This window comes from Sturnira hondurensis, unplaced genomic scaffold (assembly GCF_014824575.4).
Source record: "Sturnira hondurensis isolate 20B ecotype Veracruz unplaced genomic scaffold, ASM1482457v3 Scaffold0004136, whole genome shotgun sequence".
Lineage (NCBI taxonomy): Eukaryota > Metazoa > Chordata > Mammalia > Chiroptera > Phyllostomidae > Sturnira > Sturnira hondurensis.
Genome location: NW_028076767.1, coordinates 28,176,876 through 28,453,869, shown reverse-complemented (window position 1 = coordinate 28,453,869; position 276,994 = coordinate 28,176,876). Strand labels below are relative to the sequence as shown.

General features: G+C 49.8%; 17 protein-coding genes, 3 long non-coding RNA genes and 2 pseudogenes across 27 annotated transcripts; 12 read left to right on the top strand and 10 right to left on the bottom strand.

The window, feature by feature from the left end:
• Positions 1-11,498: 11,498 nt before the first annotated feature.
• On the bottom strand, positions 11,499-14,542 carry SPINT4 (serine peptidase inhibitor, Kunitz type 4). Its single transcript, XM_037044718.1, has 3 exons — positions 14,322-14,542; positions 12,611-12,788; positions 11,499-11,713 (listed from the first exon to the last, which is right to left on the bottom strand). The coding sequence occupies exons 1-3, from the start codon at positions 14,434-14,436 to the stop codon at positions 11,653-11,655; spliced, it is 354 nt and encodes a 117-aa protein (XP_036900613.1). The 5' UTR covers positions 14,437-14,542; the 3' UTR covers positions 11,499-11,652.
• A 7,756-nt stretch (positions 14,543-22,298) lies between these two features.
• On the bottom strand, positions 22,299-25,037 carry WFDC13 (WAP four-disulfide core domain 13). The gene is made up of 3 exons (XM_037044155.1): positions 24,919-25,037; positions 22,437-22,587; positions 22,299-22,328 (listed from the first exon to the last, which is right to left on the bottom strand). The coding sequence occupies exons 1-3, from the start codon at positions 25,004-25,006 to the stop codon at positions 22,316-22,318; spliced, it is 252 nt and encodes an 83-aa protein (XP_036900050.1). The 5' UTR covers positions 25,007-25,037; the 3' UTR covers positions 22,299-22,315.
• A 4,189-nt stretch (positions 25,038-29,226) lies between these two features.
• WFDC10B (WAP four-disulfide core domain 10B) lies at positions 29,227-30,361 on the top strand. Its single transcript, XM_037044156.1, has 2 exons — positions 29,227-29,529; positions 30,200-30,361. The coding sequence occupies exons 1-2, from the start codon at positions 29,439-29,441 to the stop codon at positions 30,331-30,333; spliced, it is 225 nt and encodes a 74-aa protein (XP_036900051.1). The 5' UTR covers positions 29,227-29,438; the 3' UTR covers positions 30,334-30,361.
• Positions 30,362-35,826: 5,465 nt separating this feature from the next.
• On the top strand, positions 35,827-42,292 carry WFDC11 (WAP four-disulfide core domain 11). Its single transcript, XM_037044765.1, has 4 exons — positions 35,827-35,832; positions 40,480-40,624; positions 41,624-41,766; positions 42,275-42,292. The coding sequence occupies exons 1-4, from the start codon at positions 35,827-35,829 to the stop codon at positions 42,290-42,292; spliced, it is 312 nt and encodes a 103-aa protein (XP_036900660.1).
• A 9,822-nt stretch (positions 42,293-52,114) lies between these two features.
• WFDC9 (WAP four-disulfide core domain 9) lies at positions 52,115-56,799 on the top strand. Its single transcript, XM_037044764.1, has 3 exons — positions 52,115-52,258; positions 53,887-54,028; positions 56,766-56,799. The coding sequence occupies exons 1-3, from the start codon at positions 52,168-52,170 to the stop codon at positions 56,797-56,799; spliced, it is 267 nt and encodes an 88-aa protein (XP_036900659.1). The 5' UTR covers positions 52,115-52,167.
• Positions 56,800-63,943: 7,144 nt separating this feature from the next.
• On the top strand, positions 63,944-64,446 carry LOC118985910 (60S ribosomal protein L21-like; annotated as a pseudogene).
• A 3,118-nt stretch (positions 64,447-67,564) lies between these two features.
• WFDC8 (WAP four-disulfide core domain 8) lies at positions 67,565-75,705 on the top strand. Its single transcript, XM_037044763.1, has 5 exons — positions 67,565-67,580; positions 69,078-69,218; positions 70,368-70,514; positions 72,576-72,716; positions 75,560-75,705. Exons 1-5 carry the CDS (start codon positions 67,565-67,567, stop codon positions 75,703-75,705), a joined length of 591 nt encoding a protein of 196 aa, XP_036900658.1.
• A 2,269-nt stretch (positions 75,706-77,974) lies between these two features.
• On the top strand, positions 77,975-78,532 carry LOC118985982 (adenylate kinase 4, mitochondrial-like; annotated as a pseudogene).
• Positions 78,533-84,586: 6,054 nt separating this feature from the next.
• On the top strand, positions 84,587-91,846 carry LOC118985909 (eppin-like). Its single transcript, XM_037044717.1, has 4 exons — positions 84,587-84,721; positions 86,256-86,387; positions 90,925-91,092; positions 91,638-91,846. The coding sequence occupies exons 1-4, from the start codon at positions 84,631-84,633 to the stop codon at positions 91,649-91,651; spliced, it is 405 nt and encodes a 134-aa protein (XP_036900612.1). The 5' UTR covers positions 84,587-84,630; the 3' UTR covers positions 91,652-91,846.
• A 21,139-nt stretch (positions 91,847-112,985) lies between these two features.
• WFDC2 (WAP four-disulfide core domain 2) lies at positions 112,986-118,851 on the bottom strand. Of its 2 annotated transcripts, none has more exons than XM_037044153.1 (4): positions 118,659-118,851; positions 118,000-118,143; positions 115,277-115,433; positions 112,986-113,165 (listed from the first exon to the last, which is right to left on the bottom strand). In XM_037044153.1, exons 1-3 carry the CDS (start codon positions 118,789-118,791, stop codon positions 115,282-115,284), a joined length of 429 nt encoding a protein of 142 aa, XP_036900048.1. In that variant the 5' UTR covers positions 118,792-118,851; the 3' UTR covers positions 112,986-113,165; positions 115,277-115,281. The 2 variants fall into 2 exon arrangements, with proteins under 2 accessions (XP_036900048.1, XP_036900049.1); XM_037044154.1 differs by having other exon boundaries at positions 115,281-115,433.
• LOC118985533 (uncharacterized) lies at positions 113,164-115,388 on the top strand. The gene is made up of 2 exons (XR_005066139.1): positions 113,164-114,449; positions 115,060-115,388. It is a non-coding gene; the product is annotated as an uncharacterized LOC118985533 (long non-coding RNA).
• LOC118985532 (uncharacterized) lies at positions 118,727-122,114 on the top strand. Its single transcript, XR_005066138.1, has 3 exons — positions 118,727-118,815; positions 120,639-120,694; positions 121,835-122,114. It is a non-coding gene; the product is annotated as an uncharacterized LOC118985532 (long non-coding RNA).
• Positions 122,115-128,735: 6,621 nt separating this feature from the next.
• Positions 128,736-137,759, bottom strand: PIGT (phosphatidylinositol glycan anchor biosynthesis class T). Its single transcript, XM_037044152.1, has 12 exons — positions 137,535-137,759; positions 136,820-136,997; positions 134,708-134,835; positions 134,276-134,376; positions 134,046-134,132; positions 133,432-133,519; positions 133,225-133,322; positions 132,970-133,135; positions 132,163-132,363; positions 130,289-130,454; positions 130,103-130,186; positions 128,736-129,407 (listed from the first exon to the last, which is right to left on the bottom strand). The coding sequence occupies exons 1-12, from the start codon at positions 137,719-137,721 to the stop codon at positions 129,155-129,157; spliced, it is 1,737 nt and encodes a 578-aa protein (XP_036900047.1). The 5' UTR covers positions 137,722-137,759; the 3' UTR covers positions 128,736-129,154.
• A 6,404-nt stretch (positions 137,760-144,163) lies between these two features.
• DBNDD2 (dysbindin domain containing 2) lies at positions 144,164-169,762 on the bottom strand. 4 transcript variants are annotated; one of them, XM_037044147.1, is made up of 4 exons: positions 169,693-169,762; positions 146,076-146,222; positions 145,758-145,895; positions 144,164-144,823 (listed from the first exon to the last, which is right to left on the bottom strand). In XM_037044147.1, the coding sequence occupies exons 2-4, from the start codon at positions 146,212-146,214 to the stop codon at positions 144,618-144,620; spliced, it is 483 nt and encodes a 160-aa protein (XP_036900042.1). In that variant the 5' UTR covers positions 146,215-146,222; positions 169,693-169,762; the 3' UTR covers positions 144,164-144,617. The 4 variants fall into 4 exon arrangements, with proteins under 4 accessions (XP_036900042.1, XP_036900043.1, XP_036900044.1 ...); XM_037044148.1 differs by lacking the exon at positions 169,693-169,762 and adding an exon at positions 148,619-148,722; XM_037044149.1 differs by lacking the exon at positions 169,693-169,762 and adding an exon at positions 148,382-148,585.
• TP53TG5 (TP53 target 5) lies at positions 158,817-161,469 on the top strand. Its single transcript, XM_037044762.1, has 4 exons — positions 158,817-158,881; positions 159,088-159,187; positions 159,375-159,502; positions 160,977-161,469. The coding sequence occupies exons 1-4, from the start codon at positions 158,817-158,819 to the stop codon at positions 161,467-161,469; spliced, it is 786 nt and encodes a 261-aa protein (XP_036900657.1).
• On the bottom strand, positions 167,042-172,001 carry SYS1 (SYS1 golgi trafficking protein). 2 transcript variants are annotated; one of them, XM_037044151.1, is made up of 4 exons: positions 171,773-172,001; positions 171,342-171,581; positions 169,693-169,760; positions 167,042-168,304 (listed from the first exon to the last, which is right to left on the bottom strand). In XM_037044151.1, exons 2-4 carry the CDS (start codon positions 171,501-171,503, stop codon positions 168,064-168,066), a joined length of 471 nt encoding a protein of 156 aa, XP_036900046.1. In that variant the 5' UTR covers positions 171,504-171,581; positions 171,773-172,001; the 3' UTR covers positions 167,042-168,063. The 2 variants fall into 2 exon arrangements, with proteins under 2 accessions (XP_036900046.1, XP_036900045.1); XM_037044150.1 differs by having other exon boundaries at positions 171,794-172,001.
• Positions 172,002-176,477: 4,476 nt separating this feature from the next.
• Positions 176,478-191,707, bottom strand: LOC118985526 (uncharacterized). The gene is made up of 3 exons (XR_005066137.1): positions 191,618-191,707; positions 188,416-188,421; positions 176,478-176,488 (listed from the first exon to the last, which is right to left on the bottom strand). It is a non-coding gene; the product is annotated as an uncharacterized LOC118985526 (long non-coding RNA).
• On the top strand, positions 187,133-206,404 carry SDC4 (syndecan 4). The gene is made up of 5 exons (XM_037044145.1): positions 187,133-187,254; positions 198,452-198,587; positions 199,747-199,793; positions 200,589-200,790; positions 204,324-206,404. Exons 1-5 carry the CDS (start codon positions 187,183-187,185, stop codon positions 204,473-204,475), a joined length of 609 nt encoding a protein of 202 aa, XP_036900040.1. The 5' UTR covers positions 187,133-187,182; the 3' UTR covers positions 204,476-206,404.
• Positions 206,405-210,599: 4,195 nt separating this feature from the next.
• On the bottom strand, positions 210,600-222,706 carry RBPJL (recombination signal binding protein for immunoglobulin kappa J region like). Of its 2 annotated transcripts, none has more exons than XM_037044143.1 (11): positions 221,058-222,706; positions 219,659-219,784; positions 218,621-218,691; positions 218,331-218,446; positions 217,851-218,025; positions 216,017-216,154; positions 215,504-215,613; positions 215,059-215,211; positions 213,698-213,853; positions 213,444-213,574; positions 210,600-213,385 (listed from the first exon to the last, which is right to left on the bottom strand). In XM_037044143.1, exons 1-11 carry the CDS (start codon positions 221,255-221,257, stop codon positions 213,109-213,111), a joined length of 1,653 nt encoding a protein of 550 aa, XP_036900038.1. In that variant the 5' UTR covers positions 221,258-222,706; the 3' UTR covers positions 210,600-213,108. The 2 variants fall into 2 exon arrangements, with proteins under 2 accessions (XP_036900038.1, XP_036900037.1); XM_037044142.1 differs by having other exon boundaries at positions 210,600-213,388; positions 213,471-213,574.
• On the top strand, positions 221,053-233,228 carry MATN4 (matrilin 4). Its single transcript, XM_037044141.1, has 10 exons — positions 221,053-221,134; positions 223,563-223,676; positions 224,392-224,961; positions 225,615-225,737; positions 227,566-227,688; positions 227,789-227,911; positions 229,661-230,074; positions 230,168-230,320; positions 232,686-232,793; positions 232,876-233,228. The coding sequence occupies exons 2-10, from the start codon at positions 223,598-223,600 to the stop codon at positions 232,932-232,934; spliced, it is 1,752 nt and encodes a 583-aa protein (XP_036900036.1). The 5' UTR covers positions 221,053-221,134; positions 223,563-223,597; the 3' UTR covers positions 232,935-233,228.
• A 19,885-nt stretch (positions 233,229-253,113) lies between these two features.
• On the bottom strand, positions 253,114-255,309 carry SLPI (secretory leukocyte peptidase inhibitor). 2 transcript variants are annotated; one of them, XM_037044715.1, is made up of 4 exons: positions 255,219-255,309; positions 254,351-254,512; positions 253,886-254,035; positions 253,114-253,300 (listed from the first exon to the last, which is right to left on the bottom strand). In XM_037044715.1, exons 1-3 carry the CDS (start codon positions 255,301-255,303, stop codon positions 253,887-253,889), a joined length of 396 nt encoding a protein of 131 aa, XP_036900610.1. In that variant the 5' UTR covers positions 255,304-255,309; the 3' UTR covers positions 253,114-253,300; position 253,886. The 2 variants fall into 2 exon arrangements, with proteins under 2 accessions (XP_036900610.1, XP_036900611.1); XM_037044716.1 differs by having other exon boundaries at positions 253,114-253,276.
• A 12,579-nt stretch (positions 255,310-267,888) lies between these two features.
• PI3 (peptidase inhibitor 3) lies at positions 267,889-269,533 on the bottom strand. Its single transcript, XM_037044714.1, has 3 exons — positions 269,416-269,533; positions 268,263-268,558; positions 267,889-268,054 (listed from the first exon to the last, which is right to left on the bottom strand). Exons 1-2 carry the CDS (start codon positions 269,492-269,494, stop codon positions 268,287-268,289), a joined length of 351 nt encoding a protein of 116 aa, XP_036900609.1. The 5' UTR covers positions 269,495-269,533; the 3' UTR covers positions 267,889-268,054; positions 268,263-268,286.
• Positions 269,534-276,994: the final 7,461 nt, after the last annotated feature.

Here is a 276,994-nt window from a genome sequence, read left to right as displayed (position 1 = left end):
GGCCCATTAATTCATTAAGTGGGCTTCATTAAGAGAGCTTCTATCTTCGTTTGAAAATAACAAAGTCGACATTGAGATCATCCAATACAGATGGATCTGGGGCTTGCTTTCAGTCCTTAACATTGTATTGCTGAACTTTTAAAATAGCTCCATGGGTTATATCAATGTATCATAACCTACTTAACTTTCTTTCATATTAAAAGTCCATTAGGTTGTTTTCTGATAGATAATTACAAATAATGCTGTAGCGAATATTGTTGCGCATGGATTTTTATGTACAATTATTTCTATGGTGTACCTTTTTAGAGGTGGGCTCCTGGGCAAAAGTATCATTATAAAATTTAGCAGACAGGCCCTGGCTGGCGTAGCTCAGTGGATTGAGCTCAGGCCTGTGAACCAGAAGATCGAGGTTCGATTCCCAGTCAGGGCACATGCCTGGGTTGCAGGCCAGTTCCCTGCAGGCCAACTCCCAGCAGGGGACGCACAAAAGGTAACCGTACATTGATGTTTCTCTCCCTCTCTCCTTCCCTTCTAAAGGTAAATAAATAAATAAAATCTTAAAAAAAAGAAACAGAATTATACATACGTCACTTAAAGTTTAAAAAAAAAATTTAGCAGACATTACCCACTTCATCCCCGCCTCGCCAATGCTGATTGTGTTTTGTTTTCTAATCAAATGAGTAAAAAATGGCAGGCCATCGTTTTAAATTACATTTTCCTGACTACCAATGGTGGGGTCAGAATATTTTAGTGTGGTTATTGACATTTTGAATTTTTGAATTACCTCTTCTTAAATGTTGGTTATTTTTATCTTAAGACATTGTTTTTTCCCTTAATGATTTACAAGATACTTTATAAATTATGAGTCTTAATAGTGACATTTGCTGCAAATGTTTTCTTCTGGGGTATTATTTGCCCTCATGTACTGTTGTGGCTTCTTTGAGTACTTTTAATATTTATATTATTATACACGTGTATTTATATAATTAAATATGTCATTCATAAACACATGAACAAACTCAGGGCCTTCTGAGTTAACTGTCTTTCTTAGAAAGCACCCCATCACTCCAAATTAGCAAAGTGGTTTTCTTACATTTTATTCTATAAGTTCATCACTTATCACTCTCTAAGTTTTTACATTTACAGCTTTCATATATTTAAAATTTATTTTTGTACGTAACGTGGGGAAGGGATCTGACTATCATAGCAGATGAATAGCAAATTATATTATCATTTATTGAAGAATATATCAAAATTCCCTTTGATTTGAAATGCTAACTTCATCATGCTCCTAATCACTCTCAGACCCATTTCTGGATTTTCTGTCTGGTGTATCCGTGAACGTTTCTGTTCCTGATGTTCACCTCTCCTTGCCAGGCCAGGTGGAAAGGAGTCTGGACGTGCCTCTCTCCGATGGTTCCAGCAGAGTTGACGTTCTTTTTTTACCTGCTAACCAGCTCCTCCCAACAAGAAGAATCAGCAGAAGTGAGCACAACTGAACGGGCGAGGAGCGAGGCTACAACGAGTTGACTGAGTCTCCCAGGACGCCGGGCACTTTGATGTTGTGCACGAAGTGTCTCTGTTGTCATGCACAAATATGGTGGAGAACGTCCCTCACCCCATGTCCCTGGGGGAGAGTAAGTGAGTTGTTCTATTTCAGTGGAAAGCACAGAGCATAAAACTTTAGATGAAAGAGATGTGAGGCGAAAAACCTCGAGGGTCATTAACTTTCCTTTATTCCTTTATTTTGTTGCTATGGCCTTTTCTGCTCCGTCTGGTAGAAAACTCATGATGGAAGATTCTTGAGAAATGCTCGAGGCGCCCGTGTGCGCAGTGGCAAAGCATTAACAGAACAAGCAGTTTGCACTGGGCCAGGTGATTTCATTGCACGTAGAGTTCACTCCTACCTGTGACTCTCTTTCCACTGTGTTGTCACAGACTCCTTAATCCACTCGTATGGCCTCTGTGGAAATTTTCTTGGAAAAGCACAAAAAGAAAAGTTATGTTTTTGTCTGAAATGAGTGAATCTGACCATAGGGTATCTATGCTTAATGCTTCACGGAGGGGACTCTGATGGCCCAGAGCACGTGTTACTCATCACCCTAATCAGCCAACTTTCACGGAAGTTAGAAAACATGACATGGAAGTTAGAAAGCCTGAAAGATGGAGAGGTTAAAACCTACCCAGGAGTCCCCCATAAGATCATGTTTCTTCTGTCTAGACTGTTCATCCGAGTTACCCGATGTATAAAAAGACTAATTAAACAGAGGTTCTGGCCAAAGATGAGGGACGTGCGGGGGTGTTATCAAAACCAGCTACAGACTTATATGGTGTAGCACAAATATCTTACCTATTGTTCCTTGCTTGTGCCGGAAAATTAAACGAAATCCCCTCTTTCCAATTTTGCCTACTGTTTTATGGAAGATAGGTTGGTTGGTGTAGAGACTGCCTATTTCATGCGCTGGTTGCAGAATTTACCAGTGGGATTCAATCAGTGCTAACAGAGGAGAGACTTCATCTGTGAGACCCCAGCCCTGAAGCTGGTTGAGGTAGTAAGTGGGACTTTTAATGGACTCTTTCTGGCTCATGGGTAAATGCTTTTGGCTAGGTTAATCAACAACCTTTAAAAGGTTTAAAAGTGGAAAGCAAGGTAAAGAGTCAAGGGGTGAAATGTAGTGAATATTTTTGGGTTTGTGGGCTCAGCATGATTTCCTCCATCTGGTGATAGCATCTCCTTCCCCACCTTTTTTTTTTGCAGAACTCTCCCTCCATGTACTGAACTCCCGGTGAGGGTTCCCCTTCTCTGCTCTCCACGTGGGCGGGAGCGGGTCCTGAGTCCCCAGCGGGAGGACTGGCAGCGAGGTGTGTGTGAGTGAGCGTCAGGGGGTGTCCAGGTCGCCAGTGTTCAGGGCTCTTGATTCATATCGGGCAAATCTTAATTTTATCCTCAGATTGGCGCCAGGATATTTTCTTGTCGCTAAGGAAATACGTTATTATTTTGTATTTGGACATCATAACTGAAAAGGAATTACGCAATTCCACCTTGTCTGCATAGACAATCTCAATTCTGTTGCATAAAATAACTCCACATTTCCAAATGATTAATAATGTAAATTTTATGTGGCAACAAAACTAAGTAACCTCCACAGGGATACAGGTGGAACATTAGTTTTGAAAAAGGTTAAGCTTGTATTTTAAAACCTCTGACATTTACATTTTTTGCATATTTATAATTACAATTCTGTTCCCCATGGATAAGGTAATTACTACACAGTTGCTTAGTTTCCCTGTTGTGCTAGCCCATGCTTTGTTAGAGGGAGCCAAATGAGTCAGGAGTCCTTTTTTTGAGTCCTTCCTAATGCAGTTGTGCAAAGGGGTCGAAACCTGATTTAATAGTCAATGGGTGGGGGCTAAGCGTCTGTGAATGGCTGGAGCGCGTTCTCCACCACGTAGAAAAAGGTCAGGGCCAGAGACTGGAGTAAAAGGAACCTGAGGGTTCCAGTTTCGTGTTTCCAACGGGGCCAACATCTTTGCTTCAGATCCCCAGCTTGCTGGTCCCGGTTAGGACAAGGCTCCGTGGTGGCACGGTTGGCTAGGAGAGGCCTTCGGCTGTGATGGAGGAATAAGAATGTTCTGGAGTGTGGAATGCTGCGTAGTCTTCCCTTGAGTGTTCAGAAGAAAGCCTGCCTGATAACACTATTATTTAAACGTTGGGCTCCTGAAGTTCCTGTAGGGTCAAGTTGAAGTGTGGGAGTGACTTCTGGACTGAAGGTTTCCAGGGAGATGAGATGAGACATTCCGTTCCAGCATGTGGGGGTCTAAGACTTTGGGTGAAAATGTTATGGGGTGGAAAACAGTGGGGGTCNGGTTCCAGTTTCGTGTTTCCAACGGGGCCAACATCTTTGCTTCGGATCCCCAGCTTGCTTGTTCCGGTTAGGACAAGGCTCGGTGGTGGCACGGTTGGCTAGGAGAGGCCTTCAGCTGTGATGGAGGAATAAGAATGTTCTGGAGTGTGGAATGCTGCGTAGTCTTCCCTTGAGTGTTCAGAAGAAAGCCTGCCTGATAACACTATTATTTAAACGTTGGGCTCCTGAAGTTCCTGTAGGGTCAAGTTGAAGTGTGGGAGTGACTTCTGGACTGAAGGTTTCCAGGGAGATGAGATGAGACATTCCGTTCCAGCATGTGGGGGTCTAAGACTTTGGGTGAAAATGTTATGGGGTGGAAAACAGTGGGGGTCATTAATTTCCTGCTTGGGTGAAAGCCTAGGAAAGAAAGAAGCTTGAGAAAAACTTGGAGCACCTAGTGAACCCTTCTCACGGTCCATCCGAATAAGGAAGAAATCCACATTAGACCAGGTGGGAGGAGGCCCCAGAGGCACGAGTGAATTTTGTGAGCAGGCATACCATACGCTCAGCCCGTGAAATACAGGGTCTGGCACAAATAACGCCTGTTTTTTTTTAATTTCAAAATCTTCTATGACAAAATCATAAGCCTGTAATTCTGTAACAGCCCAATATCACACTCAAGCACACCCTATGACATTTTAGGTGACATGTTCAAATGAAAACTATCCATTATTCCTCCCATGTTATTACCCCATCGACCACACGCAAGCAGGCGGTCACTTCTGCCGGAAACTGCACATTGTTGTGTTGTCCTAGGTCTGACTCCACACTTCCGGCTTCTTCACAAATGCCCAAAGACCGAGTGACTAAAAGTGGAAAAATGATCCGGCTTGCACAATCCTCCTGTGGCATGTGTTAGGACAAGCTGAAAATGAACCGCGTCAACATCCACAGCTCCATGGCCCCGAGGGGCACTGGGGAGCGGATGTTTTCCCAGTGGGCAGAACCTGGCGGAATATCCGACCTTGTCTCTCTGCCTGTGGGGCAGGGGTAGTGGAATGAGTAAGATTAGAAAATTGGTGAGAACCGGTTTTAGAGAAGGGGAACGTGACTGGAACTCTTATTACAACACGTAATTGTTGAGTGGCAGCAATAATCTGTTGAATAAATGGACCCATAACATGAGACTATTCGTGTGCCATCTAACTGTTCAGTAAGGGATCCTCAATGTAGAAGATCCTCCTAAAAACCAAATGAACCAGATATGGCACTTTGTAAATGTCATCATCTTGCCTAAGCAGCATCATTCGGTCAGCAGACTCATGCTAACCATAATCACAGTCTTAGACGTGGAAGCTGCACATAAATTTAACCACAGATTTCCAACTTCTACGTGTTCTGTTTGCTTTGATATCAATTTATTACTGTTCCATAGTAGGACCCCATAGCAGATCATTTGGGACATTTGTTACATGTGTAGTGTTATAATGAACTTAGGCTTTTTAAAAATGGTGGTAAAATACCTATACCATAAAATTTACCGTTTTAACCACTTTCAATGGTACAGTTTAGTGAATTAAGTACATTTGTATTGTTGTGCAAACATCACACCATCCAAGTCCAGCATTTTGCCATCATCCCATGACGCTTGCTTTTTTCACCCATTCTGTCTTTGTCAATACCAACTTTGATGGACTTACTAAATGCCCAAAAAGTTATCTTAGTAAATAGTGTTATATTGTTCTTAATCATTTTGGGAGTTTACTTCCCAGCGCAAAAAGAAGGAAACGATCTGCATGTCTGTATATTCACTTACCTTGTTTTCCCATCTGTAGAGGCATCTTATTTTGCTCAAAGCTCTTTTCTACACTTCTGTAATAGGGTTCAGCCAGGGCGCCCCCCAAGAGGGATTTGTAGTGGGGTCCGGAACTCAGGGTGTCTGGGAAATATTAAAAATGTGGGATGTCCTCACCCCCACAAGTCTGAACTGGGGGATCGGACACATGGAGCAGGGCCATTGAGAGTTGTTTTGCAAAGCAACAGTTTTTCAAATAACCTTAAGAATGGCCATTTAATGTACCTATAACTTTTAACCAGTTTCATGAATAAGTTAAATAGCTGTGGCCATGCTTTGAGCCAGGGATATGGGAATTACTTCCACCCAGGAGGTAACTGGGAAGCAACTGCCCCTGGTTACAGCACCTGCGTGAGAGCTTGGAGATGATTCGCTCTGTCCCATGGGGCCATGCCTGCCCAGATTTACTATGGCAGCTCAGAAAAGCTGTACAGATATGGGAATGCTGGCAGGGGTAGCCAATTGTCAGAGGAGTCGGAAATGGGGATGCAGAAGATTGGGGCTGCGATTTAAACCCCAGCATGAAGCCATGCAAGGGCATCAAGTGGCTCTGGCAAGAAAGGGAGAATCACATGATTTGGGGTGCTCTCTTTGCCACACAGTTTAGGAAGCTGGAAAGCAGGGTGTAGCAGTGCTGCAGAGCCCTCTCCTAGCAGTCTGGAAGAATGTAGGAGGGACATTGCAGGAAGGAAAGGGGTGAAAGGACTCTTGCTGGTGGGCCATGAGAAGGCACCACGTGGGTTTGGATTAAGAATTGGAGATCCCAGCGACACAGCTGAGGGTGCTGAGAACCTCAGGAGGCCTGCCAGCCAACCATGGATTACTGGGTAGAACCAGGGGCTGCCTGAGCCACGGACTTCTATTTCTTTTCCTGAGATATGCTACCCCAGACTGGGCAAAGATGGGAAGGAAGGACTATGTGTTTGTGGGTGTTTTAAGGGACTTGGGGATATTAATGAAGACATAGTCATTACTCTTAAGTCTGTATAACTTTTGAATAAATAACTTCTTTCCTTTTCACCAATCTCTGACATGGAGAGCTATAATTTCCTGGTGGCATGCAAGGCGGACCTAGTACAGGGGCACCCTGGGAGAAGGGGGTCCATCAGGTAATAGTATTTTGTCCCCCACCCTGGGTCCGTTCGGTAACACTTCCACCCTATCTTATGGAATTTATCTTAGCCTCTTATACCCTTCTCTTTTCCTCCAGCCACAGGGTTTTGGAGATGGCATTCTACCTGCCTGGATTCTTCTTCCCCTTCCTCACCAGTCCTCAACATCACCTACTAGGTTCTGGCTCAGTTGTCATTTCCTCTGTGAACCTTTGTATGGCTTCCCCGATCAGGTTAAACCCTCTTTTCTATATTCTTACACCATTATGTTCCTGTCATTGTTAACGCTTACGAAAGTTGTCCTTTCACTTGCTTGTATAGTGTTTGATTAATTGTATTTGATTAATTAGACCGTTGCTTTAAAATCTTTGTCTGGCAGATCTGCCATCAGGTCTTTGTCGGAGATAATTGCTGTTGATTTATTATTTTTATTTTATTTACTTTTCTGTTCCTTTGTATGCCTTGTAATTTTTTTCTTTTGATGAATGCTGGAAATTTAAATCTAATAATGGTGGCAACTCTGGAAATCAGATGCTCTCCCTTCCCTGGTGTATGCTGTTTTATTTCATTATGATTTTTGTGAGTTTCTGTGCATAACAGCCCGAAATGTAAACTTAAGGTCTCACATCTTTTCTGAGTCTTTTTCTGGAGATGCGTGGTCATTTTGTAACTTTCCTCATATAGGCAGTTTTTGAACGTCCCACTCTTTAACATCTAGCTCCCAGAAGGAGAAAAAGAGAAAAATGAAGAGAGGGGAAAAGGAGCACTGGCCTTTTAAATTCCTGGAAGTTACTTTAGCCTGAGGAGGAGGGGCTTGCCACTGGGAGGGGCGGTGCTTCTCTGTGTGCACTCTCTGATCCGGAGCAGCAATCAGTGATCAGAGCCCCGTATCCTTTTTGCCCACCCTGGATGCTGCAACCTGTGTTAAAGCTGCTCCAGGAACATGTGCACAGGTGTTCGCCATGCAGCCGGGGGTGGGAAATGTGTAGCTGTTACTGTGCTTCGAGCCGAACAGACCGAATTAACTGTGGTCACTGTCCAGTCTCCTTCTGGAAGTTGCAAGCCTTCGACAGAGTCCAGAGCTCTAAAATAGTTATGTCAGATAGATTCTGCCAATGTCATTGCTGTCTACATAGGGGACAGATTTCTGGGGCTTCCTACTCTGCCACCTCCCCCTACCCTAATTCTTATATTTAAAAATGTTTTGCCCTGGCTGATGTAGCTCAGAGGATTGAGCACGGGCTGTGAACCAAAGGGTCACTGGTTCGATTCCCAGTCAGGGCACATGCTTAGGTTGTAGGCCAGGTCCCCAGTGGGGGACCATGTGAGAGGCAACCACACATTGATGTTTCTCTAACTCTCTCCTTCCCTTCCCCTCTTTCTAAAAATAAATGAATAAAATCTTAAAAAAATAAAAAAATGTTTAATTCTTTCCGGATGTTTTCTGAGGGCTTCTCAACTTCCTCTTCTACCACCACTAATTCATACTTTGGCTGTATCCTTTATATTTACTTCAGCTACTGTGTGATTTAGGTAACCTATTGTATTTTCCAAACCGTGTATTTTTTTTTGGTTCTTCTATGTGAATATAGGCTCCCATTTTTACATACCAAAATCCACTCTAATTTAGTTGAGAATATTATGCCTATTCATTTATCTCTAATAAATTCTGGGCTATTTCATATCAGTTACTTAGCGTGTTGTTTCTCTTTGTTAAAATTTTTATGGTAAATTTTGCTTGCAATCACTTGTCTATGGTTAGATGAGCTGTTTTTCCTTGGGTTGTGTGTGTGGTGGATGGAGGGGGTTGGGGGGAGGCAGTGCAGAGAGAGCCCGAATCTCTTTCCTTGTGCCTCACTTGGTTGATTTAAAGAGGGTGTTGGCAGCAAAGGAAATCATCAACAAAATAAAAAGACAAGCCACAGAATGGGAGAACATATTCGCTGATACATCTGATAAGAGTTAATATCTAAAATGTATAAAGTACTTACAAAACTCAACACCAAAAAGACAAACAACCCAACTAAAAAACGGGCAGGGGACCTGAATAGACACTTCTCCAAGGAGGACATACAGATGGCCAATAGACATAATGGAAAGATGCTCAATAGCACTAATCATCAGAAAGATGCAAATTAAAACCACAATGAGATACCAGGTCCCACCTGTCAGAATGGCCATCATCAATAAATCAACAAACAAGTGCTGGCGAGGATGTGGAGAAAGAGGAACTATGTGCTGCTGGTGGGAACGCAGACTGGTGCAGCCACGGTGGAAAGCAGTATGGAGACACCTCAAAAAATTAAAAATGGATCTGCCTTTTGACCCAGAGATCCCACTTCTGGGAATATATCCATAGGAATCCAAAACACTAATTCGAAAGAACATAAACACCCCTACGTTCATTGCAGTGTTATTTACAACTGCCGAGATATGGGAGTAGCCTGAGTGTCCATCAATAGATGAGTAGATAAAACAACTATGGGATATTTACACAATGAAATACTACTTGGCCACGAAAAAGAAAATGTTACACTTTCTGACAGTATGGAGTACATCATGCTAAGTGAAATAAGCAAGTCAGAGAAAGAAAAATACCACATGCTTTCACTCATGTGGAATCTAATGAACAAACTGAACTAACAAGGAAATGGGGACACACTCAAAGATGGGGAGCTAGTGGAATGAAGTGTTTAGGGGGTGGAGGGATTGAGCAAAAAGAAAAAGGAACTCATGGACACAGACAACATGTTGCTGTGGGGAGGGGGATATAAGGGCACTAAACAGTAATGGAAAAAATACAATAAAGATTAAATTTAAAAAATAAAGTGTGTGTTGGGACACTCCGGTCATAGACTCCACACTGAGCTTGTTTACACCCATTGGCTACTTCCTAAGCCACACTACCTTTATTTCCATCCCATGCAGGGAACATATCTATGTTTCCAGCTTGGATGTGTTTTGTATGGAAATTTGTTCTCGTCAGTTCAGTCATCCATCTCTCAGTGTGTATGGGAAGAAGGAAAACCATAAGCTGTCTGGCCAGTCCAGCTGTGCCCATGCTTGCACACTTATCCTCGGTGGGCCCTGGAACCTCCATTCTGTTCTCTCAGTCACCCTGGTGGTGTCTTGTGGCTGTCACTGCTTTGACAGTGGAGGAGTAGACAGCGACAGACAGGCCTTTGTGGTGGGGAGAATAACACGACTCAAAAGCTCGCAACACAACTCATCCTCCCAACTCGGGTGCCCGATCCTCTGTCTTGGGCATTAATTTCCTCTTCCCACCAATATGTAACAGCCCTCCTCCCTCAGAAGAGTCTTTCTTTTCCTTTTTTGTTTTTTACTTTGGCCCTTCTGGGAGTTGGCTGGAAGAGGGAGCAAAATGGCTATATGGGAATGGGTTATCTTGTTCCCGGAAGAGTGCCCACTTCTGGGACACCAGTTTCATGACTCACAACAGGAAAATCTCAGAACTTCCATTTGTGTAGCTCAGTCAGATTAGCCTCGTCCCTATTATTTCAGGGTAAGTAACATGTTCCTTGCAGCTGATTGGATTGAGGAGTGATTCATAATTCCAGAGTTTTTACCAAAGTTGGAATGTGCCAGAATTAAGGCTTCACTTGTTCACAGTAAACTCTGTCTGGGTGAGCATCTGATCTTGAAGTAGTCAGATTTTTTGCAGAAAATTGTATTAATTTAAGAGATTGTTTTTCTTATTCTTTTAAAACAATTCTCATTTGAGGATATGTTATTGATTTTAGAGGGGGGGGAGGAAGGGAGAGAGAGAGGGAGAGAAACATTGATGGGTGGCCTCTTGCACGTGCCCCAACTTGGACAAAACCCACAACCCAGTCATGTGCCCTGACCAGGAATCAAACCTGTGACCTTTCGGTTTACGGAACAATGCTCCAACCAACTGAGCCTCACCAGCCTGGGCTGATTTTCCCTAAGATTGAACAGAGGCCAGGCTTGTGTGTCTAGTTCTAGGACTCACTGGTTTACAATGCCTCTGATGATTCACAATCGACAGATTGGATTTTGCCAAGAAGATGGGGAGGGAAGGGATGCAGGAAAGGGATGCATGAAAAAATTCAGAGATACAATGGTCCAGCCGAGGATCGTATAGCCGGGAAGATCATGCTGAATGTTGCAGCATTCTATTTGGAAGACTTGGCAACCAGCATTTGGATGACCATGGTCTTGGAGCTGACACAGTCACTGGACTAAAGTTGGGGGTCCTTTTCCCAGAAGCACTGAGAGTAGCCAAGTCAAAGTTCAGCAACTGCGGTGCTAAAAACAGTCCAAGTTTGGGGTCAAGTCAGGGGTCTAGTTAAACTCACTGGGGCTCCCGGTGTGGTAGAAATGAATCAGGAAACGTCACAAAGGAAAATTTGTTTTGAGTGCACAAGGGACGTTTTATGTGAGTGTGAGGCTCACCGCTCAATTTGATTTCAAGGACAACAAGGAGAGCAGGTCTGGTCCTTCAGTTTCACTAATGGGTTCCACCCGAGAGAGGAGGTGACACAGCCCGATAGGTAGTTGGCTTGTCACACCTGAAAGTGTGAATGTTGCCTGCAGGTGTGAGGAAGGGCTCGGGAGGGAGAGGGGAGCTCACAGACAGGACTAGCTGATGCCCCAGCCCCAGACAAGGCCCGGGGAAGGGCAGTCAGAGAAGGAAGGTTGACACAAAGACGGTTTCATTTTAATGGTCATACAGTTTTTTCTCAGGAAAGACAAAACTAAAGCCAAGAAAATCACGAAGAGATGAGAGTTTGAAGGAAATATTCTCGAGGTCATAAGATTTGCCCGCATTTCCTTATGTCTGTCTTCAGGTGGTGGCTCAATCAATATCTGTATCTGGGTTTGTATCATGGGCTTGACTGCCTGGATTTAGATGGCCCCTGTTTAAGCAAACACACAAAAACAAAACAAAGCACAACAGATCTGACGTACACATTTTGGAAAATGTCCCTGGATTCATTTGCCATGTTTATCTCAAGGGAAACCCAGAGGATGCCATCTCTTCTAACGCCCCTCCTGTTCCTTCTATTTCTCTCTCATTCTTTCATTTTCTCAAACCACGGTCATTGCCGACTAGGTGCCAGGCACTGCGAAGATCCACTACGAGTATTCTCCTAATAAAGCACAATTTTTGCTTTTGAGTTATTGCTAAGGCTACTCTCTATTTCCTTGTCCCGGGAATCTTCCACACAATAGCCCCCTTGGCCTCCATGGGCCTTCTTCTAGAGCCTATGACTGGACGCAGTCAAATGTAGGCTGGGAGCTAGCTGAGCCGTATAAAGCGTCCCGTTGCCATGGAGAGTCCCTGAGTCCGGAAGTACAACGATAAGGGCTGGGTGATCTTGTGTGCAGAAGATGGTCAAGTCCTGGGTAACCATCAGATCTGATTAGAATCCTTCTTATGCTATTTAACACTGTGACCTTGGGCCAGTGACATATCTCCCCTGGGTTTGGTTTCCTCATGTGCCACATGAAAATAATAATACACATCCTTCTTAGGATGATTTTAATTTTAATTTTTGCCAGTGTCTGTAAATTGCTTAGTGCAGGGTCTGGCACGTGTTAATCATCCAGTAAATCGTGGCCGTTATTTTCTCTCTGGTCTTTTGATTTCCTACCTGCAAAACGACAGACAATCCTGAGATCCAACCCAACTGTTAAACCTTTGGATTAAGGCAATGCTCCCTCCTCCTGCTCCCAAACTGGGCTTTCTCTTGGGGTCCCTGAGCCTCTCCTTTTCCTGTGCCCAAGGCCAAGGGCAAGGTTGGATTCCTTACGGCATCCTGTAGGCTTCTTCACATTCTACTTGGCATTCTATTTTAAGCTTGTAGTTGTTAAGGTTGCCATCACAGCCACTGAAGACAAAACTCTGGCACCGTCTGGAGGTTTTGTTGTAGAAATATCTAAAGTGGACTTCATAGCAGCTGCCGACATCCAGGTCCATTTTGCAGGGATCTGCGTGAGAGGTCCCCATTCAGTTCGAGGGAAGTTGTTAGGACTCAGTGAGAGCTCTTGTTTTCAGGGGCCCTTAAAAAGTCCTCACAGGAGCCTGGAAACAGTCCCCCATTCAAAGTCACTAAAGGGCGCCTTGTTTTCTCTTAGAATTAGGATTACTTGGCAAGGTTACCCTTGGCCGTGGAAGTTGATTACAACTCCAGGTTCTGTCAGTGACTCGGAGAAATGGTGAGCCGTGGAAAGGAGCTTTTGCCAGAAGCTTGTACAAAGTAATAAGGTTCCCATTTCGTTTTAGCTATTTTTATGAAAGCAGTCTCCTGCTTCTCTGTGCCTTCACCTTTCTCTCCTCTTTTAAAAAATTAAGAAATATATGTTTATTGATTTTAGAGAGAGAAAAAGGGAGAGAGAGAGAGAGACATTGATGTGAGAGAGAAACACTGACTGGTTGCTTCCCAGAAGCGCCCCAACTGAGGATCAAACCTGCATCCTCGTTATGTGCCCTGACTGGGGATCAAACCCCAAACCTTTTGGTGTATGGGAGTCACCTGGCCAGGACTTCCTCTCCTCTAAATTGCCCTCATAGGGCATAGAGTTCAGAATGCTCACTCTCCAGTTTTCACACACTCACTCTACTACCTGCACCCCAAATTTCAGGTAACGGTGCCCCAAAGCAGGATGCATAGCAGGACGCACAACTGTGAAGGTGACACTCTTGCTTTCATACCCGGTCATCCTTCCCTCCGTTGCCTTCCCGGAGGAAAACCTTCCGTTTCTACTGATAAGCATTGCAACTGCAGGGTTACACCGGCAGCTCCCAGATTGCTGTCTGCCTTACTTGGTCTGGAATTCACTGGCTGGTAAAAGTAGCTGTTCAGGCACAGTTGCACACATAGTCTTACTGCGCATGAACGCCCTCTGAGGTAGGCATTTTTCCTGATCTACATTTTACACGAGGGAAACTAAGACTGAGGATAAATAGTAAGTGACTGAGTGACTCAACCAAGGACACACATTTGCTACGTGGCAGGGTCCGAATTTAGGGCCCCTGACTCAGTGTAGACTGTGCCGCCTCCTATGTTCTGGAAGCACTGAGTCTGTGCACATGATCTCACATCCACACTGTGTGCCCCTCTAAACAGGGACCACGTGTCCAACTGTTCTCTCCCTCCCCACAGCCCAGATGTTGAAAATGCCTCAGCTAGCCCCTTTTCCTCTCATCTCAGCAGGTACTCTAGGTTGGTCTGGGGTCTTTGAAATTTGTTATGCAACCCCTAGTTCAAAGTAGTCCTAGTCTCTGGAAACCCTATGAAAGAGAGCCCCATTGGAAAGGACTTACTTGTATTCCACTGTGTTTTTTTTTTCTCATCAGACATCTACAAGAGCCCTAGAGAATGTAATGTCCCAAGCCAAAGGCCTAAGAGCCTGTGGGTATTGACCCAGAAGGAGGCACTCCCTGAACCAACATTTTCCCCCAACACTTTCTCCCTCGTTCATAATTGGTCTTTGAATTTATATTCGGCTTCCAGTTCATACCTCTGAGATCTGTGCATATCCTTTTAGAAATCCGATCAACACCACCCATTGATGGCATAGTCTGCAGGAAGAAGATGAGGAGCCCTAGAAGAGATCTCAGCTCAGCGGGCTTCATGGTACAGCAAGCAGCAGGTAGGAGACTCTTGATATCAACCGATGTTATAGCTTGTGCTGGATGCTTGAGAGAGCTGCGCCCATTTACCCTTCAGGCCAGGACTGGGCATTACTAGGTGTTGAGTTGACCAGTGAATGCCTGGGTACCCAGCCATGAAGCTGAAGGTCTCGGGCTGATTAGAAACCTGATAGTGAGTCCCATGTTCATGTAGAAACCAAAGGAGCTGAGCCTCTGTTGTGTTTAACCACGGAGGGTAGAACCATCAGAACCAAAACGACTTAAAAAAGAATTGCTTTCTTTCCTCTCTCCAACCTTCTACAAACAGGAAGAGACTGACCCTGGTACAACAGAAAGAAGTAATAAACACAATATACGAATGACAGTAACTAACCCTGGTAGCACGTCCTGCGAGGTACCATTTTAAGCAACATACATACTAAATCACTGAAGCACCCCGTGCGCCCCATGGGTTAAATGTGGTTGTTAACATCATTTACAGATGAAGAAACAGAGGCTGAGGTTACGTTATACGTACAAGGTCGCACATATACTGGGCAGCGGAAACAAGCTTTGAACTCACTACCCTACGTTACTTAGGAACTTAGGACACCTTGGTTCTGTTTTGTGGTGAGATTTTTGAAGTGTTGACTTTCCCATTGACCCCCTTAAACCACCTGAAGTTGATTATTTTGGCTAAGGTGTGGAATAGTTCTTAGCTCAGGAGGGAGCACCTAAATGGCGAGGAAAGACTGATGGAAGTTAGGACCTATCTCTGACTCTACTGAGTACACAGTTTTCTGGAAAGTGGTCCAGGGGCGTAGCTGGGTACTTTGTGTTTCATCAGAGGTTGGTAAATTGACACCAACTGATGATGGGAATGGACAAGCCAATGGTACAGACAAATTTACCTGAGTCAGGAAGCGTCTGCCTCTGAAGCTAATGCTGTATGAGAACTTCATGGAATCCCAGCTGCTGCCCCAGCCACTGCTTCTAACATACAATGTTTCTTTCAGCAAAAGAGTTCCCAGCTGGGTTTTGAAAGCTGGGATACCAGAGAACGCAGGCAACATTCCAGGACAGGCTTCTGTTGTGAATACCTGCTGTGGATGGAGTTCTGCCCATGGGAATATGGACACTAGGTGACGAGAGATCTGAGGGCACAGGGAGCGTGTACCCCGTGCTTCTGCGGCAAAGGCTGCGCCAGGCCCATCAGACTGGTTGGGACAGAACCAGACTTTTCCACTTCATCACACTTCCTTTCCTCTTAGTTTTGCCTTTTCACACTCCGATTTCTTTCCTGTATTTGACCTTTACCCACATCACCACGGAGGAGACCTTCTTGGCGTCCTCCTTCTTTCCTGTTATTTGAACAATGCGAGATGAGACGTCCACCTTCTCCCTTGTCCTCCTGCTTCCATCTTCCTAAGTTCTCTCCGTCTTGCCCTCACAAACACTGTTCATGGTATAACGGTTTACTCAAATTTTAAGTCATTTGGAAAGGACATTTCCCTTTCTTGAAAGGCAAACAATGAGTACACTGGATGTAGTATGCTTTTGTAGTGTTTAAGTTAGTTTCTTTCTTAGAAACCTTGTCAAGGCAATATTATTATTCTACATCTACGTTCTTCCCAGGGCCTCCCTGTGGACACACTGTGCTTCCTCTGTATTTCCTGGTCCTTTGGCTTCAGCTTCGGTTCTGTTACTTGCTTTGGTCAAAGCTACTATCAGACTTGAATTGTGCTTGCAAGCTTGGATTTCCTTCTCTGATCTCTGCATTTTGCCCTGAGAAGAGTGATTCTTTAGAAGTCACTTGTCTGAGAAGGACCAGAGATACAAGGACCAAAAGTGGAGCTTACCCTCAGCCCAGATCCAAGCTCAGCCAAACTCAGGTTGGACGATTGGAACATGTACCTTCCTGCTGACGTATGAGAAGAAAAGAAATCTTTTTTTAAAAGACTTTATTTATTTATTTTTAGAGAGATGGGAAAGGAGGGAGATGGAGAGGGAGAGAAACATCAATTGATCAGTTGTCTCTCGCACACCCTCACCTGAGGACCTGGTCTGCAACCCAGGCATGTGCCCTGACCGGGAATTGAACCGGCGACCTCTCTAGTTCACAGGCTGATGCTCCATCCACTGAGCCACACCAGCCACCACAGAAAATAAATCTTTATTGTTGCTTGCTACTGAGATTTTATTGGCAGGGGATTGTTACTCAACGATGCTGACTAAAATACCCATGCAACAAATTCTACCTTAAAACATTACCTACACATATAGTATAACATAAAAGGGAACATGAGAGATGAAAAAGAACTAAAATAAACATGCACACAATATAATATTAATGGCACTTATAATACAAACATCCATGATACAATGAAGAGAAGAGTATGCTCCTCTTTTCTGGTCGGAAGGTTGTGGCTGATATTGGTTTATTCCTCAGTTATTCATCCACATGCCCTTTGCTTTCAGCCAGCAATGTGTCAGCTGGTTAGTGTCATTTGTGTGCTTGTTCCATAAGTTACATAACTAGTCTCCTATTGTTGAATATTAAATTTGATTCAACTATTTTACATTCAGAAGTGATATCGATAAACATCTTTGTCTGCAATGTATTTCATCAGTAGTATATCTCTTGGTAATGGTTTTCTCTTGGTGTGATGCGTATGGGCCGTGAAGCCTAACACCCTCCTAATCCCCCCAAACAGGGGTCTGTTCTTGTAACATTCCCAATTCCTTCAAGTGGAAAGCCCATATTGTGGGGTACCTATGGAATAGGGGATCTGCATTTCCCAAGTCCATTCACTGCCTGTTCCTGCCTCAGGCTCCTTTCATATTATAATCATATTGCACGCAGAGTAAAAAGTTAAAGTACATGCTTTAACAACTGATACAGAGGATCCAAGATGGCAGTGGAGTGGGTGGGAGCTACCTTCACCTTCTCCCAGAACAAAACCGGAATTACAGCGAAAATACAGAGCATTTGACCCGAACAACTGATGACTCGCTAGAGAAATGTTATAACCAAGAATCTACAGAAGCCACAGCGAGACTGGAAGGAAGGGCGGAGCCACGAAAAGGGCTGGCCCCAATCCCGGGGCAGCGAGAGTCTGGAGGGAAATCTTAGCTGCAAAGGTTCCCCCTGAGCAGAGGAGCATCTCAGCCCTAAGCCAGACTCCCCACCCCAGAGCACCAGAGTGGGGAAGAGGTGCCCACGTGACACCTGGCTGTGCACATCAGTGGGAGTTCTGTCTGCCAAGAAGAGACAGCAGTCTGTTAGAGATACAAGTACCCCCTTAAAGGCATAATGCACAACTCTCTTTTACAGCCACTCACCCTGGGCTCCGACTGGGGGCGGGCAGAGCAGATTAGAGTTGTATGAGGAGAAATTGGGCTTTGTGCCTCTACAGAAAGAGTCCAGGGACAGCCAATCTCAATGTGAGAGGCCTGGCTCACTGGGTGAACTTGAACCACAGGGTTGAAGCAGCTCATGGTGGTCAAGGAGCTACAAATGTTTCCAGGTCTGGGCCAGGGGTCATCAAGGATTAGCCAGATTAGAATGGTATCACAGAAGAGAAGAATAAGACACAGACTTGTGATACATTTATCTTGGGAAAAGTTCATTTGAAGGGGATGTGATTGGGGGAAAGTGGAACTGTGGACTAAAAAACCACAAATTTCCAAGTCGTTTCTCAAGTTGTTTCTCCAATCCCTTTCTCAAGGGATTTACAGAGAGAAACAATATCTTCAACATGTTGCTGGAGGTTTAGTAGAGGAATCGAGACTGTTGTTCAATTAGCTGACCCTTCATCATGTGGTTTAATCCCGTTATGTTTCAGGGATGGAGTACTTTCCATAACTATCTTCCGTCTTAGAAGATATTTCAGATCAGAGACACAGTGCTTGTCTTCTTTGGGAGCTAATTTATATGGAACCTAGAGAAATTTTAAAAAATTGAGTTTAAGGCAAAACATACACTTAGATTTCTTTACAAAACAAAAATTTTGGATAAAGAAAGGATTGAGGGGATGCTCATAATAATAGGAACATTCTCCTCAGACTCTTGCCAGGTCATGGGGTGTAGCCTTTGCCTGTATCATCTTAGTTCATGTCATGACACACCTGAGGGAAGGTGTTACTTGATTTCATTTACAGATAAAGAGATGGGGAGTTGGAGACACCTGGCATCACCAGGCATCACCAGGTGAGCCTAGGTGGAGCAGGACTGAATCCCGGAGTAGCCAGGACCCTTCATGAATAGATACTTCCAAGCTTCTCTTGTGTTTGTTTTTCAGCCTATTCTCAGTTTTCAAAAGCAAATATAAATTAGTCTTTAAGAAAAATGTATAAAGGAGGCTGAGTCCAGCAGGCAGAAGTGAAGCAGGCAGTGGATGACGGAGGGGTTCTGGACTATGCAGTGAAGATTTTCTCTGTGGGAACAATTCAGCAAATGCTAGGATCAGTCTGCTCCCTGCCCGTCTCCTTTGCATCCCATTTGAAAAGTCAGAATATTAGTCTCAGTATGTGTAAGGCGTGGTGTTTTGTTCTAGCGTTCTGTGGCAAAGAAGTCAGACACAGTTCTTGCTTTTATGAGACATGTTCTAGACAGAAAAAAAATGCGAAGTTAAACAATTACGGTGCAGGGCAAGGACAAAGAGAATGACCCGTTTCACCTGGCATAAATTGGTGAAGCCTCCATGGAGATTTATATTTAACGTGAAACTTGAAGCATGAGTGGGAGCTCATTGGAAAAGTGGGAGGAAGACATTCTGGGCAGAGAGAACAGCTAGAGTCAGAGCATAGAGGGGGAGCGTGCGTAGAGTCTTGGAGAGAGACCAAGTTTAGGGAGGCAGGCTTCCAAGTGTGAAAGGAAATGAGGAGTGAGGAGGCCTGAGTTGGAAGCAAGGGAAAGAGCATCTGTGGAAAATTCAGGAGCAACTGGAAACTGAAGATGCACTCAGCAGAAGGGAACTGAGCCACCCAAGGTGGCGATCCCCTGGGAAGAAGACATTTCAAGCATTGGGTTTATATTCCAGCTCCATCATCAACCAGTTGGCTAATGCCGAGCATATTCCTTTAACTCTACGATCCTGTATCCTAGTCTGTAAACTGGGCATTATGGTTGCTGTGAGGACCGAATGAGATGGAGCAGGTCCTGGCTGAAGTGCTCACAATCAAAAAAAGTTGATGACACCCGTCAGAGCCCAGGCGCATGGCAGACTGTGACAAGGTCAACTCAGGCTGTCTGTCCTCTGTCTATACCAGGTCACCACAGGAGGCTCAGGGTTTCACTTTCTGGGATGAGGATCAACATTTCTCTCAGGCCCTGGCTGGCACTGCCGTCTCCTTCCTCACCTGACCTTCCCAGCAACACCAGGGTCTCCTGAGCGGTCATGGTCACTTGAGGGGAACCATTCTGCAGAGGACGGTCCGCAGGATCAGGGAGAGCAAACACTCTGACACGTGGACCTAACAGATGTGGCAGTCAATGCGGTTCATTAGGGTACAGTCCTGGCTGATCCTGCCAGAAGACAATGGGATAGGGGTGGTGGTCCCATAGAAGACACATTCAAGTTTATGGCAATGATTTTCTGCCCAGCCAAGGTGATGTCCTGTCTCAATGCATTGAGGTGAAGCTTACTGAGCCTTCTGTACCCACAACCATGTAAATCTGAAACTGCAATAAAAATATCCTACATAGTAGCACCAGCCTGGTTCTCCTTTCATCTGGATATAATGCCTGGGTTACTCCATGAGCTCAGCATCTTCATGCTGCCTGGGCCCTGGATTATGTAACAATGCCGGTGGCCAGTGTGTGGCCTGAGCAGTTAATTATGCATGAGGCGCAGAGTGGGTGAGCACGGCTGACTCACCAGGGCCCGAGCAAGGGTGAGAGTGCGCTCATGCACTCCCACCCCTCCGCTGGTGTCCACGGGCTGCCATTTACCAGGCTCTTTTGTACGGTGTTAATAAAAGGGCAGTTTAAGCAAAAGTACCACTGTCCTAACTTGGAAGCGCCGGTGACATCAGGAAGATTATTGAATGACTCTGAGCTCTTCATTTTCCCTCCATGAAGTCTGAAACAACATCCATCAATTTATGAATAGTACCTTTTTAGAGTGGCAGACTTGCAGAGGGCTCCAGTGTCCTCGGGACATAGGTAAAGTCACAAAGATGATCCCCCCGCTTTTTAAAGAGGAAAAACGTGGGGCCCAGAAAGAGTGAGTTGCTGGTGGCTTCTAACCTTTGTAGGACCTTTGCAATGGCAAGTTTCTTCCATTTCACATGGTCTGGTGTATTCTCACAAAACCTGAGGCACAGTGTCCTCTTAGTCATTGACGTGAAGAAGCTGATGGGTTTGGAGGTGGAGCGTGAAGAGTTCAGCTTGACTTCCTGCTCAGGGCACTGTCAACCCCGGCGGCTGGTAGCGCCTGTTCCCTGGCACAGGCTCAGACCTGAGTGCCCTGTGTTCCCCCTGGGCCACGATTCTGCCTGCCCTACGTGGCGTAACTCATCCTGGACCACATCCTGCCCCAGGGAGTGAGAACGTAGTCCCAGGAGAAGGCTAACCGAGGAGGGATACCATGTGGATGACAAAGGCTATGCTGACCTTATGGGACTACAAGGTTAGCTTGTAGAGAGGCCGGAGGAGGGAAACTGAGAAAAACACACCAGGAATTCCAGGCCAAACCCCGCTGCTTACAAAACGCCTTTGGACACATGGTTCATTTGTCATTTTTCCCCTCTTTCCCTGTCTGTGTTTCTTTCTGTAGAGGAAAAGTAGTTTCCGATATTTCCTGGTGAAACTTGATCCTTAGATTTGTAACTTTTTATTTTCCATCACTTGCATCTTTAAAACTCAACCAGGAAGCTGAGCTGTCCTGCCCTGGGGAAAGTAGGACCTCAAAGAACCCGGTGATAGCAGAGTCATACTCAAGCTCCTGCCTCCGATGTGGAGCCTTGAAAGACGTGGGGTTTCATTACAAGGGGAAGTCTGTTGAGAGAGAAATGGTTGCCTAATTGCTAAAATTTACGGAGTGATTATTGTGTGGAGCTTGCGTGGATTATCTACTTTAATCTAATTATTATTGTTGTAGTATTAAAGATGAGCAAGTTGATGCCCAGAGAGAAGTGGATAGAATGTCTGAGGTCACTCAGCTAAAAAGTTGTAGAGCCAGGATTCAAGGTATTTGGCTCTGGGCCCAGACTTCGTCATTCTGTACCTTTTTCCCCCCATCACTCTGTCCCTTGTCTCATACGTAAGGTATTGTGCTCAGGGCAAGGAACACAGCAGAGAACAAGATGTTTTAGAAGCTCGTGGGTTGTGTCTCCTGCCTTGTGGGCCTTTTGAGACCTCATTTGGGACTTACAATCTTGCAAGCTTGGAAAAAAAGAGCCCTCATTTGATGCATGAGAAAAAGAAAGATAAACACAGGGCATTGTCTTACCCAAGGTCCTAGAAAAACAGTTGCTAGACAGGATTGGAAACTAGGTGTCTCATCAGCACTCTATGGCCCTTTCTCGGCTCTGGGCACGCTCTCCATTCAGCAGACTGTGGTTAATGCCCCTGGTGACTAACCAAAGCTTCCTATGGCCTGGAGGACCTCCAGAGCCTAGGAGCACTGGGGGCCAAAGGATGGTGTTTGGTGAGAGACAGAAGAGCAGAAACAGTACAGTTTTGCTTTCAGATTTTGGTGACACTCGTCGCCTCAGATACAGTGTCCGGGGCCCCAGGGTAAAGGGTCAGGACAGGGTCTGCAGATGCAGGGCTTCTTGACAGTGTTCAGAGAGGCAGATTCAGAGACTCCCAGGTGTGATGACGAGGAGAGAAGGATTCTGTAGGTCCGGAGTGCAGGAGAGCTCTTAATCACGATGTTTATGGAAGTTTTCTTGGTAAAGAGAAGGAGAAAGAGATGCATTGTAGCGGCTGGTGAGACACTCCTGCGGAGCTCCACCAGCAGCACCAGGGGCAGGACTGGGCATGAGAAGCCCCTTACCTGTCATGGGTCACCTTTTTGTTTAACGTACAGATTATCCCACAGAAGGCAGAACAGCACTGAAGTTCTTTCGGGCAATCTTCCTGAAACGTACAGAACATAGTGCAGTTTTCAGGGGCCACTCTGCAGGGCGGAGGTTCCAAAATATACTCTGGAATATACAGAATGGGAAAGAGAAGTGCCTAAACAACAGCCTGGAGTGATCGTCAGAACTCCGAAAGCCCAGGGAACTGCCAGGGAAACAGCCACCCTGATCTCCCTCGGGTGGCCCCAGGGAAGTGGAGTAGGATTTCGTCCTTAGCTGCCACCTTCCACAGAGTTCTAAGCAGGGGAAACATCCAGAGCTTGGATATTTGATCCATGACACAGTTCATCAGAAGCCTACACCCACTGGTTACTCACCGTCCTTGCAGATCAGATGCCAAGTCCCCATAGACCTGGTTGCGTCCAGTTCAAGGAAATGAATGGTATGCATGGTGAGCAAGAGAGGGGTATGTAGTGAACCACCGGTGTGGGGCTGACTGTGAGATTGGGTGCGCCATTGGCGCTGGGTGGATGGGAAAACAAGGAGAAATAGGGACGACTATAATAGCATAAACAATTAAATATTTAAAAGAAAACACAGATCCATCTGCACCAACGCCTTATGTAGTCTCAAGTGAGTTGTAAAGCCTCTCATAGCAATGCCGTTTTTCCTGGGGTCAACGTGCATTATTTGCGCATAGAAATAATGAGCAGAAGGGAAGATACTGGGAAAAGATGAGGACCACACAGCACACTAAAGGTACTGGCATCAGAATGCTAGACCCCAAATCACAAATGAGTTCTGGGGGCCCCTTCTTTCATGGGGAGAAGAGTGGGCATTTCAGAGTGGGGTCAGCTTCTGGGGTCAAAGATCAGCTTCTCCTTTGTTCCAGAGCTATACCGGGCAGGAGGCCAGAGCACCAGGATGCCCCACTTTCTATTGTTGGAGAAGAACACTCATTTTCTTGCCCCCCGCTACCCCCAGCCCCCAGCACTCAGGTCAAAGCCAAGACTGCTTCAGAAGATCCTGCCTCAGGCCTCAGCTCACATCTCAGTGTTCCAGAATTCTGAGGCATTAAGGACAGGCCCCATTAATCACATAATCAAGTCCAGCCAGGCCTTAAATTTTGTACCTTGTGACTTACCCTTTCTCTTGGGCAAATGTCCTAGGCGGGGCATTCTATAAGCCCTGTTGCCATTAGAAGGGGGGTCTGTAGGAAATCAAAGGTGACCTCAAAAGAATAAATGAATAAAGTTGGGGCTATGATTGCAGCAGCCAATGGCACCAAAGATGAGGTAAAAGGAACCCGGGCCCAAGCTGTTGACAGCCTGGTAGAAACCAGCGCCCAGACTCACCCTGGGCGTCCCTGTCACCTTACAGCTCACTGGGACGAGAGCAAGAAACTGGAGCTCGTTCTCACTTTGGGGAATTCGGGGTTCAGTGGAACAGCATGGGGAAGGAGCCAGGGGTCTCTGAAAGGTTGACCCTCTCAAGTTCTGTATCCAGTGCCCATCGCACAGCCCTTACCAGTCTTTCAGAAAGCCTCTGTGCCTCTGCTCAGATGTTAGCCCTTGATTCTCCAGTTAATGCTCTCCTAGATACCCCCATTCTCTTGCAGCTTGCTGAGGCTCCTTCACTCTTACAAACCTGCGTGTCTTCCCCAAAGACCCCTAAAGCAGGACTTTGCCTACCTCAGCACACGGGATACCACACACATCCCTGCCCTGAGCCCCCCCCCCCATTCTGAAATATTCTCCCCACAGGTGTGTGCAGGTATGATGAATAATAGTTCACTTCCCATTTGGTAGAGGCCAAGGTCGGCATTCCCTTGCCCAGCATTCTCGTTAGGTTGGGCTGGGCAACAATGGCTGCTGAGATGGATCGCACCTTCCCAGCGTGGCTAATCACCGGTAACCGTGGTTAAACATAACGCATGTTTTAAATGTGAAATAAAATGCAAGACTTTCCTTTCTTCCAAAGCGTCTGCCAAACCCAAGATTATGTAGGTTCCAGCCTGAATTCCACTAACTTAATTGTCCTCTCTGTTTTAATGCTTGAAGAGCGGGCTCAAGCATCCATGAAGGAACCAGGGCAGCAAGAATAAGCTGGGTAATGAGGCTGATAACATTTACAGTAGTTAATGCTTACCGAGCATTTACCGTGGTCCCGTAAGAGTGCTCCAGGACTGCATGCATAATCTCGCTTCCTCCTCCCAACTAGCCCAGTACCATTATATCCACGACAGAGAGAAAATCTGAGGCCTGGAGACACTTTGCCTGAGATCACCCAGTAAGCAACAGAGCAGGGATTTAAACCTAGATCTTACTGGCGATAAAATCTGGACTCGTGACCATAACACTGTCTTGTTCCATGAGACATGCCCATGAGTCAGCACCTCAGATTCTCCCATCTCTTCAGAAGCTCCTTGCCTCCCCTGGGCCCGGGTGCAGCACCTACTTAGAATATGTTGCTTGAGACGGCCAGGCACCAGCTGTGGTGCTAGGTGAATCAACAGTAGGAGCTGGAGAAGCAGCACGGGCTTCATTCGGCTGGCGGGACGGGGTGGTACGCCCTGGCTGAGGATGGCACGCCCTGGCTGAGGATGGCCGGGTTTGAGCAGGCACAGTTTAGGGCAGAAGGGAGGGAAGGAGGGAAAAGTGGAGGCGCTGTGACTGGCCTTTCACGGTGTATTGGGACAGGGGAGGGCTTGGCAGAAATCCCAGCACCTCCCAAACACGCCCACCCCGGGGCCAGGTAGCGTTCTCAAATCTACACCCTTTTCATCCCCTTAAGTTTGACCTTGTTTCGTATTTATCCTTCTAGGTGTTGTTCATGTTCTTTCACGAAATTCTTATGTTTTCCCTGTCTTTGTCGTTTTTATTCCTAGAGGCTTGAATTTTCAAATGCTATCGTAAATAGTATTGTAAATCTTCAGTTATTTCTTTTCATTTGTTGCTGATGTAGAGAAATGACTTTTGATAATTTTCCATCATTTTTGATAATATAATATTTTATTAGTTTCAGGTGTGCAACCAGTGATTGGTCATTTATATGACTTATGAAGTGACCACTCTGATAAACCTGGTACCCACTGGGAACCATACATAGTATTGCAATATTATTGACTATACCCCTCATGCTGTACTTTACATCCCCATGACTGTTCTGTAACTACCAATTTGTGCTTCTTAATCCCTTTCCTTGCTCTTTTTTACCCCCACCCCTTCCCATCCGGCAACCATCAAAATGTTCTTGGTGCCCATGAGACTGTTTCTGTTCTCTTTGTTTGATTATTTGGTTTTTTAGATGCCACTTGTCTTTCTCTGTCTGACTCATTGTACTCAGTGCAATACTCTCTCGAGGTCCATTCATGATGTCACAGATGGCAAGATTTCATGCTTTTTCTGGCTGAGCAATATTTCATTGTCTATGTGTACCACTTCTTGACCCATGCCTTTGCTGCTGGGCACTTAGAAAAGGGGCTTTTGTATCTGTAACTAGTTTCTTTGCTAAATTCCGCCATTCTTTATCATGATTGTTTGGTGCGTGCTTTTCAGTGTTCTGTGTAGTCAGTCAGCATTGGCCAATAATAACTTGTACTTTTCCTTTTCATTCAAACTTTGTGCCATTTTAATTTCTCATGGTGCAGGCCAGGGCCCCAGTACATTATTTCACAGTTGTGGGAATAATGTCTATTTTGTCTGGTACCAGATTTAAAGTGAAAACTTAAGTTTCCTCTTTAAGGATCATGTCTGCTTTTGGCTTCTCATAAACATCTTTTATCCGGTATAGAAAGCTCTCTTTCACTCCTGACATGTCAGGAACATTTTCACTAATCTATGTGAAATAATTTCTATAGCTTTTTCTACACATGTTGAGGTAGCATTTTTTTCCTCCTTTAGTCTGTTAATGTATTGAATTACATTTCAGATATTCTAACATTAAACCACTCTTGCATTTCTGCAGTAATCTAATGTGATCATTGTGTATTTGTGTTTTTATGTTGTTGGGTTTGGTTTTCCATCTTTCAGGGACTTTACATCCACGCTCACAAGGAAACTAGGCCTGTAACTTTCCTTGCCTGGTTTTGCAGCCAGTTTATACGGATCTCATAGACTGTGCTGAATAGCAGCCCCTCCCTGTTTATATCCATTCTTTGGGAATTTTGTGTACAATAAAGATAATCTGTCACTTGAATCCTTAATTGCCTCTTTGTCTTGCACAAAGATATTCATGTGCACGTTGCTGTCTTCATTTAACAATCCATCTTGACTTCCCCTTCCACACGGCTGCATTCTGTGCCCCCCACGCTCCCCTCTAGGCCCCCCTCTACGCCCCCCTCTACGCCCCCCTCTACGCCCTCATGCTACGCCTCCACGTGCACACACCTGAGTCACAGCCAATCTGCCACCTTCGGGTATTGATGCACTTCTCAAGCTTTTTTTGTTACAAATTTGCCACAACGAACAACCGCGTGCACATTTTCTGTATTGTTTCAGGTGTAACATCAGGCTTAATTTCTAAAAGTGTAATTGTCGGTTAAAAGGGTAAATTCATAAGCAACTTCCAGATAGAAGATAAATGTTTCCAGATTTTATTCCACAAAGGTCGCACCAGTTTGTACTGCTCCCAAACTTTGGGAGCACGCTTCCTGTAACAAAATGTGTTGTCATGCTTTTGAGTTTTTGCCAAAACGAGAAGTGGAAATGTCATCTGCATAGTTGTTGAGGTTCATTCATGTTGTAGTATCAGCACTTCATTTATTTCTATACCTGAACAGGATTCCGTTGTATGTATGTATTACAGTTTGATAATCCACTCACCTGCTGATGGGCATTTGGGTTGTTTTCACACTTTGGTGATTGTGAATAGCGTAGTACAAACATTCATGTACTAGTATTTTTCTTAGTACTTCTTTTCTTTTTTTTTTTTTTTTGATTATCTACCTATGAGTGAAATTGATGTGTAATTTTACACGTTTGACTTTGGGAGGAAACTGCGAACTGTTTTCACAGTGGTTGAGACTTAACATTTTAATCACTGATGCACGAGGGCTCGAATTTCTCCACATCCTGTCAACACTTATTATTTTCCTTTTATGGATTATAGCTGTGCACGTGGGTACAAAGTGGTTGGCACTGACTGTGGTTTCGATTTTCACTTCCCTAATAACTAATAATGTTAAGACTGTTTTCATGTACTGGTTGACCATTTATTTCTGTATCTCCTTTGGAGAGGAGTCTACTCGAGTCTTGCAATTTTGTAACCGGGTTGTGTTTTTCTGAGTGCACAGAGGCTAATACAGCGGGGATAGGGTGTGCAGATTCCTGGTGGGGACGCAGACTGTCGCTACTCAGTGTTCCTTGGTTCCAGACTCAGGTTTATTGGAGACATTGCAGCACACAGTGGCCTCTGGTTCAAAGTGTTATATTGCCGACCAGAAGGTACGTGATCCACCCTTGCAGGGGTCACCTTCAAAGTGGCATTTACAAGCTTCTTCAGCAGGCCAATCCACAACTGTGTCAGGTTGACAGATTCTGGGTGATGTAGAATAGGGTGGTACGATGGGATCTTGTAATTTTGGACCTGGTACAGCACCTCTTCTGATGTGAACTTTGTCCATTGGCAGGAAGTGATGGCCCACGGAATCCTACATCCGTACATCAGATACTCTCCATACACACAGTCCTCTTGGCTGAGGACTGCAGACAGAAACGTCAAATCCTACTCCTAGAATGTGTATCTATCCTGCTCAAGGCGAGTCGCTCCCTTTCCCAGGAGGAATGGGTCTGATGGACTGACCTTGTACCAGGTGGCTGATTCACTCCCTGAGTGCTGGTGCCACTCCAAGGGCTCGACCTTGGTCTGTGCCTCTGTGAGGTGTCACCTCACTTTTCATGAAGCGCCTGTGAGCACATGGTGATGCATAGCCTATGTCTTTGTCATTACGGCCGCTCTACCCATGGGTCCATTGTAAAAGCAGTGATGTGGCTACACACAGAGTCTGGCATATATTAACTGGCCAAACTGTCTGGTATGCCCAGGTGTGCCCTCCCTCTGAATTCTAAGATAATTACTGTATGTCCCATTCTTTCCATGTCTTGTAGTGTCTCTCTCTCTCTCTGATATATTCATTACCAATTAACTATGTAATATATAATATATTTTGTTATATTTTTGATAATGAACATATAAATAAATCTGGAAAATAAGGGTATAGTATATATTTTTAGCTTTATTAGGATATATTTATATACTTCAATGATACCTTAATAAAGCTGGAAAAGTACACATGTGTTATTTCTAATGTATAGGATATATGATATAGACATTAAGTTTTCCATCTTTATTAAAATATAACTGACATACAACATTGTGGAAGTTCAAGGTATACTGCATGTTAATTTGAAAAACACAAATATTGTAAAATGCTGACCAACACAGTGCTATTTAACACCTTCATCCCATCAGGCGCTTATTATTTTTTGTGGGGTGAGGACATTTGAGGTCTGCTCTCTTAGCAACCTCCCCTCGCCCCCCCAGTACCACCACACTACCATTCCGATACACTGACTCCGTTATATCACGTCTTCTTTATCCATTCGTCCAATGATGAGCTCAGTTTGCTTCCATATATTTCCACACATTTAATATTTTTTCTTTTCTTTTTTTTCTGTAACTTATTTTGCAATGAGAAAACAGAAATAGATGACAGCTTTCAGGACAAAAGTTCCATTTGCAGCAGGAGGGGTAGTTACGTGACGGGAAGGACAGTCTCTGCAGAAGCCCAAGTCCCACACAGAACAGGCCATGGGACGCGGCAGGCACAGGGGAGGAAGCCAGCGCTCCTTGCCCTGCCCTGGCCTGGCCAGTGGAGGCAGGGAGGAGCCCAGGACACCCTTCCACTCCTTCCCTCCTCACACCAGCTCTCCAGGAAAGTCTGTGCCAGACTCAGAGCTCACTGCTCTGGCCGAGTCATGGCATCCCGGGCTCTGCTGCCCACCCTGCTGCTCTGTGTGCTGCTGCTGCGGGCCCAGGGAGGGCCACGTCGTCGGAACAGGATGCAGAGTAGGTGACGGGCTGGGGGACAGGCATGGGGAGGGGGTGCGAGGGGCTGTGTCCAGCTAAGGAGGACCTGGGAATCAGAACCTTTCAGCACCTCCTGCTCCAACCTCAGCACTATGAAGGCTCCAGGTCCTTCACCTGGCCCTGGGGCCAGCAATGGGGGTGGAGGGCAGCCTACATCTTCCCATTCTCCATTCCCCAAATACAGACACATGTGGTACACACACAGGTGACAGGTGCACAGAGCTGAGAATTAGACAGGAAGGCAAAACGATGATTCTTTGGTGTATGCACACCTGCTGCAGGCCAGCATGCTGAGATGGTTACAGGAATGCAAATTTGTTTTAGCATGTCTCAGACTTCTCCGAGGTCTCGGAGTCAGAGTGCGGACTGAACGAGGGTGACTTCACTGAGGCCAGGAGTAAGATGAGAGAGGGGCGTGGCTGCAGGAGTAAGAAGAGGGTCCAGGGAGCCCAGTCTCTGAATTCTACTGGTAGACAATGGGGGTAATGGGTTGAAGACACAACCAGTCATCAGGATGGGTCAGAGGTCGAACGTGAGGTCCTGGAAAAGTCCCAGAGGGTCATGAGTGGGGCCTGAGTTCTGGGGTCATGAGGATACCTAAGTGCCCTGTGTGACCTGCCTCCATTGGCCCTTCTCCTGCTCCTTTCAGGTATCAAGGCCTGTGAGAAGAGGCCCAGCGTAGATCTGTGCCACGATCACTGCTCGTATTTCCTACAGTGTCAGAAATCAGGCACCATATGCTGCTCCACCTTCTGCGGGAACGTTTGCATGCACCTCCTGTGAGGGAGAGAGAAGGCTCGGCTGGGTATGCTGCTCCTCCTAGCTGTCTACTTAAGACTGTGCCTATGCCCAAAACCCAAGGACCTAAAATCCAGGACACAGGGGGGTCCACCTCCACACCGTCTGGATGCCTTGTTTCTGTCCAATAAACCAGAACAAATGCCTGGGGATCTGGCTATTTTCCTTGTAGCTCGTGTGCTTATTGAGAAACCAGGGCAGAGCCCAGCATGCCCCGCCTCTCTGGGCCCTCTCCTCTTGTCATGCTTCTCTGCTCTCCCTCCTTTGGCCCACGCACCCCTGCCAGGCCCCTGGAGGCCCAGCCCCCTTCTTGCTCTGCTCATTGAACCAGCACGCCCAGAGGGAAGGACTGTTCGTGTGTGCCGTCCCCCAGTGCTAATGAGAACATCCTTGCCCTGAGTCTGAAGGGCCAAGTGAACCATGAGATGTAGGGGTGGGGCTAAACCCTGGGGCATAGAGTAGGGGCTGCTAAGGAGGACTCTTTTTTTTTCTTAATCCTCACTTAAGAACATGTGTTTATTAACTTAAGAAAGATAGAAAGGGAGGAGAGAGTGAGAGGGAGGGGAAGAGAGAGACAGGGAAACACAGAGGGAGACGGACCAACAACTATCAGTTGCACCCTGACTGGGCATCTAACCCACAACCTATGCATGCATCCTGACTGGGAATTGAACCCACAACTTTTTGGTGCATAAGACAATGATCCAACCAATCAACCCACCTGACCAAGGCAAGGAGACCTCTTCTTAAACTTGACCCACACCTGTCCCTTTCTCTCCATTCTCCTTGTATAGATCAGAAACAGTCTCTTTATGCAGAAGGAAATGAATCCCAGGAAGTTAAGTGATTTGCCCAAGGCTAGGGAGAGGGAAGGGCCCCTCACACCCTGGCTGGCAAAGGGTGCTTCCTCTGGCCTCCCTGTGTGCTCACTGCTTTTCTGCTGTGGGGAGACCATGGCAGAAGTGAGTGTCTGTGCCCACCCAGCTCCCCCACTGCAGCCTCTATCAGGATGGCCACTCTCACCACATGGCCTGGGACATGGTGCCAGGACTTCAGACTCCAGTGCCTTCCTGTGACAGAGTTCTCCCCACCTTTCCCAGGTCTCCCTCCTTATGGCCTCTCTGTTTTTTAATCCAGAGGGGAGTCACAGGGTGGGGGAACAGGTTCCATTGTGAGGCTGCNTTTGGTGCATAAGACAATGCTCCAACCAACCAAGCCACCTAGTCAGGGCAAGGAGGCCCTTCTTAAACTTGACCCACACCTGTCCCTTTCTCTCCATTCTCCTTGTATAGATCAGAAACAGTCTCTTTATGCAGAAGGAAATGAATCCCAGGAAGTTAAGTGATTTGCCCAAGGCTAGGGAGAGGGAAGGGCCCCTCACACCCTGGCTGGCAAAGGGTGCTTCCTCTGGCCTCCCTGTGTGCTCACTGCTTTCCTGCTGTGGGGAGACCATGGCAGAAGTGAGTGTCTGTGCCCACAGACACTCCCCCACTGCAGCCTCTATCAGGATGGCCACTCTCACCACAAGGCCTGGGACATGGTGACAGGACCTCAGTGCCTTCCTGTGACAGAGTTCTCCCCACCTTTCCCAGGTCCCCCTCCGTATGGCCTCTCTCTCTATTTTTAATCCAGAGGGGAGTCACAGGGTGGGGGGCAGGTGAGCCATTGTGAGGCTGCTAAGAATTAGTGGGCACGGGATGACCATGAGTCTTGTCTGTGGCCTCATGGTGAGTCAGTGAGAATTAATCCCTGGGGTCCAGGCTCCCTATCTGTGTAGCCACAGTGCCTCTGAAATGGTCCTGGGGCGAGACCCAGGACTGAGTCACGTGTGGCCACTCGGGTCAGGGAGTCAAGTGTGGGGGTTGCAGACAGGCAGGCCCTGCTGCAGGCAGGTGCGCAGTGTGACCCTGCAGTCCAGTGCTTCCTGGGCATCAGTGCAGGAGCCATGGGAGGAGGACATCTGCCTCCATTAGGCCAGAGCCTCCCGCCCAGCTCAGAGGCATCCCAGGGCTCCTGATTCTGAGCATCTTTGCCATCTGTATGTACTGAGAGCTGCCCTTGGACAAGGGGGCCTTGGGAGAGAGGTCATGACCAACCACCAGCCCAGACATTGTCAGAGGTCGGTGGGTGGTAAGAGATGCCCTGCAGAAGTTCCTGTTGGTTCTTCCTCAGATAACCTCACTCTCCAAGCGGCTTTCTGGGCTTGGCTGTGCCTTGAACATCCTAGGAGAGACTCTTAAGAGAAGTAAGGTGACCTGCAAGGGCCCACATAGGGAGGGGATGACCTCCCATGTCCAAGTCCAGTGGTCCCTGCCACGTGGGTGTACTGTGGCTGCCAGGCTGACCTATTCCTTGCTCCTGGATGAGCGTTGCAGGTCACAAATTGTACTGGGAACTGTTGTTCTTATTCCTTGTGATAACTGGTGCCCTGACCTGTGTTCTCTGGACAGTGCACCCTGTTCTGCAGAACTCAGAGACCACACCTGGAATGCTATGGCTGGGAACAGTGCTCGCCTGGACCTCACCGCCTGTTCTGTCTCATTGGAGCAGCGGTGTGCCTCTGTGTTCTGCAGGGTAGAGGAGCAGGAACGCCTGGGAGACCTTGAATCTCATGGAAGCAGAAGAAGAAGCAAATGCACGTTCTGCCACGATCTGGGTCTCCACAATGTCAAGTCCCCGCAGAGCTGTCAGATCAGAGCTGGACTGTTCGCCACCAAACACACAGCCTCGTGTTTGCGCTGCTTTGGCGTCATTCTCTCTTCATGCTCCTGACCCACTCCTAGAAAAGTCTTTCCTCTCATACCTGCCAACCAAGGTAATCAGAAGTAGCTTTCTCGTCGGTATTAACTCACAACAGACCTTCACTTGTCATACCTCAGGACTGTCATTTCTTAGCCCTTTGTCACGACAGAGGCTGAAGAGACTTGACCTCTTGATTCTCCTCCCAACATCACGCCTGCCCATTGCACTGATAACATTATGCCAACTGGTGCTAGGGAACAAAAATAGCAGATATCCTAGGTGCTTTGCCGTGGGCATGCCAGAGGATGGAAGACACACCTGATACTAGTGCAGCACTTGCCCTGTTGGTGAAATTTCCGGAGAGCCAGTGGTCTGCGGCACACAGGGATAGTTCCTCCGAGGCAGCAGACGAGTTGCTGCTTTTTGCACTGCCCACCGTGAGGAAAGACATGATGCTTGATGGGACTGTCTGGAGTTTGGAGAGAACAAAGTTCACTCTTGGGCGTTCTCCTCTTGTCTGTTTCCGGAGGGAATGTAAACTGAGCACCGGTTTCGAGTGGGACCCAGAAGGGATGCATTAATCTTCAAGTGCAGGTTGGCAGCTTCTATGGCTGAAGAAGGAAAACAGAACTACCTTTTAAGAAAACACATCCATCCTTTAAGTTCACTTAATTCTTAAAGTACCTGATGGAATGAGCTCTATTATTATTCCCATCCTTATAGGGGATTAAATGGAGTTTCAGAGAACTCCATTTAATGATGCTTCTCTGCCGGTATTGCGAGGGCACCTGGAGACAGTGATCTTGATGTCCCAGGGCCAAGGAGGTCTGCAGGCTTCACCATCTGGCATACATCGCTCTGGACTCGTGTCCTTTGAAATCCTGTAGCTGGCACTTGCCAGCTCTGTGGTGTTGAGCAAGTTACTTAACTTTTCTCTGCCTCAGTTTCTGCATCTGTAAAATGGGAATAATCATAGTACTAAACTCATAGGGTGAGTGAGAGTATTAGTTAATACATGTTAAGTATCTGACAGCGAATGTGGTTTAAACTGGGTGACTCTTGACACTTCATTGGATGTGTCATTTGTTTATTTCATAGACCTTACACAGCGCTGCCTTATATGCCAGACGCTGGCTCTAAGCACTTAACAAGAAATCGCTCACAGAAGCCTCACAGCAACCCTATGAGGAAAAGCCTGTTATTATCCTCACTTTGCAAACGAGCAAATCGAGGCACAGGGAGGATTAGCCACTTGCCCAAAGGAAGGGAGAAGTGGGATTTGAACCCAGGTTAAGTTTGCGTTTTAAATCCCCACGTTGTGTGGCCTTTCCAAGCCCTCGTGGAAGAGCTCTCGCTTTCCATCATCACAAAGGCCACGGGACATTGATGAAGGATGGGTAGTGTGACGCTGAGGCTAGCAGCGGAAAAATTAATATGGAGATGGGTGGGACTTTATAAAAGTCATCGCACAAATGTTAGAGAAAAGTAGATAGACCCTCCCCCACCTCCACAATCACCCAGACTTCCAGGAAATGCGCGTGGCAGGGGTGGGGGAGCTCCTGCAGTTCTACAGGGCCCTGGGTCTAACTATATTTATTACCTGCAGAAAAAAGGAAGCACTCCTTGAAGAGGAATTCAGTGACAATCTGTACACGCCCAACCGATGGCCCGCGGCAGAACTCATCGGTCTGCCACAGCCTGAACCGAGCTAACTACATTCTGAGTCTTTGAAATCTGTTCTGCTCGTGGTCTGCCCCCTGCGCTGGGGCTCCTTGGTCCCCAGAGCCTGGGAAGAGAAACCGACAGTGAAACAATCACCGGCACTTCTGACCTGGACATCTTCAGAAGTAGGTGGGTATCAGGGCCTTGGGGCTGTGTGTGTGAGGCTGCATACCTTTCATTTGTGGCGCCCCGGGTGAGCGCCCTGTTCAAACCAGGTGCCCAGGTCGTGCCAACACTAATTCTCTACCGAAGACATTATTGTCCTTGTAATTCAGGTGGAGAGACTGAGGCAGAAAGATGCCATGGATGGACACATGTCCCTTCATATGGGACACCCCGAGAAGGACACTGGGTATTGCCTACATAGCATTTCCACTGACAACACATAACCTGGGTCTAATCATGAAGAAATCTCAGACAAACCCAACATAAGGAATGCTGAATTAAAAGAAAAGATCAGCTGTCTTTGTATTTGGAGCACTCAGAAATTTTGGTGTAATAACAGACAAAAGACTTTATTCGCTGAATTTATAAAAGGGAACACTGATGGTAAAGTAGAAACATATTTTACTAATGTTAAATTTAAGGAAGCTGATAGTTGCACTCCGATCATGTACAAGAATGTCCCTTTTGTTAATGCACACAGAAGAATTATTCCTAAATCAGGGCCAAGATACATGACACTCTCAAATGGTGTAGAATACATATATGTGTGAATGTGTGTATGTATACTATATGTGGTATGTGTGTGTAGGTATAAATTCTTAAACTAGGTGAATCTGAACGAATGGTATTCAGATGCTCTTTGTAGATTTTACTCTTGTAGCTTTGAAATGATTTCCAAATGATGATGTTTTAAAAAGTTAAAGGCAACCCATCTAAAGGTCCATGGGCCTCAGATTTTGTGGTCCTATTTTAATGTTTCACATATGCCAAGGGGAGAATAAGTTTTGCACCGTTTAAAATGTCTATAGGTGTTGTGCCTGCTTTTGAGCATTTGGGGAATTTCGACCAATGCATGTATGTTGTCTTCGGCTTGGCTGAAGGCATCAAAGCAAAAATAAAGACTTGGAAGAAAGTCGGTCACTTGCAGGGAGAGAAACAAGGACTGCGCTGAGACTGTGTTATTTGTAGTACCCAGACTTCTTTGTCTTTGCGTCTTTCCTGTCTCTCTGTTTGGCTTGGTCACATGAAGCACCAGCTTAGGGGGGAGAGAGGACTGGGGACAGGAACTTTTCTGGACAGTACTTACCCTCCTCTTTCTAGAAAGCCAACTCTCACTGCCAGTGAGCTGCCTAAAATAAGAGCCACTAATTATTTTGCATGTTGTCCCAGGTCCTAAACCCTCTCTTATTTTTTCTCCTTCATAGTGATGTCCATCTATTATTGCACATTTTTATATATATACTGTATGTCGGGTGTCCCCTTTACTAGAATATAAGGTTTATGAAGGTGGGGATTTGCTGGCTTTATTCATTACTGTATTCTCAGTATTTAGAATAATGTCTGACTCACAGTAGTCATTTAATAGGAGTATTTGTGGGATAAATACATTTAGAACAGAAGAATGAAGAACAGAACCTCACCCACTCATCAGAATTAATTCTAAATGGATTAAACAGTTCAAAGAAAGACCACAATGAAGTCCATGGAATTGAATAACTCATTCTTCTGGAGAAGAAGAGTCTGAGCTTAATAGTGGTAACAGCCAACATTATTTTGCCTATTCTGTGTGCCAAGTCATATACCCAGTGCTTCATGTATTCAACATCTGCAATTGGGTTGCTAATATCACCCCCATATGACAGAGGGGGAAGACTGAGGCTCTGAGGAGTTACGGTAGGTGTTTGGCCAATCACATAACTTAGGTGAAGCTAATGTGTTGGGGTTTCTCCAACTTCAGTGTCGTGTTTTGCTCTTTGCTGTATACTATACTGCCAGCCTTTAGTGTGGGGACAAGTGGGAGAGACTGTCCCTCTTGGATGAGATGTATACCCTGTTGGCAGAATAAATCAACCTTCATGGAGAAAAAAAACCTGGCAACAGTTCTCTAGGGTTTGAGATAGGCAGTATCCTTTACTCGGGACTCCGAGGTTGACAAAGTTGAGCTCTGAAGCTAATAATGCATTTAACCAAATTTGAATTGTAAGAAAGTTCCCAATGACATTTATTTTTCCCCTTGGGAAGAGAAATTACAAATTTTCAGGTGTCTTATAATTAATGGGAACATATTAATCATATGCGTAACTAAATACATTGGCAAACATTCTTGGGAAACTTGTGCTTTGTCTCATTTAAACTTGGTCAAAAGAGCTGCTTCTTTCCCTGACGCTGTATGAGAGCTGGGGTATAGAACTTGGCTTTGCTAGACACTGCCTACATTTACAATATATAAAAAAGTCTAAGTCCATGCAATAGTCAAAACACTAAGCTTGGATTCATGCAGTTGGGGCAGGGAGTGCTCAGGTTCCTCTCTCTCCTCCTGCAGTTGGCTAAGTGCCATTTTGGAGGTGGAGGAGGGAGAAGAAACAAGGCAGTCTAGACAGTTCTCTTTAGCAGGTAATATTGTACCTTTGTGTTGGCGCTTTCTGGGCTTAGAATGGACTCTGTCGTGGGTGGTTTTCGGGGTTCTCGGAGTCTCTCCACACCCCACCTGATGGAAGTTTCTCAGCTGTGGGTCTCTTGTATATGGTGAATCCAGCTCCTTCCTGGCTGATCTATTGTGACTCCTTTCCCAGACCCTAGGGATGTGGCCACTCACTTTCTACTTCCTTCTGCTGAGGTTACATGGCCTTTCTAGGCAGCTTGCCTGAAACAATCTGGCACAAACCCACACCGGCTCTTTCTTGTGTTCTCTGCCTTGTCAAAGGAGTGTCAAGCTCTAGTCTCTTTCTTGTGGCCAGAGGTCGCTTTGGCCTGCCTCTTAGGCCTTTGTGTTCTCAGGTGTGACTCAGACACCTGTCTACTGTGTCCTCCCCAACCCAAGGGGCACAGTCAAATTTCAGTAGGAGGCATCCTTAAAGCCTTTCCAGTGACTTAGAATTAAGAGAGCACAACGTTATTTCAAGGAAATCCGCTTGCAGATCTCCAAAAACTGTGTCAAATTCCCAATCATTTTCCACCTTTCAAACAAGTAAGGTTTTAAGAGTCCCTTTACCACTTTTTGGCCATCTTTTCCTCTTTCTTTCTTTTTTTAAAATATATTTTATTGATTATATCATTACAGTTGTTCTATTCCCCCCGCTTCATTCCCCTCCACCCACACACTCCCTCCCCCACCATTCTCCCCCCCTTAGTTTATAACCACGTCTCAAGTTCTTTAGATTCTATATTTCTCCCACTATTCTTGCCCTCCCCCTTCTGTTTTCTACCTACCATCTATGCTATTTTCTGTGCCTTCTCCCCCCTTCTCCTCCTCCCACCCCCCTGTTGCTAACCCTCCATGTGTTCTTCATTTCTATGGTTCCACTCCTGATCTAGCTGTCCTCTTGGTTTGCTTTTGTTTTAGGTGTGGTTGTTAATAACTGTGAGTTTACTGTCCTTTCACTGTTCATATTTTTCATCTTCTTTTTCTTAGATAAGTCCCTTTAGCATTTCATATAATAAGGGCTTGGTGATGATGAACTCCTTGAACTTGACCTTATCTGAGAAGCATTTTATCTGTCCCTCCATTCTAAATGAAAGTTTTGCTGGATAAAGCAATCTTGGCTGTAGGTCTTTGGATTTCATGACTTGGAATACTTCTTTCCAGCCCCTTCTTGCCTGTAAGGTCTCTTTTGAGAAATCCGCTGACAGTCTGATGGGTACTCCTTTGTAGGTGACTGTCCCCTTATCCCTTGCTGCTTCTAGGATTCTCTCCTTCATTTTAGTCTTGGCTAATGTAATTATGATGTGCCTTGGTGTGTTCCTTCTTGGGTCCAACTTCTTTGGCACTCTCTGAGCTTCCTGGATTTCCTGGAAGTCTATTTCCTTTGCCAGACTGGGGAAGTTCTCCTTTATTATTTGTTCAAATAAGTTTTCCACTCATGGCTGTTTCTTTCCCCCTTCTGGTACCCCTATAATCCGGATGTTGGAACGTTTAAAGATGTCCTGGAGGTTCCTAAGCCTCTCCTCATTTTTTTGAATTCTCATTTCTTCATTCCTTTCTGGTTGGATGTTTCGTTCTTCCTTCTGGTCCATTCCATTGATTTGAGTCCCAGTTTCCTTTCCATCGCTATTGGTTTCCTGGACATCTCCCTTCATTTCAATTAGTTTAGCCTTCATATGTTCCTCTAATTTGTGACTATAATCTACCAGTTCTGTGAGCATCCTGATAAACAGTGTCTTGAATTGTGCTTCTGAGAGGCTGGCAATTTCTCGGTCGCTTAGAGTTATTGGCTCTGGGACTTTGAGTTCTTCTTGCGCCATCTTTTGGGCTGTTCGTGTCTGTTACGTAGCAGGATCAGAGCCCTAAGGTGTTCACTAGTGCAGGGCAACTAAGTTGCTGGGCTGTGATGCTGTATGTGGGGGCAGGGTCAAAGAGGAACAATGGCGTCCCGTCTACTGCCTGCCGCCGCGGCCCCCACAGGTGCGGCAGCTGCCACCATCACCGGGGCCCACACGTTTCGTCCCACGGCACTCGAGTGTGGCACTCGCCCCCTGGGGCCTGCGTGGTCCATCTCACTGTGTGCGAATGTGCGACCGCAGTCAGTCTGCCCCGCACCCTGACTGGGTCTGGTCTACCTGCGCGCCTAGGTCAGGGGATCTGTCCTGCCCAACCCTTCCACCCCTCTTACCGTCCTCGTTGAACAGTTAGTTGCAGTTTGACTTCCGTATAATTCAATGTTCTGTTCTTTGGCTGTGTCTTTGTTCTCCAAACCTTTGTTGTATTCAAACTTGGTTGTGGGAGAAGGCACAGTGTTTCCACCTATGCCTCCATCTTGGCGGAAGTCCCTGCCTCTCTCTTTTTAAAAGCCCTACGAGTTGATATGTCTCACAGGCCTGGCCAAAATTTTCATTTTAATATCATGTTATATAACTTTAAATACAAGTCAAGATGTATAACAGCAAGCCTGATATGATTTTTGTTTTATAAAAACAATTCATTTTCATATATATGCACATATAAAAGACAGAATAATATACATCAGTTGAGAGGATTGCTGGAAAGAATCTCATTGTCTTCTTTGTACTTTTTTAGTATTTTAAGAATTTTACATGCACAATTTATTTAAAAAGATTTTATTTATTTATTTTTAGACAGAGGGGAAGTGTGGGAGAAAGAGGGGGAGAGAAACATCAATGTGTGGTTGACTCTCTCATGACCCCTACTGGGGACCTGACCCACAAAACAGGCATGTGTCCCAGGATCTGACTGGGAATAGAACCAATGACCCTTTGGTTCACAGGCTGACACTCAATCCACCGAGCCACACACATTCAGCATGTCAGGGCTGCATGCTGAATTAGAATGATCATTCACTCAAGGGAAGGCAACCCACTTCTAAATATATATTATTTCTGCACAAAGAAGACCCAGAGTGCAGGATGACAGTTTAGCAATGTTCAGCTGAGGTGTGTGCCTGTTGTTGGGTGGGTAGAAGATAAGGAGGAATAATTAGAAGTTAAAGAAATTCTATAAGCACGCCCTCTTGCTTTACAACTCTATTTATATCTCTTGGTCTCTAGCAGCAACAGGGAAGGAAAAAATCCCGACAATACATATTCAGACACGTGGTCAACACCATGAAGCTCTGGACACCTCTCCTCACGACATTCCTGTGTGCGGTGCCACTGGCCGTGCTGGCAGAAATTAAGGAAAGACCGGGCTTAGGTGACGAGGCTGGGTCGGAAACAAAGGGTGGGGGTCGCTGTGCTTGTTTACGGACAAGTAAAGGGGTGCTATGGTGTCGGGCACATCTGATTCAGGTCCCACCTGTCCTGGATCACCTGTTAGAGAATCACAATCTTTGTAGGCACAGCGAGCTAAGAAATTCCCAGCCTGAGGTCCTTTAATGCTTCCTCTTCCAAACTTGACAGTGGCAATGAGTGTCCATTCACTTTTATACACACTCCACAGGTTACAGGGATATACCGTTTCCCCATGCTAGGCTATATTTGGGTGGGGGGCACCAATACAGAGCTGCCGTATCTTCCCAGGCTGCCAGAAGCTCTGTGTCCTAGCTGTGTGTACTTTGATGAGTACCAAATGGGTATTTAGTACATACCCTTCATTTTAGTGGTAGGGTCTTTCAGAATGTGAAAATATAGAAAAGAGACGTGAAATGAGTCCTTCGTGGGGCAGAGTTGGGGGCCATATAATAAGAAAAAGCAATCAATGGGGAGTGGGGGCAAAAAAAATTGAGTGAGAGAGAAGATTTTGAAGAGAGGCTGGGTTTTTAAAGGCATGGCCAACAAGGAGGAGAAGGAAAGGGGAGGACGTCTGCTCCTTGCATTTCCTGGTCTAGCTTTCCACACTATAACCTGAGCATGCTAAAGAGGCTAAAGAATATCTGAGGATACGAGATGTCCCGTTACATGAATGCAGAGTTCAGAGGAGGGCACGGGAGGGCTAGAACGCACTGAGTCCTATCTCTAGGGTGCTCAAAGAGGGCCCCGAGGTCAGCAACACGGGCAAGACCTGCGGGAGCAGAGAAGGCGAAAATAGCAGTGAAAATGAAACAAGGAGTCTGAGGAAGGGATGGATTTTCTTACAAGACAGACAGACACCTTGCTGGGGACTTGGGCTTGAATTCTTAGAAGGGTGGTGAAGCCTTGGAAGGGCTTCTCTTCCCCTGCTTCTTTACCTCTTACAGTCTCACCTCAATTGCAGAGGATAAAACACTCATTGAGGAGTGCTGGGGAAATCCAGACATCCGTGAATGTACCAGGAAGTGTTCTAAATCCTTTAAATGTGCAAATGTAAATTACACGTGCTGTTGGAGCTACTGTGGAAACATCTGTTGGAAAACTACAGTGAGTTGGGGGATGTGTGCTTGGCTGTGCCGTCGTGGGTTCTCGCCCTCTCCTCAGCTGCTGTTACTCCTAAATGGAGGACTGATGTACCCCAAATCCGAGGCACAAAAATAGCAGAAGACAATATCCCCTAAACCTGAAAAGCAATTCACTGGCAAATAAACCAAGACATCAGGTTGGGACACACTGCTTCTAATAATTATATAATTAACGCCTGTACTGTCCTCATTAGATTATTCCACAGTTTGCCCTTTTCCTAATTTCCATCCAGATTTCTAACCATTAACTCCATGAGCCCTTTTGGCTCAGCCAGCCCTGAATGTCCACTTTTCTGTGTTCCACCAACCAATATGACCCCTGCTACCCACTCAGAAGTGGGCAATTTCTATTGTCAGGTGAAGAATACCTGTCCCACGGTCTGGGGGGATAGGTAGTATTAAGCTTGGGAATGAGTGCTTGTTTCTCAGCGTTCCCTAGCCACTTAACATCTAACCTTTCTTTCTTGCAGACCATCTATGCAAGATAGCTAAAACCACATCCTCTTACTTGGGACACCAGTCAGTTCTCACTGAGGGCTGGGTAGGAGGAAGACCTTGACCAATAAACTCACTTACCAACAATGGCCTTGGCTTTTTCTATTCCATTTTACTACCCCTGATTACCTTATTGTGATGCCCACAATGATTCTTATCCTACAGTGTACATAAAAGTTTCCAACATTTCCCCATCTGCTTACCTTAAAACTGATAGGCTAGTCTCGTGGGCTTCACAGAATAGAATTTACTCTTCACGTGACATTTTAGTGTAAGTAATTGGCCGGCAGCCCTTTAAATCAGTTTTTTTTTTTGAGAGCAGCTCTCTGGTAAATCAGTTTCTCACAGGGTATGGGTAAACAATTCTAAAATAACTTTATATATACATAAGATTGAACAAATAAATGACTGGTAGATGATAGGCACCAGGTTTCTAACTGGTGCCTTTCTTTTGTCTGAGAAAAGTAGTTATAAAACAAGCAAAGGGAGAAGTTAGAATGAGTGCTGGGGGTACCCAGAGACATCAATATAAACTTGAGTTTAGATGAATCTCCATACAGCTAGGCAGACAAAGGAATAATTATAGATACCTGTGCACACATAGATCAGTTATTCATACCTATATTTCCTAGCTATGCCTGCTAAAAGGCTTAGAAGCAGTGATAGTACAGTATGAATAAGCACACCAAGAGCCCAGATCTTGGGTTCTAAATACCATTTTCCAATTAACGAGTCAAAGCTCCTTAGAGCAATGGCTGATTCTAGAACTAGGCTTCAAATATACAAGATGAGACTGGGGTGTCTTTGAGTGTCAGAAAGTAGGGAAATGCTCAAAATTTAAAATATTGAGAAATGGGAACCGATCTGAATTGGTTTGTCACTTTAACCAGTGACAAAGCTGAGAACGGTTTGATCATAAAACTGTTATCGCTGGTCTGTTAAAATATATTGTTACAAAGTTAATGGAAAACTAGCAGACAACTTCAACATAAAACTACTAATAAAGACAAGGACAATTGAAAATCGAAGCATTTCTGTTGAAAAATTCTCCCCAGATGGTAATACAACACTGCAACTTTAATTATCTGTAAACAAGGATTCTGACATATGAAAAGTACCTTGTACCAGATATTTTAGAACTTAGCACATAAGTAGACAAAAACCAAAACCAAAGCAAGAAAACCCAGGCCATGGCTAGCGTGGCTCAGTTGGTTCAGCATTGTTCCCTAACCAAAAGGTCACAGGTTCGATTCCTGGTCAGGACACATGCCTGGGTTGTGGGTTTGGTCCCTGGCCAGGGCGTGTGCAGGAGGCAGCCAATGGGTGTTTCTCTTGCATTTATATTCCCCACCCCCTCTAATGAAAATAAAATAAACCTTAACCCTCATCCTGCCCCAGGAAGATAAGAAGTAAGGGATTAACAGAACACAAAACATTGAAGAAAGGGATAAAAGCCATCTTATAAATAAAGATTGTGACAAAATACACAAGATCATAAATTCAACTGGACCATAGGAGGCATTGCAAAAAAGAAAGAAGAAAGCCAGGAGACCAAAAATAAAATGTAGAAAGTAAAAACCATAAGAAAGAAAAGGATTAATAGAGAAGATGGGCAAAGAAAATCTAAATATATAGTAACTGGAATTTTTCAAAAAAGAAAAGCAACTAATGTTAAACATGATAATTCAAGTAAACTTTCTGTAAATAAAGGAAAACCTGAAGCAACGTAAAGAAGGACGATCACAGGCTCAGCAACAATGGCCCAGAAGCGCCTTGGAGACCAGGTGTTTGATGCCTTCTGATTCAGAGTCTTACTTCCACCTTCTCGCAGCCTTTCCCTAACCATATGCAGGAAGTGGGCTCTTCCCACCTAAGACACTGGACTCTACATTGCTGGATGGGTATGCTCTTAGAGAACGTCATTTTAGTAGTAGAATTTTAAATTTAGGAATAACTTCCTTTGGCTAGAGCTTTCCGTGAATCCTTCATGTCATGCCCATTCCAAATTGTGGGGGGCCAAAGTGCATGTCTTGGTGGGAGACATTGCACTCATCGCCTTCACCCAACCCTTGCATTCCAGAAACTTCCGGTGGCTTCTTAATTAGGAATCCCGAGTTTGTTGGGCTACAGACAACTACTAGGTGTGGGGTGGGACACACTTGGCTGCTGAAGGCATTCGTATGGATCCACCTGTGAGCACTGGGGACATCCAAGGATGAAAACGAGGCAGGAGTTGGCCAACATCATGATGTATGAGATGAGAGATACTCCTAGAATACTTGCATGTGAGTTGACATAAGGAAGGAGCAGGTCTGGAGCATGAGAAGGGAACAAGTAATGCAAAACCTGTGGCGACTGTTAGAATAAGTCTCCTGCAGGCGGAGATTTGATATTACGGAGACCCAGATAGTGGCAGAATGCGCATTTGCTTCTTCTGCTTCCACGAGATTCAAGGTCTCCCTGGTGTCCCTGTTCTTCTTACCCTGCTGAGCTGGGCGGGAGGCTCTGGCCTGATGGAGGCAGATGTCCTCCTCTCATGGCTCCTGCACTGATGCCCAGGAAGCACTGGACTGCAGGGTCACACTGCGCACCTGCCTGCAGCAGGGCCTGCCTGTCTGCAACCCCCACACTTGACTCCCTGATCCGAGTGGCCACACATGACTCAGTCCTGGGTCTCGCCCCAGGACCATTTCAGAGGCACTGTGGTTACACAGATAGGGAGCCTGGACCCCAGGGATTAATTCTCACTGACTCACCATGAGGCCACAGACAAGACTCACGGCCATCCCGTGCCAGGTAATCCGTAGCAGCCTCACAATGGAACCTGTTCCCCCACCCTGTGACTCCCCTCTGGATTAAAAAACAGAGAGGCCATAAGGAGGGAGACCTGGGAAAGGTGGGGAGAACTCTGTCACAGGAAGGCACTGGAGTCTGAAGTCCTGGCACCATGTCCTAGGCCATGTGGTGAGAGTGGCCATCCTGATAGAGGCTGCAGTGGGGGAGCTGGGTGGGCACAGACACTCACTTCTATACCTGTGGTCTCCCCACAGCAGGAAAGCAGTGAGCATTCAGGGAGGCCAGAGGAAGCACCCTTTGCCAGCCAGGGTGTGAGGGGCCCTTCCCTCTCTCTAGCCTTGGGCAAGTCACTTAACTTCCTGGGATTCATTTCCTTCTGCATAAAGAGACTGTTTCTGATCTATACAAGGAGAATGGAGAGAAAGGGACAGGTGTGGGTCAAGTTTAAGAAGAGGTCTCCTTGCCTTGGTCAGGTGGGTTGATTGGTTGGAGCATTGTCTTATGCACCAAAAAGTTGTGGGTTCAATTCCCAGTCAGAGCACATACCTAAGTTGTGGTTTCCATCCCTGGGCAAGGTGCATACAAGTAGCTATCAGTGTTTCTCAAATCGATGTCTCTATCTCTCAACCCCTCTTCTCATCTCTCTAAAATCAATAGAAACATGTTCTCAGCTGAGGATTAAGAAAAAAAAAAGAGGAGGCCTCCTTTGGGGCCCCTACTCTATGCCCCAGGGTTTAGCACCTCCCCCCCGCCCCCATCTGATGGTTCACTTGGCCCTTCAGACTCAAGGCAAGGATGTTCTCGTTAGCACTGGGGGACGGCACACATGAACAGTTCTTCCCTCTCGGCGTGCTGGTTCAATGAGCAGAGCAAGAAGGGGGCTGAGCCTCCAGGGGCCTGGCAGGGGTGCGTGGGCCAAAGAAGAGAGAGCAGAGAAGCATGACAAGGGGAGAGGGCCCAGAGAGGCGGGGCACGCTGTGCTCTGCCCTGGTTTCTCGATAAGCACAGGTGCTGCAAGGAAAATAGCCAGATCCCCAGGCATTTGTTCTGGTTTATTGGACAGGAACAAGGTGTCCACACGAGAGCGAGAATGGCACTGCTGCTGAGAGCCCTGTGCCTGGGACCTGAGGTCCTTGTTCTTTTGGTTCAGTCTTCAGCGGAGGGCTGGGGATGCAGCACGCACTGCCCAGCCCCACTCCCGCTCAGAGCATGTTCAGGCAAATGCTCCCACAGAAGCTCAAACAGCATATGTTATTCGCTTGACATTCTCCGTGATGTTTACAGGGGCGTCTGCACAAATGTACCTGGATTCTCTTCTCACACTCCTTGATTTCTGTGGATGGCTGTGTATCTGAAACGGAGCACGAGTGGGGTCACGAAACCAGGCCACACAGTGCACGCCCCACAACCGCAGAACCCCGGCCCCACTCGTGGTACTTGGGGACTCTTTGGGACCTCACTTTCGACCCCTCACACGTCCTGGTGATTGGTTGTCTTCAATCCATTACCCCCATTCTCTATCAATGGAACTCAGAGCCTGGGCGCCCTGGACGCTCTTCTTACTTCTGCAGCCAGGACCCTCTCTCATCTTACTCCTGGTTTTGGTGAAGTCACCCCCTTACAGTCTACACTCTGACTTTGAGACCTCGGTGAAATCTGAGACACCTGCAAACCCTCCCCCATTTTCCATAATGTGCAGGATCCAGAGAAGACGAACTTGCCTGTACCCCCTCCTCTCCTCTTTTCACTGTCTGTAGTATCTCCGCCCCTTCCCACAAAGTAACACTTATAATATTTCCCTTCCACTGTCATCATCCTGGTCCTCTGATAATAACTTTAATGTGAACATTTCTACCCCAGTATTACTTCCATAAACATCTCAAGATGCTGACCTGCCGCAGGTGTGCATACACCAAAGGATCGTCGTTTCGCCTTCCTGTCTGATTCTCAGCTCTGTGCACCTGTCACCCGTGTGTGTACCATATGTCTATGGATTTGGGGGATGGAGAATGGGAAGATGTAGGCTGCCTTCCACCCCCATTGCTGGTCCCAGGGCCAGGTGAAGGGGCTGGAGGGCCATGGTTTGGGAGAAACTGGAGTCTTCAGAGTGCTAAGGTTGGAGCAGGAGGTGCTAAAACGTTCTAGTTCGAAGATCCTCCTTAGCTGGACACAGCCCCTCGCGCCCCCTCCCCCTGCCTGTCCCCCAGCCCGTCACCTACTCTGCATCCTGTTCCGACGACGTGGCCCTCCCTGGGCCCGCAGCAGCAGCACACAGAGCAGCAGGGTGGGTAGCAGAGCCCGGGATGCCATGACTCAGCCAGAGCAGTGAGTTCTGAGTTTGGCACAGACTTTCCTGGAGAGCTGGTGTGAGGAGGGAAGGAGTGGAAGGGTGTCCTGGGCTCCCCCCTGCCTCCACTGGCCAGGCCAGGGCAGGGCAAGGAGCGCTGGCTTCCTCCCCTGTGCCTGCCGCGTCCCACGGACTATTCTGTGTGGGACTTGGGCTTCTGCAGAGACTGTCCTTCCCGTCACGTAACTACCCCTCCTGCTGCAAATGGAACTTTTGTCCTGAAAGCTGTTTCTCATCTATTTCTGTCTTCTCATTACAAAATAATTTACAGAAAAAAGGAAAATGTAAGTAAGGAATGACAATAATCTCACTGTATAGAATTAGCCTAGTCTCAGGGCAGAGCAGACCCTTGAACAACATGGATTTGAACGGTGCAGGGTTACTTATACTTGGAATTTTTTTCGGTAAATACTGTTGGCCCTTAGGTATCCGTGGATTTCTCAACTGCTGCTTTAAGTAACCCAAAATAAAAAATGATTTGTTTTCGTCTCTTTTTTTCTTTGCATTTCTAAACTCAGGATAAAAAAACCACTGTTTTCCACCTGCCATTGGCTGAATCCACAAATGCTAGGGACCAACCACAGCTAAGACTTGGGGGAGGCAACATTTGTACGTGGGTGTCTGACTGAGCCGATGGGTGCTCTAAACCCTCACGTTGTTCAGGGGTCACCTACGTGACCCTTTTCGTTTCATTGCACGTTTAATGCGAACAATTCTTTGAGCCACCCGCCTCTTGTTAACCATCTTGTCCCACCCCCATCTGGTCTGGACAGGATTTCACGAAACACGGCCTTCCATAGCTGGACGGCTCTCGTTTAAAACGAATGCTCAAGCATTTGAGCTGCATCAGTTACTGATGGCCAGTGTCACGTTGGGGAATTTTACTCATAAACCCTGAATTTTTAAAAAATATTAAACTTATTGGGATACCAATGTTAGTTATGTAACTATTAGTTCATAGCTACAGAAGTTTCTAGTGTGTAGCTCTATCATGCATCTGTCATTGCACTGCCTGCTCCCCACCCAAAGTCTAGTCTCCTCTGGTCACCGTTTGCTTGACCCCCTTCACTCTCTTCGTATTCCTCCCACCCCTTTCCCTCAGATAACCACCATACTGTTGCCTTTGTCCATGAGTTTGCTTGTTGGTCCTGTTTTCTATCTCACATACAAATGCAACCATAGGGTTCTTGTCCTTTTCCATCTCATTGATATTGCTGAGTGTGATACTCTCAAGGTCGACCATGATTTTGCGATTTCCTCCTTTTTGTGGCTGAGTAGTACTCCATTGCATAGATGTACTGCATCTTCTTTATCAGTTGTTCACTTGGGTTGTTTCTGTATCTTGGCTATGGTGGATAATGCTGCTATGCACATAGGGGTACATATATATTTACAAATAAATACTCTGGAAAACTGGGGGTAGATACCCAAAAGAGGGATTGCTGGGTCACATGGTAGATCTATTCTTATTTCCGAGGCATCTCCATAGTAGCTGTGCCAGTTTACATCCTCAGGAGTGGGTGTGGATCCCTCTTCCCTCCCATCCTCTTCAACACTTGGTATTTCTTGTCTTATTGACAACAGCCAATCTAACAGCGGGGACGTAGTATCTCGTCGTGGTTTTGATTTGCATTTCCCTTCCAGCTGGTGAAGTTGAGCGTCCTTCCATCTATGTGTTGGCCATTGATATGTCTTCTTGGGAAAAGTGTCTGTTGAGGTCCTTAGCCCATTTTCTAATTTGTTGTTGTTGTTGTTTAGTTGTGGGAGTTCTTTTATGGGAGTTATTTTTTGGATATTAGCCTCTTATTGGAGGTGTTTTTTTTGTTTTTTTTGCAAACATCCTCTCCTAGTTAGTTGGTTGTCTTGATTTTAAACTAATGTAAGAAAAGTGGAGTTTGTGGATGAAAGAATAAATAGGTATCTTAGGTATAGATAAATAAATATACATATGCTCGGATGCCCAATATAGGGCCCCTCTTTGATACTGGGTAAACCAAATCTACTCCTTCTAAAGTCCTTCCTATTTGGTCTTTTTTATTCACATCAAACTCGCATGGCATTTGGTGGGAGAAGATGTTATGCTTTAATTAGCAAAGGAGAATCAGTACAGAAGAGGGTTAGACCTTCCGTAACCCACACGCCAAGTCAAAGGAAAATAGATAAATGACTATTCTCCACGCCCAGTCGATGGATGGACACAAATGAAGTAGATAAATGCTCTAGACTGGGGTCTGTTGGGGGTGGCCAGCGCTGCTAGCCAGGTACACGGCGTGCCTCCTAGCTTAGTGGGAGATACTGCTCACATCAAAGAAAACCAGTCCTTCGGGATGGGTGAGTACAGAAGGAAACAGTCTGTGATCTGACCAACATGTAGTTACTGGGCAGAACATAAAGATCCGCTACTACCAAAATCCTCATTAAGTTCTAGGCCTTTGACCTTTGTTATTCTGCATCCCTGCCCCCTGTTCCAGGACACAACCTCCCTTCCCCCCTCCCCAAGTAAGAAGGTCAAAGATAAAAGAAGGTCCAGATAAAAGAGCTGTTGGGAGTTACCACGGCAGACACTGAACTCAGACACCTTCAGAGGTAGGTGGGGGGAAGGGTCTTGAGGCATAGGCTTTTATCTGCGGCTTATTCGGATGAGTTTCCTGCTCAGGTGGGGTCAATGTCATTCCCATGCGATGGGGATCTTGTCTCTATTGTTCAAATATGAAATGGAGATAGAGGTGATGTGACCTGTCTGAGGTCCCAAAGGTAAAAGGGACAGAGACGAAACAAGAAAGCCGCATTCCTGACTCGCAATTCAATACTTCCTCTCCTTTAACATTACCTGGAAAGCCCAAAGATCCTGAGTTTCTAGGGGTGGGCAGTGGTTCTGTGCCCTTGCAATACCTAGGGACCTTTTCATTGTTCTGTACTCTATCTCAGGACAGCCAAAGAATCTACCCAGCACTCCGGTTGTGAGCAGTATCCAGCCTGGGTGTGATGATGTTTCTCTTCTCTGGGGCCAGTTAGTATACCTGAGTTGGCAAGGAAGGGCATTGGGCATCCCTAGATTTTAGACACCCTCTAAGGGCAAGTAGGCAACTCAGGAAACTGGACTAAACATGGAGCCTTTTAGATGAACGGATGTCAAAGCTCTGGACAACTCAAATCTAGAATGGTAGCTTTGAATACCAATAAACAGCTTTATGGAGCCTATTATTCTGGATTTATTGTGTTTCTGTCACTATGTGCCGGTCTTTCTCCTTCTTTGTGCAAAAGGCAGGTGCCAGGAACCCCAACTCATGCCCAGCTTCACTCAGTTACCTCATATCTTCACACGTAAGTGGGTTTGCTATCTTCTTTGCACACCTGTCTTGCTCTGAGCTGGTGCCTTCAGAGGGTCAGAAGAACACTCTGAGCCACGCTCAAGGCTTTCCTGTGCAATGATCACTGGCTCTCCAGTGCAAAAAAAGCCAAGTATTGTAAATTATAAGAATTTGGAAGCCTCCCATGCTCAGACATAGTTCTTCTTTGGCCTGGGGTTATCACCAATTAAGTTGTAGCGTTTGGTATAAATATTGCTCAGTGGTAAATGAAACCTCAACACCTTAACTTGGCAATCTTCCTTCCTCAAGCCATGCCAAGACAAGCTGGCAGGGTTGTGGGTTCTGAATGGAGTAGGTTGCAGAGCAGATATAAGCGCTGAAGAGTGGAAGTCCCCAAATAGCTTATCTTTTATCTTTTACATTTTAAGGGCGTCACTTCCCCCCCCCATCTTTTCCATAATCTCCTCTTTCTTGCTCTTGTCTCTCCTCAATTCACTTAAATCCAATTTGCCTCAAAGTCAAGGACCCAATGATTCACATGCCTAAAACTTGCATTTACATCATCTATGTAGATGTAAGGTTTTTTTTTAAATTGATTCTAGAGAGAGGGGATGGGAGAGGGAGAATCATTGATGTGAGAAAGAAACATCAATCGGTTGCCTCTTGGAGGCACCCCGTCTGGGACCAAACCCACAACTCAGGCACGTGCCCTGACCGAGAATTGAACAGGTGACCTTTTGGTTTGTGGGAAGACGCCTAACCCTACTGAGCTACATGGGCCAAGGCTGTAGACCAAAGTTTTAAGAGTCCCTTGACCAGATGTTGGCCGTCATCTTTTCCCAAGTTCCGCTGAGTAATCCATTTCATCCCTCACTCTGGAACCACCGTGGTACTCTTTGTTGTGGGGTCTTGATTAAACTCTATCATTCAGCTACATGTGTTCTTAAATAGAAAATCGGACACCCAGGGTATCCTATGATTCCAGCTTCATAAAAACTATGACCACAACATCAAAGGGTGCACACATATCCTGGTTATTTCTGGGGTGGTAGAATTCCTAATGCGTATCCATTTTTTTCTTTGTACTTGTTGTACGATTTATACGATCTGCGCATTATATTGCTTTTTAATTGGAAAAATAAGAATGAATTTTTTAAAGAAATAATTTTGCAAAGGAAGCGGTTTGCAATGTGAGATGGGGAAGAAGCGTGGGGAAGCTGATGGCTAGCTTGGTATGTTGTTAGGTGCCAGAGGGTGAAAAAAAAGAAGTAGGAGGAAGAATAACACAATATTCACCAGCACTTTCTCTCTCTTTCCTGCCCTATTCTCCTCAGTTCCTTTTCTGCCTCTTGCAGCATTTGGAGAAGACCTGTCTTGTGCCCGAACTTAACCCATACACACATAAGAGACAACCATGGAGCCCTGGGTTCTTCTACTCATCCTGTGCATCTGCGGGGTGGAGATGCTTCTGCCTGTGCTGGGAAGTGTCAGGAACAAGCTTCTCTGTAGGTGGGGTGCCAAGGGAGGGGGGTGTTCTGCCCAGGCCGGGGATGTCTGGCATACCTGACTCAGGACTCACTTTCCAGGGTCACCCTTCAAAGGATCAAACCCTCCTTCAAGCAGAGACATCCAAGTAAGATTAGGCTGGATATTCCCAGTCGGATGTGCCTTCAAGCTCTCTCTCCCAGATCTGAAAGCAACTCTGGGTATAAGGAAAGGCGATGTAACTTTTGTCTGCATTTCGTAAGCTCCTGGGAAGTAATACTCTGCAAGGTCAGGTCATTGGGTAAAAGGAACATCAGCACAGAGCTGCCCCGGGAGCCCGTATTTTCGGAATCTCCGTGCCTGATTTGAGTGAGCCTTTGGTGAATACCACAAGGGTAATATTGTAACGCAACACATTCATTTAGCTTGAAGGGGAAAAATCTTTTCGAGCATGAAAAATAGACAAGATAAGTAAGAGGTACTTAGCGAGTCAAAATTTGGGGTCATCTGATAAAAAAGAAAAACACGGGGATAGCGAAGGGTCTGAGAGGGAAGGTTCTGGGCCAGTGGGAGGTATGGAATTTGGGGAGAGGCTGCATGGTGAGGTGGTATCACCAGGGTGGGCTTACAGGGTATTGTGTTCAGTGAAATAAGTTAGACATAGAAAGACAAATGCTATGGCATTTCACTTGTATGTGGAATCTAAAAAACAAACAGACAAACAAACAAGCAGACCGGAAACAGGCTCATAGGTATAGAGGACATTTCAATGGTTGCCAGGTGGGAAGGGGTGGGAGGGCCGGGTGAAAAAGGTAAAAGGATTAAGAAGTACAGGCTGGTGGTCACAGACTAGGCACGGGGATGGAAAGTACAGCATAGGGAATGGGGTCACTAGTGTTGTAATAACCATGGGTGATAGCAGATGGTTACTAGATTTACTGTGGTGATCACTGCATCCGTCACATAAATGCCTAATCTTTTGGGTCGTATACCTGAAACTAATCTTGCGTGTCAACTGTAAGTAAAAAAATAAAAATGATTAAACAATAAAAATATAAAAATAAAAGTAAAAAGAGAGAGAGAACAGAAAAGGGGAAAAAGTGGGCTCAGTCTCTCCCAGCTCAGTTTTCTTTTTTCTTTTTTATATTTTATTTATTTATCTTTAGAGAGTAAGGGAAGGAGAGAAGGAGAGAAACATCAATGTATGGTTGCCTCTTGTGAGTCCCCTGCTGGGAACTGGCCTGCACCCCAGGCGTGTGCCCTGACTGGGAATCGAACCATGATCATGTGGTTCACAGGCCCGCGCCCAATCCACTGAGCTACACCAGCCAGGGCCCAGCTCAGTTTTCTGTTCTGCAAACTGGGTGTGGATGTTGAAGCCCAGAGGGTATGGCAGGTCCGGAAAGAGGGCTGGAAGGCCCGCAATACTGTGGGGACCTGTGCTCAGGTGGGAGTCATGCCACACAAGGATGCTCTCCTGTGAAAAGACACTGGCTAGACTTCAAGCAAGGGATTTTCTGGAAAAACAGGAGCACTTTATGGCTTGGGGCTCAGGTTCCAAAACTAAAGGATTGTTAAGGTTTAGAAGGGTTTCTTCTCCAAACTGTGACTGGATAGGCCCTGCCAACTCCTATCATCTCACTTCCAGATGAAGTAAGAGAGATTGAGCAGTGCTGGGTACAGCCGCCGATGAAGTATTGTGCGCAAAGGTGCACCAAGTTACGCGGATGTGTAAGGTCAAATTATACATGCTGCTGGACCTTCTGCGGCAACATCTGCTTGCACAATGAGTGAGTTGCTTGGGGAGAAAAGGTTGGGCCTGGGGACACTTCCTCACCGCCATGCGACCTGGAACAGAAGATGGCAGTCACCCAGCTCCTGGCCAAAGAGACAGGACACGTAAGGCAATGCCTTCTGATCTCCACACCTAAGCAGCCACTCACCGCAAAATAAACCCAAATACCAACATGGGGGCCTCTACTCCTTTCTCTCTTGCTCTCATTCAGTTCCCCTGAAACATCATTGTGCCTGTTGTTCATCTTCCCTTTGTCCAAAGCCCCAGTCATTACCTCCTCAGTCTGTCCTCTCCAGGGCCCTCATCTCCACCAGGCCCCAGGAGAGTCGGTCTCTACTATGTGCTCAATTGACAAACCCCTCGGGTGAACTTGCTTAAAATTGGGTAGCTCCTGATCTTACGGAAACGACACTTGTTCCCATTAACTGGGACTAAGGGTGTTATGAAGTTTGGGAATGGATGTCCCCCAGGGTTCCCTGATTTTTCACCCCTTAACTTTTCTCTTCCAGAGAACCCTTCACATCAATACTCATCTCTGGGTTCAACCCGGCTTACCACTAGTGTGGGCAAGGGGATGAAGACGTGGTGAACGAGAGCGCTGGCTGGCTCCCCGCTGTGGTACCCATGGGCTCCAGCTGAGGACCTCCCGGTTCTGTCCTGGATCTCTCTATGCTGGGAAGGCTCAAGTCTTTGCCAAATAAACTGATACACCAACCTGTGGGCTCTGCATTTTTTTTCCTACTCCCTCCCTGTGACTTCATTTTTCTTATTATAATCCCCAGCAGCCCTCCCAACAGTTGTTCCCATCCCATTATAGGTCCAGGCACCCAACTGGGCCTTCCCAGTTAGACCTAGGTATTAGCCAAGTAAGCTCATGGCTGTAGCAAAAATACAGAGATTCGTATGAGCAGGTCAAAAAACTGTGGAGCATTTACGCAATGGAATATTACCCTTAATGACGGCATGGGGAGAGCTAGAGAGTATTACACTAAGTGAAATAAGCCAGACAGTGAAAGGCAAATACCATACGATCTCACCTGAACCTAATGAACAAAACAAACAAATGATCAAGATAGAACCAGACGCATGGAAACAAGGAACAGACTGACAATGGCCAGAGGGGAGGGGGGTAACGGGGGAAAGAGCGGAAGGGTCTAGTCAAGTAACATGTACAGAGGACCCCTGGACAGGGACAGCAAGGTTGGAACTGAAGGTGGGCAGGGGAGGGGAGAGTAATGGAGGAAGAATTGGGGGCAACTGTAATAGAACAACCATAACAGAAGTCTTGTGGGGATGTTGCAGTCAAAATTTATTCTCATCCACAATACCTGAAGGTGGGGGGTGGGGCCGCAACACGCCAAACCCTCTGGGATGCTGCCGACGCAGTTCTGAGAAGGACCTTCATAGCAATTAACACCTAAATTAAGAAAAACAGGCCCTGGCTGGTGTAGCTCAGTGGACTGAGCATGGGCCTGCGAACCAACGGGTTGCCAGTTCAATTCCCAGACAGGGCGGCACATGCTTGGCTTGTGGGCCAGGCCCCCAGTAGACGGAATGCAAGAAGCATCCACACATTGATGTTTCTCTCCCTCTCTTTCTCCCTCCCTTTCCCAGCTCTCTAAAAATAAATAAATAATAAAATTGTTTAGAAAAAAGAAAAAGAGAGATCTCAAACAACCTAACTTTTAATACCTCAAGAAAATAGGAAAGAAGAACCAACTAAGAAAGGATATAAAGACCAGAGCAGAAACAAATAAAATAAAGACCAGAAAAACAATAAAAATGGTTAATGAGCCCTGGCTGGTGTGGCTTAGTGGATTGAGCACGGGCCTGTGAACCACACGATCCCGGTTGGATTCCCAGTCAGGGCACATGCCTGGGTTTCAGGCCGGTACCCAGCAGGGGGCACACGAGAGGCAACCACACATTAAAGTTTCCTTCTCTCTTTCCTTTCCTCTCTAAAAATAAATAAATAAAATCTTTAAAAAAACGGTTAATGAAACTAAGAGCTGTTTTTTTTTATGAATTTTAGTTATTATGTTCTTTCTCTATAAAATTTCCATTTTTACCCTTCTCTGAGTCTTCTATTTCTTTTCTGACACTTTCCACTTTTCCGCCAGTTCCAAGGGTGTTCGTAATTACTTGTTGTGGAATTTTTATCGTATCCACTTTGAAGCCTTTGTCAGATAATTCCAACACTCATTTTTCCTTGGAATTGGAGTCTGTCGATTGTCTTTTTCTGTATGAGTTGATACATTCCTTTTCCTTCCTTTGCTCCCTCATTTGGGATTGTGTATTGAACATTTTGAATACCAGCTTGTGCGACTCCACCTCTCAGTGCAGAAGGTTGATATCTGGTTTTCAAGAGTAATTGAAATGGTCATTCTCGGGCTGAGAAGTTCCACCCTATCTTCTGCGGGTTGTGATTTCCAGGTCAGTCCCCTTTTCAAAGCCTTTTCGGTTCTTTGAGTCTCTTCCCTGCATATATGCACCACCTTGTGGCTAGTCTGGGACCTAAGTGGTGGTGTCTCTGTTTGTTCATCTGCCCAAGTTCTATGTCAAAGAAGATCACGTCCATGCACGCGGGGCTTGGAGGTGAAGCCAAGAGTAAATAGACGACCGGACGGGTTCACTTTCCTGACTCCCTCCCTCTGTGATCTCCCCAAGGAGATCTACCTTCTGTTTCCCCAAGGCTCCCCAAAACTGGGGCTTCTGTTACCCTGCCCTGTTAGGTATCTCTACGACTATATCTGCATCCAGGACTAAGTGGTGGGAGAATAAACAGAGAGAAAAAGGGATGGGGCAAAAAGTATCCACCCACGCTACAGCTGTGCCCAACAGAGAAGGACTGCCCTCCTTCCAACCCGGCACAGCTGCTGTGGGCACTACCACGGAATCACTCCAGGACCACGGGAGAACACAGAAGAGAAAGAGAAAAGGCGGGGGATTTCTGCACCTCTTCTGAGCATCCAAGTTTCCCTTTCCAGGCATAAAACCAAAATTATAGGGTTTTCCCGGAAGCTCTCTCTTTCTGCCCCCTTCTGTTTATTTCCAGGTTAGCCAGGGGGATGCCAGATGGGGAAAAAAAAATCCCAGTAAACTCATCACCAGTAATACGGTGCTTGAATTCTTGACTTCTTCCCCAATCTGCCTGCCACTTACTTTCCAGTTTCTACAGTGGGAGAGAGAAGGAATCAGAACCAGGAAATAGTTTGTCTCCCTGGAAGTGGGCTCAGCAGGCCTTTGGTGGGGGAGTTTATGAGCTGAGCTGGTGGTGCATTGGTTTATTATTGCCGTGGTCATCTTGGGTGCACTGCAGACCTCACATTCCATCTTCGGAACATAGACACCGGTATTTAGGGTGGAGCTGGCTTTACCAGACGATCTTTTTCCAGGTCGCTGCTCCACCCTCAGCTTTGTGCTCTCTGAAAATGACCGGCTTCTGCAGGTTACTTGTTAACTAAGTGTTCCTAGGCTGACTGGTTAGCGGGGTGGTGGTGGTTGGGGTCCATTCTCCACTGTTCTGATGGTCTGGGTCTTAGGCAGACACTGTGTTCCCGGGTTTCAGGGACATTGTCTTATTAGTGATCTTGCCCTTCCCTACACCCTCAGGCCAAAGTTCTGAATCTGGCACGTCTTTCTGCCCTTCCCCCAGCTGCACTGAGATTACTTTTGTAACCTTAGGGCAACTGTGTTCCTTGCTCTCCCAAGGTAAAGCTTGGTCAGTAGGAAAGATAGAAAGGCTTTCAGGTGGAATTTCTAGCCCCTTCCATAGCAGCTGCTCCCTACTCTCCCCTGTCCAGGTTGGCACCAACAGAGAGACTTTTTCGGATCTCTAAATAGCTTTTCTCTACGTGCCCAATTAAAGGTCTACAAGAGGGTAAGGACTCCACCTGTGTCTGCAGCCCCCAAGGCTCCGATTTCTTCTGCCTGTGCACATTCAGTCTTCAGCAATTTGCCAACCGCACTCACAGATCTCTTCTTCCTAGTACCTGCCCATGTGCCCTGCAGGTCTTCAATGCCCACACTCCTCTCTCCCTGCAGGTACCTGGCTCTCCCCAGATTCTGGACGACTTGGCTGCCCCGTGCGCTCAGCACTCTGGTGAGTTCAAGAGCATTGCCCAGCTTTTTGTCCACGTAAGTTTGGGAGGTTTATTCAGCTCTCTACATCTCCTCCAAGCAGAAACCAGAATTCCCCTTTCTTTTATTATTATTATTATTATTATTATTATTATTAATTGTGGTAAAATGCACATAATATGAAGTTAACCATCCTAACTCTTCTCCTCTAGCAACACTCACACTCTGTCCCTGTTAGACAGCAGTTCCCTGTCCCCCTCCTCAGCCCCTGGCGACCGCCATTCTACTTTCTGTCCCTGTAAATTTGACTCCTCTCAGAGGAGTGGAATATGTAACTGGAATATTATAAAAACCCGATATCACATATTCCTTTTTGTGACTGGTATATTTTACTTAGCGTAGTGCCCTCAAGGATTCTATTATGAATCCTGTAGCGAATTTCCTTCCTCTTAAAGGCTGAATAATATTTTATTGTATACACACACACATATATTATATATATGTATATATATATTCCACATTTTATTTATCCACTCAGTGGAGGGGGAAAGACCTCTTCAGGAATTCATAACTACAAGCTGGTTTCCTTGCGTGACAGTGGAGTGAGCGTGAGTGTGGAGTCTGAGAGGCCCATGGCCAGGGATTTAATTCAAAATGGTCTGAACTGTCAGAGTGATAGGGAAACCAAGGGTGATTTTGAAAATGCAGCCTTAAATACGGGATTTCAAGAAATTCCACAGATTAAGTGCCATTAAAGATAAGCTTCTGTTAAATATAAGAGCTCACAAGAAACAAAAAAATCACTCGCAGTTTAAGAAAACAAGAAAAGATGAAGAAAAGCCAAGAGAAACAGCCGAGATCCCCAAAGACTTCAGATATTGGAATTATTGCATGCAGAATGCAAAGTAAAAATGCTCAGGAAATAAAAGGAAAAGAATTAAGAGATGGCAATAACAGCGTGACTAAGGGTAAAGGGAACTTTTTACCCTTAGTCATGTTGGAAAAATGTTGCAAAAGCGCCAGATAGAACATTTAGAAGTGAAATATGTAACTGAAGTACAAAGCAAAGAAATGGAAAGAAATCATTGACTAAGAGCAGCAACCGAACCCTAAAGACAGTGGAAATATGTTCCCAAAGTGCCGGCAGAAAGTAACCGTTAATCTGGTTCTGAACACCCAGTGAACCTTAAAAAAATTTTTTAAACAATTTGTTTCCAGCTTTAGTCAAGCCTGATTGTCAAATTAAAATGATATATATTTAAGGTGTGCATCATAATGCTTTGATATAGGTGTTTATTGTGAAATGACTACCATGACCAAGCTAAGTAACCCATCCATCACCTCACACAGTCACTTCTGTTTTGGTGGTGAGAGCGTAAAATTTACTCTCTTAGAAAATTCAAGTGTGCAAATCAGTATTGGTAACTGCAGTCACCCTGCTGTACGCTAGATCCCCAGAAATTACTCATCTTATCACTGAAGCCTCGTGCCCTCGGACCAGCCTCTCCCCATCTCTCCCATGCCCCCGTCTTCGGCAGCCCCCATTCTACAATTAGCTCCAACTTCTTAAGATTCCACCTACAGGGGAGATCGTGCAGGTTTCGTCTGTCTGTGTCTGGCTTGTTTCACTTAGCATAATAGCCGCCGGGTTCCTCTATGTTGTCACAAATGACTGGATTTTTTAAGGCTGAATCATATTTACATAGGTCACATTTTCTTTAGCTATTTGTCCATCGAGGGGCACTTAGGTTTTTCCATATATTGGCTATTGTGAATAACGCTGTAATGAACAGGAGTGCAGATCCCTCTTAAGGATAGTTATTTCATTTCTTTTGAAGTGGAATTGCCGAATCAAATGGTAGTTGTATTTCGTTACTTGAGGAATCTTCAGACCGTTTCCCGTCATGGCTGTAACCAATTTATATTCCCCCTGAATAGAGTACAAGTGTTCCCTTTTCTCCACGTCCTTACCAACACTGGTTATTTCTTGTCTTTTTGATGACAGCCATTCTAACAGGTGTGAGGTGGTATCTCATTGTGGTTTTGATTTACAGTTCTCTGTGATTTGTGTTATTGAGCACCTTTTCATGACCCGTTGGCCATTTGTATGCCTTCTTTTGAGAAATATTTATTCAAGCGCTTTGTCCATTTATTAACTGGGTTATTTGCTTTCTTGGTATTCAGTTGTTTGAATTCCTTGTATATTGTGGATATTAACACCTTATACAATTGTATATTGTGGATATTAACACCTTATACAATACGTGGGTATAACACGTATGTGGTTTTAAACATTTTATCCCAATTTGTAGGTTTTCTTTTCACCCCGTTGATTGTTTTCTTTGCTGTGCAGAAGCTTTATAGTTTGCAATCCCATTTGTCTATTTTTGCTTTTGTTGCCTGTACTTTTGGGGTCATATCCAAAATAATCATTGCCCAGACCAGTGCCAAGAAGCATTTTCCCCTATATTTTCTTCTAGTACTTTTATAGTTTTTGGTATGACATTTAAAACTTTAGTGAATTTTGAGTTGATTTTTGCATATGCTATGAGATAAAGGCCCACTTTTATTCTTCTAAACATACTTAGTTCTCTCAATGCCATTAACTGAAGTGATTATACATTCCACCTTGTGCGTTTTTAGCACCCTTGTCAAAGATCTGTTTACTATAAATGTATAGATTTATCTCTGGGCTCTCTACTGTGTTCCATTGGTCTATGTGTTTGTTTTTATAACAATAGCATACCGTTTTAGTTACTGTAGCTTTCTAATACATTTTGAAGTCAAGAAGTGTGATGCATTCAGCTTTGCTATTTTTTTCTGAACAGTGTTTTGGTTATTTGGAGGTTTTTGTGAATCCACAAGAATTTTATGATTGTTTTTCTATTTATGAAAGAAACATCTTTGGAATTTTGATAGGGAATGCATTGAATCTGTAGATCACTTTGGGTAGCATAGACCTTTAAATAATGTTAAATCTTCCAGTCTTTGAAGATGAGGTATTATTCCACTTTCTTTCACTGCTGTTTTACAGCATCCAGTGTATAAACCTTTCATCTTGTTGGCTAAATTTATTCCTAAGTATTTTATTGATTTTGATGCTATTATAAATAATTTTGCTTTCTTAATTTCCTTTGTTAGTATATAGAAACAGAACTGATTTTATATTTGTTAATTTTGTATTTTGTAACTTCACTGAATTTTTCTTAGTTCTACCAGTTTTTCTTTATGGCTTAAAAAAAATATATATATATATTTTATATACCAGCAAACACAATTTGGGTCATCAGCCAACACAATTTAACTTCTCCCTTTCCAATTTGGATGCATTTCATTTCTTCTTCTTGTGTAATTTTCTGGCTGAGACTTACAGCATTGTGATAAAAAGAAGTGGTGAGAGTGAGCACCCTGGTTTTGTTCCAAACCTGAGAGGAAATGCTTCAGTATGATATTAACTATGTAGCATATTAGCTGTGGGCTTGTCATATATGACCCTTGTTGTTGAGAATTTTACCGTGACAGGACTATGAATTCTGTACATGTTTTTTCTGCATTTATTGAGATGGTCATGTGATTTTTGTCCATTAGTTGGTTAAAGTGGTCTATCCCATTGCTTGATTTGTAGGTGTTGAGCCATCTTTACATCCTAGGGACAAATGCTACTTGGTCATGTTGTGTGATCCTTTAACTGCGCCGTGGAATTCAGTTTTAATCAGATAATGACCTCTCTTCAAGCCCACTGTTTTTTTCTTCTGCTTGACCAAGTCTGTTTTTGAATTCTCTAGTGTGTTTTTCCAGTTCATTTATTGTATTCTTCACCTATAGTATTTTTATCTGGTTCCTTTTTTATCGTTTCTATTTCTTTGTTGATATGACCATTCCATTCATACATCTTTTTTAAAAAATTTCATTTGGTTGTCACTCTGTGTTGTCTTTGAGCTTTAAAAAACAATTATTTTTGAATTTTTTGCTGGGCAATTCACAGATCTCCATTTCATCAGGGTTTGTTATTGGAGATTTATTTTCTTCCTTTGAATGTGTCACATTTTGTTCACTCTTCAAGTCCCTGCACATTTGCTTCCTTGTCTGCACATTTGAAGGAACAGCGTTTATGAACTAGTCTTGAAGGAGAGAAACCTTCACTGGTCAGCAGTACTTAATATAAAGTAAAGCGAGAGAGAGACCAACTCCGCGGGGAGCACACTGTGAAGCTGGAGACCAGACCTCCCTCCCTTCTCTCCCTCCTGCCTAGAGAAAAAGCTTCAGTTCTGTGCTTTGATCTAACTTACAGAGCAGTGTCTCCTGTAAGAGAATGCCTCTTCTTTTCTTTGTTGCTCACTGTCTCTGTGCTTGGTATAGTTGGTCACTACATACTGAGAAAAAAAAATTCAGCTCACCAGGAATTCATTCATATTTACCCAAATCAATAGAATCAGGATATATTAAACAAACATTAATGGAATTAAAGGCATAAGCTGAGAGACCCATGGCTGTGTGAAGGGCCCTACACACATCTTTCTCAATTATTGGTTGGTCAAAGAGAAAAAAAGTATTGTAAAGATTGAAGACATTCAAACAAAACACTATGAAGGTATACCATGCTCTGCACTCCGCACTTAGAGACTGCCTTTCCTCAATATCAGAATGCAGATCACGGAGGAGGAGTTATTTAGAAGGTCATATCTCTGGAGGAGGCATCTACTTACCCTGCTTGAGCTTAAGGCAAGGTGTTTTAAAGAGACCTACAGAGCTAATTATCTTCCTGGGGAGGGGGTGTCCTACCCTGTGACCAAGGCTGAAGGTACATGCGTGGTTGAGTAGCCATGAGACAGCACACACTATGCCATGCGGATGAGGGAGATTTGAATGAGGAGCTTTTGTGCTTGGAAACAGCACAGGCCCCCGAGGCAGGGTGAGGGAGCAGTAGGGGGTCATGACGGGGTCTTACCTGTACTTTTCAAAGGTTGTAACCTGGCAATTCACACTCTTCCCCCAGCTCTTGGACATCTACAGATCTTTCCATTGCAAAATGCTCCTCGATTTACTGCAAAGAGTGACCTCTGACTTGTGGAGAAGGAGGTAGGTTCAATGAAGGGGTTCTGGAGAAAAACTCCTGACCAATCAGGCTCAAGAACCAAGGAATGCCCTGGGTTTAAAACAGTGTGCTAGGGAGAGTTGGGAAACAGGAAACATCTTCACACCATCATTCTAAGTGATTCAGGTTCTTAGAATCCCAGAAATGGAAGCTAATTACTTTAATCTCTTAAAATAGCTTCAGATTATACATCTATTAGAATGACTAAAATAAAACCATATACAAACTAAGTGCTGGCAAGTATGGGGAGCAGGTGGCACTCTTACACAGTGCCAGTGGAAGGGCAAAATGGCACGGCCACTTTGGAAAACAGTTTGGCACTGCCTTGCACATGCTTATCATATAGCCCAGCAACCCCACTGCCTGGTATTTACCCAAAAGAAATGACAATTTATGTGCATGTGAAAACCTGCATGCAAATGTTTATAGAGGGTTTACTCATAATTGTCCAAAACCAGAAACAACCCAAACGGCCATTAACCAGTAAATGGATAAACAAGCTCTGTTACATCTGTGCAATGGATGATAATTGAGCAATGAAAAGGTACAAACAGTACTCAACATCATAAAAGTATCTTAAATTCATTATGCGAGCACGTTATAAATATTAATATTTTTAAAACTCCTTTATAACTTTGAAAAATAAATTAATTGAGGTCAAAACGCCATACTAATTTGGTACCCACCATCATCCATATAAAACATATACGTCTTCTCTCTTTGGCTGGAGCCGCCATCTTCCAGTAATTGGCCAAAATGACTAACACAAAGGGACGAGGGAGAGGCACCTGCTCTATGTTCTCTAGGTGTTTTAGAAAACACGGTGTTGTTCCTTCGGCCATGTAGATGCACATCTATGAGAAAGGTGATTTTGTAGACATCAAGGGAATGGGCTCTGTTCAAAAAGGAATTCCCACAAATGTTACCGTAGCCAAACTGGAGGCATCTACAGTGTCACCCAGCATGCCATGGTCATTGTTGTCAACAAACAAGTTAAGGGCAAGATTCTTACCAAGAGAATTAACGTATGTGTTGAGCACATTAAACACTCTAAGAGCCAAGATAGCTTCCTGGGGCGTGTGAAGAAAAACGATCAGAAAAAGAAGGAAGCCAAAGAGAAGGGTGCCTGGGGCCACCTGAAGCGCCAGTCTGCTCCACGCAGAGCTGTGCATGGTGTGAGGACCCGTGGAAAGAAGCTTGAGCTGCCGGAACCCGCTCCCTGTGAATTCATGGCGTGATGAGTGTAATGAAACGAAAGACCTCTGTACTGATGAAAAAGATATATGTACGTATGAAAACCACTTTAATAGCTGGAAATTTTAAAACACCTTTTCTTCTGCTCAAACTCCTATTTCTAGTCCCCTTACCCCACAGACGTTCGATCTAATGGAATACAAGCTTATGTTCAGCAGCCTTTTTATTCATAACCTTTCACGTTTCTATGCAAAGAGAATATGCATGTAAGTTAAAATTTAATATTTACATCTACCGAGACCATAGAACTCTAGGAATAAAATTTTTTTCTTATGGATTTATTTTCTGTTCAAGTTGTCACTTAAGTAACATATGATAATGACTATATAAATAAACACATTGAAACTATTGATCAACACACAAAATTTTATCGATAAAATTCTACAGGACATGCATCTCCCAAAGATATGTAAGTGCCCAGGAATGAAAGTTTTGTTCCTGGTATGTCACTGGCTTCTTTGACCTTCCAGTATGTGGTCACATATCAAATAATTAAAATCAAATAATCAAAAATTATTTTAATGATCAAAGTTAAATATGAATCAACAGCTTGATTAGACCCTCTTTCCATTTTTTATCAAGGAATAGAGTTGGAAACCTTGTATTTACAAAAGAATTTGTTTCCTAGTAGTTAGAATACTGATCACAAATCACAAGTGATTTTCTTAATTTTTGGAAAGTTTACCAAAAAGGCTTTACTAGCATTTACCAAATGATTAATAATGCTGTTAACTACACGCATTATCGTTTTGTTTAAACAATCTGATACACTCTGTTAAGTGTTGGAAAGTTTGAATACTATTAGCTTTGGTAGACCCTTGATAATATATATTTTAGAAAATGCTTGTCTATTGCTGCAGACATAAGGGTTAGGAAGAGACCCGGACAACGGAGACGTGTGGGAGTTGGGGAAGATCCTCGGTGTATGTGGTTGTCTGGACGTATCATAAACTCCTAGACTCGGATGACACCAGAAGGAATAAAAGGGATCCTTTTGTTAACTCAAGGCCATCTGGGATCTTTTTTTGCTGCTGGGGCCCTCAGACCCAATGCCATACACCCAGGCTTTCCAGAAAATCTCAGCTTCTTGCCATCCATAGCGCAAAAAAAAAAGGTGCCTGGGATTGCCCCCAGAGTGACTCTGGGCAAACCAGCCTGGCACTGTCCAGGATGAATCGCTGTGATCATTTATGTGCGGCCTCTCACCCAGAGCAAGACAATGGGCGAGTGTCTAGATAGATCTCATACAGCACCATGGAAGAGTGTGGGACCATGGAAGGGTCCTGGGACTGAACGTCCTGTCCCACTTGCCATGTGACCAGAAACAAGCCCCTTCCTCATTGTGCATTTCCGTTTTCTCTTCTGCGAACTAAGGGAATTGGTGGATTGTCTTTAAGGGTCATCCGCCTATGCTGTGTCTCTCTCTGGTTTGTGCCTAACTCCTGCCCCTCTTCTCGCCCCACACAGGTTCCTCCCTCACTGCAGCTCCAGCTTCTCCAGGAGGAAAGTAGCTCTCCTGCTGTTTCTCTCCCTCTTGCTGGAGCAGACATGGGCGGGGCCTCACAAAAGAGTCAAACGTGGGTTCAGAAAAGCTGCAGCTGCTCCTCCGCAGCAGGCATCCCCAGGGACTGAGGGCCCTACGAGAGCTGTCAGATGAAGCCACTCCGACTGTGGCCTCAGAGAACTAGCCCTATGCACCCACCCTGGGCCCTTCAAATCCTTCCCTCACCCGCTCCCTGAAAATTATTTCCCCATATGTGTCTTTTCCAAGTTTAATTTAAAAAAATGAATCAGTCATTAGACAGGAGGAATCGTTGAGAATGCTGGGAGGTCAGAGGCTGACTCGAGGAAGTCGTAGTAAAGGGGGGAGGAGATGGGGTCGGAGAGTTAGGAGATAGAACTGACCCAAGTCCATGACTGATAAGGATGTTAGGCCGGTGGAAAGGGAGGAGTGAATCCCAGGGGGAGCACTGATGCCAGATGTCAAGATGGGAACGGAGAAAGGAGCTGTTAAGGCATGGAGAGGCACTGGTGTGGTTTTGAACATGCTGCAACCAGAGGTGCTTACGAGATGCTCAAAGGCGTTTTCCCCAGGGGGTTGGATGTAAGTGTCTTAGCCTGGAAGAGAAGACAGGTGTGGGGGGAGATCAGGCGATCACAGTTAGGACTGTCACGGGAACAGAAGTGGTCACTTGGGAAGTGTGCGTTGAGTTATGACAGGAGAGGGCTGAGATCAGAACTCTGGGGACAGTTCTCAGTAACTATGGAGGGAGCCCTGGGGGTGGGGGGTGTCACAGAGGACACTGTGTGCACAAGGCTGAAAAGGACTGACAGGGAGGAAGGAGGATTCTGAGTGAGAGTTCAAGCTGACAGTGGGGTAAGGAGCTAGCATGACTGGGAGAAACCCTAACAAAGGTTTAAATGGTTCCCCCCAAACAGGAAGCAGGCAGATCTGGCTGGAGTTAGGGCTGGATCTGGCAGATCTGGCACTAGTGAGAGAGAAGGAAGTTTGTCTTCATAATCGCAAGGTTGCTGTGCCTCCTTACCCCCTCGGAGGTCTTCCTATGTGATTTACCGAACTCTCCCTGGGCCCTAGGTTCAAACCTAGAGCATGGCTCCCAAAGAGCAGCCTGCACGCTGGAGCCCAGCTGGCCGCAGCGGGATCACCTGGGAACTTGAAAGAACCTGATTCCCGAGGCCTCGCTGTCTAGCAGGGGTGTCCAAACTTTTGGTGTCTCTGGGCCACACCGGAAGAAGAGTTGTCTTGGGCCACACATTAAATACATTGTGACACACCATCACGGAAAATCTCATCATGTTTTAAGTGAATTTATGATTTTGTGCTGGGCTGCGTTCCTGGCCACCTTGGGGTGCATGCGGCCCATGGGCTGCAGGTTGGACAGCCCTGACAAAGGTTCTGATTTAGCCCATGGTCTATATTTGCTAAACAATGCACAGATATTTTGACGTACCCTCCAAATTAGGAACCACATGCTTTTCTTAGCTTCAGGTTATCCTTGGAGGGTGCATTAAGGTTGGGCTAAGGGGTGAGAAACATAGTTGCAAAGCGCTACAAGTCTCGGTGGCCAGACCTCAGGGGAGATGCGGGGCTTCTGGAGTGAGCCACCGATTAGAAGCCCCACACTTTCTTGTCATCCTATCTGACCTCATTTAAAAAAATCTATGAAATTAGGAGGTTAATACTAATGATTCTTACAGTGTTTGTAGTTCTGAACTGTAAACGCACACTCACTATATTTAAGAGGGTCCCACATCTCTGGTCAGGTTCCGCTGGAGAGATGCTCAGTTTCAGAGCCACGAAGCCACAGCTGTAGTAGCTTTCTGCTGCCTCGTCACCAGCTCCCTGTCCGTGAAGATTCCGGCACGGTGGGTGTGGATCCTGGTGCTGACCAGGCTGGAACCAACGGGTCAGCCAAGGCCGCAGTTCTCATCAGAACTCGGGGTTCTCTTCCCGGCTCACCGGTTGTTAGCAGGATCATTTTCTTGTGACTGTTGAACTGAAGGTTCCTTACTGCCTGTCAACTTGTAGAGGCCGCCCTCATTCCTGGGCGCTCAGCCTCCTCCACCTTCAAAGCTACTGATAGCACCACAGGTTCCTCTTAGAGTTTGAATCTTTCTGACCTCTTCTCCTCCATTAATTAGGAAAAAAAATCAACCTCTACTTTTTAAGGACTCAACAGGTGGGATCAGGCCCACTTAAAAAATCTCTGTGTCTTCAGGTCGACTGACTTGAGACTCTAATTCCTTCCACAAAATCCCTTCACAGCAATATCTAAGTAGGTGTTTGATTCATTAACCAGAGGACGGGAATTTGGAGGGCTGCACTTTAGAATTCTGCCTCCTAAAAGCACCACATTAAGGATGCCATGTGCAGCCCTAAAAAGAAATCCCCGTCTGCCAAGCTCTTACCATATGCCAGGGCCTGTGATCCCATTTCATTCTAATAAGCAGCCATAAGGTAGAGATTGTATTCTCATTTTACAGGCAGGGCAATGATGACTCAGACAAAGGAGACTTTTTTTCCCCCAACATTTTCTTAGCTGGTTGGGTAGGAGGCAGGCTCCCTAGCCGGATCTGCCTCACAGGGCTTCTTCCACTCCACTGGTCGCTCCTCTGTTAGACGTACCTGTGAAGTCATATAGCAGAACCCAGGTGGTCTTGAGCTCACAGGGAGTCAGAAGCCAAAATCAGGCCTCCTGACTCCGATTTCCATGATATTTCTATTATTTCTCACTAATTAATTTCCCTGTCCACTAAGATACAAGAGGCAGAAACTAGGCATTAAAATATTAAGTTTTGAGAGGAGATAGGAGCTCCTGAATTTAAGGCGAGGCTCTTGGTCCCTATTTATCCCCCTGCCTCGGAATCCATGAAGCTTCCCCTTTGGTTCTACCTGGGCACACATTTCTGATTCGGATCTACCCAAATGGGCTGAGCATGGTGAGCAGCAGGTCCAGTCCCTAAATACAAGCAGAGCAAGAACTGAAGCTTAACGGCAGAGGACAGGCCTGGGGGAGTTTCACTATTCCCCTTTGCCATGGGAGAAGAGCTGAAACTCTCAAGGGATGCGGATTCAGACATGTCTTTCTTACAGAGAAACCAGGAGTGTGTCCCCAAGAGAGGATCGTCTGTGAGGCTAAGGTTCCAGACTTGTGTAGAGAGGATCTCACCTGCAATGAAAAAAGGAAGTGTTGCTCTTTTGCCTGTGGGAAGAAGTGCATGGACCCATATGAAGGTATTGGCTTCCTGTCTGAGGTGCCTTTGGAGGTGCCCTACTTCCTGCTTGGTCCAGGCCTGGCTGAACAATTCCCTGGGAGGGCAGGATAAAGAGGTCAAGGTCTGAGCTTTGCTCCTGTTCTAATCAGACTCCCAGCCTTCAAGTACATGCTTACTGTGTGTTAAGAGACTATTGTTTGCATGGCGGCTTAGAGGCTGGGATTGTTACTGGACACTTTGGCCTCCAAGGAAGTTTTCTGGTAACTCAAAGTAATAAGCTCCTAGAATAGGGAACTGTGCATTTTATATAGCTTGATTCAGCAAATATCTATTGTCAATGCCCTTTGGCCAAAGAGCACCCGGAACACATGTAGTTAAACACGTTGGGTTGATTCCTCATTACAGTAAGGGTGAAGGTTCACCACTGACAACCTGAGGAATCTCAGTAAGAAGCTGTTAGAATCTACCATGGCGTTGAGGCTTTGACTGGGTAATTTCAAGGAGGGTCTAAGTAAGTGGGTGCAATTCTATGAGTATCTCAGTGAATCTTAGCTGTAGAGAGGGAAGGCTAGAGTGAAGATAGAGCTATTACTGGTAGAGAAGCAAAAATTACTCATAGGGTTTGGTATTTTGTGGATTTCATAATGATTTATTTTTTGGTGTCACAGTATCATGGACACAGGGTGACCTTAGTTGAGGTGAATGTCCTGTGAGATTGTTTAGGTCTGACAGAAGAACAATGTGACTTAGCTCTGAGCATCAGAAAAGTTCTTAGTCATGAGGGGCTGCTTTTTTCCTTTCTCAATATTTTATTTGCTCCTATGTGTCAGGCACTGTCTTAGGCACTTTGGCTATGGTTGCTGAAAAAGTCTTGCCCACCCTTGCCCCAAAACTCAGAGCGGTGGAAAGATCAGTTCCAAAGTATTCTATGTCCTGTACATGATATCCTTTGCAAGGCAGAAGTGTTGCTCAGAGATGCTCTTCATCACGGAACATACATAGTAGAGCTAGGACTAGAACACTTGTCGACCATGGCTCTTTCTAGGACTTGAGTGGTAACACCAGGTGCTATACGAAGGCGGAGGGCCTGACCCCTTTCCTCCTTTGCTACCCCTTATGTTCTTCCCTCTCTGCATCTTGCCCTCAGAACCCTGCATGCTATCTGCAGATCCAGGACAATGTAGTAGTGTTACTGAGCGCTGGTATTTTGACTTAAATCATAAAGTATGCAAACGCTTTAACTATGGAGGCTGCAATGGAAATGCCAACAACTTCCTCAGCCAGAAACACTGCATGACGGCTTGCTCATTAACTGGTAAGACTTTTATCCTTGGCAACCTGAGGGCTAGTCTAACTCGAAATAGAATACCTTCACTGATAGAAGCCCAAGCTTTGACGTTAAACTGTCTTGGTTCGAGTCTTGGCTCTGTCATTCACTGGCTGGAGTGAATTACCTGCCTTTCTGAGTTTCAGTTTTCTTGTTTATAAAATGGGGATAATAATAGTATTTGCCTAATGGAGTTGTGCTAAAAATGAGATAGTGCACATAACTATCTCAGTGTTAATCTTTGACCAATGAGATCCGAGAGCCTGATCTACCCCTTAGAAGCAGGTGTCTCTTCATCACATTGACCTGTTGAGTACCAGCTGAGGACTCCCTCAGGAACAAAGCATAGGCAGGTCAGCTCTGGAATCCCATGTTGTAGGGGTAGAACATGGGGTAGGTGAAGAGAAGGGTAGGGAGAAGGTGAGGGTGGTGGATTCATTCCTTTGTATAATGACCATCACCAATGATTTGGGAGACAGGATCCCACTGAATTTAGAAGCCTGGATTAAATGACCTGGATTAAAATCCTACTTTCCCCACTTACTGCAAATTTCTTCACCTCTTTGAGTTTCATTTCTCATCCTTCTAATACTGGAATGATAGCAAAGACCTTATTCAATTGTTGGTGGGATTACATGTGATTAAAGACACCCAGATTTGACATGGTGGCTATCCAGTAATGTGGGCTCAGTAAATGGTAACAACTGAGATGGTGACCCTTGATCTTCAAAGTGTAGCACTGTGTGATTTGCAAAGGCAGCATTAGCATTTTGACCTCAGATTCTGGGAGGCAGGCTGAGAAGTGTCCCGTAGCTGCCATTTTACAGACGAGGAAAGGGTGACCCATTGGTAAAGTTAGTTGTCCAAGCGTTCACAGTGGGTCCGAGCAGGGCTGGAGCTATAATTCCACGGGCACAGTGAGCCTGAATGGCCAGGGCAATCCTATGACCTGACCTGATGAGACTAAGACCATAGGCTTCCCTCTGTGGGAGGCTGTAAGGGGTCAGTGGACAAGACCTTGGCCCTCTCTCAAGGGCCAGCAGAAAGAAGAGGCCAAGGGAGTGGGCTGGAACTGGTCTGTGAGAGATGTAGGTTTGGGGCTCACAGAGAATTAGATAATAGCTCTGAGAGACAAACACAGCGCAGTCTGGCTCTAACTCAAGGAAAAAGAAGTGAAAAGAAACACTCCCTGTCATTGTAGAATTTGCAATCAGATGAGGACAACAGGATACATGCAAAATCCTGAAGAATTAACTTAAATTCCATCTATGTGCTAATGACCCACCAATGTGTTTCTCCAGCCAGATCTGCCTCCCAAGCTCCAACCACTTACTCAACACCTTCATCTGGATCTCACAAACACCTACCTCACATTTAACTTGTCTAAACCTGGATGGCTTAGCTTAGGTCTCCCACCTCAAACCTGCTGTGTCCATGGATCTCCCCATCTTGGTTGGAAAAACAGCAACTACCCCTAAATCACCGTTGATACCTTTCTTTCTCAGTCAAAACCCATTAGGTTAGGAAAATAGATCCAGACTCTGACCTCTTCTTCCCACCTCCACAGCAGCCACCCTGATGGGAGATGCCATCTTCTCACCTGGAGTACGGCAACTGTCCCTCACAGGTCTCCCAGCTTCTCTCCTTCCCTTTTCACAGTCGATGACCAACGCGATATCCACAATGACCCTTTCAAATGCGGGTCAGAGTCTGTCACTCCCTGTTCAAAGTAAAACCAAATCCCCTAAAATGACTTACATTGATTTGCGTAGATTTCACACAATTACTCCTATTTTATAGAGAAGGAAACTGAAGCCACCCATTCATTGGCAGGACTGGGACTTTATCTCGGGCTGTCGAACACCAATCCCAACTCTCTTTCTTCTACATCCCATGAAGTGTAAGCCTTTCATTCCTCCGCAGCCCGCCCAAGGTGGGCAGAATGAACCAAGTCACGAGAGAGACTTGTTTTGAGGAGAAGGGAAAGCTGTGTGAAGGGCGGTGGGATGGGGTGGGGTTCGAACGGGCTCACGTCTGCTCTTGTTTTAGTCAAGAAAGGAGAGTGTCCGTTCTTCCCTTCCGGTGAGCGGATGGAGTGTCCCGGCTCATGCAGGAGTGACATCGACTGCCCTCCAATGGAAAAATGTTGTGAATCCATGTGTGGCTTTGTTTGTGCCAGGGCCTGGACAGGTGAGGCCTGGGATATATCTCCCAGAGTCTGCTGGGCTAAGGGGGCCATGCTGTGTCTTAGGGTGACCTTAGAGGTCTCTTGGGAACTTTTCTCCTTTTCTTTTTCTTTTTTTTTAAATATATTTTATTGATTATACCATTACAGTTGTTCTATTCCCCCCCTTCAATCCCCTCCACCCACACCCTGCCTCCCCTACCATTCTCCCCCCTTAGTTTATAACCACGTGTCTCAAGTTCTTTGGATTCTATATTTCCCCCACTATTATCGCCCTCCCCCCTATCTATTTTCTACCTGCCATCTATGCTATTTTCTGTGCCTTCTCCCCCCTTCTCCCCCTCCGACCCCCCTGTTTCTAACCCTCCATGTGTTCTTCATTTCTATGGTTCCACTCCTGATCTAGCTATCCTCTTGGTTTGCTTTTGTTTTAGGTGTGGTTGTTAATAACTGTGTGTTTGCTGTCCTTTCACTGTTAATATTTTTCATCTTCTTTTTTTTCTTATATAAGTCCCTTTAGCATTTCATATAATAAGGGCTTGGTGATGATGAACTCCTTGAACTTGACCTTATCTGAGAAGCACTTTATCTGTCCTTCCATTCTAAATGAAAGTTTTGCTGGATAAAGCAATCTTGGCTGTAGGTCTTTGGATTTCATGACTTGGAATACTTCTTTCCAGCCCCTTCTTGCCTGTAAGGTCTCTTTTGAGAAATCCGCTGACAGTCTGATGGGTACTCCTTTGTAGGTGACTGTCCCCTTATCCCTTGCTGCTTCTAGGATTCTCTCCTTCATTTTAGTCTTGGCTAATGTAATTATGATGTGCCTTGGTGTGTTCCTTCTTGGGTCCAACTTCTTTGGCACTCTCTGAGCTTCCTGGATTTCCTGGAAGTCTATTTCCTTTGCCAGACTGGGGAAGTTCTCCTTTATTATTTGTTCAAATAAGTTTTCCACTCGTGGCTGTTTCTTTCCCCCTTCTGGTACCCCTATAATCCGGATGTTGGAACGTTTAAAGATGTCCTGGAGGTTCCTAAGCCTCTCCTCATTTTTTTGAATTCTCATTTCTTCATTCCTTTCTGGTGGGATGTTTTGTTCTTCCTTCTGGTCCATTCCATTGATTTGAGTCCCAGTTTCCTTTCCATCACTATTGGTTTCCTGTGCATCTCCCTTCATTTCAATTAGTTTAGCCTTCATATGTTCCTCTAATTTGTAACTTTGTTCCTCTAATTTGTGACTATAATCTACCATTTCTGTGAGCATCCTGATAAATAGTGTCCTGAATTGTGCTTCTGAGAGGCTGGCAATTTCTTGGTCGCTTAGAGTTATTGGCTCTGGGACTTTGAGTTCTTCTTGTGCCATCTTTTGGGTTGTTCGTGCCTGTTCCATAGCAGGATCAGAGCCCTAAAGTGTTCACTAGAACAGGGCAACTAAGTCGCTGGGTTGTGACGTTGTATGTGGGGGCAGGGTCAAAGAGGGACAATGGCTCTCACTGGTATTGCAGGGCAACTAAGTCGCTGGGTTGTGACGCTGTATGTGGGGGCGGGGTCAAAGAGGGACTATGGCGTCCTGTCCACCGCCTGCCCCACGGCCCTCACCGGTGTCGCAGTTGCTGCCGTCACCGGGCCCATGCGTTTCGTCCCACTGCACATGAGTGTGCCACCGCCGTCAGCCCTCGCCCCCTGGGGCCTGCGTGGTCTCTCTGTGCGCGAATATGTACCCGCGGTCTGCCCCGCACCCCAACTGGTTCTCGTCTGCCTGCGCACCTGGGTCGGGGGCCCTGTCCTGCCCGACCCTGCTCGCTGCTGGCTCCGCCCCTCTTACCGTCCCCGTTGAACGGTTAGATGTAGTCAGGCTTCCATCTAATTCAATTTTCTGTCCTTTGGTTGTGTCTTTGTATCTCCAAACCTTTGTTGTATTCAAACTTGGTTGTGGGAGAAGGCACAGTGTTTCCACCTATGCCTCCATCTTGGCGGAAGTCCCACTTTTCTCCTTTTCATGTCCAACCAATTCTCTCATGTTGCCTTCCTGATCTTGGGAGACTGTATGTTCTTCTTCAAAGCCAATCAGGCATGGGACCACTCTCCATTTTCCCCATGCAATCTCATTTATTCTGAATCTCATTCTTCAATGGCCTACAAGGGGACAGTATGCACTTATTTATACAAGAAAATCATAACTATTGAGTTTATTCCGAATAAGCCCTTGTGTCTGCACAGAACTTCAGAGCATGCATAGCAAATTCACATCGTGTGCGGTGTGCTGGGGAAAAGACTGGCAGCAGAATGCTCTTGGGGTAGAAGAGAACTCTCCACCCTCTATGGTTAGTGCTTGTTCTGCCACCCAGTGCTGAGATGGCCTGGTCTTGTCCCTGGGAGTATCAGTGTTTTGAGGGACAGCGTGGTATGATGGAAGGGGTCAAGGCTTTTCCGGTCACTTCAACTTTTCTACTGGTTTTTTTTTGTGTGTGTGTGTGTGGCCTTAGGCAACTTACTTCCCACTATGTAGCCCTCAATTGCTACAGGTTATAGAACAAGGATGTTCTGGATAATTTCTAATACCCCTATCTCTGGCACTCTGGGATGAGATAACCCAAATCCACCAATTCTGTAGGGACAGGTAGGAATACTATCAGATTTTAAAAGTCAGAGATGGCAAGACTTTTTGATGTTCCTCAAATTATTAGCTATAGAAGTTGATACTCTGCCTCCCTCACTCAATTTTCACTCTAGGGGAAAAGAGAAGAGGCTTAATCAGACAAAACCCCTGTTTAGGCTTTCCAAGATTACCCCACATTCATCTCAAACAAGCATCAAGTATTCAAGGTCAAGTGTTTTGTTTTATCCCATAAAGTCAAATCAGGTTTCTGCCCAGAAAAGCCCCTACTGTGTGTGAAGATCGATAAGCCCAAGTGCCTGCGTGACGAGGACTGCCAACTGGGAGCGAAGTGCTGCTCACGCTGCGGGCTGAAGTGCCTGGACCCCATCGTGACTAGATAGTGAGTAAAACATGTTTAAACAAGCTCTTAAACAATGAATGGATCGAGTTTTAGAGAGAGAGAGACAGAGAGATATCAACTTGTCGTTGTCCTTGTTTGTGTATTCATTGGTTGATTCTTGCATGTGCTCTGACTGGAGATCGAACCTGCAACCTAGGCAGATTAGGATGATGCTCTAACCAAACGAGCTCCCCGGCCAGTCAAAAAATATTTCCTTCAAGATAATTCATTGCAACTAGTGTGATAAAAAGATATAGGTTTAATCTTGCATCCAACTACCTTGCTAAAATGTCATATTAAGTGTAACTGTATTGAAGGAGGTTACTTTGACTGTGTATGTGACACCATCTGAAAATGATGAATTTCACCCTCATTTTTCCCCAACTTTATGATTTACTTTGTTTTCTTGTCTTATGTTACATAGAATCTCCAAAACAATGCTGAAAATACAGGCAATGGCACCTATCCCTATACAGTTTCTTTATTTTAAAGGCAATGTCTTATGCTGTATAAAATACATTTGTTGTTGCGTTTGGGATAAACAAGTTTTATCACATGTAGGTTGTTTCCTTTTTATCCATTTACAGCTGCTATTGGAAATTACAGCTGAATTTTGGCAAATACCTGTTAGGCATCTAGTTATATAATGAATTTTCTCTTATAATTTGTTGTTATAATAACATTATATATATAACCATCCTTGCATTTCTAGAATTACCTTAATTATACTGAGGCTATATTCATATCAGTACACTTGTGGTTCTTTTAGAAAATAATTTATTTAGAATTTTCACACCTATATTCAAAAGAAAAATAGGTCTATGACCTTTGTTTTGCTATTTGAGTCATACTACTTCCAAAAACTAGCATGGGAAACTAACCCGTGTTTCCTATGATCTGCATTATTTTAAATAATGTATCAATTCTCTGTTCTTTCAAGTTAGACAAAACCCCCAAAGCATCTGAGATTCCTTCTATGATGGTATATTTTTACTAATTTTTTGTACTTCATCTTATCATCTGTACAGGCTTTCTACCTCCCCTTCTGTAGATTTTGGTCTTTTATGTTTGCTAAAATGGATCTGTTTTCTCTCTATTTTCAAATGTATTATTTTAGAGTAGTATAGTTATTCTCTACATAATTGTTTTTTATATCTTTAACTTTGGTTAATGTTTTCATTCATACTTTCATGTTTCCATCCCCCCACCTATGCACCTGTTAGTCAATTCACATACTCACCTATTCATCCGTTCATCTAGCCCTCTAATTGACTGATGTACCTTTTAGCTCATCTATCTTCCCACCCAGCCACCCATTGACCCTTTCCACTCATTTTCCTTCTACCTATCCAGCTGTCCACTCTAAATCCAGTGTTTCTTTCACATACCTATTATCTACCTATGTATCTTTTATACATACACATTCTCTAATAACTATCAGCATACTTCTCTATCATTTCTATACCCATCTCCCCTCCATTTAGCTACCAATCCACTCATCTATATTCCATCCAAACAGCCACCATCAATAGACCCATTCATCTCATCAACTTAATCATCCTTATGTTGAACCCAGCCCTCTTCTTCACCCAGCCATCCTGATCCATGTACTCATGCACCCAACATTCATCTTATCCTTACCCATCCTTCTTCCTGATCATCCAACCATCTTCCTAATCATTCCACTATGAGCCATTCATCCATCCACATGTCTACCTACCAATCCCCCAACTACCTTGATCACCCAGCAGAATGTACTGTTTATTCCGGGCCCAGTCATGCTCTAAGGTCTAGGTCCTAGATATAAATATATTCAATGGAGCACAGAGTTTGTCTGTGGAAACAAATATGAAACTCAGTAATACAGTTGGATGCATAGGGAACAACACAAAAACCAGTGACAGGAAGTCAGGACATGGGACAGGGCTTGGTCTAATAAACAAGCAGGAATTTTCAGCTAAGGGACATCTACCTTGGTGCTCTTTGGAGTCCCTCATTCTTAACCCAGAATTGGTCCTAGAACAGAGGCGTGGGGAGGTACCATGACCATCAGTGAGAGGTGATAAGAGAGACAAAGACCCAGGTGGATCCTTACCCAACCTCTCCAAGAAATTAGGTGAGAGAAGGGGCCAAGAATGTTATTCATCCCAGGTTTCAAAGACAGAAATCTTATCTCACCTGCTGGAAAAGTGAGATCCTTGGGTGGGCTGGAAATTAGGGAAGCCAGAATGGGATAGAACAACAAAAATTCTAAGTTTTGGAGTCCTCCCATGAGTGAAGGGTGTCAGAGGCAGGGGTAGAAGAAACAAAGTTCCTAGGGCTTCTCCAGGCCACTGTCCAGGTTGACTGCTTGGCTGCCCCATTCCTTGCAAAGGCAAAGGCTTCCAGACTCCTGCGCATGGTCATCCTTGGGCTGCCCAGCTCCAGCAAGGGCACTGTGTGCCAAAGATCACCCAGAACTCTGGCCTCCAGCATCTCCCAGTGGCCACTTTTTGCAGGAGAACACCAAGGCCAACAAGGCCAATACAGAAGATCAGTGAGTAGAGAAAGGACTTTTGGTTCCAGATCAGGAGATCACGGGCCAAATGAAGTCAGAGCTGGAGAAAAGGCGCGATCAGTACTGGCTACAAGGTGATTTCTCTAAGACATTAGTTCAGGCTGAAGCCCTGGGCAGAATCTGTGACCTGGATCTGGTGATCACTTTGAATATTCCGTGTGAAATACTGAAGGATCATCTCAGCCAATGTTGGATCCACTCTCCTAATGGGAGGGTATATAACCTGGAGTTCAATCCATCTCACTCATCTTCCTTTTACCCCCGCCTCTGACACCCTCTGCTTACAGGGGCACTCCAAAACTCAGAATTTCTGTTGTCCTAGCCCATTCTGTCTTCCCTAAATCCAGTGTTTCTTTCATATATCTATTCTCTATCTACTTATCTTTCATACACACATATTCTCTAATAGGCATCACCATGGTTTTCCATCATTCCTGTACCCACCCCTCCTCCACCTACCTACCAATCTACTCATCTACCTTCCATTCAGACAGCTGCTATTAATAGACCCATTCATCCCATGTGTCCACAATTCATTTTTTTCTCTTAGGAGTGACACCTTCTTTTCTGCATTCATGCCTCATAGAATCTCTTCTGACACTCTGGAATGAAAGGATTTGGCTTCTGCTATGTACATCTTTTTTCTCTCTTCCTAGGCTATTAAGTAATAGATAGTTACTGCTTTTATCCCTCTGAAATTCCTGAATTATGCTGAGAAACTACCTCAGCTAGCTTCTTGAACAGAAGGACCAGGTCCTCAAGGACTAGGCTGGATTTCAAACAGTATATGACCCAAGCTCTAGCTAATGCAGCAGTCATGTTGTTGCCATAGTAGCCATGATGGTGATGGTCTCTGTCTCCCCATCCCCTAAAGACTTTTGAACCATAGCACCAGTTGGCCTGAGAATGCCAAGGGCTGCAGCCTGGGCTTTGTCCTATGTTCTCTGGCATGTGCCCCTCTGGGGACAATGAGGTTGTAGGCAATTGCTCTCAGTGGTCACTTCTCTGACTTTGAGAGACTGCCCACAATTCATTTTTCTCTGTGAGGAGGGACACCTTCTTTTCTCCATCCACGCTCTGTAGAGTCTCTTCTTTTCAGACATCCTGGAATGAAAGGACAGTTCTGCTATTTTTATTAAACTGTATGTTTTTACACCTGTTTTCTCCCTTCCCAGGCTATTAAGTAATACAGATAGTTGTTGGTTTTTTTCCTCCGAAATTCTCTTCCAAGAGCTCAGCCCTAGAGGACAGTGTTGAATCATTTCACATACCAGAAAGTGAGCCTGCAGAGGGTCTACTTAAGCTGCTGATCTGATTCTCATGAATTCCTGCCTTTCTTTTTTGTGAAAACATAAAATCCACAGAGTCTTTGGGAAATCCTCAAAAAATAAGAAATATGCACTTACGTAAATATGAAAAGATTCTATCTATGGACAGATGCAATAAGACCATATGGGATTACTGAACTAAAACAATAGCTTTTTATTCAAGATTTTTTTAAAAATGTATTTTGAAAACATTACTAAATGTTGGTGCTCACAGTATTTTTCTCCCGTGAGGGACCCAAGAATGTGAGTATAATAAATAGTTGGTAAAGGGAATGGAGTTGAGGAAACACGTCACGCTGGCTGTGCCTAGACTAAGTATGACAGTTTTGTAATTACGAGAAAACAAAATCTATTTTTTATTCCAAAGATTCAATAGGGCCATAGAGTCTAGAAGTATAGACAGTACTACTTTCTCATTCATTGTAATATAATATCAGTAAGTCATTTATTAAGGATTTGCTTGGTTCCCAGACTTTGTGGCCACCTTGTACAACTGTTCCTCTCCTCTAGGAAGGACGATGACATTTATTCCTGTTGCCTTGAAAAATATTCTTTACATGGTGTGATTATCCCCAGTGAGGGTCCTTTACCATTCCTAGGAGTGACTCTGGGGAGGTGTACAGGATATGGGAAATGGCGTGATCCCCGATTCCCTACTCTACCTCTCCCTCCTCCGTCCCTTCCTTCCAGCAAAATAGACAGCTACAGCCAATGTCAGGGTCACTCAGTATGTCTCAACAGTCTTGGCTGTTTCAGCAATTGCCCAGAGACTGAGGAACCTTTGCTAGGTGAGACCAATAAAGGACAAACATCTTTCCCAGGTCTTTGAAAGATGATGCTTGTTTTATGTTCAGGGATCCAAAAAATCTATTTCTGGTTTTCTTCAACAAACTCCTTCAATGATTTTACAAAATTAAAGTTTTTAAAAAATATTTTGACCAGAGTAAAAGTCAAGGGACAGCTTTTCTTGGTTTTCCTTCTCCTGCCACAAACACGGCTCCTTCACTGTGATGTGGAAACAGTAGTTGGGATGGCCTCTGAGACTCCCCCGTCCTCACAGTCTGTGATTGTAACCAGCCCTGAAGTCATTTTGCTTTCCATTATCCTGATAGCCTTCCCACTTAATTAGAACTTAAAGATATTGCTGTGTTTAAAACCTTTTAACATTGAGGGACTTTTGGGTATCTTTCCTTGGTTGGAGCTCTCCATTCTCATTAATAGCTAAAGCAATGTACAATATTCGCTCCTGCCTGGGATCTTTGGTTTTGGGGCTCTGATGCTGACACAGGAGATGGGGGTCCTCGTGGTAATTCCACACTGTGTATACAGAGAGCATATGTCTCATTTGTACTCTGCTGGGTTCCAGGATCTCGGGAAGCATCCGTGTCTAGCTGATGAATTGCATTTATTTCCTTTCACTTAACTGACGGTACCTTTCTTTGCTGCGGTTAATTTTGCCACAGGGACAATTCCTAAATCAGAGTCATGGACACAGTATGAATTGCCTTCTCTTTCTTCCTCTCCATTTTTAGTCACTTCCTTGCTCTATTTGGTTTTTCAAAAGAAGAACCCAGTAATAAAGACTTCTTTTAATACAAGAATGTGGTCTGGTCATAAGGTATCATCCATTTCCATATTTAGCTGATCCTGGCTGGTTTCCAGAGGAGACGTGTGCGAGACCCAGACGCCGGGAAACCATGAAGCCATATACCAACAACAAAGAAAAATCCGCTTCCTGCAGCTGTTCAGATGTGTTCTAATTTCAGTTGTTTATAAATGCCATACCTTGTCTTCCCTTTGACAAACTGCACAGTTGTGGCCAAAATAAATGCCATTATCTATATGCTTCAGGGAATTCCCCAATTTAATCCTAATTAATGTGTGTGTGTGTGTGTGAGAGAGAGAGAGAGAGACAGAGAGAGAAACAGAGAGAGAGACAGAGAGAGAGAAAGTGAAAAATGGATGGTAAGACATTTCCAAAATGGAGAAAGCTCCTGTGTGGCATGGATGTTCCTTTCTTCCCTAGCGGTAACTAGGTTGTTCCCGGAAACACAGCTTCATTCTTGAAGTAAAAGATTCCCTCTGTAAAACTTTTCAAAAGATCAGGGCACCTAGAAGATTTTCTCTGGCAATAGTGTGTGTCTGACTCCATTTCATTAAATCTTTCTTTTCTTCATTTGGAAAGCTTTGACTATAAAGTCAGAAATGTACTAAATAAAAACAAAATGATTTGTATTGAATTTAGAGAAGAGTGAAGGGAAGAAAAACGAAAACTTGGTGTTTGTTGTAAGCCCCAAGGTACTAGGGGTTAGAGGGCTTTTCCAGTTGTATGAGAATTTGTACCATTGATTTCTATACACTGTTATTATTATTTTTTTAGATAAACAGACCTCTGGGGGGCATCGTTGGGTTCCAGTGGCATTTCGCTGTGACCCCTTTTGAGCTCAGATCAGCTCTCTAACCTAGTGACAACTTGTCTCTTCAGTTTACTGTCCCGTGAAATGCCACCTCCACTTTTCTAGAAGTCACAGGGGTAAACACACTAGTGTTTAGGATGAGTCAGGGTCTTTTCGGTGTGAAAGCCATCAGCCCTCTTGATTTGGGTGATTTGGGTGTATGTGCTTAATTCAAAGTACCTAAACCTAATCTGTAAATGCTCTTCTAACTATTCATTGTGTTATTGATTATTTGGATTATCTTACTTAATGGATTATTCATACTTTTTAATTTGGTAGAAATAAAGGAGTTTTTTTCTTGCTAAAAAAATTCTGAGTTTTCATTTACTTTCAAGAAAATTGTACCTCACTTGGGAGCCCGGGGAACCATTTGGACATTCATAGACTCTGTTGGTCTTTAGCCCCTGTTCTCATGAAAGGCGTGAGTTTCATCCCCTTTGGACCCACTGTTCCTCTCTACCTTCAATTCCATAGTAAAATGTCCTGTTTACACTAATATCAGAAAATCCCCTAGTGACCTGTGGCTAGAACTTAGACACTCAGCTCCCTCTTCACTTTATCTCTGACACTCACTTGCTGGGTGACACTAAGTTGATATCTTTCGCTTTGCTGGGCCTTCATGATTCCTACCTGGATGAGGAGGAAATGGAGCCTGGTGAGCCCTCGGAATCCTAGCATCTGAGTATCTCAGCTTTCCACTTCCTCCTGAGCTGAGTCTGGGAGAAGGCAGGTAGTAGACATGAGAGGGACAGTGCCGCCGAAGACATCTTGGTCGTTCACTAGAAAACCTGTTCCTTAGTGTTTGTGGGGGATCTAGTGAGATAGTGAAGTTGATGAGATGGGACTGTGCAGTGTAAGCGTCTGGCATTAAGCTTTTTTATTGTAATGTAAGTGCCTGAGGTTAAGCTTTTGATTGCAAAGGTGTTTATTTCAAAGACATCCACTTCTAATAAACATATTTCCAGCTGAAGACACAGCCATTAGCAAAACAACTAGATAAAGGACTAGAATGCCCCCATCCATGAAGTCCCCCTTTTTAGGGAGCCCTGAGTACCCTAGAAAGCTGACCCCTGGAGTGACCCTGCTTCTCCCTTCCCTTGCCCTAATTCCCACTTTTATGCTTCCAATTCTCTAATAAAGAGTGAACTGTGAAACCCTACATACCCCACACTTGGACTTTAATAAAGCCATAGCCCCACATCCATACTTCCTGTCTCTCTTTCTGCCCTTGACCTTGCTTTGTGGCCCTCCAGACTACTGTGTATCCTTTGGGACCTGTGAGTAATAAATCTTCAAAGGCCCCTGACAGTTTTGTAGAGGTGAATCATGCCATCACAGTAAGAGCCACAAGGGCTGGTCCTAGGACCACACTGGTCCTGGTGGTGGTAGGGGCATGCCTGTGGGGTCCACTACCTGGGTGAATATATAGCCACCTGACCTCAGACATTCCTAACCAAGGGCATCACTATCCATAGGCTGAGGGGCTCTGTCTGTCCATCAGGTAAGAAAGTTGGAGAACAAAGCTTGGCCCAGAGGTGCAATAGCTAATTTGGAAAGGGAATGGCACCCTTAGAAATGACATTTACTCTTGGAAGAGTGTCTCTCCCTCTATGAGGACTGGTTGACCGGCTCATGTTTTGGATTCTGTGGCTGAAGGAAAGGTGCCAAGTGGTCCAGCACTATCTTGAATGGCCTTTCCAATGTTCTAATTAGAATCCAGCAACTCTGCTGTGTTACTGACCTCACTGAATTGTAGTCTCTCAGGCCAGTCTTTTTGCTTCACAGTTCCCTCTCAGACAACCAGGAGTTCACACCAGAGGATAGAAGCTTTCTAGAAGCTCTGACATTCTCTCCTGCTCTCAAAGCAACACAACATTGGCAAACTCTATCTATTAACTTTGCTACCAGCCTGCTTCCTTCCCCACACTCTGTTCTGGGGCAACTGGGGCAACATCTTTACTCTTTGGCCTTAGTCAAAAAGTATCGGTGACCTGAAGAGAAAAGAGAGAGGGACAGGAGGAAAGTGTGGGAAAGGGAGAAAGAGACACAGAGATTACAGGAGATGCACTGAGAAAGAAGAAGCCAGGCATAGACACAGAGAAGCACAGAGAAACAAAGAGATACCAAGAGATCAAAAACAAAAAAACAAAAAAAAACAAACAACACATTGTCAGGGACAAAAGGGATGTGCCAGTATGCAGATCAAATGGAAAATGAATAGAGAATGAGGACATTCCACAAGTCTCAAAGTTATCAAGAAGACCCCATTCACTTCTAAAGTAGCCTGGAAAGTGAGACAAGCTTTGCCTACTACCCCCCTCTGGTTGACCAAGTGGCCCAGCCCAGCCCAAGGGGCTAAGGATCGGGAGCTATCCAATAAGAGACCTTTCCCCAGGGCTGTGGGCTATATGTGCCAGCTAGTCACACTGATAATCTCAGGAACTTGGTGTTCTCAGGAAGAAAGGGGGAGGCTGGCTTGACTCCATATCTAAAATACTGACGACTGAAAAAACAAGCTGGACAAAGGCAGCCAGACATTCTCACGTTCTGAAACCACCGGACGGACAGGCCAGCTCTTCTTCAGAATGGTGTCTTCTGGACTTTTGAGGATCCTGGTGCTACTCATCCTTGTCGTGAACGTCCAAGTATTTACTCTGAGAGACTTGTTCTCGCCCAGTAAGTACTGGGGCCTCGGCCCTGCCTGGGAGAGAGGGAAGTGTTGCTGGAAGGAAGGAACAAGGAACGATTATTCCTCAGACTTGAGTTGCTTTTCACGGTCATAGCCCTGGTCCTGGGTTGGGAAAGCAGAGAGACATTTGGAGTGTTTCTTCCTATTTCCCTCTCTGTGGAAGGTCGCTTCCATGAATGCAAGAATCTAGACCTAAGACAACCGTTACTTTCAGCCCCTTTGATGTAGAGGGTCTTTCTTGGGGGAGGAGGTGAAGGGCTGGGAGAGCATGGGGTAAAGCATTTGTGGGGGGGGGGGTCTGTGGGAGTCCAGGAAGCCTGGGGAACCTTCTCCCACCCCACAACAAAGATAGCCCCCTTCCTCGGGACATCGTCCCTATGAACTCCGGATTCTTTCACATACAGTCCAATAAAGCCACCCTGCACCCCAGGGGTTCCTTGACTTTGATATCAAAGACAGTACTCAAAAAAGTCCTTTGAACTTCAGATAGTAAAGCTCCAAGACTATATAGTATGAATGATAATTGCTGCCGTTTATGGAACATTCAGAAAGTAAGGATTTAAAGAGAGGGATCTGGATCACACTTGATGGTCCAAATTCTGGTTCCACTACTCAGTAGCCATGTAACTTTGGACAAGTTACTTAAATTCCACGTGTGTTGGTTTGCTTACCTGCAAAATGGGAGTATTAATAGAATTTCCCTCGTGGAGCTACCATGGGGATTCAATGAGAGAACAAATTTAAATTGCTTGGAAGACTGCTTGGCCTTTGGTAAATACTTAACAAATGTTAGTTAATATTTCTGTGCATCAGTTACTATGGTTATAGCTTTACACACTGTCTTGTTTCTTCCTCACAACTCTGTAAGGCTACAATGATTTTATCAGTGCAGAAACCAAGGCTCAGAAAGAGTAAGTAGTAAAACTGAGAGTTAAGAATTTGAAAACCTACCCGTCTGATGCCAGGATGAGTGGTGTTAATCACTGTAAATAGCACCCCTCAGAAGGAACCCCCAAACACTGAGTCCCCAACCAGGCCCAAATGACCAGATTCATTTAGACTTTAGGCTTTCAGTAGGTGATTTTGCCTCCTAGGGGACACTTGCAAAGTCTGGAGATATTCTGAGTTACGACTGGGGAGAGCTACTGGCATCTGGTGGGTAGAGGCCAGGGATGTTGCTAAATATTCTATGGTGCACAGGACAGCTCTCTCTTCCCCATCAAGTAATTACCCAGCCAGAATGTCCCTAGTGTCAAGGCTGAGAAATCCTGCCTTTGAAGGGATGGGGCCAGAGGATAGGACTAAGGTTGGGATACAAAGGTAGAGAGTGAGGGGTGGTTAGGAGGGAGAGCAGCGTAGGCAGTGCTGGGAGATACGAAAGGGCACCCTGAGGACAAGGGCTCCTGGAGATGAGCAAAGTAAAAGGGAATTTCCCTGAATCCCCAGAATTGCCTTGGGTCTGGAGAAGAGTGGACACTGTGCCCTCCAAGCCTCACGGTGGTAAGACGGTTTCTTTTGCAGAGAGATGCCCAAGAATCCGAGAGAAATGTGAATTCAGAGAAAGGGACATATGTAAGAAGGACAAAAATTGTCCAGACAACATGAAGTGCTGTGTCTTCAGCTGCGGAAAAAAATGTTTAGACCCGAAACAAGGTACGATTCAGAGCATCGGAATACCCAACCCTCCCCGAGGCCCCACTTTCTGCCCACTTGGACTGGCTTTGTGGCTGGTTTGCTAAGTGTTGGTCTCTGGGCAACACTGCTGGGCTTGGGAGATCTGGTAACAACACTATCCCTGCCCCTAACAAGTGTCTGACATTAGATCACACCTTCCTTTGGCCCAGGCTTTGGTTTCTTCCCCCACCAGAAGGGTATAACGGTGTGATTGAACCAGTTTTTCTCTTGGCTACTTTCTACTCTTACTATTTTGGGTCCCCGGCCACTCTGAGATTGTCGCTGCCAGTGATAATGACGCTCTCTGCTCTGGAGTGCCCGCCTCTCTGCCTAATCCGACAAGTCTGACCTGGCACCAGGAACGTCCCGCCCCCTGACCCCTGCAGACTGGAGCGCTTTTCCTTTGCTGCTACAGTCTTCACTCCATGCCCATCTCCCAGGTTCCAGAAAGACTATTGAAGATTCTCTAATTATTCATTTAACAAATGTTGAGTCTCTGAAAGTCGGTGGGATTTGACCAAGGTGGCCAGGCTGGTTAAGGAAAGCTTCCCTGAGAAAGCAAAACTGGGGCTGAATTTAGAAAGTCAGGTAGTAAATTGAGGTCAAAAGTGGGTGGAAGGGCTTTCTGGGCACAGGGAACAACATATACTTAATAGTGAAGTTGAGGGAGTATCAGCGTGGTACAAGAAAAAACATGGAAGGTAGGTAGGCTAGAGTTGCATTTTGATCTTAAGAGCAATGGAAGCTCACTGAGGTGGGCGGCGACATGAGCAGGTTCCCACTATGCCCGCAGAGGAGGGATGGACTGTCTTGAAGGACAAAGGACTAAAGGAAATGGCAGCTTGGACGAGGGAGGTGGCTGAGGGGCTGAAGAAGAGTGGGGTGCATCCAGTAGGTATTTAGGAGGCAAAGTAAACAGGATGTGACCATGGAGCAGAGCGGGGAGGCAGGAGGATGGTGAGTTGTTCATTTGCCTGCAGATGACGGATTCTGGATTCAGACTCCCTGAGTTCAAATCTCAGCTCCAGTTTTCACCAGCCTATTTATCTTGGGGGTGGGGGGCAAATTAATAACTTTCCCTCTCTGTGCCTCAGTTTCCTCAGATAATGAAAGGACCAATGTTAGAGGTTGTTTGGAGGACTCGTGAGTTGATATACTTGAAGTGCTATNGGAAAGCTTCCCTGAGAAAGCAAAACTGGGGCTGAATTAGGAAAGTCAGGTAGTAAATTGAGGCCAAAAGTGGGTGGAAGGGCTTTCTGGGCACAGGGAACAACATATACTTAATAGTGAAGTTGAGGGAGTATCAGCGTGGTACAAGAAAAAAACATGGAAGGTAGGTAGGCTAGAGCTGCATTTTGATCTTAAGAGCAATGGAAGCTCACTGAGGTGGGCGGCGACATGAGCAGGTTCCCATTATGCCCGCAGAGGAGGGATGGACTGTCTTGAAGGACAAAGGACTAAAGGAAATGGCAGCTTGGACGAGGGAGGTGGCTGAGGGGCTGAAGAAGAGTGGGGTGCATCCAGTAGGTATTTAGGAGGCAAAGTAAACAGGATGTGACCATGGAGCAGAGCGGGGAGGCAGGAGGATGGTGAGTTGTTCATTTGCCTGCAGATGACGGATTCTGGATTCAGACTCCCTGAGTTCAAATCTCAGCTCCAGTTTTCACCAGCCTATTTATCTTGGGGGTGGGGGGCAAATTAATAACTTTCCCTCTCTGTGCCTCAGTTTCCTCAGATAATGAAAGGACCAATGTTAGAGGTTGTTTGGAGGACTCGTGAGTTGATATACTTGAAGTGCTATGTGCACTGCTTGGTAGACAATAGCCATGTGACACGTATTAGCTTCAATATTTGTCGTTTGTGACTGGGATGACCTAACACAGCAGGGCCATCCCTTTTCTTGGTCTCCTGCAGTGTCTAGCCCCTGGTTGGTGCTCAATGAGTGCTCCAGTTCATTCGTTCTTTGCTTTACCCTCAATGTTCTGCCAGATTCTACACTGTGCCAGACTCCCCGCTAGGAAGGGGGTTCCAAGACGAAATCAGATACAAACCGTTCTTTAGAAACTCACAACCTCATGGTTGAGGCCAAAGATGGACACAAATGACAAATGTGCACCATTCAGAAGCACTATTGAAAGATGCTGGGCCAATTCAGGCACATGAGGGGGTGGAATGTAGAATGAAGTCAGAGACACCACACAGGAGCTGATGTCCCAGAAAGGTTTTGAAGGGAGAAAAGGAGTGTCACTAATGAACGACATTGGGGTGGACAGAGGGACGGTGGAGTGAGAGGTGTGAAAGTCAGGGACAGCACGTCGGGGTGCAGGTGCAGGGGCGTGGAGCCCAGAAGGGAACTGTGGGGGGCGAGGAGGCCAGAGCCACAGGCAGGAGCCAGACCATGAAGGGCCTGAGATTTGTCATGAAGTCAAGGTCTTACTGCAGAATGATGTGATCAGCTCTGTTTCAGACCCTTCTCTCTGGTGGGCAGCACAAAGGGTGAATTGGAAGGAACAGGGACAGAGGCAGGAAGGTCAGTTCAAGGCCATCTCAACTGCCCAGGCATGAGACACTGAGACTTAAAGCGAGGGGCAGATGTGGTATGTATGTATGTGTGTGTGTATGTATGTATGTATTATATATATATATACACACACACATACATACACACACACAATGGAATAGGACTCAGCCCTAAAAAAGAATGAATTCTCCTCATTCGTGACAACTTGGATAAGCCTAGAGCCTATTATGCTAAATGAAATAAGTCAGACAAAGAAAAACACACAGATTACACTTCTATGTGGAATCTAATAAAAACCAAATAAACAAACAAAACAGAAACAGACTCCTAGATACAGCGAACAAGGTGATGGTTGCCAGATGGGAGGAGAGTTGCCAGGCTGAGTGAAAAAGGTAAAGGGATGAAGAGGAACAAACCGGCAGTTACACAATTGTCCCGGGTGTGTAAAGTACCGTGGAGGGAATATAGTCAATAACACCGTAGTAACTAAGTATGGTGCCAGGTGGGTACTGGAATATCAGGGGGACCACTCTGTAAAGTATGTGACTGTCTAACCACTATGCTGTCCGCCTGAAACTACTACAAAAGAATACTGAATGTCAACTGTAATTGAAAAAAATTAAATATTGTAGTAACTATGTATGGTGGGTACCAGACTTATCGGGGGGATCACTTCGTAAGTTATGATATAAATATCTAACCATTATGCTGTCCGCTTGAAACTGATATCACATTGAATGTCAACTGTAATTGAAAAATAAACACAATTTGAGAAAGAGTGACAGAGAGGTTAGATGGGAAGAAGTGAAAATCAACAGAACCGAACCATTTAGCCGAACTCATCGTTTCCGGTCTATGTTAGTTTGCTGGGGCTGCTGTAACAAAGTACCACGAACTGGGTGGCTTTAACAACAGAAAGGTATTGTCTTACAGTTCTGCAGGCTAGAAGTCCAAGGTCAAGTGTTGGCAGGGTTGGTTCTTTCTCCGATTGTGCAGGAGAATCTGTTCCCTGCCTCTTCCCTGATTTCCGGTGGTTTGCTGGAAATCTTGGGCTGGAAATCCTGTAGACCTCTGTCTTTACCTTCACATGGCGTTCTCTCCCTGTGTGTGTCTGTGCTCAAATTTCTTCTTTTTCTGAGGCCATCAGTCATGTCGGGTTAGAGATGCACCCTACTCCAGTATGACTCATCTCATCTCAACTAGTTACACCTGCCACAACTCTCTTTCCAAATAGGGTCACACTCTGAGGTTTGAGGGTTAGGACTTCACCATAGGAAGGGTGAGGGGGTGGGGAAAGATGCAATTCGACCCACAACAGGACTAAAGCTAACTGCTTGACCTGAAAAAACCACCTGCTCCTTCCCTGCAGGCACCCGTACTTTACTCACAATCCCATAGTCTCTTCTCAACGTGGTTTGGAAGGCAGAGTAAATGGCTTGCAGCTTGTAGTTTTCAAGGCACTTCCATATCTTTTAACCATTCAGGGCGTATGTATTGAGCTGCTAAGCTACTCTCTGCCTGGCACCGTGCTAGAAGCTGCTCATTCAGGGACAATCAAGGAGCTCACAGCTTAGAAGGGCCAGGAGGGTGGTTTCACTTGCCCCTCGGGACAGCCCTGTGCAACAAGCAGGGTGGGATTTTGCATTTCCACTTTACAGAGAAGGAAGTCAAGGACAAGGCAGGTAATGTGGGAGGTGGATGGGCAGACACTGAATTAGGAAAAGAACCTTGAAGCCAGAGTCTGCTCACTCTCTAGAGAGACAAAGAGGCCAGTGACCAGAAGGGAAGGGAGGTACAGATGTTCTCCAGGGATGCAGGCATCCAAAGAGCTCCACTTTGGGGGTCTCCCTGCAGAGGGAGCTGGGCCCCCGAGGTATGACAAAGTGAAAGGAGCCCACTCAGTGTCACCTATGGGGGTTGCTGGAGGGACAGTAACAGTTGTATTTTTTCGGGGTGGGCATTCTTTAAGTTCTCAACTCTGGGGTCTCCCTGCAGACGTATGCAGTTTGCCGAAAGATCCTGGGCCGTGCTTCGCTTTGTTTCAGCGCTGGTGGTATGATAAGAAAAATGATACCTGTTACAGCTTTGACTATGGCGGCTGCCAGGGAAACAATAACAACTTCCAATCCAAAGACCTGTGCCTGAACATGTGCTCCAAGAAACGTGAGTCCCAGGGGCCCCAATCTTTCCTCCTCGCCAGGGCCACATGGGAGGTCTGGGTGTTGGCTAGCCTAATCCGGGAAGGCTACACTCTTGGTGGACCGGGTGCTGACAGAACCAGCTCCGAGCAGGAGGTGAGAATACATCTCACCAAGGGTTGGACAGTGGCTTTCTGCAAACTGAGGTTGGGAAGGGACAGGGTCATGAGTCAAAGCTGGCAAGTATGAGGGGTGGAGGGGGGATGCAGATGTGGTGAAATCTCAGGGACCCAACTTCAGAAGGCTCAGAGGACATCCAGCCTCACGCTGGACATGTGGGCTGACCACCCCAGGCCGTGAATTTTCTCGTTATAACTCTTTGCTAGCCGTGCACTCCCTCATCCACCCCTATCCACATCCATGTTTCCTCTAAGGGGATTCCTAGCTTCCCAGAGTAAACCCAGTTCCTTTTGATGTCCTATGCAAGATGCACAAACATAACTTCAAGACCAGTTCTGAAGACAGGCGAGCCTCGAATGCTCAGCTGGTCCTGTCCTACATTCTCAACAGCCTCCTCATCCTGAGCATAAGGATACGCCGGAACAACCTTCAGGCTTTGGCTCGTGATTCAAGGCTCTGTCTGTGTGCCTGGTCGATGCTCCAGGATGGGGTCCACTGTTCCACTCCCAGCATTCAAAGGCCTTAGCCCTTCCCAAAACGGAACCCCAGGATCTGTCTCCCTCTTCCTCCATCTCAGTCTCTTTTCACACATGATATCCTGTTTTTCTTTAAAATCCCTCCTTCCCCCTCTCCCTCCCTCTCTTCCTTCCTTTGATTCCAGAGAGAGGGGAAGGGAGGGAGAAAGAGAAGAAAAACATTGATGTGAGAAAGAAACATCAATCGGTTGCCTCCTGCAGGCACCGCATACGGGAACTGCACACACAACCCAGACGTGTGCCCTGACTGGGAATCGAACCCGGGAATTGGTTGTGGGACGGTGCCCAACCAATTGAGCCATACCAGCCAGTCATAATACCCTGCTTTGATCCCATTTCTATAATCCAACTTCTAGCACCCCCTGTTTATACCTGTGCAGCTTCTAACTTTTCCTAATAAAGTGCTCTGTTTGATCCTGTGCCTCTGAGACTAAATGACTCACATCTGTTGGCACATTATGGTGTGGAGAGTAAAAGTCACGGGGGCTCCTGGAGACACCATTCAGGGGTGTGAAGAAAGTCAGAACCTTGAACGTTGAGGACCCCAAGGCTATTGTTATCCTCCTCTGTTTCTTCAAAGAAATTTCAGACCCTTTTAAGACAAGGGCCCATGGGCATTGCCTCAGTTTGGAGCCCCCGAAATTGATCCTAGGACAAGGGCATGGGTGAAAGTATTTTATTTGGGACAGAAATGTAGGGAGTGGGTAAGTAAGTGATACAGGAATGTGAGAAATTGATTATGAGCAAGTTGCTACCATGGGAAACTATAGCTTAATCCTACTGGAGACCTCCCAAGGGACCATGTAAAACACAACTCCATACTTTAAAAAATCTGTCTTCAGTTATGGGGAAGTTGAGCTGTGTACCCACTGATTCCCATACCCTAGTGGGTTTTTGGAGGCATGACGTCCCTCATTGTTCTTGGCTATTCTGCACACAATCTAAGCAAGCTCCCAGGAGCCATAAAAAACCCACAGAAGAGAAGTAGAGACTCTGAAGCTTGAGGTGGAAAGCTATCAATGTGCACTGACTATTATTCAGCCATAAAAAGGAATGAAGCACAGACACTACTCTGTAGATGAACCTCGAAAACATTACACTAAGTAACGGAAGCCAGACACAAAAGGCCCTACACTCTATAATTCCACTTATATAAAACATCCAGAATAGGTAAATGCACAGAGGTAAGAAATAGTTGAGTGGGTTCCAAGAGCTGGGGCAGGCTGAGGGATAACAGAGCGACTGTTAATGGATATGGGGTTTTCTTTTGTGATGACAATGTTTTGGGACTTCTGATCAAGATGGTGGCATAAGCAGACACGGCTCTCCTTTTTGTACAATCACATCAAAATTACAACTAAAATATAGAACAACCCCCATTCAGAACCATCAGAAATCAAGTTGAATGGAAATCTGACAACCATGAAATTATCCACATCCATCCAGACTGGTAGGAGGGGCGCAAATGCAGAACATGCTAGGCCCTCACCCACATGTGGTGGATAAAAATTCAGTAGGGATATCTCAGGAATGAGGAGTCCCAGCCCCACATCAGGCTCCCCCAGCTCAGGGTTCCAGTGCCACGAAGATAAGTCGCCACAACTTCTAGCTGCAAAAAACCCATAGGAATTGAATTGGTGGAAGAAATTTCTGGAGCCCCACGAAGTTCCTCTTAAAGAATCCACACATGGACTCACCTACTCAGACTCACTCCCTCTGAGTTCCAGCACCAGGGTAGCAGCTTGAAAGGCACCAGTGGTATACAGGCATCAAGGTGGGCAGAGGCCATTGTCCCTTTTCTAAATCCTCCTCCTCACAGAGCTGGCGAGCTGGTGCCATGTCTGAGACTTCATCAGCCTGGCTAACACTGTTTAACAAGCCTTGGAGATCCTCAGAGACTCCACCCCACTCAATTTATGGGCCCACCCAATCTGCTTTTCCATATGAATGGCTGGTTTGGGCTCAAGCTTCACAACTTCCCAAATCCTATCAAACAAGCAACAGCTGACCTCAGTGAGCCCCAGGCCTGGCACTAGCAGCAGCCAGTCTAGATTCACAGCTTGGCTTTGCTTGGGAATCTCCAAAGCCCAGCATGAGTAGCAGCCATCTCAGATTCCTTTATAACTCAGGTAGGGTGGCACTGGGCAAAACGCATTTGGGGACTGAACTTGGCCTGTACCACCTGGGAAACTCCAAGACCAGAGCACCCAGTGGACAGCTACAACCACACTAGAGCACCATCACCCTGCCCCTGCACAGGGGGTGGAGGTTTGTGGTAAGTGGTAATAGCCAATCCTTGTAGCTGACTGGCCTGGGTAAATCCCTCCCATTGATCTGCCAACAGCAATTAAGGCTCAACTACAAGAGGAGGGTGTACTTAGCTCACACAAAGGGTGCACCTTGAGTACCCAGCTTGGGTGATAGGGGTGACTGTGCCATTGGACCCTACAGGACACTCATTACATTAAGCCACACTACCAAGACACGGAGTCAAAGCAGCTCTACCTAATACATAGAAGCAAACACAGGGAGGCCGCCAAAATGAGGAGACAAAGAAATATGGCCCAAATAAAAGAACAGATCAAAACTTCCAGAAAAAGAGCTAAACAAAATGGAGATAAACAATCTATTAAATGTAGAGTTCAAAACACTGCTTATAAGGGTGCTCAAGGAACTTACTGAGGACCTCAGCAGCACAAAAAAGATCCAGTCAGAAATAAAGGATACGCTAATTGCAATAAAGAACAATTGACAGGGAAATAACAGTAGAGTGAGTGAAGCTGAGAATCTAATCAATGATTTGGAACGTAAGTAAAAATCAACCAATCAGAGCAACAAGAAGGAAAAAAAAGAATTAAAAAAAAGAGGATAGTATCAGCAGCCTCTGTGACAACTTTAAGAGGTCCAATATTTGCATCATAAGTGTGTCAGAAGGAGAAGAACAAGAAATTGGAAAACTATTTGAAACAATAATGATAGAAAACTTCCCTGATTTGGTAGAGGAAATAGACATACAAGTCCAGGAAGCACAGAGAGTTCCAAACAAGATGGATGCAAAGAGGCCCACTCCAAGACACATCATAATTAAAATGCCAAATGTTAAAGACAGAGAGGCAATCTTAAAAGCATCAGGAAAAAAGGTTACCTACAGGGAGTTCCCATGAGACTATCAGATGATTTCTGCAAAGAAACTTTGCAGGCTAGAAGGGATTGGCAAGCAATATTCAAAGTCATGAAAAGCAGAGACCTACCTCCAAGTTTGCTCCACCCAGCAAAGCTATCATTTAGAATCAAAGGGCAGATAGAGAGCTTCCCAGACAAGAAAAAACTAAAGGAGCTCATCACCACCAAACCATTATTATATGCAATGTTAAAGAAAAGATCAAACTATGAATAATAAAATGGCAAAAAAATGCAAATCTATCAACAATTGGGTTTCATTTCATCTCTGCTCCTATTTAAGTATGTGATGTGAGTAACAGAGTTTTTCCTTTATGGGCCTTAGTTTTCCCATCTATAAGAAAAATGTGGGCATTAGACCACATCATCTCTTGGCTGCTCTTCTGTGGTCTCCTGAGATGCCCAATAGCCAGTGAAGTCCCATCAAATGTTAACATGTTGTCAGGTGATAGCATAGTTATAAGAGATAGGTATATGATTTTTATTTCCTGGCCTTTTTTCTCCCAGGCCTCTCTGTCCACATAAATCCAAGTTGCTTCCCCTAACCAACTTTGACTTCCTTTACTCTTTCCTTTCTGCCCATGTACAGCTGAGCTCTAAAGAAGACCATCAAGGGGTATTCGTCCACTCATTTATTTCACAAATATTTACTGGTGCTCCAGACATGTATGATGGGTTCCAGTTGCTCGTTGTATCCAGGGAGCTCAGGAAAGGTTTTTCTGGTAAAGGAACCCACAACTTAAGACCTGAAAGATCTTAAATGATGGGATCCTGAAAAACTCTATTTGTACCTCATGGCACTATGCACAAAACAGTTGCTCAATAAAAGCTTCTTGAAGTTCAGGATACACTTGATTTTTTTACTGTGAACAATTCTGAAGCATCCACTCAGTGCCAAGTTATCTGCTAGGAACTAGAGTACCGAGATGGCAAAAGGCACAAATCTCACATTCTCGTGAAGGAGTCAGAAAATGCATAGAAATAATTGCATAGAAGCAGTAAATGTGTGTGCAAGATTGAGAAGCAATAAAGAAAAGCAAGGAGTGAAGCAAGGGGTCGGAAAGTGCAATGCAGAAGAGTTCGAGGCCTGAGAAGTGTTTTGAAGAATGAAAAGGAATGTACTTGGTGAGCAAAAGAGGGATGGACACTTCAGGAAAGTGCAAAGGCATGGGGAGTGTAAGAGCGTCACTCCTCCACGCCTTTGCACATGCTTGAAATGTTCTCTAGGTAGGCAGGCGCCCAGACTGCTTTTCTCGGCAATCTCTTTGCAGACATATGCAGTTTGCCACAGGTAGTTGGCCCCTGCATGGCCCTCCTTCCACGCTGGTGGTATGATAAGGAAACTCAGGCATGCTCTAAATTCATGTATGGTGGTTGCCAAGGGAACAATAACAACTTTCAATCTGAATCTGCTTGCAAGGCCTTCTGCTTAGAGAAATGTAAGTCCCAGGGGTCCCATTTCCCATGCTCATCTGGGCTAGCTACCCTGGGAGGTCTGGGTGTTGACTGGTCTATTCCAGGAAATTGGCCGGTATGGGACTGGCCAACTCTATCAGGAGGTAAGAATTTACCTTCAGAGGGGTAAGTAGAAGAAAAGGAGGGTTGGATGGGGAGCAGGAGAAAAACTTGGCAAGTATGAGATAAACTCAGCAAGCGAAAGTGGTGGAGTGTCCAACACTAAGTCAGAAGTAGGCCTAGCACTTCAGCCCAGGGCTGGGCACCATGCACCTGTCAGTCACTCCGGGCCTTTACTTCTCACCAAACCTCATCACCAATTCTCTTTTCCTCCTTAAGGTGATTATAGCCAGGACAACCAAACGCTTTACTGACCAAACCAAGACACTTTTGAGGACGGGACTGCACTTACCCATTATACTGAGACGACAGGCATAAGCTGGGGTTCTACTGGGAAAACCAGAGCCACACAAGTCACTTCACTTCTGTTTCCTCTTCCTGTGACAAGATGTCACTGTGATATTATCTCAAGCATGCCCACACCTTTCTTCCCCCTTTTCTCAGGCATGTATTTCTGCTCTCTTTCTCCTAAGCTCTGAGGATCCTGGTGAGACTTGCAGTGAGGCGAGTGGCAGGCAGCAGCAGCTCGTCCCCAGCTAACGCAGTGAACCTGTCTCCAAGGCCCTCTTTTCCCTGACTTTTCAATGAGCAAACAGCAGCCCAGCCTTGGCTCACTTCTGTGACTTTTTACTGTGACTTTTACTTCTCAGTGAATCCACACAGCCCAGCATGGCTCACTTCTTTCCTACAACATTTCTAGAGATCCAAAGCAGAGCACCGCCCAGGCTCTCTCCTGTTGCTTCTTCTACCCTAAGCCCTTCCTTTGCTTCACTGTCCCCAGCTTTAACAAACAGAATCACACACACACACACACACACACACACACACACACACACACATGCACTGACCTACCTCCCTTTTTCCATTAACTGCAAGATTTTGTTCCTAAGGGAATTAGAGCCCCGGCATCTCACCCTTTTCTATCCTGCTACCTTGCAGAGTCGTCTTCTTGGCTAGGATAACTTAACCTGAACTGGAACAACCTCCAGGCTGTTGCTCATAACCCAGGCTCTCTCCACTTGCGTTTGACTGATGCTCCATATTGGTTTCCACTGGCCACACCTCGGTTGCCCAAGACCTTGGCTGTTCTGAACACCGAACCTCAGGACCTGCTTCCTCCCTTTCCTTTAGCTCAGCTTCTCTTCAAGCACAGTGCCCTCCACCTTGTCACCCTTTCTCAGTATGTGTCCCTGTCTCTTCAACTTTTAGGGCCTCTGTGTATGCTTTGGAGGCCCCCGGTTCCCCCTAATAAAGTGCTCTGTGAGGTCTGGTTTCTCCAAGGCTGAATAATTCACACCTGATGCCCCAGTGTGGTTTTCAGAGAAGTCATTGCGTTTCCTAATGATGTCAAAAGAGGGAGAGAGGAGCAGGAAAATCCTGCAGATGGAGAACACTGGTGAGACTGTTGCCCTGGTGAAATTGTCATAGATGCTGAAGATCCACAGCAGACCCGTGTTTTGTATGGTCTAAAGCTTATAAAGTTAGGCGTGTCCTTTTAAAAAATGAGTAAAACTTAAATTAAGAAGTGAATATTATTTCAAATGAGAAAGAAAAATTTTAGAAAGCTAATACCACGAATTGCACAAGATCCATCTAGATTAATTATTAAGTTTTTACATATACAGCAGCAATCATGCAAAACTCAATTGCTATGGAAAGATAATTAGGTCCTCTATTGAATGTGGCTGACCTAAAACTGATTCTATTTTTATTTTGATTGCAGTTAGATGCATAAAATAGAAGCATGAATGCACAGCCATACTTGATATTTGTAGTCCTATTATAAGTTTGCGTTCTAAAAACACAGCAATTTAAATAAATTGTCTTTGTATGATTGCGTCAAGAAACCTGGTTGGGACAGGGTGGAGTGTAGGGACATTCCTCCCAGGACCTCAGTTTCCCATCCATGAGTTGAAGGCGGTGGACTAGATGTCAAGGGATACTTCTAAATGTAAGAAGATAAGGCAGCTCCGGAGTCCCGCCAAAGCGGATAAGTACTGGGGCTTTTCCATCACATCGGAGCTTCCCAATCCTTGCTTGGGGTTGATGTACATGAGTGACTGGCACAGAATCGTCTACGCTGGGAGCCCATGGACCAGAGAGGTCCTTGGAAAGAGCCAGCCTGTGCCCTGCAGCTGACAGTGTCGGTGCGCCTGCTGTGCTCGGCAAAGAGCTCTGAGCCCTGTGGCCAGTGCAGGGATCTCCATGCCTTATAATGACCTTAGTGAAAGATGCTGTATCTCTATGTTGTCAACTATTTGCTCATTTCTCGGCCTATTAGAACCCAGAGGCCACCTCAGGTGGAATCTTTAGGTGTTATTCATGGTGCCATGCAAACCTGGGACCCCTTGTCTTCCCTCTCCTCCTTAGTCTTGCCTCAATGCTTCTTGCAGAGCCAGAAAGGCCCAGAGAAAGCTATGGGTGGTTTGCAAACTCTGGGAATGTCCAAGTTGAGGAGGTTAGAGAGAGCCCCAATAACCCTCCTTTTTATTTTTTACTAGTGGAAGCTACTAGTAGGAAATAGACACCCAAGATCACACAGCAAATCAATAATAAAAGTGGAGCTGAAATCCAGGTTCAAAGAGCAGCAAGGTGTTGTCAGATCCCGCAGCCTCGTTGGAAATCAGGGTGGATGCAATGGCTACTTGTTACTTTGTTTTTTAATAGTCAGCATCTTGAGGCCACTCCCACAGCTGAAGAAGCCCACACCCTGAGGAGTCTTTGTGCAAGGTCAAACCAGCGCTGCACTGTCAAAGCTAAGAGGCCAGGCTCTTGCTCATCAGTTGGGGTCTAGTAACGAACACAGAAACCAAAGTCGGTATTTCAAACAGAAAACTTAACACTGACAGTTGACTATCTAAGTGTTGGGAGGATCTGGACATTAAGAAAGAACTGGGGCTTGGGTAGGAATCAGAGAGAACACCTTCTCCAAAATAGCAGGGTAAAGTGAGGCTGGTTCCATGAACAGTAGAAAAGCTTTGGGCTTGGGCACCGGCATCCCGCCCCTAATGCTGGCCCAGCCATTAATCTCTACGTGACACTGAGAAAGTCTTTCTCCTCCCTGGGCCCTAGTTCTACACACGCACCACCGGGAAAAGACCAAAAAAAAAAAGGATCTTCTCCTCACCCCAGTCTCACCGGGGACATTGCCCTGGCTGTCATCCTTCCCAGCCCCAGTGACACCCAAAAAGATATCAGTAGTGTTCCTGATGGAAAAAGTGTAGCCCTAACACTGTACCAGGGGTGTCCAACCTTTTGGTGTCTCTGGGCCACACTGGAAAAAGAAGAGTTGTCATGGATCACACATTGAATGCACGAACACTAACAAGACCAAAAAGAAAATCTCATGCTGGTTTAAGTAAATGTAGAGTTTTGTGTTGGGTTGAATTCATAGCCACCCTGGGCCACATAGAGCCCGCAGGCTGTGAGTTGGACACCCCTGCACCATTCACCTTCCAAGAAGGCTTGGGAGTCCAAGCCCCTGTGCTACCCCTGCCTCTCATCAGGTGAGCTGCACTCCAGGCCAATAACACATCAGGAAGGGAGAACTGAGCCTGGGTAACTGTTATGGGGCCCTAGGTTATGTGTCTGAAGGACTGTTTCCACCCTGCAGAGTCAGCAAGTATCCTGAGCGCGTCTGTGATATCTCAGACAGGAAACAACACCAGCAGGCCCTGCGAGGAAGGTGGGCTTGCACTGCGGAGCCTTTTAAATGCAGTGTCTGTTTTGGAGTAGGTCAAGGATATTTTTTGTAGCCAAATCATCTAAGTGGCTCCCCAAAACCAGTACTTTAAGAACCCAGAGTTCTAGAGTCTTTAAAACATCAAATAAGAAAAAAAGGAAGGAAGGAAGGAAGGAAGGAAGGAAGGAAGGAAGGAAGGAAGGAAGGAAGGAAGGAAGGAAGAAAGAAAGAAAGAAAGATCCCAAGGTGACTCTGTTTATATTCAAGCTATTTGGCGTAGAATGCTGAAAACTATCTTCTACTAAAAATTTTACTTGGATTTCTGAAGACATAAAGTGACTCTACTCTTAAAGTAATCAACCTTATTTTGTACCTCTAGACATTTATTTTGAACACAAAAATAAGGTAAAAATAGAAATAAACTCTCTTAGTATGATGTGCTTATGATAAGTGCACTTGTTATGTGTATAAACAAGTCTTCTAAGTCCCTATTTCACTGTTCTGTGAAACGAGAATGACGATAATATCTATTCCAAGGTCTCTTTTTATGAGAATGTAACAAGACAAGGCAGAAAATTCATTGACATATTGTCAGTGTTGAAGTGATGTTAGTTTCTTCCCCCTTCTAGAAAGGTTCTGTGGTGTTTAGAGCCTGAACGGGAAACTTAATTCTCCCATCCCTACACCACCCAAATCAATGGATCCCAATCAAAAGTAATTTAAATCTTTACACATATTGTTATACAGTGTTTAGTAAGACTCCTTTGATGAGTAAAAATGCTAGATAGCTACCAAGAGCTTTTAATAAGTCTTACACTTGCCCTCCATCTTCTGGAATGATCATAATTCTACCATCTACACCACCCAAGGAAGAGCCGGTTCCCTGAGTTGTGGCCAAAGATCCCCCAGGGCAACCCAGGTACAGAATGGCTGGTTTTCAAAGGCCAGCGCCTCCCACACCCTCCCACCAGGCCTGCTCAGCCAGGGAAGTACAGGCACACCTCATCAGGCACTGCCCTCACTGCATGGGGTCCTTATCGCACTGCTCACATTGGAGATATTTTGATAATTTAAAAAACCTTATATCCATAATTCTTCTGCAGGGTTTCCTAACCTTGGCACTACTGACGTTTGGAAACAGACCATTCTTTGTTGTGGGCTATCCTGTGCATCGTAGGTTGGCTAGGTTAGCAGCCTCGCTGGCCTCTACCAGCAGGAGACCCCTCCCCCAAGGTGTGACCATCAAAAATATCTCTAGATGTTGCCAAGTGTCCCCGAGCGGCAGAATCGCCCCCTCGAAACTGCTCTCCAGAATTGTGTATTAAAAGGTCAGTTCTCACTTCCTGGTCAGCTAGAAAAGGGAGAAAGGGAGCTCTCAGCCAAGAGCTCGTATAGGCAGCCCCATGTTTACTTTGTCTGAATGGCAAATTCCAGTCTGTTCGCTTTCTGGGGGGCCTCCTCCTGCCATCGTTTCGGTTTCTGATGAACAGATCTGACCACCTGAGAGAGCTAAGGAACAATCGTGATGGACCCACCAAAGTGCAAAAGAAGATGTATCAGAGAGATGCTGAAACGCAGGCTCCAGAGGAGTCATCAAGAAAATGAAGGCAGAGGAAGCCGTGACGATGAGAGGGTTGAACAACCATCGTGTGGACTATAGTTGGGAGAAGCAAAGTCCAAGGAATGAGAACCATCATGGCTGCAGGGGATTTAAAGAGAAAGGAGGAAGAGTCACTGGTGAGGTGCAAAGATGGGTAACACACTTCTGCGGAGCAAGTATGGTTCTGATCCGGCTGGCACTCCTGTTTACAAAAAGATCATTGTGCATGCGCACATCTGCAAATGGCATGGGCCTGCACGCACTGATGATGCACGAAGCAGTTGTATGTTCACTGGACCCTTGTGCCAGTGCTGGGAAGTGTGCTAAACCCGCATCATTGATCTCAACTTACACATGAGAAAGCAGGCTCGGAGAGACCACATGACTTGCCCAAGGTCAAGAGCGCCTGAACTCAAAAGCACAAGTCTTGGATAAATTTCATATCCAAGACTCACAAAATCCCACTAAAGCATGCCAGCTTGGTCTTTTTTTTAAAAAAGTCAGATCCCTAGAGGATTTGAGAAAGGATGTGGGTAGGGAGTGTGCTGGTCCTTGGCAAATGAGGTGTGTCTCTAGACAGCATGATTCTCTAAACCAAACAAAGTTGTGTTGCCTTCTACACAACAATGTGTGTGTTGCTTTCACAATTCCCTGGGGGACCCCAGGTGGGAGGGAGGCATCAGCTAAGACCACGCCTGGCAGAGCGATGGGAATTCAATACATGTTTGCTGAATGAACGAGTAATGCAAGGGCATTGGAACTGGACGGATGAGGGTCCCAATCCTGGCTCTGAAACTCACCATTCATGTGACAATGGGGTAGTTTAACCTCTCTTCATCTACAAAACGGGGGTTCTCAGCCTTGTGGAAATCCCGGGCGGATTCAAGGGAGGTAATGTGTGAAGTAGAGTTTACCTGGTGCCTGGGAAGGTAAAGACACTCGACAAAGGGTACCTATGGTTTTGTTATTGCTACGGTGGCTTCTGCACTGAAGTGCTGGTAAGGTGGCCTTGGATAAAGGCCAAAGATCAGATAAGACCAAAGGAAAAGGGCAGAGACGGGCTTTGGCTGGACACTCTGTTCCAGGGGGAGCCCAAACTCGTGATGAGCAGGAGATAGGGATGAAAGAACAGAATGTGGGGTCAGGCTCCTCCCCATTGGTCCCCTTTCTCCCTAAAATGCCAACCCCAGGCTGGGCCACTGGGTGGGTGGCACCATGCAGCACCGGGTCTCTCTCCCATTTCTCCTGCTTCTCACCTTCGTCCAAGAGCTTCAATCCGAAATAGGAAAAGGTCGGTATGGAGGTGGGAGCTCCAAGAGTAGCCTGGGAAAAGGCTGGGGTGGGGGGTTGAGCAGCACAAAGAGAGTTTGGGGAAGGGGTCAATTCAATTCGCTTCATTAAATACGTGTTGGGTGCATAGAATGTGCCAGGTACTGTTCCTGGGTGCTAGGGCTAAAGTAACGAGGGAATCAAAGACCCTGCCTTTGTGGAATTTATATTCCAGGGGCAGAGAGGTAGACAATAGGCAATATACATAATAGATGATAAATGTGTCACATAAAAGAGAAAAAAGCAAAGCAGGGAAAAGGGGGTTCCAAGTCTGGGGTGGGGCTGCGAGCAAGGAAGGGGTGGGAAGAGGAGGCACGGGCCAAAATTTGAAGGTGAGGGACTTCACCGAGTTAGACCTATGTGTAGAAGAGGGATCGTTTCTGGACTGTTTTCTTCGCTGAAGCTTAAAGTCTGCAAATGAAATTGCGGAGATGAAATGCAACACATCCAGGGTCATCAATTAGAAATGAGGGCAATTAGCGGTAGTTGCCAAGGTTTTTGAGCAGGCAGGAAGATTCCTTCATAAAAATATGTCTTATAAGATATGATTATAAAAATACCTGTACTTTGTAGAAAATTCAAAATGCAAAAGTATAACGGGGAAAATAGACATGTGTCAAAATCTTATCTACCAGAGATTTTTGCTGTTGACATGTGAGTGAGCGTCCACATGTAGCTCTCCGCACATATGTACATGCACGAAGCCATAGATTACAGATCCTTGTCTATAACTGAGATACTGTACCTCCCAATAACCCTATAGGCCAGAGAGTCTTAGGGTTTGTCTCCTGGTTCAGAAGAACTTCCTAATTTCCAGTCCTTCTGGACCAGAGACCCTGGGGGTGGTTCTCACGGTCTGTGGTTTAACAAGCCCTCCAGGTGACTCTGATAGACACTCAAGTTCAAGAACCTCCACGACCAGGAAGGAGAATGTAGTGGGCAACAGGATGAGCACACCTGGAGCCAGACACCTGGGCGAGAGGTTCGGGCCCTGGCTCTACCACTTACAGACCCCAGGCCTCTATTTAGCCTTTCTGAGCTCCAATTTCTTCTTCTTTAAAATAACATGAATGATTTACTTTATTGACCAACTGCTCTGCTGCATATAAAGTTTTTGGTAAAATTTAGCTGTTAGTATATTGTTATGTTAGAAGTAATCAATTATGAAAAGGCCACAGAACAAACTGTGTGATAGGAAGCTCACAGGGTTCTTAGGGGGAATTTGTAGCCTTAGGTGTTTATATCAGAAAAAAAGAAATGCAAGTCAGTGAGCCAAGCATAGCCCTGAAGACCTTACAGACGCAGGAGAGCAACCCCCCAAAAACCTAAGGCAAAAGTAATAAAGTAAGAACAAAATAGAAGACAAGCTCAATAGGCAGAACAAAAGAACTATTAGGTTCTTGTACAGCATTAGCAGTTTCTTTCACACTCAGAACACACACATACACACACACTCACACAGATACACACACACACAGAGGGTATTATCATCCTTACTTCATGAAAAAAGAAACAAGTCAAGAGATTTTTTCCCCCTTTTGGCTTAATGAAACCGAGGAGCAGAGAAGCAGGAATGAGAAAACTACAAAGCAGGTGGGACTCCAGCCCCTGCAAAGCCACCTCTAAGTGTCCAGGGGGGGAGGCCGCTGTGACTGGGATGTCTCAGGAACATTCCAACAGCCCCCACCCCGCTTCCTACCTTGACTGCACAAACTAGTCTGCCCCCTGCCGACTACCCTTTACCCTCAGAGTCAGCCTTACAGGGGGGAAGAAGAGACAGAGATTGAACCTTTCATCTGCCTAGCCCGAGGCCTGAATGTCCGCCACGGGAGTGATTATCCATCTGTCCGTCCATCAACTCTCCAGCAACAAATATGGACTGAGTATGCGCAAGCCTTTGCAGCCTGACCATCCTGGGGTTGGTTCTCGGTCCTACCACTTTCTAGCGTGACATTAGGAAAGGCGCTGCCCATTCTGACCTTAGTTTTTTCATATAAAGTTGGAAGTCCTGATATTTACCTTGGAGAGTCTTTACAAGGATAAAGTGCTTTACATAAAATGAGAATACAAAGAAACTTGTAACCCCACCTCAGAGGATCTCACGGGTTTCTTTTCTATTAACAAGTATTTACTGAGCACTAAGAGCCAGGCCTGTGTTAGGCGTGGAAATGAGCAGGATGAGGTCCCTGCTCTCAAGTCTTCTTGGTTAAGGAAGGGAAAGAGTGACGGAGAACAGCTACCCTTTACTGATGCTCTGCTGTTTATCAGTGCCTTCCACAGGTTATCTCTAAGCCTTCAGTAAGCGTGCAGTGTGAATATTATAGTCCATTGTACATGAAGAAAATTGAGTGCCAACGATACAGGGGATTTGTCTAGGATCATACAGCTAGAAATGATCGCATCAACTATGAACCCCACTCTCAGATTCCGAGTCGGTCCTTTCATGTAGGACATCTACTCTAGAATGACTATGAGGCAGAGAGGGAAGCCTGAGAGAGCTTGCTCATCAAATCCTAGAAAATCAGATCTGAAAGGATGCTCAGAGATGATGGAGCTCCACTCCCCAATTTCACAAACGAAGTCGTGATGACTGGGAGAGGTTAGGTTGATACAATATCACACAGTGGTAAGTGGAGTTGAACCTACTAGAGCTGGATTTTCGAGTCTGGGATTTTTAGCACAGTGGGCTACTGTGCTAAAGTAGAAATAAAGACTTCAATCTCTACAGATGGATAAGGTCAGGGCTGGGTGGGCCATGGGCTGGATGGGAAGAGGCACGGAGCTCCGCTACTGCAGACAGCCTCACATGGGTGCGCACGGCCATCCCAGCCCCTGGCAGATGGGGCTAACAGGAGAAAGATGGTAAGTGTGGCCTCTCTCAACCACTTTCTCTCTTTAGGCCAAAAGAGCCACCGACAGACCGTCTCCCCAAAGGTGTGCAGGCTTCTTGTGGACAGGGGTCCTTGTCGAGCTCGAATCCAACGATGGTTTTACAACTCAAATAGTTCTGAATGTGAGGTGTTTTTCTACGGAGGCTGCCATGGCAATGGGAACAACTTTTTGAAGAAAGAGACATGCAAGGAAGCCTGCCAGCAAACCCGGTTTCCTAAGAAGAGACTAGCCCTCCCCGGAGTCGGGACTGCTCTGAGACAATTATAGACATTTTTGTGAACAAGAAATGCACTTCTCCACCCCAAAGTTATTCTCCCCACTGTGTTCTTAAAGTCACCCATCTCTGTGCCTGAAATTCTATAAATGTTGCCATCGTGTTTAAAATTGGAAGACCTGCTTTTTTACATACATGCATGCACACACACTGGGGAAATTAGTGAACAGTTATTCACACTTCGTGTGAATCCCGGCTTAGCCCAGTAGAGGATGACAGTTTTGGAGGAGAGCGGGGTGAAGCTGAAAACCTGAGCATGGTATGGAGGGCCAGCATTGGCCAAGGAAAGGATTTCCAGAGTCCTGAGAAACAAGACAAGAGAACAACCGAAACCAGAGAAGGAAGGGAGGTGGGGGAGGGGCTGAAGATATTAAGGCCATTTTTAATTTAAAAATTAGTGAAACTTTCAAAAGGCCACGCTGTTGCCACAGGCTGCATGGGGAGAGGAGTGAAGTGCCCTGGTCTTGGAGTCCCTCGATTTGCCTTAAGCGACCCCAATTCTTACAGCTTGGAAGGGAAGGAGAAAACATGGCTATAGTCTGGTCAGCTGTCTAAATCGAGACGGAAGAATGGAGGGCCAAAGATGGGTAGGAACTTCTCTAAAATCACAGGGCAGGAATGAGACAGAGGCATCACTAGTGGAAGAAAAAGATATTTTTCTTTGCATTGCAACGCCCACCCTGTTATTTTCCCAAACTTCCTCTGTACTCAGAGATGGAACAATTCCGTTGGGAGGGAGACAGACCCCCAGCTGGGCCCCAGAGCCAGGTCTACAGATCAGCCTGGGCTGTGGAAACCCGGGGCTCAGCTCCAGTCCCTCTTGGCTGTGGTCTAGGGCCCGTTGTGCCCATGGAGAGACCACCCAGGGACCAAGCAGCAGCCCTGCAAAGACCTGGTGGGACCCACACTTATGCCAGGAACCAAGCTTCATGCTTAACATACAGCATCTGATTTAACATTCCCAACAGCCCGGAGAGGAAGATTCTAGTCATATCTGTATCTTATAAACGAGGAAGTTGGAGGTCAGGAAGATAAATTACATGCCCAAAATAGCAAACTGGCAAGGAATGAAGCTGGTGTTGATCAAAGTGTGACTCCGGCGCCCACGTTCTTAATCAGTTTGCCATCGTTAACATTCAACTTGGCCGTGACCAGCCCGGTCCCTCTTTGCCTCTCCATTCCGTAACAACCCCTGGACATATCCACGGACACTACAAAGAGGTCTCCTGGGCTTGCCTGCCTCTCCATTTTCAGGCTCCCGTTCTGGAGGTTCTTGAAGTCAGGGACCTGGCCTTGGGGGTGTCAGACCTACAGCCCGCGGACCACATGCAGCCCAGGATGGCTGTGCATGCGGCCCAACACAAAATCGTACATTGACTTATATTTTTGTGATTATGTGTCACAATGTATTTAGCGTGTGGCCTGAGACAGCTCTTCTTCTTCTAGTGTGGCGCAGAGAGGCCAAAGGGTTGGACACCCCTGCCGCACATGTCTCCCCTACCCTGAGCCAGGAGAAGTGACGGGCATGGAGTGTGTGATGCTGATCTGCTTGGTCGCTCGTGATGCTAACTCGGATGACTGGAATAAGGTGCTATCAGCAAGTACTTGCTGATTAGTTTCATAGCGATTCTATCACGGAGGGAAGGAGGAACCTGGGATTTAGTTTTTGGAATTAAGGTTTTAAACTAGGAGGGAATGCTATGAGTCTCATCATGGCGGAATTGTGGAAGACGCAAGGAAAGAAGAAAGGAAGGGAGGGAGGAGGGGAGGAAAGAAGGGAGGGGAAGAGAGTGGCCCCAGGCTCTGCTCAGAAGGGGTGGGTTAACGTAAGGCTAGGGGGAAGTCCCTCTTGGGAGCAGGACATCACACTACAGGGATGGAGTGAACCCCAGCATAGGACGTTTAATCAGACTCAGAGGAGAGATCTCAACCCCCTACTGAGCTAGAGACAGGAAGCCGAAAAAGAGCTCAAAAGGGCAGAATTAGAGAACCAGTGTGTAGCAGCCATTAAATAATCATCGATTCTGGCAAGAATCATCTACGAATGTTAAAAACTAGTAAGTGAAATTTTGACAAGTAATAGGATATTTACAGAGTTTCAAAGTGTGTCCCTTGCTGCTGTAGCTTAACTGGTCTCTCAGCTTCCACATCACCCCCTAGAGTCTATTCTTAACATGGCAGCCGGACGGATCTCTTTCCAGACGGGGGTCATTGCTCTGTCCAAATCCCTCCTTTGGCTCCTAAATTCACTCAGAACAAAAGGCAAAGTTCTAGCAGCGACCACAGGGCTCTCTGTAATCTGTGCCCATAGGACATCTCGGACCTCATCTCCCCTATGCTCCTGACCATTCATTCACACCAGCCTCAAACACCCCCAAACAGCACGCTGACCTCAGGCTCTTAGCTCTGGAGGCTTCCTTGACTTGGACAGCTGTCCCTGTGGATTGTCACATGGCTCCCGTCGTCCTTCCTTCAGCTCACTACTTGCACAATACCTATACATGACTACCCCAAATACCTTCTGCAAAGTAACCACCCTTACCCCTGCCCACCCACCGTACCCACTAGTCCTCTTACCCAGCTAAATAGTTCTCCATTGCCTTTCCACAACCTGACGTGTTATGCATGTGTTAGTTCATTCACTCATTGGCTAGTTCCCCCAACACACATGTGCGAGCGCACACACGCACGCACGCACACACACACACACTCCTCCTTGATATTCCACCACCTAGAACAAAACACACAGCAGGAGCTCAATAAATAGGAAGCAACTGAGTGAATGCCCCTGTTTATACTGTTGCTCAGGCAGGGCTGTCCTCCCTTGGTCTGTCTTTGGAACTTCATTTTCCAGGCTCCAGCTCACTCCTCCATAGCTTCCCTCCCACCCCAAACCTGAGCTTTCCTGCGGAGCAGCTGCTGTCCCCACTCAGATCCTGGACCGGACATGAGGTTTAGAGGTGCCAGCAATGCGGCTTGCTGCTGGCGAGGGGAAAGGTGAGAGCAGGAAGAAACCCTGCCCTGAGCAGTCCTGGGAGGGGTCTGAGGGGGACAGGCCCATGGGGACTGTGCAGTTTTACCTTGATTCCTGGCCCTGGAGTCCCACCCCCTCCCCAGCCCAAACTAAGAACCGCTGTGGTCTGACCACAGGATGCAAGTCCCATCCACACCTGAAAGAGGGGGAGGAAGGGGCCAGTTCAGAGCCCCTCCTTCTTTCCTCTTCGCCCTCCTCAGCCGAAGGCCTCCGGAGTCCCTGACCTCCAGCAGCCAGTTGGCTGCAAGTTTGATCAAAGAAAAGTCCTGGGCCAGGGGCTCCTTATAGCCCCCCACCCAGATCTCTCACCTGATCCTCTTCCCCAGGCAGATTCTTCCTGTTCATCCCCAAGATGAACATCTCCATCCTGGTTTCCCTCGCCTCCTCTTCCCCAGGAAGCCCCTTGAAAAAGCCCCACCCCCAGCCCTGGCTGGTGTAGCTCAGTGGATTGAGCGCGGGCCTGCGAACCAGAGAATCGCGGTTCGACTCCCAGTCAGGGCACATGCCTGGGCTGCAGGCTGGGTCCCTTCAGGCCAACTCCCAGCAGGGGACGCATGAAAGGCAACCATACATACATTGATGTTTCTCTCCTTCTCTATCTAAAGATAAATAAATAAATAATCTTAAAAAAAAAGAAAAAGCCCCACCCCCTATTAAGGTTCTGACCTAAGAACCTTAGGCCTGAGAGTTTGCTGATTAGTTGGGGGTCCATCTCCCTTTGACCCCCTACTCAGCCCCCTACTCAGGGTGGCCCTGTGCATCCTTATCACTCAGTAAGCCCTCAACTGCCAGGTCTGATATTCCACCGTTGGCACTCAATGTCTTGAGTTAAATCAGAAGTAGCAAACTTGCCTTCGAACTCCAGTGAATGGGTAGCTGGTGGCAGCTGCCTGGAGCTCTGAGTTGAAGATTCTGTGGCCACAGACAGGCTCATGAAAGGGCTAACATTTCACAGTGAGGGTGCTGGTGGAAGGAATAGTGCCATGCATACAAACGACTCTGCCATCCCTGACAAGCGACTCTGCCATCCCTGAGTTAGACACGGCCCGGCCCAGCGTCCTTGCTTAGGACGCACACCTGGAGAAAGTGGGGGGCTGGCAAGCCACACATTTAGTCCCGAACAACTCTACCCAGCCCATTACTGGCTGCCTTTGTTTCTGCCTAGAAGGGCTGGGAAGACCCAAGCATGACCAAGGATAGAAATAAGAAAAAGGAAAATTAGGAAGGAAGCTACACTGCCCTTTGTCGCCAGGGGACAGCCTTATGCCCTCCCGTCCAGCAGACCCATTCGCCTTGTACCCCAGGGGTGGGGAGGGAGACGCCCCGTCCAGCTCAGGGCCCGGGGCCGGGACCCACAAGAGAATAAGATGGGTAAGACTGGCCAGACACCAAGCTGCTGACCTCTTCTGTCTCCAGACCGGCACACGCCGTCTGCCCTGATCTCTCACATTCCACAGTGGGGGGAGCAACAGGAGGATAAAGGCTGTCCCGAGGGGCCAGGGTCACTGCCATCATTTGTGTCCTTTCCCTCATCTCAGCTCAGAGGCTAAACACACACTCCGTGGGTTAAAGTGAAAAGTCACAGCAGTGGAGCAAGCCCGGGACTGTGGCATCAGGAGACTCGGGTTAGAATCTAGGCCTGTACAGGGCTGAAAGCAACCCAAACAGTCTGGGTAGAAGAGAGGTTAAATAAATTCTGTGCATCCAAACGATGGGATGCTCGACAGCCACCTCGGAGTGATCCTCAAGATACATTAAGTGAAGAAAACAAGATACAGAACAATGTGTACAGGGTACGACTCATGTAAAAAGGTGGGATGGACAAGAATTGTACTCCTAGGTAGAGACAGAGGATAGAGATAAGAGACGTAGAGAGGGAGGGGTAAGAAGGAGAGGGAGAGAAATAGGGAGGGGGCGAGAAGGAAAGAAAAATGGGTGTAAAGGAATGGAGAGGGGTGGTATATGTAGAAGACCAAGAGGGGGTACTGAGAGGAGGGGAAAGAGAGAGAAGGGAAAGAGAGAGGGCTGCCCAGGTGGGAGCATGGTCAGAACCTGGCCCAGCCTGGCCTGAGCAGGTTGGCCCCCGGGCTGCTCTGTCACCTGAGGGTCCCTCGTGCCGAATAGCCGGTGGTATTGGAGGCAAGCTTTGCGCCAATATCCACAGAAACGCCCCTCACTCTGGGCTGACACCCCGGGCTTTCCTCAGCCCCGAGCCTCAGGAAGTCAGGAAACAGCAAGCAGTCAAGTGAGCATAGGGGTGGCCAGTTACCACAGTTCAAACTTCCGTTGTGGGGGTCTGTCACCAAGGAAGTGACATCACCCCTCAAGGTTCCACTAATCACCTGGATCCCTTTTTCCAATCAGAGACACCCAAAGCCCCCTCTGGACTGCTGACTGCTCACCCTCCCGGCCCACGGCATCTCCGTACCTATACACCAATATCCGACACAGCTCCCCCGAAATGCACCAGCCTCCCAGCTTTGAGGAGAGCTGAATTCACACCTCTTTTTCCTTCCCAGTTCTGTGTCCTGGAAAAGCCTTTGTGCCTCTCAAGGCCTCCCCGTTCTCCCCAGTCTGCATGAGGAAGACGATGCTAGACACCATTTTTTAAGGGGATCATCAGGTGTAGAGGAGACAGTACTTACAACACCTGTGGGTACTGAGCGACCGGGGTAAGGAGAAAAGGTAAGGGACAGGGCCACGGAGAAAGGGGAACAGAAAAGGGGTGATAGAGAGAGGGCGACAGGGAGGGACAGAGAAAGAACAGAGGGGATGGGTGGCTAGAAAGAAGATAGTGGGGGATAAAGGGGGAAATAGAGGGTATAGAAAAAGGGGCCAGATAGAGGGAGAGAGGGGGGAAGAGAAGATAGAAAAGTAAGGGAAAGATGGGGGAAATAGAAAGAAGAGAGTGAGAAAGAGAGAAGAAGGGAAAATGGAGGGGAGAGAGATTAAGGGACAGAGAGGAGAGGAAAGAGGAAACGAGAGAGAGAGAGAGAGAGAGAGAGAAGCAGGAAGCCAGATGGAGAGCTGCTGGAGTTGTCTCTGAAAGGAACACAGGAACTGACCTCGCCTGCTCGCACAGAAACCCACTGGGCGGCTGGGGTTAGAGGCGGGGAGTCAAGGGTGAAGGATGCCTTCCATTGTTACGGTTTACATTTTGATCCATATGAATGTATTGTTTATACCAAACAATGGCTTGACCTAAAACAGTAACAACAAAGAACCCAGCTTGGCCACATTTGTTCCTCTGTGGTCCATGTAGGAGTCCTGGTCTGTACCACGGGCCTGCTGTCCACTGCTCTGGGTGGTCTCCTAGATCCAGACCTCACCAGGGAGCCTCTGCGTCCTGCATCTGGCCTGGCACCCGCTGCTGGGTCATCAGGAGCCCCAGCAATGAATCGGAGCGGCCTTAGCATTATCTCATCCTCTCTGAGCCCCAGTTTTCTCTCCCATCATCCTGGGGGAATAACCATGCACTGCCCATGAGGCAAGCCATGGAAATATGTTCGTTGTTTCAGAGTCGATCCCTCCCTGGGCTGTGTGCCTGGATGGTCTGGCCCCTCCCCCATCCCATCCCAACCCAGGCTCAGGGGAGGCAGGGACAGAATGATAAGAATGGAGGTCACGGCCCCCACCGGTGCTGGAAGCGGTCACTTTATTGGCTGGAAAATGAAACTGTGGCCAGCACAGGAGGGAGTACAGAGGCCAGAAAGAGGGGAGGGCAGCTGGGCTGGAGCCAGATGGGGCTGGGCTGGAGCCAGGCAGGGCCTGGCAGAAACTTCCACTCCCTCATTCCTCAGGCTGCAGTGGCTGAAACTGGAGGGAGAAAATCATAATAAAACCATCAACAACAATATCCTGGACGAGAGTACCGGCCGCTTACCGGTAAATTCTGGACCACAGCTTCCCCCACCGCGTCACACCTCCCAACACACACACACACACACACACACACACACACACACACTTCACCTTCCGGAGGCCCCAGGGCTTTGCCTGTACTTTTCTCTGCAGGTCACTCACCCGCGCTTCTGACCATTCCTAGGACATACCTGGCCATCCCATGGTCCCAACCGGCCATGTGGCCTCCCTGAGGAGGCCTTATCTCCTTAGGTGTCCCCCTACCGCCAGGGAGGGCCACCATGCCTTTGTCTTTTGGGTTAAGCTGGGGTTATCTAATCAAAGAAATCTTATTTATCTCATTTTATACGGAAAATAATTTCAGCTCAGGTGAAAGGCTAGGTGAGTGTCCAAGCTGAACTTCGAACCTGTGTCTTCCTGACTGAAAATGCCTGGCCTCGCTGCGGGCGCTCGCAGAGGTAAGGGAGGGTTGGGATCACCGGCAAGCTCTGCGCCCTGCGGAGGGCTCGGGTCCCTCCCAGGCCCTGAAGTCATGCCTCAAAACAGGAGCCTTGGGCTCGTCCTCCCCTCTCTCTGGGCTTCAGTCTTATCCATGCAACCCGAGCTCCACTGTGACCTGCCGGGCCCTTGGCCGAGACCTTGTCAAAGGCAGCAGATCAACAATGAGATTGCAACCAAAGTGCACTTCCAGGTCCTTGTTTACTCTGCTTCCTCTACAGCACCGACGACAGGCCCTGGGAGTGTCCGTCCTTCTGTCTACTGCAGCCACCGGCTGCCAGCTCTGTGAGGAAGGGCAGCGGTCACCTTCTGTCCCGGCACCGGGCACGGAGCTGGTGGCCCGGTACCGGATCACTCGGTGGGCTGACGGAGCACGTAGTCGGGTTTTGTTTTGCTTTGTTTCCTTATGGTTTCTTTAGGACTTAATCCTGGTTTATTTTTAATTACAGATGGGGACGGGAAGGCCGTACAGTCCTTGTCGCGTCAGAGCCCCATGCAATCCCAGGCTGCTACGGCCTAGGTGCTCTACACGGCTCAGACGCTCAGATGCACCTTCGAGGGAGGACGCTGAAGTTCACTGATCTGTCCCACCCTCACCCTGGAAAGCCAAGCTTCTTGGCAAAGGTAAAGATCAACTCTTCTGCCTCCTGCTGGCCGTGCGGAACTTCCTGCCTCCCCAGGGGCCCTCCAGCCCCTGTTCCCCCTCCCCCAACAGGGCGGCTCCTCCTGCCGAGGACTTAGGTAAGTGCTGTGGCATTAAGGAAATAAAAGGGCAAATCTCTCTTTCCCGCACTGCCCAATTCATCATCTACCTTCACCTATGTCCCCAATCCAGCCACTTCTCACCCCAGGTCACCCTCTCTCCCCACTCCACCCCACCCCGCTCCTCGCAGGGGCCTCCTGGCTGGCCCCCTTGCTTCCGCGGCTGCCCCTGCGGTCTGTTCTCCACGCAGCAGCCAGAGCAAACCTTTTTAAATCTAAGTCAGAGCATGCCCATTTCCAAGGGCGCAACATGTCCGGCTCAAGACCAAAGTCCTCACAATGGCTGGCCAGGTCCCTAAGGAGCTGTTCCCTTACCCATCCCTCTCGTCTTACTGGCTCCAGCCTCTGGCTTTTCCTGAAATGCGCCAGGAGGCCCCTGCCTTCGCCCCTGCTGCTGCGCTGTCCCCAAGTCCTCAGGGCTACCACCCCCCCACCCCCCCCAAGACACTGCAATGTTGCTCCCGGCCCACCCCACGCCCACCCCCACCCCAGTACTCCTTATCCCCCTTCAGTTTTCTTTTGCTCTGTGACACTTATCCCTCTAACATTCTGCAGCATGTGCCTCTTATTTTGATTTTCTGCTAGCCAGAATCCCCATCAGAGAGATATTTCTGATTAGTTCCCTCATGAAGCATCCCTAGCCCCGCAGCGGAGCACAGCACGTGACAGCTGCTCAGTAAGTATCCACCCAGTGGAAGGAGGTAAATAAACGAGCAGCTCAGTGAAGGGCAGTGCGCTGGCCCAGCCCCTCCTTCCCCACCTCCGGCAGGTGCCATCATTTGCAGGCATCACTTCCTCCCACCCACCTACTTCAGAGGACAGGAGTGACGCAGGACACCTTCCCGCAACCATTGCGGCAGCATTTCATGCGGTCAGGACACTGGCTGTCCACCTGGCACTGGTCCCGACAGAGGCCAAGCGGAGTCAAGGGAAGGTCCACCTTGGGGCAGGAGCCCGGCTTTTCTGTGGAGAAAAAGGAGTGAGGGAGTGGGGTGGGCAGAGGGAAAGGCCAGAGGCGATCCACGGCCTGCCCTCCCAGCGCTGCTGCTCACCCTGGGAGATCCCACGCCAGCCCCCCCACCGCCCCCTGCAAACCCCTCTCCCTCAGGCTCCTCCCAGCACTGGTGTCAGAATCACAGGACCCCAGGGTGAGTCCCAGCCCTGCCTTTTCCCAACTTTGTGGCCTGGGCCAGAAATCTCCCAAAGCCACTGTACATTGCGTGTTGCGGAACAGTGCTGCCCGCATCACGGGGTTGTTGTAACAGTGATGGAGGCGATACACCTGCATTAATTCTCCCTGAAAAGCCAAGTTCCTTTGCAGTCTTAATAAAAACGAGTGATCGCAACAGATCACATTTACTCAGCTCTTTCTCTGTGTTACTCTAAGCACTCGGTGTGTATTAACTTGTATGTCAACTCATCTAATTGTCACAATAGTCCTAAAAGAGCGGGAGAGGAATTGTTAGTATTTCTTCCTGTGACAGATGAGGAAGCTGAGGCACAAGAGGTTCAGCAATTTGCTGAAGGTCATAGAGGACAGAGGCAGGATCTGAAAGCCAGGAATCTGGCTTCGGAGTGCCCACACCATGCGCTGGGCCGCTTTGTCAACTGCAGAGCGCCGTGCACAGGGGAGGGATTACACACCCACACTCTCTGCGTTCACTCCCATCACTCACTCCCATTTGCCACCACAGAGCGCCGTGCGAAGACAAGCCGCCGTCCACTAACGCACATGCAGCCAAGGCTGCAGAGATGTGCCACCGAAAACGCTCTTCATGTAAACCCACGACCTCCTCCAATCCTCACAACAAGTGTCTCCTCCGCCGGGGACACTTCTGACCCTGTTCCTGTCACAGATGAGGAACACGAGGCACAGAGATACGAAGGCACCACCCAGCACCACACTGCTCTCTAGGCCTGGGCCCAGCCTTCCAACATCTGTCCTTCCCCGCCACCTCCCCACACACACCAGGCCCCGCTTCCTGGCTCATGGACAGGTGAACTCAGCTCGCTTCCCAGAAGCTCCAGGAGCAAGCCCACTCAACGTCAAATACAGGCACAGGGCCGGTGACTGGCTGCCGAGGACAGGAGAGGCTGACTTCCTAGCACAGAGACATCCGTTTCTTTGAAAAAGGCAGGGGCTCTCCGGGTACCTGGCTGCCCAGTGGTTTACTAATAAAACAAGGCACGGTGTATGCAGTACCTACGCTCTACTAAGATGTGTTACATAGATTATTTTATTTAGCCCTCGTGCGGCTCCTATAAAGTCTGAGCGAGAGATGAAAAGTAGAGAGGCTCAGAGAGGTAAAGCAACTTGCTCAGGATCATGTGACTAGCAGGTGACAGGACCAGGATTCCAGTTCAGGAGGCCATCCAGCCTGGCCCTCTTCCTGACTCAGCCTGTCCCCCTGAGACCCCACCTGGCAGCGGCGACTCCCTCCTTTTTCTGATCTGTCTGCCCCTTCTCTCCGCCCTGATCTCCACCTCCCCTTCCGCTCCTCCTCCCGCTGGTCCTGCCCATAGGCCTCCAGACCCAGAAGCTGCCCTGGGCCGGGCCAGTCCTTTCTCTACCCCCCACCTCTCTGATACTAAGTGTCTGAGGTCTCTCACCACAAACCTTCCCAGCCCCTGCTGGCATCTTTGGAGAAGGAACAAAGAGGAGAAACCACAAGGCCATACTCTGGAGAAGGACCAGTAATCACCAGGCATTGGTTCCCCAGGGCAGAGACTGATGCTAGTCCTCAGCTCTTCCCTGAGGAAAACAAGAAGCTTGGAGTCCATGCCATCTAAGGCCACTCTCCGCTCTGATGGGGTCCCGGAGCCCTAGTGGAGGGGCTCTCGCGAGCACTTTTTATGGAGCACCCGTGTTTTCTCACACACTCTGTCCCTCCGCCCCTAGAGTGGAAGGGTTTGTTTTAATGAGTAAGGGAGGGCCTTGTTCAGGGAAGAGTCCTGGCTTTCTTCAAACCACAAGACGACAGTCGGACCCCCTGGCGACACCTCCTGCTGAGTCAGTGTGTGATCTTGGGCAAGAACTTTTTTCTTTCCTCACTCAATCTGCAAGATTTCCTTCTGTCTGGACGGAGTAATCCGGGAAGTCCTGCCAGGCCAGGAGTCCCAAGGCCTTCCCGGGGCGGGGGGGCTGGCAGAGGCCCCAGGCCTTGGGACCTGGCTCCCTGGCAGCTCTGGGCTTCCCCGCGTCTCCACCCGGTGGGTGAGTGAACTTCGAAACCCCGTCCCCTAACCTGCAGAACAACGTCCCCGTTGTGCGTGCCGGAAGCCCGTCACGCACCAGAGAATGGAATACAGGTAGGGGTGGGGGCCTCCCTGACCTCCCGCTGCGCCTCAGTGACGCCTTTGTCTCCCCAGGGCAAGGCGAGCTCGGACCGATCTGGTTCCATCCGCCTGGACTTTGCCAGGGGTCCCGGGGTCCCGGCGCGTCCCTCCTCCTCCTGCAACCCCGGCGCTTGCTCGCGCCTCCTCCCAGCGCCCCGCCCCGCCCCGCCCCCGCGCGGCGCCCAGGAGTTACCATCGGGCAAGTGGCAGACCCAGGCGCAGCCGGCCTGGCAGCACTTGAGGTTGCCGGCGCACTCTCCATCGGAGCTGCACTCCAGCGTGCAGTTCGGGTCCTTCCCCAGCTTGGGGCACACGCCCGTTTTCGCTGCTTCTGCGCCTGGGAGGGAAAGCTGAGGACGGTCAGTGGGAGCCCGGAGCGCCTGTCCCAGAGGACAGCCACCTCCTGCTCCGAGGACCCCAAATCTCAAGCTTCAAGGAATTCTCAGTCTGGCCCTAGGCACCCCCTTTACAGCCTTCAGCGGACCCCCACTTCCAGGACAGGGCCCGCGACCCCGGGGAGTACGGGAGTTATCTCACCGTTGGTTCCAGAGCCCTCTATCCCCAGGGGACCCCGACACAGCTGGCCGTGTCGCGGAGCTACCGATGTCTAGGCAGAGGGTCCCCCCTGTGGTCATATTCTCCACCTTCAGCACAAAGCCTTCCCCCTGAAATCTCAGTCTTCAGTGGTATCACCGCCCCCGGTACTTTGGACTCCACACCCTACATTTCCAGGGTCAACATCTTAGGCACCAGGGACCCCCAAATTTTAGTCTTCCTGAGTTTCCCCACTTCCGCCCCAGAAATCGCACTTCCCCCGCCCGCGGAGAGGCTACGCCTCTGCCCAGCTCCCACCTGTCGTTGCTGGCCCGGTCGTCCAAGCGTCCGGCCTCTCCCTGATCCACGCATCTGTGCCCGGGGGGAAGCCCAGCAGCACCAGGCCCAGGAAGAGGGGGGCGACGAGCGGACCGAGGCGGCCGGCAGTCATGGTGCTGCGCCCGGCGGGGTGCAGGTGAGAGCTGCCGCCGTCGGGATGGGGGGATTTAACCGTGCGCGCGCGCTGGGGCCGTGGGGTAGGGGCGGGGCCGAGCCGGCGGGGGCAGAGTGCACCACGGGCGGGCGGCCACCTCCTGCCATTTCACAATCCCCTGGGATCAGGTGTCACTCTTGGCCCGGTGGGAACCAGGAACCTAATCAGCTTCCAGGATGGCGCGGCCGGACCCTTGTCCACTTCCCCTTCCCCTCCTCCCTCCAGGGGCCTGAGGGCAGGGCCGCGGGCCGCCTAGGTTCCCATTCGGAGACTGGGGTCTCCCATAATGCCCAGGGTCGGAGGAGGAGGAGAGGGAAAGGGCTGGGCCCACAGGGAGACTACACAGCCTGGGGATTAAGTGGTTGGACTTGGGATCAGCCAGATCAGAACAGATCCCTCTGTAGGGATTAGCGATGGAAGTCTAGTGTAGGGATATAGAGCACATAGTAACCCCTACAAAAAAAAAGCATTTATGAATAAATGAACCCATTTGACACAAGCAACTGAGGTCCATAAAGGTGAAACTCCTATCAATGGTCTCCAGCCATTTGGGAAGTGGGTTTCTTCCTCTCTTTTTCACACCAACCACCTGTCGGGGCTGACTGGGTGCCTGTCTGTACTCGTTGACTGACTGCGGGGTCTCAGGGATCTTCCCAGCAACCCTGTGGACAGAGAGTTGTTATTACATCGGTCAGCTGTACTTGACAGGCGAACTGGCCGTTGGGAGGTTTAGGCCCCTCCCCAGCAAGTTCCCACGGAACTCTGTGGGGACAAAGTTCTGAATCCAGGTCTTCCTCTCCAAGCTCCCGTCTTTCCTGGGCCGTCATAAATATTCTCTAGGTGCCCACTATGTGAGGCCTGTTGGGCAAGAGGGCAAGACACCTGATTCATAAAGAAGCAATCAAAGGGACCTTCCGGGCGTGGTCTCAAGGTGACAGAATCTAGGGCTGATGACCTCAACCACCGTCCCCGTTGCGGGGCTTTGGATGAATCACTTCCAGTCCTGAGCTGTTGTTTTGTCAATTACAAAGATGATGATAGTTTCAGAATTCCAAAGGCAGTGTTCCCGGCATGGAAGAGCTGTGTCCTCATGGAGGGCTGGGTCCGCACCGTGGGCACGGGAGCCCAGTCCAGAGATATATATAACAGTAAATGCTGTCTGCGGTTACTGAGGGCCCTGATAAGTGTGCACCAAGTTTTACACTCCGGGTTGGCAAATGCCAAGACAGAGTTACCCACGGAGTTAGACAAGAAGTGCCTTCTGCTATCCTTCCTGCTCCGGCGCCCAGAGATTCTCTAAGTTCTAGGGAACCTGGAAAAGCCGGTGTTGGTGTTGCCTGTCCCATACCAAGCCCAAGAAGCAGGGACAGGGATTGAATCTTTATGGGCACGTTGCTCAGATGGCCGGGATCTGAGAAGGCTGCGGGTTCCCACCCTAATGGAACATCTTACATTTCCTTCCAGGCAAGCCTTTTTATAACAGAGAGCAAAGCGCAGTGGTGGGTTTTGAAATCCAGGGTAATTAGAGTTTAAAAAATTGCAGTATTCTCGCCCCAGACAGTTAGCTGTCCCCAGGCAGGCAGGCGAGCTGGCAGTTGTCTGTCTCTCCCTGGAACACAATGGCCTGGATATGTCCACTTGTCCCCAGGCTGTAATCTTTAGCAGTGCACCCGGAAGTGGCTGTCTCTCCCATGAGTCAGGAGGGGCCCTATTGACAGTTCCTGAAACAATAGATTTAACCTACTAGGCTTATAACTATTTACCTTAAACTAAAATTTTCTAACTCTTGCTTCCCCTGTCACCAGGAACTCTGCTGCTGAAGGCTATAAGGGGTCTGGGGCAGTGACCCTTGGGATGACAGGTGAGTGGGCTCACCTCCAGCCACTGTCCCCGCAGATGGGTAAGGCTGAGCATGCCTCCCCCAACTTCCCAAGCCCAGCCTGGGGAACTAGAGACAGGCCTTCATTGGGAGGGGCCCGTACTGTTGACTCTGAGCTCAGAGAAATCAATAGCAATGAAGCAGGAGCCAGGTGGGGGAGCTCCTGAAACCCAGTGGAGGGCACACAGAGGACTCTTTGGTGAGCAGCCGGTTTTAGCCTGTGGATCCAGCCGGCTTCTGGATATTCAGCCTTCGGTTCTGCTGCCTACAGCTTTCTTCTGAGACCTAGCCAGCTCCTCGGGCCAGGAAACTGGCCAGCGTCACCACTCCCTGGCCCTCCTGGGGGTGACAGGCATTCTTTTCCAGGAATGAGGATTAGCCTGAGGCAGCCGTATGGGGTGGGGCAGAGGATTCGGAACATAGTTTCATCAGTTGATGGCCCTTGGCAAGCAAAAGATGCTTCACTTTTGTGATGCTGGTCTCTGTGCTGGGGACCCTCTTGTATTTTCTCTTCTACATAAAAGGTGAAAAGCAGAGGTTTGAGAACCAAATACAGTCAGGTCCAAATCCTGGCTATTGACTGAGAGCAACATTTCACTTTTTTAAAAATAGTTCTTCTATAAAAGAGGTATCATCATAACTGTGTTGTAGGAGTATCTTAAGGATTGAAGGGGGAAAAGCATAAACCAGAAGTTGCAAACCTGGCTAAAACACATCTGTCATTAGAACATACCATATATTTAAAAATTTGAATTTGTTGCCACGATTTGAAAGTGGGGGATTTCAAAGAAAAATAAATCTCTAGCTTCTCTTAGAAAAAGTAAAAGATTGGGCAACACAAGTTCTGCAGTCTTACATAGCAGTAAGTGGGTCTCAGCTCACCAGGTGATCTTATTTGGAGATCTCTGGCAGAGTTTTGATTCACTAAGTCTGGGATGCAAGGACTGGAAGGAAGAAATAAAATGGAGCCACTATAGTCAAGCTGCTAAATGACTAAAATCAAGTCGGTTGAGATAGGAGGAGGAAATTATTCTGTTTTTGCTTTAACAAGCTTGGGAACTTAAACTTTCGAACTTTCCAGTGCTATATCAATCAATGCCTGGATCTGTAGGAAGCCTCCAGGCAGCCCTCTGATCACCCTCTGAAGAGGTCATGGATGCAGACCACCTGACAGCCATTGTCCAGGTCACTGGGCATGACCAGACCTGTCACTCATCCTCCAGACCGCCTGGCGTCTGATAACCATCCTGGATCAATCGAAGAATGCAGGACTGATCATTCCCAAGATTGTGCTTTTACTATAAGAACTGAACTTTTCTTTCTTCTTTGAAACACTTCTGGGTCTTTTCCTAATTTTGTTTTCAGTTTGCAAGCCCAAAGACTCTTAATAAACCTTTGTAATTTATTTCTATTTTTTAAAGAAATTGAATATATGTATAGTAAAGATTTTATTTATTTATTTTTAGACAGATAAAGAGGGAGAGAGAAGCATCAATGTGTGGTCGCCTCTTGCATGCCACCCACTGGGGACCTGGCCCACACCCCAGGCATGTGCCCTGACTGGGAATCGAACCGGTGACCTTTTGGTTCGCAGTGCCGCTCAATCCACCAGCCAGGGGGTATCATTTATTTCTAGCAAAGCCTCCAGACTCTTTTTGAACTTGACAGGTGGGACTTGAGAACTAGCATTTCAACCAGTTTTCGGGTGATGCTGATACCAATGGCCAAGTATCACTACCTTATCATACTTTGAAAACCATTAACTACAGTTAAGTAGATCTGCTCTAATTTTATGAGGGCAGAATTATTTCCACTTTCCTATAATGTCCAGTCTTCCTTATTGTCTCACAAGCCCTCACGCCCACAATAACTACTTCTGTTTACACTATTTGCCTGGCCTGGAGGACATGTAAGAGTGTGACCTCTGGGGTAGTTGTATAGTTAGCGTTCAGTGTAAGGTAGCTGGCATTTACTTAACGCTCTTATGAATTAAATACTATTGTTCGTGTATTAAAGAAACTGAAATTCAGCTCTGCAAAGTGACTTACTGACTAAGCAGAGGAAACACAGCCAGTAAATCAGAAGGAGACACCCGGTCCCAGTGATTTTAATGTTGGGCACACACCCACGTCTGAGGTCAGCACAGATGATGCATCGAAAGCTTTGGACTTGACTTTATGAGCCTAACATAATATTTATCAGAGAAGAAAAGGAAGAAAGGGAATAGGAAAGGAGGAAAGGCTCACAATGGGAGGCGATATTAGTCAGATGTGGGCACACCCACTCTAAGGTGACTATAAACAAGTTAACCTTGAAGATTTCAGAAATTCCCAGGGACAGACGGGGTGTCTTCAACCGCACAATGGGGCCTTATCCTCCCGAACCATTGGACCCACACCAACTTCCTTCATTTTGATGGAAACCTCTCTGAGTGTATCGTCTATTTTGTGGTTTTGTTACCTGGCATTCATTTGTTCTTTTCCTGATAACAGGGACCCTGATTTGGCTTCGGGAGAATGGCTCTCCCTCTACCCAGCGCAGGTGAGTTGGGGCGGCAGGGGCTGCTGATTTATTTTTTTATAAAGGGGGCCTGCCCTACCACCAGACAAAGAGGAGCTCTCTGTGGAATTTAACCTTGAGCAATGAATGCCTGGAGACCTGGATGTGTGTGGCGCTCACTCACCGGGGCCCTGGGGAGACCTCAGTTTTTCCTTGTTTACCATCTTCCCAAGCTTTTAGCTCCCCCCGCAAGTTCTACTGGTTTCCAGATGAATCCAACAGGGGCACAGTTAAGGCTCCTATTATGAAGAGACAATAGATGCCCACGACAGGCCCACACCACTCTCCCAAAGTCCTTCTCTGCTTAGTTAGAATAGGCAGAATGAGTTTCTGTCGCTAGGAGCCAGTGAGATCTAACCGCCCATGCCCAGGACACCACTAAGTTTCTCATCTCCAAATCCAATGGCATTTTCTCAGCCCTAGATACCTCCCCACCACGCCCCCCGCAACTTGCAGTTACGGACTTCATGATGTAAATATTATACAAAACAAATTTTTGTGTAACATTTTTTTCACACTGTCTCTGAAAAAAAATCCAGAAGCAGATGACGAAAAGGGACCATCCAAGTCCCTGTTCGTGACCCCCAGGGTCTTTGGGGGCACAGCTTTCAAACCTTTTTCAGAGGACCATCTTTGGAGTCAGAGGGTCTTGAATTTGAATCCTGACTCCTGCCATTATTGGTTTATGTGACCTTGGAGATGAACTTAAGCCTCTGAGCTTCAGCTTTTTTTTGTCTTTAAAATGGGTGAGGTTTCAAGATGGAGATATCCGTGCAACGCTGGCCGCAGAGTACATGCGCAGTCAGTGGTACTGGGTATTGTGTTCTGTCCCACCACCATCAGAGATCACCTCTCCCAGAGTGACTCAGAGATGTTTGCTTCTGCGTGAAGATGAGGAACTCATTCTGCCACGATCGCCCTCTGAGGTACCCAGGAGTCCCCAAACCTCGTATGAGACTCAGTGTCCTGCGTGTAAAATGGAAGGATGACACCTTCCCTGCAGGACCTATCAAGGACTGTCTGCAATTACATGCCCTGGCTGGTGTGGCTCAGTGGACTGAGCACCAGCCTGGGAACCAAAGGGTCACCAGTTTGGTTCCCAGTCAGGGCACATGCCTGGGTTGCAGGCCAGGTCCTCAGTAGGGGGCACTTGAGAGGGAACCACACATTGATACTTCTCTCTCTCTTTCTCCCTCCTTTCAGTCTAAAATTAAATAAATAAAATATTTTTAAAAGGAATTTATTCAACTTAATTAGCTGGATTACACATAACATTCCCTCCTCAGATTTCTCTTTTATGAACTTTTGACAGCTTTCTGTGTTTATTTTACATTGTCTCTTGTTGTCTTACCCGTTTGGGGAAAAAAGACCATATGACAGGACAGAATTCCTTTCTTTTATTGACCCCAAAGTGTATGAGGAGGGACCCCAGAAACAGAATTTATGTACAAGAAATTGTGTATTTATTCTTACATGTTTAAATGTCAGTCACCTTCAAAGTGCCCTCCATTTGATGCCGTACATTTTTTCCCACTGCTCAGGGTAGATTTGAGATTACATCTGGGTTTAAACCTCAGGCCTGAACTTGTAGGTTGTGTGACTTGGGAAAATAACCAGAACTTTGGGGGCCCCAGTTTCTTCATTTGTGAAATGACGACAGCGTTATCCTCTCCACAGATCCATGACATGGTGCACAGCATGGCAGAGACCCAGCACGGTGCCTGGGGCAGAAGAGGCGCTTGGGAAAAGTACTCATCAGTTCCTCAGGACACACGAGTGACAGTCCTGTCCTTCCTTACCCCTGCAGCCGGTCTCCGGCCTTGGCTGCCCCTGCGGGGCTGTGTCCACCCACTCTTCTACAAACTCTTTGTCCAGTGAGGGTAAGCCCTTCACCCGCGGGGTTCCCAGGGCAGTGCCAATGATGGGGACACCACGGGGTCTGTCTGAGGGTCTGCAAACCACCTGCTGCGTCCTTTTATAGGAAATGGACGAGTTAGGGAGGTGGTTGGATGATGGACGCGTGAAGGGTGTGTTGGGGAGGAGGGTGGTAGTGATGCCAATGGTAATGTTAACACGGGCGCTGGTGACGATGGGAGCAATGGGAAGGAGGGACCTGTCACCTTGGTGGTCATGAGCGAGCCTGAGGTGCAGACGGCGAGGCTGTGCTGGATGCTGGTGTGGACAATAAAGATGAGAGCCGGTTATTTTAAGTTCATGGTGGTGCTTCTGTGGCAGAGCAGAAGATGGCACTGGGGACAATTGTGTGCACAGAGGGGATGACTGTGAGGTGGCCCTGGTCATGGAGGGAGGCCATCGATAAGACAAGGGCCCCAGGATAGCGGACGTTAAAAGGGTTGAGTCAGAAGTCCAGCTTGATGGCTCTGGCTCCAGGCCACCAACAGGCCGGCCAGGAGGAAGCTGATTGTCATCTGCTGTACAGAGGTCAAGGTGAGGAGATGCCACAGTGGTGCCTGTACATTCCTGGGCCGTGACAGAAAGGTAGCTCTGATGCCGCTGCAGCACGAGGCCACGTCTGAATGCCCCTGGAGCCCCCTGGGAAGGCGTCAGCCCCGACCCACGGTGGGTCATGTCTTCTCTACCCAGTCATCTGTCAGAGGACACTTCAGGTGTTCCCACATCTCGGCACATGCATGTTGCATGCATGTGGTACATGTGGACAATGGAGTATAAACTACTCAGCCATAAGAGAAGGTGAGCTGCGGCCATTTGCAACAACACGGATGGATCTTGAGAATATCAAGCCAAGTGAAGTAAGTCAGACAGAAAAAGTAGAGCTTTGTGACTTCACTCACATGTGGGATACGAAACTGCAGGCAGCTGATGAACAAACCGGAAAAACAAACCCAAACCCGTGGACACAGATGACAGCATGGTGGTCACCAGAGGGAGAAGGAGTGGGGGTGGTAGAGGGTAAAGGGGGTCACATATACGGTGACAGAAGGAGCTTTGACTTTGGGCGGTGGGCACGCAATGCAATGCAGAGGATGTGTCATAGAATCGTACACTTGAAACCTATGTAATCTCATTAACCAATGTCACCCCGATACATTTAATTAAAAAAAAAATAAAGATGAAGTGGCCCGAAGACTTCCTCTGAGGACCCTGGGCCTGTCCTCACACTCGCTCACAGCCTCCTCAGCACTCGTGGGCCATCACACCTGCTTCACCCCTCAGCCCCGACCTCCTTCGGGCGCTCATTGCCCTGTGCCCCCAAGTTAGTGATGAGGACACAGGACACAGTTTCCCCTATCAGCAGAGGGTCCTCGTGGAAGCCAGACTGAGTGGGAATTTGGGGACCTCATATGTCTGTCTCCAGCACCTCTCTGCTGGCCACACCTGGGACTGCATGGGGCTGGGAGGCTCTTCCCGCCCAGCAGGGACCTCGCCCTGGGGTGGGGGTGGGGGGCTGGAGTAGCGATTCAGGGAACCTGGTCAGCCAGGGCGTGCCTCCCTCCTACCCAGGGGAATCCTGGAAAAGCAAGGGTTTTACTTTCTTGCAGTGTGGTGAGATATTTACAATATAATATTTACAATAGATCATTTACCTTTTTTATTACTTCTAAAGGTTCCGTTTGCTCACTGGGTGCATTCACACCCATGTGCTGCCACCGCCTCCACCCGCCTGCGGAACCTTTTAGTCTCCTCAAACTGACACTCCCCACCCTTAAAATGGACCCCCATTCCCCTCCCCGCCCCCAGCTCCTGGCGACCTCTGTTTCTCTGTGTCCACGAATTTGACCGCTCTAGGGGTCAAGTGCAGTCGTGCAGTATGTGTCCTTTTGGTCCGGCTAATTTCACTCAGCGTGATGTCCTCTGGGCTCATCCGTGTTGCAGCGTGCACCAGAATTCCCTTCCTCGTTAGGATTAACTAGTGTTCGGTTGTCACATGATCTTCTGAACACCAGACGGGGGTCTGCCCTGACGCCCCTCCTCCATTATGATCCCCTTGTCCTACACCTGGTCCAACCCCTTCACCTCGTCCAAAGGAAACCCACTGCCCAAGATGACACAGCTGTACAGGAAGCCAGAGCCTGGGTTGCCAGACGAGGCCCTGGGTGGTGTCGCTGGTGTCCTTCCTGTGTGCTTCCCAACCCTGCATATCAAGACATCCATCTTTGGATGTCCTGATGTCCCCTCTGCTTGGCAAGGAGCTCACCCACGTGGTGTGAGGTCACGTCAGGAAGAATGTGCTAAGGAGCCCAACTTGCCCTGAGCTCCAGGTGGGATGAAAAGAGAGACAAAGTAAGGTTTTTTCCCTGTCTCCCCAGTTCCCTGCACGCTCTGAACTGCTACGTAAGAGCTCTGGAAGACTAAAGATAGCTTTTGACCGGCATTTAAAATAGTTTCTATTTCCTGATGCCTATATAGTTTTAAAAATAGGATTATTAAAAGTATTTAAATTAAAAACAATACATAAAGTATTTAATCAGCTCACATCAAGAGATGCAACTTCCATTGTTCTTATTTTACTTAAGACAAAATCAAGTTAAAGTTGGTAAAACATGTAATTAACTATTGTAAAGTAGCAATTCTGTGGAACGTCACAAATAACGTAATGACGCTGCATGAGAGAGCGAGCGAGAGAGACAGAGACAGAACTAAGCACCCACTATGAGCCAGGTCAGGAGGAACCACCCTTTTCTCCTCCCAGAAAAATGGATCAAGCCCTCCCCGAGTTCACTGAACCACAGCACTTACTCCAATGCGTTTTGGTTTGTGTGTGTGTGTCTCTCTCGGTCTCCCTTGCAGGGCAGGGACCATGTCAAATGCACGTTTTGCAAAGCACTGAACATGCTTTAAGCTCTGAGTGAATAGTGAGCGCCCCATGAGTGGATGCACGCAGAGGCTCCACCACACACACTCAGCCCACAAGTTGGCCCTGCGGGTCCACCCCCATTTGTCCCTATGTCCATCAACTTCTCACCACCTGCACCGCGACCCCCAAGTCCTCTCGCCTGGACGACTCCGTCACCTCCTTACCACCTTCCCAGTGTCCCAGTGTCCATTCTCCCTGCTGCAGTCTAGTCTCCTCCATACAGCAGCCATTATGATCAGATCAGCTGCCGCCCAGGGCTAGTTTTCTCCCGGGACAGCAGGTTCACGGATGCTTACTGCATGGAAACACATGCATACGTGTGGGAACAACAGGGGCCACACATGGACCCATGACGACAGGGGACCAGTTCTCAAGGCCTCTAAAGAAGGCAGAGGATGGCTCATTTTCATGGTCATGGACGTGCTCACATAAACAGTCCCAGCCAAACCCAGGGAGTTGTGGGAATTACTGTCCGATGAGGCCGTGGGGGAGGGTAAGCAGACTGGCTGAGGTGGGAGGAGACAGGGGAACTTAGTTTGTTCTCGGGGCAGGAGTTCCTGTTCAGGTGCTCAGCAGGTAAGCCCTCATCCCCAGCTCTCTCCAGGCTTCAAGGAGAGGGAGGCAAAGAACCAACACAACAGCCCCATTTTATTCCACGACCAGCAAACCCGCTTGCCACACAGTGACAGAGCTCTCCCGCGCGGCCTGCTGCCTGGACAGCGCTGCTCAGTCGGACTCTGTGGCGACGGAGACGTTCGTGTCACTGTCCCACGGAGCAGTCACTTCACTTCCGGTGCCCGAGCACTGGAAGCGTGGCTAATACAGCTGAGGAAATGAGTCCTTAATTTAAATGAACTGAAACTCACACGCCACATCCAGCTCGTGGCCACTGCACTGCACAGTGCGGCTCTAGGCCCTGGCCTGGCCCAGGGGCAGTTCGGTTCACAAGCCAACTCCAGGGACAGCAAGTGGCAGACAAAGTTCTTGGGGTCACCAGCACCTCTCCCCAGACAGAAACGGCAGCCTTGCTGAGCAGAGGTTGAGTCTCAGAGTGGGGGGACGCCACGCACACACCGAATAAGGTTAGCCAGCCTCCTGGCCAGGCCGCCCTTCTTGGGCTCCTCGATGTGGAAGGTGCGGGTGAGGAGGTTGTAGAAGGAGCCGTAGCACACGGCCACCACGGTGCACGTGAGGCAGATGACGTTGTAGGGCATGCTGAAGTCCGGCGTGGGCAGGTTCACCAGCAGCGGCTCTGTGTAGAGCCGCACGAAGTAGCTAGAACTATCGGAGACTGGGAACCTGGCGGTCAGGAAGGAGTGATGAGGCGGGACCCCTGCTCCTCCCCTTTCACCCGCGCCCACCCGCACCCCTGGGGTCGCACCGGGCCAATGCCTGGCAGTAAGGCTTTCCAAACCTTTCCGACAGAAGACATCTCAGATGAAAGCTCAACACAGGACCCTGACAGAGAGCTGCCTCGTACTGAGGGCGAGGAAAGGGGCCCTGCCTGTGCGTGGCTGCCTCTTCCTTAGCCTCCTGGTCTCAACCTAAAGGCCGTCTGCTCAGAGAAGCTGTCCTGGGTCGCCCACCAGAGTACTCCCAGCACGGCCTCGGCCCCACCGCTCCCTAGCACGGAAGCTCCCCTCTGGACTGGCAGTGTTCGGCAGGCAGGGGGGCATGTCTGTCTGTTCACCGCCGGGCGGCCAGCCTCCTCCGGAGTTCCTGGCATTTGGTATGTGCCCAGCAAAATCATCATCGGTGGGTCAATGCGGGCCTTGAACACTGCTCTTCTCCCCTACTTATTCTTCCAGGCGCCCCTTACAGCCATTTTATAAAGTCTGTATGAACATCACCGACCACCGGGACCTTCACTAGGACTGAGTTAAATCAATCTCCATGGGGCCCGGGCGCGGCCACACCAAGCCCCAGCCCACCCTGCAGGAACCAGAGCATCTGTGCTGGTGCACCCCGAACCAGGCAGCGGAGGTCACACTCACAGGCTGTTGAAGAGGGGACTCTCTTCCCAGTCCACAGGTTTGGCTGCCACCAGGCTGGGCACGAGGGCACTGATGACAGACGGGCTGCAGAGACGCAGGCAGGCATTCTGTCAGCTGTGTTTCTCACTGGCCCCCTGCTCAGGGCTGGGACAGAGACAGCAGGTCGGGAGGGTGGGGGCAGCCTACCTGACATAGAAGCCGTGGTTGGGGTCCGGGGTGTACTCGGTCCACTTGAGCAGCGCCCGCTCAAACTGGATGGAGACCTTGGTGACCGAGTTGGCCGGCAGCTGAATCAGCATCTCCAGGAGGTGGGGCTGCAGCCGGTCCTGGGCAGGCTGGTAGTGGATGTAACCTGCAGACGACGAGGCTCCCGAGTCAGCACACCTCTTTCCTGGGGGCAGAACCTGCACCTCCTGCCTGCCCTGCGGAGGCCTTGAGGCCTGGATCTGGTGCCTGGAGGTGGGCTCTGGGTCAGAGGAGCCCCAGGCAGGCTCAGGAAAGGGAGGAGGGTCTCAGAAAAGGAACATTATGTTTCCAGGGCAGCCGTCTGGGCAGACAACTGTGTATTCACATCACGAAAACTGGGCAGCGGACATCAGGAAGTTCACACAACCACCCGGGAGGTTTCCCTGCCGAAAACAGGACGTGAGTCTAGTCCCGTCTCTCACACTCACAACTAATACCCCAAATGCAGGCAACGGAGGAGCACGCTGAACACCGACACGCGGTCGAACCCAGAATGAAGAACATTCCATACAACAAGTGACCCACTTTGCCCAACAAATACAATTAAAAAAAAAAAAGGAGGGAAACGCTGCAGATTTAAAGAGACTTGGGAGGACCGCCCTGGTGGGAGATGTTAACAGCAGGGGAAGCTGAGGGCGGGGCAGAGGGCGTGGATAGGAAGGACTGTGCCTTCTGCTCCATTTCTCTGTAACCCTAAAACTGTTCTTTTAAAAAGGGCTCTATTAATTAAAAAGAGAGAAACTGAAGAGCATATCGAGCAAATGCAATGGGAGGACTCTGTTTGCGTCCCAATTCAAGCAAAGGAATTACAAATAGCTACTTTTAAGACCATCGGGGAAAACAGGTATGAGAAGGACAGGCCACGGTGTTTTTTTAAGTCCTTCGTCTGTTAGAGAAATATACTGAAGCACCGTATTTAAAGGTGAACTGATGTGATGTCTAGGACTTGTTTTAAGACACTTCAGGAGAAAAACAATCGAACAAAAAAGGAGGAGAGGGGAGATGAAACCAAAGAGAGAGGAAGCTGCTGGCTGCTAAAGCTGCCCACGGGGCCAGGGGAGTGGATTCCGCTGGTCCACTGGGTGCGTGTCTGAAATTTTCCAGAGCGAAAGGTGAAAACAAGCCCCATAAACACGTGGGCAGAAGGTCTGAAGCAGATCCTGAAGGTGGTGCAAGCCGTGGTGCTGAAGACAAGCAAGACTATTAACCATGGCCTTGAAAATACGGGGCAGGACAGAGCGGCTCAAGGAGACAGTGGGCCTGGCCTCTTCCTGAGAAGTCCCCTCTGCAGCCTTAGTCTCTCTCCACCCCCGAGAAAGACAAGTGCCTTCTTCAGTGCTGCGCCTGGCACCGAAGGGAAAGCGATCAGGAAAGAGTAACTCCGCTACAGAAAAATGGGAGAAAATAAATATAAAATTTAAAAACGACGCTTCTTCCCTCCTGAGGCAGCAGAGCCATCTCCAGGTCCGTAATCTTCCGTGTCCCCAGGCCTCTGCTGTTCCGGCCAACCCTCCCTGTACTGGAAAGGGCCCCGTGACTCATCAGGAAGGACTGCTGGGAGGGGGATGGTGGGAAAGGGAACTGCTGCCCCCCTCAGGCCTTATGAAGAATCACCAGTACTGTGTGTCTTCATTATTTCTGCTTTATCAATTGCCCCAGAGTGGGCACTGGTGAGGCTGCCCTTTCCACTTGTCCAACTATTCTGCCTGTGTAGTCTTCTTGGTTATGGGCTTCAGGAACTACCCTGAGAAGTGGGGGTTCGGGGACTCTGGAGAGAGGGCGGGTGAGCAGGAGTGGGGGGACTCAGCTCTCACTTGGTTTGTTCTCCTTGCCCTTGGAGGTGATGGTGAGGGTGTGCACATACAGCCGCAGGAACCAGGGCACGGTGTCCAGGAGCAGCACAGGGAAGGCCCGGTACGGGTGGGTGTTGTGGAGCAGCGTGCTCAGCTCCCCGTTCTGCAGCCCGTAGCCGCTCACGTAGCGCTGGGCGTGCAGGAAGGGCACTGGCGGGGCCTCTGCGCAGACCAAAGCCAGCAGTTAACAGTGCCCAAGGGAGAGGGTCTCTCCCCACCCACTCTGCCCAGGCCACATTCAGAGTCTCACAGCCAGGGAGGGGGCGGGGGAGAACTTTCCGTCAGAACCGGGAAACTCGAATTCTGGAATCATCCCCCTATTCCCCAGCTAATACCAACAACAGAATTACTGTTATTTCCTAAATATTGATATATGCTGAGCTCTGTGCCCTTGTAACACAAACCAGGTGCTCTCATGATATTTTGCACTTCCCCTTGGTAACACTGAACACGACTGTAATCAAAATCGTCTGATGTCTGCCTCAACCAGCAGACATTATGATTCTCAGATGCAGGGTATTGTCTGTCTTCAGCAAAGATTTGCAGATTACATGAATACATAAACAAACTCCGTATTTTAAATTAATGACCTCATCTGCTGAGGTCAGGAGCCTGCCCACAGTCAGAGAGCTTTAAAAAAATGGGGCTAGAAGCTGGGGGCTAACTGTAGAGAGCTGGGCCTCAACACCAGGCTGTGATCTCGTGGCAGGGCTGTGAGTCCTCCCCAGGGGACCCCATCTCAGCCTGCAGTGGCCCACCCTCACGCACCACTGTCCGGGGGTCTCTTCCACTTGAGCTGGAGGTTGAGGTTGCGGGAGCTGTTGATCACGGCCTTGTCCAGCAAGTTGTAGACAGCATAGGTCTTCTGGGTGCCCAGGATGACGTCCTGGTACGTGGTGAGAGGGGGTGGGCTCACCTCCAAAGTCTCATTGTCCTGGGGACACAAGGGCAGGGCTGAGAGGTAAGCAGACGGGCAGGCTGGCCTTGGCAGGGGGTGATATATGTGGCTGGAGACCGTGGTACCTGGTTGTAGCTGGTGACGTCCACGTAGACTCGGCTCTCTGAAGCCAGGGGGCAGGGCTCTGTGAGGGTTCGGGAGAACATCCGGAAGAGGGACCAGTCTGGGGGGCAGACGGCAGGGTTAAGCAGGGGCTGGGACTGGGCCTGGTCCACACACATGGGGTGGGGCTGGCGACAGGCGGGCAGCGATGAGTTGCCACAGGGGCTCACCTTTCTTCCCTTGCCCCGTGACGAAGGCGTCAAACACGACGGAAAGGGTCTGCCTCAGCTCCCAGGAGATGCTGGTACAGCGAGCATTCTACCGCAAGGACCAGACAGTGGCAATGAGGACCTATCGTTGCAGCCAGAGCCTCAGGGACTCCCACGGTGACTCAGTCCCTTGTCTATGGTGGGTCTTCCCACGTGTCTGTTTGCTACTGCTCACTGCTGAGCACTTGACCCTGTGCGAGCAGCTTCAAGTGCATCCGTCGGGTGAACCGTCGCTGGCGGCCACAGAAGTACTACTATTTCATCTGACAGATGGGGAAACCAGGCTCAGGGAAACAAAAGGATTCACTCAAGGTCACGCCAGCTGGTGAGTAACTATGCTAGTGGGTGCATCACATAACTATTTTGAATAGCTACCCTCCACGACAAAGATTTACTGAATCCTTGCCAGGCAACCACTCGGTTTCCTTGGTGTGTGGCCAATGCCCTGAGAAGTCATCGAGCTACCCACCACTTGCTATGGGCTCAGCCCTCCCCCAGACACTGGGCCACGTGCTTCACCTGCACTTTCTCTCAGAGCCTCTGGATGGCACCCGCCCCCTTTCCCGAGGACTCACTCTGCATACAGGGCGGATATGCACTGCCTGGGAGTGGTAGCTAGTGTGGAACAAGCGATCAGCCTTCAGCAGCATGGAGAGGCCTGCCTGGAGGAGGCAGGAAGAAATAAAATGTCAGTGCCCAGGGCACCTGGGCACTCAGCAGAGGTTATCTGTAAATACGCCTGGCTGCCTGGCAGTGAAAGGGCGTCTGCCAACTCCATCCACTCTTCAGACCGCTCTGGCCTCACCTTGGAACTGCAGGGCAAGAGCTTCTTCCACGGGGTGAGGTTCTCAGTGCAGACAACTTCCCTGGGCAGCACAGCATAGCGCAGGAAGTAGTGATCAGTGCCTGAGGGAGACAGAGGCCTGTCTGGGCTGGGCCTTGGGCCGCACTCCTCAGGACCCACACGCTAGTTACAGGGTGGCCCCTCCTTCTCCCCATATACCCATCTAGTGCCACCACGCTCACAGCACAGCACGGCTGGGAGTGGGACCTGCTCCTCCCCTTGGGAGAAGGCAGTGCAGAGACAGCCCGGTCTCAGGGAGCGTTCTCCTGGGGCCCACACGCCCAGGGGATTATGATCTGGCCCGACTGCGGAAAGAGGAAGCTGAGGGGAAAGGAGGCAAAGGTTTGGGCAAGAGGTAACAGGAAGAAGGAAAGGGCTGCTGGGGCTTCTCACCATTGGCCAGCCCCAGGGGTTTGAAGGAGGCAGTAGGTGTGACTGTGTTGGTGGAGTCGATGAAGTTGAGAGAGGCGCAGAAGATCCCTGAGAGGACGTTGCTGAGCTCCTTCCAAGATTTGTCCACACTAGAGGGAGACACAAACCCGCTCACTGTCCTGGGCTGTCTCTGCTCCCTTCTCAAAGCCTGTACTGGCTGCCACAGCATCAGACTGGCCACCTGATGGAGCTGGAACACCACCACGGCCCCCGCTCAGCCCCTTCCTCCTCACGCCCTGCAGCCACACAGGTCTTTGCTTCCGTGGTCCCTCCCTCTGCTTGGGAATGCCCTACAGTCTGCTCACCTTCAGGAGGCTCCCTCCTCCGGGAAGCCCTTTCTGCCCTCCTCAGCCACAGCCTCCACCTGCACTGCTGGGGGTCTGACCACCTGAGCCTCTCCCTAAGTCCTTCCTGAGACATGGCCAGGTGGTGGCAGCACCTCGTCCTAAGCGTCGTTTCTCCTCAACCAGGCTGACAGAACCAGAGGACAGAGGGCCAGTCTGAGTCACCATTGTGTGTCTCACAACACCACATAAGGTGCCCCACACGTGACAACAGTCACTGATCCGCTCAGTTGGGCAAAAGAACACACTCCCCTGTGAACACCCTGGGCAGGAAGGTGAGCCTGGTTCTAGCTTCAGAGCGGGAGTCTTACATCTAAACAGACTCAACAAACAAGAGAAAATTAGCATTCTAGGATAAAGAAAAAACCCACCAAATTAAATTAGGAGTTTTTTTTTCTTAGAGAAATATCAAAACAGAATTTGATCTCTGTATTAACCACAGAGAGCATAAAACTAGAACTCTAAGCATCAGCTCTGTAGTACAGGCAACTGTAAGCTGAGGGGACACCGTGACGGCGGCAGAGCAGATGGGGAAGAAGGCAAGGGGCCAGTGTCCAGGTGGAGCCTTGGCCAGTTGGTGGGGTCACTGCTGGCTCCCCACTTGATATCACCTAAGTGCTGTCCTGGGGTGTTTTGATAATCCTCTGTTCAGAGCTTTTCAATTGCTCCGAGTCTTAAGCCTCAAATGAAGATTGCACGCTTGTGGTCTGACACTCTGCCCAAACCAGAACCAGGTTCGTCTGGCGGGCACGACAGTGACTCACACAGCGTGTCTTACATTTTAAAATTCCTTGCTGGTATTTAAATTTGCCAACTTTCACACTGCAATCCAGATATCTGATATCTCTTTATTTTTTTAATTTTATTTTAGTTGTTGTTCAGGTACAGTTTTCTGTCTTTTAAACCCATCCCAGCCCACCCACCCTGATATCTCTTTAAAAATGAGAGTATCTTATAACAGTGGACCTTTATTCCCATGGCAATAGTCCATAGGGGATGACTGGCAGCTGTCCTCTCAAGCTCTCTAGCCTGCCACAGTCCCCACCACTCCCTATTATTGTCCTAAAATTTAAAAAAAGATTTTATGTATTTACTTCTAGAGAGCAGGGGAGATAGAAAGAGAGGGAGAGAAACAATAATGTGTGGTTGCCTCTCCTGCACCCCCCTACTGGGGACCTGGCCCATAACTCAGGCATGTGCCCTGACTGGGAATTGAACCGGCAACCCTTTGGTTCACAGGCTGGCACTCAATCCACTGAGCCACAGCACCCGGGACTATTGCCCTATGTTTTTAAAAAAATCATACTTGTACTATCGTATGAGTGGATTTAAGAAGAAACTGGGGTCCAACAGCAGTACCTAGCCTCATCCCTCCCAAACAAAAGCAATTCCTTTAATATGGAAGTCTGGCATCTTATAGGCCAATTCTAGCACACCCATGTTTTGTTTGGCCTTAAATCCAAGTAAGCTTCAATGATGTGTTATCCGCCTCTGCAGAGATGTTGTGTGTGTTGCCTCAGGTCTGGGAGTAGTAGGGGAAGGAAGTATATTCAGCAAAGTAAAGCATGCCACCCAGTAGTCACATTATTGCTTACTTCCAAGGCTGCTTTACTGCCATGGAATTACTGCCCACAGCAACTGCTGCCCCCAAGGGCAGTGGCAAGACGACAACACCTTCCCTGCCACATTCCCTTCATGGCCTGCAATAGGTCTCAAGGTGGGCACTCACTCAGCGACGGTGTCCTGGAACCAGACCCAGAGCTCTGCACCGGAGGGGGCCTGCAGGAAGGGTGGCCCCCAGTATCGAGTTCTCCAAAAGCCTTGTGTGAGTGACAGGTGCAGCTCCCGGAGAGAATACTTGGAGATCAACTGCCCCAGGGCTTTGGGGAAGAGCCTATAATGAGAAACTAGAGAAGGGGAAGCAGGTGAGGGACGACCCTTGGAAGGAGTCTTCTCAGCCACCCCAAAGAAACAGCAGACCCCAGACTCCGGGATCAGAGGGATCTGAATTCCAGACCAGACTGTCATTCACTTACCAGAGATGTGATTTTTGAACAACTGCTCTTGCAGCTCTACCCCTCTAATTTCTTCCTAGCAATCTGTCACAGAACTTAGCACTGTGCGTAGCACCCAGCATAAATGGTAACCATCAACGACATCATCGTCAGTGTCCCGGACAGAGAGCTCTAATTAAAGGTGTAGAGTGGCAGCCTGGAGCTGCGGAAAGAACTGGACTAGGAGTCGCTGCCCCTATCCGAGCCTTAATGTCACCAACAATATAATGGGGTTCCCCAATAACCCATCCTTCCCTCAGGGACCCACTTTGTCCGGTTCACGCCCACGGGCCAGGACTCCACCCAGGGACTAGGCCCCGCCCCCCAAACTTGCCTCCACCCACTTCCAGCAGGTGCCACAGATATCAATCTCCGGTCTCTTTCTCTCACCTTCTTCCCGCTGCAGCTCCGAATCCCAGCGCGTGCGGAACTGGAATGTGGCTGCTACATCTCCAGAAGGCAGCGGGGTGATGACGAGCTCCTCCCGCAGGCTGTCGCGTGGGGCCTCTACATGGCCCCAGCTGCCCGGCCAGAGCAGCAGCAGTACCACCACAGCGAGCGGCTGGGCCGCCGCCATTCCTGCGACTCCTTCCGCTCCCCCAACAGTGCCCGCCCCACGAGGCCGGCCTCCAGTAGGAAGAGCGAATAAAGAGTGACTTCCGGTATCGTCCCGGAAATCGGGGTGCGGTTACCGGAGCAACGGCCCCGCTAGCCTCTTTAAGGCTACAGAGTTTAAGGCGTTGCGTGGAGGGCAAGAAGGATGAAGGATCTCCACCGTTGAGATATTCCCACCCACGAGAAAATGCTTAATAATACCGAGTGCCGGCACTGCTATTGTCCCTATGTGATAGTTGAGAAAACACTGAAAAAGTGATTTGCGAGGTAACAGGGCTTAGCTCCTGCTTTCCTTCAGCTTCTAGTGTCTCCCTTTGCTGGGTCCTAAGACTAGCCAGCTCCTCTGGTGGCAGAGCTTTCCCGCAAAGCCCTCAAATAACTGTCTCCTTTCTTATGAAAAATTTCAAACATACAGCAAAATTGGAGGAATGAGCACCTGCTTCCCCATCACGTAGACTTCACCGTTAACATTTTCCTAGACTCATTACATATCGGTCTATAAATCCCTCAATTCATTGTATGTTTTAATACATTTCGAAGTAAACTGCGGACAGAAGCACACTTCCCCCTAAATATTTCAGCGTTCATAGTATGTTCTAGAGTTCAATATTTGTCCACATTTTTCTTTTGGTGTTAAATTTACATATAATACAATGAGGTTTACAACTCGGAGGTGCACATTCACTGAGTCTGGCAAGTGCACACACCTGTGTACACAAACTCCTAAGAAGACAGAACATTCCTAAAGCCCCCAGAAGGTGGCTAATGCCCCCTTGCCAATCAATTCCTGCCCCTCCTCACCTTCCAGAAGCAACCACTGCTCTGACTCTCCTTCATAGAATGAGGTAATCGTTCTAGAGCTTCATATAAATAAAATCATCATACAGTATGTGTGTGTGTGTGTGTGTGTGTGTGTGTGTGAGAAGCTTCTTTCATGGCAAGGATGTCTTTGAAAATCATCCATGTTCTTGTGTGTATTGGCCATTCTTTTATTGCTGTGTAGTATTGCATTATATGAATATGTCGTAGTTTACCTATTACCCTGTTGAGAGAAGCCTGAGCTCTTTCAAGTTTTTAGTTATTATGAACTAGACTGCTGTACAATTTACTTTTCAGACACCTTGGGTAAGAAGGTGGACATTTAGTAGTAAAGAGTACGTTAGGTGTGTGTTTAATTTTTTTTTCTTGCCAGTTTGTTCTTGGGCAACAGACCTATTCCAACTGCCCAATCCACAGTTACAAGCATCAAGTCATAATATTTTAGGACTAAAAAAGACATTAAAGATGATATTATTCGGCTAGAGAAATTAAAGGTAAGGCGAAGTGAAATGCTCGGCCACAACCCACCCACAGCTGGCTGGTGGTGCAGGTGGAGTAAAGCCAGGTCCCCGCCTCTTTACCAAGACTCTCCCCCAGTGAGAGACTAGCGTGCATTCAGCTAAGATGAACCTTGTTGCAGAAATTTCGGGACTCTCTGCTACCTTTTTATTACAATTCAAATAAAACAGGATCACTGGGTTTATTTTTTTCTGCTTGGGGGTGTAGCTTCAATAGTTCACAGGATTTAAGCCAACAGGTCCTGACCGCTGTAACCAAGGGAAATGGGAGGGTCTGGGAGTCATTCTGTTTTCACGATGTTTCTAGGTGGAGCGTGTTGGGTGGATATTCTCTGGCCCAGAAATCTTGGTACCAACTTCCTTTGCTTGTCCTGAGTATCAGAAAAAACTTGACTGCTTGTTGCATCAAAAGATAAGATTTTAAATCCGATTCTAAGTCACAAATATTATACAATGTTTATTCAAAATATGACAATTTCTACTAGAACTCAGTAGGAAGAATAGCTTTGCTCTTATTGGGAATTCAAATCTAGTCACTTGTATTATTTTTTTTCTCTTTTTGAATTTAACATAGTTTTTTCCCTTTTTATTGGATTTATTGGGGTGACACTGGTTAACAAAATCACACAGGTCTCAGGTGTACGAAACCACAAATCATTATCTGCACACTATATTGTGTGTTCACCACCCCAAGGCTGTGTGTTTATAAGAAATTGTCAGGCCTTTCTCCAAAATGTATGTTTTCACTTGTATCAACAATGTATGAGCTCCTGTTCAACGTCTTAATTTTTTTTCATTTTAGCCATGTTGGAATGTGTGTAGTGGTTTCCATCACGGTTTTAATGTGCATTTCCCTGGTACCTAATGCTGTTGAGCATCTATCCAGGTGCTTACCTGCCATTCATATATTTTCTTTCATGAAAATTCTGTTAAAATCTTTTTGCACCCTCTCCTTTTTTTACCGGCTTGTTTGCCTTTTTATTATTGGGTTGTAGGGGTTCCAGTGTTCAATTTCTGCTTTAGGTTTTTCAGCTGCCCTATGGGAACGCATTCATGAAGAATTTTACATACAGTCTCTTGGTAAAACCCACAACCATATCTCTATGAAGAACCAAATTTGGGGTCAAGCAGGTCTGCCAAGATATACCCCAACCGACCAGAGAGCAAGTGTCAAAAGGTGTCTTTAAATCATTATGATATCACCCTACTTACATCTATTCCTGTCACACTAGACATGGAATAGAAGGAAGGCTGTGAGTTTAGACGTCAGACAGACATGGGTTCGAATCCCCACACCAGCCATCGATCCACAGGAGCATGAGCAGCATGTCACTCTCCCTCGTCTGTAAAGTGGGTAAACCTATTTTCAGGGTTGTTGCGAGGATTACATGAACGCCTAGGATCTGGAATGTAGTAAGTGCTTGATAGCATTTACTCTTTAACACCTCTTTGAGGTAGGTACTCATCTCATCTCATTCCAGAGATCAGAAAACTGAGGCAGAAACTGAGATAATTATTTAAGATCACAGTGAGTGATGAAGCCAGGACCAGAGGTCACACTATCAACCTTAATTTTTTTTAAAAAAAGTAGCTGCCATCACTCTGATCACGATTTTGTTATTCTACGCTTTCTTTCCTTTTGGAATTGCCTGTCCCCATCATTCAAGACCCAGTGGCCTCCAGGGAAGACTTCTCCTGCTGTGGCCCACATTGTCCTTCCATTATCCTTGGCCGTGTCTGCTCCTGGAAGAGTGCTTGGTCACCTTAGCATTTCTGCTGCCCAAGCAAGGAGGCAGGCATATGGCGCAACAGGCGCTCCGTAACGTTGAACAAAGGGACATACAAGACGACATCACAGCACTGCTCCCTGCTGCCCCACGCCGCCAGGCCGCTCGCGGTGTCGAGTCCTGTGCACTCCTAGGGACTGCTACAGGGTGGGCCCTCCTCTGTCCTCCCCACACAGGAGCCTACAGAACGAGTTTGTCTTCTTCCCCTCTTTCCAGAGTCTAAGGTAAGTCTGTGCAACAGACAGAAGAAGCCACGCTGCGGCTTGGAGACTAAAAAGCTGGGCTGCTTGCCTTGGGATTCGCTCCAAATCATCCTCCCATCTCCAAGGGCACTCTGTCGCCTCAAGAAACAGACAGCTGGAGATGCGGGCTCTGAAGGCCAGCCAAGCCCCTGTGGTTTGGCAGAAGAGGAGGTCATTGTCCAACCAGGAAGTGCTCCTGGTGTCTCAGCTGACCCTAGACTCTTCCAGGCAGGGCTGGGATTTATAGCAGCTGAATTCAAGGCTCCCCATGGGCTCACAAACAATTCTGCCTCTCTGGAGAGCTGTAGATAGATCCCTCTCCCCAGGCAGGCTCCCTGCCACAAACCCTGCAGACCCTAGCGTCACGCGCCTGGGGTACTAAGAGGTTTGTTGACAAGCTGACAGCAATCAAGCTAGTGTAGCTTCACCATGGAAGGTAGTGGGGTGATCCCAAAGCTGAGAACCCTCGCACAGCCAAACTGCAGAGCTCCGGGCCACAGCCCGGGAGAAGGCTGAGCCACCATCAGACAGGAGGCTGAGCCTTGCTGCTCCAGAGGGAGGGAGAAGGCACCGAGGACAATGGACAAAGACCATGTGCGCGGCAAAGTCATGAGCAACCCAGAAAAAACTATACAATTTAACACCAGACTGGGCCCTCACCCAGCTTAGGGGATGATCTCAGCTTGGACACAGAGGCTTTTAGACAAAAGGAACACAAAACTCCCACAAGTTCCTCCCCAGCGCTAGGAAAAGCACTTAAGAACTGTCACTTACAATGGCCTCCCGCAGGGGTGAAGGCAGGATGGGACTATGGGAAGACCACAGCCCCGTCACTCAGCCTGGGGGCACAAAGAGCTCCGGGGTCTAGGCTGCAGGTCGCTGATCCGTGGGTGGTGTCTGATGTACAAAGGGAGGGCGGATGGTCTGGTTTGTGTGACGTGAGAAATGACTTCACGTTCCTCTTCAGGCTGGGTGCCGCAAGCCCTCTTTCACTCCACGCACTCACACCCGTGGCTTCACTCGCCTCCTACACACTTGACCACCAACGCTCTCATCTACATCCCACACTCGTGGGTCCAGCTGCCTCAACGTGACCCCTTGCCTGTCTCAAAAGCATCTCAAACTCATGTCCAAAACCAAACTCGTGACCCTCTTCCCACACCTGGTTCTCTCCTAAACTCCCCACCTGGGTGAAGCAACCCCCAAACCACCCTGCTGTACACAGCAGGAACAAAGGTGCACCCGTGACCCCTTCCTCTCTCACAGCCCCTATCAAATCTTTCCGAATTTGCCTCCTACATCTCTCTTCATCCCGTCCACTTTTCCACAGTCCGCCCTTGCCCCTCCCTAGGCCATCACCTCTCGGCAAGGTGGCTGCAATCACCCGCTTGTTTCCAGACCTCCGCTTTGGCCCCCTAGCCACGGGGAGCCCTTCTGGCCATTCTCCTCCTGGCTGACTCCTACTCATCCTCTGATCTCAGCTCAAATGCCACTTCCCCAAGGGAAACACCTCGTGACCCCTCTGAGTAAGCTGTTGACTCCTTTCTAGCACCAGAGTTGCAATCCTACATTCAGCCTCCATGAGACTAAACTCTGGAAGAGCAGGGCTCGTTTTGGGTTGTTGTTTTTTTTTTTGTCACTACTACATTCCCAAAGCCATGCTCAGTAGCATACATGTGTCTAGCCCCAACATCTAATGTGAATGTCACTTGTTACACCACCCAGTTAAGCTGAGCATCGCCACATCTGACTTCACTCTCCTCTGATATATTCTCTACATTGCAGCCAGAATGATCTTTTTAACAAGCAAATTCAACCACGTATTATCTTTCATTACTCCCAACGGAGTTCAAATTCACTAACGTGACCTCTAACATGTAAAATGCTAGTTACCTATCCAAAGACTGCTGTGCTCTTATTCTGTAGCAGCACAACCCTGACTTGATCAAGAGGGCAATGTACCTACTAAAGGACTACCCCAGCCTTCCTTCCCAGGAGGCAGCGTGCTCCTGAGAGGTTTAAAAGGCAGAACAGAAGTCGGATGCGTTGGTAATTCAGCAACTTGAAAGGGTTGTCTTTCCGAAGGCCAGAATTTCCTTTTTTATAATGCCATGTCTTTATGTCTCTCAAGTGTCTGTTAGTTAGTAAAACATCTAACAGTATTAGTAATTAGTAAATGCTGGCCAATGAGATGAAGGTGGAATGGTACTGGCTAGACCTTCCAAAAATACTTCCTCACGTGGGAATAGACAGCGGGGTGTGCTCTGCCCATCCCCAATTTCTTCCCCTGCTTTCTGCCAGTTTCAAGGACGGGATGGCGGGGGCTTCGACAGCCACCTTAGACATGAAGAATTGATGAGAATTAGAGCCACAGGCCTGGGGTGGCTGAGCGAAAAGAGCCAGCCAGGACCCTGGTGCCCACTACGGAGCAGCCGTGCAGCCCTGTGCTCTGGGTTTTTTTTAGATGGGGACATATTGATATTTTACTGATATTTTACCAGCAGACAAACTGAAACGATGCAGGCTTCTACGCGTTTTGCGACTCGACCATCGTCAATCTCACTCTCCTTTTGTCTCCTTAAATCTGACAGCTCAGCCAAGCTGAACGTTCTCCAGTCCCGCACAGTCATTTCTCTGCAGGTAAGGCTCCTGAGCTGCTCTTTCTGCTGGGAACACAGCCCCCACCTAGCTCACTCCTACTCACCCTTTGGATTTCGGCACAAAAACCAGCTCGTCGACAACCGTACCAGCGAGGTTAAGACGCCCCCGTTTTCTGGTACCAGAGTAGCTCCTTGTCAGGCTACTTATGACACTGTGAGCCCTGAGTCCGTCTCCTCCTCTGGGGCTGTCAGCTCCATGAAGGCAGAATGCAGCCGCTCTCACCCAAAACTGTATTCCAAATGCCCAGCCCGGTGTCCGGTCAATATGTCTGGAATAAATGGAGTGAATGAAAGAGGCATATCGTCTTGGTTACAGAGCTAAACAAATACAGTGGCTCTGATATCTCTACAACGTGAAAAATGAAGTGGAATGGTTGGTATACTGTTATTTGTTTATTACTGATACGATGCCCTATTCCAAAAAGGGACGTAAGGAGGCAGGATGGCTGGCCTTACCGCCTCACTTGGTGCTAAAGAGTGCACGTCCACTGGGAGACACTGGCGGAGGAGACTGTTAGAGGCTGCAAGGGCAGGCTGGGGAGGGGCGCTAAGAAAAGCGGTGGCGTCCGGTCCTACCTCATCTCCACCTCCTTGCCTACAAGCTCTACCTCGGGGGTAAGCCAAACGCTAGTGGGAGGGTTGCAGCAGGAAAAAGGCTAGTGGTCACACAGAAGAGGGCCAGCTCCCAGGGTGGCGCCCCGTCTCGCCATCCCTTCCTCCCCCTGGTGCCCACTACAGGTAGAATCTGGTCTTCTCCGAAGAGCTCTGGCTGGGCCTAGGGTCTCCTGCGGAGAACAGCCAGCTGGGTCAGTCCACAGGCGGGTGCCCACTGCTAGCTGCAGGCTCCAGGCTCAGCGTCCCCCTCGCCCCCATCCTCCTCCTCATCAGACTGTGCCAAGGGTGTGTCTTCACCGCCATCACTGGGGCTTGGGCTGTGCGGGTTGGTGGAGGAGTCAGAAGACGAGGAAGAAGTGCGGGATGTGGTCCTGTCTGGCGTGTGCCTGGGCAGGCTCAGCTCCACTGGATGGCCGTCCACCCCTGCCCAGAGAGAAGAGCTGGTCAGGGCCACCAACTGGGCTTCAGGGGACTCTCAGGGATGGACTCTGGCCAGGAGACACTGAAGACCAGACAAGGGCGGAAATTTGTCCAAAGCTACTTAGCCAGTCTAGCAAAAAGCCAGGTCTCCTGACTCCCAGCTCCTTGTACTTCTAGGACCACATCTGGGCTCGAGAGTCAGGTCAACCAATTCAAGATTCCAAGTTCCACCAGGTCACTTATCTACTTAGTAGCTTGGAGCAAGTCACTTCTCCTCACAGGGACTGTGCTCCTGTCTGTAAAGAAAGGGACCCCTACATTCCAGAAGAGCTTTGAGGGTGAAATCTAATAAAGTTTATAAAATGCCTGACACGTAGCAGCAGGCTATCAATTAGCAGCCGTAGTTGTAAGAGAACATCTAACGTCTAAGTACATGGACTTCGGAGTCAGAAAGCCATGGATCAAGCCCAGCTTTCCCACTTTCCGGCTGTGTGACAACTTCTCTGACCCTAACAGCCTTTATAAAATGGAGATACTCTACCTGCCCTAACAGGGCATTTGTAAGGATTGACATAATACATGTATTTTACAGTATTAGAAACTTACTAAAGTGCTCAATAAATACTATATTATTAAGGTAACTAAGACCGTTAAGTTCTCCAATGCAGAAATTACACTTTTATATCATTTTGATTTTATTCAATTCACAAGTGTAAAATTAACCAGGCTAAGGGGGGGTTGGGCATTCTTAGAATTTTGGACTGGAGATCCAACCCAGTTGGCCTCACGGTCAACTTCCCTAAAATCAGAACAGACAGCTGTTTCACTGGTGGCAAAGCACCCCCCAGCCCCTGTGCGTACACTTCCCCAGCCCACACTTCCGAGCCCAGCATCCGGCCCCAGCTACGTGGCGCCGAGCCCCAGCAGAGGAGCATACCAGATGTCTGCGGGGTTGGTGGAGGGTCTTCGCAAGGCAAGAACACGTCTGCACTGTCCTGATCTCCAAGGTCAATAAATTCTACTTGCTCCAGGGTGTCCACATTCACTTCCATGGATGAGATACTACCTATGGGGGCTGTAGACCAAGGCCAAGTCAGGAGGACCCTGGCTGGAGCCGACAGGATGGACAGAGCTACCTGTCAGGTCCAGGGATAGAAGTTCAGAGTGATGAGAAAACAAGAGGGGAAGGGCCCCCAGGATTCTGGATCTCCAAGACTTCCTCCCTAAATCCCCATCCCCAGGACCTAGAACTCACGTCTCTGTGCCTCGAGATGCAGGTGAGACAGGGGGAAGACGAACTCTGTCTCTGGCTGTAAAATGTCCTCAAAGAACTTCTGCCGCTCCCGCAGGCGGAGCTGCTGGCGCTCCAGGGACGCCCGAGCATTTGGGTCCATGGCAGCTCCTGGAGGGAGGGGAGACGGGGCTATGACGTTGAGAGGCAATACTGCAGGGGCCTGAGCTTGGGGAGCCCCACTGCAGCCAGCATCCCAGGGTGGGGTCCCTGGTTCCAGCCCAGACACCTCTGGACATGGTTTCCTCCTTCCCCTTCCCTAAACCAAAGTTCATTACCACAAATTTCAAGTGTCATAGAGAGGCGGGGCTGCCCCTGGTAGGCTCCACAAAGGGGATGCCAGTCCCAGGCACAGCCAGAGAGGCTCCTCTGTATTCAGGGGATGGGCACAGCCAACGGCCAAGTCTCAGAATCCCGCCCATGTGAGAGGAGTTGGCGGGGCCACTCAGGCCCAAATGGGGGAGGCGTTTACCCACTCCTCTGCGGCGAGGGAAGAGGACAGGACGAGATCTCAGGTGGACGGTGCCCTCCGTCTAGTGCTATGGTTCCTGCACCTTCAAAACCCAGACAGAAGCTGAAGTAGCCCCTCCCTTCCTTTCTCTCTCTACACTCAGACACCCCATCACCTTCAGCCTCATGCCCTCCAAACCCTGGTCTGAAGTCACAGGCCTGACGTCCAGACTTGGCTCTCTTTGCCTAAGGAAATCATCTTTCTAGCTGCAGTCTCCCGGGCCAAAAGTGGTATAATCACCCCACCTGCCTCCAACATGAGGCGCTGCCTGGGAGGGTGCTCCCGGAAACGTGAAGCTCCTGCACTTGAAGCTCTTTACCTGTGGGGACGTCTCCCCCAACACGTGTCTCCTCTGATCCATCTCTGTCTTACGTCCCCACTAGTCAGTGAGTAGCAATGGAAAGGGCAGGTACTAGGTCCAAATTCAGACCAGGCCCCCAATGCTGAGAGCTTTCCAGAACACCAGAGCCTTGGGCCGGGCCAGGCCCTTTGCATTCACTGGCGTTCGCTCCATCTCCTTCCAGGCATTCGGCTCAGAGCCCATCACAGGAGGTGAGGGAGTAAGTCTCAAACCTGAGGACCAGACTACCCTCCTCCGCAGGCTGCCTTCCCCGCCTCGTCTATACTCTGCATATTCAAGACCCTGGTCAGCTCCAGAGCCGCCACGGGAGACCTAAACCCAGTGGGCTAGGCAGGGCCAAGGAAGTGTGGGGAGACCTTGCGGCCGAGGGCTGGTGGTGGAGGAGGAAGGCGCTGACGCTGATTCCTGGGAAAGGCTCTTAGATCTGCAGACCAGGTCACAACGCTAAAAATACCCGGGCCCCTGAGGCCGAGTGCTTTAGCAGCGGCTGGGGGAGGGCGCGTGAGAGAGCAGGAGAGTAAAAGGCACCAGGGACTCTGGGACGCCCCTTCTCTTTTCCCCTTCCCCAACCCCATCAACATCACAAGACTGAAGGAACTCCCCCGCCCCCCCCCAGAGGGGGGTGCCAAACCGAATACTGGAGTGGGGAAGGGAGTTGTTTACGCGACTCAAGGTGCTGAGGAGAGGGGTGAAGAGATTTGGGGGCAGGAGGCTGCCAGGGGCCTGGCTAGGGACGGGTGAAATGGAGAGCGCCCTCCCGGTCTCAGCCCCACCCGCGTTGGAGTCAGAGGGAGCGAAAGAATTCCCTAAAAGGGACATGCTGTGTCCGCAGGGGGGAAGGGAGGGAAAGCGATGGAGCACCCCCCCACCCCAGTTCTTCCTAGGCTCACGTCCCCCCAACACAGCAGCCCTCCCACGGCACCTGCGCCCGCCTCGGAGCCCCTACCTGCCGCGCCGGCGCCCGGGCTGACTCAGTCTGTCCGCTCCGGCGAGACAGCGGCGGGGGCGTGGGAGCGAGCCACCAGCCGGGGTGGGGCTGCGCCGCCGGGTCTCCCCCGGGACGCACTGGCCCTGGGAGCCGGGAACGAGGAAGAGGCGGGAGGCGGAAGTGGGGGAGGGGCGGTGGCGGGCACACGCGCTCGCCTCTCCCTGGGCGGTTGTGGGGGAGTCCCTTCGGGCGCGATAGCTCGTACTTCCAGGGCGGCCGAAAAGTTCTCGGCCCCCATCCTTCCTCCCCGTGCCCAGGCGGCCTTCTCTGCGCTCCATCCGCCTCCGCCGCAGCCCGTGCGCTCGGTTCCGCACGCTCGCCTCCACTAGCCGCACCCCACCGGTGGCTGCGGGCGCGGCGGCGCAGACGTGCCGGCCGCGGGGACACGCGCGGGCTCCGGGCTCACGCACACTTGCTGCTCCAGGACTCCCGGGCAGCTCCGAAGCAACCAACACGAACCCGCACTCCGGCACCTCGGTCACACTCGCACGTAGTTGCGCTCACATCTCGAGAGGGCGCACTCCGGGAAAGGGAGGCTGACCACCCGCAGGTGGGGGAGGGCACCCAGTGCCTCCCGTCAGAGCAGGTGTACTGCAGCGGAGGATCCCCCTGACCCTGGGACTCACCCGGCAGCCCCTGGGACTCACCCGGCAGCCCCTGGTTCCTGGATCCAGGACTGGACAGCCAACGCCCAGCCTTCCAGCGCACTGGGCGGGGTGGGCGCCGGGATGGGGCGGGTCAGGGCTGGAGGGGTGGGCCGCTGCACCGCACCCCCAGACGCCAGGGAAGAGTCAACCCTTAGCACCCTGCAGGGTGCTAAGAGAGGCACTGTATGCCCAGGCTGCGGGGGATGGAAGGCTCAGGCGCAAACTGCGGGCCTGGAGGGGAAACGCTTGCCCCCTTGCAGAGCCTCCTGGCTCAGATCAGTGTCAGTGTCCAATCTGGCAGTTCCGGGACCCAGAGCCTGTGCCCATTCTCTTCCTTCTCCCTTGCACCCACCCTCTGGTGCTCGTAGCCTCAGAAGCTCGGGCCGGGGAGGTGTCAGTCAGAGATGCTTCTGCTGCAGGGTCAGCGAACATCCTCGAGCAAGCCAAGAACTAGGACTCATCCTTGGCACCTCCCTGTCCTTCGCTGCCCTCATTAACGTACATATTCATTTCTTGTCGATTCTCCTCCTTAAATATCTTTCCAATCCACCAGTCCTCTCTGTTCCCACCACCATCTCTCCCTTGGCTCCTACAACAGCCTTCCAGCTGGTTTTCCTATACTCGCTGGGCCAGCTACAGCTTCACTCCATTCCCCACACAGCAGCCTGTCGTTATTTCAAAGTGCAAGTCTGACCCACCACCCTCTGCTCAAGTCTCTCCACTGTCAAAGTAAAATCTAGGCCTGATCTGAGGATTTTTAAAGTATATTTTATTGATTATGCTATTACCATTGTCCCATTTTCCCCCTTTATTCCCCTCTGCCCTGCACACCCCCCTCACCAGCGTGTCCCTGCCTTAGTTCATGTCCATGGGTCATACATATAAGTTCTTTGGCTTCTCCATTTCCTGTACTATTCTTAACCTCTACCTGTCTATTTTGTGCTTACCATTTATGCTTCTTCTGAGCTGAGTTTTGAAGAAATGAGTTCAATGAACAGAGAAGGCAGGAAAGGAATGGACGTGTGAAAATTCACGGCACATTCAGGTTTCCATGTCAGGAGACCAGCACTCTGAAATCCCTAAGGCACTGCCCCTTTTATTGTTACTGGGGTCTCAGAACAACGCAGTGAGATAAACACAGCAAGCTGCTTTCCCAGTATTTTACAAGCAAGGAAACTAGTTCGTGAGAAGAAACAAGGGTAGTGGTTAAGAGCATGTGGATGGTAGAACCTCCTGGGTTGTGGACCTAGCCCTGCATCTGACCACTTCATTTCTCTGACCCGGGGTTTCCTTACCTATTAGATACGAATAATGCATCTCTGTATCTTATAACTCACAGGAAATGCTAGTACAGGACTTGGGCATTTTGGAGATGCTCAGTAAACGTTAGCTGTTTTGACTGTAACGCATTCTGAGAAAGGGAAGAACTGCTCTGTTGCACAAATTTCTGAAATTACAGAAGTCCTCCGTGATAGTTAATACTTCTACAGAGCTTATTATACACCTGTCACTATTATGAGTACTTTGTATATGTTGACTCTTTTAATTCTCTGAATAACCCTGTGAGGTGAGTACTATTATTATTTCCATTTTGCAGATACAGAAACTAAGCTGCAGAGAAGTGCAGGGACCTGTCCAAGGCCAGACAGCTGGTGAGTGATGGAGCTGGAATCTGAACCCAGGCAGGCTGCCTCCAGAGACTGTGCTTATAACCACTGCTCCCAGCCTGTCCCCTTCACCTTGTTGCACTTTGCATCTTCCAGGGAGTGTCTGGGTCAGTGCAATTCTTACTGCTCGTCCGTGGACTGAGTAGTGACTTGGTGCCATTTCCCAGCATAGAGGAATAAGGCCAAGTCAGAAGGACAGTGCATAAAAACTCAGCTCACAGAGTCATCACCCCACACTTCAGGCTTGTCCCTAGAGACAGGGCTGTGTGGATTGCTCTGAGCTGTCCCCAAGATGGCAACAGGTCAGGAACCTCTGTCCCTTCTCTTTGCCAGATACCTGCCAGATGAAAGGGTCGGGTGGGAAGACATCACCAACCTAGAAATATTTCGGGGGGCTGTGCTGGAAGAGCATCAGCCAGCCGGGAGGAAGCCCCAGGCAGTGGGCCTGGCAGCGAGTGGCAAAAGGGTTGAAAGGAGCAGCGAAAAGCTAGATGGCTTAGGCTTCCGGCTTGCTCCTAAGACGCAGAAAGCTGGGAGGAGGCGTCATTACTATACTAATCATTTTTTTAATTGTTAGGTGATCTATAAAATTACAACTTTTGTCTAATCCATCAGAGAGATGAGGTTGCAGAGCAACCAATTAACCTGAATTCCAAAGAAGGAGAGGAGCCTCCAAAAGGAATCTGGATGCGGGCACCAGCACACTCGTGACGCCGGAGGAAGGCCAGGTCTGCAGACAAGCAGGCAAGCAGCGTTCGGCCGCAGTCATGTTGACTTGCTAAAGGCCGGGTGTGTGGGGCAGTGTGAGAGTGGGGGTCCGCAGATACTAAAAGTTATTGTGGAAACAACAAACCCAGCCTAGTTTAACTCCCGACAAGACTGACTCAGTCCTGCCCACCAGTGGCCTAAAAAGGGATAACAATTTCTAGGCATAAATAATGTCCCCAGTCTCTGCTGCTCTACACATTCTGTCCAGAAATCAATAAAAAATTACAATGCATAGACAAAAAGCAACTTTACACAACCAAAAACCCCCCAAAGGCCCTATTGTCAAGAGACAAAGTAATGGATAGAACCCGCTGAAGACCTGGATAACTCTCTGGAGTTATCCGACAGAGTTTAAAACAATTACAAGGACCTGCTAAAGCCTCCGTTGGAAAATGTGGACAATGTGCATAAACAGAAAAGGAATTTTAGCAGAGATGTGGAGACTACAAAAGAAGAGTCATATGGAAAATTCTAGGGGTTTTAAAAACCTGTAACAAAGATAAAGAATGCCTTTGGCAGGCTCCTCTGTGAACTCAACACAGCTGAGGAAAGAATCAATGAACTTGAAGAGAGACCAAGAGACACCTGAACTAAAACAGAAAGAGAAGAAAGAGTGAAGCAAAACAAGACAAAGTGAAAGAACAGAACACCCAAGAGCCAGCAAATGTGTGATTTGAATCCCAGAAGGAGACAAGATACAAATGAAAATATGCACACACACAAAATATGACCTCGCTACATAGTCAAACTGTTGGAAGCCAAAGATAATGAGGAAATTATCAGGCATCTAGAAGAAAAAAGACACGCCACCCCCGGAGGAACAAAGGCAATAATTAAAGCAGACTTCTCGTGAGAGAAGTCATGTGACCGGAAGACAACAGAGTGGTAGCTTTAAATGCTGAGAGAAAAAAGCTGTGGACCCAGAATTCTATACCCAGCAAAAATATCTTTCAAACTTGAAGGAGTTAAAAATACTTTTTTTTCCAGATGAACAAAACCAAAATTCATTCCCAGCAGGTCAGCACCATAAGAAACGGCGAAGGAAGCGCTGGAGGCAGAAAGACCATGATACCAAAGAGAGACCTGGATCTACACACAGAGATGGAGCTCTCTGGAAATGGGTGAAATAAAGGTAAATATAAAACATTTTTCTGTTTTTAATCACCTGAAAAGATAACGGACAGCGAAAGGAAAAGAATAGTGGCCCACTGTGGGCTAAGAGATATCTAAAAGGAAAGTGTGTGGCAATAACCGCAGTACGAATTATGGGATGTGAAATTGGAAATATACCGTTAAAAGGTCTTTGTGCTTTATGAGAAGCAGTGTAATATTATTTAAGATGGACTTGATTGGTTGGTCATATCTTCTCGAAGGCAGGCTTGCTTCCCACGTGCTGTACAAGTGCTGGAGGTGGGTTTCTCAGCCGCAAGGCGCACCCGCTGGGCAAGTGCTGTGCAGCTGGGACCACTGCACCACGTGCTGGACTCTGGGGGGAGGAACCGACCCGAGACGTTGCTGACGCTCCTGCTGCGTGGTATGCTAGTGAACTGTCTTGACTGGACACCGTGGGTCTCACTGTCTACTGGTGGTGCCTGTGGGCGTAAGGTTGGCCCTCACAAAACATAATCAGCCCAAAGGAAGGAAGAAAAACGAGGAAACAGAAAACAAGCACAGATGAAAAAACAGAAAACAAATCGTGAGGCGGTAGATTTTAATCCAAATGTATCAAAAACAAACTAAAAGACCAATTACTAGATTGGGAATAAAAGCAAGAGGCAATAATATGCTGTCTACGAGAAACCTGATATAAGTGTGAGGAAATATGTGGGTTAAAAGCGAATAAATGGAATAAGATACACCACACAAACACTCACCAAAGCAAACTGGACTGGCAGCATTCATATCAAAAGAAGCCCTTCGAAGGGAGGGCCGTTACCGAGACGAAGAGGGACGTTACATAATGATGAAAAAGGTTCAACTCACCAACAAGACTTAACAATCACAGGTGTGTATACAACTAATAACGGAGCTTCAAAAATACATTAAGTAAAAACCAATAGAACAAAAATAAGAAAGTGCAAAATCTGTAATACTGTTAGGAAATTCAAAAATTCTCTCTCAGTAATCAGTAAAACATGGACCAGATAGGAAAAAGCTAAGGAAACCTGAACACTACTAACTTGTTCTTTCTTTGTTAATTTTTGTATTTATTTATGCATTCATTGGCTGGCTCTGATTGGGGACTGAACTCACAACCTCGGTGTATCAGGATGGTGCTCTCACCAACTGAGCTACCCAGTCAGGGCTCAACTAACTTGTTCTGACTGACATTTTTATAACACTTTACCCAACAACAGCAAAATAAACATTCTTTCCAACTGCCCATAAAATGTTGGGCCTCTCAGCTTGGCCCCACAGAGAGGCCCGCCCCCGCCAGGGAAGCGCAGAGGCCTCCCGCAAGCGCGTGGGGGAGCATGGAAACAGGTTCCTGGGCCCTTGTAGGGCCTGGAGATGGTGTGGCCTTGGCCCACAGCTTCACTGCGACCCTGGGAGACACTGAGGCAGAACGACTCAGCGGGAGCCTTCCTGGATTCCTGATGCTCGAAGCCTTTGCGGTAATAAATGCTTCTTGTTTCAAACTGCTGGCTTTGGGGATAATTTGCTATGCAGCAACAGATACCATACAGAGATTTGGGTACTGGGGCAGAGGGCTGCTGCCACGGCTCTCTAAAGTATGGGAGTGGCATCAGGACTGGGCAAGGGACTTCGAGAAGAGTGCAATGAAAGCCTAAAGCGCCTTGAAAAAAGCCTCAGGCTTTTGATGAGGTTGCATTCAGAGCACAGAGCCAAGATTTTCAACCTTCGCCCTCTCACGGCACACATAAACTAACTGCTAAAATTCTACAGCACACCAAAAAATATATTTTTTGCTGATCTGATAAAAAAGATGGGTATAATTTTTTTATTCATTCACACCAGACAGGTATGTTACTATTTTATTTGACAGTCTAAGGGAAAAGAGGTCAGTGTCCCTGACTAAATAGTCAGGTATTGTATGTTTTAAAATTTCTTGCAGCACAGCAGTAAGCCACAGCACTGTGCCACGTGACACACCGAATGAAATTCGCCGGCATAGAGGAAAGTGAAATAAGTACTATCGGAAACTGGGGAAAGAGGAATTCTTGCTATGTTGGGGGGTGAAGTTTAGCAAGCCTGTTGCAGGAAGGTGGAAGGAAGAAAATGTGCCCGATGAATTGAGTGGTCCAGCCAAGGAGATCTCCAAATAAGGTGCTGAAGACGCACCCGGCCTCCCCTTGTTGCTTACAGTAAGTGCAGGTGGGAGAGAGACTGAAACAGTCGATCTCAATGAGGGCAGCGTTGCTCCCTGGGGACCTTTGGCAACGTCTGGAGACATATTTGGTTGTCCAGAATGGAGGCTGCTACTGACCTCCAGTTAGTGGAGGCCAGGGATACTTACATCTCCCATCACCTCTTACCCCCCATCAAAGCATCATCCTGCCCAAAATGTCCGTAGTGCTCAGGTTGGGAAACGACGAAACGAAGGGCTGTTAAGTATAAGGGAGCCAGGACTTCCTGGTAGAAAACCCTCAACCTCTCCAAATGGCAAATGACGCTTCAATTAAGAAATGGTTTCCTAGCAAAGCTCGAATCCAGGGTATTGCAAAACAAACAAACAAACCCCCAAAACAAACCATGGTCCATAATGAAACTGGGAACGTGACTCTAAACCTTTTGGTTTACATTTATGAAAGACTGAGGGCGATGCTTCGGCGTTCTAGTCAGTCGGATAAAAGACCTCTAAAAAAGTACAGGTGCCTCACAGATCCTGTGACTTAAACAATGTGGATTCTAATGGAGCTTAGAAGAAGCCTAACAGAGAGAAGAGCTTATCCAAAGAAATAGTGGGCACAGCTATTGCCCGACAGAGTGGACTGGAATGAGATTCAGAGTGACCCATGGTTCTTAAAAGGACTGTACATCCAGATACACCTCCAGCTTGGGCTGAAAGGGACACAGGGAGTGTAGAATAAAGAGAGAGTTTCCAGTTCTGAACAACACGAAGTACCTGCGTTCCTCTCCACCCCACCCACTAAGTGCAGCTTAAAATGCTGGCCGCTGTGCATGACAAACAGAAGAAGGCAGGCCGACCAGGAGCCTGGGCACCCAAAGGATACGGCAACGAGTCCCTGCCAGGGTGCCGGAGAAGCCAGCCACCTGGACGTGCCCCTTGGGCAGACGCAAAAATCCCCCGCACGAAAGTAACTGTACGGGGTTGAATAGTGTCCTCCAAACACAGAATGTGCCCTCACTTGGAAATAGGGTCTTTACAGACCAGTTAAGAGGAGGCCATTCTGGATCAGGGCGGGCGCCAAATCCAACGGCTGATGTTCTTACAAGAACACTGTGACATTCCCCTGTAAGTGGAAGGATCGCACAGGCTGGTGTCTGGAAAATGGCTTGGGAGCCATCACTGGGGCACAAAGTCCCCTCACGGAAGAGAGGGGCGCGTGAGGGGTGAGAAGTGCGGAGTAGCACAGGGCGGTGGGGTACCGGGGCCAGGCTCCCAGGCTGAACCCAGCTGCCTCGCCTCAGTTGGTGGTGCCCTTCCCTCTGGGCCCTGAGGACAAATACCACGCAGCCTGGTCAAGCTCACTCTTCTAGTTCCAGCCACTGCTGCCCTCGGCCTTTTCTGCCCTAGCAGCATGTGATAATTCATAATCCCCTCACATACCTATATTTCTAAAAATTCCCTCTTTTGAGAATTCCCTGGCCACCTCGCCCCTCTCTGCCCAACCAACTTCTCCTCCTCCTTCTTTCCCTGACCTCCTCAGGCTGGTCCAACAACCCATGGGATTACTTTCATCACAGATAACCCAACTTCTTTCACTTTGCCAAAAAATACTTTCTGGGTACCTTCTATCTGCCAGGCACTATTCTAGGCTCCGGGGATTTATCAATGAAGAGAACAGAAAGAACCCCCAGCCTTGAGGAGCCACACTGCCCGGGGCCTGTGAGCTGCTTGAGGGGCGGCACGCTCTAGCTCTGATGTTGCTGTCCTTGATGCCTAGCACACAGTGGGTCCCATCGGTGCCTAGCACACAGTGGGTCCCCAGCACCTGGCACCCACGGGCAGCGGGGCATTAGATGGTTCTGATGCCTCCCAGCAGAGTCCGGGAGAGCCCAGTTGATGCGCGCTGGAACTGGCAAGGAGAGAGAACGCCTGAGCAGGCACAGGGACCAAGGAGCACTGGGGTAGACGGGAAGGAGGGAGGCTGTCCTCCATGTCTTCCCTCCCAAGTCACTCCTAGGGTTCTTCCCAGGGCCACGGTGTGTTTGGCCACCCTCCCCCCACTCCTTCACCCTAATAATAAAGGATTTTTATATGTAAGAAACTGTTCTGAGCCCTGGGCTTGGTCTGTCACCCCTAAAAGGCAGAGCTAAGCACACAGCTCCGCCCTAGAGGCCATATGGGGTGAAGTGGTTCCCACGCTTGGATGGGTATCAGATTGGCCGACTCTGTTGGGGGGGCTGTACCTGAGAAGTTGTTTCTCACAAACTCTTCAGATTATTCAGAGCAGCCCACGTTGTTAAAGTCTCCCTCGATCCGTCCCACCCTGTCACCACACCTCCTGCCACGGTCCCCTTCCTTCCCTCCATCAGGTCTCATCTCAGATCTCATCTTGGTGATGAATCCTTCCCATTCCACCCTTCTACCACAGCAAACCTTCTCCCTCTGCTCCTATCCCCTCCGCTCTGTTCAGTTTTCTCCACACACTCATTTCTGTTTGACGTAACAGTGGTGTGCCAGGACTGACGCATGAGGGCTCATAAAAGCCTGTTACACTTTCAGGACCTCTGCCAGCTGGTTGTTAAGCATAGCCACCATTAAAAATTAGGTTATACAAGCTTAATTAATGATATTAAACACAAAGATGGGCCCTGGCTGGTGTAGCTCAGTGGGCTGGGAATCAAAGGGTCGCTGGTTTGATTCCCAGTCAGAGCACATGCCTGGGCTATGGGCCAAGCCCCCAGTAGGGGGCGCACAAGAGGCAACCACACATTGATGTCTCTTTCCCTCTTTCTCCTTCCCTCTCTCTAAACATAAGAAAATAAAATCTTAAAAAAAAACAAGGATGAAAATGTTCAAATTCATCACTTTCTAATTTTTACTACCTTTTACTATTATGTATGTTCTTGAGAGTCTTTACATCCATAGAAATAGAGTCCAGCACAAATAAGGCCCCTTTTTCTATTACAAAATCACAAGCATGTAATTCTGTAACATAACAATATCACACTCAAGCACACCACATGATATTTTAGGTGAAATGTTCAAATTAAAACTACAAATTATTACACCTCTATCATGACCCTACCAACCACACCCAAGCAGACCTTCCTTCTGCTGGACCCTGTATCTAATATGTAACAGTAACATACTGTGCATTTCTGTTCAACTCTGCGTTCAGTGACATCACATTGGTAGCCTGAAATCAGCTGTGGAAGGAGTGTTTACACCACAGATATAGGTAAACGTGATAAATCAGGTTCAATTTATCATTTTATTGATGTAGACCAGGGGTTGGCCATAGGCCAAATGCAGCCCATCAACTATTTTTGTAAATAAAGTTTTATTGCAACACTCATGCCCACTCATTTACATATCATCTCGAGCTGCTTTCACGCTACAACAGCAGAGCGAGAAGAAAGTTCCCAACCCGTGCTCCAGCCGTAAGAAAGTAACAGAGACATTAATATGGCCGAGTAAACGTGAACCCGTGTCCGTCTACAGCTGGTACTTGGAAACAGCGACATGGTGAGACAGAAAATAAGGCGACCGCGTCACTGGTGAATGGGTGGAATTCCAGCACCTCTGTCCTCTCATTTTTTTCACTTTCTTCTTTCTCTTCACGTCAATGAGAGTAGCAACACCCACTTTGGCGCTGGACTTGTTTACCTACCAGAGCCCCAGGCTGGCTGTGGCTGCAAGGGTCGGGCCCAATTCGAGAGAAGCGTGCTAAAAGAATCGACTGGCTAAATGGAATTTGCAAGAAAGAGGATTGTCAAATTTCATTATTTTAGATTTCCATCAGTAAAATTTATACCACACACACACACACACACACACACTTTGTTTTAGGGAGCCGACTATTCGACATTCAGGAGCCATTCACACACAGTTCTGTTTGCCCGCCGCTAGAATGTAAGCTCCCGAAGGGCGGGAGTTCTCTTCCATCCAGTACTTAGCACAGCACCTGACATGGAGCCAGGCCTGAGTTAACACGCGCGGCGTGAATCCACAGATGAGCGCAGCTGGAAACCCCTGGTTTCGTGGGTTGACTGTCAGCCCTTAGGTCTCCAGCTCCACCATCATCCACCTGTAGGACTTGAGTAAACGATTTACCCTCTTTGAACCTTGGCTTCCTCACTTAAAAAGAGGGATAATCCTCTGCCTCACAGGGAGGTGGTGACAATACACGTCTCTGCCTGCCACATACCAGGCTTGTCCATCGATGGGGGCTTCCTCCTGACCCGCAGCCCCGGCCATACACACACTCCTTGGAGACCCAGCCCTGCTGTTGCCACACATTTCAGTGATGTCACAGCTCCCCTCCCTGGCAGCTGCAGCGCAGCCACCTGCACGCCCAGCCTGCGAGCTGGCTGAACCCAGAGGGGCAAGGCTCAGGCAGCACCTGGTAGCAGTCTTGCTCCATCTGTCTTTGAGGCCTCCCAGCGCCAGCATGAGTCCATCAGCAAAGAAGAGGCCCAAAAATAGTGTGGCTTCCAAGGTTGGACGAGGGACTGGGTATGGTCGGTCTTACGGAGGCTGACCACATCTGGGGCAGGGGGAGGGAAAGGGGGAGCTCAAGGGTGAAGGGAGGTCAGGAAGTGAAATGCCTGCCCCTAAACCGAGGGGACAAAACTCGCAGTCTAGGGTAGGTCAAATCCCACTGAGCCCAGCAGAGAGGCATAAGGGAGGCGTTGGGAGGGGCAGGGTTCTTCCTGGGTTAGTGCTCCCTCTCTCTCGGACTCTCAGGTGCAAGATGAGCGACTACAGGACAATATACAGCAGCCTGTCCACAAATTAATCGAGTGGAACCAACTTAAAATGGTGAGATGCCCCATTCTGGTCCCAGCTGAGTGGGGCCTGAGCACCCATGTGGCACTGCTCCTAATGCCATGGTTAAGTGACTCAGAACCAGTCCCCGGGCTGAGCCGAGCCAAAGTCTGGACAGTGGGTGGGAGACGATCCTAGGAAAACCGAAGCTTCTGTTTCTCTGCTTTCTCAACTCTGGCAGGTGTTGAAAAACTTGTCATTCTTGAGGCTGTTCAAAAGCTCGAACCCCCGGATACAAGAGCTGCATAACCTGGCCAAGAGGTGTTGGAACTCACAGCTCAAAGTTCGGAAGGTCCTCCTGATCTCTAGGTGAGCTCAGCCCACCCCCGGCCCCGATGTGGACCCAGCAGCTGGCTTTACTGGGAACAGGCATTGTGCTCAGGAATTTAGAAAACCTAATTTTCACAGAGGCTCTGAGAGAAAGGTATTTTACTAATAAAAAGCTGAGGCTCGGGAGATGAAGTGACCTGTCCCAGTTACCTGACCTGGTAAGTGGCTGAGAGGATTTGAAGCTATGCCTGTGTGCTATCAGACCCGCGACCAAAACCATGGTCATAATCACGCAGTTGTGGGACTAACTACCCCCTGGGGCACGGAGCAGGGTGGGGCCCCTCCTGCTCCCCATCTCCAGTCAACACAACCCTGACTTCCACAACCCTGACTTCCTAGGCATCTTGCTGGAGATCGGTTTCCTCACCAGTCACGTCAGAGTATTAAGAAAACTCAATTGGTCAGGCACCTGCTCAGTGCCAGGCACTATGCTAAATACTTTACAGGCATTTTCACATTTAGTTTATTCTCCCCAACAGTGGTATTGAGTGGACAGAACCACCCCAGTTTTACAGAGGAGGAAACCAAGGCTCTGAGAGGGTACATTTCACAACTCACACAGCCGGTAGGAGGGGGAAGCGAACTGGAACCCCAGCTTGTCCGTCTCAGACGCCCGTGTTCTCCGAGCCGCCCTGCCACTTCGAGGCCTCCTACTCTGGGGGACCGTTCATTGCGAGGGTGTCGGGTCTCACGCCTAGTGGGCACTCGGTCAGCGCTGGCCATTAACATCATCAGTGCTGTCATTATCTTGAGCCCACGGCCTGGCCCCTGCCCACACACCCAGATAGGACATTTTGCAGGGGACCCAATTGGAATAGACACCTTCTAGGAAAGTCCCTTCCAGCGTTTACTGCCTCTGGATAGCCCCACGGCTCTGGGCCCCTCTCCGAGGTGGCCTCCGAGTGCAGGCAATCGGCAAACTCTGAGGCAGCGGGTCAGGATCAAGTAGCCCCATAGTTTTCCAACCTTTTTAAAACAGCTGAGCCCCTCTTCAAAAGTCTGTCCCCAAACCACAGTTGTGTTTTTCAGGGGAAGGTGTCCTGCCTTCACCCTGCCCTGGGGTGGGCGGGGGGGTATCCCCCAGAACCCTCAGGTCTCCTAAAACACAATCTGAATAAAAAAACAAACCCCAAAACAAAAACGCTGCACTAGTTCACCCCATCAGCTGAAATCTGGAGAGAGAACCCTGACTAGCGGCTGATGCTGACCACCTGTATTCCTAGGTATTCTTCCTCCCAGTCACCTGCTTTTGCCTCCTCAGCCTCCCACATCCCTGCTGCCAGTATGTATCCCATCTCCTGCCGCCAGGCGTGAGGCCCTGGGCAGCAGGGAAGTTCCTCCTCGGGCCCTCCCTAGCATTCTGCACAGGCTGCCCTGACAGCCGCAGTCTGGGCCGGGCTAGGGGACTGGGCCTTGGGCCTGCGCGGCTGACTGCGGTTCCTCTCCTTGCCAGGAGCAGCGCTGTCTGCTATAAAGTGTACCAGAATACTGAAGAGCTCCAGGAGGCCAGGTGCTCCATGAAGAAGCCGGAGTCCAAGAGGTTCAAGTCCACAAAGAAGCCTAAGGAGTCCAAGCCCAAGGTGGGGCTGCGGGAGAGGAAGAGGGTCTGGGAGTCCCAGGCAGCAGTGCCAGAGAGAGAACAGGTAGAGCCTGAGGGCCCGAAGGCATCGAGGGCGCGTCGCCTGGCCACTTGCGATGGAGCCGGGGAGAGACAGCTGCCCACTGGGGACCCTAGAGTCGTCTTCCGGAAGACCCAGCATGGGGACACAGAGCAGCTGGAAGTAGCAGACCCGTGGATCTGGTTCGAGGGGCTGCCCACGCGGATCCGCCTCCCAGGGCCCCGCGTGATGTGCAGACCATCCTCCCAGCGCTGGGTCAAGCGCTGCTGCACCCGCTTCTGCTCAGCGTCACTTGAGCAGCCTATGCGCCACCCCTACAGGGTGTGACAGCGCCACCACCAGGCCAGGGTGAGATGCAGGCCCCAAGCCAGGCCCAGAGCTGGGCCCCAGAGTCGGGACTCCGGGTACAGTCTTGGGGGCTGTGGCAGGCAGTGCTGGGAGGCCCCACCTTCAGGCCTAGAAAGAGAGGCTCAGAGATGGGGAAGCCACTCGCCAAGACCACACAGCAGTCTAGTGGCCTGGCGGAGCCCTCGGGACCCGAGCAGGGGCTCCAGGGAAGGAGAGGCACACCTGGGAGCGCGGGTTCGAGGTGGGTCATCCCGTGGCCTGGAGGCCTCAAGAGAGGCCACAACTGCCACTGCTCAGAGTCTCAGGAGTCTGAGGAAGCAGTTTAGGAATTTCCAAATGTCGGGGGAGGGGATGTGGTTGAGCAGAGCTCTGCCACATCCCATCCTCTCTCAGACCAAATCAACTCTCCATTTGTTTTCTTTATTCATGCTTCAAATAAGACTTACTCTGAAAAAGTTTTCTAGCATGGAAAAAAAAATACTGCAGCCACTCCAAGAGAAAATTCAGGTCTCAAGAAAGGAAGTGGGTGATGGGTAGGGGGTCCAGTGGGAAGCCTCCATTTGGAGGCTTCCCCTTCACAAAACCAGTCTCCAAGCTGCCAGACACCGCAGGCCCGCTCCCTAAGCCCTCTCCCTAGGTGGCAGCGCCCCCTGGTGGCAGTCTTCACTCTTAACACCAGATCTCTGCTCTCAGGTGGTGTGACCTCGGATGGGAGCCAGAGTGTGAGCAGAGGGTGGATCATGAAATCTGATTGGGAGGGTTGGACGGGAAAATTCGCGAGTATACAAATAAAAATCTCCCATATGGCACTGAGGAATGCTTCCGTTGGCTCTTCCTGTTTGCCTGGGGCTGGAAAGGCTGGAAAAAAGAGGCCCTCCATGGAGTTGGGGAGGGCAGAGGGGGAGGAATGTGCATCACTTCTGCCTTCTCCCACCCCATCCCCAGGTCCCTAAAGTCAGCTCAGAACCTGGAACAGAAAGCCAGCAAGCTGCACCTCCCCACCCCCACCTATGGGGGGGCTCCTGAGCAGTTGCTCTATGAAGTCATAGAAAGGGAACATTTCCTGGGTGCTTTCTGGGTGTCTCCTGGGTGCCGGATGCCTCACAATGGCCCTGCAAGCCAAGGAGAGAAGGCAGCCACCTGCAGAGAAGGGAGACACTTGCCCAGGCTCACACCACTAGGAGTGGTGGAGCAAGAACTCCGCTCTCAGCCTCCTGGCTGCTACCCATTCCCTGTTCTTCCCTGAAAGAAAGGTAAAAGGCCTAAGGGGGCATCCGTCCAGCCTGTCTCATGTGCATCGCACCCTGATTATCACAGCGTCAGGTGTCAGTAAGTGGGCATCACTGGGCCTCACCTCAGTCAAGGATCGTGGAAAGAGGGTCATGCGGGAAGCTGGTACTGTGTTCCTACTGCTTCCATATGACATGGCACATACATCATCCCATGAAAGCCCTGGTCCACCCATCCGGTCAGAGTCACCCTCTGTCACGAGCTATAGGGCCCTGAGCATGTGGTTGGGAGAGGAAAGCCCAGGCTTTCTCGAATGAAGACTGCACTCCTCCCTTTTCCTTCCCCCAGAGGCAGGATGCGCTGAGCAGATGCCCAAAGGAAAGCAGCAGAGCCATCTAGGGGCACCGAGCCCCGGACCCCACCTCACCCTACCCCCGGGAGCCAGGCCAGTGAGGGAGAGGGATCCCCAGACTGGGAGAGAAAAGGATGGGAGGGGCTCCCCTGGACCCTCCTGTTTGCCACCCTCCCCCCACTGGTGCTCAGCAGCATGACTGTGCATCCAGCAGAAAAGACGCCCCAGCTCGCCCGTGGGACCGCTTGGCACTGCCGGGCTCTGCCTGGGGGAGGTGGCCGGTGGCACTCCCCGCACCCCCCCTGCTTTACTGCACACCACCCCCTCCCCAGTGCTGCGCAACTGCTGCCCCAATAACCTCTCCTTCAGGCTGTCTTCCCACTCAGCGTGCACCCAGCTCAGTTCCTGAACCTCCATTTCGGTTCCCTTGCGGGACATCATCAACCCCATCGACCTTCAGAAATAACCTCTCCTCCATCCCTCCTCCCCAGCCATCTCCATTCCATCATCCGCCTTCCTGTGAACTTCTGTCTTAGGCTCTCAGCAGAGAGACCGTCAGGGCAGTGCGCTTCCAGGCAAAAAAGAACCCCAAACACACTCTTGGGGGTGGCAGGGGGCAGCACTTTTCTTTGTGGGAGCCTACCCAGGGAACCCCAACCAGGGCCCGGAAAGATCCGCAGCTTCCCCCTTGCCCCCAGGGAGCCAGAGCAGAGGGGCCCTGTGCCCAGAGCGCCGTGGGGAGCGACCACGCAGGCCTTCTGTGGGCGTGACTCCTCACGGGTGCACTTCTTCCAGCCTGTCCCCACCGGCAAGGGCATGTGGTCCCCGGGCAACGTGCCTCCCACAAGGTGCTGTCCGGGTCTCCCCACTACCCCCTCCCTTTACTGAACCACTTCAATCGGAGGCTCCTCTCCTGGGCTCAGACCCTGATCGGGACAGAAGGCTGCCCAGGCAACAGAAGGCACCGCAGGAACACCTTCCTGACAGTTGATTGGACTTGGGGGGAGGGTGGGTTAACTTCCAGGTGTTTGAGTGACTTTTAAGACACATCACCTCTTTGAAGCTATTTCACCTGTTTATGTATCACACAGGGACACTAATGTCCATTCCAGAGGGCTCTGGGCACATCTGGCTTCATGGAGACAAGGCCAGTCTGTGGGGTATCGAACGGGTGTTGGGCCTTGTTCCACGCCTTCTCCCTGGCCCTGCACCGCAATAGTAAGGCCCCGAGGCCAGTACCGACCCTGTTTCTCCCTTTCTGCCTAACTGCCCAGTAAAGGGAACTCGATGCTCGTTACAAAGCCTGACCTGTGTCCACATTCACAACCTTTTCGGAGACCATCCCTCTCCCCTTGACCCACGTAGCACTCAAAATGATGGGAACCCAGACCTATGAGGCTATGGAAGCAGACAGGCCTAGTTTCTCACCCTCAGTTACTCCTTATCCTCCACTTGTCTGCTGAATGAGAAAAATAATGGTGCGAATCTCACTGGATTAAGTGAGAATACACATGTCACTTTTCAGTGTGTGGCACCCCGGGGCTCAATACTTGCTGGCTGTACCTAGATCCTGGGCAAGTCTATCCCCTACGTGACAGCTGGAAACACTAAAGGCTCAGAAGAAAGGTATGTCCTCTGGATGATGGGGACTGGGATGGGGGGCAACAACTATAACTTAGATTTATGGGTTGCTTTCTGTGTGCCAGGCCCCACGCTGAGCGCTCTACCCACGACGCCTCAGTGAATCCTCACGACCACTCAGGGAAGTACTATTATTATTCCCCATTGACAAATGAAGAAAGGGACCATGGTAGGGACAGGCGAAGTAGCTTATCTGGTCTCACAGCTAGTACTGGGCCCCGGGACCTGACTCTGCACTCCATCACAGCTCTCTCAAGTCTGTGTTAGAACCCTAGAGCTCTGACTTCCCAGGTAGGGGCAGGGCCAGGACTGAAACACAGCTCTCCGCACCCCCTCATCTCAGTGCTGTTTCCCCGCCCTTCACTAACCTCCTACAGAAAACCTCAAGCACCACAGTGGCTTTCAACCCTCCATAAAGCGTGTCCTTGGTGCCACGAGCCTGCCCCTGCTCTGAGGCTCTGTGGACCCTGGGCAGTTCCTTGCACGCAGGCCCTTTGGGGACTGGCTCCCCTGATCTGGGAGTCACCGAACGAAGAGTCTGAGGTTTAAAGACCTCCGCTTCCAGAGGCGCCCATGTGGGCTGTGCACACCCACCGGACTCATGGGGACCTGGAGCACCCCACCCCCTGGTGTCGACTGACACCCACCTGGCCCATTCATCTCTGATCTGGACGGGGCTGCCCTGAACTAAAGGCTAGAGGCACCATGGGAGCTACTCGTCCTGTTCTCCTCTCCCGTCCTCCTTGGAGAGGAGGGGCTATTCTAAGCACCTGCTGGGCACTTCTCTCCGGATGGCCCAAGTTCAGGTAGTGGGTGGGACAGAGGCAGGCCCAGACTCCGGAGCCCAAGAAAGTCCACTTGGTGGTGGGGTGGAAGGAGCTTTCCTTTATCCTTTGGAAATAAAAACATTTCCTACATTCCTCTGTTCAGCTGGAAATCTGTGGCCATATTTAACATACTGTCTACCAGTTTTTCTTAGAAAGCCTGCAATGTTTATAAAGCACTATATGTCCTCAGTATTCAAACAGTACGGTGGGATGTGGATGTATGACTTCAAGGCGATAGGTTATTTAATCATTAAGAACATACACACCCTTTACCTATTAAAGTCTTCCCAGCGAGTTCACTAATGTCACCCCTGGAGCCCAAACCCTGGCTCTCCCAGCTCCTGACATGTAACCTTTGGCAGAAGCCCCACAGTGCCCGCATCTGTAAAACATGGCGATATTTTCTCCTTCAGAAAGTTGCTGTGAAGACTAAGTGAGCGAGACACTTGGCCCACTGCTGGGCATCTGTCAAGCACTCAATAGATGTTATTTATCACTAACATGACATCACTGTCATTGCTCCATTCTCTCTGGCACTTGCCTCTAGACACTGCTTTTATTGTTACTTTACAAATAAAAAAAAACTCTCATGAAGGTCACATATTTTTGACCCCAACTGCCATTCAGCTCAGTCACTGTTTTGTTTTTTTTAAAAGGCTCCCCTGACTTTCGTGGTGGTACCCGAAACTGAAATTAACACTCAAGGGACTGAGGCCTGTCATCACAGGAAATATGCAGAACAGCGCCAGCGCCTGAAGGAAATCCCCAGAGAGGTGTGCCAGCCAGCAGAGCTGGAGGGACCAGCACGGACGACCAAGGGACATGGCAGCCACGTGAAGTGTTCTGATATCTTTCTCAAAATAGTTAGTCACGTGCCTTTTGGACTTGTGGTGTCTGGAGGGGTGTCCACCGACCTAAGGCAGGCTGCCCGCTGAGGTGACTTGCCTCCTGGACCCTGCAGCCTCGCCAGAGCACCCAGAGCTAGGGAGGCGCCTCACCCTAGCCCCTCTCTGGCCTCCGCCCAGGCACGTTCGCTCTCAAACCTTCACCCCGTCACGCCGCACACCCTGCTCCGGAGGGCTGGGCGCCCGGGGGCCAGGAAGGCTTCCTGGGAAGATCCAGAAGGCACCTGTGCAGCCCTGACACTAAAAGCTGAAAGTTGACAGCTCTCTCAGGCAGACTCTAGAGGGCCGGAGGAGCAGCCCCGACCATTTCAGCGCAGAAGTGGGTCTAGACCAGTGCGCTCCTCTGCACACGTTCAGAAATCACCAGCAAGTGGGACAGGGATCCTGTGAGTGATGGCGGTCCGCCCCCGGTCTAGTAGAGGGGGCTGCAGGTGCAGGGGACGGGACACAGGAGTTCCCTGCGCTTAGGATTTTAACCAAGTGGAGGAATGGATCTGGGGTCCAGGAAAGGAGAAGGTGACCTAATTCTTTGCACACAGCTCCCTTGCCTGGCGTGCTGATCTCATTACACAGCATCACAAAGGAAGGACAGGCAGAACCGTGGAAAATATTGTGTTTATGTACATAGGAAGGACAGCTGCAAGCCCCTCACAGAGGACACTCCACTCCCAACAAAACTCTCAACAGCAAACCCCTATCCCCCGCCCCCCCCCCCCCCCCGCACGGTTGGCGCAGGTGGAGCTGGAAGACTGGGCTTCCTGTCTCCAGACGCCCATCATCCCCCTCCCACTGCAGACTTCCAAAGAAGTCAGGAAAAAGAACCTATGCCCAGAACTGACGTCCAGGGGGAGCTGAGGTGCCCCGATCACACTCGCAGAGATTCTATTACAAGGGTGAGACTGGGAATGATGCGAGGACGCTTCTCTGGGTCCTAAGGCCGACTGAGTTGAGAGCTGGCAGCAGGATGGGGACCCAGTAGAGGGAACTGAAAGTCAGTCTTAGGTTCACGGTGCACACGCACACAGCCAGACCCCGGCTGTGTGTTTTCCTGGTGCTTGACTGCCTCCAGCTGCCGTCCTCACCCCAGAGCAGCCTAACACTGTGCGCCTGCGTCCTTCTCTGCGGCTGCGAACCCAGACACGGAGCGTTTCTCCAGACAGAAGAGCTGCGGTCCCGCAACACGGCAGAGCTGACAGCTGTTCGGGGAGGTAAGGCCGATGACCAGAAGAGTGGTTCACTCCAATCAGATATCCTTGATTTGTTTTCTTTTTTAAAACAACAGGCTGGTGATAGGTATGACGGCTCAAGAGTGACATGGTTCCAATTCTGCTATTGCCCTGAACGACATCCCTTTGCTGACTTCCCGGACACCAAGTTCAGAGCCCTTTGCTGACCTCCTAGACACCAAGGCTTCCACAGACGAGGGCCATGCTTGCAGCTGGGACCCTGACTGCTCCCCGCCTTCTTGCCAGGGCCTCACTATCTTTCCTACACGGACAGACTTCACACTCCCAGGGTCCCTCTTAGGCCTGGGCTGGACCTCACCTGGAGGGTCTGAGCGGCCCAAGGCGTAGGGGGGTGGGGCACCTGCCCAGCGGGGTGTCCAAAGAACCCAATTCTAGACATTGGATTTTGGGGCTGAGTTGAGGGGGATCTCCTTGAGCTCCGTCCGCATGCACAGGTACTCCCCGATGACAGCCATGAGGGCAATGCACACGGCTTGGACCAGCCACCAGGTCAGCGCCGAGGGGAACCGGGAGCTGTAGAACCAGCAGCCCAGGAGGTGAAAGAAATGGACAGTGACAGTGAAATCCAGACACTGCTTCCCTCGCCGGATGAAGTACAGCAAGCCCAGGGCACTGTGGGGAGAGGACAGCAGTGAGTTGTCACTGGGTTGTCCTGGCCTTAGATTAGGTTATCTGGGGAGTAGAGACAATCAGGATGACAGCATACAGATCAGAAGCCAGAGAGATAAGTGCGAAGCAAGGGTTACATTAGTAGATGCCTAGAGGAACACGGCAGCTAAGGCTGAGTCAGACCAGGGAGAAGAAAAACAAAAACATGAGTTTGGTGATAAACGGCAACTGTCACTCAAGGGAATGGGTGGGGACTGTGGCACCCTGAAGCACGCATGTTCCTTCTACAAGAAGGACAAGAGCTACGTGCAGCTGGGTAAATCATCATGCTAGGAGTCTGGCCTAGAATCAATCTTCCCATTTTTGAAGAGAAGCCAGAAATCTGATTTTTTAAAAATATAAAACATCCTGACTTTTAACTAAGTGGAAAAATGTTTTACGTACCAGGCATGTCCTGACAACTGTGTAAGCCAAACAGAACACATCTGGGAGCCAAACTGGAGTCAGCCACCAGTTTCCAAACTCCAGTGTAAGGGCAAGAGTAGTAATGTGCACCCTGACCCGGCAGCTCAGTAGGTTAGAGTGTTGCCCCACTATGCCAGGTTTCGGGTTCAATCTCCAATCAGGGCACATATAAGGAGCAACCAATGAATGCATAAATAAATGAAACAATAAATCAATGTTTCTCTCTCTCCACCCCCCAACTTTCCTTTCTCTCTCTAAAATCAATTTTTAAAAAAAAGAGTAGTAATGTGCAGGGCACTGTTCTAAGTACTTCCACGAATTAGCTCACTTATCCTTACAACTATGATAAAGGTAATATCATCAGTCTCATTTTACTAATGAGAAAACAGGGGCTTAGACAGATTAACTTGCCCATCATCACTAGACTAGTGGTAAAGCTGAAGTTCAAAGGCAAGTGAGTCTCCTCCGAGGCCTGAGATCTCAATCGTTACGCAGCCCGCCCCTCGAGATAGGCAACGCCTACGAGTGATGTCAGATATTAGCCAGTCAAACCCTCAGTGTACAGATGAAGAGCCCGCAGCCCAGAGAGGAGGGAAGCGACTTGGCCAATGGCACATGGACCCAGAACTCAGGTCTCCGACTCCCAATCTAACCCTTTCCTCACCTCATTCCCCATCAGGGAAGTAACCTGAGACACAAGCTGTCTCACAGGCAGCTCGCACAGAGTGACGAAGAGCTTTGCAGCTAAGTCCAGACAGCGATGAAAGGAGGCCCGTGATGAAGCCAGTCCCAGAACTGGCCTCTGCCACCCACCTCAGTCCACCACTCCCGAGGAACAAATGCCAGCCTATCTCACATCCACATTCGGGAAGTCAGTTTCAATGCTAAGGCCCCCAAAGCTAGGCAGCAAAATTGGCGATACTCACCAGGTGAGGGCGTTGAGGATGAAGGACATCATGGAGAGCCGGCCTGAAGGGGTGGAGAAGCCCAGGATCTGAGGGGGAATCACAAACGGAAACACGCTGGAGAAGTGACTCAGTGGAGCCCCAGCTCCAGGCCCTGCCAGCCCCCCAGGAAATTCTTCCCAGAGCAGAGGGGACAAGGCTTCATCTTGTGGCAGCCTGTTTCCAACAAGGTGCTTTCACTGACGTCCACCCTGGGATCTCGTTTGAACCCTCACAGCAGCAGGGAAGTGGTCGTTCCCCTTACCTGGCAAAGGAGGAATAAAAGCTCAGAGAAGTTAAGTCACTTGCCCAAAGAGCAAGGTCTAAACAGGGTTCAGCAAACAATGGCCCCAGGGACCAGACACCCGTTTTTGTTAACAGGCATACTTAGTCAACTTGGTATTGTCTATGGCTGCTTTGGGACTACAATGGCAGAGGTGAGTAAGTTTGTCTTCAAATCTTTACTAGCTCATCCTTTACTAGCCCCATCCTTACTAGCCCCTTTAAAAAAAAAAAAGGTTTGCACATGCCTGGTCTAGCACTCAGGCTATGCGCATGGGAGGTCTCTTCAACAAGGCCCAGGGTGCCCATCCCAGAAGGACAGAGGCTCCTAAGAAGGGACTACTGGGCATCATGGGCGCGCACACCCCCCGCCACTCTTGACCCAGTACCACCGAACATCACACACCTGCCCCGCGCCTTCAGTTACGGCAGCCTCCGATACCCGTCATCTCCTGCCATCCTGACCACTGCCTCACCAAGCTGCTGCTGTTCTTGTCACCCTTCCCTCTTTTCGGATAAAGCTTGCCCAAGGGCTACACAGAGAGTAAGCAACAAGAGCAAGGCTTCTATCCCAGATCTCAAGGCTCCAAAAACAGTGCTCACCACCACACACTGGAGCTGCCTCCCGGGGGCAAACACCTCTCAGGCCTCCGTCACAGTTGATAAAGTACTGTCCTATTCCTGGGCCCCTTTGGACCTCATAACACTCTGCAGAGGATGACTCTGTCCGGTTTCCAGAAGAGGAAACTGGCACAGAAAAGTGAAGCGACTTGCCCAAAGGACAACAGTGTGTGTGGGCCCACACTGCATACCCAGCCTTTCTGAATCAAAAGTACAAGCTCTTCGCATTGCAGTCCACAGCCTCTCTGCTACCGGTCTCGTGATTTCAGGTACAGCAGAACTGAGGTTCACATTTATGACCATACTCGCCCCAGGTCAAACAGCAGGTGAGTGGAACTTAAATGGAGGCCAGACTCCAAAGTCCAGGAACTCTGCATCACACCTCCTGGAATACTCTTTCACCCCTCCCCACTTGCTACCTGAGAATCTTGGGGCTCAGAGAAGTGAAGTCGCTTTCTCAAGAGTGTCAGGAAGATGCGTCCGGGTGCCTGGAACGCTGCCCTGTTTGTTGTAACATCCCAGCCCCTTTCCTTCGCACTGCGAGCCAGCCTCTCTGTTATCAGCCGGTCCACTTTACAGATGAGGCAGCTGAGGATCGGCAAGACGAGATTTCTTCCCCAGAGTCACAAAGCTAGCAGGTGGCCCAGCCAGGTCTGGGGCCCAGCAGTGTGGGACCACAAAGTCCACCCCGTGAGGCCCAGACGCGCCCGCCCGAAGACCCTACTTACCTCGGCGTCGAACATCTGGTCCAGCGAGGGGCTGCTGCGCAGCAGCCCGTCCACCAGCGCCAGCCACAGGCCCAGAGAGCCATAATAGACGTTCTGCATGAGGACGATCTGCGACAGGATCAGCAACGGGTCCCACACGTAGCTGCGAAACTGGCCTGCCATGCCGGCCAGAGCGGCAGGGCCTCAGGCCGGGGCTTGAGTCAGCGCCGTCGCGCCATGGGCTTCAGGACTCCCGGGGACCTGCGAGGACAGATGCGGGGCCTCAGCCAGCCGGCCGTCACCATGGCAACACCACCCAGCCCGGGAGGAGGGGCAGGGACGCAGGGGGCGAGCCCATTCCGGGAGCGAGGGGAGGGCGACGCGGGCTGACCCATTCCCAGGGTGAGGGGAGATCCTGCCAGTCTCTCTGCTCCGGCCCCGCCCGTACTCACGTTTCCTTGGGGTCCACTCACCGGTGACCAACTCGAGGATCAAAGAGTCCGAACGCGACCCGGCCTCACAGGCCGCCCCCCGAAACAGTCTTGACAGACAGGATCATGGAGGAGAGTCCCTACCGGCCTAGAGAGGCAAAGCCCCAGCGATCCCGGCTACTATAGCGGCTGCGTAGAAAGGAAGCGTTTCCGGGGACGACGCTGCGGGAGGGGGGGGGGGGCGGGACTGAGTTTGCGCAGGCGCGGTGGGTGCAAGCTTCGCTTGCTCCCCTGAACCGGCGTACCGAGCGGCGGGGAGAGAGGCATGCACATGCGTAAAGTGAAGAAGGAGGGCGATCGGAAGTGAGGCCGGAGAACCGTAGAGCTTGCGTGCCCTCTAGAGGGCACTTTTGAAGAAAAAGAGCAACTAGGGAAGAAGGAAGAGGAGAAGCGAGGGGCGAGGACTTTTCTCTTTAGCAAAGCTTTCTAGCGTTTTCTTTCTCCCAAAGTCTGGGGTACTTGAAATGAGCCTACCAGTTCTTCTACATATGACGTTGCCGCTGATCGCGTTTCGTAAACGATTAAACTAAGGGCCAGAGAAAGACAGCAACGTACTGCGCGTCAAAGACGTGAGAGGTGGTGGCAGGCAGGATTAGAATCCAGGTGTTGCCAACACCACAGCATAGATTTTGTACCCACTGGGTGCCAGGAAGGTTTGGACTCATACTAAAGAGAGTCCCTGCCCTCAGACAAAACCCAGTTAGAAGGCAGAATAGTAGGTGTTTTATCGTGTATCCGTATAATATATTTATAATGGCCGGGGGTGGGGGGCACAGGTTCAGAAGTCCTGAAGGACCTGGGAGCTGATCCTGACTCTGCTCGCTGCCATGATTGTTTTCTCTCAGCTTTCTCTTGAGTCCAAATAGTGTGCGGAGTCTAAATATTTGCTGAATGAGTCAAGAACAGAGAAAGGACAACAACAAGCTGATGAGTCACTCGATTACTGCACCGGCAGTCCAAAACCTCTCAACTTCATTGATAATAGGTTCCCTCTCTCCAGAATGGAAAGAAGGGAAGTGCCTGTTTCCACGAAAGGAAACTGGGTTTTCCAGCTAGCTCTACCAGCTGCATGTCCAGCAAGCCACTTCCTTCTTTAACCTCGGCTTCCCTGTTTATGAAATGGGCAGTGAGACAAGATTAATGTTTTCCAACACTTAATCTACCCTCCACTGATTATTTTCTCTTAAAAAAAAAAGCATCAAAGACTCATGTAACTACCAGTCAACATCTCTGAACAGCACGTGAAAACCATATTTACCACCTGGGTTGATACGATTCCAGACAAAAATAGAGAACTTTGAGACTTTATCAAGAGTAAGTATGTGATTTCCCTTATCGCCTGGAGATACTGTGAACAGTTCCCTTGGACTCCTGTTTGGAAGTCATGTAAGGCCCAAAGATTTCAGGGGTGCTTTCTGTCTCAACCATTCTCCTAAGTGCCTCAGTTCAGTTTCATAAATACTGGGGTGAGCAAAAGAGGTTAATAATGATGATAAATAATACAATGACCAATTAATAATAATACAAGAATAGACTGTGTTCTGCCTACTGGCAACTGTAAACTTACTTTTGCCCACCCTGTATATATTCAGATTCCTCTGGACCCTAATTTACATGATCTAGTGTTTGGGAGAAAACATCTGTTTTAGTATTTATGTGATCTTTTCATCCTTCACATCCAAGAAGATAGAGGGCATCCTCCTTTGTAAAAGTGCAACGGCGGATTGAGTGCCCGCCTGCGAGCCAGAGGGTCACCAGTTTGATTCCCAGTGAGGACACATGCCTGGGTTGCAGGCCAAGTCCCCAGTAGGGGGCACTCGAGAAGCAACCACCTGTTGATGTTTCTCTTCCTCTCTCTCTAAAAATAAGTAAAATTAAAAAATAAATACATAAAAGTGGAGATTGAGCCCCGGGAGAGTAGCTCTATCAGTTGGTAGGAGTGTCAGCCAGATAACACCAAATGAATGCGTAAATAAGTGGAACAACAAATCAATGTCCCTCTCTATCTCTCTCCCCTCTTCCTCTCTCTCTAAAAATCAATAAATAAAAATTTTAAAAATAAGTATAGTTTCAAAGTGAGGCTCAGTGGTAAAGGGTGGAGGTGAAGCTACCTAGCTTGGAGCTCATAGGTAGCTGAGACAGGTGTCAAAATCCAGGACAGCTGACTCCAAACACCGAGATACCATTGAGAGAGAGAGAGAGAGAGAGAGAAAACAGTGAATGAGTGGAGTAGTGGGGAAGTGAAAAGGGGCAGTGAAGCCCTCAGCTTGAGTAGGTCTGGGGGGAGGGATTAGGGATGGTGAGAGGAGAGGCTGGGAAAAGGGCTCGAGAGGTTTAACTTAGTTCCTGAAAGCAGCTTCTATTGTCTTCCTTCCAGGTACTGGAATGTGTATTCCTTCCTCAGGCTGTGAGGCTGTGTCCCTTGATGTCACAGCTGGGCCCTCTCCATTCCATCTCCTCCCACGGAGGGAAGGCTCTGCCGACCCACCCCTTCTCGTGGAATGGATAGTCCTCCTTCTGAAATGGGTAAAGCAGGAAGCCCAGAGCCCGAGGGGGTGCGTTGGGGCAGGCTGGGTAGCTGGTTCTGGTGTCTGATATCATCCTCAGAGCCTGGAATGAACTTCTGGGAAAACCCCCTGGCCCCGCCTCCTGGCCAGCAGGACAGCCTATTGCCGTTTCCCTTTCCCTATTTCAGCTCTTGAATTCTCACCATTTCTAGCCCCAGAAATGGGCACCATCCTGGGCTTTAATTAAGGTACAACAGGGAAACCAGGGACTGGGGAAAACCACAGTAACTGCCTTGGCCAGCCTCCTTGGTCCGTTTTTCTTTTTTTGTCCTCACCTGAGGATAAACTCATGAGTTTAGAGAGAGGAGAAGGAAGGGAGGGAGAGAGAGGGAGAGAAACGTCGATTGGTTGCCTACATTCTCGAATCCGCCCTGATCAGGACAGAACTTGCAACCTAGGCATGTGCCCTGACTGGGAATCAAACCCATGGCCTTTTGGTTTATAGGACAACACTCCAACCACCTGAGTCACACCCGAACAGGGCCTCGTTGGTCTGTTTTAAGAATATGACCACAGGCAGCCTGAAGAAGAATGAGTTTTGAGGTCAGACCACAAAGCCTGAGCTAGGATTGCACTGACTTGCCTGTGACCTCAGGGAAGTCCCGTGCTGGTTCTTACTTTACCAAACTGCGAAACAAAAGAGGGACATTGGACCAAACTTCCAAATGTGGTCTGTGGCCCTGTTCCATCTGAATCACCTGAGGAAAATACCCTGTAGTCAGATTCCCAGACATTGTTGCAAACCAGATTGTGAGTCTCCAGAAGCAGAGTGCAGAGGTCTGTATATTAAAGAGCTCTCCACCCTGACCAGTGCAGCCCCGGTGGCTGGGTGTCATCCCGCAAAGAAGACGTTCCCTGGTTCCATGCCCAGTCAGGGCACATGCCTGGGCTGCACGTGCGAGAGGCAGGCGCCGATCAATGTTGCTGTCTCACATCGAAGTTTCTTTCCCTCTCTCCCTGTCTTTCCCCCTCCCTAGAAATAAATAGTCTTTTTTAAAAAATATTTTTTATTTATTTATTTATCTTTAGAGGGGAAGGAGAGAAGGAGAGAAATATCAATGTATGGTTGCCTCTTGTCCCTGAGACCCTGAGATAAGGGAGTCCCCTGCCGGGAACTGGCCTGCAACCCAGGCATGTGCCCTGACTGGGAATCGAACCGCGATCGTGTGGTTCGCAGGCCCGCGCTCAATCCACTGAGCTACAACAGCCAGGGGTTAAAAATAAATAAAGTCTTAAAAAATAAAATAAAAATAAATAAATAAAATCTTTTTTTTTTTTAAGAGAGAGAGAGCTCCCCAAGTGAGCCCTGGCTGGTGGCTGGTGTGGCTCTGTAGGCCGAGGCACAAAGGTTCCATTCCCCCACCGGGGCGCATGCCCAGGTTGCAGTTCCATCCTTGGTCAGCCTCAGCTGGGCGTGTAGGAGAGGCAACCCATCAGTGTTTCTCTCCCTTTCTCTCTCTGTCTCTCTCTTCCCCTCTCTAAAAACAATGAAACAAGAGTCCTCGGGTGGGGATTTAAATTTTTTATTTAATAAATAAAGCTGCCCAAGTGTTTCAGAGGTGCGGCTATATTTGGTAAGTACAGAACAAGATGGTCTGTAATTGACTTCAGACCGGCTCCTCCTAACAGAGAATCGCTGTGGCCTTGCCCTGTGCACGCCCTTCCTCGGGCCTCGGGGCTGGTTTGTTTGTTTTGTTTTCATCTGTAATATGAGGGGAGTGGACTAGAATAGCTGATCTCCAAGGGCTCTTCCCTCACAGCCAAATTCGTGGTTCCAAACTTATGAATGAAATTTTAAACTTTAGGTCAGCGGCCGAATGACAAACAGCCACAAGCTGGGACAAACTGTCCCCCGGGTGCAGAGGAAGGGAGTGCCTCTGATCACTTGGTCAGTTACATCACTCCCACCCTGGGCCCCCACCATGAGCAAGTAGGAACAAACACTGCCCCGGTGACTTTTCAGACCCACCCCCACATTCCCCTGGGAAATGCCCTCGTGCAGGTCTAAGGGCTCTGGAGCCCGGCTTGCATTCCAATCCTGGCTCTGCTGCTGTCTCCCTGGGTGACCTTGGGGGAGTTACTTCATCTCTCTGATGAGTCTCAGTCTCTCCTCTATAAAACGAGAGTCAGAATAGTACCCACGTCAGGGACCGCCCTGGGGGTCAGCTATGCGCTTCCCCCGCTGCCTGACACATAGTCAGCATTGTGTAAATGTTAGCAGTGGTGCCCCGACCCGCGTTGCTCAGTCAGTTGGGCATCCTCCCACAAAGCAAAAGGCCACAAGTTCGATCCCTTGTCGGGCACGTTCCTGGGTCACGGGTTTGGTCCCCGGTAGTGGCACGTACTCGAAGCAACCCATCAATGCGTTTCTTTCACATCCACATTTCTTTCCCTCCCTTTTCCCCTCCCTTCCCCTCCCCTCTCTCTAAAAATAAATAAATAAAATCTTTTTAAAAATAAAAATAAACGTTAGGGGTATTAATTATTTTTACTATAATTATTGAGTATAAATAATGTCAATGATGTATATTAATGAATATAATTAAATGTTTAAATATTAGTCAATTATATAAATAATTATTATTAGCTATTTAAATAATTCGGCCCTGGCTGGTGTAGCTCAGTGGATTGAGTGCTAGCCCGTGAACTAAATGGTCACCAGTTCGATTCCCAGTCAGGGCACATGCCTGGGTTGCAGGCCAGTTCCCAGCAGGGGATGCATGAGAAGCAACCATACATTGATGTTTCTCTTCCTCTCTCCTTCCCTTCCCCTCTAAAGATAAATAAATAAAATATTTTTAAAAGTGAATTCGTTATTTTTCTTCTCTTGGAACATGGGAGCGCCTATACCTAATCTTGCAGGTTTGTGGCAAGCATCTAGGTAGGTGTCGGCGTGAGCCCAGCGCCTGGTGCATGGGGGGAGCTCCATCCGTGTGCTGCCCTCTTCCTCACCCCACCCCAACCCCAGGGTTCTCCGACTCCCCACCTTCCTCCCTTCTCTCTCCTCTAAGCTGCCATAGAGCCCTGCTGACACGGTCCCTTTCAAGGAACACTTTGTGAAAACACTGCAGGGAGGCACGTGTCTCAGGGACAGGCTCTAAACTAAACTCCACGTCACACTTTTTGGAAACTCCACGTGGGAGGTGAGCATTTGGCTGCCTGCTCTCTGCATCAGTGACCATCCTGGCCGCTGGCCAGCGAGTTCCTCTCGTAGACAGAAACTGGAGAGGGAGGAGAGAGAGGGCTCGTGGCCTGCCTGTGTGCTCCCCCCGACTGAGGACCCTTTATTACCCAGGCTGTTTTAAAGGCTGTATGTGCCTCTGTGTTTGGGGAAGAGTGTTTACTGAGCACCTGCTATGTGCCAGACACGTACATGATCTCATTTAATGCTTGTATAATTTCTAAAACATGCCTGTGCATCGTGGATACAATATTCCCACTTAGCAGGTGAGGAAACTGAGGCTCAGAGAAGGAAGTGGCTCAGTTCACAGCTGGAGTGAGGTTGGTCTACGTAGAAAGTATTCCTTGCTCTGACTGTGAAGGATTCAGGGCTTTATTTTAAGAAGAAAAACTCTTTTCTTCGCCTCCTTTTCATTACCATTCAGTCAATCGTTCATTTGATATTCATTGCACATTTCCCAGGAACTGGTCTGGGTGGTACAGATAGACACAAAGAAAGTGAATAAAAGAAAAACTCTGACATCGTGGAGTTTATATCCTCACGGGGGACACAGATGATACACAAGTCAACCAAATTTTAAAATCGAACATCAAGCAGTGAGAAGTGCTGCGAAGGAAAGTGAGGGGAGGAGGGGCAGAGAACAAGGTTGGGGAGAGGGATTGTTTCAGAGACTGCAACCAGCAAAGACCTCCCTGGAGAGATGGCGTTATACGCAGAGATCCGATTGACGTGAAGGATGGAGCCCACTGAAAACCTGGGAAGAACTTTCAGAGAAAGGGACCACAAGTGCAAAGCCCTGAGGCAGGAGTGAGATTGGCTTATTGGAGGGATGGCAAGGAGGCCACGGTGGCAGGACCTGCATGAACGGAGGGAGGTGCCGAGGCTCCAGCCATCAATGCTTGCCCAGGAATTTCCAGCTGACAGTTCATTTTCACCTTACAACCCCCCTGGGCAGGGCAGTGAGAGTAGGTGGGAGGGATGGAAAGAGAGGGACAGCTTCATTCACTCTTCCAACAAGTATTTTTTAAGTGCTCACTGGATAGGGGGCACTGTGGCAGTCTCTGGGCATAGAAAACAGACACAGTCCTTGCCCTCAGGCAGCCTCTGATGGAGCCAAGGAGATACACAATAAAGCAAGAAAGCAAATAATCGCATTGACGTAAATGGTAGTGCATGCTAGGAAGGGAGCCGTGTAAGAGAATACGGGCAGAGACACAGTTTGGCAGCAGGGGAAGGCCTCTCAGTGGAAGTAGCCTGAAACACGAGAGAAGTTGGCCAGGGCAAGGACGCGCCGGGAGAAGGAGACGGCGTTTGTAACAGCCCTTGTCTCATCACATGATCATCCTCATTTCTCAGAGGAGAGAACGTGGGGCCCAGATGTGAATGGCCCCTGTCATAAATGCAGCCCGGCCGGGCTTCAGCAGAGTTTCTTTACCCCAGCACTCCGTTGTCTGTCTGTTGCTCCAACCGTGTGTTTGCTGTCTGCAAAGAGTGCGTTCTGAGTTCCGTGGCACCTAGAAAATAATCGCACTAGCTGCACCTGGACCAGATGTCGGATGGAGGCTGGGAAAAGGACCTCCAAGGAGCGGGGCAAGCTGGGGGGCAGGGAAGGCTCAGAGAATGGTTGGTGAAGTGAGGCCACGGGCTGAAGTTCAAAGTGTCCTGCTCTGTGTGCTGTACTCTGGCCCTAGGTGTTACGGCACGTGATTCCCAGGGCCCTATGCTGCTCAGACGAACGATGGTCTCTGCCACGGACTCAAAGGCACAGGAGAGTCTATGGAAAGAGCCCGGGGCTAGAAACCTAGGGATGGGGTTTAGATGAAACTTTGTAACCCTGACAGCTCACTCCCCCCCACCCCTGAGCTTTACTTTCCTCAACTCTACACAGGTTGTACTAATGACAGGGGACTTATGAGTAGGAAAATTTTATTTTAAGTAATAGCTAATAAGCTTAGTAATCAATGCACGTAAAAGATTTGTTCCGGGAACTGAAGATGTGACCCACCCTGACTCCAGGAGACCATAAGCAGTTCCACCTTTGTGCCCCAGGAGGACCGCAAGCAATTCAAGGTGATATCTGAGCCATTGTAGTCCGGGGTGAGATGACCACCGCCCAGGACACAGTTTAAGACCACCTCCCAGGGGAGGATGTGGAGTTGTTTTTTTTAATCCAATTAACTCCCTGAATTTCAAAACCCCTCACCACACCTTGTTTATTCCCTGCTATAAAAGCCTGGAAAGAAAAGACAGGATGGTCTGTTAGGGTGTGAACCTGCCATCTTCTCAGATCGCCGGCCATCTGAATAAAGCGCCCGTAAAGATTTGATCCCTGTCTCTGCTTATTGAGTTTGGTAGTGACAGGCAGCCCGAACTCTGGCGTCTTTTCCTCTTTCAGTGATACCAGCCCTGGCTTCCCTCTGGGACTTTTTTCTTAAAGAGCTCTGAGCGGGACATGGCTCCTTGCGATCGCAGGAGCTGCTGTAACACAGAGCAGATCCACAGAGGCTGCCGGGCCGGAGCGTGGCGCACAGCAGGGCCTTAGCCCCTGGTGCCTGCCACTCACTAATCAGGAAGCTGTTTCCGAACAAGGCTGGTGTCTCATTCACCAGGACTTTTCAAAGGGCCTCTCACAGAGAAGGTGTCCCGCAGGGGTTTATTGGATAAACGACCACATAAAAGCATTTCTCTGCTTGCGTCTGAGGACGAACATCCCAGTGGAGTTCATCCAGTTGTCTGTCCAGCAAACACTCGAGCAGGCGCTGGGGGTTCATCTGGGAACAAGACTATGTCCCTGCCTTCACGGAGCTCACATCTGGTAGGGAGACGGGTGACGCCTAAGTAAGAGGATCGGTACATGTTGTCAAGTAAGAAAAGTGTTCTATCAAAAAAAAAAAAGAAAAGAAAAACTTCCACAACAAATACAACAGCAAAGCAAGGTTGAAAAGAGTGATTGGAAGGGGTGAGGGTTATTTCTGGAATTCTTTGAAATCCCTCCGGTGGATGCTGACTCACTTTGTGGGCCTCGGTTTGCATATCTTGCTATGGGTTTGTCTATCTCTGAGGCTGAAAGGTTTGGGAGGGCCTTTCCCAGTTCCTGCAGTTATGCAAGGCAGCGGCTGGATATCCCAGGCTTTCATTATCTGGGCCTGGAGAGGGATTTGCATGTGGAGGAAGGCTGTAGAGGGCTGGTGCCCTTCTGGGAAAGGGCCTCACGCCCATTCTCCCAGCTGTTCTAAAAATAGTGACATGATTACCTGTTGTTTGCTGTGGGGCGGGGGGAGTGGGGGGCTGTGAGGAGGGAGGTAATTCCAGACCCAGAGGGGGGCTGTGGGCTGATAAAAAGGGACACATGTACCTGGTAGGCACTGTGCTGAGCATCGCACTCTCCACACTCACGACATACCTGGCCCGGCGCAAATAATGCCCCTGCTTTGTTACATAAAAATCTTTTATTACAAAATTGTAAGTATGTAATCCTGTAACATAACAGTATCACACTCACGCACACCATATGATATTTTAGGTGAAATGTCAGCTCTCTGTTCACCTCTGGAGAGATGTTCACGTACCCTACCAACCACACTCAACGGCATTACTTCTGCCGGATCCTGTATAACAACTGTAATGGCTCCCAAGTGCCAAATGAGGAAACTGAGGCACGGAGAGGTTAAAGTGTCCTGCCCCAGGGCTCTCTGACCCTGAAGCCTATGCTCTAAACCTCTGTGGCTGACAGCGAGAAAGGAACGTGTGCCCGAGGAGAGGGACAGATGGAGTACTAGAGGTCTCAGGGAAGCGAGAGGAGACCTAGATAGAGGGGGAGGGATTTCAGAAGGCTTCCAAGAGGAGGCGGCATTAGAGCCAGACCATTAGGGGCAGGGTTGTTGTAGCTTCTTGTCTCTGGATGCTCCTGCTGTGTACCCAGCCTCAGGTAATGCGGGTCTGGGAGCCTGGGCAGAGGGGAAGGGGCGGCCTCGCCCCTGTCAGAGGCTGGGTCTCTGCTCCTCTTTTGAGCTGTGTGTGGGGCAGGTACCTGTTGACTCCCTAAATCACTTCTGTGCTTGAAAGGAAGCTGGGGAGAACATTCCCCCAGACTTACTCCATCTCAGGGGTAGAAAGTAAGAAAGGGTGGGAAAACCAACATGAAGGGCATGCACAATGAACCTGGCCTTCACCTCATTCCATCCTCCTAATGAACCCAAGAGGTAGGTCTTTTAGCCCCATTTTACCGAGGTACAAAGTGACTCTCAAACTTTCTTAACTGGCAAGTGCTGGAACCAGGATTTTAATCAAGGACTCCTTTCAAATTTTTTAAAATTGATTTGAGAGAGAGAGAGAGAATGATTTGTTGTTCCCCTTATGTATGCTTTCGCTGGTTGATTCTTGTATGTGCCCTGACTGGGGATTGAACCTGCAACCTTAACACTTCAAGATGATGCTCTAACCAACTGAGCTACTTGGCCAGGGCTAATCAAGAACTTCTTACCCCTAAAAGTTGTATGGGTTTTGTTTGTTGGCTTGGTTAGCTTTTTGGTCTCTCTCTCTCTCTCTCTTTTTTTCTTTTTATTTTTTTTCTTTTCTTCAGTCTCAGGTAGGGAACTGGGACTTCAGTTCAGTTCTACAAAAGATCACCTACTGCATTTTGTTTCCTGGGCGCCAGAGAAGAGCCCATTAGAACTTTTTTTTAAATTTATTTTTAGAGGGGAAGGGAAGTAGAGGAAGAGAAACATCAATGTATGGTTGCTTCTCGTGCATCCCCTGCTAGGAAATGGCCCCTGCCGGGAACTGGCCTGCAACCCAGGAATGTGCCCTGACTGGGAATCAAACCGCGATCCATTAGAACTTTTTAAAGGGCCTCAGGGTCTGGTCACATTGTTTTTAACTCTTGGGGGGGTCGTAACTTTTCGGGGGATCTAAAGAGAGAATCTGAAGTTTCTTGCCCCAGAAAAATTTACATAGAGACATACACTACAAAAGTCTGACCATCCATGTACCCTTTGTCCTCAATCCGACAAGCACAGCTTCGAACCCCACAGATCCACAGATAACTGTATTCAAACATACTGCACAACAGAGAGACTCTCAGACCTTGGAGAAAGGTAAGTTCATTTCCTAATTTCAGGGGGTTGGCATAGTTTTATAGAAGAGCTTCCACTCACTTTCCCAACTGGCAGTCTTCGATCTGTTTTGTGTTTTGCTAGTGTGCTCTCTAAATGATTATTGAAAACAGTGTACTTCCTGGCACACTTTTTAGTCGACAGCTAACCTTCATCAAAAGTTTATATAGTTACAACTGTTGTGACTTCTGGCACATTGTAAAGTCATACACTGAAAAATAAAGTTACATTATTCTTTTCAATGTAGCCAGTTAATTAAACATCCAGGCAATTTGATACTTAAAACCACCCATTTTAAAAATACATGAACAGGCTCTTCTCTAACCATCAGAAATCTTACATCATTCCTTTTTCTACTCGAACTGAAATTTCCACTCCATATTCCCCCACAAAATTTTACCATATGTATTTTTTATGCTTACGTGGCTTATTGATAGCTATCATATTTCTCTGCCTAAAAATATATATGAATATTGGATCATTGTTTTACCTTCGAGAACCATAAGGCTAGGTATTAATTTTTTCCTCTCATTACAGTTATCATGAAAATGCAATTGATCAAAACAGTGGAAACACATCACAATTTTTAATGTCCCATCAAAATTTGTAAAGTCTTTATTGAGACACAACTGACATGAAATAAACTACGCATCTTTAAAGTGTGTAACATGATGTATGGACGTGCTCCTGAAACCAGTCCTGCAGACTTTGATGAATAATTGTTGAGCAGAAAAAGTAAAACTGGGTAATTTCCCTCCCCAACTAGTTCACATATTGCTGGGTGAATATTGTTTGTGCTAGAAGGAAATTGTTTTAGCAGTAATTTTATTCCAAACTTGTACAGCTGCTGAGCCGTGGTACGATGAAACCGACTTGTACCCGTGTAAGCGTTGAGCATTTCATGGGTGGTAGTTAAACATAACTGTTACTAAAAGTTAACTTCGAATTAAATAAACTGTATAGAAAACAAAGAAAATAAACACTCAAAATGCATCACGTCCTACTTAGTTCCCTGTATTTTACTGTTACCTATGTTCTTGATATTATTTGCATCTTTTGTGTCCGTGTGGTACACATACTGCTTATCTCGCCCTAGCCAGTGGCTCGGTTGGTTGGTCCCATAGGTTATGGGTTATATTCCTGATCAGCACACATACCTGGGTTTGGGGTTCAATCCCCAGTCAGGGTGTGTGTGAGAGGCAACTGACTGATGTTTCTCTTTCTCTTTAAAAAAAAATCAATAAGCATGTCTTTGCGTGAGGGTTAAAAATAAAATACTGCTCATCTCCAACCAACTCCAAGTTCAGTAACATCGTGTTGAAATCCACCATGGTGGGAGTATTTACACCACAGAAATTGGCAAATGGCACAAATGAGCAGTTCCTGACCCTCTCACCCCCTCACACATACCACCTAATGTTAAATAAATATTTACCAGCACACCACTGGCTGTGAGCACTGAGAAACCTCTTTGCTTAAAGAAGTTGGGAACGAAAGGCATTTTGTAACCGAAGGCAGGTCCAGCTGCCCGCCACTCCGGAAGCCAATACTCAAGAGGCAGCTGCTCATGTAAAGGAAAGTGTTTTATTTTCAGATGCTGGTCACGTGGAAGATGGGAGACTCAGGTCCCAAAGCCCATCTCCTGGGAAGATGGGGGACTCACCTCTCCCTGCCCATCTCCGTCTCTCAGTGAAGGCAGATGTTTTTCCTAAGGAGGAAGAGATCAAAGAAGGTGATTGAAAAGTTTTGTACGTGCAGACGAACATGGTCCATTCCCAGAAGACAAGCGATGGTCCCGTGTGCATCACCCTGGTTTAGTCATCCTGGCTTCACGTCATCCTGGTGCTGCGGTTGAAGGTCAGCAAATTTCCTGGAGTTGGGATGCCTGAAGGTCAGGTTCTGTATTTTTTGGAGGTTAGTGTCGAGGATTCTTATTCAAACATGCTGTTATCCGTACTTACAGAAACAATGTCAAAACAGTGGCAGTGTGGGTTACAATTTCCCACCATTACAACTTTGCACTGTTACAGTTTTATTGTGGCAATGCAATAGATAACCAAAGTTGCACAGTGATCTGTGCAAGAGATCTGTGCAAGTGATCTGACAAGAGATAACCAAAGTTGCACAGTGATCTGTCATCAAAAGTTATATTTAATGGTATTTTTACCGACAATTAGATTAGGCCCTCAATTCTGTGGACAGCAAACACTGCAAATCCCATCTGACTTGCAAAAGGATTTCTCTTTCTGACAGGAAATACACTCATTTTCTCAGTTTACTTCCAAATCCTAGGGAAGGGTGTTAAGACTGGCTGGAAAAAAAATTGCTTACCTTTTAAATCCGTGGGGGAAAATCTGAGCAGCATTTGAAGTTTGCTTTTCTGTCAGGGCTCTCTGCCTCAAACAATTTTCATCCTTTGGTAATAATTAGGGGATGGGATGGAAGGGGGGAAGTCACTCCCAACTCTTCATGAAGTATATGAATTCATAATATGCCCATGGAGGCCAAAATATGCTGGTTCTGAAGCCATGCTTCAGCCTTAGAAAGATACACACACACACATACACACACATTTGCAAGGACATACACTGGGTCCAGCAGAAGTAACGCCACTTGAATGTGGTTGGTAGAATAATAATATGGGTGTAATAATTTATTTTAATCGGAACATTTTACCTAAAATGTCACATGGCATGCTTGAGTGAGATATTGTTATATGACAGTTACATGCTTATGGCTTTGTAATAAAAGATTTTGTATTAAAAGGGGTGTTATTTGTGCCCTGTATAATACATGTGTGTCTATAACTATATATCATGCCTTTGTATCTTTGTATCATGTAAAATAAAGATAAGGTTAGGCAGCTTTAGAACTTGGGTTATAATAGGATGCTGTCCACTGGTACTTTCAACAGCACCTGGACTTGAGGCCCCAGAGGATCTACCATCCCCCCACCTACCCCCACTCTTAGGAGGATGCAGGGATAAGGCTGGGGCACAACTCTGTCTTCTTGTGAAACATCCGCTGCATAGCCCCACCTGGAGACCTGGTCCGAAACCCAGGCATGTGCCCTGACCGGGAGGCAACTGAACCTGAGACCTCTCAGCTTGCAGGCCGGGGTCAATCCACTAAGCTGCAGACACCAGGGCTCTTTTCTTCTTTTCTTTTCTTTTCTTTTCTTTTCTTTTCTTTTCTTTTCTTTTCTTTCTTTTCTTTTCTTTTCTTTTCTTTTCTTTTCTTTTCTTTTCTTTTCTTTTCTTTTCTTTTCTCTTTTCTCTTTTCTTTCCTTCCTTCCTCCCTCCCTCCCTTCCTCCCTCCCTCCCTCTCTTCCTTCTTTCTTTCTTTCTGTCTGTCTGTCTTTCTATTTTTTTACACAAATATGGAAGCAAATCTGAGATTGGAGGTAAACTTGCAAACCGGTTCTCTGACAGATCAAAAATTTAGGAAGTTCAAAATCTGGAAAAACAAATCCCTTACAAATCCCCTAAAACAGAGGTCAGCCACCCTAAGTCGACCCGTGGCTTGTTTCCACTCACTAGGAATGGTTTTTACATTTTAATTTTCTTTCTCATTGTTATTTTTAAAATCCTCACCCAAGGATATGTTTATTGATTCTAGAGAGACGGGGAGGGAGAGAGGGAGGGAGGGAGAGAGGGAGGGAGAGATGAACACCGATGTGAAAGAGAAACATCGACAGGTTGCCTCCGTAGCCCCAGGTGCCCCTACCCGGGATGGAACCCCCAACTTAGGGACCTGCCTGGAGGGGTGAGAACGCAGCCTCTCGGTGCGTGGGACGACACCGCCACCAACGGGGCCACCCCGCCGGCGCGGGACGAGTTTTTACGTTTGTAAAATGTAAAGAAGAACGATATTTAGCAACACGTGAGTTTTATAAAATTCAAGTCTCGGTGTCCAAAACTAGTGTTTCGTTAGAACACAGGCACTCACGCCTTGATGTATTGGCTCCCTTCGAGCCACAGCTCTGGAGTTTAGAAGAAACTGTGACGAGACCGTGTGGCCGGCGAAGACTGGAACTCAGCTCTTTACAGACACAGTTTGCTGACCCCATAAAACTCCCGGCGTTCGCGTCCCGTTTGGAAAGTCTTCGCGCCCTGCGACGTCCTCGGTCTGAAAAGCGCCGGTCTACGCCGACAGCCGCGGGCAAGTCCTTCCTGTGCGTGGGCCTCAGTTTCCCCCGCTGTAAAAAGGGGTGAGACGCGGCGGTCTTTGGGGGCCTGCCTGGCAGGGGCTCAGGTCGGTGAAGGGGGTCGCGGCTCCCGGGGTCAGCGTTCCGGGGCAGATGCGCCCCGGGCGGGTCACTCGGGGTTTCCGTCTCTGCGGGCGGGCTCGGCGCCCCGGAGGCCCAGCTTTCGCGGGGAATTCCTGGGGGAGGGGGGCAGGGGTGCGGGCGGCGGGGGCGGGGCGGGGCGGGGCCGGCCGCCGCCTATAAGCAGGGCCGACCGCGGACGGCGGCCACCAGCCTGCGCGCCCTTTCGCGACCGCGACACCATGGCCCCCGCCCGCCTCCTCGCGCTGCTGCTGCTGCTCCTCGTGGGCGCCCCCGCCGCTGCCGCGGAGTCGGTAGGTGCTCGGAGGTTCCCGGGGGGAGCGCAGACCCGCGCCTTCTTTGTTCCTGGGAGCCTGGGATAGGGGGTGACCAGGGCGCTGCGCCGCCCGCCCCCGAGGAGACACCCAGGTCCGGGAAACTTTGCCGGAAACTTGGCTCCTGGGCCCCCGGGGGGAAGCGGGGGGCTGCCGCGCTCGCCTTGCGCCCCAGCCTGTTGCTCTTCCCGCCTCCCCTTGGCCTCAGCCCTGACGCGGGCTCCAGGCTCGGACGTGACTAAGCCGGTGTCACCTTCCCCTCACCCCCCGCACCTTCCCTGGGGATCCTGGTCCCGGCTCGGGGCCCCGAACCCCCCTCCTCGCCAACTGGGCGGCCGGAGCCGGCAACTCCAGAATCCCAGATGCCTGGGGGTGACGGGGGCAGCGAGTGCTGGGGAGAGGGAGGAGTTTGGGGTTCTGCGGGGCCTGGTTTCACACACCGGGGAGCGGAGAACGGAGCCCTGATCCCGCTTCTGGCCTCCGTGGTGCAACTGGCTTGGGACTTCGGGCAAGGTCCCGCCCCTGCCGAGACTCGATTTCCCCGTCCGCACCGAGGGTGTGAGGGAGTGGGGTAGCGGGCGGCCAGTGCTTCTTTACGGTCTACCCCTACGGAGTTGAGACCGTGGACTGGAGCGGCGGATCGGCGCTCCCGCGCCACCCTTTCCGTAAGAAGCCTGTTCTCTCCGGCTCAGCGCAGACTGGGGAATCGAAGCACCCACGTTGGGTGAGAGTGAGGTGAAGGAGGCTGGGGAGACAGGGCCTCAGTGCCCACCGGTCCCTGTCGCTTGCACAACCCTGGGCCACCTGAGGCTCCTTTCATCCCAGCAGCCGTCTGGGGAGAACGGAGGCGATCTCCTCTGGGAAGATGGGAGAGGCGATCTGCTCCCCCAGGAGCCTGGGTTTTGTGCCCCTTTCCAGCCCGCGAGTCCCTTTTGGGGGGATGGGGAGGAGTGAGTCCCTGTTTTCAGTTTCTGTACCGGGTTCCTATTACTCTAGGCTGACTTAGGGGAAAGTTCTTCCGCCCAACAGGCCTCAGCTGAGGAATGAGTAAGATCCCGACCCATAACCCCTCCGCACAATTGCTGATGGGCAGTGGTGATACCGTTTGGGGCGTGCATGTCCCTCCCCCGGCGTTCTGACAGCTTCCTAATGGCTATTCCAAGGATGCGGTCACCTAGCTAAATCCTGACAACAACCTGGTTTACTGTTCTTAAGCTGGGTCTAGAGAGGCTAACTAGTTCGCCTACACTCATGCGGCAAATTAGGGGCCGAGCAGATTCCTATGTAGGCAGCCAGGCTTCCCTGACGCTCCCAGCTCTCATCTTAACTTGTCCACGGATGCTGCTCTGAGTGGTTGCCACTGTGTCCCATCCTCCGATGACTCGAAACTCCTATAGAACCTAAAGATTTGGGGCTGGCCAGCCCCAAGGAATTCTGAGGTGGAAGGGCATGACTTCCCCAAACTAAGGGTAACCCTGCTGAAAGGTTGGTGGCTGAGCTAGGACTCGAACCCAAGCCGGCTGTTCCCCGGTGCAGTGGCCCTTACCACGCCCCGAGGGATGCGGTCAGGGAGGCATCCGGAGGAATGCCGAGTCAGGTGCCACTGGTCTGGGCAACCGGAGAGGAAAGTCCCTGGAGGCTGTGAGGTCGACCCATGGGCACTCAGGGACCAGTGTCAGCTCAGGGACTGCTGAGCCTGCAAGGGCTTGAGTGAGGAGAGGACAGCTGTGTCCCTGAAGGATAAGTTTTGGGGGAGGGCTGTCAGTCCCACGTGTGGTGACCCATCAGCCGCAGAAGCCAGCCCTGAGCAGCTGCTTCCTGAGAGGGTGGCCACCTCTTTCACCCTGACCTTTCTGCTCCCCTTCCTGGCTAATGTCACAGACCTTCCGCCCCTAATTGGGTCATGGGGCTTCCCCTTGTGGCCCTCCCACCCCCTTTCCTCCTAATGTTGTGGCTGAAAAAATCAGACCTCAGTCACGGTTGGATGAGACCAGAGACAGACATGACCTAGTGGGCCCTTTTCAGCCAGTGGAGAAAACAAGGCCTGGGGAGAAGGGATCTGCTCAGGGCAGTTGTGATTTCCTGAGTGCTTTTCCTGTGCCAGGCTGGGTGCGTGGGAAGCCGTCCACAGAAAGCCTGTGGGGATCGTCCCGCACCCACCCACTCCGTGGATGCGGGAGCTGAGCATGGCACCACGCTGGGTAGTGGAGAGCGGGAAGGCCATCAGAATCTATCCAGTAGCTCCTCCAATAATTCTGTTGGGGTCCTCCCTGAATTTTAGGTTTAAACCCAAGGCCTGCCCTCCCTTTAGGTGGTGCCCCCTGCCCCCTAGGTGCCCCAAGTTTTGGGAAGGGAACCTGGGCTGAGCACCAGCCTCCTCTCCATTTGGCTGGGGCTTGCCACCCTAAACCAGTTCTTCCTGTCCAGCTGGGACCATTTCCCTGAACTGCCTTCCTGCCGCTCCCTCCCTGGGCAATTAAAGGCAGCCTTGTTTTGGGAGCCTGGCCCACCCTCCCCACCCCAGGTGGTGCTGTCCAGGAGCATAGCCCGCCTATGTGGCACCGGGCCCAGTCAGTTCTGGGGAATTGTCCCTGGCCCATCAGGGTACTTTAGCTTAAAGACACTTCTGGGCTCCTTAAGAATTCTCTCCTTGATTGCACAGAAGTGGGGTTCGGGGTGGGGGGAAGCTCCGGGGGTCAGGACTCTTGAGTGGACAATGAGAGCTCTTTGGAATTCTTAGAAGCTCGGAGAGCTACCAAGCACCTGAGAGAATATTTGGGCCATGGCTTGGGGTGGGTGGGGGCTCTGTGAGGTTCGGTCCCTTTTGCTCTTGAGGTTGACATCCCCCACCTGTAAAGTGGGATTTGAACTGATGGGCCTCCAGAGCCTTCTCCGCTCTAGTTTTCTATTCATGGTTCGGTACTACACTTTGAAAAGGGCATGGGAAACCGTGAAGACTGCTGAGGCTTTTCCTCCCTTGAAGAAAGTCACATTTGGTGTGGGAATGATACACCGCATCAAATTCTGAGTTGCCCCCACTTCCCGCCCCCCCCCCACCACACACACCCAAGGCAGGAACTCCACTCTATTCCTTTCTAGTGAAATAGCTGTCTTATACTTAGTAACTCAGGAAATGTGTGCATGAATGAAGAAGTAACACTCAGGCATGTAACTTTATTCTAAGAGGTGCACCATGGTTATTTATTACTGATAAGAAAGCCTGGTGTTCTGGGAGGCAGGTGTGATTATCTCCATTTCGCAGGACACAGATAGATGCTCAAGGAATGTAGTGGTTTGCCAAGGTCAGAACAAGGTCGGTCTGATAACACAAGGTTTCTGCTTTGCGCACCCTCTGAGAACATTCCAGATCAGGAAATTGGCTGGGTTTAAAGTAGATACCTCAGGTCCTACTGTTGAATTGCTGGGTGACCTTGAGTGATGTGCCTTGTCCCTGCATCTCGGTGGACCCCAGGTCTAAAATGAGGAAGCTGGGCCAAGGCCCTCTAGGGTCTTCCCGTCCCAAGAGCCCACTGATGTGATGGGGTCAGGCAAGCTTTCTTGGCCTTGGTAAAGAGCCTGAATGAGAAGTTGGGGGTGGGAGGGACATTCAGCTCCTGCCCTCCTCATCTCCTGGAGACAGCAGGCTTCTCCAAGTACTCGGAGTGCTGAGCAGCCTGAATGAGGGGTGGGGAGACCCAGGCTGGGCTACTGGCCTGGCCCCTCCTGGAAGGAACTGACTCCTAGCTGTCCTCAGCCTCCTGGGTGGCTGGGCGTGATTTCCAAACCACACTTAAAATGGGGGGAAGAGGCTGGATGGGGCTGCGCAAGTCACTGGCAGAGAGCCAGAGCTGGCCTGCCCGAATCACCCCGTTTCCTTCCCACTGCTTGGCTGGGGTATGGCTCTCTGGTGGGGGTGTCTCAGCCGTCTCACCTTGCCCTTTGGGAGCCTATTAATCCACATCTCAGTGTCCAGGGCCTTGAGGGGACATATGAGAAGTACAAGTATGGCCCGGTCCTTTGCAGTGACTTGCCCTGTAGGTGGACTTTGAAAGAGTTCAGGCAGTCCTCAACATTGGTCATATGGCCTCTGCTGAGCAGGTAGCGCCTTGCCTCCCTGCTCCCTCCACCCCTTGAAGCAAAACTAAGGCTGCAGCTGGTCTGAGTTTACAGAACCAAGTTGGCGCAATCCAGACTGAACTTGACCCCAGGAGTCTCTTGATTTTTGTGCGCCTCCTCCTTGCTCGCTAGGACTGGCTAGAGGGCATGGATCGGGACACTGGTGTGGAGTCAGCCAGACCTGACTCCAGAGGTGGGAAGCCCTCCCCGGCTCAGGAGGGACCACTTAGCCTGTAAGAAGATCTGGATGGCGGTGACGCCCGTAGGAGATGACAAGACTGCAAATAAAGCTCCCGGTGTTGTGCCTGGGAGGGAGACGTGCTTAGTGAGGGTGCCCTTCTTTGTCCTGGCCACTTGGATGCTACCTGGTACCTTTGAGGAACCCACCCCCTTGGCCTCTAGAAAGCTTTCTCCCCTCCCCCATTTCTAACCCATAGCTGCAAGGTGGGGAGGGAGGAGTCCAGGGTGGGGCTGATGGAGGCCAATTCAGCTATTTGTTTGTCCTAGAAGTGGGCTGTTTGCTAATTATCGGATGGGTTTATATTTAATCAAGAACCAGTTCCTGGTAGCCCCACCTCTCCTGCCCTCTCTGGAGGAAGCCCCTGCTGACCCGTTTGCAGCTGGAGAGAGATAGCACCGGGGGCTGCAAAAGTTACTAGCCGCTGCGGCACCCTCCGGAGTCCGAGGGCCCCGTCAGTGGCTGAGTGAGTTGTAGATCCAGCTCTGGGCTTCGGCGGAGCTGCTGCTGGTGGACAGAACAGGTAGTGTGTGGTGAGAGGCCAGCTTTCCTGTGTTCTCATAGCCCAGTGCCTGCAGAGAGCGGAGGAGGTGTTTGTCCATAGCTGGGGCCTGGTTTAACCCTCGGGGTACAACGGACCGGGCTGGTTGGTTGGTAACTCGCTGGTGACCTTTGGGCGGGGCCCCACATCTCCAGGGGGCCTCTCTCTGGCCCTGTCTGCGGGCGGCAGGTGACTGGAACGTGGGTATGGGACATGTTCCACAGCCAGAGTCCCATCCCAGCTCTGCCTCTCACCCCCCAGGGACACGCAGTTAGTTAATAAGTCACTTCGCCGGTGGGAGCCCAGTGTCCTCTCTGACACCTGTGTCACTTGAGGGTCATAGTCCGCGTTTGGCAAACTTGTAAACTTCTGCAGCAGGCCCCTGCTTCCCACCCGCCTCTGCAATCCCGCTAACTCCCACCCTCCGTCCAGGCCCTTTACTCTGCATCTTCCCTTCCTCATCTTTCAGGCCCAGAGCGAGCGTGTCTGCCCCAGTTTTCTCTGGCACCACAGAGGAGGCTGCGAGTCAGGTGACACCTGGAGTAATGGAAAGGGGAGGCAGGGAGAGGTTGGTGTGTGTGGAAACAGTGACTTGGTGGAGCCTGCCGGTCGTGGCCGGGCCTGCAGGGACTCGCTGTAGCACTCCAGCCTCCCTGGGCATGGGGGCAGGGGTGACCAGCGGCTGGGCGGGTCACCAGGAGTAGGGGCGCTCCTTGCCCTGGGGACGCTGGGCTGTGAGGCGTCTTTGGGACAAACCCACTTGGTCTGGAGCCGCGCTTCCCAGAGTGGTGGCGGGGGAGCTACGAAAGGGCATGAAGCCAGCACCCAGAGCTGATCTAATCGGCCCAGACAAGGCTATCGACCCTGCTGTTGAGAACAGGGAGGCTTGTTTAGGGCCCACCGGCCATCCAGCAGGGACCTCGGGTCCAGGATCTGCTGCCGAGATTACAAGCCCCAGTGTCAATGCGCCTCTGTCTCTATGGCCCTGCGGGAGCCAGCCCGTCCCCGGCTGTCTCCACCGGTAATCGGAGCAGTGCCCAGCTTGGTTACCGGGCCTCAGGACAGAGGGAGGCTTGTCTCTTTGAGAACTGTCTTACAGGTGGGGAAACCGAGGCCCGATCTCCCAGGATCGCCCAGGGAGTTGGTGATGGGGGTACACCGTCAGCTCCTGGCAGGGGGACACACAGAGGCTGCAGAAGCTCCCACCCCCTGCCCCCGTTTGTAGCTGGCACCCCGGGATCCTGGAGCCCTTGCTGTGGGAACCGGCTGCTCTGGGGGGTTGGTGCAAAGCTGGCTGCTGGCAGTGCCAGGCCTGGCGGCTCTCCCTCCTGAGCGATTGTGTTCAGAGAAACCCGACCTCAGAGTGGGCAGAGCCTGGGCTCTGAGACATCCGAACCCCCACTCCACCCCCAGAGCTGGCTTAACCCTTCAGGTACCGGAGCACCAGGGTTGGTGTGCTGCTGTTTGTGCGTTCGAGATATTTTTTTCACTCCCAAGGCAGGTCAGGAAATGCTCTGGCGTAGAAGTTCAGGCACCTGTGGTCATTGCTGTTGGATCCTTCTGGAAAAATACAGCTGGTCTTCCCTCCGCTTCTATCGGCTCAGGCGAGCGCTCCAAGTGGTGTGAGCCCGGGCTGGTCTCTGCCCACCTTGAGGTCTTTTGCCCTTGCACAATCTGGAGGGGGTGTGACTGGTTTCAGAAAAGTCTCCGACCCATCCTAGGCTCTGCCCCTTTGCCACCAGTGAGGCACCTTCGAGCACCTTCTTTCTGCAATGGAATTGCTTCAACGACTTTTCTCAGGTCTCTCTAGCCCTTGGACCAGTCACCCCTTATCCAGAGGGAAGACAGGCGGGGGTTAATAGCAGCCATATTCTTTGAGCACCTGCAGGGTGCCAGGCCACCTGCTGGGGCCCTTGTGGCACAGTAAGGCATTTCGCTCAGTCCTCATCATTCTGCCAGGGCCTTCTAGCCTTAGTTACAAAGAGAAGGCACTGAGGATTCAGGGGGTAAAACAAGCCCCCAGGCTCACAGAGTTGAGCCTGTGGATGTGCCTCTTTGGGTACCCACTCTGGCGGAGCCTTCCCTCCTGCCAAGGTAGAGAGAGAGAGTCCTGATTGGGGGCCCCAGGTTTTGTTCATTCTGGGGCATGTCTGACCCTTCAGAAGGGGGATGGGGGAAAACAGTGCCAGTGACGACAACCTCTGCCGGAGATCTCCTGCCAGCCTCACTCTGGTGGGTTTGGTCTCGGAGCCCGGGATGCTCACCATCCCTCTCCCCAACTCTGGCACGCCCAGTGCCCTTCTGGTCACACCTCCTGTGTCCCTGACCCTGACCCTACCAACCCAGGGGAAGAGCCAGCTGGAGTTCATAGTTAACCAAGCCCTGACCCTGAACTTCTCCCGGTACCCCAGCCAAGTCTCCTTCGGTTGAAGTGCTGTCCCTTTTACCTTTGTGCCCTCCCTGAGCAGGGGAGGGGGCGCGCTGGAGCCCTGGCCTGGCTGTGGGCTGTGGGGCGGAGCGGGGAGCGTGGGCAGCAGTGAGGAGTCTGGCTGTGGCCACGACACAGTCTTGGTGGAGGATGGAATCTCAGCTCTGTCAGTTTGGGGGAATAACACCACAAACCTCAGTCTCCTACAAAATGGGTAGAACTCCCCACCAGCTTGTGCCCGTAAAATGAGTTCATGCAGAGAAGGACCTGGCCGGGCACCCGGCATGCAGTGGATACTTGTGCTAGCCACCCCCATGCCTCCCCTGGGGGCCAGAAGCCGTAGGACTCTGGGACAGGCTTGGTGACCTTTCCCTAGCATCGTGCCTGCGGCCCAAGGACTGGGTGCGTATCTGGGGTGACAGCTGCAGCCTGTGGGCAGCCAGAAGCCTGGAAGGAGGGAGGGAGGGAGGACAACTCCTGCCCGAGAGCCAGGAGTTCTAGGTTCCAAGTCCAGCTCCCCCGCCAGCTGCTTGGGTGACCTTTGCAAAGCCCCTTGTCTTTTAATCTGTTTGCTGGGTAATAAAATGAGACACTTGGGCTCTGTGGCCTCAGGTACCTTCTGTTGGCAGGTGTTAGTCCCTTTAGAACAGGGGTGTCACGCTCATTTTCACCCGGGGGCGGAGGCAGATCAGCCTTGCAGTTGCCTTCAAAGAACCGAATGTAATTTTAGGACTGTATAAATGTAACTGCTCCTTAACTAGGGGCAAAGAGCTCTACCTTCGGCCCTTTGAAGGCAACCGTAAGGCTGATGTGGCCCCTGGTGAAAACGAGTTTGACATCCCTACTTTAGAACAAAGCAGCACCTACCCCTCTTTCTGTGGAGAGTGTGGGGAAGCACCCAGCACCTCCAAACCTCCAGGTGCCCGCCAGCCACAGGCCAGCAGGGTCTGTGAGGCCCGCGTCCAGGGCCGCTCACCTGGTCATTACTGCTGTGCGCCTGTGAGAACAGAGTCACAGGGTGGCCTGAGGGCCCCGAGAGGATGAGAGGATGCCTGTACGTGCACATGCGTGTGGCTACACGCCCTCTGGGCAGGGGTGGGGTGAGGTGAGGAGAACAGATCACATCCTTAGCCAGGAGAGGGTGGGGTCCTCCTCTGGTCAGGGCTGGGCCTGGTTGCTGGGTGGCCTGGCCCTTCAAAGCCACCCAGACTGAATAGGCCTTGCTGAAAAGAGGGTGGGGGAAGGGAGGGCTGCCCTCCACCCCATGCCACTCCCTGCCCCCCTCCACACACAACGGGATGGTTACCCACAAGCCCCTGCAGGAGGGGCCTGGCTTTCTGGCCTAGTCTTGAAGGGCTCCTGCCCACATAAGAATTTCCCTGTGGTCGGGGGTGGGGGGGGGGGGCTGTGGGCAGAGAGGGTGCTTCTGGAGTTGAAGAGGAATTTAACTTCCCGTTTCCTCTTCCCAGCGCACCTCACGGTTCTCCCAAGCCGTCTTGACTTGCTGTAGGAGAGCTCATCTAAGGCGGCCCCTAGGGACCCTGTCCATTTAGAGCCAGGTATCTGGTGTGACCTTAGACAAGTCCTTTATCCTGTGCGGGAGCCTGGCATAAATATGAAGGGTTAGGGAAGACCAGATGGCCATGAAGGGGGCTGACCTGGGAATAAATCTGGCTCAGCCTCCGCTGTGCAGATTTGGCTAGAAGATGGCCATACTCACCTCCTCTCGGTCTACATTTCACCGATGTACGGCGGAGGTCAGTTACCGACAGCCAGTCGTGCGGGCTGTTTTGAAATACTCTCACCCACTGGAAAGCAGGTGACGAGGAAGCAACATAACGTGGCTCCTGGGCAAGAAGAGGGTCCCGAAATGGCCCCACCCGGACCCCAGCCCCTATCCAGAGGACACGGGGCTCTGACTCCCGCAGTCAGTCTGGTCTCTAGGCCAGGTCAACGAGTGGTCGTAGTACCTGCCATCTTTCCCTCCCGGGCTGGTTTGACTTCCACTCCCTTCCTTCCTGGGTAGGTGGGCACTCTCCACGCACGTTTTTCTGCATGTGGGTCTACATGTATGTAGATAAAGGCTCAAGTGACCCATGCTTTGGTTCTGGTCCAGTGGGGCCACTTCCTGCCTGTGTGAACTTGGGCCAGTGACATTGCTTTTCTGAGCCACCCGCGCCCCTTCCACTTCTGCAAAAAAAAATTCGTTCGTGGAACCACTTCGAGCCAAGTGCTCAGCTGGGTAAGCCACGGAGCTCCTGCGGTCAGGTCCTGGGACCCTGGGGGGACTGGTAGTAGGAGAAGATGGCAGGAGCCCAGGAACCCCACCCGAGGAGCTGGCAGCTTGCGCAACTGGAGGAACCTTACCCCCGAGCTGGAGCTGCCGGACCGAAGCCGCAGCCCCAGGGCTGTGTGTGGGGGCTGGAATTCCAGCGCGGCATCTCAGCAGCTCCTGATTCCCAAGTCATGAAGTCACCCCTCGCCAGGCCTTAACTCCTCTGACTCCTCTCCCCCTGGGTGCCAAGTGGTCAGCAAGATTTTCCCCTCCTGTGGGAGGTGGGCTGTGTACCCACTGCCCTCCTCCCAGCCCGGCCCTGCTGCCTTTCGGGAATCCAGCATATGCCCTCGTGGGAGTGGAGGAGGGCTTCTAGCAGGTTCCCACCCCCTCTGCCTGGAAGCCATTGCAGGAGCCCGGGCCCTTCCTGCAATGGTAACCTTGTCTTAGGAGCCAATTCTCCATCAGAAACCCTAACCCTCTGGCAAATGGTAGCCACTTTAATATTTCAGTAATTAGTGAAACGAGCGTGGCCCAGGCTGCTGTTCGGTGGCAGACAGAACCTCAGCTCGGGAGCTAAGAGGACAGGTGGCGGGCTTTCCGCATGCTTCCCACCCCCGGGCCCTTGGCCTCGAGAGCAGAGGGAGCAGAGGAACTGACGCACCGTAGACCCTTAAGAAGGGTCTTTGCCTCCCTGGACCTTTGTTACTTTCCTTTGAAAAGCTTCTCCGTGACGGTAGACCTAAGACTGGGTGGGTCCCCATGGGGTAGGGGCTGAGGGACACTTATAGATGCTGCAGCACATGGTCCAGGAGGGCAGGAGCCGTGCCTCTCCATGGTGTTGGTGGCAGCATGGGTCTGTGGGAGCTGTCTGGAAGCCTGAGTATACAAGGACACTTACACATACTTGAGTCACTTGTTCTGGGCAACGCCCTGACCTGAGGCTGTCCTGGGGTGTGGGTGAGCCAGCGAGCCTGTCCCAGGCATGTCTGACTAGGCTCAGAAAGGTGACCCGGAGCCAGCAGCCCTCCCTGCCGGCAGTGAATCTGCGGCAGTGGCATCACAGGGCTCCGACTCCCAGAACCCCGGCGGGGCGTGTCTTCTGCCCGCCTGTTGACGGGGGCGGGCACGGGGGTGGGGCTGCTGGCTATGAAGTCAGGCTGCCTGATGTGGAATCCTCAGTCTTCCACTTGTGACTGTGTCATCGAGAGAAAGTGATGTTGAGTCTTTAATATCCACTCTCCTCACTTGTAAAATGGGGGGAAAGTCATGCCTTTAGACTTTAGAAAGTCAAGGCCTGACCCATACATAGCAAGTGCTTAGGAACTGGCGCCTAGCACTGTATTTCCATTCTGATTATTATTACTGCCTCGATCATTTTTACCAGCCCAGAATGGGAACTGGACTTACGTAAGGTCACACAGCAGGTGAGGGGCCAGGACCTGGGACTCAAGGCTCAGGCCTGGTCCCCTTTCGGCACCTCAGTTTCCCTCCTCGAATGCCCATTTCACTGCCTTTCGGGGCGCAGGGGCTGTTACAGACCATTACAGGCTGATCTGTCTCCTTTCTCCACTCCAGATCCGAGAGACCGAGGTCATCGACCCACACGACCTAGAAAGCCGGTACCCTTCCGGACCACTGCCGGACGACGAGGATGTGGGGGGGCCCGGACCGGAGTCCGACGACTTCGAGATATCCGGCTCTGGAGATCTGGGTACGGAGCGGGTGACGGCCAGGCTGGGGTCTGGGGCTGGAGGGAATGTGGTCTCTCCCCCGGGAGGTTGACCGGCCTGGAGACCCGGACTGTTGTGGGGGTTTTCGCGCCTCCCCCCTCGGATAGAAGAAAGGAAGGAACCGGATCAGCCGTGTCCACCCCTGAGGCCTTCCCCGAGCTGCTTGTTCGCAGCTCCAGGTTTTCCCAGCATCAGCCTAGACCCATCCACCTCTGGGGCATAGCGAGAGTGGGCGGGGGGTGGGGGTGGGTGGGGGGGTGGGAACTGAGTGCTTTTCTACCTTTGAGAAGGACAAACAGACCTGGGGGCCTACAAGGTCGGAGTGGAGGTGGGAAACCAAGAACAAGCCCCGGCCTCAGACCGGGTGGGATGGGTGAAGGCGCCGGGCTTCTTGGGGCTGGACCTGGGGCTGCCGGGCAGGACCTGGGGCTGCTGCGATGTCCCATCCTCTGTGACTTTCTGGCCCTGGATGCTGAACCACACGGAGCTACTCGGGAAGGTCCATCCCGTCCATCCGTGCGCGGGGGTGGGGGGAGACGATTCAGAGTTTGAGTTTTGGACTCATGTAATCCTGAGTTCAAACGGCCAGGCAATGGCCTCCGAGCCTCAGTTTCCAAGTCTGTAAAATGGGAATAGATGTAAATGCCATTACACCTGTGTTTTGGTCATTGGATGCAGTTGAAGCTCTACATGTACCGAGCACTAAGTAAATGTTTTACTATTGCAATTTCTGATATCTAATATTGTGATCTAGAGTCATGCTTTCTCAAAGGAGTCCCCTGGGGATCTTGTTAAAATGCAGAGTCAGGCTCAGTGGGCCCTGGAATTCCGTGTTTCTATCTGGCACCCAGGGGTGCTATTGGTCCCTGGGTCTGCCCTTTACTGTGCAAGGGTCTGGAGCTGACATAGCATCTGCCCATCTACCAGCTTCACACTCTTGGGAAAGAGCCAGGGAGGCAGCGGTTAAGAGCCCCAGTTTACAGATGAGGTGGCTGAGGCTGGGGTGAGAATAGTCCCTTGCTGGGCACTGAGCACTTGGGAGCTACTTATAAGTCTGGACTCACAGCAGCTGTGACTGGAAAGGGATCATTTTTTCTGGGGATACCTGACCTCACTCACACAGCCCTTCTGGCCTTACAGATGAGCCAGAGGACCCCAAGGTCTTTCCAGAAGTCATCCACCCCTTGGTAAGTGACCGCATGCTTGCTTCCCCACCTGCTTCTTTGTATAGGTATTGAAAGGGGCGGGATAAGTGAGGGTCTTACCTCGCCCTGCAAGAAGACGTTCATCGGTGACCCTGGGCTCACTTGAGGCAGGCCCCTTTGTGGGTCACAGGCAGGCCATCCTTCCTGTCAGGATGATCACCATCAACCTTTAGAAGTGTCTCCAGCCCCCTTTCCGTGCTTTTATGGGCATTTCCCAACGTGCATGTCAAATGGTATACACAGTTCCGTGTATGGCATTTTTCGCTGAAAGTGGCCGAGAGTGTTTTCCCTGATAATTAAATGTTCTTCCTATTTTTAGGGGCTGCATAATTCTAGTTCACCTGATTGCCCTGATTGATGGAAAAGTGGTTTGCAATTTTTGCTATTCTAAAATTATAGCACTACAGCAAGCATCGCTTATTCAAATCTCTGATTAGCATCTTAAGATAGAGTCCCAGAGGCAAAATGCTGCCTTAAAGGCAAACTTTCCCCCCCAGAGTGGCTCCTCAGAATACCCACCAAGCAGCAGCGAGGGGACACCTGCTTCCCCATACTCTTGGGGACACTATTCATTCCCGTTTTGGGACAGACCCACGAGACCAGTTGAGGGGAAGGATTTGCTGGCCTAATTATTGAGCTCGTGGTGGATTTCTTCATGAGGACCACGTGGTTCATTGAGGCAGTGGAACCAGTTTCCCCACTGGGCTGAAGGGCCCTCCTCTCCCCCGGCCCCTCCCCTAGGGTGCTGAGCCTCTCTCTTCTCCCTCCCCCCTACAGGTGCCCTTAGATAACCACATTCCTGAGAGGGCGGGGCCTGGAAGCCGGGCCCCCTCGGAACCCGGGGAGCTGGAGGAGAATGAGGTCATCCCCAAGAGGCTCTCACCACCTGTTGAAGGGGTCAAGGAGATATCCAACAGGGTGTCCATGTCCAGCACTGCCCAGGGCAGCAGCATCTTTGAGAGGACAGAGGTCCTGGCAGGTAAGGTCCCTGCTCCTCACTGGGCACCTTGAAGGTGGAGGGGCTCCGTGGGAGGTAGTGCTGCAGGTTGTGGGCTCCCTGCACGGTGTCCCTTCCTTAGAGCCACAGTCAGCGTGTCCCGCCTTGACGGACGACACCCCAAAAAGTGTGTGTGTGTGCGTGTGCATGCACATGTGTGTGTGGTGGGGGTGGGCAGGTCCTGACTGTGCAGCCTGTTGGTAGGGGAGAAGAATTGCCCATCAAAGACTTCCGAAGAATAGACAAGCTGAGTCCTTCACTTGCCTGCAGTCCTCTTGTATTTTCAAACCCTTTTCACCCCCTGCATTTGGAGCCTAGGGAGTTAATTATTATTAAAAGTTAACATTCTTTGAAAACCTCCCCCGAAAGCCCAGAGCTCCTCAGGATTAGACTGGCTTCCCCTCCCCCAGCTCTCTCTTGTGACAGCCTTCTGACCTTGGCTGAGAAGCTCTTGAACCTCAGTGGAGATGAGCCTCAGTTTCCTCCGCTGCAGATGCAGACAGGGATGCCTCCTTGGGCTGGTGTAATGACTCCAGGGCAAACAGAATCTGAAACAACGAGGTGAACGGTAAAGGCCCGGGTCTGACTTGGTAGTAGGATATGGAACCTAAAATGCCAGGGCAAGGTGAGAGGCACCGAGGGTTTACTTGAGACTCAGAAGAACAGCTATTGGGGAATCACTGATTCGGGCAGAACGCCAAACTCGTTCCAATTAGGAGGTGAAGACAAGGGGTGTGAATGAGGAAGGGAAGGGGAATGATGACATGATTAGAAGGAATTCCTCTGTGCGGTTTAGAAGCCGAGGGAGCAGATAAGCCAACCAGTGATGCTAATGCTGAAGAATGTGCTGTTTCCAGTCATGATAGCTGCTTTCCTGATACCGTGGCACACGGCTGTTTGGAACACAGGGCTGCTTTAGGCCCGGTCCTCCCCAAGGTTCTTCTGCCCAGTGTTCCCGTTCCGAAGGGGACAGGACTGAGACCGGCAAGGCCCTTCCTCTTGGGTGGCAGCACCGACACCATTTTCCAGTAGCTCCGTGTACATTATTACTTTTCACAAACCTGTCAATGAGTCTGCACTGAGCCGCTCACAGTAGGTGGCCCACAGGGAACCTTCATGTGACAGATTGGAAATGAAGCCCTAGTGAGGGGCGGTGGCCGGCCTCAGGTACAGCTGCAGGGTCCTGGACCACAGTGTCCTGTTATGGAGACAGCTGTGTCTCCGGGACAGTGAGGCTGCAGGAGCGCCTCAGTGGGGCCAGCAGCTGGGATGGTGACTGGCTCCCTCCCTCCTGCCCTGGCAGCCTTGGGGGTTTCCAGAGGGGGGAGGGGCACGGTCAGGGAACTCCCTTTGTGCCAGGTTTTACAGGCCAAGGGCCAAGCTGGATGAACCAGCCTGGGGAGGGGGCGCCCTGGGTCACGGTGGGGCAGCTTCCGTCTCCTGGCAACCAGCTGGGCCAGGAGCTCCCCGGAGGCTTGGGGTACAGGGACAGAGCCCTGTGTCCTGCCTTCATCCAGGACAGAGAAAGGGTCTTGCCGGGGTCTCGCAGATGAGGCCCCTTGGGAGGATCACCCCCAGGTGACTAGGGCCCATCTCAGCCCTGACCCTGGCCCCCTGGTCCCTGAGCTCCTGTGTGATGTGGGCGGGTGGGGATGCTGTTGAACTAGGGGGGGCCATAGAGACTACTTAGCTTTTCTAGTTTCAGACTGTTTGGTGGAAGTATTTTAAAGTTTCCCCCTCTTTCTTCAACCACAGAGTCCCACTTTCAGTGGGCACGGTTGTGTGTGGGATTTACATAAGGTTTTGCTTTTATCAGCTAAGGGCTGTATTCCTTCTAAAGTGAAATGTGTTTTTGTTTTTTCTTTAAACACATACAAGTAGTTTTAAAACCCACTGATCTATTCCAAGCAACTGTTTCTTATGCATGAGGAAGCTGATTCCCAGAGGAGGCAAGCCACGTGCCCTGGGGCACACAACCAGAGGCAGAACTGAGGTCCTCTCCTCTCTTAAATCTTCCAGTAGAGAATTAAACGAGTACAGGATCCCTGCGTGAGGTTGCATGGTTGAGCCAGCTGGGGCGGGACCCTCCAGTCCCACCTTTGGAAACAGCCCCTGAGGACCTATCAAGGGCCTGCCGAGTGCCAGGCGATTCCTGCCCCTTCCCTCAACAACAGCCCTTGAGATGGGTTTGGTGAGCGAGACTGTGACAGAGAAGGAAGCCGAGGCTCGGGGAAGCCAAAACACTTGCCCCAAGTCATAAAACCAGGGAGTGGTAGACCTGGTGTTTGAACCTAGGACCACGGTCACTTCTGAGACTGTACTTGAACCCTGACTTCGTGGGGAGTCCCCACACAGACCTACTAGAGGGGCCGGGACTGTCAGAGGGAGAGGTGAGGGCGACTAGAATGGGGTCGGTCCCTGATGTTCCCTGTCCTTTTCCTGGCATCTCCTGGGGGCACCGTGTGGCTGCTTTTTCGTAGAGTTTTAGACAAGAAAGAACTGCGCTTGGGCCCCGGGGCCCCCATTCTGTGCTCAGCCGTGACTGTGTGCAGGAGGGACAGCAAGTTAATCTTCTTAGCCTGGGTGAGACTGAATTAGGGGACTCAGTCTGCCACCCAGAGGATGCTGGGAGGCCTCCCTGCCCCCTCCCCAGACGGAAGTGAGCCATTCTGGCCTCCTGAGAACATCCATCCACCCGAGGTCAGAAACCCACATCTGCCCATCCCGGCCAGCTGCCCTCGGGCTGTGGTCCCCGAGCCAGCTGTGAGTGTCATTTACTGCCGGGCCAGGCCTGAGTCGGGGCGTAAGGGACCGAGAAACCACAAACATTTCCAATGCGTGAGTCCCCAGCAGCTGCTATGCGCTTCTAAGCGCTCTAAGTGGATTAATGCATTGCATTCTCAGGACACACGTGGAAAGATACTATTGTTTCCACTTTGCAGTGAGCGAGGTGAGGGAGCTTAAGAGCACTCAGCCAGTAAGTGGGGGGATGGGAATGGGCACTAGGCCTTAACCACGGACCGTGAGCCTCCACCTGCAATACCCAGAACACAGGGGTGTGACCCTGAGACTGTGTGACGCCCGTGTATGGGAGTGTGTACCTGGGTGTACACACGTGTGTCTGCCCATCTATGGAGATGTATGCTGGTGAGCACACGGGGACAGCGAGAGGACTGCGCGATGCGTGTGTGTCTGACCATTTCCACAGCCTGTGACTTTTCTTGCTTCCAGCTCAGGTAGCGCTAAGCTGCTGCCGGGGCGTCCGCCTAGTGTTCAGAAAGAGCTGGGCTTTGGATTCGGGCAGATGAGGGTTGGAATGGCGGCTGTGCCACTCTGGCCCTGGGGTCTTAATAAGCGAGGCCATGAGACTCACATCAGGCAGCAGCGTGCCGGGCTCCGGTGGTGGTAATGGGGAGGATGTTTACTTGTGAGAGAGACCACTTATGGGCGGGGGTGGGGAGGCACCCGGAGCCCTGAGTTGGGGTTCTCACCTTGCTGCCCCCTCTTCCCTCCAGCTCTGATTGTGGGCGGCGGCGTGGGCATCCTCTTTGCCATCTTCCTGGTCCTGCTGCTGATGTACCGCATGAAGAAAAAGGACGAAGGCAGCTACGACCTGGGCAAGAAACCCATCTACAAAAAAGCCCCCACCAATGAGTTCTATGCCTGAAGCTTCCTCACGGGCCCTGGCTTGGACTTAAGGCGGGTGGAAAGCGGAAGGATTTCGGGAGGTTGGACGTTAGGGGAGGGGGAGGGCAATCTCAAACTGACCTGTTGGCACCTTCAGCCCTGATTATGCATCAAGGGACAGGAGGGACATCACCTTCTCCTGTCCCTGCCTGCCTCTTCTCCATTCTCTGGGCCCCAATGGTCCCAGCAGACAACCGAGGCTAAACTTGGCCTTTCAGAAGACAAGTCAAGGATTGGATTATTTCTTCATCTTCCAGTTTAGAATCTAGGCCGGGCATAGAGCCGGTATTGACCATGCCTCACCAGAACCTCCAGGAGCTGTCCTAAGAGTCCTGCTGTAGGGCTGACCCCCGGGGCCTTCCTCCCGCCCCTGCCCCCGACTTCCCTTTCACACCTGGTCCTTCTACCAGGAACCGAGAGCAGGACCTAGAACCATCCGCACCTGGAGAGGTGTCGGTCCACGGGGGCCGTGCCCACGCTAAGGAGTGTCTGTGGTGCACCTTGGGCCCTTGGGCTCTTTCGAGTGTCTTTTGGAAAACAAGTTTATTTTTTTTATTTTTTTTATTTGGGGAGGGTGGGGAGAAGAGCTGAAAGCTCATACTGAAATGGATTTGTAGAATATTTGTAGATCTATTTTTAGTGTTTTGGGTTTGTTTTTTTTTGTTTGTTTTTGTTTTTACGATTCATTCCTCTCTGCCTGGGCATGAGTGCGCAGGTGCCGGGTGGTCTCGGCTCTTCTGCACATTCCCGCCATGCCTGCTCCCTTTGTATTTAATGGGTTTTTTTTTTTTTGGTTTTGTTTTTCTTGAAAATGAGAGAAGAGCCGGAGATATGATTTTTATTATTATTTTTTACTATTTATAGCTTCAGACAGATCCTCTTTTTCTTTAAACCCCGTCCCCATTGTATAAGGCGCACGCTACAGTCCTCTGCCCACGGCTTCAACCCTTTCCGAAGCTGCTCCTTTAAGAAGTAGCTTTTGCTGAGACATAGTTTTCTAGCCGATCCCAAAATATAATGTGAGGGATGATAGGATATTTGTGTCTCTTTCCTTGTAATATAATATTATTCTTTCTTGGTTCTAGAAGAATAGATAAATATATTTTTTCAGGAGATAGTATGATACTTACCGTTCAAAGTGGCCTGGTGGTCGAGTGAGTGGATTCTGATGTGGCCGAGGGGGCTTTTGCCTCTTTCTCTTGCCCCGTCCTGGTGCCTTTCCACTGGGCTGGAATAGAATATGTACCATATTCTACCTTCTTTCTAGCTTCTGCTTGGAGCCCAGCTGGTGTTCCTTCATTTCTCCAAATTTGAGAGACAACTGGGGAGCTGTGCTAGCCAATACGGTAACCACCAGCCACATGTGGCTATTTAAGTCAATTAAAATTACATAAAGTTAAAAATCCATTCCTCAGTGGCACCGACCACACAGTTCAAGTGCTCGGCTGCCACCTGGAGCTGGTGGTTGCTGCAGCCAGCAGGCAGGTGGAGACCGTTTCCATCTATGGGCCGAGCGCTGCTGGCGAACCAAACTGGCTTTGCAAGCCCCGGGTTTACTGGGGTGACCTTTGCCTCCCTGGGCGCAGGGAGGGGTTGGGGAGGGCTGATCGGGCCCTAGCTCTGGGGCTTGTTGTCTTCCAGAGAGGAAAGGCTTGGTGGATCAACCTGGGTAGGCTGCAGTCTTCTGACCCCACTGGCTGGGGTGGGTGGGATCAGCCTCACGGCCTGCACCTTCCCCCATCCCCATGACCCAGGGTTCCCAGCTGGCTGGGTCCTCTTCTCCACCAGCACCCCACCCCCGGGTCCTTTCCTCTGGCTATGTCAGAAGTCAGCACCCTTGTAGCCCCCTCACACTATTGTCTGTTACTGATTTTTGATAAAAAGATAATAAAACCTGGTACTTTCTAGATCGCCTGCATCTGTGATTTTGGGGTTCGTGAGAAGTCATCCTTTCTGGGCTGTGTCCCTTGCCTCAGCTGGGCCTGAGATAACTGCCCCGCCCAATCCCCTTTGGGGAGGCAGAGATGTCAGAGCCAGGGAAGGCCTGCAGAGCAGGAGGAGTGGGGGAGAAGGTTAGGACTTGCTCGAAGCAGCCTCAGGCCAACGGCCGCCTCCTCCGTGTTTTGTTTAGGCGGCACCCTGTTTAAAAAACAAACAGACGAAAGTCCTGGGGTGAGTTGCCAACTCGAAATGAGGTCATTTCCCATAAAAACCCACACTCCTCACTCCTCTTGGGGAGATGATGTGACGACACTCTGGCAGTGTGGGATGATGAGGGGCTGCCGACAGGCAGGAGCCTGTCTGGACGTGGGTTCCGAGCCTTGCTACAACCTGCCCCCGCCCAACCGCCTCACTCACATCACCTGCTTGGCCTCAGCTGGTGCTGTGATTGGCAGGCTCCACACACTTTCCATCCTCAGCAACCCTGTGAGCTGGGTAAGGTCCTCTTCACCAAGCTGACCACCAGCAAACCCATTCTCTGCTTTTTATACCTGGACCCACTTTGTAGTCACAGTTCCACAAAGTGGGTGCTGTTATTAGCACCCCCTTTTACAGATGGGGAAAACTAGCCAAGAGATTAAATAGCTTGCCCAAATTGACATAGCTACCAATGGCAGAGGTGGGGTTTGAACCCAGGCAGCCAGACTCTAGCGTCTGCTCCTAACCACAATGCCTATCAGAGGATAGCACCCAGGGCCCCTTTGCTGGGGGCTGCTCAGGCCCCACACACCCCCTCTGAAGCAGCGAGCCTGGTGTCAAGTCCCTCCCGAGACCCCACTACACAGCCTTCCCGAACTCCGGCAGGCGAAGGGGTCTACACTCCTGTACCGTGGGTCTGGCCAAATTTCCATCTGTGCCATCCAAAACCAGCTTCTGGTCGTACGTGGCTATTTAAATAAGTTGATTAAAATTCAAAACAATTAAAATTCTGTTCCTCAGATGCACTAGCCACCACCTTTCCAGGGCTCAATAGCAGGGCAGATGGCCTACAATTCCATTATCGTGGAAGTTTCTGCTGGGGCTACGCTGAGTGGTGTGAGACCTCTGGGTGCGGGTTTCGGCCTTCTCCAGCCCGCCCCTTGTGCTCCAACGGCCAATGGGGAGGTAGATGAGGTCCCGGAACACAGCAAGTGCTCCATAAGTGGCACTGCATTATCCTCATCAGCGCCATCTTTTGGGTAAGGTATTAGCAGCTCCAGACAGCCCCTGTATTATCTTTATTGCCGTGTAGACTTACCCCTGAATTCAGAGGCTTATGACGGCGTAAATATCTCACATAGTTTCCATGGGTCAGGAATTTGAGAGCAGCTTAGCTAAGCGGGTTTCATGAGGTTGAACTTGAAATGTTGGCCGTGGCTGTGGTTCCCCCCAAAGTTTGACTGGGCTGGAGGAGCCACTTCCCAGATGGCTTGTTTTGATGTCTGGCCAGTCGGTGTTCATTCTCTGCAAGCCGGGGACCCCCCATAGGGCTGACTGAGTGACCTCATGACTCAGGGGTGGCTTTTCACAGAGAAGGATCCCAGACAGCCAGGTGGAAGCCACGGCGCCTTTTGTGGCCAAGCCTCAGCAGTCACTTCGTCACTTCCACAACGGCCCATGGGTCACCCAGGTCAGTCCGATCCATTGCAGGAGGGGACTACAGAAGGACAGAGAGCGAGACTCGTAGAAGCTGTGTTAAGGGCTGGCGACGACAGCCCACTGCTTGGTCAAGAGCTATCTGAGTGGAAGCTGGTATAATATTATTTCTGAGGACGGGGCAGGAAGGCAACGTGGGTTTTGGACCATGCTGGGCCGTGTCTCTTCCTGATCCTGCCAGTCTTCCCAGAGGCACTGACTCTTGCACGGGGTGATTCCTTCATGGTGCATGGGAGGCTGTCAGGCCAAACAGATGTCCCCTTGCCAGTAGTTTGGGGAGTGGGATAGGCAGGATTCTGAGATGAGATGGCCCCCAGATTTCTGCCTCAGGTGTCCACATCCAGCGCCTTCCCTCCCTTGGGTGTGGGCAGGACCTGTAAATAGGATGGAGTTCACTACATTGGAGAGCAAAAGTGAAGGGATTTTGCAGACGTAATGAAGGTCCTAAACTAGTTGATTTCTGAGTTAGCAAAGAGGGAGATTATCCTGGGTGGGCCAGGCTTAATCAGTTGAAAGCCCTTAGAAGAGAGTCTGGAACCTCCCTGATAAAAGTGATGCTCTCCGGTTGACTTAGAAGCAGCATGTTGCCATGAGTTCTACAGCTACTAGGAAATAAATTTTGCTGACCACTGTGTGACTGCAGCCCTTAATCACAGCCTTGGGAGACCCTGAGCAGGAGGAGACCCGGCTAAGTGGCGCTGGGACTCCTGACCCATGGAAACTGGGACAATCAGTGTGTGCTGTTTAACCTGCTACACCCGCTGTAACTTGTTGTGCAACAGAGAAAGCTAATACAGAAGGTCACTCGGCTGCTTTGCACCATCAGCTTCCTCATCTACCGAATGGAGAGATGGTGCAATATTTGGATTACCTCTAAAACTGCTTCTGGAGTAACCACGACAGCAGCTAGCCTGTACAAAGTCGTTACGGTGGGCCAGGCCCCATTGGAGGTGCTTCACATATATTAATTATTTTATTCCTCATGACATCTCATGAAACAAATGCTATCATCCCTATAGACAGAAGAGGAAACTGAGGCACAGAGAGGTTAAGTGACTAGAATGCCAAGCTCACGTCGTTACTACAGCACTTTAACTCCAAGGTAGCCGGTGTCTGACAAGTCACTAGACCTAAATTCCTTCATGTTAAGGTGACCACTCTGAAAATACACATGGGTAATTAGTGTGAGAAGTGTACGCCTGTACCAGGGCAAAACCAGCCGAACCCAGGATACCCCTTCCCTGGGCAAGGGGCTAATGATGCACCTTCAGACCCCAGGCAGGGCTGGGGAGGAGGTTTGGAGTCAGTAGGGACTTGGGGATGAGCTTGGTAGGATGGTTTCCACGCCACTACTTTATAATCAAAAGGAGCCATAAATAGCTTGCTCACAAGGCCACACCTTTCCCCAGAAGTGGGCCTGCTCCTCCCATCCCCCACCCCTGCCCCAGGTGGCCAGCACAGGCTACAGCAGGTGTTTGCACTTCACCACTGAAAGCATTATTGTGCCACCACTGCCCCGTCTTTGTCGCTTGTGGTCTGGACCAGAGCCAAGCCTGACGGGGTGAGGGGATGTGGGTGGCTTTTGGGGGAGTATGGTCAAAACTTATTGCAACCCCCTGCAAAACTTATTAGATATTATCCTATTGGTTTCATTACCTTTAAAACCACTTCCTCTCTCCCCTGCTATCTGCATGGCCTATGACCCTGCGCAGCCCGCATCCAGCGCCCCCCCCTCCACCCAGGGAGGAAGGCACTTGAAAAGTTCACCCACGCTGTGGTTATGAGTTGTGCTTTGAGGAAACCCGACTTAAACAGAAGAGAGGGGGAGAGAGCCCCAAAAGTCCAAGATTAAAACCGCAGAGCTAGCTTGTTCACGGTGGAGCCTCAGGCAGCAGCAGAGCTGCTCAGCTGGGAGATTTTAGAGGGGAGATTTCGACCGTGTTCCCTGGGCCCCACCACCTGCCCCCCACCCCGTTACACACCCACTCTCCCTACACCTAGCAGCTGACTCAAAGTGTGAAACACTGTTAGGGAGAGAATTGAAAGAATCTCAGAGCCCTGGACTTCACACCGGGAGCACAGGATTCAAATCGGGCTCTGCCCTCAAACTTCTCTCAGAGCTTCATGGGCCTTCTCTCTCAGAGCCTCAGTTTCCCCATCTGTAAAAATGTGCACGGATCTGGCCGTCAGTTGGTTGGAGCATCGTCCAATAACCAAAAGATTGTGGGTTCAATCCACAGTCTGTGCACAGGTCTGGGGTTGTATGAGAAGCAACCAATCCATGCTTCTCTCTCCTTTCCTCTCTCCCTTCTCTCTCTCTAAAAAAAGCAATAAAAAATGTCCTTGGGTGAGGATGGAAAAAAAGCATTAAAAAACAAGGAGCAAATGGGAAGGAGAGCAATGATTCTCAACCCTGGAAAGTTCTCATCCTGAGAGTTTGAAAAAGCAAATATTTTTAAGGACCCTAATAACTACATGAAAACGCAACTTTCAGAAAGGGAACAGTGCCACCTGCTGGTAGCACTTTGTACTTGCAATCTCCAAATAATCTGCCAATGCAATGCAATGCAATTTGTTGGGCCTCAACTCAATGCCCAAGCATTATAATGCACCCTCCAGGATATGCAGCGATTAGTTCCTTTACCCTTGAAGCTCACAGTCTAGAGGGGGCACCTGAAATGTACATAAAGCCCTTTGTTCCGAGGTAGGTGGTGAGTGACAAAGTCCCAGTGAGGTTGTCCACAGGCATTGTCCACAAGGTGCAAAGCCTGGAGCCAGGGCCTGCTTTGTGAGCACGTGACCTGTGCAGTCACAACAGGCCTTGTGTTTAGCAGGTCTCTGCCTTGAATTCATGCTCTGCTGTGTCCGTCTTGAATTTCTTAATAATTTTGGCACAAGGGGCCACATATTTTCCTTTTGCTGGGGCCCCACAAATTATGTGGCAGGTCCGGCCCTGGAGGAATCTTGGAGGAGGTGACACCTGAGCTGGGTTGGGAGAGCAGGGCAGTAGTGGAAGGAGAGGAAGCCTATTTTCATGGGGAAGGAGCAGTGGACTCAGTTCCTGGGCCTCGGAGACAGGATGGCGCGGGGGAGGGAGGTAGATGATCAGGGACTGTGAGGATGGGGGCAGAGTTTGATGTTCATGGACTCAGACTCAGGGCTAGGAGGATGTCCAAGGACAGAAGACAGGCCAGGGCTGGAGCTCTGAGGTCACAGACTTGCAGGTGGGACCCAGGGTCCCCGGGCGCCGAGCAGTGTGCAGAAGACAGAGCCGCATGGCTGGGCTCGGGCTTTCAGGCCAACCTAGGTCCTTGGCTTCTGACACTCCTGCCTGGCGGAGTGGCAGTGGAAAGTCCTTGAGGGCAGGGCTGATGGGCCCTTGAGCCCCAGCTTCCTGTGTGCTGTGCTTTGAAACTCCTCTTAGCCTCCTCCTGAGTGGCTTCCTGCCTCAGCACCATCACAGGCAAGGGGCTCGAGCTCCTCTGGCGTGCGCTCTCATGTCGGGGACACTTCCCATTCGACTTGTGCCCTGCATTCCTTGGCCAGGCTTCACTCGCAGGGGCCTCGAGGGGCTTTGAACAAGCTTCTCCCCCACCCCCCCCCGCAACCATCATAGTGGGTTCAGCCTGCTGATGGAGACCTTGGCCAGTCTAAAGGGCAAACCTCTCAAGAAATGTCAGGATCTTCTTTTTCATGGGGTTTTCCATGTTTGGGGAGGAGATTTACAGGGAACGAGTCCCTCCTTAGAGTTCTAGGGAGGTGGAAGGGGGTGTGTGAGAGCCCTGAACTAACATTTCTCTCCGCTTGGCCCAGCAGGGGCTGGTAAGGGCAGCTGGCACCCACGGCATCTGTGGTCCTGGGTCCAGCAGCCTGAGCCAGGACACTGCCTAGTTCTTCTGCTTCCCTGCAGAGCATGGATCAGGCACAGGGTGGGCAGGCTGAGCAGGGGTGGATTATGACTTGGTTCCCCCATCCCAGTGAGGAGAAGTTCGTTCCTTGGCTGGGTTACTGCCCTGCTGATCCTAGGAGTTCTGCCTGGGGCAAGTTTTATTGGGTGTCCTGTGTTTGCTTCTGGGCCTGGGGTGCATGTTTGCCTGGGGTGGGGGATAGTTTGCCAACAGGTGGGCGCATGGCAGGGACAGGGGTCAGGAATGCCAGCGTCTTCTCCAGAGAGGGCCCAGAGTGTAGGCCCTCTGCCCCTCCCACGATGTCTTCTCCCTGTGTGTGTGAGGTGTCTCCTCCCTAGTGTGTGAGGGTCGGGGGAAATACACCCCGCACCTCTCTCCTTGAGCAGGCGGGTCATGCAGATCAGACTCTGCCTTGGATTGCTAGCACAGTGGAGGGATCCGAGATCCTCAGGACTGCCTCCTGCTGGGCGGGTGAGAGAAGTGCCTGCGTGGACAGTTAAGGTGACAAGACCTTCCCACTGTCCCAGGCACCTGCCGGGCCACAAAGGAGGTGAGCCAGAGAGCAAGCACAGGCCGAGGTATGGGGCCTGGGTCAGCCGCAGGGAGTAGTACAAGGAAGGGCGGCTCTTTTGCAGTCTAGGGCGGAACCCCGAACTCCAGGCGGCATGTAGAGCTTCAGGACAGACCTGGTACTCCGTCCATGACCCTCCGCCTCAGGGCCTGCGGACCATGCCTGGGTGCATGGAACTCTGGGAGGCGCAGAGGTGGAGAGAGACAAAGACGGAGGGAGAGGGGCACACAAATTGAGAAGCTACAAAGTTACTGAGGGAGGAAGACAGCGATGGTTCAATCGAGAGAGTGAACAGAGGTGGAGGCAGGGACAGCCACACTCGTGACTGGCTGCAAAGAGAGCATCACTCAGGTCGTATCTTCCAAGATGACGGAGGAGGAGCCAGTGGCTCCTGCAAGGCCCACAGGGCGGGGTTTCAATGGAGAGCCGGGATTCCCCTGCCGCTCCGACAGGCCTTCCCTAGGCCCAGGAAACCCGCCCGGGCCAGCCAGGGCGCGCCTACGTCTGGATGAAGAGGTGGAAGTTGGTGCGCGTGAACTCGTGGTGGATGCTCTCTAGCAGCGCGTCGGCGTCGGCCTCGGTGGTGGGCTGGGGGGCCCCCGGGGGGTCGGGCCGCGTGCTGTATTCGGGGGTGTAGGTGAAGGAGAAAGCGCTGGGGTAAAAGAGGCCATCGGCGCGCACCAGGCTCACCGCCACTGTGATGGGTGTGCGCAGCCAGCGCCAGTCACTGCCGAAGGCGGCTACATCTGGCACCACGCACACCAGGGACCGGGGGCTCCTGGGGGTAGACCACGGAAGTTAGGACTTTAGTGACATCAGTCAGGGCTGATGACAGCACCCTCCTCTCCCTGCTCCCATACCTGTACATGGTTTCCGCCTCCACGTCCCCGAACCACACCTTGAGACCCGCGTGGAAGTTCTCACCGTGGAGCTCCAGCGTGGCCACATCACCCCCGCCACTCAACTGGAAAAGGATGGGACCGGTTGGCGTGGGGGAAGGGGTGGCCAAGGCCTGCGGCCCTCCCTTCCCATCACCCCGCCTCCCAGCGCAATCAGCGGGCCAGAGTCCCCCAGCACCCGGATTCACCTCGAGGGTGCTGATGAGGGGCACCGGAGTGACCGGCTCCCGGGTACACGCCAGGCTGGTGCTGAAGGAGAATTCCACCGACTCGGTGCCGATGATGGTCCAGCAAGAGCTGTCGTTAAGCAGCGCCCTGTTCGCCTCCTTGGGGCAGGGGGAGGCCTGGGAGAGAACCGAGGGGACAGGTAGAAGCTCTAAATGGTGGCCGTCAGCACAGCGGGGCGGGGGGTGGGGGGTGGGGGTAGCCTAGTAGTGCCTGGGCCTTCCGGCTCTGGGTTCCAGTGCCAGGCTTTGCGGTTTACCTGCCCTGCATGCTTGGACAAGACCCTGCAGCTCTCCCAGAGTTAAATAAGTTCCTGGGTGAGCTGGCAGCTAAAGGTCTATTTTGTTAGGGTCCTCGAACTCCATGTTTAACACTGTGCAATTCTGGGCCCTAACATCCCACAATTCTAAAATTGCTCAGTAATGTTATTTTCTATAGACTATGATTTCATCCCTCAGCATTTCGAGATCACCTTTCTTGGGGAGTAGTATTGCTTATTTATTAATAACAATTTCCCTTGCCCAGTGTGGCTCAGTTGGTTGGAGCATCGCCCGTACACCAAAAGGTGGCAGGTTCGATCCCTGGTCAGGGCACAAGCCTAGGTTTCAGGTTCAGTCCCAGGTCAGCATGTGTGAGAGAGGCAGGCAGCCTGTCGATGCTTCTCTCTCACACTGATGTTTCTCTCCCTCCCTTACCCACTCTCTAAAATCAATAAGTATGTCCTCTGTTGAGGATTAAAATAATAATAATAATAAATAACAATTTCTCACATCCTACAATTCTATGGCTTAAAATTTTATGATTCTAATAGTCTTTGCTCAACAATCCTCACTACTCTTACTTATTATTATTATTTTAATTTACATTCTATAACTTTATACCCCAACATTCTATGCCTCTAATAGTCTAGGGAAAGAGGTATTGCTTAGTAATATCATTACTATTTTTTCTACATTCTCTGACTCTGTCTCTGTAGTCCAGGGGTTGTCAAACTCATTTTCACCGGAGGGGGCGGCGCATCAGCCTCGCGGTTGCCTTCAAAGGGCTGAATGTCATTTAGGACTGTGTAAATGTAACTACTCCTTAACTAGGGGCAAGGAGCTTGGTGCTGCGCCGGGCAGAAACAAGGCGCCTGGCCGGAACAAGGTGGAGGGCTGGACTCAGCCCGCAGCCTGGTGTTTGCCAACTGCGCCACAGTCTGTTATTGCAACATGCCCTAGGGGGCAGTATAGCTCCTTAGGATGACGATGGTGGTCTTCTATTGGGTGGTTCTCTGCATTCTGGCTTTCTAAGATGCTTCGTGCTGACAATCTCTGCTTCTCACCTGGAACTGTACCACCTTCTCTGTGGCAAGACATAAATAGGTGCCACCGCCTCCAGGAGGACCGCCAGGAAACTGGAACGCACACTTGTGCAGCTGGGAGATGGGCTCGTCCACGTCAAGGAGCGCACACTGTTTGGTTACTTTGCGGATGATCTATAAGAGAAGGGCGGCAGGGAGTGTGGCGGCAAGGTGCCCGGGTGCCCGGAGGCCGCCCTCCCAGCCAGCCTTCTGCTCCCCCTGTAGCCGCTGCGGGCCCTGGCAGACCCCGCCCCCCACCCCCCACCCTCCCATGCCAGCAGCCCTTTACTTCTCTCCAGCCCCATGAAGAACTGAGTGTTCTGGCAGAGAACCGAACACGTGTCTTCATGCCTTGGGCCCTCACCTTCCAGCCCTGCCCACGTGGGCCACACCCTGTGCATGCCTCTGGGGGCCCTCCTTCCCATACCATTGGAGGTAGCGTGATGCCCGTAACAGTGCAGACAAGCTGCACCAGGGAGCCGTAGCGGACATAACCCTCTCGAGGTGGGAAGTCCCCCTGGGAAGGGCAGTCATCAGCTGAAGACAAAAGAAAGGAAGAAAGGAGGGTTTCAGGGGGTCCCAAGCTTCTGCCTTCTTGCCTCTGACTCCACCCTGCTCACACCTAGATCCTGGGGGTAGGGGTGGCATGTAGGAAGGCAGCGGAGGCTGAAGGTTCTCATCCTGGAGGGGTCATTCGTGGCCATCCTCACAAATGCCCCTCTGCCCCCCTGGGGTGGGTGCTAGAACCAGGGACCAGGCTGGATATTGGAGTCAGAGACACCTAGATCGGTCACTGACTCCCGGGCGCCTTTGGTGAGGCTTTTTGTGCTTCAAAGCCTCAGTCCTGGGGGGACGGAGTTTACTTTCCTTGAGGAGTTGTGGGAAGAGTAACAAGCTAGTAAACGCGAAGTGCCCAGCCCTGGCCTGCTGACGCAGTTACCCAGGTGGAGTGTGAAGGCAGCCCACTGGCGCGCGCTGGCCACGAAAGCCCCGTCCTCCACGGAGAGGTAGCGTGTAGAGACCGTCTGGGAGCGCAGGCGGTTGAAGAGGGAGACCTTGGAGCCCGAGGATATGCACACTGTGAGGGAGGGGAGAGCAGTGCCCTGACCTGGTCCGGTCCTTTGGATGTGCCAGATGCATCCGAGTCTCTGTCCCCTGAGCCACTTGGGCTCCTGTGCACACTGGCCCAGACTCACTGAGTTCATGTTTCACAGCTATTTATCTGGTGTACCTGCCTGAGACCTGCGTCTGCCCTTGCGCCTGCTCCTTTTGCTGCCTGGGCATCCATCAGCTCAATCAACAGAATTACCGAGTATTCACTCAGGGTCTACTTTGTGGCAGGCACTGTGCTGGGCACTGAGCACCAAGAGGGTGAATTAGACTCAGTGTAACGCTGGAGGAGCTCACGGTCTCAGAGAGGAGAGAAGAACATGAATATGAAGTTTCAGGCTAATGTTATAGGATTGGGTTAAGGAGGGCTTCCTGGAGGAGGTTGCCCTCTCAGCTGGGGAGCACGAAGGCATGAAGCAGGTAGGAGGGCCTGGAGGACTGCATGCCCAGAGGCCCTGTGGTGAGAAACAGGCTCAGCATCAATCCCTCCCAGCCTGTCACAGAGGCAGAGACCCAGTTTTGTTTCTGACCAGATTCTGATCACCTGGGGGGATGGACTCACCAGGTCATCTCCCTCTCGCCCTTCACAGTGCTACGCATTCTGTGGGTGCTCAATTTATACTTAACCCAAGTTCCCAGCCATTGAATAATAGATACCTCAGTGTGTATGTGTCAGGTACTTTTACATGCTCCGTAGGTAGTAGTTCATTTGAGCCTTTCAACAACCCTTGGAGGTAGATAATATTGTCTCTACGTAAGACAGCCCCTTGCTGGCAATCACTCCATTAGTGAAGGACAGAGCTGGGATGCAAAGCCAGCATCTGCCGTCACACTGTACCTCTTCTCTCCTGAGCCCCTCCTGATAAGAAGGGTCCGCCAAAGCACTGCCAGACCTGAGACAGCCTTTGGGGGTCCTGACAGACAGATAGTAAGTGTGGGGTAGGGATACGAGTGGGATGCTGGCATCCTGCTGACCCAGGTCCAACTCCTGGCTGGGTTGTTTGCTACCTGGTCAGTCTTAGGCAAGTCGGCTGGGTGACAGGCCTGAGCATTTCCCAAATGGACAGATGGATGTTCCAAATCTCATTTGTCTCATCTACAACGTGGGGAGAGTGACAGCACCTTATCACTTGGTGCCCAGGACAGTGCTTATCTCAAACTGCCTCTGTGATCCGCTATGCGGGTCCCTGTCCCCTGCTGGTCTGTGAGTTCCTCCAGAGCAGATCCCTTGTTTTACAGGGATGCATCCCCTAGCGCAGAGCCAGGCATAGCGCAGACCCTGAGAAAATATTTTAATGGAATTTTATTGTCACTTTTATTGTCTTTTTATTGTCACTTTTATTCTGTCTCCAGTTCAGTACCTGCCGGCCGTTCGATGGGCCCCCTACTGCCCCTGCCCCCAACTCCCCCCACCCCCGCCACACGCATATACACTTAAGTCTGGTATCTGTCCCCCCTGCTCTCTCTGCTCTCCTTTCTCTTAACTTTTCACTCCCAAACCTAAACCGCACAGGCTCAGGCAGACCCCGCCCCCCTGGGCTCAGACCCCGCCTCCTCCACTCTGACCCCACCCCTACAATCCCGGCCTCTCCCCCTCCTAAATCCCCGCGGCTGCCGGTTTGACCGCACCTCCCCGCCCCGGGATCAGGCCCCGCCCCGCTCACAGTCCGTGTTTTTCAGTGACTGCTTCTTCTGCGAGGGCTTCGAGATGACCTTGATGAGGCGGCTGTGGAAGGTGCCCAGCTCCCGACCCCCTCGGAGCACGAGCCGCAGCACCAGCCGGAAGTGCTTCCTCTTGTCGGCGTCTGAGATGTACAGGGTCTTGGCGCAACCGAATTCCTACGGGGTTCACGGGGATGGAGCCAGCGCTTCTCAGCGCCCTCGGGAGGAACCGACCTCCCCCAGTTATCTGCCGTCCGCCCCGTCGGGAGTGACATGAAGGGGCATGGTCCAAGCTCCCTGCTTGCAGGGAGGGGCGCACCCTGCACGCAGAGCCTCGGTCTCCAGGCCCCCCTATACTGGCTACCGATAGGGGGACCCCCTTCCCTAGAGTTCAGCTTCAGCAGGCGAGTAAATGAGCCTTCCTGCCCAAGGAAGGGGCAAGGATGGGAGCAGGACTGGGACCCCCCGCCATGTGCTCTCACCCTGGAGTCGGGCTGCTCCTCGAAATTCAATTTCTGCGTCTCGGCGGCGCTGCCGGACGCGCCGTCCAGACCCATGTAACCGCAGACAGTGGGCCCCATCTCCCCTGCCTGGTGGGCTGGAAAGGGACGCCCTCAGGCTCTGAAGGACTCCGGACTCAAGGCCAAGGCAAACCTAGTTTACGCCACCAGAGGGCGCGGCGAAACTGCGTCTGCGAACCGGCCCGCTCCCACTCCCTCCTGCGTGGTCCCCCTCACCCAGGACCGCAACCAGTCCTGGAGTGTATCCTCACCTTGGCCCGGCACTGGCTTCACCCTCCAGCCGGGACCTGAGAGGTAGACACAGGGCGGGGGGCAGAAGAACCTGCGGGGACATGTAAGTGCTGGACTGGTGTGTCATCTCCCCGGGACTATCTTGTAGGCATCTCAATGATAGCAGAAACGCAAAAGAATCCCCCTCCACCTTTGCCGACACCCTCCCAGGCTTCTCCGTGGCTGTGGACCCCATTCACACCCGAGCCTTCTTTTTCCACTCCCCGAACTCAGCCCCTCAGTAAGTCCTTTCAACTCCACCTTCCAAACCTACCCAGAATCCACTGGCTTCTCACCACCTCCACCGTCACTTGCCTTCTTAAAATCCTCCCGTGGTTCCAATTCAAAGTCCTCACACGATCTGGCCCCTGCTAACCTCTCCAAGTCTATTTCCTACAACCCCAACCTCCCTTCTCCAACCGCAGCCACTCTGTCTTGTACCTGGAACGGGCCAAGTTGGTTCAGCCTCAGGGTCCGTGCATTTTCTATTTCTCCGGGGGAATAGCTTCCCCCGGATTTTCTCCTGCCTGGCTCCATTTTCACATCGAAATCTCGGTTCGGATGTGATCTTGACCTTTCTAGCTGAAGTAGCCCCCCTTCTATTCCAATCACATTGCACTGTTCTATTCCCTCCTAGCTCTCGTCAGGATCTCGTGGGGACTTCCTTGTCTGCCCCTTCCACGCTGGAGTGAAGATGCCATGAGAGCGGGGACTGTATTTGTCTCCTCCAGCTGTGTGCCCAGTGCCCAGTGGCGCTCAGAAAGCCTGGCCCTTGACATGCGACTTGACTAGTTGTTAATGAAAGTATGAATGAAGGCGTGAATGAATGGGGACTGTAGGTTCCCTAGGAGGTTCTGCTAAAATCAAAGTGGGCATTATTGGCGACTGAGCGGACAGGCCCATGACCCGCCACTAGCTTAAACCACGGTTCTGCCCAGGTTCTAAAACAACACTATACAGGCAGGAGCGCCTATGGCCGGACGCCAAAGTGACCTGGAAGGGGCCGCTGGGGCACCTACCGTTTCTCATTTCCGTAAGACTTCTGGGCCACCTTGGCGTGCAGGATCCGCACCGTCTGCTCGCACTGCTGCTGCAGGCACCGGCGCACGCCTTCCCGCAGGACTGTGGTGCGCTCTGGGGGTGACCTGGGAGGCCAGCGGCGGGGAGTGTCAAAGGGCGAGGTGCCACAGAGCTCGAAGCGTTTAGGTGGAATGAGATGAAGTTCTAGTGGCGCCCCCTCGTGGTCAGAGCGAGGAAGTGTTGGGTGAGGGAGGGGACGCCTGCAAGTCGGGGCTAAATATTTGGGCGGTGCTCGGTGAGGCCTGCACTGAGCCCACCTCGGGACCACCCAGGCGCCACTCTGCGGGTCTGGCTCCACGCCCACCGTATCCTGGAGCACTGGGGAGAGGCCCCAGCCACACAAAGGCCGCACTTATGTTGGCCTGGGGATGGAGGCAGAGTACGTGAGGGCGCGTGGCTTTCCCTGTAGCCCGAGGGGAGCCACCCCAGGGAAGTGCTGAAGCCAGGGAGGAAGAGCCTGGGCCCTTCCCTGGCATCAGACCCATGCACGACAGCGCTCCCTGGCCTGTGGGCAAACGCCTGCGCACATGGACAGGCCCCAAAATTGTGTGCGGGGGGGGGGGGGGCGGATTTCAGTTTTTCCACGGTCGAAATACCACTCCCTTCCCCCTTCCTTCTGAGAGCAGGGGCCTGTTACTCTCTTGGCTTTACCTCCCTTAATCGCAGGGCCTCCATCGACCCCATGGAGTGGGCCAGGCAGAGCCTAGGGGACCTGCTGGCTTCCCAGCCTGGAAGTTTTGATGGGTGAGGGAGGGTGGGCCCAGGCGGGTGCTCCCAAGACTTAAGCAATTGCAGAGAGCGTGTGAAGGAGGCCGTCACGGCAGAGATTTGACGGACCATCAGGTCTGGCGGGGAGAACCATGAACCTTGAAGCTGACCTTCTGGGTCCTTTACCCTCTTCGCAGGACCAGTGTCAGAGGCCTCTCCTCACTCCAGGAGGGCACGACGGAGGGCAACAGCCAGGCCGCGCCCTCGGAAGCAGGGCCAGGCAGACGGCGGCCCAGCCAGGCCCCGCTCCGCCCCTTGGGGCTCTCCTCGGGGAAGTGGCTCCGAGGCCTCCAACGCATTCCGGCTGCGGAGAGGGTAGCTGCCCAGCCTCCCGCTGTACGGAATTCCAGCCCCGCAGCCCGAGTGGCGGCTGGCAGGGTGACTGGAGCAGGGGGCAAGATCGGGGCCCCGCCCCACCCTCAGGAGGAAGGGGGATCTTCCCGCCGGTGGGAGGGGTCGCAGCCCACGCTCCCCTCCCCGTCCGCCAGCCCGGGTTAAATGCGGCCGCCGCCTCCGCTCCCTCCAGCTGCCTGGCAGTCCCCACCTCGGGCACGCTGCCCGAGCTCTTACCTGTTCCAGCTGCCCGGGAGGCTCCGCCCGTCGGCTCCGCTCTGCGGCCGCGCCTCCGGGTTGTCCAACAGGTTCAGGTGAGTCAAAGGGCCTGTGGGCGCTGAGGGGTCTGCGGGGGGGTGCAGGCGGCCAACCAGACCAGGGGACCGTAGGTAACTGCGGTGCCCGCATTGGACCTGCAGACCCCGTGTCTGGGGCATCCTTTCCAAATTGGGTCCCCACCAGCAAGCCCACCAAAAAGGGGCAGGGACGTTTCTCCTAATCTCCCCCCTAGGGAACGTCCTCAAGGTGTTCGTTCTTGGGCCAACTCCTGGGTTATTCACAGAACTGCCTGGCGAGCCCACTTCCCGCACCCTAAAAGCATTTCCAGATCTTTCATTCAATGCAGGACTAATTAACCCCTCCGAGGAGCCCTGGGTTCTAGCGACAGCCTTGTCACCACGTTGCTGTGTGACTTGGGGTGAGACACTGCCCTCCCTGGACCTAGTTCCTTCCTCTGTAGAATGAGGGGGTTGGAAAGGTGATGCACTTGGAGGAAGCCGCTGTTTTGACGTTCTGGGGTTCCTGGGGTGCAGTTGGGGTGCCGGGTGAGACGTTTGCTCAAGCCAAGAGCAGGATAAAGGGGGTTCTTAATTAAGATTTGGGGGCCCAGAGGCTTCTGAAAGTAGGAAAGAATGAGAGGTAGCAAAGAGTTCTGTCCCTTTACCCGCATGCTCCCCGGGGGTGCTGGCCTCAGCTATGGCCAGAGCCAGAGGAGACAAGCCACACCCTCCCACCTCCAGCCCCCGGCACATCTGACTTAGTCACCCGGGCATGAAAGACTCAGCGGGAAGGATTTTTGTTCTTCCACGAGGCCTGAAAGTCGAAGGTGGAGAGGGTCGGGGACGCTCAGGCCGCCTAGAGTGAGCGGCAGGCACTCGACCTTGCTCAGAATAGGCCCATTCACGGAACTGGGGGGGGGGGGGGGGGGGGGGGGGATGCGGTTGGGTTGGGGCGGCTGGCCCCCTCTACCAAGAGACAGCGGTAGAAAAATGGCCAACGCAGTTTCAGCACGGGGCGCGGGGGTGGGTGGTGGAGAGCACAGGGAGCGAATGGAAGGGAAAGAGGTTCCATGTCTTCTGGACGTCAGGTTGCCAGGCAGCTCAAAAGGAAGAAAGGGAGCAGGGTCCTAGGTTCCTTTGCAGCTCAGTGAGCTGCCTTCTTGGACCTCACTTTCCCCTTCTGTACAATGGGAGTCTTTCGTGAGTCTCAAGGGGCCTTGGGAAGGTGAGCGCTCACCTGCTGCCCCCACAGGATCCATGGTCACGTTCTGAGGCCCCCAGCCGCTCACTCACTGCCCTCTGGGTGCATCCAGTGCCGTTGTCCTCAGAACCCTGCGCACTCCAGTCCCTGGGCCCTCAAGCCGGATATATCTTACTCGGTCTTATCTCAAGGCCCAGGGGCTCCCGGCCGGCTGTTTGCTCTGTGCAGGGGCACCTGCTGGGCAGATGCGGGCTTCCCACGGCCACCTAGCCAACGAGGCCAGACCTTGGAAGGCGCCCCCTGGCTGCTTCTCCTGAGAGCTGGCGGAAAGTGGAGGCACGGAGCCTCAAATTCAAGTGCGTGGTGGGTTTTGGACAGCGCAGTGCCCGCCCGCCCCCTGCCCTCCCAACACAGCGAAAGGGCGAAAGGGCGAAAGGGCGAAAGGGCGAAAGGGCGAGTGGCCCTTCCCTGAGGTCTATGGTTGTGCAATGAGTGTCTGAATGTGTGTATCTGTATGAGAGAGAGGCGGGGGGAGAGGACAGCCACACAGAAGCGCCCTGTATGGTTAAGCAGTAGCAGACGGGGTACCGGAAGTGGGGAATGGATTCCTTCTGCAGAGGTTTTCTTCCCGGGGAGACGAGGGCATGGAACCCGGTGGCTTGTCCTTGGAAACCCCTAGGCATAGGATTGTGTCCTGGCGCAGACGCTTTCTTGTCCTTTCTTGAGACTTTGAGCACCAACGTGGAAGCTTTTCGAGCCGGTTTCCGAACCTATATAACCGCAACAGTAACAGCCTGTCCCAGGAATTGTCAGAGGACTAAACGCCACAAGGCATGGGAAGTGTTTAGTAGGGTGCCTGTCATGGAGGAAAGTCTTTTTCTATGTAAATTGTGTATATTTTTATCTACTATGTATTTGCAAAGCAGAATTCCTTATGTTTCCCAGAAATCTCACTGTAATGAAAATTAATTATTTTGGCCTTGGCCAAGGTGGCTCAGTGGGGTAGGGCGTTGTCCCTTCCTCCACTTGGTCTCTTGCTCTCTGTCTCTCATAGATGCTTCTCTCTCCCTTCCTCTAGCGCTCTCAAACGAATGAAAAAAATACCCCCAGGCAAGGGTTGAAAAATTAATGATTATGAAAGCATGCCCCAAAGTAGAAAGATTAGTAAAACAAGCCCTTGACCCTCCTCCACCTCCAAGTGCCCCTCCCCCAGAAGGTGTTCTGCAAATTCTGTGATTTTGCTGTTTCCCGTCCTCCCTCCAGGCTCTGATACCTCCGTTCCCGGCCCCGCAAGTGCCATGAGGGGCCTCCCACATTCGCCGCTGCCCGTGTTGCTGCTGCTCCTCCGGCCCTGGGAAACCCATCTCCAATTCCAAGGTGAGCCCTCACCAGTGACGGGAGAGAAACAAAAGCGGGTTTTCTGTCTGCAGCCCGCTAGGCCCGCTGGGGAGACAAAAGCAAGAGCTTTAAGATGCTCGGGGATGGCTCCCAATGCACCATTTTCCCTCTCTGGGCCTCAGTCTCCTCCTCAGTAGTAAGTGTCTTAGAGGTATCAAAATAGCAGAATGCCCATTTGGTGTTGAAGTTTTAAAAGTTAATTGAAAAATCAGGAGATGTCACACATGAAAAATCCCGATGTGGGACTTCTCTTGAAAAATCCAAGGGTCTGCTAACATGGGGCCCACAAGCCTGCATGGCGATCTCTGGCTGGAGCTGCCCAGTTTAGGAAGAATACACGTGCTCTGGGTGTTCACCACCCCACCCTACCAGTTCACTCATTTATGTTGTCTACTTGGCCCCTACAGGCACTGGAATTTGCAAAATTCCCTCTCCCTCCCCCAAATAAATACCCTCGTAAAAACCTCCTCAGAATAGCCCTCAGAGCTGTAGGAAAGAAAATTGGTGAAATCTCCTAGCCCAGGTCCTCAGCAAATGCTGGGCGAGTGAATGTACGTAACTTGCATTTGGTGGGCTAATTCTGTGGGGGCGCTGTTATGCAGGGATAACACGGTTCCGCCCTGGGTTTCCCAGGGGATCTCCTCTGAGATGATGCTTTGCTGACCTAGAAAAGTCCTTTCTGATCACCTTTCAGGTCCCAGGTGCCGTACTGGGCCCCTGGATTTGGTGTTTGTGATTGACAGCTCGCGCAGCGTGCGCCCCTTCGAATTCGAGACCATGCGGCAATTTCTGGTGGGCATCCTCCGCGGCCTGGACGTGGGGCCCAACGCTACGCGCGTTGGCGTGATCCAGTATTCGAGTCAAGTGCAGAGCGTCTTTCGACTCGGCGCGTTCTCGCGCCGCGAGGATATGGAGCGTGCCATCCGCGCTTTGGTGCCACTGGCGCAGGGCACCATGACCGGGCTGGCGATCCAGTACGCCATGAACGTGGCCTTCAGCGTGGCCGAAGGTGCGCGTCCTCTAGAGGCGCGCGTGCCACGAGTCGCCGTTATCGTGACCGACGGGCGGCCCCAGGATCGCGTGGCAGAGGTGGCGGCGCAGGCGCGCGCCCGCGGCATTGAGATCTACGCGGTGGGAGTGCAGCGCGCGGACGTGGGCTCCCTGCGCGCCATGGCGTCCCACCCGCTGGACGAGCACGTCTTCCTGGTTGAGTCCTTCGACCTTATCCAGGAGTTTGGCCTTCAGTTCCAGGGCCGGCTGTGTGGTGAGTTAGGAAGAGTGCTGGGTCCAGGCTGAACTGCCTAGAATCCCACCCTATCCTGGGTGGCCGCGCCCACTCCAGCTTTAGCTCCGCCCACCAGAACCGCTCAGGTCTGATGAGAGTACTGTGTCACATGCCAGCTCTGCCCACTTTTGCTTAGGCTTCGCCCAACAGGAGCAACATTTGGCGTGCTTCCCTACCAGGATGAGCTGTGCGTGGTTTACCACAGGCTTAATGTCCGACACAGGAAACACTGCCCATTCAAGCTAAGAGCAACAGTCCACTCCAAAGACGGGTCGTGTCCGCCCTCATGGCACAGCCACGCCCACTCGCATTTAGCCCCTCCCACAACCTTGAGTTACCCCGCCCACCCTGATTCGGCCCCTCTCACCTTTCTGTCTTACCCCTGTGTAGTCCTAAGGTGTCCTATTGACCCATCTAACCCCACCCCGCTCTTAGGAGCCTGTTAGCGGGCGCTGTTCAGGCCCCGTTCTCTCCTAAACCCGTCCCACCTGGGTCAGCCCTTCTCAAACCAGTCTTATCCCACCTAGGGACGTCCTTGATCATGGTTCCTATCTTTGACCCCCTCCAGCTGTCTCTAACTGGGGGGTTCGGCCCATCTGTTCCCTGCTGACTCTACTCTTGTGTGTCCTCAGAAAAGGATCTGTGTGCTGAGGGACTACATGGCTGCCAGCACCAGTGTGTCAACTCCCCGGGCGTGTTCCACTGTGCCTGCAACCCTGGCTACCAGCTGGCAGCAGATAACAAGAGCTGTCTGGGTGAGAGCGACTCCTGCCCTGCAATCCCACTGCTCCTGAGCCTTCTGTGGCTCCCCATTGCCCCAGCACCAGCCCAGTAGGTCTGGAAGGGCCATTGGAAGTAAAATCCAGCTCCCTCATGTTACAGGTCTAAGAAAGGAAAGGTATGCCTGGAGTCACACACGTCCTCGGTGGGACCAGGGCTAGAAACCTTTACCCCACAGTGAAGCATGCTTTCTGTATCCTGTCCACTCTTTCTGGCTCACCTCCTACCGGGCTCCAACACACCGCCCGCACTGGCTCGTGTCTCCCAGGCACATCTTCACAGTTGCCATAACTTGGACGCCGTCGGGGTCTTCAGTTAGGGTCTCTGCGCACCGCCACCCCTGCCTTGTTCAGCTCGCTCCGGGCTGCTCGCCTGGGCCCTCTTGCTTCTCCACTCTGCACCTGCCCGCCTTTCAAGGCCTGATTCTTCATTTCCGCCTTCTGAAAGCCCGAGGCACACAATGCCTTACTTATACAACCGGGACTTTCTTTTTCATGTGTGTGCGTGTCCTTGCCTTTGATCTTAGCAGCAGCTACCGTTTACTGGGTGCCAAGTCAGTATCAGATCTTGTGCTCGGAGCGCCGCATACGTCATCTGTCAGGCTCACAATAACCTGGAGAATGAGGTCAGGTGGTTCCTCTACCCCAGGTGTCCTCTGGCGTCTTCTTGTTTCTAGAACAAAACTGGCTTGAAGCCCATGTGATGGCCTGTGAACATCCCAGTCCGCCCCCCCCCCATCTCTGGGACTTCCCCAGGCGCATCCTTTCTGTGGTCTCCCCTCACTCTGAGCTCCTGCTGTATTCAATCAGGTTACGGCTCCTCCCTCAATTTCTCACCCTCACACCTGCTGCTCTTGTTCCATGCGTGTAAATCAGCCTCTTTCTTGGTTTACACACTTGCGAGCGCAAGGGCGTGTGTGTGTGTGTGTGTGTGTGTGTGTGTACATTTCCTTCATATTTTCATGTTACAAAAGAGGGGGTGAACAGAGGTGTGAATTACGCCTAAGTCAGGTCAAACATACACACAAAAAAGGAAACGTCCATATTTTCTAATTGACTATTAGGCACCCTTGACCCTGAGAGCCCTCAGTCACCCCTCTACAAAGGATTATTTACCGGCATCTTCAACCCACAGGGTCGCTCATCTTCACACTATTTGTCTGTTCTTTTTCTTCCTTTCTCCACTTCCATCTCTTTTCTAGAAACCCCAAACTCTCACTTTTGTGTGCAGGCTAATTCACCTCTCCCCAAGCCCCGCTCCCCAGGGCAGCTCTAGGACCCTCTGCACCTGAAACGCAGCAGGGTACTCAACAGGGAGGCATCACACCCTCCTTGGAAGGAAGCTGTGGATAGCAATTGCTCGCCTCTGTTATATTCCCATTTTGCAGAGGGGGAAATGGAGGCTCAGGCAGGTGAAGTGGCAGAGTCTGGTCCTCTATTAGCCAGTGAGCATCTTCAGGGCAGGGACCCTGTCTTCTGCAGATTCCTGGCTCAGTAAGGGACACACCAGACTAATGAAAGGGACCACCTCAGACTAATGAAGTCAGAATCTTCAGGAATTGGGGTCCAGGCATCGGCGTTTTTTAAAAGCTGTGCTGTCAGGGCTGAAAAGCAAAGCCCTGAGGTATACGCCAGCCTCCCCTCTTCCTCAGTCATTGATCTGTGTGCTGAAGGCTGGCTTTGTACTCCTGTGGAACCAGAGGAGCTGTGGGGGCGAGTGAGGCCCCTTCCCCCACTAGCACCCTAGACCGAAGTGGGCTCCAGTCATCAGGAGTGACCCCTCTCTGCCTCCTCCTCCCTCCAGTCATTGACCACTGCAGCTTCGGGAACCACAGCTGCCAGCAGGAGTGTGTTAGCACCCCTGGAGGGCCACGGTGCCGCTGCAGGGAGGGCCACGACTTGCTGCCTGATGGGAGGAGCTGTCAGGGTGAGGAGGGGTCTCCTGCATTGTGCAGAGGGGCGGGGTGGGGGGGGGTCTTGGTTGTTGGAGCCCACCCTGACTCACCCTGACCTGTCTCTCCTTCAAGCTCGGGACCTTTGCAACGGCGTGGACCATGGATGTGAGTTCCAGTGTGTGAGTGAGGGCCTCACCTACCACTGCCTGTGCCCTGATGGGCGGCAGCTCCAGGCAGATGGCAAGAGCTGTAGCCGTGAGTTATGGTTGGGAGGGGGTCCTGTCTGTCCCCGCCTCACTGCTCACGTTCGGAGTGTCCTTGACTCTGGTGTGAGTGTGGTGTGAATGTGTGGGTATGAGTGGTGGTGATGGGGGTGGAGGGTGTGCCATGCCCTGCCTGGATTCTCTACCCTGTTGTCAAAGTTAACTCCTAAAATACGCATTTGATCACACTCCTCTCTTGCTCAAAAGCCGTTTTGGCTCACCAGTACCTACAGAACTGTGACCAAATGCCTTGCCTCCAAGTTTTCAGGTGGTGGGTGCAACCACATTCGTGGATAACGAAATCAAATTAGGGGATTACAACCAGCATTAAAAAGAAAGAGAGAGCCCTGGCCAGTGTGGCTCAGTTGGTTGGGTGTCTGCCCACGAAGTGAAAGGTTGCCAGTTCCGTTTCCGGTCAGCACACATAACCCGGGTCATGGGTCATGGGTCATGGGCCTGGGTCATGGGTTTGGTCCCTGGTCAGGATGTGTATGAGAGGCAACCCGTCTCTGTTCCCCTCTCACATAGATGTTCCCTCTCCCTCTTTCTCCCTCCCTTCCCCTCTCTCTAAAAATAAATAAATAAAATCTTTAAAAAAGGAAGAGAGAAAAATCAGGGTTTATAGCATGTAGAAAGAGCAAGCATTGCTTCATGAATTTAATTTTAATGATATGTAGTATGTCACAATGTGTTATTATCATTTTTGCTGTGGGTTGTGGTCATGTTTTTGAGACCACTGCCTTAGCTCATTACAGTCTAGCTTCAGCCAAACCCATGAACCTGTCTGAACATCGTAGCCACCCTGTCCTGCACACTCCCAAACGTGCTGAGAGCTCTCAGCTTCCCTGCCTCTGCACATTCTGTTCCCACCATCTAGAACATCCCTTCCTGCCTTGGAGAACTCCTACCTATCCTTGAAGACCAAGCCAAATGTCACCGCCTCCGTGCAGCCTTCCTCACCAACTCCAGGAAAAACGAATTGTTCTTCCCATGGGCTCTCTCTGAGAGCCTCTCTATTCTAGCATTTCCCTTAACAGTAACACATGGCACATCCGACGACTCTACTCTGCCCTGGTTTCCTTATGGGTCAGGATTGTGCTGCATTGATTGTCGGACCTTCCTCAGGTCTAGCAAAGTCCCTGGCTCGCAACAGGAGAGTCCACACTGCAAGGGGGTTGGGGCGAGGGTTTCTGGGTCAGAGAGACCTCATTTCAAATCCTGGCTCAGCCATTCCTAGCCGCGAAATCCGGATCAAAGCATTTTACCCTCCAGAACCTGAGGTTATAGAAAATGAGGACAATCCCCAAGGTTATTGGGAAGATGGAGAAAAAATATATAAAGCACCCAGCACAGCGTCTGGCACACGGTCCGCTGACAAGTAGTGTTTTTGTTTAGCACTGTTAATACTGGCCCAGTGTTTGGAGTTCTGTCTGATACCTAGTAGATCAATAAACGGTAACTCTTGTGGTTGTGGGTATCATTTTCACCATCATCATTATTAAAAAGACGCTTTTAGCAGATCGCCTGGCTTGTGCTTCGCACTCAGTAAATGGCGAAGGCTACATGGTATGCTGGTAATGGGAGCGGGCCATGCTGGTGCCCAGCACGGGGAGGCCTTCGCACGTGGCAACTGTCACGCAGTCAGTGTGTTGTGTGAACGAACGCCCAGATGCGAAGATGGTCACTGCCGGCCAAAGCACTGGTTTCTCCCGCCAAGACCTTCCTTCCCTTCACTGAGCAGGGTGCCGAGAAGGCCACGTGGACCTGGTTCTCCTGGTCGATGGCTCCAAGAGTGTGCGCCCACAGAACTTCGAGCTGGTGAAGCGCTTTGTGAACCAGATTGTGGACTTCCTGGACGTGTCCCCTGAGGGCACGCGTGTGGGGCTTGTGCAGTTCTCCAGCCGGGTACGCACAGAGTTCCCGCTGGGCCGCTACGGCACAGCGGCTGAGGTGAAGCAGGCGGTCCTGGCGGTGGAGTACATGGAACGTGGCACCATGACCGGGCTGGCGCTGCGCCACATGGTGGAACACAGCTTCTCCGAGGCGCAGGGCGCGCGACCCCGCTTCCTCAACGTGCCTCGAGTGGGCCTGGTCTTCACCGACGGTCGCTCCCAGGATGACATCTCAGTGTGGGCAGCACGCGCTAAGGAGGAAGGTGGGCTTGGTGTTGGACACACTGGCCTGGGGTTGGGTTGGACACAGCGAGGTGGCTTTTCTGAGGTCCAGGGCACCCCCGTCTCCCCTGTAGGCATCGTCATGTACGCCGTGGGCGTGGGCAAGGCGGTGGAGGAGGAGCTGCGCGAGATCGCCTCGGAGCCCACCGACCTGCACGTGTCCTACTCGCCCGACTTCAGCACCATGACGCACCTGCTGGAGAACCTCAAAGGCAGCATCTGCCCCGGTGAGCGCCTCGGGCTGGGGAGCCCTCCGCTCCTCCCGCTGCCCAACCTCTGCTCTCTCCCCTTACTGTTGACTCCCCAGCCCTTTCACAGAGTTACAGCCAAGGCAGGGGGGCTCACTGGACAGAGCCTTGTTACTCAAAGCAGTGTCCGTGCCCCGCAGAACCGCAGCATTCCCACTATCTCCAGCCCTCACGGATCAGGCTGTGCACTTTGACAAGCCCGCAGGGTGTTCATGTGTGTGTCAATGTTTAAGAGGCACTAGACCGAGCTACCTGTCCCACAAATTAGTGGGTGCTCAGAATAATTTGGGGGGACTTTTCCAAAGGAACGCCAAACCCAGCATTTCTAAGTGGAGTCACGTCATAGATTTTATTAACTTGCTGAAAGTCGGCTTTGCAGCCCCGGCAGAGTGGCAGGACCCCATGTGTTTTGAGTGCACAGAGCGACATATTTTCTCCTGCACCATGTAGCCCACGACTGGGATCTGTCTACTTTATCCGGGAAAAGGGGGGTAGCGCCCTCTGTGGAGGGGAAGGAGCTGTCAGGCCTGGGTGCTGTGCAGGCCCCATGGGGGGCTTCTAGGGGGCAATTTTACCAGAAAATCTATACTAAGGTGCGACTCTGCTTTCAGATTTTCAGGCCCCGCCACCAGAGCTAGGTTCAGTAGGGCTGGGCCAAGCCTGGGAAATCCTACACACACACACACACACACACACAGAGTTAATCCTTGAACAACCCTTGCCCTGTATAGGTCCACTTATATGTGGATTAAAAATATGCCTATTCGTGGACCTGCCCAGTTCAAATCCATGCTGTCCATGGGTCAGCTGTATTTTCCATCTGCAGCTGGGAGTCCACACCTGCAGAGGGCTGCCTTAAGTGGCACACAGAGTCTTAGCCATGCAGTGGGTCAGGGCTCCTACCCTCCTCTTTATTCAAGGGTCAGCTGTACACACAGACATACATGTGCATAGTATATGCATATACAATATATACACATGTACACACACACCCAGGCCAATTCTAATAATTAGCCGATGTATTGTGGAGGCCCTGGATTAACTGCTCCTTCACAGCCCTTTCTGTCCTGGCTCTTATGTCCCACACAGTAGACTCTGGACAAGTCCACTTAGCCCCCATCTGTGCCTTAACTTCCCTCTTTTGTACCAGGGGAAGGTGCTGGCTGCCCAAGGTTGCCTTCAGCTCTAAAATTCTAAGGGAAATCTGGGCTCTGTGATTGAGGCTCTTCACTAATTGCCCGTATGACCTTGGGCAGCTCCTCCTCCCTCTCTGGCCCTTGGTTTCCTTCTCTGCGAAGTGAAGAGTTTTTTTCTGGACAGTCCTCAGTATCATTAATGACGTGACAGACAGGGGTTTGCTAAGGGCATAGACAAGATTGAGAAATAACTTTCTAGATCACGGCCTGGGCATTGTGCCATCACATTCCAAATGGCATATGTGTACAGAATGGCAGTGAATCTAAGGTACATCCATCGTCAAACTCACCATTATTTTCTATACAGCTAAGAAAAAAGCAGGTGCCCAATGTAACCGTAAGGCGCTTCTTTTGACTTTAGAGATGTTGAAATGTGTCGGGGATAGACTTGAATTAGTGGTTCTTAGGCATCCGTGTGCATCCGACTCACCCAGAAGTTAGAACGCAGCTTGCGAGAAGGCTGGCTGAAAGCAGAGGGCTGGACTCCAAGCCTGGTGTTTCTGAGTCAGGAGGTCTGGGGTGGAGTCTGACGATTTGCATTTCTAATAGCTTCCCAGGCGGTGGGTGCCCATGCTTCTGAGCCAGAGACCACACTTGGAGAACCGCTGGCAGACAGTATTAGTTCAAATACTCTCTCAGGTTCAAATCTGCTGTGCCAGGCAGTGCTCTGGATCCGCGCTCCCCAGTAAGGCAGCCACGGGCGAGGTGTGCCCATTTGATTGAAATGAACTGAAATTAGACAAAGTTAGAGTTTTACTTCTTTAGTCACGCTAGCCACAATTCAAGTGTTAAATAGCCACATGGGGCTTGCGGCCACCACATGGCACAGGACTGATGCATGGAGTTTGGAGAAACACTCTTCCGAAGATGTGCACACGCAGATCATAGAATCCTCAGCACCAGCCAAATGAGTAGGTTTTCTCATTGAATCCATTTTTACAGATGAGGAGACTGAGGCCTTAGGAAGGTTGGGTGAGGTTTCCAAGGTCTCATAGCTATGTAGCTGGGACTCTTCCCAGGTCTGTTTGAAGCCAAAGCTCATACACTCAGCGACAGGCTGGGTGGCGGTGTATCAGAGGGCCTCCGCCACGGCAGGCTGGTCCTCCCGCAGATTTTGATTCCCCCAACTCTCTGTGCCCGGCTGGCAGAGGAGGGCATCAGCGCGGGGACAGAGCTTCGGAGTCCCTGTGAATGCGAAAGCCTCGTGGAGTTCCAGGGCCGCACGCTGGGGGCGCTCGAGAGTCTGACTCAAAACCATATCCTTTGGGGATGTCTGAGCCAGCTGGGGTGAAGGGGAAGGGACCCCCAAGATCCCCAACGACTTCCTTAACAGCTCACTCGCCCAGCTGACGGCGCGCCTGGAGGATCTGGAGAGCCAGCTGGCTACCCATATGTGAAAGCCACGGTTGCCGGTTGCCGGGACCCGGGCCGGGGCGGCCCTGAAGACTGTGGGGGCCCTCGTGCGCCGTTGGGTTGTGGGGACCGAGTGAGCCTGAGCCCCTGGGGCTCGGGCTGCTGGAGACACGGGACTGGCGGGCTCCCAGCATTGCGCTCGAGCTGGCCTCTCCTGGACCACAAACCTGACTGTGGGGGCCCGGGGCGCATGCTAGATCCGCACGCCCTTGTCACGTGCTGATGCGCTCACTTCTTTGTTGGATTTCCTTTTTTGTTTTCTTTTTCTTAAAAAAAAATCTGGTTTCCACGGGGTCGGTTTGTGGGTCTTGCTGTGCCGCCAGGGGGAGGGGAGGCCAGACGAAGAGCGCTCCGGCGGCGCCCGAGCGGCGTCTCCGCTCTCCGCTGGAGAAAGGCGCATTGTGCGGGGGTCGGCCTAGGGGGCAGGGAACCGGGCGCTGCTTCCCCCTCCTTGTTTATTTAGCCTAGAACAGACGACTCCTTCTGCAAGCAGCGGGAAGAGAGGGGGCTCCAGGGAACCCTTAGGGTCTGCACAAGTCTGCATTCCCCCCCACCCCCCGCCCCCCGTCCCATTCACCAGAGGGTCGAATGATTCGCTCTCTGGCCACACCAGTCTCCTAGTACCCCCAAACCTGGCTGAAAGCTGCTAGGACTGGGTGGGGGGAAGTCGGTGAGGAACTAGAAGGCCATAATTGAGCCCCTATAGACTGAGTGGAGGCCGGATAGGTGAGTTTTGTTTGGATTTTATCTTTCTCCTGCACTAGGTAGGAAGAAGAGAGGGTACCAGAAGGACCTCTGGCACAGAGCAGGCCTCTGCCCCAGCTCCCCGGGACAAAACCCCTAAAACCAGCCCTCTGTGGTAACGATCATAGACCAGTACCATTTTCCAAGTGCATGGAAGAACATGCAAAGATTTAAAGTGCCTCCCGTCCTAGAGCGATTGTGGGCGAACGACTCTGGGTTTGTGTCCCTATCTGTACAGTGGGGATTTGCGTTGCTCCCCCCAGAAGCCAGGGTGAGAATTGAGGAAACTATTCTAAGGCACCTGACATTTTTCCGGCACATCTTAGGCTCTCAGTTAGTGGTAGCTATCAATTCTTCTTACAATAATAGCTAACATATTCTTGAGCATTACACTAAGTGATTTGCAGGTATTTTCATTTTATCTTTACAACCACCTTGTGTGGCAGGGATCATGGCCTTTATCATCCCCATTTTACAGACCTTCCAGCCAAGCCTTAACCTATGACTGGGATTTCTGCAGGTGGCCACATGGGTGTTACAGGCGAATGATGTGGGGTTAGGAGTGACGGGAGTATGTGGGGACAGGATGATTGAGATGTACCTGGATCTGAGGATTAGGTGGGCTAAAGTGCTTCGCACCGGAGTGGTTTGTGACCTTCATCTGCCTCATCCCTTTATTTCACAGTTGGGGAGCCAGGCCTAGAGGGCAGGGCGGGCTGCCCAAGATCACAAGGTGAGAGAAGCCCCCCAGGGTCGGGCAGCTGCCTAGGGGATCTGATTGGACTGAGGAGGTCACCTGATGGGGTGGCACCGAGAGCAAAGGCAAGGCTTCTTCCTTTGGCCCTGGCCGAGACTGCCGTCTCTGGTTACTGTTTTTTTTTCCCCCCATCCTCTCTTTTATCCTGTAATCTGCTCAACAGCCACTGGATGGCGCCTGAAGCTCTGACTTGGACTTGAGTCCCAAATCAGGCATTTGGCATCTGGCACTGGGACTAAGGCATCAGGGCGGCCTTTCTTTGTAAGGCCCTCTTCCCTGTTCAGGCCCCTCCGCCACTCTGCAGACCCCGCCCTCCAGGCACACTCCTGGGTTTGCAGATGAGCCCTGCTGCTTACCAGGGGTGTCGTGTTGACAGGTACTGGTTTCCTTTCACATTTCTAGCTCCCTCTCCACTCTCATTTCTCTTTCCGCTTACCCCCTTTTGCCTTTTGGATAGGAAAGAATGTCCCCCCCACACTGGGTAGCTAGCCTTTGCTTCTTTGTTTATACCCCTCCTACTTCAAAGGATAGCAGACTTACAAAGGACTCAGTTCAGTAAAACCCGTTAACCCAAGGACAGAAAGAATCCAAGTAACGGTGGGGGAGGCAGGAGAGGACAGCAGCAACGCCAAGAAAGTTTAGGTCCAGAGCAGGCACAGAGCCATAGCGGACACTGGGCCTGGGCCTCCTGGTGGCCAGAAGCTGGTAACACTGGGCACAGAGCACTTGCCTTTTGGGGGACTCTTGTGTCCAGGTCTCCTAGAAGGAAAGGGAGCCCCCAGCCCTCTTGGTTCCCTGGAGTTTGAATACTTACAAGCCGGTATCTTCCACAGCCTTTGACAGAGATATCCCTTACAGAGCTGTTTCTTCTGCTGGGAACACACACTTAGACGTGGCCTCCAACGGGCAAACCGAGAGCAGGAGGGGCCTGCAACCTTAGCCAGTCACCCTGACCGCCTTTCTCAATTGCGCTCTCTCCATGTTCCACGGCTTCCTGTTTTCCCCTGAGTTTTGGCCTTTCTATCCTGTTCTAGCTCACAGCTCCTCGGTTGCTTCAGCTGGCACAGCTGCTGACCTCAAGGGTTATTGACTCTTCTGGTTCTTTGGGCTCAGGATAGTGGGAAAGGGAGAGAAGCAAACCATCCCTTACAGGACCCCTCCAGGGCACCAGGGACTGCGCTCTGCCCCTCACCCGCACTGTCCTGTTTAAACCCTCTGCCTTTGGGAGGGAAGACCAAGTTTCTAAGGGGCCAGTTGCCCATGACCACAGAGCTTCCAAGCTGGGATTTGAACCCAGGTGTCCCTGGTCCCAGGTGTGCCCTTTCACACTATTATCCTTCCGTTCATCAGGGACAAATCCTAAAAGTGGAAGTGAGATCCACAGAACAGAAGTTTAGCTATTAACCACTTTGAAGTGTACAGTTCAGAGGCATTTAGTGCATCCACAGTGCTGTGCAACCACCACCTCTGTCTCGTTTCAAGACATTTTCATCCCCATTAAATGGTACCTTTTCCCTTTAAGAATCACCCACATTCGCCCTGGCTGGTGTAGCTCAGTGGATTGAGTGCGGGCCTGTGAACCAGAGGATCTCGGTTCGATTCCCAGTCAGGGCACATGCCTGGGGTGCAGGCCAGTTCCCATAAGGGGATGCACGAGAGGCAACCATACATTAATATTTCTCTCCCTCTCTCCTTCCCTTCCCCTCTAAAGATAAATAAATAAGAAATCTTTTAAAAAAAGAATCACCCACATCCCCCTTTCCCTGAAGCTCCTGGGAGCGTCCCATCTACCTCTTGCCTCTAGAGATTCACCTCTGGGTGTTTCACATACGCGATTCACACAGTAGATGACGTTTCAGGTCTGGATTCTTTAACTTAGTGTGATGTTTCCGAGGCGCATCCACCGTGGTAGCACACATCAGTGCTTTCTTCCTTTTTATGGCTCAGTGATATTCCATTGTGCGGCCAGGTCATCACTGTGGAAAACAGTCCAGCACTTCTTCAGAAAGTTAAACAAAGAATTACTTTGTGACTCAGCAATTCTACTCCTAGGTGTAGACTCAGAAGAACTGAAAACTGGTACCCAAGCAAATCCTTGCACACGAATGTCCGTAGCAGCACGATACACATCACCGGCACGTTCTGAGTCATGCAGGGTGTTGGCCTCGCCCACTAGATACTCGTAGGCCTCTGCCATCATTTCAAAGCCCAACACCACCTTTCTAAGTTTTCCGTGGGGCTTCTCCACTGCCAGGAAGAACCACCAAGGGGACCCACACTCCATGAGTGGAGAGGCTGAGGCCCAGGGAAGGTTGTCGACGCAGGGAGTCAGTTGGAGCCAAGGCCAGAACCTGCCTCTCTTCAACCCGAGCTGATGTTCTTTCCATGTGGAGGGCCCATCCATCCCAGAGAACCTGGAGGGCAGGGAGAAAACTTGCGGGTCCCCAGTGCTGAGCATGGGTCCGACTTCCTCCCCACACCCTGTTCCCTCCTGCCTCCAAATGGAGGGACAGAAACTCCCTCACTAGTTGTAGGCTGCTCTCAGGAGAATATAATCTCCTAGTGTCAAATTCGTTTTTCAAAAACCGTATTGATTTGAGAGAGAGAGAGAGAGGGAGAGAAACATTGACCTGCTGTTCCGNGGTTGTCGACGCAGGGAGTCAGTTGGAGCCAAGGCCAGAACCTGCCTCTCTTCAACCCGAGCTGAAGTTCTTTCCATGCAGAGGGCCCATCCATCCCAGAGAACCTGGAGGGCAGGGAGAAAACTTGCGGGTCCCCAGTGCTGAGCATGGGTCTGACTTCCTCCCCACACCCTGTTCCCTCCTGCCTCCAAATGGAGGGACAGAAACTCCCTCACTAGATGTAGGCTGCTCTCACGAGAATATAATCTCCTAGTGTTAAATTCGTTTTTCAAAAACCGTATTGATTTGAGAGAGAGAGAGAGGGAGAGGGAGAGAAACATTGACCTGCTGTTCCGCCCATCCATGCATTCATCGGTTGGCTCTTTATGTGCCCTGAGCAGAGATCGAACCCGCAACCCTGCCCCATCGGGGTGATGTTCCCATTGACTGAGCTACCTGGCTAGGGCTCCTACTTTTATATAAGAATCCTGAGAACAGAAACTTTGAGTCTCGATTACTTCTGAATTCCCCATGTCTAGAAAGTGCCTGGCACATGGTAGGTTTTACATATATTGAATGAATGAACGAATGGATGAATGAATGGTGTGCAGCCCTGTGGTCCAAAGATTCTCTTTCTCCTCCCTGGGACGGAAAAGGGGTGAGCTGTCCCTGGTATGAGCACATCCTCTGAAGGTAACCTTGGTTTGATTCCTCTGTGTCCCCCACGCACCCCATGCAGGGCCTTGTGAAAGGCAGACTGTGTTGGGTCCTCAGGAAATGCTGGGAAGAAAGTGGTCAGGCCGTTTGTTTCTCTCTCTGGTGTGGGGAGATCTGGCTGCCACCTCTGTCACCCGCGCGCCTCCAGAGGTGATCAGAATGGCTGGGCCGCCTTGTTTTCTTCTCTGTCCCAGTCTGCTCTTCCTGTCCTCGCTCCACAGGGCTCTTCCCTGATGCCCTTCCCGTCCCCCCACCCCACCGACTTCCCCAGGCCTCCGGGCTTCTAAACCTCCATTTCCTTTGTGTCATCACTGAGTATTTTGCAGGTTTGGTTCAAGGAAATATTTCAAGTTAAGTTATAAAGGCAGCAGCCAACAGGTGGGCTCAGAATGTGGGCTGAGGCTCCTGGGGTGACCTTGTTTCTCACAGTACAGTTATCATCTTGGGACAGATGGAGAAACTGAGGCACAGAGCGAGGCGGTGGCTGGCTCCTTCATACAGGAATGAGCCATGAGAGACCGGTCTCCTGACTTCTGGATTCCGAAGGGAACATTTGTTTGTTTGTTTTTGAGACTCAGAAACATAGTGTATTTGAGCTAAGGGCAGAGATGCGCCTGCCATCAGTGCGGGGAAAGCTGAAACATCCCTGAGACCCGACCAGCTGGGGGTCCCGCCCTGTGCCCTGTGCTTTCAGCCCCTCCAGGTCTGGCTACATAATGTGCGGACCCATGGCAAAGGGACAATGTGAGGTTCTTTGTTCAAAAACAGAAAAAGAAAAGTGCCGTTGGAGGCACTAAAACAAAACAAAACAAAACAAAACAATCAGACAATCCCACCCTGCATTTCCCTTTCTTCTGTATTCTCTCATGATGTTTTTTATTTGTCATTTAACATTGCTGCCCCTCAGGCTTGGGGATACTCACAGGGGAGGGGCAGTGCAGACCCTCCTAGGTGTCCTGGGGCCTCTCCCATTACTCTGCATTCTCAGCACGTCCGTGGGCAGGACCCACCTGCTGCCAGGCCCCGATTCCCACCAGCTGCACTGGTGGGCAGCAACCAGGAACAGCCTTTGAAACGGCAATCGGAACACTGCAGCCTCGGTAGTGCTGATGCAGCTGGCATTGAATACGAGGTACTGGGGACCACCAAGGAAAGGAGGTCGTGTTGGTCAAGTTTCTCCAGAGAAACAGAATCAATAGATAGACAGACAGACAGACAGACATTTAGTTTAAGGCATTGGCTAATTGGCTTATGCAGTCCTGGGGCCTGGCGGGTACGAAATCCACAGGGCAGGTTGGACATTCGGGTTAAAAGCCAGTGTTGGCCTTGCACCTGGATTCTTCAGAACACCTGGCTAGGGAGTCGGGCAGGGTTTCTAGGTTTCTGTCTCAAGGAACATTCCTTCTTCTTCAGGAGGCCTCTGTCTTTTTAATTTTTTTTATTCTGAGCCGAGGACATTTTTTTTTACTGCTTTTTGAAAGAGAGGAAGGGAGAGAGAAAAGCACCAATTGGTTGCCTCCTATATGCACCCAAATGGGGGATCATACCTACCCAGACCAGGGTTCTAACCTGCAACCAGGCACATGCCCTGACTGGGAATCAAACCCCCAACCTCTTGGTTATAGGATGATGCTCCAACCAACTGAGCCACACTGGATAAAGCAGGAGACCTCTGTCTTTGCTCTTAAGGTTTTCAACTGATTAGATGAGGCCCACTCATATTATGAAAGGTAATCTTCTTGACTCCAAGTCTACTGATTTAAAAGTTTAATCCTGCCCTGGCTGGTGTAGCTCAGTGGATTGAGTGCGGAACCAGAGTTCTGAGTTCGAACCAGAGCATTGCAGTCCAATTCCCAGTCAGGGCACATGCCTGGGTTGCAGGGCCAGTTCCCAGGAGGGGATACATGAGAGGCAACTATACATTGATGTTTCTCTCCCTCTCTCCTTCCATTCCCCTCTAAAGGTAAATAAATAACATCTTTTAAAAAATAAATAAAAGTTTAATCCCCTCTACAGAATACCTTCACAGCAACATCCAGACCGGTGTTTGGCCAAACAACAGGACACTGGAGCCTAGCCAGGTTGACCATGGAACTGACCCTCACAAAGGTCTACATTGTTTTAACACAAGCACTATGGGGCCACGGAGCTCTGAGTAAGAACAGGAATGCCATCTCTGGTGTGTGTGTGGTGTGTGTGTGTGTGTGTGGGTGGGTGGGTGTGGGTGCTGGGAGACCTGAAACTAGTCACACGTGTCACCGAAGAACATGACCATCAGGCTGCAGGGCCACCCAGGGAGAGATGCTGTGCGAATACTAAGAAGAGTCTTCACAGGCAACCTGGAGGGACAATAAGCAGACTCGCTGGCACCTCTTCTCCACCATCATTCCAGATCTTCACGGGCGGAATCACCACACCCCACAGGGGCCCGTGAGCTTCGTAATATATTTTTCAATTGAGGTGTTTCTGTAGACAGAGGCCCCATAAAGCATATTTGCCAGGACCCCCCACTCCCTAGGAGCAGCTCTGGGCATTCGATGGGTGGAGCAGGGGGGCCAGGCCCAGGGACTGGGGCTGCAGCTGGAGCCTGAGCCCCCCTTGTGCCAAAGGCACGGCGTACCGGACTGTGACGAGAACAGCATCTCCTGTGCTGAGTGGCCCAGGCTCCGTGCCAGTGATTTTCAACCAAACTAAGCCATTCCGCCTTTGAGTTTAGGTTCTTTTCTTTTTTTAAACTCAGTTTATGGGGGTGCATTGGTACATTACACACATTTCAAGTGCAGAATTCTAAAACACCTCATCTCTACAGTGCACTGTGTGCTCACCACCGGAGTCTAGTCTCCTTTGTCACCAGATAGTTGACCCCTTGATCCTCTTTGAGTTTGGGTTCTTAACGACCACATGGCACTGACTCCACGTGTCTTTTTCCTCGTAGCCCTGGGACCCGCTACAATACCTGGCACACTGTGAGAATTCATTGAGTAATTTTTGTGTGGATGAGCGGAATGAATGAAGGAATCTGTGGTTTTCAGCAGAAGGCAGCAAAGGGTGTGTGAAGTAGGCTTCAGGACAAGCCTGGCTGGAGATCAGCTGAGGCAGGGGCGTGCCCACCTCCAAACAGGTTCTGGGACTCAGCAGGGGAGTGGCCAGTGTTAGAAAAGCTCCGTCTGGTGCTGTGTAATTAACTCATCGTGCAACCTGGGGCTCGTACCTTCTCCTGAGGGCTGCCGTCTCTTGCTGCAAACCGGAGTTTTGGTCTAGATATGGACCTGGCCGCAATTACTCAACTCCGCCTTGAGAGTAGCCACAGACAACACACAAATGAATGCCTGTCTGGTTTGTTCCCGGAAAACTTCACTTTCGTAAAACAGTCAGCTGGGTTTGGCCCAGGGGCTGTTGTTTTCTGTCCCTTGGTCTAAATGACCTCTGACATCCTTTACATCCTCACAGTCTAGGACTTAAAGATTTCAAATGCGCGGTGAGCGGGACAGAAATGATCACACAATGCCATTATACTTTTCTATAGTGCCTGGGGCAGACATGGCTAGTTGATCACAGGGCTCGTTTCGGATGAGAAAGGAGTTGGCTTTTATCAATCAATCACAGATGGAGACCTCTAGCTATAGCGTTCTCCCTTTTACTCCTTAAGAAGCAAATACTTCCAGATGGCCTCTTGGGTGTGGCATCAAGGAAGACAGAAGCGATGTTACCGTCAGGGGAAGTCAGACCCTCCCTCTCTCTCTTACTTGCCTTCCCTTTCCAGCCAGGAGTAAAAGCACCTGGCTCACGGAAGCTACTCAATGTGTACCAATTTTCTTTTCCCACCAAAACAGAAACCATTAACTGACTTCTGCATAGAGGGATCTGCAGACACTCGACTGCCTAGTTGGAGAATGCGAGGTCTGTCCAGAAAGCATCCAACCATGTAGTATGCAAAAGAGACATTTCCCAAAGAAGAGACAAGATATAGGAAACATTGTACACAGGACAATGACGCTTTAGTCCTCTTCAAAGTAGGTACCTTGGGACCTCACACGGTTCTCTCAGTCGCCATCACCTGTCCCATACCCCATTGTATTTTCCTGAATCTCATCAGTAGTCTGAAATTTCTTCCCTTTCAAAGGTGATTTAAGTTTTGGGAGAAGCCAAAAGTCACAGGGCACCAAATCTGGGTTATAGAGGGGCTGAGTCACCTGGGTGATTTGACGTTTTGCCAAAAAACTCTTCATGAGATGGGGTGCACGAGGGGGCACATCGACGTGATGAAGCTGCCCATCACCTGTTGCCCACAGCTGCAGCCTTCCAAATCATCTCAATAGTTTCCACTGAGGAACATTCAAGTTTAATGCAAAATCGGATGCAGATTCGTTGCTCTACTTGCTGAGTCCATTTGAATCCAATGGCCACACTGCGCACATGCTCATTCAATGGCATCTACCATCCCACTGACTAGTACAGTGAGGTCATCGTTCATGCATGTGCACCCCAGTCCACCCTCCTTGGCTGCCAGGTTACATGGATGCTGCTCAAACCATCCTTGTTGTATGAACAACGGCTGGACTTTTCCCAGACAGCCTCATACTTTAAAAATTGCCTCGTGGGAAGCCATCATTGCTTGATGAAGCCGGACTCTTTCATGTCTATTTAAATTCCACAAACCACCCTGGCTGGTGCCGCTTTTTTCTCCTAGAGCTCGGGCTGCAGACAAAGGGGTCACGGGTTCCATTCCTAGTCAGGGCACATGCCTGGGTTGCACGCGGGCCAGGTCCCCAGTGGGGGGGCATGTGAGGCAACCACACGTAGATGTTTCTCTCTCTCTCCTTTCTCCTCCCCTCTTCCCTCTCTAAAAATAAATAAATAAAATCTTTAAAAATAAATACATAAATAAAAAATGCCCACAAACCTCTCCTTTGAGGCACGAATAGGGGAAATTTCAAGCATCAAGAAATCACATGGTACTGAGGCAAGAGCTGGGGCTTAGCAGTTAGGGATAACGATCACTTCCGATAATTGGAAACAATCTATGCAGACGAGGTAGCATGTTCTATGGTGCCGAGTTCTGTCATCACACGAGGTCTGTGGGGGAGGCCGGGATAGGAACTATTCCTCTGATGTCACGAATCACATGCCTACACTAAATGTCCGTTACAGTGACTGGTGGCAGCTTCGTCCCTCTAGTGAGAACTGTTCTTGTACCGCGCATGGAGGAGTCACGGGGGATCTGATGGTGCAAAAATTTGGGGGAAATACAAATCTGTTGGTTGAATGATACGTCACTGAAACTTTTGAGAAGGAAACTGCACTGAGCAATCGGCAGAGAGTTCCCTGAGAGCCCAGGAACATGGGAATTGGGGCGCACGGCCCAAGGTCTCTGCTGAGAGTCCGCACCTTTTCTGCTCCAGATTTGAACAGCATCTTTGCATTCAACCCCTTCTGTCCTGTTTCACCTATAAAGCTGCTGGGCCCCGAGCCCCCACGATGTTCAGGGTTCAGAGCAACACAAGAGACAGCCTCCTGACCCGCCTGGTGACATGTGCCACTCTTCAGTTTCTCCTTGGTGGTTGGTCTCACGGTCTTGTCTGGGATGGGAAAGAGCCACCGTCCCGCTGGTGTCAGGACCGCTGGTCTCTCACTGAGCTTCCCACCTGTGCGATCCCCGCTGAGAGGGGCCGAGGAGATTCCGGTGTACACACCCCGCTAGTGAGTGTGTGAACAGTAAAGTTTGTCACTGGCCGTCAGAGCTGCCCCTGCCTTCACCATGAAATCCAATAGCCTCTTGCTCCTCATGCTTCTTGCCCTGGGAACCCTGGCACCTTGGGCTGTAGGCAGTGGAACGGATGGTGAATTCCGATCACCCTGGTACAATCTTGGGTATAGGGTCAAAGGTGGAGGTTGCTGGTGGTATGGGGGATGTCCCCTTCTCTAGGCTCAGCTTAGTTTCAGGAGCTTTCCCTCAGGGTGGACTCATATCCACCTGGGCTCCCAGGTCTCTGCAAGGGCTTCTGGGAATCTGGAAGAATGTGTACACACACATACACACACACACACACACACAATTTCATTTACCGTACTTTTTAGACTATAAGACACAAGACCCCAAATTTGGGAAGAAAGGGGGTGCATCTTATAGTCCAAATGTAGCTTACCTGGCTCGCTGTGGGGGTGTGGGGTGTGGTGGTGGAGCAGGGTCACAGGAGGCAGGAGCAGGGTCACCTCTGCAGGAAGCCAGCAGCGGCGGGAGTGGGGTGATGCTGCGGGCCCTGGGCTGGGAGGAGGGGGTGTTACATGGTGCGAAGCAAGGGAGGCAGGAGCGGAGTCCCCCCTGCGGCATACTGTAGTGCTGGGGAGGAGGGTACAGGTGGCGCAGGCGCGTTAGGGGAAGAAAGCCTGCAGCGCCCGTAGGTGCCTCCATCATGTGACTCGTGTGTCCTCCATTAACATGAGCACAGGCAAATTCCACTGCAGGGTCACCTGTCAATGTGGCCCTGCAGCTGTTGCCAAACTACAACTCCCATCATGCTTGGACCGGTTGGGATGATGGGAGCTGTAATTTGGCAGCAGCTGCTGGGCCACAGGTTGTGCAAAACTGTTGAGTCCTGTTTACATTTGCATTGGTGGAATACTATGTTGTTTATGTTATTAAATATTTTACCACATTTTTTGCTTCAAAAATTTTTTCCTATTTTCCTCCTCTAAAACCTAGGTGTGTCTTATTATAGTTTGAAAAATACGGTAGTTATTTTTAGAGAGAGGGGGAGGGAGAAAGAAATAGAGAGAGGGAATCATCTATATGTGAGAGATACATCGATCTGTTGCCTCTTGCATGCCCCCTGCTGGGGACCTGTCCCGCAACCCAGGTATGTGCTCTGACTGGGAATCGAACCCGTGACCCTTCAGTTCGCAGGCCAGTGCTCAGTCCACTGAGCCACACCAGCCAGGGCTGGGAGTGCTTTTTTCACTCAGCCATCCCATTAGCCCAGGTTTTGCTCTGTTCTTAACCCTGTTTCTCTGTCTCTCATTCTCTGCCCTCATCTCTTCATCTCTCTTAGCCTGTTTGTGACTCTCCAATCATCAGTCTCTCTCTCTCTCGGTTCTGCTTTGTCTCTGTTTCTGTCTTTAGTCTCACTTCTCCTGCCTCTGGCTCTAGCGCTCAACCCATCCGGTCAGTTGTATTTACATTTGTTTCTTCCTGTTCATCTCCATCGCTCCCAGCCTGCCTCTCTGCTGTGTATAGGCTTGTTTCTCCCTGGGGCAGGATGCCTTGGCTGGGAGGGCTCTGCCTTTTCCCGGGGTCTGTGACATCTCTTGCCCACGTGTGTGGTTTAATCAAGCCTGTCTCTCTTCTCGGAGGTCAGACAGGTGTTTCCCTCTGTGGACGGTCACCTAGGTGAGGGTCCGTCCTGGAAAGCAGTGCTTTATATTCAGGAGTCATGATGGCTCCCCAGCACCCGTCTTGAACTCGACATTTTCCTCTTCTTTTTTTCAAAGATTTTACTTATTTATTTTTAGAGAGAGGGGAAGAGAGGGTAAACAAGAGGGAGAGAAACATCAATGTGTGATTGCCTTTCAGGCACCCCCAGTTGGAGACCCGGCCCCCAAACAGGCATGTGCCCTGACTGGGAATTGAACCGGTGACCCTTTGGTTTGCAGGCCACCACTCAATCCACTGAGCCACACCAGCCAGGGCTCTACCTTTTCTTCAAAAGCTTTGAAAGCCAGGGCCTGCCCACCTAGAAACCCTGCCCAGTGCTTTAGTGCCAGAGTGATGGGCAGGGCCCAACGAATGAGAAATGCTGCCCCCATGCTTGTGGGTTCGAATGTCTGGACCCCGTTCACCCCTCCAGTCCAGCTGATGGAGAGGGGGGAGGCTGAGGACACAGAGTCCAGGGGGCAGGACTGGGCAACAGGGTCCTGCCAGGCCTTCTCCTTCCCAAGAACCAAGTTTGCCAGCTGGTCAGGGAGTCGCACAACCTCAAACAGGAAGTTACCCACCTGGTTAGAGAAGTGGCCGATCTGTCAGGAGGTCAGCTTTTCAGGTAACAGTCATTGATCATTCAGGTAACCAAGCAGTGCCTGGACAACTGGTCACCTCCACTGACTAAGGGCCTGATGTTAGAGGGGAGCCAGCTCTTACGTCCAGGGGATACCCAGGCCTCGGGAAGGGGGTGGTGATCATGGAGGTGGGGGGAGATGATTCTACCTGTTTGGCCTGGGGCAGGGGCTGGTCCTGGAGCAGGGGTGTGGTGTGGGAGGTCCCTGGCCTTTGATCTGTGGCTCTGCTCTCAGCAGGTGAGAAGCCTGAGAAGTGTCCAGTGGTCTATGAGCACACACTTCCCCTCCCCCCGATTACTGTGAGACACCCAGTGCTCCTATGACTTAAAGTGTGGCGGCGGCACGTGTGGGAAAGGGTGTGTGTTCCCTGTGAAAGGTGAGACTCAGACTCACTGCAGAGGGTGGGGTGGCAGTCCCCTGGTTGGCAGAGAAGTCACCAGGGTTGTCCAAAACCTGAGCTGGTCCACAGTCCGTAGGCAGAGGCCAGCTGGGGTGCTGGAGAAATCTTCCCGGGAAGCTGCCTGCCTGCCGCCGGTGTTACTGAACTAACCGGGAAGCTGGAGCCAGGAAGTCGATGGAAAGCCAACATCTCACAGCGGGGGCGCCCGCAGGACCCATGCTTACGGGAAGCCTGGCAGCTCTTCTGGGAGCCGCCTGTGGAGGGCTCCCGTGGAGCTCACCCCACTGGTGGGGCCACACACCAGCACGGCAGGGAGAAAAAGGGAAGCTCACCAAAACCAGGACTCCAAGGCCCGTCCCACACCTACCAGTGAGCGAGACTGACATTGTGCTGGCTGGCGAGGGGGAACATGCCCACAGTGCATGCCAGCAATGAAGGATGAATTTGGAGGGAAGTGGCACTAATTTGAAAACTAACACAAACGGGATAGAATAAAGAGTCCCAAACAGTCCCCTGCATGTACAGGAATTTGATTTGTGCCACAGGTTGTTTTGCAAAGCAGCAGGGGAAAGAGAATCAAGAGTCTTTTCCACAAATGACACTGAGCCCTGGCTGGTGTGGCTCAGTGTGGCCTGAGCACCAGCCTTCGAAGCAAAGGGTCACCATTTTGATTCCCAGTCAGGGCACATGCCTGGGCTCCAGCCAAGTCCCCAGTAGGGGGCGCACGAGAGGCAACCACACATTGATGTTTCTCTCTTTCTCCTTACCTTCCCGTCTCTCTAAAAAGAAATAAAATCTTAAAAAAAACCCACAAATGGCACGGGAACAAATTGTGTGTGCGCGTGTGTGTGTGTACACACACACACCTGCCCCCCATGCCCCCTGACCAGGAACCGAACCCCCAACCTTTCGGTGTACAGAACATCACTCCAACCAAGCGAGCCATGTGGCCATGGCTGCATCTCATGGTTCTCGCGCACAGCGAGCTTTGACAAGCCTGGCATATCTGCACTCTAGACCTGGATCTTTAAAGACACACGTGTACATGTCTCTGTACATTAAGTGTGATGAGTCTCTTGCTCAAAGAGGCGAGCATTTTCTGAGGGTTGACTGTATGTTAGGCTCCCTGGAAAGTTAACACGACATTTATATCCTCTGCCTCACATGATTTTCATAAAGACCCTGGGGAAAGCAGTGAGTGGGGTTGATTTGCATTGGAAGCCGGAACAATACCCAAACCCTTTGACCCAGTGGATTTCACTTCTGGCTTCTGTCCTAGCAGTAAAATCTGAAATAAAAAGTGATTCACCCACAGGACTTACACACACAGAGAACAGACAATAGAAACCAAGAACCGGTAATAACTGGCTTGTCTGGGGGAGTTACAGAAATGATGACATAGCATGAAAGTGAGCAGCAGTAGGGTTATTAGATGAGTTCAGCTAAGTAGTGAGCGCTTCCTGTGTGCTGTCTCACTGCCAAGTTCACGCTGTGCGGGCGATGATGAGCCGATGAACATGGTACCTGCTCTCTGATCAAGATATTTATGAAGTTTGTATAACATCGGGGTATTGTGCTGTAATGGGTCCTGGATTAGAGGATGTGAAATTATATACAGCACCATCACAGTCAGGGGGAAAAATGCACATGGATCAGAAAAAACAACCACACCTCCCCTCCAGAATGGGAGGGGTGGAGGAGGCAAGCGACCTGCTTTTCCTTTAATCCTATTAAAGCCTTGCTTTGTCTTCGGTGTGACTGTTGCTTATTCCCCATAGATTGCAAGAGTTGCAATTTGGAAGGAACAAAAGAGACGTTTTGTGAAACGACATCCATACTAGCTCTTTGGTGGGGAGGATGGCTTTGCAAACTGTGGGCAGTTTAGGAAAATGTTTCTCTTTCTCTGTGTAGATTTAGACTGTCCACTTTCTCAGAGATGTTTATCCTTTGGGGGCCGTGTGTCACGAATCTGCCTGCCTGTCATGTGGTCCAACCCACACTCACTGGACACTCAGAGAAATAGACGAATATCTGCAATTCACAGGCCCAAACAGCGAACGTCAATGCCCACTCCGGGTTATGTCGGGAAATGTGGAATGCCAAAGACCTCACCGGGCCATCCGGCTGTACCACTCCCTCACCTCCAGTAAAGGTTATTCCAGAGTGAGGACCCCAGGCTCAGGGAAAGACACCTCGAGGGGTGTGCCCAGGTGTCACCTGAGGCCAACCCCTCCTTCCTGAAAGGAGATACACTTTTGAATGATACACGGCACCGGCTGAAAATGTGCTAAGATTTTATTCCTTCCTACTTTTCTTCTCCAATTTTTCAACAATGCTCACTTTTAAAAAGTCAAGCTCTCCATCGCTTCTCAGCCTTTTGGCTAAGATCAAGTGTAAAAAGTCAAGCTCTTACTGATGAATTAAAAAAATATTTAGGGTCCAAAAGTTACATTTGACTCATGTTTTAAGGACAATTTTTAGAGCAGTTTTAAGTTCACAGCACAGTTAAGAGGCAAGTACGGAGATTCCCCACATCCCCCTCCCCCCATAGCCATAGCCTCTTCTATCACCGACATCCCCCACAATTCATCACTTGTAATAAATGAGCACACCCTCATCACCAAAGTGCATGGTTGACCTTAGCGTTTGCTCCGCTGTTGCGCATTGTGTGGGTTTGGACAATTGCATGATACACATCCATCATCACAGAACTGTGCAGAGCAGTCTCACGGCCCTAAAAGGGCCCTGTGCTCTGACCCGTTCACCCCTCCTCCCCCAGTCCCTGGAACCCACTGGACTTTTTACTGGCTGCACAGGCTTGCCTTTCCCAGAATGCCATATTGTTGAAATCATGCAATACACAGACTTTTCAGACTTTCACGTAGTAACTTGCATTTCAGATTCCTCCATGTCTTCTCATGGCTAGATTGCTCACTTGTTCTCAGTGCTGAATGTCCCATTGTCTGGGTGGACCAGCATTTCTTACTCATCCACCTACTGAGGACACCTTGGTTGCTTTCCAGTTTTGCCAGTTAGGAACACAGCTGCTGTAAACGTCGTGTGTGGGCTTTTGTGTGGACATAGTGTTCAGCTCCCTTGGGTAAATATCGAGCAGGGCGATTGCTGAATTACATGGGAAGAGTACACTTAGCTTTGTAAGAAGCCGCCATATTGTCTTCGAAGTGGCTGTGCCGTTTGCATCTTCCCCGGCGATGTGGCTGCCCATTCTAGCTGGCATTTGCTGTTGTCACTGTTCTGGATTTCGGCCACGCTAGTGGGTGTGTAGTGGTATCTCACTGTTTTCATTTGCATTCCCCTGATGACCTATGACGTGACATATGATGTGACATGTGATGTGGAATACCTTATCACATGCTTATTTAACACCCGTATGTCTTCTCTGGGGAGGTTTGTGTTCAGGTCTTGGGCCCTGGAAGCAACCACAGCCACCAGAGAAGGTGGGGCCGAAGGATTAAGGGGAAGCTATTGTCACAGGGACTTGTGACCCATCCTACTGGGATTTCCCCTGGAGGTGTTTCTCTGAATCATTAGTTTGTAAAATAGCAGAACCAAGCAGGACCTGAATCTTCCCTCATGTGTCATGGAAACGAGGAATCGAGAAACACGTCCAATGTCACAGACGGAGTCAGAAGCAGACTCAGGAATCAACCTCAGTTCTTGAAATGTGGCCAAGTGATGTCTCAATATTCCCATGTTGCCTGTACCTTGAGAGACTGAAGCAAGGTTTGTTTGGGTTGGCGAACTTCTGTGATGGGAAGCCTATTTGAAAAGAGTCAGAATGAAAGAAAATGTCCCTCATTCTCTTCTTTAAAAAGGGAGAAACCAAAGGTCCAGAAAGAAGCTATTTTAGCACAGAGCTCGGCAGTCAGCCTAGGACAGGTTTGACGTGTATCCCAGCCTGGCTGGTGTGGCTCAGTTGGTCAGAGCCTCAATCCCATAAATCAGAGGTTCCTGAGTTCGATTCCTGGTCAGGGCACATGCTTGGGTTTCAGGTTTGGGTCCCCTGTCCCGGCACGTGGGAGAGGCAACAGAATAATATTTCTCTCTCGCATTGATGTTTATTCCCCTCTCTCTCTTCTTCCCTCCTCCTCTCTAAAACCAATAAGCGTGTCTTGAGGTGAGGACAAAAAGATAAAATAAATAAAATATAATAAAATAAAATATATTTAGAGTATTGGACAGTAAGGTTAGAATTAAGGGAACCATGAGATAAGATCAGATTCCTCCATATAGACTTTGGGAGGCTTTCAGGGAAGAATAATTTTGTAGTTCATATATTTGATTTTAGATGAGCTAGATGAGAGTAAGTTCGAGCCGGAGTGGAAGACGGCAACGTTTCCTGTTATTCCCATCAAGATCGATGATTTCCTCCCTCCCCTGTCCTGGCCCCGTCCACACCACCCGCCCCAATCAACAAACACTGATAGTCAGGTTCACCCCCACCCAACCGAACACCAGAAGCCCATGTAAGAGAAAATCGCTCGATATTCAGGGGACCTGGAGAGTGACGATAATTTATTTATACATGGTATTCCTGCGGTGATGTTTCTGATTCCTCTGCTTTCATTCCCCACCCCAACCCCACCCAAAGATAGACTAGAGACAAACCCTCACCTGTGGGGTCCATGATGAAATGAGGCACCACATGGAACTCAAGGGCAGGAAATAAAGTGGGGTCACCCAGTGCGTTCCAAACAGTGATCAGAACTGTATTATTCATGTACTAAACAGAGTCCAAACCTCAGTGGCTTAATGCAGTGAGAGTGTATTTCTCACTCATGTCACAGTCCCAAGCAAGTGGGGAGGAGAAGCTGCGACCCACACAGAAACTCAGGATCCAGGTTCCTGCCTTCTCCTCCTTCCCCTGATCCTCGAAGTGGTCTCCACGCACAGGCGGGTGCTGAGAGGACTGTGACGGGCCATGTCCCGAGCTGGATCACATCACTCCCACAGAACCTGGTCATGCAGCTACACTCAGCCGGAAGGGAAAACGGGAAATTCGGTCTAGCTGTGTGCCCAGGGAAAAACGGGGACCGTGGATACTGGGGTCACTAAGGTTGGTTATCTGAGGGTCCATCTCTCTCTTGCTGTAGGATCGCTCCCCTCTGCTTCAGACCCACTCTGTTCTTTTCTGTGCTGGCCGGATTTCTGCTTCTTTAGCCACATCCCTGGTCCCCAGTCATTTCTTGAACTGGAATGATTTTCTAGCACAAATATCTCCTGCTGCAAACCGTTAGCTTTAACATTTCTCCAGTGGGTACAGAGGATTTCTAGTTTCATCAAGACGGGTTTTGAGTTTCTGTCTCTTGCTCTCTGTGTGTGGCTTTTGGAAAACCACCAGAAAGATTTGTTTTTCCCTGGCATTTGATACTGGAAGCACCTAGGGAGGGTATTATATATTTGTGTTGTTTTCAGGTAATACATCTTGAAGATAAACCATCGGTCTCCTTGGCCAACACTACCAGTCCCATTCCTGAGTCTTCCTCTTCAGAGGAAGCTGCCGCCTTGCATTTGGTGGGTACCCTTAGGTGTGCAGCATCAACAGCTTGCTATTTTATGGGATTTTTAAAATATATATATGAATATTTTCTATTACATTATATCAGCAATCCGATTGTCCCAATAAACTTTTCTGGGGGGTGAATTGTCTCCATGCGGACTCACACAAATTTGTTTTAACTTTTCTATAGCTTATCAAGGCAGGAAAACTTAACTATTTCACCAACGAGAGTCCTTTAGGATGGTTTCCGTTTCTGATGTTTTGGGGCAACGCCTTGACTCGCCTGTGGATCTGGAAGAGAAATTGCTCAATGATAGCTTATGTGTGTTTTCAGTTTTATCAGGCGTAACCCATCACTCTTCTGAGTGGCCGTACCACTGGCCCCTCCATCAGCAAAGTGTTAGAGTCTCTGAGGGTTTGTATGGCAGACTTTTAGCTCTTGCCATTCCGATGGGTGAAAAATGGTGTCTCTGGTTGTTTTAAGCGGCGTGTTTCTGACACCCAGTGAGGCTGAAGTTCTTCTGTGTCCACCCGGGCCCTCGGTTACAACAACACCCCTTTGCCGGCTGTTCCTCTAGGCAGGGCCCTTTTTCGAAAGAGCTCGGTTGTTTCTCTTACTGGCCTGCAGAAACCCTTCACGGGTTTCCCAGTCTGTGTCTATGTCTGTTATCATTGTCCCAAATATTTACTTCAAAGCTATCATACATTTTTAACTCTTTTGCATTTACGATTTTTGTGTCTATGTAGTCAAATGTATCAGTTATTTTCCTCATTCTTTGTGCCGTGCTAAAGCAAGCCTTTTTAATTCTGAGATAAGAATAGCATTTTTATTAAATAGTTTATTGTTGTTCTATTACACTTGTCCCAATTTCCCCCCCCTCACCCTTCTCTGTCTAGCCCACTCCCCACTCCCACAGTCGATTCCCACACTGTTGTCCACATCCTGTCTATGTCCACGGGTCCATTCATACACGTTTGAGGTAGGTCTAGCATTTATTGAGAGCCCGCTAAGTGACCGTCATTGCACTATTCATTTCACACGTTATGGCCCTTCCTCCATATAACTGTACGGGATCAGCCCTGCTGTCAGCATCCCCGTGTCATAGACAACGAAACCGAGGCTCGGCGGGACAGCCATTGGCCCCAAATTACGGAGCCGGTCATCTGCAGACACAGGAGTTAAACCCATTTCTGCCAGACTCCACGCCCCTTCTCTCTATGTTACAGGCCGTGGGAGAACCCCCCGCACACGCAGGCCTTTCATTATTCTTCCTCTCGCCCACCACGTTCTAGGTCAGACTCAGTGGGTTAAGGAAGACGGAGACAGAGAAAGCTTTGTGCGTGTATTTATTCACCAATCAACAGGCATTTCTGGTTTGGGCCAAGCCTCATGCTGGATGCTGGGGATGCAGAGATGAAACAGGCCAAATTAGCCCCCACGGAGGTGTTGGTCACATCTTCATCAAGGTACTCTCGTTTTTCTCCAGGCTTGGGACGTACCGGAAAGTCCTCATCTTATTGAATTGACAAGAATAAATCTGTGGAAAGAAAAGAAAACAGGGCCTCAGCACAGGAACATCCAACTGACCCTTAGCATCCTTCCCACCAAGAGGGGCCTCCTGCCCCCAGGCCCTAAGTCCCTCGGGACAAGGAGAGAGAGCGCGTGGTGCCGAAATAGGTGAACGGGGCCGGTCCAGAGCCTTTGCGATCTTAAAAAGTACTTTTGTGTTTCTTATAGTAATTCAGTGGCTACAATCGCATCCATTTTCCAGATGGGAAAACAGAGGCTCTGAAAGATATAATCAGTTGCTCATAGACACCCAGTCAGTCAGGGGCAGGGATGATATTAAAAGATAAAACTCGTGTGCCCTTTTTATGGCTCCTTCCTCCTGACTCATTCCAAGAATCCTTCCCTCCCAGGACCCAGCACTGCCAGTCACAGGTGGCCTTGGGGACTTCCTGTTTGGAGAACTGGCAGTAAGTGGTGTTGGAAGGCAGAGGGTCTGCTTGGTGGTGGGGGTGACCGGGGATGCCAAACGTCCTCCTTTCCATGGAAGGGCACCAGCAGGTTGAGGCTGCATTAGGACGTGTGAGACGTGGATCTTCCCACATCTTTTCCTTACCTCACACTGGCTTCACGCACGAGTTCCCGCACATCCCCTTGCAGCACTTGAGACTGTGCAGGCAGTGGCCGTCATTCAGGCAGTCGTCTTTTGGGTTGAGCATCTTGCACTGGCCGGCGACCACTGGACACTTCCCAGGATTGACCTTAACTGGTGAGAAGAAAGCCCCAGCTCAGAGGCTCGATCCCCTGGACACTGCCCAGCTCCCAGCCCCATCTCTACCCCAGGCACGGAAATCAGGTCTTCCCCCACCGCGGTACCCAGACAGACCCCATGCACATCTTGAAGGAGACCCCTTCCCACTGAGGGAGCCCCAACCACCTGAGAGTGCAGAGCTGGGCAGGGACAAGCCTGGCTCTGCCCCACCACCCAGCCCAGGTCAGAGGACCCCCCTCCACTTCTCCAAGATGCATGTCCTCAAGCTCCAATCTCCCTGGTCCCCTGCCCAGGACTCTGCTGCCTCACCTGGCTGTGACGGGTCCACAGGATCCAAGCATTTGATGCCGCAAGGGTAAGGACAGCATTTCTGCTTCTGTGGACACTGCCAGTCACTGTGGCATTGAGGGGGTTCGTACAGGAGACACTTCGCCGGGCGTGAGAAGGGGCAGTCCCCCTGTTTTGCTTTTTCTGAAGGGTGAGAATGGAGGGGGTAGCAGGAACTGATTCTGAGTCATGGCCACCATTCCGGCCAAGGACTCAGCTTCCCAGGAAGGGGGAGAAAACAACCCAGGCGGCTGACCCCAAAAGTACGGAGGGAACAGCTCAGCCAAGCACTCAACCAAGAGGGGGTCAAAGGCCCAGAAAGAGGATACAGAGGGTGGTGTGCTGATAAATGTCATAAGAAGCAGACTTTGTAGCATTTGCCAATTTCCATGGTGTAAATACTCCCACGGTGATTGATTTACAGCTACCCATGTGATGTCAGCTAGTTCATAAAAGTCTTGAAAATGTGCCGATTGGCCACTGCAGGCCAGTATGAGCCTTCTCCAGGACACGGCTGCGTAGAGCTCGTTAGGTGATCCTGGCCCAGCCGGAGGGAGAGGCCAACCCTGGCTGGGAGGGAGGCAGCAAAGGGACAGTGGTAGCAGGAGGGACAGCTCACCAGAGACTGAAAGAAAGAGAGCAGATGAACAGATAAATAGCGGAAGAGAACGGGACCATCAAAAAGCTCTAAGGCACACATTTAGAAAATTAAACAGAAGGAGACCAAAATGATGTGACAGAGAAAAGAGACGGAACAGTAGAAAATTGGGGGCCAGGGGCCGGACCATTGGAAAGATGGCTTCCAGGTCAGCCCGCAGGCACCTGGACGGGCCCAGAGGCTCTGCCTCACCTTTGCCAGCACCTTCCACAGCCCAGGACACCGGGGCTCCGAGGGCCAGGAGCACCACAAAGGCCACGAGGCTGGTGAGCTTCATGGTGAGGACAGGCAGGGCTGCGGGGCCGGCGTCAGCCTTGCCCCTTATACCAGCCCGTGGGTGTGGTCCCACCAGAGCCGCCCCTGCTCTCCCTGGTGCAATTCCATAAGCAGGCAGTTCAGACAGGGAAGGCGACCTTGCCAACCGCCCAGAGGGTCAGCGGTTCTTTTCCATACCGGACCAGAGCGGGAGGCCTGGGAAGGAGAATGTAGGGCTTGGAGGGGAAGGTGTCAGAGGGTTGGTCAGGAGGCCGTTCTGAAACATCTTAGGGGATGCTTTAGGGTGGCTAGGGGAGGGGGAAAGGGGAGAGTAAAGAGCAGAACAGAGGGACATTGTGAAGGAGCTCCTTAGAAACCTGTCTGTCTCACACCCCAGACTCCTGGGGATTGCCCAGGGCCACTCCCTCAGCCAGACTGGGAGTGGCACCCTCCCTGGCTCTGCCCTGACTCGTTTCCATATCCTACCTGCACTTCCAGGGACTCTGCCCGTCACAGGGGGTTTCTCAAAGAATCCTCGTTACGTAACAGGTGAAGCGGGCACAGCCATAGATACCTCTTCGGGCCTCAGTCTTAGCAGCTGTGAAGTGGGGGTAATAAAAACCGACCCGGCGCCTGAGCAGGATCGGAGAAACAAAGGTGGAAGGACACTGAGGAGCGTGAACACTCTCCTTCCTCCTTGAAATTGATGCGACGGAAATGACACCTGAGCCCCTTTTTCTGAGATCAACTGGGAGGATTCTTCCCAGCAGTCAGGTGAGCAGCTGGGGGCGGGGGGAGGGACACAGTTGAACTTGGCTGAAACCCCCTTCCCTGCCCGAGACGGGCCCCACTGCCCTTCACCCCTGTAAGGAGGGCTCTCGTTTACTGAGCATTAGCCCAGTGTAAGGAGGTCAGGTAGAGCAATTCCCAACAGCAAAGGGAAAGCTATTAAGGTGAAATCAAAAAGAGACGCATGGGATTCAGGAAATAGAACATAAAGGAGAAAAGAAGGGACCTCCCATCCCGCATTGCTGGTGACAGAAGATCCTAGAGTGACAGGTGAGGACCAGAAATACAGGGCCACCAGTCCAGATTGGAGCAGGCCAGAGGTGTCTAGGAAATACGTCTTCTGGAAGGTGGGCTTTAATAGAACACCAGCTGCATATGGGTATACGGAGAGGAGATTTTGGTCACTGGTGAAGAGTTTGTGGTTGAAGAGGTGATGGGGAAGTATAAAGGCATATAAAACTAAGCAAAGGCAAAACTCACAACTTGTCATTTCAGAACAAATAAAAAAGTTGAGCTACAAAGGGAAAGTAGTGTAATTTATGACACTGTTCAGCTGTGATAAATGTCTGCCTACTCATAGCAATGTAAACAATGGTGCTGACCAAATGAGGATGGTCATATGACTTCAATGGGAGGGAGGGGGATGGAAGGGTGAGCCTGTGTGCCGCCGGTGTGGGGAGGACAGAGGTGGTCGGAAACCTCATCTTCAATAGATTATAAAACTGAACAGTCAGGATGGGGCACGATAGGAGTTCTGCTTACAGACAGGGAGGTAGGTGCTGGTAAGACCAGCTGGATGGCTCCCTCTGGGGTGCGGGGTTGTGTGTGGGGTTGGTGAGTGCTGCGTTTCTCACAACTGTGTGACTCTTCAGCCTACCTCTATGTATATAACTCTGATAAAGTAAAAATAGTTCCCACAACTGTGTGATTCTTCGGTCTATCTGTATGTATAACTCTGATAAAATAAAGACAAATATTTTAAAAACCTCTCGTTTCCACTACTTCACTTAGCTCGCATGATGACGTGCAGTCAGCCAGGTAAGTCACTAAGCGTTATTCTCCTTACAATAGGGTTCCTTTGTACATAAGACTCTCTCTCTTTTCCCTGTGCTCCATCTTACCCTGCACTCAACAGTTTCTTCTTTTTTAAAAAAATTTTTTATTTATTTATCTTTAGAAGGGAAGGGAAAGGGAGAAGGAGAGAAATATCAATGTATGGTTGCTTTTGGTGCATCCCCTGCTGGGAACTGGCCTGCAACCCAGGCATGTGCCCTGACAGGGAATCGAACCTCGATCTTCTGGTTCGCAGGCCCGTGCTCAATCCACTGAGCTACACCAGCCAGGGCTCTTCTTTTTTTTAAAGATTTTATCTTTTTTTAGAGAGAGAAGAAAGGAGCAGGAGAGACAGAAACATCAACGTGGATGTGCAAGAGAAACACCCATTGGTTGCCTCTCACATGCCCTCATCCGGGAATCTGACCCACACCCCAGGCATTTGTCCTGCCTGGGAATCGAACCAGAGACATTTTGGTTTGTGGGATGATGTCCAACCCACTGAGCCACACAAGTCAGGGCATCTTCTTTTCTTTTTAAAAAATACTTATTGATTTTAGAGAGAGAGAAACATTGATGTGAGAGAGAAACATCGATTGGTTGCCACCCATACGTGCCCTGACCAGGAATTGAACCTGCAACCTAGCTATGTGTCCTGACTAGGAATCGAACCCCCAACCTTTTGGTCTATGGGACAATGCTCCAACCAACTGAGCCACCCAGCCAGGGCAGCACTTACCACTGTCTTAATGACTTGCAGTGCCAGTTTATGGAAATGCCTCCCCATGAGAATATAAGGTCCTAAAGAGGGAGGACTGTGCCGGACTTGTCACTGCTGTGAAATCCACCCAGTTCAGTGTGCCATCCCATGAGTTTGAGCAAAGGCCATGGAAGCACCACCACAGTAAGAGAGGGAGTTGTTTCGCCACCGCTCAGAATTCGCCTGCACCCTGGCGGCCAGTCCCTTCCTCTACTCTCAGCTCTCAGCCATAGCCGGTGTGCGTTCTATTCCTGTAGTTTGGCCTTTTCGAGGGTGTCATGGAAACGGGATCAAACAGTACGTAGCCTTCTGAGTCTGTCTTCTTGCACTTAGCGTAACGTATTTAAAATCAGTTCCTTTTCAGTGTTGAGTAGTACTCATTCCATTGTGTGGCTAGGGCACGGTTTGTGTGTCCATGGCCCAGCTGAAAGGTACTTGGTTTGCTGTGTTTTTGGTGATTATGAATAGAACTACTATAAGCATGCATGTACAGGCTTTTGTGTGACTATGTTTACATTCCTCTTGGTCAGCTCTAGGAGCAGGATTGGCTGGTGGTATGGTGAGTGTGTGTAAACTTTAGAAAAAAGTATCACGACTCCCACCTAATCCCCCAAGACTTAAAGTCCTTCGTCTCTGTCTTTGCCCCTTCCTTGCAGGTGGGATCCTGTCACCAGAGTGGCTTCCCATTGCGCAGTCCCACCAGCAGTGTCAGAGAGGCGTCATCGCGCTGAGATTTTACTTTGTGTTTCCCTAAAGACCAATGGCGAGTGAATAGTTTCTCTTTTTTTTAAAGAATTTATGTATTTATTAAAGATAGAATGAGAGGGAGACAAACATCAATGTGTGGTTGCCTCTCACGTGTCCCCCACTGGGGACCTGGCCCATAACCCAGGCATGTGCCCCAACCGAGAATCAAACCGACGACCCCTTGCTCAACCCACTGAGCTACACCAGCCAGGGCTGAGTGAATATTTTCATGTGCTTGTTTGCCACCCGCGTGTCTTCTTTGGTGGCAAACAAACAAATGTCCTTCTTTGAACATTTGTTCAAATCTTTACCCATTTTTGTTGGATTGCTTGTTTGCTTCTTATTGAGTCTTGAGAATTCTTCATATCCTCTAACATAGAAACATTTTATCAGATACTGATTTTGCCAATATCTCCCCCCAATTGGTGGCCCATCTTTTGTTTCTTAGGTGTTTTTCGAAGAGTGGCAGTTTTTAATTTTGATGAAACCCCAATTTGAAAATGGACAAAATCATTGTTTTTTTTTTCTTTATTATCCTTTTGGCAGCAGGTGTGAGAAATCTTTGCATACCACAAAGGCACAAGGATTTTTTCCCCTTTTATTTTCTATTGGGGCTGTGTCTCCAAGCTTCGGCAGGTCATCTCCCTCCCGGGGCCCAGGGACTCTTTCGTCAGAGAGGCCAGGCCCCACAGGCCGTCTTCTGAGGTTTGCACCCTGAGGACTGTGGCCCATGGTGTGGAAGGGATGAGGGCCCTGCTGGGGGTCACATGGGAGCAGAACCCTCAACAGTGAAGGCAGAACTTTGATGGATCTGGGCTGCACAGAGGGAGGGTGATAACAGGTGGGTCACAGATCTGCACCTAACCTTTCTTCTCACCTCCCTTGGGGACAATGCCCCACTGCCTGCCCTGCACTCATAGCTCTTCAGGCTGAGCGTCATTTCTGCAATTGTTTGAGGGGGATCGAGCACCTTACCAGTGCCTTTTGCCACTGAACACTTCCCAGGCTTCACCTGAACTGGACCGAGCTTGAGACCCTCCGCCGTGTTGGGACCACAGTCCAATCTTGCCCTGTTCCATAGAAGCCAACCCCTCTCCCCTGCCCCCAGTCCCCAAACTGAGGCCTAAGCAACCCAATGAAAGCAGGCCTGGTTCTTTTAATCCAGTGTGCCACAGGTGGACTGACTGCTGGCCAACCTACAGGCAAAATGACTATTGTTGATTTCACTAACTGATCAAGTGACCAATAAAATAAGATTTATAAAGTTGACAGTGGCAGAGGACCAGTCCTAGCTGGTTCTTGTCCCCAGACAGATTCAGAGGGACTCCCACCTGTACCCCAAGATTTAAAGTCCTTAGTCTCCGTCTTTGCCCCTTCCTTGCAGGTAGGATCCTGTCACCAGGCTCAGCACATTTGCAGGCTCCGTGTACCTCACTCTGCACGCAGTAGGGCAGCATGCTACATGCAGTGGGGCAGCATTTCCTCTCTGAGCAGTGCCAGTCACTCTGGCACAGCGAGGGCTGATACACCTGGCACCACTGAGGGGCGACAGGAGGGCAGACTCCGGCTTTGTCTTCCACTGAAGACAGATACCATGAGAAGGAAGGAGGTGGATTTGGGTTCAACTAGAACAAGTGTTCAAGAGACCATCTTCCCAGGAGGTGAAAGGAGTCCCCAGGGTCGTGGGAGAGCAGGGACAGCCCAGAGATAGGCGAGAGGACAGTAAGTGGGCAATGAGGGGTCCCTGGCTGGAGACGGAATGTGTAGGGTTTACATTCAGATGTTCCTGGCCCAGGGAAAGATGAAGAACAGAGAATGATGGAAACAGAGAGGAGAGAAAAAGACCAGCATGTGAAAACATCACAACAAACATTCAGAGCTAGAGACCAAAGTGCTGGCAGAGAGAAAGAGAGAGAGAGAGAGAACAGCAATAAAAATTTAAACAAACCATAAGTTTTTAAAAAGAGAGGCAGAGAGAATGAGATGAAGAATAAGAGAACAAAGGAAAGGTCGAAACAGAGCAGAGAGTGAGGCAAAGCAGAATGTGGAGAGAGTGCCCATGGCAGACAGAGGTCTTCAGCCAAAGGATCATTCCAGGTGGTCCAGACACACTCCCAGAGGAAACCCTGACAAAGAACTTGGTCTCTATTCCCTGGGGTTCCCTTGCCTGGGTTGCCCAGTGCAAGGGCCTGAGTGCTGGCCATGAGGAGAGGCCATCACCCACCAGGTGGCCAGGATCCCTTCCTCTCTGAACCATTCCAAGAGGTGACTTCGGTGCAAGCCGTTTGGGTCTACCTGACACTCTCCTAACACTGTACTGTGTTCTGGAGCTCCTGCTCCACAGCCCTCCCTCCTCCCCTCCTCCTCGGTGGGGGTGAGCCCTGCATTGTGGTCTGAGGGCTCTCCTACTGGCTCTCTCTCCTCCTGCGCTCACCTCCCATGGACCCCTCCCAGGCATTTCCCCCAATCGGCTCTTCATTATCTACTCTGGTCTCGACCTCTGCTTTTCAGAGGCCCCAAATACACCCGCTCACCCTTAGTTTTTCTTTGACTTGTTCAGGCAATGAAGGGAAAGAAAGTGGGGAGACAGAAGAAGGTTAGGAAAAGAAAAAAACACTTGTTTTCTCTAATAGCGGTTACTATCAAATGAAGATGGTAACTAGATTCCATTAAAAACATTAAAAAAGAGTGAGGTCTCCATTTTATTTAAATGAGAATATTTATCATAGACCTAAAATTGTTGTCCCTTGCAAGTATGTAAACTATGCTAGAAATATCATATGTCAACTTGAAACATTCTAGTTTTTAAAAAAATTTGTTTAAGATATATGAGTTCAAAAAATTGATTTTTTTGAAGATTGTGCTCCACGACCTGAAATCCCTGTGTGGACCCTACTCAAGACAGATCCCCACAGCAGGAAGTGAGAAAATAAGAGGCTGAATAACACCTCATTATTGGATAGGTTAGGTGTTAACTCCCCAACACTAAGAGTCAAGGTAGTTAAGCTGCGCAACAGATAAATCTTTCTTTTCCTGATTTATACTGGCCTAAATTTTAGACCCTAAATGTAGACCAGAACTAAAGGATTGTCTTTCTCCATTTCCAGCCAAAGTCCCAAATCTAGTCCTGGGTCGCACTACTCCAACAGGTGGAAAGGCCACCAGGAGCAGCGTCAGAGAAAGGGTAGCCAAAAGCCTCGCTCCTCCGTCTCAGAATAATGGGCGCACCTTTCATCCCTTCCACAGGATCCAAACACAGAAAACAGGACTCAAAGTGCCCCAGGGCCCAAGGTCAGGTTTTGGAATCTGACCAGCAGAGGATGCGAGTGTGAGAAGACACTGAAAGGAAGAAACACATCGGGAAAACAGAAGTGCAGGAACTGATCAAACTATATGGGAAATGGTGCCCTCATTTAAAAAAAAACAAACAAACCCTAAATGAAATGATCTTCCTGAAAGGCTGAAGACAGAGAAAGGGGTGCAGGAGAGCGGGAGTGGGGAGGGAGAGGGAGAGGGAGAGAGAGAGATCCTGCAGTCACAGATTTTCAAGGACAGCAGTTTTAAATATGTAACCCTTTATTTCTTTGGGTTGTCATCATATGAATAAACACTGAACTCTGACAAAAGGAAGTCTTGGGGATGAGGAGAACGGGGGAGAATCGGAGACCAGCTATCCGGGTCTCAGCCTGGGTCAGCAGTGTCTTCTCAGGCCTGGTTAAGAAGGGGTTTCTACCTGAGAAGAGAAGACAGAACTGGAGCTATAAGTTGGTGCAAACCATGTAAGGGACCTGGACCGGGTCCTAAGACCCCTGTGGTCTGACCCCTGCTGGGTACGCCCCTCCCAGGAGGAGCCCTGAGAATCAGGGCCTGGGATCGGCAATCCTAGGTAAACCATCCTCAGGACTGATACAACCTCATAATCCTTTACTCCCCAATTTCAATGTGAAGAGGAAAATGATTCATTATTACAAGCGGGAAGGAAAAACAAGGGCAATTGAAAACAGCCATAATAACAACTCGGTAACAGCTGAGGCGTTTCGAGATAATTTCATCCAAATGTCCCCATCCTTCACGGGAGAACAGCGACGCCCATTACATGAAAATGAACTGTGCATTTTGTGAGCCAAGAGGTCTCTGCACGCCCTTCAGGCAGATTTTCAGGGCAGATCCTGATGGAAAAGCGCTGATCGCGATAGTTTCCAAGGGCACTGGCAGTTCTCAGGTCCCTCTGGGACACCTGGTTCTCCGGGGACGTTTCTGGGGCAAAGTCAAGAAAGGCAGATGGGAGGCGTCTTACTTCAAACCGGGATCATACACTGGTAACGGCAGTTGTAGAAACAACACTTCTTGGCCTTCTTGCAGCCTTTGTCGCGCTGGCACAGCGGTAACATCAGGAAAGGGCAGGAGAGTGTGAACTCTGGGCAGTATCCAGGTTTGTTCACAGCTGAGGAACAAGGCCACAGGGTGAGTTGGGGGCAGCCGTGCGTCGTGGCTGGGCGTCAGGGCCAGCGGGGCCCCGTGGACTCCTCGGAGGAAACGTGGAGTCCACGTTTCCCCACCCCAACCAACCACACACCCACACACAGGACCGCCTTGCCCCACACGCACCTTTCGTCCTCCCAGGCTGTGCCACCTGGAGGCAGAGGAGGAGGAGGAGGAAGGTCAAGGTGAGTACAGAGAGGCTGCTCCGCTTCATCTTGCAGAAGATCTGTGAGAATGAACGTTGAGGCTCGATCTGTTTATATCTGCTATGCAGGGGCTCGCCGGCAGGGGGAGCTGTAGACCCCCACCACCCGAGGTTAGAAGAGACTTGATTTGACCTTTCATGTCAGCTGTTTCTTTCACCGCCCCCAGAGGCTCTGTAGTAACCTCTGGGCGTAACTCCGGGAGCCCATGGGCGCTTTCTCTTTTTCAAGCAGCGTCCTGGCTGGCCCTTCATAATTCTTGCTTTATGCAGTGGAATTAGAGGCAATGGGAGGCTATTGTCCTTCCCAGGTCCTGCCTTTCTTCCTTCCTTCCTAATTAAAGTATAGTTGACATACATTATTCTATTAGTGTCAGGTGTATAGCAGTGATTTGATATGTATATACCTTATGAAGGGATCACCGCAACAAATATAGCAATCACCTGTCACCACACACAATTATTGCAATGTTAAATTCCCTATGCTGTACATTGCATCCTAAAACTTATTTGCTTTATACGTGGAAGTACCTCTTATTCCCTTTCACCCTTTCCACCCATCCCCCACCCTCTGGTCACTGTTAATTTGTCCTCTGTCTCTACGAGTCTGTTTCTGTTTTTTTGTTTTCTTTAGATTTCACATATCAGTGAAATTACATGGTATTTTCTTTCTCTATTCGACCTACTTCATTTAGCATAGTACCCTCTAGCCCATTCATGTTGTCACAAATAACAAGATTTTGTTCTTTTTCATGGCTGAGTAATGTTCCATTGTATATATGTAGTACCCCATTTTTACCCTCTCATTTGTCCGTGGACCCCTAGGTGACTTCCGTATCTTGACTATTGTAAGTAACGCTGCAGTGAACACAGGGACACATACATCTCCTTGAATTTTGATTTCTTCAGATAAATACTCAGAAGTAGCATTGCTAAATCATTTGGCAATTCTACTTTTACATTTTTTGAGGGAACTCCCTCCTGTTTCTCACAGTACCAATTTTGTACCAAATTGGTACAAATTGCTGTACCAATTTGCAATCCCACCAACAGGGTACAAGGGTTCCCTTTTCTCCACACCTTCGCCAACACTTGTTGTTTGCTGGTTTTCTGATAACAGCCATTCTGGCCGGTGTGAGGTTTCTGTCCTTTCTTTCTAGTGCAATCCCACAGCCACCTCCTGGTGTTTTTTCGCTGTGCATTTACCTGCTGATTTCTAGCTATAGCTTGGCTGGTGCTCTGTGCATTTCAGTCAAAATTTAGAACAAAAAAATTCTTCCCAATTTGTTTAACAGGCCAAGAACTTAAAGTGTCTGCACTTCTAATCTCAAGGCATTTATTTTCGGCTCCACAACCCACTTGTGGCCTTCCTGTTTTCAAAGAACTTTGGTATTGCAACTTTGATACCAAAACGTGACAAGCATATTACATGCCAGGGAAACTGTGTGCTAATCTTGCTAGAAAAATAAGGCGAAAACCCTAAACAAAATATTAGCCAATGAGTTTTCTCATATATAAAAATGGTGATGTATCATGAACAAGTGGGGCATTATTTCAACCAGGCATAGCTGGTTTAACATCCAAAAGCAGGTCAATGGGATAGTCCCTATTTATAGTTACAGGGGGAAAATCATATGATCACTTCGCTATCAGTAGTAAAATATATGAAAAATCACTTAATCAATTAATAATCAATTAATCTATTAATGGTAGAAGAATATAATGGTACAGGATTAGACGTTCACTTTAATTTGATAGCGGGCCTCGACAAAAACCCTGCCGCAGGGGGAAGGACTTTCAGAGAGCTTCTAGAACAGAAACACAAATTGTCAGGCATCAGTCTTCTCAGAACTCTAGAATTTAACCAAAGGCTCGCAACAGTCCGTGGAGGGTTTATTCAAGGGAAACAGGGGAATCTCAGCAAGAAGAGAGAGCTTGACCTGCCCTACTCCCCCCTCCCTTCCTTCCCAGCTGTGTGGCAGCCTCGCAGTCAGCAGGCCCGCGCTGCAGCCGGTGGGAAGCAGCCCGTGAGGACCAGCGGCGGCCCAGCCACCTCTGAAGGGGAGAACAGAGTTGACACTTCTCCAAAGCGCCGTCTCCAGAAAACTTTCACTTTGACCTGTCTGGGAGCTTCATAAAGAGTTCCATTCTCAGGGTGTGTGTTTATTTCACCTAACTCAGAGCTGGCTTTTGGGGGGTCATTGCCATCTTTGGGTCAATTTTTTGACATCATAGCTACTTCAGACAGTGAGACCCACTGGTGCTGATAAGAAGCTGGCCAAAGAAACAGAGAAGGAAAAAGTGGGGAGTGCGATGTCTGGGGGTTTCTGAAATTCTCTTTCTTGCTCCTGGGGGTTCAGAAGGCTGCACATCTGTGGGGTTGTGCCCGCACCTGGTGCTGTGTACGGGCCCCGGGCACTATGAAGTGAGCTGCCTGGCCTCCTAACACCCATCGTGGGTGAGGAAGACTCCAAGATTCTAAACAAAGTTCTCAGCCTGGTGAGGAGTCAGTTGGCAGGAGAAGAGCCGAAAGATCATTGACAAGACGCCCAAAGAATGCAGAACACATGGCCTTTTGTGGAGTGTCTGTTTATAGCTGAATTGTCCCTATCTTCTCCCCAAATTTGCATTAGCTTTGATTCTCTGCTTTGGTTCGAGTCATTCTATGATCCTGAAATTCCTGCGTAAAATTCCTCGATTTCTGGTTCAGGTAGAATAAATAGATCAACAAGTCTTTTTTTTTTTTTTTTAAGGCTGATTTCTCCTGACTTAGTCAACATCCTACAGAAGAGAAAAAACACATCAGGGCAGGTAGTTCTCTGCCTCAGGTGTGCCCTTGACTCTTAGCGTGAACTTGAATGGCACCCTAGACTTCGGTTTCCCTACCTGCAAGATGAAGGTGTTTGTCTGGATTCTGCCAAAAGGGACTTTGAGTCCAAATCCAGTGGAAGACGGTGGCACAGGGCCTCTGCGACAAGCTGAGGAGCATGTGGTGTCTGCATGACCCCTGTCACTGAGGACACCTGAGGGCAGACACACATGGCTGACTAGAACAGAGTCTCCTGGTATGAGGATATTCTGAACACAGAGAGCCTCAGAAGTGGCCAAAGAATGTCCAGCAATGATCAGTGACCCTGGCTGCTCAGCCTTCCGGGTGCACGCGGAACTGAGCCTGCAGTTAGAACGTCGGAGTCACAGCTCGAGAAAACTCCTCCGCCAGAGAACGCTCTGTCTCTGGTGGAGCCTGCGGTTGGCCGGGCTGTTCCCGATGAGCCGTGGGTTTGGAGATGGCAGCGCTCATCAGGACACTTCAGCCAGCGGCTTTCGGTCATTTCTCAAACCTCATGCAGCCCCAGAGCGTCTTATCTTCCCCATCATTCTTACTCTCTCCCTTCCCCTTTGTGCAGAGTTGAAAATGCCTTTTATGAGGTGGTAGGTTGTTTAGTGGGTAGCAGCCAAGAGGCCTTGGAAGCCTGACTAGTTCCAATCCCCTTCCTTTTTACAGTTGGGTAAACTCTAGGCCAGAAGCCGGGCTTGAACACAAAATGGGGTGGATTGCCTAGCAGCTGCCCCAGTGCTCAGAGTGGGCATGAGAATGGTTTAGACAACCTTCATTTCTTGGCTGCTGTGCATGAGAACACCGTTCCTACCATTCGAGCGTACCCACCGATTGGCCTTGGGAATGGGAGGCTGAGCCCAGGTTCCCCACGGAAACTGGAAGGTCCCCATGCCTGCCTTCCCTGCCTTCCCTGCAGCCGCCCCATGTGCACGGGTACTGGTTCAAAGGACACAGGCGAAGGAAGGCTCTGTCCTGGGTGTGAGGACTAGTGACAGTAAGTAGCAGATGTGGAGGAAGGACACGGTTAGAATGTATTCCAGCAGCCAAGGGCTGTAGCATCTCACCGCCAGGGGGAAGGAGCGGAAGTGATGTCCACGGCCCATGCTGGCTGCACAGGACGTGACATCGCTCGCCCAGAGGCAGCAGTGGCATGTGCTGCTGTGATTCGGGAGTAAAAGGTTACGGGACCGGTATTATGGACGCACTGGTGCCTCTGTGAAAACACCAAGCTGCAGAAAGGGACAACGTGGGGTGCAAAAGCTGCACGTGTAAACTGTGGTTAAAATAAGGGCCCAACAGAGACCCTCCTCTCTCGTCACTCCTGGGGTCTGCCCTGCGCCCGACTTCATGTCTCCAGAGAACACTATTCCATGTCCCTACTAAAGGATCGAGGACTTGGTGTGTATTGTCTCCTCATTCACACCTTAAAATAGAGTGTGGGAGAGGATATTGCTTAACCCAAAGGATTTCTGTGTTGTTAATCGAGGCATCTCATGCACAAACAAGCAAAATATCCAGATTTCCATTTCCAGGTGATTCGGAGACTGTAGTTCTTGGCTCGGTTGTTGGATTCTTGATACGAACCCTGAAGACTGTGCCTCTTGCTCCTCCTGCCCCTGCTGGACGAGCTCCCTTGGAGCCCGCTCGCCCCACCCTCGCTGGAGAGCCAGAGTCCCAGCTCCACACCCACCTCCAGGAGCTGCCAGGAGCTCAGAAGTCACAGGAACCAAACAAATGGTGCGGAAAAGCAGCCTTTTATTAGAAAGTCAATGCGAGAAGCAGCCCCAGGCTTGGGTGTGCTCAACGAGAGGAAGAATGAGCAGTGTGGGAAACGGGTGTGCTGTGGGGACCAAGGGCAGCAGCCCTGGAGAATCCGCAGGTACAGCGAGGACAGCCTCTACCTGGTAGGAGAGAGGAGAACCAGGGAGGTGATTCAGCAGGTCAAAGCACTCAGAGGCTTTGACGTGAAGTCCACGCATCACCCCTCTCAGGACCCCAGCTACCGCCTCTGAGACCCCTCAGGCTCCCCTTCACCTGCCAATACTCTCCTTCTCACCCACCAAGAACGGTCCCCCACCGCCCAGCCTTCTCCGGGCCCTCAGGAGTTACCTCTCCGTCCACTCGGTCCTCACGTCAGTGGGGAGTCATACACGCCTTCCCGCACGAGCCCTCGCAGCACTTCTTGTGCCCCTGGCACTGGGAGTCCCACAGGCAGGCGTTCGGGGGGTTCATCATGGCGCACTTGATCAGGGTCTTGGGGCAGGTGCCAGGCTTGGTGCCGATTTTGTGTGGCCCCTGGGTTTTGCTGGGACCCTTTCCTTTGGCTGGATGTTGACCTGCGAAGAGACCTTGTCCTTTGACCGGACCATGGCCTTTGTCTGCTTCTTGACCTTTAGAAGGAACTGCCAAAAGAAGAAATGTATCCACATTTAGATCCCGAGTCCCTGCTTCAAATATCTTCCCAGTCCAGCCACTGTTTACTCCAGTGTCCCTCAAACAGTGGCCTGAGATGGGGAGGGTCACCAAGGCTGACCCAGGTCTGTGCTCTTGGAAGGCGATTCCCTGAGCTTTCAGGGCTTTGCAGAAAGGGCCCCCAAGACCAACGCTGCCTCCGGTATCCTTCTCTTGGCCACCCCTCTATTCCATGTCCAGGCGCTCTCTCAGGAGGAGATGCCAGACTGGAGTGACTCCCAGGCGAGAAAGACACCTTGTCACTTCCAAGGGAACCCGGTGGAGGAGGGGAGAAGAACTCTGAGACTGATGCCAGGAGACCTGGGTTCCACCTGGCCCTGGAGATGGCCTCGGTGATCTCTGCCCCCTCTCAGGGTCCTGGTGCCCTCCTTAGTGAAACGGCGGTCTTCAAATCACACGGCTTCTGAGGCCCTGTTGGTTCTTAACCTCCTCCCAGAGGACTGATTACTCTCGGGTGCTTTCACGGGGCAGTCAGGCAGGCGACAGGCCCCACACCCAGGGCCCAGATTCCTGCGCTTCCTCACTTCATTCTGTGCATCTCAGACACTGCAGCACCTGAGGCCACCGCCACACTTCTTCCACAAACAGTCCTCAGTCCTGGGGTGACAAGCACGTGGGGTCTGCGGGGCAACTGCCTGCTTTTTCTGGATATAATGGAAGTGACCACAGGCTGACCTGTAGGCTCGAACCCTCCCTGGGGCGGCAGAAATGCTCCCCGTCAGGACCCGGGTTGCCCCTGACAGCATCTCCTCGAGCCAACCCAGCCCCAGCGGGGCACCTGTCCACTCACCTCCGACGACAGCTGCATGTACCGCCAGCGCCCCAAGGACGACCAAAACCACCAGCACCAAGTAACTGCCAGGCCTCATGTTGCCGGGAGGATATGTGGCTGAGAGCTGAGGCCAAGCCTGTTTTATGTTGCCGAAGCTTGGCCTGGCGCCAAGGGCGGGTCTGTGGTTTTATGAGGCACAGGGCCTACAATTTTGAGGTTCTGCCAGGAACTCTCCACCCTCATCCTGGGAGGGAACCTGGGGCTTTCCCCACAGGTCATCGTTCACAGAGAGAAACGGCAATCACCGACCGAGTCACCTGTCCTCTGATGGTGCCAAGAGTTGTCCTACTTTCTCACGGGGATGCGGGGCTGCTGGCCCCTGGACACCATCACGGCCACGGTCTTTATGTTTAGAAAGAATATGAAGCCCAGAGGAAAGGCACACATCTCCCAAGGTCATCCAGCAAGTCGGTGGTCTGCTGTTCTGATCTCAGAACCCGGGGTGGTGTTCCCCCCTTACTCCTGACCTCACAAGCCCCCACCCCCTGTTTCTTCCGAAGGACTCTTGGGTTTTTGTAGCATCGGCCAAAGAGTTCAATGGGGACTGCTCATCAATCATGAAAGCAGGGCACACACGTGCACGCTTGGTGCCCGTGGGTCGACGGATGTCCTTTATCTGAATGGACATTAAGGGGAAGAGGGAAGGCCCTTCTTTGGGTGAACAAGCTACAGATGAGCCTGGGAATTCCAGAAGCTGTGGTTTCGGTCTGGGAGAAATTCAACTGCGTGAGGGGGAAAAAAATGAACCTAGTGGTAAACACACTGATGGAAACAGAGGAAAAAGTGGTGAGAGAGGATCGGAAGGCACCACCCACCCTTCACTCCCTGTTCCCCTAAGAGAAGCTTGTCCCACACCCTTCTCGCAGTTGGGTTATGACCCAGTAACCCAGCTTTCCGCCTAAGCAAGTCTGACTTGGTGTTTTGTCATAGCTACCGAAGTTGGGAGGAATAGAAATTAATGCCCAGGAGTTGGGTGTTGCCGGGGAGAGAATCTGAAACGTGGAAGTGATGGAGTTGGGTTCGGATGAGATGGAGAAGAAAGCTGACTAATTACTGGGTAGGGAACTGGTTGGCTAACCCCCACCCTTCGTCACTGTGCACTCAGAATGCATGCCCCCCAGTGTCCACATGTCAAGGATGCATAAACAAAGGTCAGAATATGGGAGTCTGCTGGGGACTTAAATTCAAAAAGCAGCTTATTGCAGAATAAGCCATGCAAACAAAAAGTGTGTAGAACAAACTACATTCTTGAAAGACTGGCATTAAAGTGGGCAGGGTGTACTTGCTGCCAGGTACAGGAGAAGAATTCGTCCTGGATATGAACCCTACCGTCCTACCCTCTTGTCCCATGTCCCCGACTCTCCTTCCTTCCCCTTCCCAGAGGGAACCACTTTTCTGGGTCTTCTGTTAATTAGCTTATTCAAGCCTCTTGACCATTTTTAATGGGTTGTCTATCTTTTTTTTCTCCTTGATTTGTGGAGGAAAGAAATTCTCATGCATTACTAGTGAGACTCTGTATTGGTGCGATCTATTTGATAAAATTAACTGGGCATCAGCAATTAAAATTGAACGTGCGCAAAACCTATGACCCAGCAATTATACTCCTAAGTATATACTTGAGGTAAATATTTCCACATGTTCACCAGGAGACATGCACAAGAATGTTCAGAAAAGTGCTCTTTCTAGTAACAAAATACTGGAAACTGTCCACATCAGCAACAAAAAATAGTGGCTAGCCACATTGCGGCACATTAATACAATGAGATAGCTTATAAGTATAGAAAGAACATGGCTATTTGATATTTTTATATATTTACAAATGTAATATAACTTATAAATATAAATATAGCAACAAAGTGACTCTAATTAAATGATGTGGATTGAAAAATGCAAATCCCAAAAGAAAATACTTAGAATTACATGCTGTCATAAGCCTCAAAACTAAGGAAAACTCAGTAATAAATTGCCCAGGCACACGTACATGTGTAGTAAAAGCCAAAAAAGGGTAAATAAAAATGAGGAAACTATCCATCATGACAGATGCCCACAAAGAAAATTATACTTCATACGTTAACAACACAAGTCAATACATAAAATTTTAATGATTTTTATAATATAAAGATTATATTTATATTTTCTATAATTTTTATGTTTATAATTATATTTATAATTTTATAAAATTATATTATAATATAATATAAAAATCATGAGGGGCGAATAAGTGAATTTAATAAATTCTGGGTAGCACCACTACAGAGAAAACTATACAACTTCTGTAAGAGACGTTCTTGGCACTCCTGACTAGAAAGGTCTGTGTGCTAACGATGGGAAGACTCGGTGCGGCGAAGACGCCAACTCCCTCCAAACTGACTTTTAGATTCGATGCCACCCCAACGAACCCCCCAGAAAGGTTTTTGTAAAAGTAAGCCAAAAAGGGGTTGGCGGCATGATTCTAAAATACATACTAAAAAGTGCAAAAGTCTAGACAGCCAAGACCCTCTTCTATAAGAACAAGTTAATAGGACTTTAATGTGGCAGCTATCAAGGTTTATTTCAAAGCAGTAGTAACTAGGATAAAGTGGGATTAGAACAATGAAAGGTAAATACGCAAATGAAACAGGGCAGAGGGCCTCAAACGGGAGGCTTGCACGTGGTGAGAGTGTGTTTTTAACGTGGTTGTTTTACACACACATAGCTATAGTTATACTATGGGGGCTGCACGTCTTAACAACAGCACAATTTCCCGAGTGGCTGATTGGACGATGGTAAGAAGGTAGAAAAGGAGGGAGAAGCCAAAAAAAAAAAAAGTAGATAAATATAACTTCATTTAAAAACTCAGTTGTCTCCTGTGATCCTATTACATTTATAAGTATCTTAGAAAAAGGACAAACATCACTAGTTCTCTGTTTACTGATTCTGGAAATGTCTGCAAACTTACCAGCAGAGAGAAATAAGTTGGAAAGTAATAGCTGTGTTTTGATAATGTTTCAGTCCACACACAAAACTCCCATGTATGCCTGTATTTATGTACAGAAAAGAGCAAAGGTATGAAGGAGTCCACACTACACTGTTCATGGACCAGGTTTTCCAACCGAGAAACCTGTGCAAGTGGTCACCACGGCCATGGCCAGACTGTGGCAGAACACCCAGCAGATGCTGCAGGTCCAGAAGCACCCCCCACCTACCCACGCAAGCAAAATAGCCTGAGGCTTCAGCTGGCCACAGAGGCTCTGGCTGAACTTACACAGTGCCACCTGTAGAGGGAGAAGAAGTTCAAGGTCAGGGAAGCTGAGGCTCTGGGATCCCCATGGCAGTTGCAACAATGGAGTGAAGGACACCCAGGAGAAGGTGGCCATCCTCCAGACCTACTTCCCGCCATACAGGGATGACGTCCTGGCTAACCTCTTGGCTGTCGTTGGTGACATCTGGCCAGAAATCGATGGAAACCACTGCCTAAATGAACAGGGGAAGAAGAAGGACGCGCCTGTTCTGGGGGGTTGGCATTCCGGACGCTTCCCAAGAATAGGAAGCTTTTGCAAAGCTTGAATTACATTCTCATGAAAAGGCATTAAGTTATTTCTGTCTGTTACATAGTAGGTCCTTTTACTTTTGGAGAATAGCAAATCTCATTTCCTCGTACAAACTTAGAGCTATGCAAAGATTTCATCTTTTTACCTCATATTCCTTAGAGATTTAATGGGTATACATTATTTTCCTAGCCTTCTAGCTCAAGATATGTCTACTGACTTTTTTCTTAGATGAAGTAAAAAACCTCACCCTTTTTAAAGAAAGAGATTTAAAAAACTATTTTTCCCCTAAAGCTTTCTTGAAGGTCAGGGTCTTTATCTATGAAAAAGTGCTAGTTACTTGCAACCTGTGTAAAGCCACAGCCAGCCTTAAAACACCCGCCTCTGGCTAAGGGTTAGACCAAAAATATTATTGTTGGAGCTGCTTTCAGTATCTTTTCATCAAAGTTACTAGATGATAGAGTTCAAGCACTTTTTACATGTTATTACAGCATGTACTGATTGATAATCATTTAAAAGTAAAGACTCCTTAAAAAAGCAGAAAGAGAGAAATGTGTGCAGGCATTAGCCAAATAGCTACTGCTGAGCATGGAGCATTCTGATCGCAGAACTAACTCCAAAGCAAATGGGGAGCAGCAGAAACAGTAAAACTTGGATCAGCTGGGACAAGGGGAGAGCGGGTGGATAAGAGTCAGCCCCCGATGGCTCTCTATTCGTAATAGTTTCAAGTTTTAGTTTCTATAGGAAAAAGAAAAGTTTTAAAAAGATGTGCTCTTCCTGAAACAGGAAACTTCCACATGATAAAGTCGTCCATCTTGGCCAACATAGTTGACACTTTAAATATAACCACAACCAACACCTGGTGGGGTTCGTGTCCCCCAGTGAATCACCGACTCGGGCCATGGTCATCTTGGCCTCAAAAGTCACTAATGAAAGGTCTGACTGCGCCCGAGTATGTACAAGGTGCCTGCAACGCACCCCACCTAAATTGGTGGGTTTGTGGTGGAAAAGCCCAACTTTACGGGGGGGGGGGCATCAGGCCACCCAACCTAAAACACATCCATCTGTTCTTTCACCCACTACACATGGGTAGGCGAGACCCGTGTGCCTCCTGAGGTGACGCCAAAGAAGACGCACCTGTAATGTGTGCATGCCGAGACGGCTGAACTTGAACCTCAGCAAGTCTCCAGAGCTAACGTTCAAAGGGTAGAGAAGGAAGTTGAAAGAAATCACAGGGACGTAACATGGCATATTCTAGAGAACAATTTGCCTTCTTTCTTCAACAAATAAATAGCATGCAGGAGGAGGAGGAAGGGAAGGAAGGAAAGCCCGAGTTGGAGGCCATGTTCTAGGTTAAAATAAATGTCCGAGACACTGCACCCAATGCGAGGCGTACTCCTTGTTTAGGTTCCCACTCGAACGCACCAATGGCAATATGTCATTTTGAGACAAAAAGGTAAACTATTAGATGATGTTAAGACATCAATGCTAACTATGTTGGGAAGGAGGACGACATGGCGACTGTGTGAGAAAATGCCCTTATTTCTTCAGGTTGCACACTGAAGTGCTTAAGGGTAAAACGTAACAGGCATGGGATTTCCTTTAAAATCCTTCAGCCAGGACGGGGTAGGAATATACAGTAAGGAAGTGGTGTCAAGTGTTAATGGCCAAGACTTTCAGTTACAAGATGAACCATTTCCGGGGAGCTAGCGTCCAGCATGGAGACAGCCGTCAGTACTGTCTTGTCTACTTGAAAGCTGCTCGGGGTAGCGCTTCCCTGTCCTCAGGGACGGTAACCGTTCCCCCTTCTCATTTTCTCCATCCTTATTTCTGTAGCTTAACAGTTATCCACCAAATGTGTCACCTAGAAATGAGAGCATTGTAAAAATGGCATCCGGTGCAAGGGATTGTTCACGGGGCGGCTTGTGATATTCAGAAGAGCAAATGAAGTTTGGAATTGAGCACCTGTCCCAACAAAACGGTAGCCGCAGGAGGTGAGGGCAGTGTTACCTGACTGGTCGTGTGAAACATCTCACAAGACTTACGTGCGTTTGACCCCCATGACACGCACCTTGAACTTACACAACCCTGTGTGTCCATGATAGCTCAGTGAGCCTGGGGAAAACGTTCGTTGTTGAATCTGGGGGAGGGGCCCAGGCGGCTTCATGAAAGTACCGACTGTTCTTTTGTGTATTGTTGAACATTTTTATGAGGATTAAAAAAAGAACACTAGATTTAACACATAATGATGAGGTCGATAGGGAAGGATGAAATACTTGGGACATGGACGACTGAAAATGTAGAACAATGAAGGGTAACAGGACCCCGCCATCACTAAACTGGATTGTGAAGCCGCCACAGCTGCAAAAGTAGTTCTGGCCGGAGAACCGAGAGTCACAGGGAGAGAACAGAAAACCCAGACTCAGCTCGCTCCGTGTGAGACTTGAGCTTTTGATAAAGTTCTGCTTCCCGACCAATGGCCAAAGGAGGAGTGATTTCCTAAATGGTGCTAGGACAATCGTCGAAAAAAGGCACTGCCCCACCTCACACCTTTTGCCCAAATAAATTTCAGCTGGATTGAAGAATTAACATATATTTTTTAAAAAGCTCACAAGCCCTGGCTGGTGTAGCTCAGTGGATTGAGCGTGGGCCTGCAAACCAAAGAATCATGGTTCAATTCTCAGTCAGGGCACATGCCTGGGTTGCAAGCCAGTTCCCATCAGGGGACGCACGAGAGGCAACCATACATTGATATTTCTCTCCCTCTCTCCTTCCCTTCCCCTCTAAAGATAAATAAATAAAATCTTTTTAAAAAATCACAAAAGAATTATACAGTGAATTATTATCTGGCATTGGCGTCAAAAGGATTTTTTGATTTTTTTGGTCTAATTTGACAAATTTACCCCAAGAAATAGTCAGGGATGTGACTCAAAATGTATACACAGAGATTGTTGTCGCAGCTTTACTTACGGGCATGAAAAACGCAAACCGAGATGTGTCACAAGAGGGAACTGATTGTGTGTGTTTCGGCCTATCAGCCTTACAAAACACCACGTTACTGTTAGAACTGACCATGTCGGAGGACACAGCATCGCCCACAAAAAGTCTAGAAAATCATCTTGATTGAAAAGGTATTTCTTTAAAACACATGTGTAGCTTGAAATTGGGGGGAAATAGCCTCATGAAACACTGCTCCTAAATAAAGCCCTCCCAGGGTGTGCTGGAATCCCAGAAGTAACACCAGATCCTGGACCAGAAGGCCCCTGTTCCCTGGGATGGCAGGAGTCAGCATTCTAGCTTCGACCCCAGGCAGAGCTTGTTCTGAGGGCAGTGCTGACTGGAACATCCTCTTCTCGCTCAGGATCCGTGGAGGCCCAGGAACCCGTTGGAGACTAGGGGGAGGCAGTAACAGAAGTCCCAGCTTAGTGGGAAATTAACTGCGTGTGCTTGGCCTACAGTTTCCTCACCTTCCCAACAGGAGGGGGTGGGGATGCTGGTCCCAATCTCCTCCAGGTCTGGAAGGGTGCCACGTGGGGTTTCTGTTCGGGGCCCCTGGGAACCCTCAGCCCCAGCTGCCTCTCTTCCACCAAATGATGTGAAATTGAAGGTGGAATCCTTGGCTGAGACAAGTTTTTGGCTCAGGATCCCTTAGTGCCAGGGGAGGGGTCCCAGAAGCCACTTAGAACTGCTGTGACCAGCAACCTAAGCCAAACCCTAAACTGTGCTTCACCCACTCCTGATGGCTGAGCCAGACCCAGGCACGGGGCAGTTCTACCAGATGCCACCGAAGCTGAACTCATCAAAGGCAGGGAGCACAGTCCCTCTGCCTCCCACGGAAGCCCAGGAGGGGAAGGCAGGGCCGGCCCTACTCACAGCGCCAGCCTGGGCCAGCCTCCTCCTGCCCAGAGCTCGGGCCCTAACCCTAATGCTTCCTAGGCACCCAGAACTCTGCATATCCTTGGCAACCAAAGCTGACTTCTACCCCTGCCTAAGCCACTGGTAGGGCTTCA

What these genes read in the sequence shown, in the direction of transcription:
- DBNDD2 (XM_037044147.1), bottom strand. Translation starts at nt 146,214, where the DNA reads ATGGACCCAAATGCTCGGGCGTCCCTGGAGCGCCAGCAGCTCCGCCTG. An exon ending in GCATCTCGAGGCACAGAGAC is followed by an intron (nt 145,896 to 146,075) that starts GTGAGTTCTAGG and finishes CTTGGTCTACAG; the next exon opens with CCCCCATAGGTAGTATCTCA. An exon ending in ACCAACCCCGCAGACATCTG is followed by an intron (nt 144,824 to 145,757) that starts GTATGCTCCTCT and finishes CTCTCTGGGCAG; the next exon opens with GGGTGGACGGCCATCCAGTG.
- SPINT4 (XM_037044718.1), bottom strand. Translation starts at nt 14,436, where the DNA reads ATGAAGCCCGCTGAGCTGAGATCTCTTCTAGGGCTCCTCATCTTCTTC. An exon ending in GATATGCACAGATCTCAGAG is followed by an intron (nt 12,789 to 14,321) that starts GTATGAACTGGA and finishes CCTCTCACGCAG; the next exon opens with ATCCCTGCAAAATGGACCTG. An exon ending in GAAGAAGCCTACAGGATGCC is followed by an intron (nt 11,714 to 12,610) that starts GTAAGGAATCCA and finishes TTGCTTAAACAG; the next exon opens with GGGCCATCTAAATCCAGGCA.
- WFDC13 (XM_037044155.1), bottom strand. Translation starts at nt 25,006, where the DNA reads ATGAAGCCCGTGCTGCTTCTCCAGCTCCTACTGTTGATTCACCTAGCA. An exon ending in TCTCAAGCAACATATTCTAA is followed by an intron (nt 22,588 to 24,918) that starts GTAGGTGCTGCA and finishes TGTATATTCCAG; the next exon opens with AGTATATTTTGGAACCTCCG.
- MATN4 (XM_037044141.1), top strand. Translation starts at nt 223,598, where the DNA reads ATGAGGGGCCTCCCACATTCGCCGCTGCCCGTGTTGCTGCTGCTCCTC. An exon ending in AGATAACAAGAGCTGTCTGG is followed by an intron (nt 225,738 to 227,565) that starts GTGAGAGCGACT and finishes TCCTCCCTCCAG; the next exon opens with TCATTGACCACTGCAGCTTC. An exon ending in CAAAGGCAGCATCTGCCCCG is followed by an intron (nt 230,321 to 232,685) that starts GTGAGCGCCTCG and finishes CCCGGCTGGCAG; the next exon opens with AGGAGGGCATCAGCGCGGGG.
- LOC118985909 (XM_037044717.1), top strand. Translation starts at nt 84,631, where the DNA reads ATGGTGTCTTCTGGACTTTTGAGGATCCTGGTGCTACTCATCCTTGTC. An exon ending in GAGAGACTTGTTCTCGCCCA is followed by an intron (nt 84,722 to 86,255) that starts GTAAGTACTGGG and finishes TTTCTTTTGCAG; the next exon opens with AGAGATGCCCAAGAATCCGA. An exon ending in ATGTTTAGACCCGAAACAAG is followed by an intron (nt 86,388 to 90,924) that starts GTACGATTCAGA and finishes GTCTCCCTGCAG; the next exon opens with ACGTATGCAGTTTGCCGAAA.
- SLPI (XM_037044715.1), bottom strand. Translation starts at nt 255,303, where the DNA reads ATGAAGCTCACCAGCCTCGTGGCCTTTGTGGTGCTCCTGGCCCTCGGA. An exon ending in TGTGGAAGGTGCTGGCAAAG is followed by an intron (nt 254,513 to 255,218) that starts GTGAGGCAGAGC and finishes CTCACCCTTCAG; the next exon opens with AAAAAGCAAAACAGGGGGAC. An exon ending in TGTGGACCCGTCACAGCCAG is followed by an intron (nt 254,036 to 254,350) that starts GTGAGGCAGCAG and finishes TCTTCTCACCAG; the next exon opens with TTAAGGTCAATCCTGGGAAG.
- RBPJL (XM_037044143.1), bottom strand. Translation starts at nt 221,257, where the DNA reads ATGCCCCAGACACGGGGTCTGCAGGTCCAATGCGGGCACCGCAGTTAC. An exon ending in CTCCCGGGCAGCTGGAACAG is followed by an intron (nt 219,785 to 221,057) that starts GTAAGAGCTCGG and finishes CTGGCCTCCCAG; the next exon opens with GTCACCCCCAGAGCGCACCA. An exon ending in GCATCACGCTACCTCCAATG is followed by an intron (nt 215,212 to 215,503) that starts GTATGGGAAGGA and finishes CTTCTCTTATAG; the next exon opens with ATCATCCGCAAAGTAACCAA.
- WFDC2 (XM_037044153.1), bottom strand. Translation starts at nt 118,791, where the DNA reads ATGACTGCCGGCCGCCTCGGTCCGCTCGTCGCCCCCCTCTTCCTGGGC. An exon ending in GACCGGGCCAGCAACGACAG is followed by an intron (nt 118,144 to 118,658) that starts GTGGGAGCTGGG and finishes TTTCCCTCCCAG; the next exon opens with GCGCAGAAGCAGCGAAAACG. An exon ending in GGTCTGCCACTTGCCCGATG is followed by an intron (nt 115,434 to 117,999) that starts GTAACTCCTGGG and finishes TTTTCTCCACAG; the next exon opens with AAAAGCCGGGCTCCTGCCCC.
- SDC4 (XM_037044145.1), top strand. Translation starts at nt 187,183, where the DNA reads ATGGCCCCCGCCCGCCTCCTCGCGCTGCTGCTGCTGCTCCTCGTGGGC. An exon ending in ATCCGGCTCTGGAGATCTGG is followed by an intron (nt 198,588 to 199,746) that starts GTACGGAGCGGG and finishes CTGGCCTTACAG; the next exon opens with ATGAGCCAGAGGACCCCAAG. An exon ending in CAGAAGTCATCCACCCCTTG is followed by an intron (nt 199,794 to 200,588) that starts GTAAGTGACCGC and finishes TCCCCCCTACAG; the next exon opens with GTGCCCTTAGATAACCACAT.
- WFDC11 (XM_037044765.1), top strand. An exon ending in TAAGGAAAGACCGGGCTTAG is followed by an intron (nt 40,625 to 41,623) that starts GTGACGAGGCTG and finishes CCTCAATTGCAG; the next exon opens with AGGATAAAACACTCATTGAG.
- WFDC10B (XM_037044156.1), top strand. Translation starts at nt 29,439, where the DNA reads ATGGCATCCCGGGCTCTGCTGCCCACCCTGCTGCTCTGTGTGCTGCTG. An exon ending in TCGTCGGAACAGGATGCAGA is followed by an intron (nt 29,530 to 30,199) that starts GTAGGTGACGGG and finishes TGCTCCTTTCAG; the next exon opens with GTATCAAGGCCTGTGAGAAG.
- PI3 (XM_037044714.1), bottom strand. Translation starts at nt 269,494, where the DNA reads ATGAGGCCTGGCAGTTACTTGGTGCTGGTGGTTTTGGTCGTCCTTGGG. An exon ending in ACATGCAGCTGTCGTCGGAG is followed by an intron (nt 268,559 to 269,415) that starts GTGAGTGGACAG and finishes TTCTTCTTTTGG; the next exon opens with CAGTTCCTTCTAAAGGTCAA.
- WFDC8 (XM_037044763.1), top strand. An exon ending in GACGGCTTGCTCATTAACTG is followed by an intron (nt 70,515 to 72,575) that starts GTAAGACTTTTA and finishes CTCTTGTTTTAG; the next exon opens with TCAAGAAAGGAGAGTGTCCG. An exon ending in TTGTGCCAGGGCCTGGACAG is followed by an intron (nt 72,717 to 75,559) that starts GTGAGGCCTGGG and finishes TATCCCATAAAG; the next exon opens with TCAAATCAGGTTTCTGCCCA.
- SYS1 (XM_037044151.1), bottom strand. Translation starts at nt 171,503, where the DNA reads ATGGCAGGCCAGTTTCGCAGCTACGTGTGGGACCCGTTGCTGATCCTG. An exon ending in ACCAGATGTTCGACGCCGAG is followed by an intron (nt 169,761 to 171,341) that starts GTAAGTAGGGTC and finishes ATTCCCCCTCAG; the next exon opens with ATCCTGGGCTTCTCCACCCC. An exon ending in ATCCTCAACGCCCTCACCTG is followed by an intron (nt 168,305 to 169,692) that starts GTGAGTATCGCC and finishes CTCTCCCCACAG; the next exon opens with TGCCCTGGGCTTGCTGTACT.
- PIGT (XM_037044152.1), bottom strand. Translation starts at nt 137,721, where the DNA reads ATGGCGGCGGCCCAGCCGCTCGCTGTGGTGGTACTGCTGCTGCTCTGG. An exon ending in ACGTCACCAGCTACAACCAG is followed by an intron (nt 133,136 to 133,224) that starts GTACCACGGTCT and finishes TTGTGTCCCCAG; the next exon opens with GACAATGAGACTTTGGAGGT. An exon ending in AGTCCCCTCTTCAACAGCCT is followed by an intron (nt 129,408 to 130,102) that starts GTGAGTGTGACC and finishes CCTGACCGCCAG; the next exon opens with GTTCCCAGTCTCCGATAGTT.
- WFDC9 (XM_037044764.1), top strand. Translation starts at nt 52,168, where the DNA reads ATGGAGCCCTGGGTTCTTCTACTCATCCTGTGCATCTGCGGGGTGGAG. An exon ending in TGTCAGGAACAAGCTTCTCT is followed by an intron (nt 52,259 to 53,886) that starts GTAGGTGGGGTG and finishes TCTCACTTCCAG; the next exon opens with ATGAAGTAAGAGAGATTGAG. An exon ending in AACATCTGCTTGCACAATGA is followed by an intron (nt 54,029 to 56,765) that starts GTGAGTTGCTTG and finishes CTGCCCTGTTAG; the next exon opens with GTATCTCTACGACTATATCT.
- TP53TG5 (XM_037044762.1), top strand. Translation starts at nt 158,817, where the DNA reads ATGAGTCCATCAGCAAAGAAGAGGCCCAAAAATAGTGTGGCTTCCAAG. An exon ending in AGTGGAACCAACTTAAAATG is followed by an intron (nt 159,188 to 159,374) that starts GTGAGATGCCCC and finishes CAACTCTGGCAG; the next exon opens with GTGTTGAAAAACTTGTCATT. An exon ending in AAGGTCCTCCTGATCTCTAG is followed by an intron (nt 159,503 to 160,976) that starts GTGAGCTCAGCC and finishes TCTCCTTGCCAG; the next exon opens with GAGCAGCGCTGTCTGCTATA.